This window comes from Hyaena hyaena, unplaced genomic scaffold, assembly GCF_003009895.1.
Source record: "Hyaena hyaena isolate Hyena2069 unplaced genomic scaffold, ASM300989v1 scaffold_23, whole genome shotgun sequence".
Classification (NCBI taxonomy): Eukaryota; Metazoa; Chordata; class Mammalia; order Carnivora; family Hyaenidae; genus Hyaena; species Hyaena hyaena.
Window position 1 is genome coordinate 4,177,582 of NW_024080655.1, and position 288,358 is coordinate 4,465,939.

A 288,358-nucleotide genomic window follows, 5' to 3' on the forward strand; every position below is an offset into this window, starting at 1 on the left:
TCCTAGTGGCACCGCGGGCATGGATTCCAACGGAGACAAGGCCCTAAGGCAGCAAATGATGATTCCATGTCTTACAGAATTTCAAGTCTGAAGATAATTAAGTCTTACCAAACTACTTAGCTTTATTGCTCAAACATGCACATTTTCATCTACTCACCTACTCACTCTCTCTCTCTCTCTCTCCAAACCACTGACTAGCCCTAGAGATAGGAGCTCAAAAACTCAGTCACCATTTCTGATCCACAGGCCACTTCACCCTCTCCAAGCCTCCCTTCTACTCCATTTCACAGGTCAAGGGAATCTTGGGATTGTGGTTTCACTGCTACTCATCTCCCTTTCCAATTTCCACATCTGAAAAGTCACTGTGGCATCTACTCTTAACAGCTTAAAAATTCACCATTATTCCAACAATTTGCATAATGCCTTTCATGGGGTAACTTTTCTTTTGCTCCGATAAAGTAGCTACCATCATCACCCCATTTGCAAAAAAAGAAGTAAAAGTGAGGAAGATAGGTGCTTTTTACCATCAGTGATAGGAGATAAAAATATAAAAACTAAAGATAAAAAATATAAAAACTAACTTTCTAGATCTCATTTGTGGATGTATTAAAAGGATGATGGTTATTAACAATTTCTTTCCAGTGCTTCTTGTAACTTCTCAGAAAAGATGCTGTAATCCGAAGAGGGGCTGATTGAGAAATATGGACGACTGGGGGTACCTGGGCGGCTCAGTGGGTTGAGTGTATGACTCCTGATATTGGCTCAGGTCATGATCTTAATGGTTTGTGGATATGAGTCCCACATCAGGTTCCATGCTGAGTGTGGAGCCTGCTTGAGATTCTCTCCTTCTCTCTGCCCCTCCCTCGTTCAATCTCTCTCTCTCTCTCTCTCTCTCTCTCTCCAAATAAATAAACCTAAAAAAGAAAAGCAATACAGATGACTGGGCCAGCAGCAGTGGGGCACTGGCTAAACTGGAGGTTCAGTTACTACTCCACAAAATACTGCACAGTGCAGTTTAACCAGCTTTCAAATTTAAACTAGTCAGTATTACAGTATTTTGGATTCTAATATCTTCATCTCTTCTGAGGTCCTGGAAAAATATCGGTATTTATAATCAAACTGACCTTTTCGTTCTCCACTCTTCCCAGTAGTGGGCAAAAAAATCAATTAGCAAGATAGTTAGTAGGCAATTAGTGAGAAAGGTAGTAGGAACTCCAATTCGCTGGGGGCTCTCAGAGCCTCCACCATCAGAAGTGGTTTTACAACCATCTCTTCTGGTGCTACAAACAGGGTTCTCATTCTTCAGAATGTGCTAGAGAGAGAAGTGGCTAGAGATATGCCGAACTTGCCTCAACTCAATCATCCTGAGGTGGATAGAAGCCCTTCACAAGTTTTAGGATTCAGCTGATCAAAGACAGAGCTTACCCATGAGTAATGTGCTAGAAAAACAAGGCTTTTGGCATCTAAACCTTCAGTGCATCACAAACTTCCTGCTATTATCTAATATCCCCCCAACTCAGCCATCACGGTTTCCATGGGAACCGACAGAGAAATAGCAGCCTGCCAAATGGCTTTTGTGGTTCCTTTTCTAGCTTGTTTTTCAGTATAGAATTAAAGCTAGCTGGGAAAAGAACCAGACTAATCTTTACAGCAGGAACACGAAGCATTTTGGAAAGTACAACTAGGTTTGGGACAAGGAGTGTAGACAAACTTTAATGAGCTCAGTTTGATAGAATAAAAAAAGGCTCTTGGTTTCTAAAAAATGTCTACTCGAGTGTATCTGGTAAGCTTTCCATTGCTCTTGAGACGTCTATCTCGATATTGTCCGGAAGACAAATACGGTGCCATCCACTCTGTCTTTAACTGAGTTAACAAAAGAAGGGGTGGGGTGAAGGGACCGGCAAGATCCAGCAAGTCTACCATGCCCCCCAGTGCCTTGTTATCATTCAAGGAAATGAGAACTTACTGTACAAACTAAAGGACAGTGAAGAAGGCTCTGTTAGGGGAGAGAAGCGGCTGTCCCGGGGATGGTGCATGCATGACGCTGACTGAGCCAGCTGTATGCATCAGAGGGGCCCTGGTACTCAGGAAAACAAAGGTCTCCTTACCATCTCGGCACAGGAAGGCACTGTGGGGAATGCGATGTGTGGAACTGGGGCAGCTTTCAGAAGAGCAGCGGCCACAGAGATCTGCCTAAAGCGCCAGACTGCACAACAGACAGCTGCTGCAGGGGTGGGGCAGACGGGATGTAAAAAAGTGGCCCCAGACATATGCTTTTCTGTCTCAAAGCAGCATACTTGAATAAAGTACACAAGAATCTCAGGATTCTTCTATGTCACTTCCAGATGAGAAACTCTAACTCAAGTCAAACAGGTACTTAGGTTCCCTTCTGACAGGCTACAACGATCTGGATTTTGACAAGAGATGCCCTCCCACCACCTCTAACACACTATGAATGTCTTGTTGACAGACGTGAAAATTACAACCTTCGGTGGCATACTAAGTTAGGTTCCTGAGTTTCCTGACAGAAAGTCACACTCCTACAAATTCCGCACAGAAGACTAACGTAATTTATGCTTTTTAATTTATGCTTTTACCTTGAGTTGTATGAATCATGAGTCATGTTCTCAGAGCTCTCATCGGAGTTTAGAAAGAAAAGTAGACACAGATCTGCAATAACCACTTCCTTTCAATCCTTAGAAAAGAGATCATTATAATAAGATAAAGATAACGTACCCTAAGGCTGTCAACTCAAAGAAAGGCTTCTCTGCACTTCTAGTTTAGCTAGATTTGTGGAGACCTGAATCTTTGGAAATCTATGTTAAAGAAACTTGAATAAGTCTTTCCAAAAGTTTAAACTTGGGTCTTGTTTACCCAAGAATGGAACTTACAGGTTCTGGGGGGAAAAAGCCATTTTCAAACTGGATTCAGTAATGCATGATTATAATTCCCAATATATTAAGCTTCAATTTTCCCATCTTAAGCAAAAGCCAGAATTGAAACGATATGCAATTACATCAAAATCAATCATAATTAAGATGACACAGGAAGCCAAAACTTACTACAGTCAATACCCTGAGGTGAGGCATTGACACCTTTATATTTCTTCCCAAATTTGTTTCCTCAGCCAACTTTAAGACCTCAGATGAATTTTCTTACTTATTCGGTCTATATTTTTATCAAATCTGCCATCATAAGTATAATGCAGATTCCCTTGCTACTAGCAGACAATTACAGGGACTTTACCACATCGTTATTATTTCATGAGCTGTGCTTTCACTACACTCATCAAAATAAACTATAAGAAGCCTTGAGAAGATAAACCTTCAGTATGGGCAGTCGCCCTCTTAAGAGATTTTGTTCCAAATGGTTGCCTTGAGAAACAAGGCTGTGTGGTAGTTATATTATCCATGTACTCATTAACCTATAACATAAGTGAAGTTTATTACCAAGAAATAGCTCTTGATCACCACGAATAATGCTTTCATATGCGAAAATGAAGACCTTCAGCTGCCTGGCGGGGAAACGGAATGGGGGTATTCTGGGCACCAGAACACTGCTAATGCTTAATGACTGGAAATTGCTTCTACGGTAAAACTAATTATCCAGAAAGCGTGCTTTGGGAATCCTTAAGCCTCAAATCTGTAAATAGGCCACAAATGTTTTTAAGAAGGGGTAGTGGTGAATGTATGTGTGTAAAGAAACAGTGATTGGACACATAACTACCTGGCAACAAAGAAAATACCAGCAAGGCTCCAGGCGAGGATTATCCCAAACATCATTCTGGACCTACCACAGCTGAGGCGCCACTCAGAGGGGGAAGGACAACTTCCATCGGAAGGCACAACACCAGGAGGAAAGAGACGACTTCACCTTCCTCGATTATTGCCACAGCCCAGATCCCAGGGCCAGGCCTGACAAAAAGTTGGTATGCCTTAAGTCTGGCTTGAGAAGAAGATCTAAACTTAAAAACGAAACACGTGATATTTCTCTGCTAGTCACATAACAGGCGTCTTAACAAGGGCGGGACGAATAACTCAGATAATTTATTTGACTGGATTTTCACCGAGTGGAAAGCTGCATATAAAAGTATAACCATACCAAAGAGAACAAGGCAAAGGCTGGGTCATCTGCTTCTCAAGTGGAGAAGGCTAATTACCAACAAAATTGGGAAGGCCATCTGAAGTGCCCAGAAGCAAGATCATTCAATATGTCATTGGCAACTGACAATCCCCTGCTAACATACAAAACAAAGCAAACAAAGCAAAGAAAACCTAATCAATGGAAACCAACCTGACAATAAACTATAATTAAAAAAAAAGAAACTTAATCAAGGAAAATTAAACTGACAAAAGCTGCTTAATGGCATAAATGCAAAATAACCCAATATGCTTCAAAATACCATGGTTGGGAACTGAAATACATGTCAGGAGAGGAGCCCACTCCATTAACTATGTTCTTGAAGGAAGCGTAACTGACGAAGAACAGACATGAGCACTGACAGGCTACTAATTATTTGGTCTGGATTAGGTCATATTCTAAACACAGCCTTATAAGCCTTTCCACACGGACTGGCTCTGGTTTAATGTTATAAGCTAAATGACTGGGAATCTTGGTAAGAGAAAGACACAAAGATAATAAGTTCATCTGGTAGAGGTTTGCTCTTTTCTTTGAGTTTCTACTACTTTTTCTATGTATCTTAATCCTAGGGTCCTATACTTTCTTGATTTAAGAAAATCAAAAGTCCTAGTATCCTGGAAATATCCTACAACACAGGTAAAACCTGGGACAGAAAACTAAAGTTATCATGTTTAACTACTGCTTCTGTCCCTAAATCTGGACAGACAACCACGCCTGAGAAATTGGCATGAGCTTCCTCTTTTGGAGAGAATTACAGGTTCATGTGTATTTCAGAAGATAGCTGAGAAGGCGACGAGGCTGCTCACGACATTCCCTCACAGAACGCTTACAATGAAGCCTCCCTCAGGGGTGAAGCCTCCCTCAGGGGCGTCTTCCCCATGCCTTCTCCCTTTCTGGTCTTGCACCTCCCAGCTCGAGCCTTCCCTTCATAAGCCCCTCTTCACAGCACTTATCATAATTCCAGTCATCTCAGTAATTAGTAGTATCTGTCTATCCCCTGTATCCATGAGGACAGGAACTATGTCTGTTCGTTCCACCAACGGAAATGAGCCCCCAGTGCCTGGCACGTGGCAAGCAATTTCTGTTGGATAAGTGAATGAATGAACGAATGAACGGCCACTCCGGGAAACAAAACGTAACCATGGGGCAGGCAATCTGTTGAACAGGTTTCAACACCAAAGCACGTACTCCTGTCCTCTAAACCTGAAAACAGAAGCTTTTAAGAACTCTACTTTTTTCACAGAATATTAGAAGGCAGGTAGAACATTAAAAAAAGAGAGAGAGAGAGAATACTCACTGGTGGGGGCTTCCTTCTCATCTCAAAAGTGCGTGTGGCACCAAAACTCAGCGAAGCAATGATGGGACATCTCCCGAGCGCAGGTTCATCATCACTGTGCCAGTCGACACTGTCTTTCTCATTTCGGTAAAGGTTACAGAGCAAGGAGTTGAAGGTGTGGCCGGTGTTCTTTTCAATCTGGTCCTTCAGCGTGAGCAGCACGGGATGCCACTGCGGTCCGCAGGCCAAGAGAAGGGTGGACACAGTTGGCACGAGACACAGGTGGCAGCCACATGTGAAACAGGAAGGGCTGAGTCAGTCTTGTGTACAACAGGGGCATGGAATAAGCCAAACACTTGGAATGCAATAACCAAAGCAAGAGGAATAGTTTAATTCCCTCCCATCATTTCTATTTTGAAGCAAGTTGACCCCTACCATTTTATGAAGGTACGAAAATTTGGTACAGCTTTGTCATGAGGACCACGCCTATCTACCCATCTCATCCCTTCTGTGTTAAATACATGACCCCACAAAGAAGCCAGGGTCATTATCTTCAGAGCGGTCACCTCAGTGAGTCATTAAGGCTCTGCTGCCGCAGCTGACAGGCTACCAGGCAGCTGGTAGATACAGACCCAAGTCTGAGGAGTCAAACAATTTTCCTGCTGGGTGGCCCTCTGTTCATTCGATTTCTATTTTATCATGAATGACAAAACTGCTTTTTAAAAAAGGTATTTAATATTTCCAGAGTGGCTACCTTCCTAAAAATAGGACCTAAAGGGAAAAAACATTCTACAGAATGGAATCATGACGTGGCCTTGATAAATACATGAACTACTGTGAACTACAGTTTCAACAGATTCCCCAGGCTCCCTCCTGAGCACCGGTTCTCTTTTGCAGTTTGTATTTGGAACACACCTTCCTGCCACATACACCACAGGAAGCTATGACCCCTGACCTCCCACTGTACCTGGGAGCCACAATCAGCATGGCTGTATCACTTGTTACAATTCTGTCCTTCCTCCAAGAAACCCCAAGTGCTTTACAGACCTTCCTTTACGACAGTGGTTCTCACACCACTATCAAAAATGATTGAGGTCTCCAAAGAACCTCTGTTCTTTGGCTACAGCAATGAGGTTTATCATATTAAAAATTAAAACTAAAAAATTAAACTATCACAAAAATACAAACCCATTACATGTTAATGTAAATATTATCTTATGAAAAATAACTGTATCTTCCAATACAAAAAAATATCAGGAAAAGTTGCAGTGTTTTGCAAATATCTTTAATGTTTGGCTTAACTAAAGACAGTTGATTCTCCTATCTGCTTCTGCATTCAATCTGTTACAGTATGTTGTTTTTGTTGAAGTATATGAAGAAAATTGGCTTCACACAGATATGTAATAAAAAACGGAGGAGTCTTTTCCAGCCTTTCCAAATAACCATGGATATTCTTTGATATTACACCAAAACTCAACAAGTACTGACTTCAGATAATCTGAAACCATTATCAACAAATTTCTCATATTGTTACATTTAAATCCATTGGGTCAGCCGGCATTTTGAATGAGTCTTAATCCTGTCTGATTCTATAACATCAAGCACTGGTCATGTGGAAAATATTGATCCCATGAGTAATGCAGATCTCCTGACACATTTCATTATATAATATAAAAAAATCATATCCATTAATATTACCAATGATCTCATCAGAAAAGACTAAATAATAGGAAGAGATCAGGCTAAAAGTGGCAGATAAGACTTTCTCCAAATTAGTAACTTTGCTTGAAAACTCAACTTTTATAAGTAACAAATCCTATCCATTGTTCCACTTGAAGTGACACTTCATTCATTTATTAGAAAACATCTGCCAAATACTCAAGCCTGAATAACTACAGTCTGTTAGTTGTTCTTCCAAATAAACATGATCCATGATGAAAGCAGGTAGTTCAGCTATAGCTTAAACAATCTCACAAGTGTTCTTCCTTGACAACCATCATGCGTGGCTTTGTAGCAGGAGTGCTTTATGCATACCTTCCATTTCACCAAACTATTCAAGAGATATGAACTCAAATATTGAGATTTAATAAAAGTAGTAATGTTTACTGCTTTGAGGAACATTCTTAAACTAAATCAGCTTTCTTTTTTTCTTAAACTGGAAGTGCGTGGTGGTGAAGAATCCCATGATTACTAGTAGAGTCTGGCGACAATGCCCTGACTCATGCTAACATACCAGCAGTTCCATCCACCATTACTTTTGTATCGTCCATGCAAATTCAACACAGTGAAAGTGCCATGTATCATATAGTCTTAGTATTATTCCAAAGATAGTTTTGACCTGTGGACTCCCCCAAAGGATTTCATGGATAACCTCCAGGTATCCAGAGTCCACTTTAAAAACTCTACTTTAGAGAACCCCTTCAAAGTCATGTTCAATGTACAGCAGTGAAGGAATGCACATTCAGCGAGGCAAGCATAATATTCTAAGTATATCCTATGGCTATTGTCAGGTAAAACTGCTAAGGAAGCATATGTGGGACTCACTCAGCTTTGCTGCGATGCTGACATTGTGATAAACTGGGGCTTCTTATTACGGATACGAACATTACATTCTAAAGCAGAGGATTTTTCAAAATAAACAATCTAATAACAAACCGAACTTAGATCAGTAAAACAGAAATGTTATTAAACTAACCTACATTCAAGAGAATGAATGTAAAAGTGAAATTCCATAATAATGTTAGCAGGCTGTATTTCCTATTTGTTTTATGGCCATTATCTTCACGGAGATAAAGATCAGATGCTAGAATTATACACTTAGCAAGAGAAACAAGAAAGTAAAAGAGGAAGATAGCTTTTCTGCAGTGTGACTGGGAAACTAATTAGCACCTCCCGGACTTGCCTCGGGACTGAGCACTGTGATAAACTCCAAGTCTGCATTATGTTTCTAAGTGGGCATATATTTTTACTGGCTATTTTTGGTGGTGAAGTAAGGAGAAAAAAAGGGGATAATGAACTAGAGGATTAATTTAGACTCACCAACCAATACGCTATATACAGATCCCTCAGAACTCAATGTCTAAATTAAAATTCAGCATCATCTCACTGTTCAGTGAAGGCATTCTATCCTTAAAAGACATCTGAAGAAAAGAGTATGAGAAAATATGAATCACAGAAGTAAAAGGACCTATTCAGAGGATTTCAAGAAGTATTTTGTAGAGTCTTAGGTACCATAGAGATGTGCCTCTGGGAGCACAGGAAGACAGAGGAGGGGTCAAGCTGGTGGGACCCCCAGCCAGTCAAGGCCCTCCTTTGTTTTCACACACTGGGTTCAATAAGATTTAGTTCAAAACAGACTAAAAGAAGTTCAATAACATCTGACTGAATTTGCTCCTGTGCTTTGGGTTATTAAGCTTGAGGTAATAATTTTACAGTTAAAATTAAACAAGGACCTCCAACACACATATATACCCTTAAAAAAATCTAAGAAAAAGGCATCTCTTTTGATTTTGTTCAAGATGGGATATAAACAGACTAAATCTGTTAACAATAAATACAAAGTTATAAGAATTAAAGAATTTTAATTTGATAACCTTAACATCTAACAAAAAAGTTTGCTTCAATAAATTACAGTATGTACACACAGATTACGGAACACTACATACCTATTAAATATGATGTAAGAGACCATTCAATGATATATATTAAGGATACAGTTAAATGAAATGCAGTATACCTACTTGGTATTTTCATAGAAAAACTCTCTTTATATATTTACCTTAAAAAAAAAAAAAAAAGGACTGGAGCCAAACATTAGGTGGAAGAATTACCCAAAATTTTAATACTCTTCACGCTTATCTATAGCTTCTAAATTTTCAATAAATTCATACTACATACAAGAAAAAGACTCACTAAAAAATTCTTTTGAAGGGTTGTCGAAGTGTCCTCAAAGCGTAAATGGCCATTCTACTCAGCATATCTCATGGGTCTCATGTTTATTCTAAACCAGTGGTTCTCAGCCAAGGGTAATTCTGCACTGCTCCCCCCTCCCCCCCAGAAGTCTGGCAATGTCTGTAGTCATTTTTGGTTGTCACAACTGGGTGAAGGGCGCTTCTGGCATCTACTGGGTACATGTCATGGATACTGATAACCATCCCACAATGTACAGGACAGCCCAACAACAAAGAATTACCCAGCCCCAAATGTCACTAACACCAAGGTTGAGAAATCCCATTTTAAAAGATGAACCAAAATGATGACAAAGAACTTCTTCCCTAGAGCCTGTTTAACCCTCAACTTCTCTGCTTTGGCTGTTGACAAGAAGGTAAATTAATTCTGACAGAAACATGGCTAGCCATCTGTTGGATTGATCTAATTCTGTTCTCTTCATGTTTCCAAATCAACCTCATATATAAAGGGTCTCAGCCCTTCCCCGGGTCACATTCTAAATGCAGCCCTATGAACAAAGGCATGCAGCCATCTCCTTATGTGAAAAAGCCATGTCCCCACTCCTATCCCCTGTCCCTGAACAGCTTAGTAAAGTGGTAGTTAAGTATAACAAATTACTAGAAGCTCTAAAATGTGTCATATTTCTGTTTATCCCAATGCCATTAAGCAAAACTCCATTTTCTTCAAAGTCTCTTTCAATAAAGCATAAAATTATTTGCCAAAGGGCAAGATTCCAGGAACTAAACAGGGAGCTATTTCTTGGACCTTAACTCTATCCTTTGGACAAGCTTAATTTATATAATAGAATCTCTTTGTCTACTGTCATGGAAACTTTTAAAAACAAAAGAAGTGGTAGAAGTAAGCCAAAGCAATGATAAGATGATAAGCCTAAGAACTACAGCCACAGAATGAATACAAAGTCAAGAAAAATACCAGATTTTTTCACAAATGGCAAAAGAGCCTGAGAAATGGAAGGAGATGTTCTGACCTCAATGGTCACTCATAAGAATTTGGCTCCATGGCAAACGTGTACGAGGATGTACACAGAGGGCTATGGCCAGAAAAGCTGGGAAAGGGGCAGGTCTGAAGAAGTGGTTCATCTTCCTGAAACCCTTGAGTCAGGTTCCAGTTTATTCTAGTTCCAATTTTTTTCTCATCCTCAGAGTTTACCTCTAGAGCAAAAAGCACATGAAGAGTGACCAGCACCAAGTCTCAGTGTTTGACCCCAGAGGACTTTTTAAACTAGGAACCATCATGCAGTTCTGCAAGTAATACTCTGCTATTTTATAGGAGCTACATTTACAGTACAGTCTATAAAACCATACCAACAAGAACATTCCAACATACGTGCGAATTTGGTTCCATAGTGATTCTTGAGTAAGTGTAAGGAAGTTCTCCATACCATGCTGTAAGTCTTGGTTGCTTGTAAGTAACATCTGAGAAAGAAAATACAGGGCCTTTGAAATACTTTAGCGCTATTTAAGGTGCACCTACTGAGTGCCATGCAATGTACAAGAAGCTGTGAGAAACACAAAGGCAGAGTTAAGATGGGCTGTGACCCACGCGTCTGCCTTGACATGGGATTCCAGGAGCAGAATGGGCAAGAGCTCGAAGAAAGAAGACAAGAGAAGGTATGATGGCAGAAGCCGTACTGGCAAAGGCTCTGCAAGTATGTGTGACTTGTTTGTTTCAGTGATGCCATAAACAAGAGTGGAGTCACACTGCAGAAAGGTTCAGGTTAGAGAAGGCCTAAAAAGCAGGATATGGAGTCTGACCCCTCATATGCAGGAATCCGTGGGACCAACATCCATATAAGAAACAAGACAAACTTCATCCATGTGCTGCCTTGCCTATTGGTTTTGATACAATAAAAAGTGCTCTGACCATCCACAGCATGTGGCTGATTGTCGTCACATGTCTTTGACGTCCAATATATCTGGAAGGGGATTATCCACAGATCTGCTATTTTCCCCACAACTGACATCAACCGCTACAATCAGAAAAAGAGTTATAAAGGCAGCTACCAGTCACTGAAGGCTTACTGTGTCTGTACCAGTCATTCTGCTGAGCACTTATCATGGATTATCTCATTTAATCCTCACAACCATCGTATAATATAGGTATTATTATTATTAGTCCATTTTACAGACCAGAAAACCAAGAATCAGGAAACTACTTAACTGTAATTTGCCTAAAATTAACAATTACTTTGAATGACAAAGCAAGCAATCCAAGACAAGCCTGCCACTGCTGTGGAATCTCTGGGAGTTAGGAGAAAAAGCGGACTCCTATTCTGATGTCTGAGTCCCACAAATGAAGCCAGTATGCTCTGCCTCTTTCATTACAGAAAGTCTCAATTCACGCAATGTGCCCGAAAGCAAATTGTATGCTAGGGCGCTGACGCCCTCCAGTGGCCACCTCCAGTCCAGCAGCTGTGCGCCTGTGGGTGCCCGTGGAGGAGCAGGCTCCGAGTCCTGTCATCCTTACAAGCTCAGGAGTACAAAAATACTGAAACAAAAAGACACTGGACTCTTCTAGCGAAACTAAAATGAAGATAAAAAGCTGGTAATAAGGATCATAAAAAAGCATATGTGGAACAGAATCAGACAAAAGAAAGCTCTGGAGGTTTCTATGAAAAAAGAGGGAAGCTGGGGCGCCTGGGTGGCTCAGTTGGTTGAGTGTCCGACTTCAGCTCAGGTCATGATCTCACAGTTTGTGGGTTCGAGCCCCGCATCGGGCTCTGTGCTGACAGCTCAGAGCCTGGAGCCTGTCTCCAGATTCTGTGTCTCCCTCTCTCTCTGACTCTCCCCCACTCATGCTGTCTCTCTCTCTCAAAAATAAATTTAAAAAAATATATATTAAAAAAAAAAAGAAAGAAAGAGGGAAGCTGTCACTATTTGAAGTAATAACGGTAGTAAACAAACTCAAAAAGACAGAAGTATGTCAAGCACAGGTCAGCCAAAGCAGACATCCTCTGGCTCCCTGAACTGCCACCTCCCTGCTCCAGCCCGTTCCCTGACCTCTGGACCTTTCACCTGCTCTTTCTTCTGTCTGCAGTTACTCGTCCCAAATCCCTACGCATCTGTTTAATTAAGACTGGCTGTGATGAGGGGCGCCTGGATGACTCAGTCGGTTAAGCGCCTGATTCGGCTCAGGTCATGATCTTATTACAGTTTGTAGGTTCGAGCCCCACATCGGGCTCTGTGGTGACAGCTAGCTCAGAGCCTGGAGCCTGCTTCAACTTCTGTGTCTCCCTCTCTCTGACCCTCGCCTGTTCACGCTGTCTCTCTCTCTCTCCCCGAAATAAATAAAACTTAAAAAAAAAAAAAAAAAAGACTGGCCATGGTGAAAGAAACAATGGTAGCAGAAAACATTCTAGAAAAAGAGACCAAGTGGCAACAAGGGCAATCTCAGACATGTGCTTACCCTCTCTGATGCCGGTCCTCTGTTTCCAGGGAACAACCTCACAAAGTTGTTCTAATACCCAGTCAGCTTCTTTTAGGTCAACAAAGCCAGGATACAAACACACCCTGGATGAAGAAAGAACCATTATTAGCTAAAGAACACAGAAAAGATAGGCTAGTCTCTACCCATTAGTGAAGTAAGTTAATTTGGATGCTTCCTTTCATGGGTACATGAACTCAACCTACCACACCTCCCATGGCAAGATGCAAAACGAACTTTCATGTTAAGACAAATACGAGGCAATACAGGAAAAAATGCATGAGAGCTTCTACAGACACTACAAATATTGCTCCACCACAACTTGCTGTGAAACTTTGGGCAAATTATATAATTTCTATGAATCCTGGTTTTTCTTATCTGTAACACAAAAGTGAGATCCACTTCACAGGCTCACTGTGAAAAGTAAACTAACAAAAGGCCTGGCCCTGTGCTATTTTAACAACTGGCTGTCTTCTGAGACTATGCCAGTTGTAGGGAAAGTGATCAATTATGACTGTATCAAAATAAACACTTCCAAATGAAAGTTCTGTCACTGAATATATGCTTATTTCAATAATGCCAAGTCACCTCAAAATCATTCTGGATAGCCTTCTTAAGAAATGTGCTGGGTCGGGGCGCCTGGGTGGCTTAGTCGGTTGAGCGTCCGACTTTCGCTTAGGTCATGATCTCACGGTTCATGGGTTCGAGCCCCGCGTCGGGCTCTGTGCTGACTGCNTTCGAGCCCCGCGTCGGGCTCTGTGCTGACTGCCAGCTCAGAGCCTGGAGCCTGTTTCAGTCTGTGACTCCCTCTCTCTCTGACCCTCCCCTGCTCGCGCTGTCTCTCTCTCTCTCTCTCCTAGAAATAAATAAAAATATTTAAAAAAATAAATAAAAGAGACTTAAAAAAAAGAAATGTGCTGGGTCACTTGGGTGGCTCAGTCAGTTAAGCATTCGACTTCAGCTCAGGTCATGATCTCACGGTTCATGGTTTTAAGCCCCGTGTCAGGCTCTGTGCTGACAGCTCAGAGCCTGGAGTCTGCTTCGGATTCTGTGTCTCCCTCTCTCTCTGACCCTCCGCTGCTCACACTGTCTCCTCTCGGAAATAAATAAAACATTAAAAGAAAAAAAAAGAAAAGAAAAGAAATGTTCTGAAAGCCCTTGGAACATTCTGTCCAACTTCACTCTCTGGAGCGTGCATTTGATTTTCTGAAAGAGTCAAAGCTCACCTTGAAGCCATGCCTGTTTAACAATGAGATGCGACCAAAATAATGCAACTGGTTTTCTTGCACTGACTGTTAAATTTGCTTTAAAAGAGAGGTTCTGAAGCTCTAAACAATTCATTTAGACACGCAAGTTCTGATATATTTATTTTAAATGGCCTAATTATCTTATAGTGACTATTAGTATTCTCATGCAATAAGAGGATGCTTCCAAAATTTTCATTTTAATGATTAATGCCTACTCTATCCTAAATTGTATATGCTTTAACTTTACTGAAATATACCTTAATGTAGATTAAGGATTACTTAATCTATTTATGTAGATTAAGGATTAACATATTAAAAAAACACGTAGTAATATGATTAATGTGATAATAAATGAAGTGATGCATATAATGTAATGTAATAAGAATAAAATGGAGCACTCAGAGCACAGAAATTGAGGCTAGGTCATCTCTACTTTTAAGTTACTATGTGGTACTGGGAAAAAGTACTCAATCTCCTTGGGTCTTATTTCCTCACCTAAAAAATTACAGAATAGTTACTATATCTGACAGAGAGGCTGTGAAAATGTTTTGGAGTCAGAAATTCTATATAAAAAGAGATATTACCAAAGTCTCACTCCTCGCCCCCCTGCCCCAAGATTTTCAGAGGCATAAGTTACCTATTTCAAAAAAGGGAGTAGAACATTTTAAGAGACTGTTAACATGAAACTAATTATAGTCACTTTCCAGGGAGGATTCACTTACCTAGACACACCTGTGGGTGACACGCTGATATCATACACACCTTCTTTGCTACAGAAATCAAGGAAACAGACTCATTAGCATTAGGCAAAATAATACACTCCACCCAGTGGAAGGGTTGGGCTCTGCAGTTCCCGAACTCCTGGTCACCAGAATCATTTCACAGTGAGGGTGCACTGTGAGGGAGGCATAATCCCACCTTCTTCCACCACTGAGATAAAGGGCAACATGGTGGCAGGCCACTGATGTCATTGGGAATTGAATCCTGACGGAGTAAGGCCATGGAGACAAAAACTGGGATGAAATATATTCTGATTCTACCCCTCTGTATTTCATCCACAATTGAGGCTGATATGGTCCAGAAATCTATCACACAAAGGGGTACCAAACAGCAAATCCCTTGGAGATCCTGCAAGAGGTGCATTTAATAGGCAGCAAGTACATCTCAGGGCTGTGGGCTCCTGTTGCTTTCAGGTACATGTCTAATGTGGTTCTTGCCTGATTAAAAAAGGTTCCCCACCAACTCTTCAGCCCTGCATTCAAGGTCCCCATGATGTAGCTCTACTTCCTGACAGCTCCCACCCACTCATGAGCCTCCCACCGCTGTCTGGAATCTCCTGAATATACCACCGTATTTCTAATCCTTCTTTTCTACAAGCTGGAATGTCTCCCTGTCATCCAGCACCCGCAATCCAATCCACCCGAACTTTGGTCCCATGGAAAATTCTAATCCATCTCTCAAAATCTCAGCTCAGTCTCATCTACAGCACTTTCCTGACCATTAATCCACCCAAATAACGTTAACCAACTCATCCTCCATGCTGCCAGCAGACCTTACTACAAGCCTACTGTTTCACACTATACAGTATTACAATTTACCTGATTATACATCTATTTCATTTACTAGACTGTGGGCCACTGACGGGCAAGGAATGGGTGACCTTTGTTTCCCTGTGCCCAGCACATAGTAGATGGGCAATAAAAGCCCAGAATTTAATCAAATGTGCAAAAGTACAAAACCATTCCAGATGTGCAAGGTGGTGAGGTCTGCAGTGAGGAAACCGACAGCCAGACTGCATAGGTGCCTAGGCCAGAAAGTGGCGTCAGATCCTCCCTGACAGAGGTAACTCACAGAAAACAATACAAAGGGACAGGGTTCACATCACCTTCTGCCATGTGAGACAACAGTTCGTGATATGTGAGCTGGGCTCTCAGGCAGATGTGTGAGCCCCTGGGAGCCAAAACGTAGGCAGGGTTACCGTCACACAAATGTACCATGTCTCTAAATGAGTGGCCTATCACTTCTCAGGGCCCAAACACAAAGTTTCAGTGTGATATATTCTGGGCCACACTTAGAAATTGGCTCAGTTCAAATATGGGAGACATTTCTGGCCATTAAATAAAAATCTAACATAGCTAACTTTACACAACTAGAATTAACAAATGCTGGGACCAAAAAGGAAGTTTTGTCATTTTGCTGTGACTTGAATATTCACAACTGCCCATTTTTTCAGCCTGAATGTCCCACATGTTCCTTGTAATAGGTTTCATGGTTTTGTTTTTTCTCTTTATCACCAATGGAGGCAATGTCACACCGGTATTTATAAAGCGATCAAAGACTGTTAGAGCTACCACACTCTGCCTTCAGTGATCATGTGGTCCAAACCTTTATATCAGACAAGGAAACGAAAGTCCAGAGAGATGGCCCCAACATACCTAAGGACTAAATAGTGGCAAGGCCACAACTACACCACCCCCCTTTGAAAGTATGATGAGCTTCATGTTAGTTTCACATTTTTCTAAACAACACAAATCACCCTGCAAATAGCCAAACAGCCTAGCAGACTGTTCATGAGCAGCAACGTACAAACACTAATTTGTTAAAGTGAAAGGATGCTTTCTACTGGTGATTTATGTACATCAGATGGAAACTGAAAAGTAGGAAAAGAGAAGTCAAAGCATCTTTCATCAATTTTGGAAAAGAATATCTTATATGCTGACCAGTATAAGAGGAATTAAAAATTAAAAAGGATATTTTATATACAGATCAATATAAGAATTCAAATTGCTCTGGAACAAGTATGTAAATATTCAAGGCCTTCTAGATTCCTAACAGCTTTCATAAGCATTGCTAGTCGAAAGGACCTAACTAAAGCCTTCTCAAAAATCCATGCCTCAACAACTCAGAAAAAAACCTGCCTTTTTTTTTTTTTTTTAAAGTAGGCTCCACACCCAGTGTGGAGTGCAGTGTAGGGCTTGAACTCACGAACCTGAGATCAAGACCTGAGCTGAGATCAAGAGTCAGACACTCAACCAACTGAGCCATCCGGGTGTCCCCACTCTGTCTTTACTAGGAGATATTTTCACTTACTATCTGCAGCTATCTTCATGAAACAGGGTCAAGACATCTACACTAGAGTCAGAGTTCCACGTACAGGTACCTTGTTGCATTTTCCACACCATCAGCAAATTGCGAAAGGCTTCCCAAAACACCAAGTTTAGGGATGTCTAAGATACAAACATGCCAGCCTAAAATTAAGATAGTAATTGGGCCATTATCTCTTCCAGATGGAAAAAAACTGGGTGAGTGAAAGATCTGGGCTCTCCATTTTACCATGGGCAACCAATGCAGAAGGCAGCGAATTACTTACTCAATCACTCGTGGCTCTGGGACTCTGCGTACTACCTGCAAGGAAACAGGCAGATTTTACTTCTGGTGTGATCCCTAACCCTCAGAAAGGCTGATTTGCAGGATTACCATATCCTCTCATTTCTGACAAAAATAAATCAAGTTTAAAACTATCCTTTTTTTTATTCCAAGCTCTTCCCATGCCACTAGAGACCCTTGTCTGCTTTTCTTAGAGCTACTTCACAGTTACTAGTGGGCAAGAAAAAATTTAAAAAAGTACAATCAATCCATTTTCCAAGCAGCCAGTAATTCTGGAAAAACTTTTCCAGGAGATTTTTTAAAATAGACATACAAAGAAATAAGTTTTAATCATTATTTTCAAAATCACTACTACAGCAAAATGCCGGATTTTAATCATATGTCCCATGCTACTAAAAAGAGTGAATCTTTACCGTTTCTTACAATTTTTCCCCCGTGGGGGGAAAAAAAGCTAAAAATCAGGCATTGTAGTAGTTGAAAATGTCAATCCAATTCCAGAGATACCCATTACACTAGTACTAACGACAGCATGAGTTTAGGACTGTTAGAACTCAGACAACCGGGGCCCCTGGCTGGCTCAGTCAGTTGAGCATCTGACTTTGCCTCAGGTTATGACCTCATGGTTCATGAGTTTGAATCCTGCGTCGGGCTTTGCACTGATAAGACAAAGCCTGCTTAGGATTCTGTCTCCCTCTCTCTCTGCTTCTTCCTTGCTCATGCATGTATGCTCTCTCTCCCTCTCTCTCTCTCTCAAAAATAAGCATTAAAAAAAAAGGGACGCCTGGGTGGTTCAGTCGGTTAAGCATCCGACTCTGGATTTTGACTCAGGTCATGATCTCTCAGTTCATGAGATCAAGCCCCGCAGAGCCTGCTGAGGGTTCTCATTCTCTTTCCCTCTCTACACCTACCCCTGCTCACTCCATCTCTCTGTCAAAATAAATAAACATTAAAAAAAAAAAAAGTACTCAGATAACCAGTGTAAGCAATAGTCATGGTATAACCCTCTTGCCCCCAAAGTGGGACTATACACAGCCATGAGTTGGGAGCAGCCTCTAAAGGATCATCAGACACACTAAGGAGTCTAGAGTCCACATTTCATTATTATTATAGGCCCTGCATGCTCCTTCACTAGAGAATGTATTCAGTCACTATTCGAGCATCTACTGTGTGACTGGAGCTTCTTACAAGCAAACCCCTTAGTGCTGGGAGAGAAGAATTTACCTCCTGGGGTTCTCTGAACACAAACTGTGTGTCCAAAAGATGATGCTCCTTGTTTGTCCAGGTCTGACCATGCCTTTGGTGGAGATGGCTCTTTGCCGTGGTGGCTAAAGTAAGAGCAAGAACAGATTCAAACCAGACTCCAAAAAGTTTGTTCTACTGAGCAAGAGCCAATAGAATCTACCTGAAGATCACCTATATGATATCTAGGAATTAGTAATGTCTGTCAAAGACCCCAAAATACACACTGTAAGGTTTGAGAGCAGGGACTAAGTATGAGGAATACTAAATTATCAACCCTCAAAAACAGATCGCCATCAAGAAAATCAAAGTACCGACTATGTGTTAAATAATTCCTTAACATGAACGGAAATACAGATGCATTCACACGCGAGGTCCCCACAGGTTCTTGCCTGGCTGAGCGGCGGCCTGGCTCTTAGCAGGGCCAGCCCAGGCTCCCTGCACACGTGCTCGCCGTCTTTTGTCTTCCATGTCCATCAAACAGGCTTCTGCTCTTTGCTTTCAGAACACTTCATTCCTGATTAAGACCACACAATGGTATCTGTTAAAAAAAAAAAAAAAAAAGTGCTCTTAGGATTGTGAGAGCGTGGACTACCTAAGGGAGTGATCAGAATCCTTTCAAGCGCAATAGCAATCAGAGATTCTACATAAAAACCACTTCTGGGGGCACCTGGGTGGCTCAGTTAAGCGTCTGACTTCGGCTCAGGTCATGATCTCGCAGTTCATGAGTTCGAACCCCGCATCAGGCTTTGTGCTGACAGCTCAGAGTCTGGAGCCTGCTTCGGATTCTGTGTTTCCCTCTTCCTCTGTTCCTCTCCTGCTTGCTCTCTCTCCTTCACTCTCTCTCAAAAATAGAGATTTTTTTAAATAAAAAAAACAAAAACAAAAACAACCCACTTCTGTCACCACAACGTCTCAATCAAGAAGCCTACTAAGTCACTTGGGATTGCTGGTTTTAATGTTATTCTAGGATCTATCCTAAACCATATTAGTCTTATTAGTCTCCAAGGTAGTGTAATACTCCCTCACCAATATGGATACTGAGAAACAGGCTCAGACTCGGTTTCCAAGCGTATTCCATTATAACTAGCTACATCAAACTTCCCTGGAAGCTCGTTAAAAATAACCACAGCCTGGGGCGCCTAGGTGGCTCGGTTGGCTAAGCATCTGACTCTGGATTTTGGCTCAGGTCATGATCTCACGGTTCGTGGGACTGAGCCCTGTGTCTGGCTCTGCATTGAGTGTGGAACCGACTTGAGATCTTCTCCCCTTCTTTCTGCCCCCCGCCTCAAAGTAAGTAAATTAATTAAATTTTTTAAAAATGCCCATGGCCTGTCTCAGAAGATCTGAGTTAGGATTGATACAAGTGTTTGTCTTTGTGACACGCACTGTGGGAGATGGAGGAAAGTGGGTCTGTATGAGGACCACAGGGTTAAGTGGCTCACTCAGGAAATCAACAGAAGGTGAATTAACATTCAAACTTTATTAACTTCCAGTTTTCAGTTAATTGGGGGGGAAAACACCTCATAATGGTCAGTGATCCTAATTTGGAATTTTTGCCAGTAAAGTTTTAGCTCACAGCAATCACAGGCATACAGGTACAGAAAGACAAAAACAGGGAGACTCACGGCACATGTTCAGAACCTACGATCCATTTCTTCACTGATCTAAGAAAGCTTCGCATCTCAAGTTCTCAAATGTAACCAGCTCATCTTACAGCTTAGTCAGCCCACCGATTTCCAGATCTTCCCAGACCTTCTGAGCTGATGGGCCCAGGAATCTGTACGTTTAACAAATTTCCCCAAGTGGCTAAGTGTGTAGTGCCTTCTCATTTAAGAGCTGGGGAGATGACGGAGACCGCCATCTGCCCAAAACGAGTTAATGGCAGAGTCAAATACTGACCCTCCACTCCCGCAAGATGTGCAGAGGAAGCTTGCATTTTCCCTCAACTGGGACCACAGAAAGCTCTTAACACGGCAACTGCTGTCTGTTCACAGGGGAGAAGTATGTGCCAGGGGGCAGCAGTTGGAAATAACAGATTTCGGAGTCCCATCCTCGACCCGCGGATTTTGTGGCGTTCCAGAAACTGTTAACTAACCCCCACCTTCCACCCTGGGATTCTTTACCCGCATGAAACTTGAGAACCCTGAGGAAGGCAACCAACCAACCAACCAACCAAATCATTAGGGCTCGGGCGCCAGCCTGACCCGCTTTGAACCTAAGTCTATCGGTTCCCAGCTGCAGGACCCGTGTGAGACGCCTTCACCTGCCTGCGCCTCGGTTTCTTCTTCTGTTAAGAGGGGAACCAATACTTCTCTCACCGTTGAAGTGAAGGTTAAGTCATCCTCGATGGCGAAAAAGGCGGGTCCTCAGCAAGAGCGCGTAACTTTCCGTATACTGGGCTCCCCTCTTCCAGGAGCCCGGGGATACGGTCCCGGAGGCAGGCCCGGAAGGGTCCCCGGGGGGTGATCCCCATGCCCCCAGGTACCCAGCGGCGGAGCCGGGCGCGCAGCTTACAAACCTGCTCGGTGCCGACGCGAACCCCGCTGTCCCGGGGCAGCTCCGCCGCCTGCGGCCGGGGAACCTGAAGAGCAGAGCACCAGCTCCAGCAACCCGCAACCACGGGCCGCGGCGGCAGGCAGTTCCTCTTGACGTCACGCGCCGCCGCCGCCGCTTCCGGCGCACCCGCCCGAGTCCGGGCAGCTCCGCGTTCCCTGCGCGGGAAGGGCCTGGTCGCTGAACGTGCCGGTGGGAGGGCCGGGGTTGGACGCGAGCACGGATCCAAGGTGCTCTGGAGCCCGGTGAGGAGGGGATATGGCGAGGGTGGGAATGAAGACGTGTTCCTCAGGCCAAGGTCCCTCTGGACATAGCCCCCCTCCACTCCACCCCTACCTCCTTCCCCCGAAAGCCAAACTGCAGAAGTCTAAGCGCCAGCATCCTTGGTCTGTGCGGAGTGACAGGGACCCTGCGGGGCTGGTGGAAGAGCGACGGGGTTGGCAAACCAGGTCGTGATGTGCTAAGTAAAAGGATTTGAATTCTACCCTGAAACCATGGAGAATGTAACATGCGCTTCCTTTGTGTCCCCGTTGCAGCCTGTGCACAGTTCCATCAATAACACAACAAGCCATGGGACCACACCTTCTTCTCCACGGCTCTCCATTGCTCACCAGATTTTGCTTGAGTGAACAGACCTAAGTGTCAATCCAGACGACACCATTTACTAGATGCATACTCTAGGGCGAGTACTCCATTGCTTTATGAGATTGGCGTAGCTTTTGTTGAGAGGGTTAAATGTGGTAATTAATGTATTTAAAGAATTTAGCAGGATGCTTGAAACACAATAGAAACTCAGTTAATACTAAGAGTGTCTTCTCTTCACCCCATCTGAGTTTTTAGGAAGCATCTTTAAAATGGCCATGTTAAACCACGTATCTTACAGTGTGAAAATAGCAAACGTAGCACTGAATTTGATGGTTTTATGTGGCTTATTCTCTAAGACCTACCAAATAGTAGTCACTGTGGAATTCTTTAACATAAGGCTTGTATTAGATACTGCTTATCTGCAAAAGCTCAGTGTACCCCACCAATCTAATCTTCAGAGCATCCATCATTCTTCGTTATACTTTGTGACAATGAAGGAAAATGATTTATCCTAGAACTGAAAGGAGAGAAAAGTGGGCCAGACTATAATTTTTACCTTTTTTTTTTTTTTTTTTTTTTCCCCATCAACTAGTAATTTGTCATTGTCTGTTTCTGGTTCAAGAACCTTGACTTTGTCTTCCAAAGAACGCCATTTCTTTCTTTTCAGTGATTACGGTTTTGGAACAGGAACAAAGAAGTTTGGATTGAGGAGTCCCTAAAAGTAGTGATTAAAACATCTTCAGCCTCCAAGTAGAACATTTCTCAAAAATCAATCAATCAATGGCCTGCTTTCTTCCATAATAATTGCATTTTTTTTTTTACTGTTTTATTTATTTCTGAGAGAGAGAGAGCGTGAGCAGGGAAGGGTCAGAGAGAGAGGGAGTCACAGAATCTGAAGCAGGCTCCAGGCTCTCAGCTAGCCGCCAGCACAGAGCCTGACGTGGGGCTCGAACCCACAAACCCTGAGATCATGACCTGAGCCGAAGTCAGACGCTTAACCGAGCCACCCAGGCACCCCAAAATAATTGCATTTTTAACAGAATCACCTACATTTCTTGCAAGTGCTCAAGGTGATTCGAATGCAAAGAAAGTTTAGAAACCTTTAGGATGCATGTCTGGTGACAAATCATTCCCCTTTGTCCAACACTGAGAGGTTTTCCAGGACATAGGACTCTTAAGTGCTAATGGCAGGACCGTAGTGGGTAGCTGAGATGGCTGGTTACCCTAGATACATGTGATTATATACTATTAGAAAGATGTTCTTTTGAGTCTTACTCCCTGGGCTTCCCCCAATTCTATTTGCAGTATTTGTGTTTTTATCAGGGGGTGGCGGTGGAGACCGTGGGAGAGGGAATGAAAGCGAGGTGCATTGCCAGTTATCAGCCCACTCATTCTCAGCTCCAAACCCTTCCTCCAGTACCCGGCTCGCGATACTGGAACATTTCTCCCGTGCAGTTTGGTCCGATGTGAAGCGACAGCAGTAGAGGGTGCTGGAGGGACGTTAGAGGAGGATGCAGTTCTTCCTGATTCCAGAGTGCTCCTCTCAGCTGGCTGGGCATGCAGAGCGGCCGGCAGTGTCAGCATCTCTTTGTGAGCTGACCTGCCACATTAGTGGCATTTACAGCCTTGTTAAGTTCCTCTTGTGAAGTTAAAGCATTGGTTGGGAAGGAATGGGATCCCCAAATATGAAATAGTGACATCTGCTTGGACCCAGATGAAACTGACATTCTTGAACACCCAAGTCACCCTGAACCTCCCCAGGCAGGGCCAGTAGCTTGCTCTCCTGTGTGTGAGGAGACTAGTCAGCCTTTGCTTGAGAACCCGGTGAAACACTCACCGGGAGCAGGTAACTTGAAAAATGCAGCATAGATCTGAACTTCCTAACAGGTGGGAGTGCTTCCACATTTGTGCCTTTCTTGGTGGGGGAGTGTGCGCGTGTGCACGCGCGTGCCTGTTTGGACCTAGATGTAGTGGCTGGTCCCTATACCTTCTGTGTCTGTATTCTTAGAATCTTCCTTTCCCCTTGTAGATGATAGCCTATAATGGTTATTAATTTTTGCCCCTGAATTACTGTATAGTTTCTGTCTCCCATTTGGTTCCTGTTAACAGTGTGATTGTGATGTCAGAGCGTGGGAGCAATGGTGGGCAAGTGGCTAGCTCCAGAGTTGGTCTTAAACTGTGAGTAATTGTTTTGGCTCTGATTTGGCCCCTTGCTCTCCCTGGCCCTTAACTCTTGTGCTGCTCTCGTTTCCCTTCACCTGACACAGCCCTCCCAAAATTTGCAGTAGGTTGTGCTGGTCTGGTCGCCTTGCCTCTACTCTGAAACCAGCATTTCAGAGTATGGTTGGAAGGCCATCTGCATCAGAGTTACCAGGGGATGCTTGTTAAAAATGAAGATTAAAGGGGTGCCTGGGTGGCTCAGTCGGTTGAGCACCCAACTTCAGCTCAGGTCATGATCTCACGGTTCGTGAGTTCAAGCCCCACGTCGGGCTCTGTGCTGACAGCTCAGAGGCTGGAGTGTGCTTCTCATTCTGTGTCTCCCTCTCTCTGCTCCTCCCCTCCTTGCGCTCGGTCTTTGTCTCTCTCCCAAAAATAAATCACATTTAAAAATATTTTTTTAAATGAAGATTCCAGGCTGCCCATCAAGATTCTGGGTTACAGCTTGCATATTTAACAGTGCCTTGTTTCATTTTCCAAGAACCTGCCAGAGTTCGGCCTTTCCTAGCTGCCTGCTTTCTGCGGGTGACCACTTTCCACTCAACAGATCCTTCATCCCTTGGATGGCAGAACCGATAGATGCTTTAAGTGCCGGTAGCTCTTACCAGAATGATTCTGAGTGAGCCACACATGGCAGCCTGTTTTCAGTTGCTGATTTTCACACCAGACTCTTGCCAAACATTGCCTGTCTCGATCATATGCTGCTTGTGGAGTGCCTGCTGAGAATTCCGGAGAAAATCCAATCTAAGGAAAATAATGGCACATCATGCTAATAGCTCTCAGCGAAGGTACTGCGTAGAGAAATTCCCAGCCAGTGTCTCACTGCCAGAGGCTTGGCGTTTCCCAGCTTAAGGGAGGGAGGAAGGTGGGGCAGGAAGCTGCCATCTCTGCAGCGCGATGGCAGGGAGGCTTTCAAGTCTGCACCGACCCTAAGCCATGTTGAGGGGCACAGGATGCTTCCCCAGACTCTAGACAGGGATGCCTCCCATGCCACGCCTGGCACAGTAGCAGATGCTGCTCAGGATAAAATCTGCCAGTGAGCCAGAGCATGCACTGTGAGGAACAATGAAAGAACAGTATAATTGGATGTGAAATTGTGGAGGGCAGACAAAAATCCAGGACAGGAGAGGTCACTAGAGGTTACAGTCATCAGTGAAGGCTTTATGGTGAATAGGGAGTTATGTCAGAAGCTTTGTTTGTTTGGGGTGCCTGGGTGGCTCAGTCAGTTAAGCATCCAACTTCAGCTCAGGTCATGATCTCACAGTTCGCGAGTTTGAGCCCTGAAAGGCTCTATGCTGACAGTTCAGAGCCTGGAGCCCGCTTCCCATTCTGTGTCTCCCTCTTTCTGCCCCTCCCCCACTCTCACTGTGTGTGTGGCTCTCTGTCTCTCTCTCTCAAAAAATTTAAAAAAATTTTTTAAATAAAAAAATAAGTTTTTTTTTTTTAGTTTATTTATTGATTTTTTAAGAGAGAGAGAGAGAGAGAGAGAGAGAGAGTGCGAACAGGGGAGGAACAGAGAGAGGGAGAGAGAGAATCCTAAGCAGGCTCCATTCTGTAAGTGCAGAGCCTGATGCGGGGCTCAATCTCAGGAACCATGAGATCATGACATGTGCCGAAATCAAGAGTTGGATGCTTAACCAACGGAGCCAGCCAGGGCCCCATGTCAGCTTCACACAGTATGGAACATTCAGTGGCTGAAAGATAGTGATGGTCCTATTTCTCCTAAAAAGAGTAGTAAGTTTTCTTTCTAAAAAGAAACCATTTTACACATCTGATTTCTAAATAATAGCACATAATATTAACATTTCTTGATGGCATGCCAAGCAATGCTGTAGTTATATGCATACACTGATCCAATTTTCTCACTATTAGTCTCATTTACAAAGGAAAAAACTGAACCATAAAGCTACATGAGGCCACCAGGCTACTTCTCTGCAAATACATGGCAGAAGGAAAGCCAAATTAGGAAAGACAGGACTATTCCTGGAATGATATATGGAGCCATTTCCTGGGGCCTAAGAGCTGGGTTCTTTCAGAGGCTTTGAAAGTGAAGGATGGGTAGCACTGAAATCCATCAGACCCTAGATTACAAATCATACTTGATGGCTTTATCTAGATGGTTTAGCAGAGTCTTCTTTAGCGTCACCGAGTTCTCCGAGCCATGTGAACCACATAACTTCAAGTACGTGAACTGTGATATCAGGCAAGTCTTTTTTCAAACGTCAGCCTCACTACTTCCTTGGCGGGTAGCTTCAGATATATGGGTCACATCAAGACACAAATGTAGGGGCCCTTGGGTGGCTCAGTCGGTTAAGTGTCTGACTTTGGCTCGGGTCATGATCTTGTGGTTTAAGTTTGAGCCCTGCATCAGGCTCTGTGCTGACAGCTTGGAGCCTGGAAACTACTTCAGATTCTGTATCTTCCTCTCTCTCTGCCTCTCCTGTGCTCTCTCACTCTCTCTCAAAAATAAACAAACATTAAAAAAATACACAAATTTTACGGATGTCATATTTGATACAAGACTCTCATGGGGAACTTAACCAAGTGATCTCCACATTGCTGAGTCTTGTGTTGGTTGGGAGTTCTGACTTCCATTCGATTCAGCTGGTGCATCAGCAGCTGGCGGTTGTTTGCTCTAGACTAGCCTTGACCCCGTGTGCTGTCTCATTTCTGAACAAGCTCACCAGGCATGTTCCAATGGTGGCATCAGGGGAGGTGTGGACAAACACACAGACCCCTTGAGCCCTAGGCTTCAAAGTGGCACCAAACCACTTCATTTACTGGCCAAGGCGATCGAGCCTAGGTTCAAGGAGTGGGGAAACAGACCTCACTTCTTGATGGAGTTGCTGCAAAGTCACATTGCAAACGGCGTGCATACCGGGGGTAGAATATTGGACCCACATCTGCAATCACTCTACCACACTAAGTGAATGGGTGTCCTGGTTAGACTGTAAGAGAGCTCCTGTAGGAATAGAGAGTGAGCGGTTCTTTGAGATGGGGTAGAAAGGAGGCAGACAGTGCAGGCCTTGGGAGGCAAAATAAGCATTTGATGTTTGTGTACGGTATGAGGCCTAGGATTCACAGTAACACCCCCTCCCTTCCTTTCCGTCTTATGGAACACTTTGAAACTGTCGTTGAGTCCGTTTGTTTTTGGTGTGTGCCTCAAGCAGGGCTTGTTTTCTTTCAAGTGGTCAGGATGCCGATAAGCAAATATTCAACAAAAGCATATTTCTAAAAAAATTTTTTTAAAGCACCTTAAATTATTAAGTTAATGACTAGTGGAGTCTTTCCCCTCATGCCTTAGGAATAAATTATCCACTTTTTAGAAGCAAATTCATTATGTAGAGAAGCATAACAACTAGACTTCTGGGCCTAGGTTGTCCTTTGCTCTCAAAGAACCAGACAGCATAGCCATTAAAAAACAAAAAAAGTATTCATCTGAGGTTCCCCTTAAAGCTTTTCTTTAGGCTATGTAGTGCTCATTGGTCAATGCAGCCAACATCTGTCTGCACCAGGGTGGGTGCACGGCTGAAAAACACAATGAGCCCAAGTTATTCTCATGCATGGAACAACACTAGATACACTGAGCATGTTGAAAAGGGGTCTTAAATCTTTCAGACTTCTAAAACCACTTGCTGGGAAGCACCACGTTTTTAAGGTTGAGTTTGAAAGGATTTTTCCACGCTTGCCTGACTGTTTTCCCAGGGGCAGGACAGTGGCTTTGCAGAAATGAACTGGTCAGTGGTCCAGTGGGTAGGAGACCGACTCAGTGTATTGAAAGCACATAGAGTTTCCATTTCTAGAAATCAGGTTGGAGATCTTGAAGGTTGTTTCCCACAAAATGCTGACAAATGAAAGATAAAATACTCTTTTCAGTGGTGCTTAGGCGGCTCAGTTGGTTGAGAGTCTGACTTCTGCTCAGGGTATGTTCTTGATCTCATGGTGGGTCACAGTGGGTGAGTTTGAGCCCCACATCCGGCTCTCTGTCATCAGTGCAGAGCCTGCTTTGCATCCTGTCTCTCTCTCTCTCTCTCTCTCTCTCTCCCCCTCCCTGAAGCACACACTCGCTCTCTTTCTCTCAAAAATAAACATTAAAAACACACACATACACACTCTTTTCAATAAATAAATTTGGCTGCCTGTGTGAAAGAAGTTTTCTCTGAGACCAGGAATAATGTGGGAACAGGAGTCCAGGGAGATGGGTAAGCTGGGCCACATACAGCTCCTTCCTGGTGGCCTTCACTGGATCTTTCTGGGAAAGGTGGCTTGGGACAGAATGGTGACAAAGCTGGTGAAGGGGAGTGTACCAAAGACCTTCTGCATAAAGCAGGACCCAGGGAGGGCTCCATACTCAGAGAAAGGATGAAGCGAGGCTGCGGGGTGTGACAGAAGAGGAATCTCACAGAGGCCAACAGCAAGAAAACTTTTTTTGTTTAGGTCTTAACTCAGGATGGAAAAAAGTCTCCCCTGAGAATTCAAGGCCACTAGCCTAACTTTACATAGGGTTGAATTAACACCATTTATACAAACTCTCTGTCTTTTCTCTAAACCCGAGAACAACAAAACCTCCAAAACTGCACAAGGTAGGGATTTTCATTTAAGGCGGAAGAAAACTGGTCACACCCCCATGTCTGATGCAAATAAACACAAATCCTTACACTCAGTAAGGCCTTGGATCATTCCCATATAGTTATAGTGACCATAAACACACGTGTGTACACACACACACACACACACACAGAAATCATGGAAAATACAAGGAACTAAAGCACCATTAACGAGTCAGCAGAAACATCTACAAAAATTGGATTATTGGAACTCTTAGATACACAACATAAGGATACTTACCATTTAAATAAATAAAAGTATTAAAAGCGTTAGTTCAAAATCATCAAAAATGCAAAGCTATTTTTGAAGAACCAAATGTAACAATGAAAATTAAAAACTCCATGAAGACGCTACTTCTGGGGGGGGACATATGAGTAGCAAGCAATTACTCCATTGTAACATAGAAAATAAACAAATAAGTGAGTTTTTTTCTTTGAAGACTCAAGAGATCTGTGATACAATGAGCTTAACTAAAATGATAAAGAACGCTGGCCAAGTATGTTGGCCGTGTTTTTCTCTGGAGACATTTTCTAAGTGCAGCAGCTGAGGACTGGGCTTGCTAAAGGCAGGGGCATCTCCATGAGGTGAAGAAGAATCCAACAGACCTTTCGACGGCCATCAGGATGGCAGGATGGATTGGGATCTGGGGGAGCCCCCAAATGCAGGAGTTTGCCCTTTGAGGCATTTGCTGAGTATTAAAGCAACAGAAGGGAGAGGGAGGGACTGAGAAGACAAGGTGAAACCTTTTAGAGTCTTACTGTGCTTAAAAAACAAAGTTCTGAGGAAGAAGAGCCCACAAGAAACGTGACAGGTATCATTCTGCTGGCGTTTGGAACTGCAGGGGCACTGAGTCTAATAAAGAGGCAACCTAGCCGTAGCTCAGCCCAATCCCTGTTTGGATTGGAGTGACCAGTCCTCACCCTATCCAGCAGGGAAGAGGCAAACCCTCTCTGCAGAATAACAACACTGACTCCAGTCTTTCTGGTTCTTTTATATGGAATGTCTGGCATACAATAAAAAAATATATATATATATATTATGGGACCTGCGATCAGGCAGAAAAACGGGACTGATCATTAAGAGGAAAAAAAAAGTAGACCAATGGATGATCCACATGGAGTAAGTAGGTAAGAACTTTAAAACTATTATGAAGATTTATAAAACAGAGGAAAGGAACATGTGAAAAGTAGTTTTCAATAGATAACTGGCATTTACATGAAAGACACAGACACAGAAAAATAGTAAAATAAACACTACTAAATACTAACTAAAATAAAGCAGAGAGTGCTAGTTTGGTATTGCAGAAAACAGGCTTGAAGGCAAAAAGTATTAGTAATGAGATTGTCACTACATAACCAAAGAAAAGTTCAACTCACCAGGAAGGCGTGATTCTAAACTTTATTCACTTAACAAGATAGCCTCAAAATGTATGAAGCAAGAGCTGATAAAACAAAGGAATTTAACAATCTATCATTGCAGTGATGGAATTCAAAACACTCAGTTATCAACAGGTCAGGCAAACAAACGTTAGCGAAGATGTGAATTCAATGAACAAGCTTGACTTAACTGACATATATAGAAGATAGCAACTAGAAAAGAAACATTCTTAAGCACATATGGTACGTTTTAAAAATTAGCCATACATAGATATAAAATACATCTCCTAAAATTTTTGAGACTAGGTAATAATAAAAAGTTTACATATGTGTCCGTTTTCTATGGCTGCTGTAACATTACCAAAACTCAGTGGCTTAAAATAAGATTACTCTCTCACAGTTCTGGAGGCCAGAAGTCCAAAAACAGGTTCTAGGCCGGAATAAATATGTTGGCCGGACCCTGTATCCTCCGGAACCTCTGGAGAATAATCCATTCCTGGCCTCTAACAGTTTCTGGTGGCCAATGGCATTCCCTGACTTGTGGCTGCACCATTCCAATCTCTGCCTTCTGTGGTCACACGGCTGTCTCCTTTTCTGTGTGCAGTCTTCCTCTTACTAAGGATATCTACGATTCCATTTAGGGCCCATCGGGATCATCTCATCTCAAGAGCCTCCACCTTAATCTGCAAAGACCTTTTCCCACATAAGATGGCATTTACAGGGTACAGCGATTTGGACTTGGTCATATTTGGGGACCGTTATTCAGCCAGTACGGCCAGGCTAGATCGTGAGTACACTAAAAATATGAATTTATGCTCACCAGCAATCCACAAGAAAAGTGCTGTTATTATTCCCAGTTTTCACAAGGCAAAACTGAAGTGGAGAAAGGTGATAGTTTGCTCAAGCTATGTCACACTCACATGTTCTTTGACCACAATGCAATTATTTAGAAATCAGTAACAAAAATTTAACTTAATTCCGAAACAATTTTAGATTTATAGGAAATCTGCAAAGCAGTACAAAGAACTCCCATATACCACCTTTCACCTAGATTCTTTCAATGTTAACATTGTAACACATTTGCTTTATCAATTTCTGTATACATGATTTTTTTGCGAACCTTTTGAGATTGCATATATCATGTCCCATTCTCCCTAAATAGTCTAGTGCGTATTTTCTTAAAAACCAAGGACTTTTCCTTGAATAACCACAGTACAATGATCAAATCCAGGACATTAGCATCGATACGATGCTATTACCTATTCTACAGACCTTACTTAAATCTCAGCCATTGTCTCAAAAATTTCTTCATCAAGATTCAATCCAAAGGGGCGCCTGGGTGGCTCAGTTGTCCGACTTCCGCTCAGGTCATGATCTCACAGTTTGTGGGTTCGAGCCCTGCATCGGGCTCCGCGCTGACAGCTAGCTCAGAGCCTGGAACCTGTTTCAGATTCTGTGTCTCCCTCTCTCTCTGACCCTCCCCTGCTCATGCTTTCTCTCTCTCTCTCTCTCTCTCTCAGAAATAAAACATTTAAAAAATAAAAAAAAGATTCAATCCAAGATCATGTAATATTTACTTGTGACATTTCTTTCGTCTTCTTTAATCTGAAGGTTTTGACAAGTATAAGCTGGTTATACTGTAAAATATCCCTCAATTTTTCTGGTATTTCTTACTTGATTAGACTCAGATGATAATTTTTTGGCAGGAATACCACATAAGTTCCATGGTATCTTCAATCCATGGCATCACAATGCACAAAATGTAAAGTTGTCTTATTAATGATGATACCAACACAAGCTTTTCAAAAGGGAAATAGCATTTATAAAAACTTGAATGTGTTTTTTAAAACATTTGTAAACAATTCATAATGTAAATTTCAGTATTAGCACTCAAAAAGAATGTGTATATACATGTTTATGTATACACACATACAAATTGTAGGATGTAGCAAAAGATAATTAAAGTTGGAGCAGGTGTTTATGTCAGAATAGAAAAAAAATTAAACCTGAAATGTTCAATTTGTGAAATAAGAAAAATAACAGAATAAACTGCCAGAAATCAGGAGAACATAAAGTGAAAAGGGCAGAGAGTATCAACAAAGCCAAAAGCTAGCTCTTTAAAAACTCATAAAGGGGGGCACCTGGGTAGCTTAGTCAGTTAAACATCTGACTTTGGCTGAGGTCATGATCTCATGGTTCATGAGTTGGGTTCAAGCCCATATTAGGCTCTCTGCACTGACAGTGCAAAGCCTACTTGGGATTCTGTCTCTCCCTCTCTCTCTGCCCCTTCCCTCCTCACACACACTCTCTCTCTCAAAGTTTAATAAATAAACCTTAAAAACAACGAATAAAGGAGACAAATTTCTAGCAAAGTGGTCAAGGAAAAGAAAGTGAGAAGACAAAGAACATTGGGGAAGGAAAGAGAAAGCTTAAAAAATACAAGGATACCCTGAGTCACATTATGCTAGTAAGTTTGGGGGGGGGTGGATATGAGTACATGTTTAGAAATAAATTTTTTTTTCAAAATTGACTCAAGAAAAAATAGAAACCTTGAGCAGTCTTATTACCATTAAAGCAACATAATCAGTAATTAAGAATCTTCCCACAAATAAATACTAGGGCCAGATGGTTTTACAAGCTTTGATGAAAAAGATTGCTCCGCTCTTATACAGAGTCTTCCATAGCATAGTAAAATAAGCAACATTTCCCAGCTCATTTAATTAGATTATAACATTGATATGAAAGCCAGACAAATATGAGAAAGATTGAAAACCAATTTCAATAGAGATGCAAAAATTCCAAAAAAATACCGGTAAATTGAATTCAGCAGTACAAACGTAGTGAATTATGACCAAGAATGTAAAAGTGATTTAATGGAAGAAAGTTGTAACTAAACTTAGATCTCTGAACTCTTCAGGGAAAAATTCACCCAGTATATAGTTCAATATCTGTGTACTCCTAGCTATTCTTGGAATATACAAGGCCTACTCTCTCCTTGGTTCTTTGCACAGCCTGGTCTGCCTGATACGCCCTTCTCCCACATAGCTGAAAGGCTCCCCCGGGACTGTTCAAATGCCACCTTTCTCCACGGCCTATGTACCATGAATACCTTATTTAAATTCACAAGCCTCTCACTCTTAGCCTACACATAGTGATTCCCCATCTGCCTTACCTTGCTTCATTTTCCCTCCATAGCATCAAGCACTTATACTGGTTTTCTTTTTCTTTTTCTTTCTTTCTTTCTTTCTTTCTTTCTTTCTTTCTTTCTTTCTTTCTTTCTTTCTTTCTTTCTAAAGCTAAAGCCCATTTATTTTTATTTATTTATTTTTATTTCTAGGAGAGAGAGAGACAGCATGAGCAGGGGAGGCTCAGAGAGAGAGGGAGTGACAGACTCTGAAATAAGCTCCAGGCTCTGAGCTGGCAGTCAGCACAGAGCCCGACGCGGGGCTCGAACCCACGAACCGCGAGATCATGACCTGAGCGAAAGTCGGACGCTTAACCGACTAAGCCACCCAGGCGCCCCTTTTCTTTCTTTCTTATAGTGGTTTTCTTTCTTTCTCTCTTTTCTTTCTTTCTCTTTCTTTCTTTCTTTCTTTCTTTCTTTCTTTCTTTCTTTCTTTCTTTCTTTTTCTTTCTTTCTTTCTCTCTCTTTTTCTTTCTTTCAACCTGTCTCCCTATTTTGCTTGCCTCCCCTTCCCCCGGCTCAAATGTAAGCTCTACAGGGGCAAGAATTTTTGTCTGCTTTGTTCACTGTAGTTTCTCCGGCACCCAGACAAGTCAACAGCACATGGTTAGTGCTCAATAAATACACACAACAGTACGTCTAAAAACTTTTGTAATAAGACAAACTTGTCTTACATCCTTTTGTCCTACCCATTTTGCTTGCTTTTCAGCGGCACACGTAAAAGGAGAGTGAACAAAGTTGTAATATGCCATCATCACTTTAACACTGTTTGATGTAATACGTTTGTGTTCATGCTAGACTGTGTTCCATTACCAGATGTGTCCATGTAATCCTCAGCAGAAAGAATCACATTACACAAGGGACTTATATTCTGTCCACATTTCTAAGTTTTCATTATGAGAAGAGTATCAAAATACGAAGTGAAGAGCCCTTAAATTTTTTTTTTAAACTGAATCGGTTTCCAACTTATTCAATAAAAAGCTCTGATTTTTTTTTAATGTTTTTTTTTATTTTTGAGAGAGAGACAGCGTGAACAGGGGAGGGTCAGAGAGAGAGGGAGACACAGAATCCGAAACAGGCTCCAGGCTCTGAGCTGGCTGTCAGCACAGAGCCCGACATGGGGCTCGAACCCACGAACTGTGAGATCATGACCTGAGCTGAAGTCGGACGTTTAACCGACTGAGCCACCCAGGTGCCCCTCTGATGATTTCTTTTGATGCTGGTAAACTCCAGGGAAGGTAGCAGAACCCAGGACCATCTCAATCTCGGGTAGTTTTTGGCGTCAACAGACTTAAACAATTAGAGTGCTACTTAAAGTTCATTTCATTGTCATCTGGGGTCATCACAATAAATCTCTCACAGCACATCGACATCGTCTGTGTGGTGTCGCACTGGCGTTCACTCCCTAGAAAATTCAGTTCTATTGGATTTTGTTGCACTAAGTACCAAGTGAGAGAACCTCCCCGATTTAGGGCAGGACCACATTTGAGGAAATCGAGAATGGTCATAACATCTGTATTCATTCCCAGTGCAAGTGGGATGAACACAAAGACAAATGAGAGTGGCAACGTCATCATGTGTACAAGGTAGTGCCTCCCACGTTCCCCCTCTTGCTACTGCATGTGAACGACGGAAGAACAGGAGATGAAAATCTGGCTCACTGTGTTGTGAGGTGAGCTGAATCTATATGAATCTACATGTCTCTTTTATTCTCCTCTTTTCGGGTCCAGACCTTACCTAGCATACATCAGATTAATATCAAGTTGATACAAAGTAGATCTAAAAACTGTGCTCTGCTATTTTGAAAGTGTGGAGTATGGTCATTTCCTTTTCATGAGCTTTTTTTTTTAAATTTTTTAAATGTTTATTTATTTTTGAGAGAGAGAGCCAGAGCGCGAGCGGGGGAGGGGCAGAGAGAGAGGGAGACAGAATGTGAGTGGGTGACGGGCAGAGAGAGAGGGAGACAGAGTATCTGAAGCTGTCAGCACACAGCTGAGCCATCAGCACAGAGCCCGACGCGGGGCTCGAACCCACAAGCTGTGAGATCATGACCCGAGCTGAGGCCGGACACCCAACCAGCTGAGCCACTCAGGTGCCCCTCAGGAGCTTTTGCTTTTCATGTGCCTGGAAACAGACTTTCATGCCCTTATCTTCAAACTTGAGGGTCAAATATAGGAAGATACTCATTGCCAAGTGTCGAGATTGCTAAGGGATTGCCTAATCAGAATGCAACTAGTTTCCAACTGGGACAGAAGAGGAAGAATCGTGTATGCTTGTCAGTCAGCCCCTTCCCGTTCCTACCAGCTCCCTCCTGAAAGCTACTACCCGCGACCATCAACCAACCAATGTGTGAAATAAAGTATCGCCCAGGTCACCATGCTCTCACCATCTCTACAACACAATGAGAGAGAGAGAAAAAGGCAGTGTGTTTTTCATAAAACTAAGTTTATTCAATTTAAATGATTCTGAGATTATGATTTTCTTACTTATTTGGTGCTAAAAGGCCTTTCACCTCTATGAGGATGCTAACAGCAGATAGTACTGTGGATCTTCCTGGTTCTGTTTACGTCCTCAGCAGGCAAAATTAAAAGCAAGAAACACCTAAACCCTGCAATTTACTTTTTTTTTCTTCTTGTGACAAATCTGGTGCTTAAAACTCACAGCCTAGGAACCACAGGCTTAGTAAAGACCTACCTTCTGTATCGCACCTGTCACGATACTGAGTTATTTCTTGGTGATTTCCTTCAAACAAGTTGTGGAGAGGGATAAAAGTTAAGTCACAATTTATATTAAGCCAGTGTAAAGACAGCCTGAATTTCAAGCACCAAAGAAATACACGCTTTCAATCGACACCATGGTTATACCACGTTTTATTAAAACTAGTCATATTGTTATCAATAGGGTATCAAGTTAAAAGCATAAGGCGACTTCTCCGTTATCATTACTGTGGTAGCAATAGCCTGTGGTCCCATGTGTGAGCTGTTATCAGTGCAGCGCAGAAACTAGAGGCGGGGGACCAAGTCAGTCACTTTCCTGGGGCAGAGGTTTAGTGACCCCATAGGCAGCTGCCCATCTTCATGTACTTCCTGGTCCATTTACCTTTATAAATCACACCATATAGGCTTCAGTATTTACGTTTATTTAAACTGAGAAGAAATACGTATTAGAGGAAAGCATATCTTAGCAGGCTTCACGTGTCAAAAAGAACTCCATATTTCATGTATTACTTTTCTGTCACCAGCCACCTTTGAGCACAAAAAGTTCCACATAAATGCACAAACTGGGACGCCCTTTTAGAAAAGCTCATAGCGATGCATATTGCAGTGTGTCCTCTCATAAGTGAATCAATTCATCTCCACTCCCCCAAAGTGTTCAAAAAAAAAAAAAAAGAAGTACTTTTTTGGCCATACTTTCTAAAGCACCTTTCAGAGAAAATACAAGAAACATCATCGTTGGCATCCTGGGCCAGATGAAACCGCTGGATTAGCGTTATGTCTGTCTCTGTCGTTCTGTGTTTTGCTACGATCGTGTTCCTTCCCATTACACTGTTCTTGCTAGTATTAGTTCTAGGTCCATTTGATAAGAGCATTTATACTAAACTTCAAAATAACTCCTGGTAGTATCCAGACTATACGTCTGGATTTCCTGAAACAAACGTCTGCTTTCCCCCCAATGACGACAACATGTAGCCTTATTAGTAACTGATAAAAAGACAACCGCAGGTTTTGGAGAGGGGTGGGTGCCTTGCCGCAAAGCTGGGTAGATTGGCGCACCCGGCCAAGCTACTCAGGCACTTCGATGCTTAGTTCTTCTTGGCTTTCTTCAGATAGCGAGCCCGCGTAGATTTGCCCATGTTCATGATTATTTTAAAATACAGCCAGGTAGGCATGGCTGAAATTATCGAGCCCTAGGGGAAAGAAATGGGGAGACAGATAATTACAGCCTCTAATTTGGGCTAACTTAAAGCATCTGATCTTATGTTTTGCTTTACTGTCGTTTTATTTGTAGGTAAATTTTAAAGTGCTTGGGTGTTTAAAACCACGCTGACAGCATGGAGCCTGCTTGGGATCCCCCACCGCCCCCCGCCGCACCTCCCTGGCTTGTGCACACACACTCTCTCCCTGAAAATAAACAAACTTCAAAACAAAACAAAACAAAACACAGCACAGATGCCTTGTTAGTAAGTCGAGACAATGTACACGTGCTAATGTCACACGCTGTTTTGTGACTTGGTGGGAGAGAAGACCCCCCACCCCGAACTGATGGCCTGACACCGGAAGCCCCACATACCATAAGAGAATGGATCAGGTACCCAGTGGTCCGGGACTGCAAGCCCACCGTTTGCAGTGCAGACTTCACGTAGGTTTCTGCAGAGGGCGTATCCAGGGTGGGCTTTCGGACCTTAGACAGCTTCGTAGCCACATAGAAGGGCAGGACACTCTGGAAAGGCACCGCCCCCCCCGAAAAGCACACTGGTGACTGGGAAAGCAACTGTTTCAGAATCCAATGGTGCCTCATGGCTCCCAGTGGCACAAACACAAAAACACTGTGGTGAAATCTAAAGTGTGTATCTTCTGAGAGCAGCCGTCAAAGCCAGTTGGAGAGTGCACGTGACCGGCATCAAGTAAACTGTAACAGGGCAATCTACCAAGGAAACAATTTGAGACTGAAAAAGTATTAAATGTAAGCAGAAGCAAACGTTTGTGAACCTTTCAAAAGAAGGCAGTGAACAACTCTGGAGGCAGAGGCTCCTATGGGATACTCCTTCTACTCTGGATTGAGCGCTGTTATGAAACCACCATGTAGATTTTTGACATCCGATCCTCCCCAAGAGATGATGCTAATGGTCTTCACAATTTGTGGCTCATTAAGATGGTGGTACCAGCTTTGGCCCCTCTAAAAGAAGCATTTCCTTTTCTCAGCCTTTGACAACCACTCTTCTTCCCTCGTTTCTTACCCTGCCCCATCGGAGCTTTATAAACTTTGTTACTACTAAGGTAGGGCCACCTCACCTTTCTTTCTTTTTTCTTTGTGGGGGAGACACTATGACCACATGGCAACAGCTTGGGTAAGCAAGGGACACTTGATGGGAGTGGTGTGGGATGACAGGTCTGAACACTACCTGTTAGAAGAACTTAACTTGTGTCAGGTTCTTTTTCGCTTATGCTTCATACATTTGGATAGGATCCAACATGGAAGATAAAGGAACTCTATTACAATGGGTACTGAGTCATGACACAAGAGGTCCCTTCTATACTTTGAAAGAACTTGGGCTCAGCTCTTCACCAAAGAGTGATTGTCTTCTGTTTCTCACACATGCATGAAAGGAAAGGGTATAAATTACAATGATACTTCTATGAAAGAAGAGGATCCAACACCTGGTGGTCAAAATAAAAAACTTCACTAGAGGTAGAAGTAAAATTGAGATGTGCATTTCATTCCTGCTATGAGCTAGAGGGGATGTTCCCGTGTCTCTCTGGCGTTTTGTTTGGTTTGTTTTTGTATTTTTCCCACTCCCAAGCATGAGTCACGGAAGACAAGCCACCCTCCTTAACAGGTGGGCTGAACACTAGTGACTCTCTCCATCTTTTCCTCTTAAGTGGCTGCAGCCACACACCCACACTAAGTAAACTAACGTCCCCAAAGTACCTCCATACCTGGGCCAACTCTGATTAGGTGACTCTTGGTTTTTGAGAATTTGGTTCTCACGATCCACGTGTCCCCCACTTACTGAGCAAAACTATTTTGTCGAAAAGGTCTTTACTTTTAAAGCCATGCTGCAGCCAGGATACAGTATGTGAGAGCACAAACTGAAGAGAGACCTCAGACGAACACAGTATGAAATGTTCATCGAGGCTCATACAGCGGGTAAGGAAAGAAAACGTTCACCCAGCTGAGTAGCAAAAACAAAGCAAAAGAAAGCATATGCACGTGCCCTGTGTTGAATAATGAAGGAACATAAGCAAGCCATGTCACATCTCTGTCTCAGGTTTCCTGGTTACAGAAAGGTAAAGATCAAAAACACGTTCCCATCTACAGATCACAAGCCTGCCAAGGGTACCATAAAGTTTTGAGTGTCTCAGGATGAAGATGGTCTGATAATCACACCTTCCAGTTACACAATTATATCATCACCCTCCTTCTCTCTGCAGATACATGGCATACATCGGACTATTTCGATCTTGCAGAAGAATTAAGTCGTACTGCCTGGCTGAGCCGCTGGATGGCGCCTCAATTCAACTCACCATTCAGCTAACCGTCCAGGCAGCCTAGGGAGCCTCCCAGCTCCAGAGGTGGAGACAGGAGACACAGGCCTAGGAATTCCAAGTTAACAGATGTTCTTCCAGTAAAGAAATGCAAAGCCAAAAAAAAAAAAAAAAAAAAAAGCAAATCCTATTCTGGAAAGAATTTTTGACTAATGGTTTAAAGTCAAGGCAGTTCACGTGGCCTGGCCGAGGATGGATGCAAAGGATTCAGAGATGAAATAACTGTAGACACAGGTCTTAAATAAAGTGGAGGAGTCTGCCAGGTAAACAAACAAGGCGCGGTCGTTTTGGGTGGTGAGAATAGCAGGGGCACAGAAAAGGAGAGAGAGCGGGATGTTCTCAGGGAGCCGTGAGCTGTGCGGTACGTATGGTTCAGGTGTCAGAACTGTGGGAGGCGGTGGCAGGGGGAAAGCTAAACTGAACAGAAAACTAAACCCAAGCACTGGACAGCAGTGATTTCTAGAGCAGAAACACTAAGAAGACATGGCCTTACTGACTGCCATGTTGCCAGCCCTAGAGCACAGGAGGGGTGACTTAGCCAGAGAACACCTTGGGGTGCACAGCTCTGAAGAAGGGTAGTGGGCTCCCCTTCCACTGCTGCGGCCCAGGAAACTAATTACACCAGGAAGCTGACAGTGTAATATGAGAGTTTAAACCAAAATTTTTGATATTCTGAAGCTTAAGCAAGAGCACCTATCTAAACCAAGACAAACTTAACAGGTCTAGCTACTTGCCAAGAATTTAAAAAGCATATTTCAAGTTATTGTAAAAGAAACGTACCTCACAATGTCATCTAGGTACCTCCTTAAAGGGTTCAGCAAAAACACAATAAACAAGGGGGCGCCTGGGTGGCTCAGTCGGTTAAGCGTCTGACTTTGGTTCAGGTCATGATCTCACAATTCGTGAGTCTGAGCCCCACATTGGGCTCTGTGCTGACGGTTCAGAGCCTGGGGCCTGCTTCGGATTCTGGGTCTCCCTCTCGCTCTGCCCCTCCCACATTCGTGGTCTCTCTCTCTCTCTCTCAAAAATAAACAAAAAAAGATTTTTTTAATAAAAAAAAAACCCAATACTTAATCCATTTTCCTGCCTACTGATGGAAACATTACAGTGAACTGGTCAAGTATACTCACCCTTCTACAGCAAATATTTTGGGCAGAACAAACTTTACAAGTTGCTTAAGCTCAAAACTTTGCCACTATAAATACTAGTCCTTGGAAACAACGTGGGTCTTCACAGACCAGGTGCAGGCAATGCCTGGTCTTCCTGTTCGGAATCACAAAGTGAAAATAACTAACTGGGCCCTAAAGCTAAGCTGTTGATGTTTTGTCCTTATTCAGCCTGTTTAAAAACCAATCCCTGGCGACCACTTGGTACCCTTTCCCCATGCACTGGGGTAGCTTGCTGAGGTAATTTGGTCCTTACAGGACAATTTAGGGGCCTTACTCAGAATAGGACGGCTATTGTACTTCATAGCATGGAGTAATGGAAAGATGGAGCCCATCGTCACCTGCGTACTAAACATGACTTCTTGATTTTAAAAATTACCAGAAAAGGGTCACCTGGGTGACTCAGTCGGTTGAGTGTCCGACCTTGGCTCAGGTCATGATCTCACGGTTTGTGGGTTTGAGCCCCGTGTCGGGCTCTGTGCTGACAGCTTGGAGCCTGGAGCCTGCTTCAATTCTGTGTCTCCCTCTCTCCGCCCCTCCCCTGCTCACATTCTGTCTGTCTGTCTTTCTCTCAAAACTAAATAAATATTAAGAAAAAAATTAAAAATAAATGAACAAAAATGACCAGAACAACTCACAACTCACAGCCATGCTTTGGAAAACGTGGGTCCAGAGGCTATAGGCCCCCATCTATTTGCACAGTATGGGATTCTAGACATGACATCTCATCTGCCTTTTAGGAGAGTTATGTGCACCAGTGTGACTGGCTCACATTCTTAAGGCAGAAGCTGTGGCTCGTGTGAGGCATTGTAGAGAATCTTTTCTCCTTACATCTGTGTATTTACCTTCCATTTCAGGATATGATTGCCCCCAGAAGATCTAACTCTATACTCAGATCCAAGCTTTGGGGTTTGCAGACCATGAAATAAGCTTTTCCACAAAAAGGCTGCTGCTTATCTCATTGGTAGCAGTACCTGGAATTCCTAGAACATGGTAGGAAAAAGGAATCACTGATGGTGCAGAGATCCCGGACTACATGGTGTTGAGCAAAGGCCCCATGGGAACATTACCTATGAACCGTAACACCTAAGCCCCAAATGAAGGAGTTAAAATGTTGTATGTTCTGTACAAAGAAAATCCCTTTTAAAAAAAAGTTTATTTATTTATTTTGAGAGAGAGAAAGCAAGCAGGGAGGGGACAGAAAGAGAGGTGGGGTGGGGGGAGAGAGAGAGAGAGAGACAGAGAGAGAGAGAGACAGAGAGAGAGAGAGAGAGAGAGAGAGAGAGAGAGAATCCCAAGCAGGCTCTGAATTGTAAGCATGGAGCCCAATGCAGGGCTTGAACTCGTGAACTATGAGACTTGAGCCAAAACTAAGAGTTGGACCTTAACTGACTGATCCACCCAGGTGCCCCTGTACAAAGAAAATACTTGATAAACACTGGCTGGCTGATAATCTTACAAATGATCTACTTCCGAATATGTGGAATTTATATGTTAACATTCACAGAACAAAAGGAAAAACAGAGTAATATCACAAAAAACCTTTACTTAACAACAGATATTTCCTGAGCACTTACTAGGACACGGTTTCAGGCAGTAGAATAGGGTTGTGGACAAAAGGAAAGTCCCGAATCTTACAGAGCTTACACCTGGGGTGGAGGTGGGGGCCCACATACTACCAACAAACAGTGAAAAAAAAATGTATGCTATATTGGGAGGTGATGATAAGAAGGAAGAAGAAAAGTAAACCTGAATAGCAACAGGGGTGATAGCAGCTCTTCCTGCAGGTGATCAAGACAGGCCTCTCTGATGTGACGACAAAGATTTCAATCTTTGCTCATATGAGCTAGCGAAAAGGCTATCTGGGTAAATATCCTTTTAGACTGAAAGAGCACCAAGTGCAAAGGACCTGAGGTAGATATGTGCTTGGAGTAGTTGAGGAACTGCAAGAGAACCAGAGAAATAACCGGGGGTGGGGGGGGTGGGGGGGTGGGGGGAGATAATGTAGAATGTCTGAAATCAGAACATGGTAGATCCTAAGAATTCATGCTTTTACTGTGGAAGAAATGAAAAGCCATGGGAGAACTTTTTAGTAGAGAAGTAAAAGGTCCTTGACTTAGCTTTAAAGAGATCACTGTGACTGCTGGGAGCGGACTGGGGCCATCGGGAGGTTGAGGAGGAAGGAGGCTGCAGAATGTCCAGAGCAGGAGATTGTGACGGCTTAAATCACTGGTAGCTGCGGTGGAGACAGGAAATGGTTGGATAGTGGGTATGTTTCAAGGATAAACTAAAGTTGGTAGGATTCCCCAACGGTCTGAATGTGGAATATGAGAGAAAGAAGCAGTAGGGTATGAGGTGGGGGAATGTCAGGGTTGAAATCAGACAGCCTTGACCATGTACCAGGTGTCTGATCTTGACCAACATATTGAGCTTCAGTTTCTTCCTCTGCAACTGGGGGCCATAGCAGCCTCCTTATTGCGCTATTGTGAGGATTAAATAAAATAATGTCAGGTAAAGAATGTGGAATTTGATCCCTGGTATGTATTTGCAATTACTTTCTAAGTTTTAGAATATTTCTATTTTTCAGGATAAATTTAGAAAGAAAATCTTGGCTGAATGTTTATAGCTTGTAAGAATGCCGTATTTATAAAGAATGACTATTGAGGTAACCACCTGGGTATGTTAGTTCTTTCTGGACTTACTACCTCTTCCGTTTAAAATTTTTTTTTATGTTTTATTTATTTTTGAGAGAGAGAGGCACCGAGCACACGTTGGGAAGGGACAGAGAGAGAGAGGGAGGCACAGAATCCGAAGCAGGCTCCAGGCTCTGAGCTGTCAGCACAGAACCCGACGATGGGCTCGAACTCACGAACTGTGAGATCATGACCTAAATCGAAGTCAGACACTTAACCGACTGAGCCACCCAGGCACTCCATCCCCCTTAAGTTTTTACTTCTTGTGGGGCAACACTGTTTTAAGGGGCCAAGCAAGGAAGATGTATCAATGACAAACATGGAGAGTCACCTGGCTGGAAGGGATTGGGGACCACAGATCCGAACAGGACTATGTTACTGTTCTTAAGCCATTTCTCAAAGCTGGTGCAATTGACCAGATACGATTACCTCCTGGGAGAATTACATTGCTTTATAGTTCTATTTAGATCCCATCTGCACTAACAAAGACACACTCCATTACCTTCTTTTATTGGCATTGGCAATTAACAAGAAGAATAGATGAAGAATTCTGTTTTTAATCCTGATAGCCACTTCTCAGTATTTGGCTTTCTAGCTCTTTGAAGCCCAGTAGATCTGGATGATAACTCTAAGCTCTAAAATACTTAACAAAATATGGGGCGCCTGGGTGGCTTAGTCGGTTAAGCGTCCGACTTTCGCTTAGGTCATGATCTCGCGGTTCGTGTTCGAGCCCCGCGTCAGGCTCTGTGCTGACTGCCAACTCAGAGCCTGGAGCCTGTTTCAGTCTGTGACTCCCTCTCTCTCTCACGCGCTCTCTCGCTCTCTCTCTCTCCTGGAAATAAATAAAACATTAAAAAAAAAAAAAGAATAGTTTAAAATACTTAACAAAATATAACGGAGAAAATATCTTCTTTCATTAAAAAAAACTTGAATTTTGTTTTCTCCCTCATCTTTATGTGTCTTATTTATTTTCTAAATTTATTCTGATTAAAAGCTACATGTAGCTGAATTAACAAAGCCACCAACTCTTACCACCCAAGAGGACCAAAGCACTGGAAGGTGGTAACTTAAAAGAAGGGCGCCCAGGGGGTGCCTGGGTGGCTCAGTCGGTTGAGTGTCCGACTTCGGCTCAGGTCATGATCTCACGGTTCGTGGGTTCGAGCCCCGCGTCGGGCTCTGTGTTGACAGCTAGCTCAGGGCCTAGCTACAGATCCAGAGCTCAGTAAATTCCCCACGCAGGTCAACATTCTAGAGCACATGGCCCTTCTCTGGTTTCTTCATAGTGCTTATCACTCTGCAAGGCCATCCCATTCCTGCATCTGTTTACTTGTTCCTCGTCTGTCTCCCCACTAAGTGCAAGTGCTACCACACCTGTCTGTCTCTGTCTTTTTGCCACGGTGTCCCCAATTACCAGACTACTAGGCGCACTCTAAATATGTTGTGACTGAAGCTTTGGACCCGCTATCCTTTGTCTTTGTAATGTGTTTAAAGATCTGTCTTCTCGTTCTGTGTGTGCTTTGAGCCTTGAGGACAGGCTCCGATTCACCTTTGCTGCCTCCCTGCCCAGCTAAGGACAGGTCCAAGAGCTGGCATTCGCTGTGTGACAAACCGGACTGACCTCAGGCAAGTGAAACGACTCCTATTGATTCTTGGTTTCCTATTTGTCAAATGGACCAAGTAAGATAAGAAAATGGTTGAAAACTTGGAGCATATTGTAGATATTCCAAAAAAATGCAAATTTCTTTCTTCTTCTCACTTGTGCGTCATTTCAGTTTCCGGTGTTCTTATATACACTCCATCCTTTGTCCCCATTTGCCAGAAGGGGAGACTAAGGCTCAGAGTAATGAAGCAGCTTTCTGCAGGTCAGATGACCAGTGACTGGCGATATCAGAACTAAAACCTTGGTTTACTGATGCCAAGCACAGCGCCCCTTCCTCACTGCCCCTACACACACCAGTGATTAATGTGGTCTGCATAAAACCATGGCCTGGGGCGCCTGGGTGGCTCAGTCGGTTAAGTGTCTGGCTTTGGCTCAGGTCACGATCCCCGGGTTTGGGAGTTCAAACCCCGCATCTGCCCACCTCCTGCACTCTCTCTCAAAGCAAATAAAAAATATTAAGAACAAAACAAAGCAAATAAACAAAAGCCATGGCCTGGATTGAGGAAGCTGAGACTTCTTGCTTCGAAAGGACCAAATATCCAGGCAGCGTTTCATGAATTCTTTGGCATCAAAAACCCCCTCAGAAGGCAAGTTTGTGGGACATCACCACAGGATGCTAACTCTAGAGGTAACTGCGACAGGGTGCAGGCTATCTGCATGGTCTTCTAGTGTCTCCCCACAGACTGCTTATTAGTGCAAAGGGAAAAGATAGTAACTATGCAGCAGAGAAAGTGGGGAACACCTTGACTGAAGCCACAAAACCAACATCAGCAGCGAAGGGCAGATGGTTATTGCGTGTCCCGAGATGTGAATCCCCGAGAAAGATACAAACTCACACGTGCAATGGTGGCTAGGAAAGTGTAATGTGAATCCAACCATGAGGAAGCATCGGATAAACCCCAAATAAGGAATGTTCAGTCAAAAAGAGCAGGAGGAATAGGTGCTCTTCAAAAATGTCAAAGTGACAAAGGCAAAGAAAGGCTATGGATATATTCCAGATTCAAGGAAACCACGGAGAGAAAACAACTAGACAATCCTAGGCTGAATTCTTTACTGGAGGATAAAAAATGCCGTAAGGATTATTATGGAGTCAAAAACTGGGATACAGATGGCAGATTAGATAAAAATATTTTATCAGTGTTAACTCTGAAGTGGATAACTCTTTGTGGTTACATAAAAGGATATCCTTACTCTTTGAAATGCACACTGAGGTATTCAGAGGTAAAGAACCATGATGTGTGCAACTTACTCTTCCGTAATAAAGCAAATGGAGTAAATTGCATAACATTAAGTGACTCTAGGTAAAGTGGATTGTTCTTTGTATTATTCTTACTCTTACAACTTTTCTGTAGATTTGAAATTATTTCCGAATAAGAAGTTTTTCAGAAACTAGGTTTGTGAAAGTTTTACAGAAGAAGAGTTCAGGAAGGATAGTTTCAGGGGGCTGTCTGAGTCTTACCTATTTCTTATACTTTTTCAGCATCTGTGGCCAGTTGGTACATGGCGTACAGAAGGAGCTGGTACTGGGGCCCACTAACTAGCCAGTCAGATCACTTAGGATTTTGCTCTTTGAAAGAGTTAAGCATAATTCTGACTGGGCTTTAATTATAGGGCGAGAATGAGAACAGACAGTCCTTACCAACAGAACACACTTCTGACAAGGTTGACTCAAGAATGAACTTCTTACCCTCAATTCAAAACTCAAAAACATAGACAGAATTTATGTCCAATTCGCCTTTTTTTTTCCCATTTACTGTCTCCACTGGTTATTTGCCTTTCCAGAAAATGCTTATTTACTGGCAAATCTGAATTCATGGAAGGAAATGTTAACTGCTCTCACAAAATTGTAGGAATGAAAAAAGCAAAACCAAAACAAAACAAAAAAACCATTAACAAGGAATTAATATAAAACAACCTGAATTCAAAAAACATACTCTCTCCCTCTCCCTAAAGGACAATGTCCTACACATTCACACAGAAGTAGACCTGGAAAGATAGCTTTCCTCTCCAAGGAGTAGAAGAAACTGAAATTTGGCAACACAGCATTAGCCTGGAAGTCCTCTAGATACAGAGGGTGAAAATTCAAGACCAGAGGCATATGGGAGCAAGAGAAGAAGCTAAAAACAAACAACAACAACAACAACAACAAAAAACCTTAAAATGAGTGTCTGTGTATGGTGAAGCATGGCCGTGGACAAGCAGAGTCTTCCATGATACAAGCACAAGGCAGGTCCCTAGAATGCCCCAAATCACACATGCCATTAGCAACACAGAGACAAAGAAGATAAAAAAAAAATCCAGATCCCAAGAATACATTGAAGCGGGAGGGGAGGTCGGGAGGGGGCCAGAGCGTGTCAGGCTGAGGTATAAATAAAAAGCAGGAGGGCAGAAGGAAAGGCATGGCACATGCCGGCATTCGGCTCCCCAGGGCTGGTGAAGTGTGGCCTGAGCCCTGAAAGACAATAGGGGTCACAGGCTCTGGGAGACGGGGAGCTGGGGGGGTGAAGAGGGAAGGGCGTGCCTGCAAAGAAGCCCACCCTGGGCCCTGCCGAGGGCAGAGCATGACCCAGGCACCACGACGTCCACTCTGGCCATGGCCTTGTGGATGGAGTCTGGATCCAACCCTGAACCCCGCAGGCAGCCACGGGAGGGCCGTGAAGGGAAGCGATGTCACCCAGCAAACAGTACGTGGCATGGAGCGGAAGAAGAAATTGCCGATAAACACTCCTGGTCCCAAAAAATGTGCAGACATAAAACACCACCAAAGAAAACCCAACAGTTTTTAACTCTGAGCTTCATTTAGACCAGATGTTTTTGTCCCTTTGGTCAGAACGAGTACGAGATTCTATTCCACTTCGGTGTTCTGATGTGCTCACACAGAAATCGCTCACACAGAAATGGCCACTCTACTTTCTCTCCCAAACGTGTGAGTTTTCATTTTTCCGCCAAATTCACACTGCACTTAAAGCTTGAATAAATTTATCTGAAGGAAGACAATGATCAATGAAATTACATAATTGATATTTACTACTGGGGAAAAACAAGTTTATCAAAGTTAAACATTTCAAAAAACAAATGCTAATGTGTTTTTGTTGTAGCTCTAGACACACCAGATTAACAGGCAGAGAGCATGGAGAAAAGATCTTTGAGGCAAACAGGCTGTGGGGAGGAGAGAGGAGACAGTCTCGTCTGCTCGGGGTGTTTGTGGGGGGTGTTAGAAACCGCTCATCTGTGCTCACAGTGCGGGTGCGCCCTTCGGTCACTCAAACACTTCCAGCTCCTGGCCTTGCTGCCTGAAGGTCACCCGGCAATGGAGCTGCAGGATTCCCGCTTAGTCTCAGTAGGTGTTTAAAGATTATTAAATTAATAACTAGATCACAGCCGACTCCTCAGAATGAGGAAATGACACAACACTGTGTGGCATGTGGCACCTTCCCTCCCTTGGATGCTTTACCGTTTCCTTGTCACCAAAACAGACCACATTCTACGTAGCAGATTTCAGTTACGAGCACGAGCACGGGGGCAAGACGGAGCACCGTAGTTTGGTATAAAATTCAGGCTTCTCGAAAACCCTGTCTTGTTCCTCAATGTACCCTACGTTTATGGGAAGCTGCAAATCAAAATAACACCACAGGGCTAGGACATCTAAGGACCACGTGGGCGAGACCCCAGGTCAGGGTGTGGAGGAAGCGGACTGCAAGATGGCCCCCGGAGGATGAGGAAACCTTCATCTAACCTTTCCCTATCGTCCACCCCCTCTCACTGAGGGTGACTGGGCTACACTATCCACTCATAGAATAAAAGGCTGTAGAAGCTAGATGCAGGCGACACTTAGGGCCATCTTGACTGTCTAAGCATACAAGGGAGGAAATGGAACTGGGCAGCCAATCACCTTCTGATTCTATAACTCCCTAAGCACAGACGGATCCAATGTGTTCAACACTGTCCTAAAGGCCTCAAGTAAGGAGCCCAGTGATGAGGAGCAAAGGGTTGGGTGCCAGACAGACTCGGATTTGAGTCCTGGCTCAACATGGACAAGTGGCTTAACCTCTCTAACCCCAATTTCCATACATTTAAAGAAGATGATAATCACACCACCTTATGAATCATAACGAGACGAAATGAAATAAATGAACACGTATAAAGGGTTTTGCCCTGTGCCTGAAATACTAGCTATTACGATACTTGATCATTTGGGGCTTTGGGATGCAAAAATCTAAACACTAGGCTCACAGTAATGAAAGCCATGAAGAACAGTGGGGGTGTGGGAACCAGCAGGGGCAAGTCGTGAGCAGGACCGGGAAAGGGGTAACAGCTGCAAACTCCTCCCACGGCATTGCTGAAAACGTGCCTGAGCATGGAAACACCGTGAGCCATTATTTCTTCGTGCTGAGCAACAGCTGCCTTAAGACAGATACTCAAGAAAACTCCTACATTTGCTTCCTCTCATATTTTGTATTCTATTTTTGCAGCACTGTATCTGTTAGCTACATAATAAAATCAAAGATCTCTACAAAAATTAAGTCAAAATGGATCAAAGGCCTAAATGTAAAAGCTAAAACTATAAAACTCTAAAACGAAAACATAGGGGGAGGCTTCACGTTGGATTTGGCAATGATTTCTCACCTAGGACACCAAAAACACAGGCAACTAAAGAAAAATAGATAAACTGACTACATCACATTTAAAAACTTTTGTGTGTCAAAGGACACTATCCATAGAGTGAAAAGGCAATGCACAGAGTGGAAGAAAATATCTACAAACCATATATCTACTAAAGGATTAATATCCAGAATACATAAAGAACTCCTACAATTCAACAATGAAAAGCAAGCGACCCAATTAAAAAAGTGTGAGGGACTTGAATAGCTGTTTCTCCAAAGAACAGATAAAATGGCCCGAGCGGCTGAAAAGGTGCTCAACGCCACTAGTCACTGGGGAAATGCAAATCAAAACCACAATGAGAGACCACTTCCTACCTATTAGGACCGCTATTATTTAAAAACTAAAAACAAAGCAGAAAATAAGTATTGGCAAGGATATAAAAAAAACTGGGGCCCTGGTGCGTTGTTGCGGGAGTATGAAATAGGTAAGCTACTAGGGAAAAAAGGCTGTTCAGGGAAAGAAATACAGATATAAATAAAATTACCACCTGATCCAGTGATTCCACTTCTGGGAACAAACCTACAAGAACTGAAAGCAGGGTCTCAAAAAGATAGGCGTACCCCTCAGGTTCACAGCCACATAATTCACAGCAGCTAATCGGTGAAAGCAAGCTGAATGTCCAACAACATATGAGCGCATAAACACAGTGCAGTGTATGTACACCATGTAATGTTCTTCAGCCTTTAAAAGGAAGGGAAGTCTGACACATGCCATACACCATGGAAGAACATGAAGATGGTATACGAAGTGCAATTAGCCAGACAGACAAATATGGCATGATTTTACCCATAAGAGGTACCCGCACTAGTCTAAATTCAGACAGAGAGTAGGATACAGGCTGCGCAGGCCCGGGAGAGGGGGAAGCGAGGCGTCACTGTGTAATAAACACAGCAGTTGTTTTGGAAGATGAAAAAGTTCAGGAGAGAACGGTGCTAATGGCCACACAACAGTGTGAATGTACTTAATGCCACTGAACCGAATACTTGAATGTGATTTAAATGGTGTTTTCTGTGATGTGCTTTTACTACAATTTTAAAAAAAAGCTAAAGCTCACTACCACACCAAAGGCCTCCGGGTGCACGCGGTCATCCTTGCTCTGCACAGAGTGAGTTCTATTCAGCCCTCCACCCTGCGGGTGTTACCCAGTGGCTCTGGGGACAGAGTTACCATACACCTTGCACACCTGGCAGCAAAGAGATACAGATGATCTAATTTTCTCAAAATAAAACTGTATAAAAAAAAAAAGCGTGCGCTTAGTTCTACTTTAAGGACCCCTACTTAAGAATTCTAGGGGATAATTTTTTTTTTAATCTAGACTTAAAGTGCATAAAAGAAAAAGAAATCATGTCTGTAACGGTGTGCTAACGTCACACTCACCTCCTTAGGAATGTGATTTTCTTTCGTTGCCAAGACAGCAACAGTTGCTGTGGAAACCACACAAAAACAGGCATAGGCAACTGAAACAACCCCCACTCACCTGCACAAAGATGCCCTTGCTCCTGTATTCCTCATGGAGGCACTGAGAGAAGAAATCCACAAAAGCCTGGGATGGGGTGAGAGTGGGAAGGAGACACACACGTTACATCAATCGGCCTGATTTGTAGCCATGGCAACAAAAATAACAACCTAACCATTTAACACTCGAGTTCCTAATCACTCTTTTTATTTCACATGCAGAAGAGACCTTAAAAAACACCTCAAAGCCTCAGGTTGTTTCTCTCTGCCACTAAATTAAGTATTCTCTTGCTAAACAGAATCTCTGGATCAAATTGTGACTTAACCAGAAAAGGGTCTTCTTTTTCAGAAAATTACTTTCCAAGAAGAAATGTTTTATTATGTAACAAAGGACAGGTTCTTCCTCCCCACTTGCCATTCAGACAGAAACACAGTATGGATTCCATTCGACTTTCCTCTGGAGGGATTCTGTTGTCAGTAAAGAAAAGAAAAGAGCAAGCTTCCTCTTGGCCCTTGGGGACGGCAAGATCCAAGAAGCATATGGATGAATGTGACAGCCGATCTTCTTCTGATAGTTTAACTTTAAATCTATTGTAAAATATAATGTACCATTTTTCAAATATGGACTCAGCCTCAGGCTTAAAATGCAAAGTATCAATGATGACTCCACGAGGGTCCCGATTAATAACAGTCTTGTGGCCCTGGAGCGGAACAGGTGAGAGGCTCAAGTCCCACAATCGCTTCAGGAAGCAGGATGTTCACGTGAAACGTCCCCTCTGTATCTTTCAGAGACACAGAAAGCAAGTCGACTGCAGGAGTGGGGCGTAGCGCCAAGCTTTCTCAACACAGTAGTCACTGTTCACGAGTTTCCAGTGGACAAAGAGCCAAATGAAAAAGAAAGCAGGCGTTTTGCTCTTTTCCTTCTCTGACATATCCTAAGTTCTTAGTGGATTATGTCTTGCTCATTTTTCCCTAAAAGCTTGTTTAACTGGAGCATCTCAATGGTCATTTTCATTTCAGGGATGGAGCCTATGCCTCAACAATGTATATGAAGATGCTATGGCCCTAGAGGCAGCAGGAAATGTGTTCTAATTGATTTTTCCTACTAGTAATGTGAACAGGTGAATGGTGATCGTGTATAAAATTATGACCGCTTATAGAGAGTTCTAGAAAATTCTTGTCTCACTCCAGAAGTGATAATAAGTATCTATGAATTCTGAACAATGTGGCAAAATACTCACACTCTCATCCAGCCTTATCTTGCGCCTACTGTGTGTATTTATGTCCTGACTGGCTGCAAACTCTTCCACTAAGCTCTGCAGCGTGGTTAACTTTTGCTGGATGAAGCTGACGCCTTCATGGACCAAATCCCCAATCATTAACATCATGTTATGAGGCATGCCTGTACCAGGAACCACCAGAGGAGAAAAAAGCATCTGTGGTTCTGAGACCATGGTGCCCCTTCCCTGTTCTTCCCAGTCCATTTGAAAAGGGCCAAGAATAGAACTTCAAGAAGTTTCCATGCTTATTTCTCAGAGCGAAAAGTATTCCTCATTCCTATTCTGACACGATTCACTAAAAAATTATTCACCTTGGTTGCAGAGTAAATGGCCAACAGTGGAACAGGGACCAAGCCGCTGGCAGAGGAGATGTTCAGAATTGCCCCTTTAGATCTAAAGAGGAAAATGCACCAAGTCAGCAGAATGAAATCACATATGCAACTGTTTGTAAATTACAGATTGAGACATAGAACTGCCTGGAACAGGAGAACATAACTGTTTTTCTAAGACACATCACCCCTTGCCTTTCATCAGCACATGATACGCCCAGTCAGTGAATGAGGCATAACTCAATCAACTAAAAATAGCTCTTGTTTGCAATTAGCTCATTTCTGTTTTAGTAATCTGGGGCATGACCGGATCCGAGCTACAGTCTCCTCGACTTAATCTCTCCCATCTGAGAGATTCTCTGGCCACAGCACCAAGAACCCTCACTCTGGGAAATGCTCTCATAATCCTCTGATGCTTTTATTTTCGCTTATCATCACATACTACCTTGCTGTGTATAAATGCTTTTCTCCCTCAACAAGCCATAAGCTTCTGGACATCGTAGCCGCTGTCTTATACTTTTCCTCCAAACACTAGGCACTGTCGTGAGCATGTAACAGGTACTTGATAAAACCTCCTGGCAATGAGTGAACGGTTAGGTTCTGTCCTTCTGCTTCCTCTAGGTTGTAGATATTCATTCAGGCACTAAACAGACTGCTGACTGAAAAGTGATGTGACTCTAGAGGAGATCAACCATATTCTCTGCCAAAGGACAAAGGTCAATTTCTACTGTAACTTCCAGAGACTACTGAAAGCTAAAAGTCAGAAAGTGACCAGGAATTACTAATTTGATTAATGAATGAAAGTTAATTGGAGCAAAGCAATGCCCCAAATAAACTAGTTGTTAGCAAGTTGGGTTGGGTAAAATGTCAAATTAGGGTTTCAGGAATTTTAAACAATTAACAACCAACTCTTCCCCCCCAAACTCATTCTTCTTAGGGGAGGGGGTGGAGGGGGCTGGCAGTCCCCTTCAGCCACTGCAAACAACCCTACCTACTTCCTGTCCTCTGGGTCAGGTTCCTTTCCTTCCACACAGACTCTCCTTGTCCTTTGTCTGAATTTACCTCCCCCAAGACCGATTTTTTCAGTATTTTTTTTAAAAAGGACTACACAGACCCTTTTTATGCAAAATAATAACAGAAACATGATTAAATGGCATCTAAGTTTATTTTAGACATAAATCTGAAAAGAAATAATCCCCAAAGGTCACCCAGTCCATCTGCCATCCTCTAGGCGAGATGCCACTTCGACCATCAAGCAGAGTCTGGACCCTCCACTTACTGTGTCACTGGAAACAAATTGTCTTTGGTTTTTATTTCTGAACTGAAGTCCTTATTAGTCATATACGCATTCCTAAGCAATGAACTCCACCCACATCTTGGTCACAGAAATCAAACCTCAAATTTAAAAATGTTATATTAGGGTTTTAAAGAAAGTTGGAAATATTTAGTCAATGTATTGATTATATCATTCTTGTGTGTTCTGCTTGCATCTCAGAGACAAAAAAGCCTTTTGTTTTCAAATATCGATAAGAGAGTAAGAGTGTCTATCAGGAGGTAGAACCCTGTCGCTCGAAGATAAAAACCAGTAATTAGCAATGAGGATCTAAGGTTTTATCTTTATTTGTGAGAAACCCCTTTGATCAACATTGACTAAAAGCCACTTCTGTTACTGGAGAGTGGTAATGGAGTATTAATTTATGAGGTTTAGAACATCTTTATCTTTTTAGGGTGTTGAAAATGTTCTCAAATTCGATTCTGGTGATGGCTGCACAGCTCTGTGAACATACTAGAAGCCACCAAATTGTATACATTAAGTGGGTGGGTTTTAGGGTATGTGAAACAGATCTCAATAAATCTGTAGAAGAAAGAGAGAGAAGTCTTTTTATGATATATTGTAATGTGTCGCCTATAAGCTCAGAGCAGGTCCCAATCAAGTGCAAGCTAAGAGAGCTATGGTATCTTCTGCAAGCCTGAATGCTTCCTGAGAAGTAACCCCAGATCACAATAAGTTGCACCCCCTTCCTGAGCCCTATGCATCCTTCTAGCTTTTAGGCAGCATTTTCCTTTAACTTTTCATATAACCCGGAATTGCTATAGCCTCACTCATTCAGAGCAAACGAAGAAAAAAGCTAGTTGCAGATGATGCTGTTTTTCACTGAAGCTGTAGTACATCACTGTTTTTATCACCTGGATTACGTGCTCCCTTATACTCAGATTGGCTGGGGTGGCTACATGTGCCCTTGAACAGAAATCTTACATTTTTAAATTTCATTTCTCATAAATGAGATACAACCTAAAAGTCTTCCCAAATTAAAGTGTCATGTTATCAAATATATTTTAAAAATTAAATCTTGATCTCATCAAAACACACTCCCCAAAACAATGATTTCAATCCAGGAAAATGTGTTTAAAGACAGTAAAAACTTCTTTCCCGTTTTCAAAAATAATAGACCAATAATCAAATATGTCGCAATTGTTCAGGGATGCTCCTTTCATCGTTTACTCCTTGAGGCAACTAAGATCTTTGTTTCTCCAATATTCTACCCTGATTAAAATTTCTGGGAGGTGGAGTCAGTTCGATTTCGTGAAGAGGCAGAATTTGAGGGAACGTTATTCAAAACACAGTATTTGCACTCTAGAGTATATTAAACAAACCCAAGACCAACAAAGTCTAACGCAAGAACACAGTAGACCTCAGGAAATAAAATGGTAGCATGTATAATTGTATCATAATGACAGCAGAGAAACACCCCTTCTAGGAAAAGTCTGTGCTAACAAGAAGCACACGTATTTGCCTAGCAAAAGCCTTCCGCCCACACCCACATACACAACAGCACAGAATTCTCTTTCTCTCCAAGGGTAGTAACATTCAACTTAGTTTTGTCTGAATCATAAACAGCACGCAGGTGGCGCCACCTTCATCCTCGTACTGTATACAGTATCTAGTCTTCATGCAGAGATGGGGCTGAACATTCGGGACTGTGAGGCACAAAGGACTCGTCCTGAAAATCAACTACTTCGTCTGCCTCTAATCCTCCATCTAAGCAGAATTAGTGACGTCAAACTAGTTTCCATGGCACAGGCCGACTCACGACAGCTCTGCTAGATCAAGCAGAAGGACAAAATGGGCTGCGCTTAATTGCACACGAAAACAAACATAAAACCAAACCTTAGTTAATCTCTCATTTTCTGAGGACTTAGGGAACAATTCTAAGACTGGAAGGAACATTAACAGTATCTGCTGAAGTTTCATAAGGAAGGCTCACGTTGCTTATACTTCAGCACATTTCCAGTTTGTTATGACAAACATCCAAATAAATAAATCGGGTAATATTTTCTGTGATATAACATTCTTAATTCATCACGCTGCTTATGTGCCAAAAGCCACACGTGGGTGTCTCAGTAGTGCAAATTACCGAGGACCCACCAGAGCTGAAATACTGCAAAAACAAAGCAGAAAACACCACTGCTGACAAGGAAGCACCTTTTCATAGAAATATATTCTCTTCCATCACTAGCCCTTTCACAAGCCAAACATTAAACTCACCCAAGCCTATAAAATTCAGCATCTTGTAATTACAGCTTCCTGCAGCTATGCTGTCTGGTAGAACTCCCTCAGACCTGTGACAGCCCCATCCTAACACCCTCCTTCATTGTCATCTGGACAAAAAAATTGCCAAGCTGGGGTGCCTGGGTGGCTCAGTCAGTTAAACGTCCAACTTTGGCTCAGGTCATGATCTCATGGTTCATGGGTTCGAGCCCTGCATCCTGGGCTCTGTGCTAACCTTGTGGAATCTGCTTGGAATTCTCTCTCTCTCTCTCTCTCTCTGCCTCTCCCCTGCTCACTCTCTCTCAAAACAAATAAACTTAAAAAACATTGCCAGGTCTTTATTTTTCTGTAAATGCTCCCTACTCCATCAGACTGTTGCTGTACCCTTGTCTACAGCTCTATACAAATACTCTTGCCACAGAGGAACTGACAGGTCTCCCTTGAATAAGTCACTGATTTCCTCGGGTACCCCAGCACTGCCCCGCAATGCAGGGAGTGATGGGAGAGGTGTAAGGCTACCGTGAAGAACTGGACCACGGCGGGGGGACTCCAGTGTAGGGTGCTAACTGTATTCGGAGAGTCTGACGGCAGGCAAGGGGGACTGTGCACAGAGATTCATGGCGCTTCTTCCTATTTCCATTTCTTATCACGGAGTCCAGAAATGTGCTCCTGAAGGGTCGTTACTTTTCTTTTTTAAGCATAAACCACAACATTGAAATTGGTAAAGACGATTCACCAAGAGACTCTCAAGAAGACTAAGAAACGTATCAAAACAGAGTCCTAGGTCAGAAAAGAATCCTGGAACAGAGGGGTCAGACATATAATTAGAACCAGCAATCCAAGTACATTATATAGATTCTGCTTTGCTGGAGAAAGTTTGCAAACATTTACCACATGAAAGAGCACTGCCTGCCCTAAAACACCATAACATGTCATAATTCCACCTGAAGCAATACAGTATGAAAGGGGCTATTTTTAGCTTTTCCATGGTTGTTATGGCAACCACCTCCTGGCTCCAGCTATACACAATGTTTATAATTCCAGAGAAGTGGAAAGAGCAAGCTTCCTCTCTAATGTAATTATGCACTTTCTACTTCTATGCTAATAATACCTTAGTCTAATTATAGATACTTGTTTAGTGATAGTTGGCCCTAGGCTATAGTTCTAGAGGGTTTGGAAAAATCTCATACATCAGAGGTAGAATCAGTGAAAGGGGAAAACAACAACAATAAAGGATCTTTATAAAGGACTCGGCTGTTACTCAATGGAAATAAGAATCCTATGGAAACAACCATAGGAAATACGCCATTTGAGGACTGTGTAAAGGGCAGGGTATAATAAAGTCACTTATAAGTGTAAATAAGAAGGCTTTCAGATGATCGGTTACCCTCGAGTTTTTTCTCTCCCTCTTGGGCACACAACTAACAACATTTCTGGCCTCCTCTGCAGTTAGCTGTAGCCGGTGACTGAGTTCTGGGCAACAGAATGTTGGCAGAAGGGATGTACACTACTTCCAGGCCTGGCCCGTGAAACTTCCCGTAAAATCACCCTTATTCTCTCTTCCTTCGTCTGCTAGCTGCTTGCAGAAAGTGCAGGCGAGAGCTGCAAGACCCAAGGGAAGAGCAGCCCTGCGTGGAAGGAGCCTGAGATCATCCCTGAATGCCTGTGTGGAGCACAGCCCCAAGCCCTGACCCACAGCGGCTGTGTAGGAGAGAGGTGGTCTCTTATAGTCTGCCTTAATTAATACAACTAGTAACTCCTTTAGGTCAAGGGGACATAGCTGTTCCCTCTCCTAACCAAAACTACTGATTCATAAAGTCCACTTACATTTCTTACTAGTTCTTAGCAAGTGCCACACTCACCCTTGTGGTGTCAGGGTCAGTCCATAGCTTATGATGGTCTGATGGTTTTCCATCAGACCATCTCTCAATCTTAGTTTAAAATCCACTTGACTCCCTAAACACAAAGATCCAGTTCATCTTCTGTACACTCCAGGATAAACTTGACTCCGTGAGTGCCTGCTGAAGGAATGGACCCTCTTTTTTGCATTATTTTTATCTAATGTGTCAGCTCTAAATGTGGTCATGGCCGCCTAGGTCTATAAAGACAGGTGTGAAGTTTCTAGCACCCTCTGTCTGTATCCATTACTAATTATGAAGCTTCATAGCACTCAATCTCTTTGGGACTCACCTTCTATCTATCAAATAAGGGTGATTGGTTTCAATTAATTTAGAGTACTACAATTCCATGACTATTTAAATCCATTATGACCTCCAAAATTAATTCACAACCATTATCTTTCTTTTTTTAATGTTTATTTTTGAGGGAGAGAGAGAGATGGGGAGGAGGGGCAAAGCGAGGGGACAAAGGATCCAAAGCGGGCTCTGTGCCTGCAGTAGAGGGCCCGATGGAGCGCTCGAACTCATGGACTGTGAGATCGTGACCTGAGCTGAAGTTGGACGCATAAGTGACTGAGCCACCCAGGTGCCCCATTATCTCTTTTGATACGGATTCTACCAAAGTACTTAATTCCTTAAAAATTCCTTTCATAACGCTACTGTGATTTCTAAGTATTTCATTTGTAATGCATGGACTTATTATCCTGAACTAACGTCAACGTGCTTGTAGATGTCAAAACTGCATTCAGATAACGGCAGAAATTTCATCTCTCCTCAGTACTACTCTGTCGAGCCCAATTCTCTGCCATCTCCTGGGGTTTTGTCTCGTTTGACTACTGTCTGTCACTTCCGTTTCTGACCATCAGGGGCACACAGCCACTGTCAACCAACACAAGGCAGTCTAAGGTTTTAAGGAATTAAAATATACCAAACTTCAGGGGCAGTTGGGTGGTACAGCAGGTCAAGCATCCAGCTCTTGGTTTCGGTTCAGGTCATGATCTCATGGTTTGTGAGACCAAGCCCCACATCAGTCTCTGAGCTGACAGCGCAGAGCCTGCTTGGGATCCTCTCCCCCCTCCCTCTCGAAATAAATCAATAAAGATTAAAAAATATATGTTACAAATCTGAGACAAAATGGAGTTACAAACAAAAACTGCTAAGACGCAGTTTCTCAACCAGTCCCTGTAGATCCCAAGCAACATGGATTCCTAACCCTGTTTCTTCCTTCATACAACGTGGGAGGTTATCAAAGTTAAATGAGTTAACATATCAAGTCTGTGGTACAACACTGGGCATACGATAGGTGCTCAATAAACAGTAGCTGTAAGCCCTGCCTGCAGCTGGTCAGAGAGGTTTCCTCACAGAAGTAGGGTCTTTGGGCCTGCCCTTCTTGAAGCTGTGATTCCTTTGGACCTCTTCCAAACTCAAAGCTCTTTTGCAGAGGAAGGATGACTGTGAAGCCCTAAATTTAGCAAATGATCAAGCTCGCTCAAGATGCAAGCCCAGATCTTTTCAACGGGTTTTCTTTGAAAGCCCAGACATCATTCAGGCTTTTCCAAGGGAAAACCAGAGTTTAATTACAATTTTACACTTCCTGCTATTTCAAGAAGAACTCTACAACACATTTCTCAATGAAAATGAAGACACCTCACATATCCTAGTGGAACCTCACTCAAACTGGAACCCAGATGGGGCTCCAAGGTGTGGCCTTCTGTTCTAAGGGCAGATCTCACCTCTCATAACCATGTTATAACATGACTAAGTTCCCCACATATCCATTCACCCATTAGAACTAAAAAACCAGGAGATGGGATCTTGCTTTGTGAAACTCCTCTGAGTTTAGTTCTGAGAGCATATAGCTTTAAGAAGGCATCCCCAGGAATACCCCAGGAACTCTATCCACCCCCTCAGAATAGCAGGCAATTGAGTTAGTGATGGTGACTCAGGCAGACTTTTTAATCCTGATCTAAAGGAACCACCACAACCCTGGAGAGGGAAATAAAAAGGGAATCGAGTGGAAAAGGCCTCCACCACCGGATGACTCATGCTCCACCGTGTGACTCGCCCAGCACGTTACTCTGTTGCTAAGACATGGGGGATAGGTTCATTAGTCACTTTAATGAATTTTGCAAAGAAAGGATTCTCCCTATAAATAATCATGAGCTCTGTCTCTCTGGTGTTTGTGTGTGAGCCTGTGACTCACCTTTCCACCATGCCAGGCAGCACCAATCGTGTCATCTGCAAAAGAGAAAACAAAACCTTCGTGATAGCTGAGGATGCAGGCAACAGATGAAGAGTGAGGAGAAGCCACCCACCCCAAACAGAAGGGAATCACGAAGCCACGCCCCACTTGACAGACAGCACTTTATTTTATACACTCTATATAATCTGGCTGTGTCAAGAGTGCATAAAGAGGAATCAGATGAAATTACTGGAGAGAACACTGGGAACACTTTCAGTAAACTTGGCTAAAATGGGTCCTGCCTGAAAAATAATACTGGCACAGAGATCTTCAAATAATTAAGGGCTTATGGTGAAATTAGCTGTCCCAAAATGCACGCCTGGAAAATAACATACTTTATCGAGAGAAAAATCTGCCAACCTAGATTACTGAAGATTTCTAATCTTAAGAGCTCAAGTGATCTTTTCCTATTAAAAGAGCCATTAGAAGAATGCTGTCAGTGACAGGTTGGCAAATGATAAGTGTATCCGCACATTCATTCCCCTTGTTGGTCTAACTAGTTGTGAGGAAAACTCACCCTTAAAAAACAAACCAAAAAACCCTGCATTTTTATTTTTTTTTTCTTTCTTTTTTTTTTCCTTACAAATTTTTAATGTTTTTTTTTACCTTTTTTTTTTTTTTTTTTTACAAATAGTTTATTGTCAAATTAGTTTCTACATAACACTCGGTGCTCATCCCCAAAGTGCCCTCCTCCATGCCCATCCCCCCCTCCCCCCCACATCCATCAGTCCTCAGTTTTTGTCAGCATTCAAGAGTCTCTCATGGTTTGCCTCTCTCCCTTTCCCCCAAACCCTGCATTTTTAAAGGGTGTTATAATTGTTGATTAAATACATATAATATGAGAGAGAAGCTACTTCTAAACTGTGTTTTAAGATATTATTTGTGGTGCCCGGGTGGTTCAGTTGGTTAGTGTCCAACTCAGCTCAGGTGAAGATCTCACGGTTAACAGGTTCAAGCCCCACGTTGGGCTCTGTGGTGACTGCTCAGAGCCTGGAGCCTGCATCAGATCCTGTCTCCCTCTCTCTCTGGCCCTCCCTCCCTCACACTCTGGCTCTCTCAGAGTCTCTTTGTCTCTCAAAAATAAATAAACACTAAAAATTTTTAAAGATATTGCTAACTAAGTTAAGACACCCATTGGCTTGGTCAAGGCCACGTCAGAGTTAAGACTGAGGTTAGAACATGAATTCTTGATTCCCAGATACCATCTACTTATTTTTCTAAAAAAATTTTTAATGTTTATTTGAGAGAGAGAGAGGAACAGAGCATGAATGGGGGAGAGGCAGAGAGAGAGAGAGACAGACAGACAGACAGACACACACACAGAATTGGAAGCAGGCTCCAGGCTCTGAGCTAGCTGTCAGCATAGAGCCGGATGCAGGGTCCGAACCCATGAACTGCAAGATCATGACCTGAGCTGAAGTCGGATGCTTAACCAACTGAGCCACCCAGGTGCCCCCAGATATCATCAATTTTCTAAGAAGCAAACGGTGCTTTGTCACATGCTTTGCATGCGTGCCAAACCTAGGAATTTTAAGCTTTTTACTGTGAATACTACTATGTCTTAATGAAAACAGTACTTTGGTGAGAAAATAAATTTTTTCCTAGAAATATTTTGAAGACAGAAAATGTATTCTGCTTTACCAAGGTAGAATCTGCTAGGCAGCACTCCCAACCCAGATGTCAGGCCGGGAGCCCGCTGCATATACTCTTCCAGGAAAAACAAGTTCAAAATGACACTGCATCATGAAAGATAGACTGACGCACTGCCAACTTCGAAACAAAGAAGTGTCTTCAAAGCCTAGGGGAATCGTTTTGACAGAAGTTTTTGGATTTGGCCGAATCTTCTGGCCCAGATAAAAAAAGAAATGCTAAGAAAGAGTTGGCCTAAAGCATTCCACATCTTCCTCCTTCTTACATACAAATCTACGTTTTTCATATTAAACTTGTCATGATAGAATGGGGGGGGGGGGACATGGTATGTGCCCAATGACTACATCCTATAGAACAAGATGTGATTGGAAGTAACACATGTAACTTCCTGGTCATGCCCTTAAAGGAAAGAAAAACACATGTCCCCCTCCTCACACATTCCTCCTCTTGAGGGCTGAAATGCTGATGTGGTAGGAGGAGCTAAAGAACCCACTTAAACCTCAAAACGAGAGCTGTGTGATAAAGGTGGCAGAGTAAGGAGATAAAGAGGCAGAACCCTAATGCCTGGAGAACTACGATGCCAAGCCTTGATTACCTACCCAGCTTTCTATCTGAGAGAAAAAATAAATAAATTTCTACCTTGTTTAAGCCACTACTACGTCTCTGTTACAGCAGCCAAACCCGATTCCAATTCATAAAGTTGACCAGTTGACGGTATATGTTGATACAGACCAAGCAACGTTAACATTTTAAGACTTAAAGATGAAAGGATCCCCTTGGGCGCCTGGGTGGCTCAGTCGGTTAGGTGTCCTACTTGGGCTCAGGTCATGATCTCATGGTTCATGGGTTCGAGCCCCACATCGGGCTCCATGCTGACAGCTCAGAGCCTGGAGCCTGCTTCAGAGTCTATGTCTATGTCTCCCTCTCTCTCTGCCCCCTCCCCTGTTCACACACTCTCTCTCTCAAATAAATAAATAAATCTTTAAAAAATTTTTTATAAAAACATGAAACAATCCCCAAAGCAAACTCACTCAGAGATTATGCTGAGCCCAAATGGCCTCTGCTACTTTATAATTTTTACAACATGATCCTGTTTCTTCTCTTTTCTAGGTTTGCTGACCCAACTGAGGATATGCCCACTGGTCCTCAAACCAAACTGGATGGAACAAGTCAAAGAAAACGCTGATTTCAGACTTGATCTTTTCCATACCATACTCACCTCCTCTCTTTTCAGATTAAATGACTCTTCCAATTTGCTTACATGTTTCCTAAGATTTCCCTTTTTACAGAAGCCCATAGTAATTGCTCAAAATATAGCTACTGAATGTTTAGGCCAAGTGTGGTGCAGTCGGGCTCAAGTTCAAATCCCAGCCCTTCCGCTTAACTATAAGTGTGATGTCAAATTAACTTCCTTCCCCTCTGCAGAGTCCATATGTAAAATTAAATAAAGAAGGTATCTCCATTACAGGTTATTATATTCTGACTCTCAAATGAGAGTTCGTCACAGAGCAAGCCTCTGAAGAGAGATCAGTGTCCCTTATGGCCAGCATGCACTATTCTTTCAGGCTGCAGCACCACTAAGCATCGGGGCCTCCTTTAAGCATGGAGCCACAGTGACCCATTTTGAGGTCACCAAATTCAGCCCACTACACAAGTTTCTGGAGAGTTCCATCAGTATTTAAAAATATATCCATCAGGATCCTCTTGGGGGTAATGGAATTGTTCTAAAATTGGATTTAGTGACAATTGCACAACTCTGAATTAATTCACCATTCAACTGTACACTTAAAGTGGGCCAACTGTATGGTTTATAAAATTATCCCTCAATAAGGCTCTTAAAAAAAAAAATCTTAACAATCATATGGATAAGAGTTAAAGAAATGGAATCACAGAATACCCTGGATGTATCTTTATCAAACCCAGGAGAAAAAAGAGCTCCCCAAATGTTCCATGCATATCGTAATAAGGAGACATTTTCCTGTTCAGTCGAGCCACGTTCTATACTCAAACCTGGCCTGGCTGATAGGAGCGCGCACTAGCCAGGAGGAGCACAGATACACATATAAACCAATCATTACAAGATGCGCTATGAGTGTGAGGACAGAGGGCATTAATGCTTAGGAGCAAGACTCGTTATGTCTGGGATTTCAGGTCCAGCTGCACAGATTACATTTCAGTTAAGTTCTGAAAGAATAAATAGGAATTCATCACGCAGAAAAAATATTCTGGTCTAAGGAATAGAATACAAAAAGGCAAACAGCTGTAAGGAACTACAATCTATGCTACAGAACTGATGCCTTTAAAAACACCTTTTGTTGAATGGTGTTTTGTATAAAGAAAAGTCTGCGCATCCTGTTATATATGTCATTCAATCTGCATATTACAGCACATCACGGAGAGCTTCCCATGCTAGTATAAACACATGTTCTTCAGGCATATTAACAGTTGTAGAGGATTTTACAGTAAGGAGAGATTATATGCGTTCCTAGCAACATCTGAAAACATTTTTTATTTAGCACATTTCATCAGGGGACCATAATGCTTAGCTAATGTAAGTGGTCCCCAAGCGCCCTGTGGAGGGAAGCTCTCATTCAGTCCTCTAAGTCCTGAGACCACCAGAATCAGAACGAGTAAGACTGATAATAAACGCGTTCCCACCCAAGAGCAGGGATGCATGTGCGTGTGTGTGTGAGTGTGTATACGTGCACACGTTTATATAATAGGAAATGAGACCTGTTAACTGAAGAGTAGCTAAGTGGAGTTCACAGGGGTAGCCACTGACTGGTTAGCCTTCCTACACAAAAGGAGAGAAGAAGGCATAAGATTTGTGGGCAGTGACCAACCTGGAAACTATCAGGAAAATACAAAATCTACAAAATCTGCTGATGGATTCTTTTATTCTGACCGGGGATCTCAGAACCATATGACTATTAACAAGTAGTTGTACAGAGTTTTATAGCTCAATGAAGATTTTTTTTCTAAGACATAAACCTATACTCTTCAGTATAATCCAATAAGAAATATTGCTTTGGCTGGGATATTGAAGAAATATAAATGCATGCATTGGGAGCTATTTTTTTCCTTACACTGTGTGCATGTCATACATTAAATGTTTTCTTTCTGAATGGCAAAAATTATCCATCCATGATCAGAGACAAATAAAACCCATTAGATAGAGTCTTACTTAAAAAACTACATTAATAGCTACACATTAAATGTTTTCTGGATGGTCTTTGATGTCTGGACATTCTCAAAATATCTCCTCCCCCTCCCAGCTTTATTAAGCTAGAACTGACATAAAACATTGTATTAGTTTAAGCCGTAGAATTTGATATATGTAGATACTGCAGAAGGATTACCTTAATAAGTTAACATCAAAATTATGGAATGCTGCATGCATTTCTGGGTCACTGTGCATATGGGCCATGCTAAGCTTCTCCATACCATTCCAATTTTAATATTTGTGCTGCCAAAGCGAGCCCCAAAATGTATTCTTTATACATGTGAACTAAAACTCAACAAGTTTAAGTAACTTAGCACAAAGGAAGAAACAGTGTGTTCGATACCTAGCTATGAAAGGGCCAGAAATACTTGCTGGACACTCAACAACCAAATAACCCATCAAGTCCTCTCAGGAGAAAGTTCAATTCTTTTTAGAAAAATTCTTTTCCATTGTTCATTGGCTTCTCCTTTTAAATCCTGGCTCTCAATTATTTCTCCTTGCCACACAATGGACCAGCTTTTTGACCGTCAAATAATAACAACTTTGAAAAGTTTGGGAAAAGTTAACTCGAAATCTGCATGCTTTATTAAACTGATTAATGCCTCGATCTGTACTTAAATTCTCTTTTCTCCTAATCAGATTATAAGTCATGATAAATTCAACTTCAAGCCTTCTTTGTTTGCATTTGTGTACACAGATAACAAATACCAATAAGCAGAGAAGCTTCCTATGTTCACATCAAATTATATTCTCTCTGACATCAAGTTTTACATAGGATATTTTAACTAAGCGATTAGTAGTTTCATTTTACTTTGTATGCATCAACTGGTATCTTGATATCTGGTTATTTATACCATATACGAAGCATTTCCGTGAAATCTTACTATCTATCTGAACTCCATTTCACAGCTCACAAGCTGTTTCTGGAGTTAACTCAATATGCTAATTTTAGGCCATCTGCAGGTGATAATTGCTGTACCAGGAAATTTTTTTGTTCCTCTTAAGATACTGCTTAAATAAGGTTACCGTAACTTGTAAGTTCAGTGGTTAAGAATATTACAAAAGTAGCAGTAAACGTGATTTCTGGACTTGTTTTCTTCTGAGTTGAAGTTGTTTCCAAAAGTATATAGCAAACAATTTAAATTTAATTTGTGTTCTAAAAAGTGAAAAGTCACTGCAGTAATACCCCTACAGCAAGGTGAGCTTCAACTCTATGCAGAAAAAACAAGCCATTTCCTATTTATATATATTCTTAGTGACAGTTTCATTAATCCTCATCACAAAAAAAAAACAAAAAAACAAAAAAACCCAGAAGCCTAAAATCAAAGGGAGAAAGGTCAATATATATTATATTAGATATTGCATCACTTTGTATGCAAGCTGGCCATAGAACATACAAATACACAAAGATGAATGAAAGTCTTTAGCAGTGCTAGCTCAATGTAGGATTCTTTCTGGGCATACCACAGATTCATTTTCAAGACCGAAATATTTACTGGTACTTACTACCACAGCTATGTATATTCTGGGCGGGAAATAAATAAGAGGCAGACTTAGCTCATAAAACATCAAAATCAGTATTATTTGATCATTTGAGATACCAGACTTAAAATGCATTGGCTGGCCTAAAAAAAAAGACTCTGAAAATGTTACATTAAAATATGACCACCTTAGTGTTCTTAAATAGTGCTCAAATTTTTGGCAATTACTTGCACTGCTTTTGTAATTAGAAAAGTCCCTACAATTAATGCCATTTCTAAAAGAAATTAACATGAATAATTTTTTCTTCTCTTTCACTTCTCTGGCATCAGTAATCAAGGGCTTATAGAAGGAACTTTATTTTATACGCAATAGTCAATTTAGGTTTCCCTGTGTTTCCGTTTATTATGAAAACTTGAAACGCAAGCAAATTATACAAATTATGCAAATTCTCTTACAAGCAAGTGATTTATTTTTACAATCAAATAATTTTTGTCTCATGTAAACTCTGGCATTTAGTCAGTTTCTATAGAGAACAGTACAAAGAAAACACTACCGCATTATGCTCAAAATGACAACCAAAAACCCAAAGGGATGATTAAAATTCAAGATAACTTGGTAAAATAAGACAACAAACACTATCACTTGTATCCACCATTATCTATAAATAGAATTTAAAGTGTAACAACTTAACCCTAGAATCCGGGCAAAGTCCTAAGAATCCAGGCTATTCCTGTAAATAATTCGGGCACCACGGATCACCACTCTGTCCACATCTGCCCTGCCTTCTTAACCCAGACAAACCTGCTTGGAGTAAACAGGGTCTGAATCCAAGCAGGTGAAACATGAACCCCATACAAGTTAGAAGGAAGCAGATACAAATGCCTTACGCAAATTTTCCATTGTAATCATTAACGGTAATTTAAAACATCACAGCCTGATGGTGAAAAGAAGCACATAAAGTAACAATAGTGTTACAGCAGGCCTGTTTGGGAGAAATGAGAGGGTGACTCACTGAAGTCCCACTGGAATGGCACAGCACACCGCTCCTTTAGAAGCTGTAATTTGAGCTCCGTCTTACTGAGAATACGGCTTCATTAGAAGTTCTTAGAATCTCACCTGTATGGCTAACAGAATATTTACTGCGCAGGGGGTGAAAAGCTTAATTAGGCAAAAATTTTCAAGTGCTTTGAGACCTCCAAGTATTATTTGAGTTTCCTCTTTAGTAATGTTTTCAGTCTTTGTGGAAGGTAAGTAAGAGCCCTCCTTGCCATTCTCTGGCCCCCACCACATATTCCTCAGCCTGAAATCCAACCCCAGTTTTTCCTTTCGTACTGAATTGTTTTGATACATGTTAAAATAACTGAACTAAGGAAAAAGAAAAGAACTTTCCAGAATTGAGGGGTGCATGCCAATGGATAATAATAGAATCAAAAGCCATAATCTATAAATGCTAAAAAAAAAAATTTAAAAACACATACACACTGCTTTTCCAAGTTTGGTGTATTACGATTTGCTAAGTTTCCATTACTTAAATTTTCCCCAAATAAGCTGACTTCTCAAAAAGCGACGATTTCAGGAGAAAATAATTTCTAAGGTTCTCAAAGAGATTTTTTTTTTTTAAAGATTTTATTTTTTTAAAGTAATCTCTACACCTAACATGGAGCTCAAACTCACAACCCCGAGGTCAGGAGTCACACAGTCCACTGACTGAGCCAGCCAGGCACCCCTTCAAGGAGATTTTTACATTTTCACCCCCAAATAAGGCATTTTTCCCATAAACTAGCTCTGCTTTGAACTGGAAGGAACCTTAGAAGCAATACACAACTACTCGCTTTTCATACAAAGAGTGGTCCTCATGCAGTTAGGCAAACCCATTATTTTGCAGTTATGCTTGAAGCAGCCTGTTACTAGGAGACCTTAAGGGCTAAATGTACTCAATTATTTGGAAATTTTTAGGAGCATAATGATAGCAGCTCTCAAAATGGATTAAAAGACTCTAGATACTAATTTGGAATGTCTTCGTATAGAAAAGCCCCCGGTGTGGGGGTGTGGGGGGGTGGGGGGGATGGGTCAGAGCTGAGGCCAATTCTCTTCCTTCCTACAATTTGTTAATTTCCCAATGTTGTTCACTGAAATTCTTGGGGCAGCGTGGAGGAATACATCCTTAACATAATCCCTAAATTAAATACAATTAGATGGCTGAACAGAGATTCCTCTTCTCCAGCATTTCCAGATTAACAAAGGGCTCCCTCTACTGGTACCGTGTCACACGCCAAAGGCAAATCCAGAGAAGGAAAAGAAAACCAAGGCTTCTACGGAGCTTTTCATCCATCCAAACATTTATTATCTACACCATGGGCCGGTCAAGCATTATACATACCCTTCTGGCTGAGCCACATACAGTGAATGAATTTAAACAGCTTTTTAAAAGCATGCAAAGCACCCCAAGTGCTCTGATTTCAGATAATCATAGGGATGGAAGAGACCGATTTAGTTAAAATCATTCTAATCCTTCAAGTCCATCAAGCAGGTATGCAGTAGGAGTAGACAGAATATCTGGGGTTACCTGCACAGGGGAGAACAAACCCAAATGCCCGGAAGGCCTGGGCAACATATACGAGCACAGTGAGTCATACAGCAGGGCCAGCTGGGGACTGTGGGGACCTGGAGAGGGCAGGCCCCATCACTCAGCACACTCACCTGCTGGCCACTCCATCCTCCGCGCTTACATTGTCATGCCACACTTCAGGTCTGCATCACCTCATCTCCAGAGTTTTCCCCAAGAGAAGCTAGAAAGGTGGGTGTGAAATATCCCAATTTTTAATGTTTATTTAATTTTGAGAGAGACAGAGCAGGAGTGGGAGAGGGGCACAGAGAGAGGGAGACACAGAATCTGAAGCAGGCTCCAGGCTCTGAGCTGTCAGCACAGAGCCTGATGCAGGGCTTGAACCCACGAACCGTGAGATCATGACCTGAGCCGAAGTCAGCCGCTTAACCAACTGAGTCACCCAGGCGCCCCTGAACTGTCCCAATTTTGAAACTTGCGCCAATCGAAACATGTTGGTAGGGCACGTGCAGCCCAAACTACTGTTTGAGCCTTTGGCCTAGAATCAGAAAGGGAATTCGACTTCCCTTTTGCCCATTTCACTGCTGGCAGGTCCAAAGGGTAGAAGTTCTCATGATTTGCTTCAGTGTAAATATCAATCGTTGATCTAAGTTCAGCCTTTTGGGGTCACATACAGTAAGTGGGTTGCTCACTCCCAAAGAAAGAAGATCTTCACTTTTTAATGCACCTACTTACTTATTCAAAAGCATTTGTCACATACCTGCCACTGGTGAGGCCCGGGTCTAGGGAACAACAGGAAAAAAGAACGCAGAAGCCACACTCAGGGGGCTCACGATTTGCAGAGGCGCACTACACTGAAAAGGAGCTGCTGAGGGAAGGGAAGATGTGCAATGCGCACTGAAACTGTGTGGCCGAGGGACCTGGCCGAATCTCGAAGGCTCCCCACCGGCCCCCACGGCTGGAACACTGTGGTGGAGAAGTGAAGGAGGAATGGTGTTAAATGGGAGACAAGGAAGCTTCCACGGGGAGGGAACTGGCTGAGGGTACAGGAGGTGCAAGAGACAGAAGGTGCTCTGACCTGAACGCAGGGAAGCAGAGGGAGCCAGAGCTGAGGTGGAACTGGGGAGGTGGGCAGCTGCCACATCAAGTAGGTCCTTCCCTATAGGTCACACGAAGGTGTTGGGACTTGAGGGAAAGAAATCACCAAAGGATCTCACAGTGGTGTGATATGACCTAATGTAAAAAAACCACTATGCTTGGGGTGCGGAACCTGGACTAGAGGGAGACAAGTTGTTTCCAAAAGGCTGGTGAGGCTAGTCTAGTAGTTTATACTGAAAAGGTTAGGGGCTCGGAATTTGGAAGGGATCACTGGGCATGAAAAGAAGGGAGCTGATTTGCAAAATACTAAGGAGGTGGAATGACATTGATTAGGGATGTGTGTGTGTGTGTGTGTGTGTGTGTGTTTGTGCATGTGTGTGTGTTTGTGATGTCAGGCTTCCTTTCTCAATGCTAAACATCTCTAATTCTTTCAGCCACTCCTAATAAGACTTGGTTTCAAGCCCCCTCTTTGGTTGAATGAAGGAAAAACTAAATTCTGATGCTCTGCTTAAGACTTCTCCCTAATGCTTTGGGGCACCTGGGTGGCTCAGTTGGTTAAGCGTCTGACTTGGGCTCAGGTCATGATCTCGCAGTTCAGGAGTTTGTGCCCCGCGCCAGGCTCTGTGCTGACAGCTTGGAGCCTGGATCCTGCTTCGGATTCTGTGTTTCCCTCTCTCTCTGCCCTTCCCCTGCTCATGCTCTGTCTCTATCTCTCAAAAATAAATAAAAACATTAAAAAAATTTTTTTAAAGACTTGTCCCCAACCCCAAATAAAACAAACAAAACTTAGCATGTAAGTTTTCATTGTAAGTGGAGGTTGTTAATAAATTGGACCCTGGGTCACACCCCACCCACTTTCTTCTCTGCTCTAAAAGAGGTAGTAATAAAGAAGGTTAGAATGTCTTTTCCACTTGTCAGAATGGTCGCCTGGAAATTTCCAAAGGGATTGAGGTATAGGCAGGGCTCCCACCTACTGCCCACCTTCTTCACCAGCGCCAGTGGCAGCTTCAGAACCCAGTAGCATCAGAAGGAATGGTCTTCCCACCCTTAGGTAAGGACTGCAAGTAGTTTAGGTAATGTTGTTTGGGTGGTGTTCATCTCAAAAGGGGTGAAGAGTGTCCTGAGGTTCTAAAACTGTCATTGAAGGAATCAAAAAACCATCAGGCCTAGAGAAGGAAGGCAACTCCAAATGCGGCAGATGTTCGAACAAGTGATCTCAAATCAGAAACAAACAGTGCGAGCAAGATCTGTTTTATTTTTTTTTATTTTTATTTTTTTTATTTTTAGGAGAGAGAGAGAGAGAGACAGCGTGTGCAGGGGAGGGTCAGAGAGAGAGGGAGTCACAGACTGAAACAGGCTCCAGGCTCTGAGCTGGCAGTCAGCACAGAGCCCGACGCGGGGCTCGAACCCACGAACCGCGAGATCATGACCTAAGCGAAAGTCGGACGCTTAACCGACTAAGCCACCCAGGCGCCCCCGCAAGATCTGTTTTAGAATCTGTCTTTGAATTGGTGTGGAGCTTGGTGCCCTGCCTGGTTGAAATCGGACTCTGGTGACCGGTCTCAGGAGTTGTGGGACTTCTCCTGTTTCCCTTCCCATCATCCCCCACCCCCTTCAGTAGTCAAGAGTTCTACGACAGTTTCATCTGCAAACTCTTGTATTCGGAGATGGGAAGCCCTCTGGGCACAAAACTGCAACTGTTTTAGAAGAGTCGGGTTCAATGTCCGAAGGCTTAATTATCCCTAAACTTGGCGATTTGTGGACTGAAGGTCATTGTTCTTGAGGAGAAATGAGACTTATCTTAGATTTTACTCACAGAGCATCTGAAATCAAAAAAAAAAAAAAAAAAAAAAAAAAAAGACCCTGGCTAGTAGGGGGTCTCTTCCAGTTTGAGGCTGATGTACATATTGGTCAATTAGACAGAACTTCCACACCACTGCCTTCCTCGCTTTGGCACTTAACCGCTCTGCAGAGGAGAAGAACAGGACTAAATTTACCCCTGAAGGATGTGAAAGCAAAACCGTAGGGCAAGCAACAAGCCTTCTAAACACCTCTTGGGTTCCTCAGCTAACAGTTTTATATCTGGTGAAGGGGAAGTCCAGTTAAGCAGGACTTAGACAATGGCCTGGGAGAGCTGAACTGGACTCTATGATTACATATCAAGGGTCTATAGTCAAAAGTATTCTGGGTAATATTTCTTCCCCAATATTCTTCTGGGCCACTCACCACCACTTCATCTGGAGATGACCCATAATTTCTCTGGCAAGATATTTCACTTCTCTTATTCCTCTGTTGTGATGTGGAACTTATGTGACCTTTTATAATCATCTGACCTACTAATATAGGAGCATATGGACCACATGATAATCCTGGGCCTGAAGGATCCAGGTCATTCAATGCTCGTAAAGTGGCACAGGCCCTATAACAAGATGCTGAGGCCTCACCCAACAAACATTCCCAAATTAGGGGAACAAGCCCAAGGTCACAGGGGTATTACTGATTTCACTCATCCTTCCTGGCATGATTCTCAGCCAGGCTTCCCTATCATGTGGTTTGGTGAGGAAGAAAACTTGGACCAGCGCTGATGATGAGAAGAAGCTGTTTTCTTTCTGGTATAAACCATTTACAATACATTTATTATGACATTAGGCGACAGACGCCCATACCCTAGTTCCCGTGACGTCCAGCCACCATAAAATCTTCTAAGATTCTACAGCCAGACCAATTTTCATCTTCTTTTAAGTTACCCCAGGGCTCCAAGCACAGTTACATTTCTACAGAAAATGTAGCCCTGGCCCTGGCAACATAACACAGTCAACTAAAGTGCAATAGGCCTAATTCATCAAAATGCACCATAGGGCAATTCACGGCTACACGGAAGAACGCAGAGCCTGGGAGCCTCACACAGAAAACCTCACCTCACCCCGGTGAATGCCCTTCCTGCAGTGCAGAGAAAAATCGACTCATAGACCGTAAACACATACGGCCACTGCCACTAGAACCACCTTTCAAAAATGTACGTCAGATCACACCTTACTTTGCTGCTCAAAGGCTCTCCATCCTCCTGAGCCCAGCACCCAAGCTCCTGCACAATCGTGTCCTAACTCACCTTTCTGGCCGCTGGTGGGTTACTCAGTGCACATCACTCGCCCCTGCTTCCTCCTCTAGAGTCAAGCCATTCTCACACCTCAACACTCACTAGTCATCCATGCAACAGAGATGCCAAGCACAAAGATCCTGTCTACAGCACAACAAAGACCACCTGGCTACCCCCTGGATGCTACTCATTCTGTGAGGAATAAAGCAAGAGTTTTGAAGTGTTCTTCCACTAAAAGTGCACATCACAAAGGCATGGGAACGTTCATATTTAAACTAAAGATAAAGGATGACTATTCAGGGGCACCTGGGTGGCTCAGACAGTTGGGCGTCCGACTTCGGCTAGGGTCATGATCCCGCGATTCGTGGGTTCGAGCCTCGCATCGGGCTCTGTGCTGACAGCTAGCTCAGAGCCTGGAGCTTGCTTCAGATTCTGTGTCTCCCTCTCTCTCTGACCCTTCCCTGTTCACGCTGCCTCTCTCTCTCTCAGAAATAAATAAAACATTTAAAAAAAAAAAAAAAGGATGACTATTCAGCTTAATGTACAAGTGTTTTACATTTTTTAATGTTTATTTATTTTAGAGAGATAGAGAAAGAGAGACAGGAAGAACCCAAAAGGAAGAGGGGCAGAGAGAGAGAGGGAGATACAGAATCCAAAACAGACTCCAGGTTCTAAGCCCCAATGCGGGGCTCGAGCCCACGAACTGTGAGATCATAACCTGAGCCAAGGTCGGACGCTCAACAGACTGAGCCACCTCAGCGCCCCAGTGTTTTAAATAGCAAACTCCCTTATGCTTTTGTAAATGGGATTTGATTTGTAAAAATCAGGCTTCCAGACAAAAAATGTTAAGCCTATACCCAGTTCCTGTGGCAGTGACACTTCCCTCCAATATGGTTCACCATATGATATGCTATGACATGTTTAATAAGTTAGCATTTGTCCCCCTGACTCATTCCATGGTTGAACAAGTACATATGCCAATGCGGAAAGACAAAGTAGAAGAGGGAGAAGGAAGAAGAAGGAGAAGCATTTAAAATCTGTTGAGATATTAGGACTGGTGCTGTGCATTCTTATTTCACAGCGATTTTTCAAAACCTGAGAGGTACTCTACCGTGATGCTGGATCTGTGCTGATCTTTTGGCACTGACCCCCTGCCTACTTGTCTTCGCAGGGGTACGAGGTGACGACCACCACCACACGTGCTGCTCTGGCTCAGATGCTGCTTGAAGGATGCTGGGTGTGGCCGCGGAGCACAGCAAGCTGACTGGCTCTCACAGGTCAAGGTCAAGACCCTGGGCTTTTATCATTAGTATTTGGTAGACAGCCAGCCAAAAATGCATGTCTTGGGAGATGGAGGAGGCCGTGGGTTTTTTTGTTGGTTTTTTTTTTTTTAACATTTATTTATTTTTGAAAGATAGAGAAAGACAGAGCACGAATGGGGGAAGAGCAGAGAGAGAGGGAGACAGAATCCAAAGCAGGCTCCAGGCTGTCAACACAGAGCCCAATGCAGGGCTAGAACCCACAGACTATGAGATCACGACCTGAGCCGAAGTCGGATGCTAAACTGACTGAGTCACCCAGGCGCCCCTTAATATCAAGGCACATAAACACGGAAGCACAGCCAAGCAGGAGGTTACAGGAGAAAATACTACTGTATCCAGAGTAAGTATACAGTGTATCTGACAGAGGGGTTTAAATGATCAGGAGATGAATTTGTAGCTAATATTAACACTTCTACAAAATAAAATTTAAACACTTCAACGTCCTTTTCATCATTAACTCATTAAAATAAGTTATAAAATACATGTACACAGTTTTAACAATGCATTATTTTTAGGCATTTGGCCAAATGTGCTAGAAAAGATTATCAGAAGAATAGTACATATCAGTCATTTCAAAAGGCAAGACCACAAAATAGATTAATTAGAGATCAGAATGTTAGTTTTGATCAAAACACTTTGCCTGCTAAATCATACTCAGAGTTGCACATATATACTAAAAATCTTTATCAGCGCTGAGACTACCAAAATTATAGTAACATTCTTGAGAGCACTTACTAGGAATTGGATATATTACCTTATTTAACTCCCAAAACAACTCTGTGAGGTAAAGAAATTAACACCCTCCATTGTACACATGAAAAATGGAAAAACAGAGGGCAAGAAATCTGTTCTGGGTCATACAACTAGTAAATTGTAGAGTTATTTAATTCACTTGAAACCTCACACAGATTACTGAACAATGATAACATTTATACAGGTATGCCGAGGGAAATGTCTTTACACCTATGCAGATATGTTTAAAAGAATCCATTTTGTGTGTGTGGGTCTTGCTCCAAATCTACTTAAAGATCTACTTGTTAGTGGATCTCACTTAAACTGAATCTTAAGTTAAGGAAAAAACCCTGGTTAAAAACAATAATGGAAAAGATACCGTGGTTATTTTCTCTTATAAAATTATTTGTCAGTAGAATTCTGAATTCATTACAGTAGAATTCAGATGAGGTGACTTTGAGTAGCAAGCTACCAAACATTATGTGGGATGTTTGCAGCAATGATGAAGCTTCGTTTTGGTAACAGGTTTCTATGAACCCACATATTAAAATCATATAAAGTCACATACCAACTGATTTAACTAAGCACATGAAATGCAACATATATATGATCCAGGGAGAGGCACCAGCACACGTGAAGAAGTGGACAAGGCACAAGATTTTAGGGCCCTTGGACTTAAAATCAAGCATGTAACAGACATCCCTTCTCAGGGCACAAAGACGTAAGGAGGATTTTTCTTTAAACAGTCACAAGAAAGAGAAAGATCAAGACTGTGCCATAAGCTGAAACCCAGTAATTAAGTTCTTATTTAGATTTATCTGGGTAATTCCCATAATTTTGAGTTAAGCATTTTTTTATTTCCTTAAACTAGAAGAGTCACTAAAATAGGATTCGGCTTTTCTGTTAGTACCGTGGTCCCCCTTACCCGTGGTCTCGCTTTCCAAGCTTTCACTTACCCACAGTCAACCCAGGTCGACCACGGTCAGAAAGCAGATGATCCTCCTTCTGACACACCATCAGAAGGTCAAGAGCAGCCTAACACCAGGTGACGGTGCCTATATCTTTCCCTCACTTCATCGTGGCCCGTGGGCATTTTATCATTCCACATCATCACGGGAAGGGTGAGTGCAGTAGAGTAAGATGCTTTGAGAGAGACTGCATTCACAGAACTATTACAGTATATCATTATAATTGTTCTATTTATTATTGCTGTTAATTTCTTACTGAGCCTAACTTAGAAATGAAACTTTATCATGGGTATGTACGGATAGGAAAAAGCAGAATATATACAGTTTGGTGGTTATCTGTGCTTTCAGGCATCCACTGGAAGTCTTAGAACGTATCCCCTGTGGATACGGGGGGACACTACCATATGTTCAGATTTGAAGCCTGTGGAAATTCTGCCTCGGGCAATATTTTCTGGTAGGCCAGTACGCAGAATCAAGGCATGGGATCAGTGACTGCTAACATATAAGGAAAAGTAGTGCTCAGATGCTCGTAGTTGCTACTTGTCCCCACCCCCTTTTCTGCTGCCTAGTCTTCCTTTTAGCGCACATCAGCTGTGGTGTCTTCTCCAGGCACATACAAGTAACGTGCTTTACCGCATGCCTACCAGCTAGAAACCAGAGTAATTTTTATGTGTGGCTAATAAAAATCACTCTCATCACTTTATAGCCCACACTACCTACCACACGATGCTTTACTACAACATTTCATTCATCTGCTTACAATGTGTTACAGGGGATACGAGATGGAGATAATTTATCAGTGAAGAACTGTGTGTAGATGAAAACTTGGTAAAAATCCATCTTCAGCCTAAGCTCATTTGTGTAGTCCCAGGGCCTACCACCCTGTTTGGACAGAGGAAGCATTTCATAAACGTTCAGTTGTTCAAAAGCAAAATTACAAAGAAACCTGTTTGGACTTCAGCTCTTTCTACTTCCCCGAAACATAAGGAAAAGACCACCTTCACTGGGGATACGTATTTACATGGAAAGAAGAGTTAACTAGCGTGAACAAACTGGTCATGTGTTTTCATATAGAATGAACCAAAAGGGGATGACATATTTATAAAAAAGCTGCTTACCTTACAAACAGAAAGAACATTCACATTTATCAGTTTCTTGATAGTCTGTAAAAAAAAAATATATGGGTAATTTTATATACATCTGATCACGGAAGTAACCATATTAGATACATTTCTCTCTATAGATCTAGCAAATCTCTAGAAGTTTTCCCAGACAGAGTAGACACACTGGAAGATGGCAGTAGTTGGGGTAGAAACGCAGATTTTATTTTACTCTCAGTGTTACAATACTTTCCTACCAAAAGCAGCAATTCATGCTAAAATGCAAAACCCAGGGTAAATATGCAAGTAAAATCTGGGAGCAAAAGACACTAAGTCTAAAAGAAATGTTATTTTCTTACTGCTAATATTAAAGGGAGAAGTTATTGAATCTAAGATTTTCAACATTTTTTTTTAATTCACAATTCCTTCTTTTCTAATTTTTATTATGCTTTTCTAATTTTTATTAAAGAATTATGCATGGGGGCGCCTGGGTGGCTCAGTCGGTCAAACGTCCAACTCTTGATTTCAACTCAGGTCGTGATCTCACAGTTTGTGAGTTTGAGCCCCATATCAGGCTCTGCGCAGACAGTGCAGCCTGCTTGGGATTCTTTCTCACCCTCTCTCTCTGCCTCTTCACCCCCCCCCCACTCTCTCTTAAAAATAAACAAACATTTATGGGGCGCCTGGGTGGCTTAGTCGGTTAAGCGTCTGACTTTCGCTTAGGTCATGATCTCGCGGTTCGTGGGTTCGAGCCCCGCGTCGGGCTATGTGCTGACTGCCAGCTCAGAGCCTGGAGCCTGTTTCAGTCTGTGACTCCCTTTCTCTCTGACCCTCCCCTGTTCACGTTGTCTCTCTCTCTCTCCTAGAAATAAATAAAAATATTTAAAAAAAAAATAAATAAACAAACATTTTTTAAAAAAGGATTTATGCGTGCCTCAAGAATACAGCTTTCACTTTGGTAAGTTTACCTGAATCAACCATATTGTTATACATTAACATATTTATGACTTCTAAATTGATATGTAGAATCCTGATACTTAAAACAGAGCTATTTTGATATAATAAAAATAGAAATAAGGGTAACAAAATGAGTTACTATTGAACCTTGTACTATACTAAAGAAGCTATAAACATTTTCTCATTCAATCCTTCTAAGATTCCTACAAAGGGCCTAGTTTGTTGATGTGTGAATGGACACGAATTCTGTGGATATGGGATGGTTGGGATCATACCCAGGGTAACTCAGGGAACAAGAAGGGCCACAGTGTGAACCCTTTTACCACACCGCCTTGCCAATACTCATATGCTTTCTTTTTGTTACCATACTATTTAAAAAAAGACTTACACTGTCCAAGTCAGGAACGTCCAGAAAGTATTCAGGATACCCATATGACATTCCCACATTGTTCACTGAAATAAGACAAGATCATTAGCTGGCTGACAAAAACTATATTTTATAGATTTGTTGAAATAATGAGATAATATCGAGGCTAAAGTGATAGATACAATGACCTCAAATACTGTTTATGACTGGAGTGATCTTTCCCACACTTTTCCATCCAAAATCTACCAGTGTTTGTATAGTTCAAATGTCTTCTTCATTAAGCCCTTCCTGAACCTACCATCTAACCCCTGATAAAGGGACTTTCTCTTTGCTTTCATTTCCATAGCCCCTTGGAGTGTATTCTGCCTGTGGGATAGTTATTTGTAGATCTTGCTTGACCCCTCTCTAGACTGACCTTCTCATAATGGAGTAGAAAGAGTGATGAATACTGCAGTGTAGGGGACCAGAAACCTGCATTCTACCAGAAACAGAAAACGTGTGACTGGGGCTGAGTCACGTATGAGATGCATCTCGGTTTCTTCATGTCTAACAGGAGAGCTTGTTTTATCATTCAACAAGTATCTGCCATGTGCCTATGTATAAGACACGCACTAGAAACTAGAAACACCAGAAAGAAAAAGACAATTTCTGGCATTACAGTGCATACTATGTTGTAGGAAGAGAAAGGCACTGAACACAAAGAATAAAACATTTATTTCAGGGGCGCCTGGGTGGCTAAGTCGGTTAAGCTTCCCACTTCAGCTCAGGTCATGATCTCGCGGTTCATGGGTTCAAGCCCTGTGTTGGGCTCTGTGTTGACAGCTCGGAGCCTGGAGGCTGCTTCAGATTCTGTGTCTCCCTCTCTCTCTGACCATCTCCCTCCCACGCTCTGTCTCTGTCTCTGTCTCTCAAGAATAAATAAACGTTAAAAAAAAATTTTTTAATAAAAATCATTTATTTCGTTACCAAGTATACTGTGCCATGGGAGCCTGACATCACCTAGCTAGTGAGGGAAGGCTTCTTGGTGGAGGCCAAGAAAGTAGTTTCACTACTTCATGTCTCCAATGAACCATCCATCCCTACCAGACCATAAGCCTTGAAAATCAAGATCATGTCCTTCCTCAGTCACTTCACCTACGGTTGGGACTGCAGGACAACTGAGAAGCCAAGAAGAAATTTACATACAATTAGGTACATGATTAATACTCAGATATTCTATGGTTCTCCCTAGCTCTGGAAAGACAAATCCAGAATAAGGAACATTTGCAGGAATTTAAAAAAAAAAAAAACATAAAGTATCTTGGACTTTATTTTAGTTAACAATGAAATGGAGAATCTCTACATTTAGTCCCCGCAATAAGTCTTCTAGGGAGTTCCTATTACTATCTCCCTTTTCCATAGTAGGAAACTAAAGTTCACAGCTGTTAGATAACTTGCCAAAGGACACAGAGCAAAGTAAGGCTGGGACTCCAACTCTGGAAATTTGACTTCAGAAGCTGGGCTCTTAACCGCCACATTAAAGCTACATATGCCTTCACCCGGTATTCACTTCAGAAAAAAAAAATATCAGTATTAATTGGATAAAAAACAGAAATCTGGTAGTCATGATTAATAAAACTGGAGTATTAGAAAAGAAAGTTTTCAGTAGCAAAAAGATGGTGAAATTACAGTCAGTCTGCTAAAACTTAGAAGGCACTGTTGCCAAATAAACCTGATAGTAGTAACAGTAACTATTTCAATAGACTAACAAAATTAGTGGTTCGAAATAACTCAAAAAGAGTTCTATATTTAGCAATAAGCCAGTCACTTGAGGCTGTGAGTCTCAAGATTTTACCTGCACAACTTGATCAGGACGGACTTAACAAGATCACTGAAAATTATCTGAAAATCAGAAAGCAAAGGACAATGGCAAAGCAAACTACTTAATTACAATTTATGCTCTTGTGAACAAGGATTATACCTAAACATAATTAATAATCACAGGACCAAATCCATTTTTAATTTATTTAACAGGTTCTCTACCCACCAGAGGTTCAAGGAAGAGGTTCTACACAAACCTTTAACAATTAAGGCTAAACTAGTTAAAGATGAGGCATTATGTTCCCTTGACTTTGCTTTACCCATGGATAGAATTATAAAGAATGAATAACTCACAGCCTAAGAGCAACAACAACTAAAGTATCTGTTAAAATGCTACAAATAAATATCTGTTACAAAGCCAGCTTAAAATAATCTTCAAGGAAAGGTTTTGCCAAATTTCAATGTTCTTCAGGACTGAAGAAAAATTCTCTCATTTACAGCCAGTTCCATCTCCCTTCACCCTCCTGGGTCTAGAAAACTTTGTTTTCTTCCTAATCAATGGAAATATTAATGCTCTATTTCAAAGTGCTGAAGAAAACGAGATAGTGTAATTATAAATCTTTTATTTACATTTTTTAAAGAGTTGATGCTTTTTTAAAAGTGTATTTATTTATTTTGAGAGTGTGTGTGTGCACATGCATGAGAAAGGGAGGGGCAGAGAGAATCCCAAGCAGGTTCCATGCTGTCAGCATGGAGCTTGATGTGGGGCACCATCTCTTGAATTATGAGATCATGACCTGGGCTGAAACAAAGAGTCAGATGCTTAACCAACTGAGCCACCCAGGCGCCCCTAAATCTTTTAAAATCCAGATTGTGTGTGTGCATGTGTGTGTGTGTGTGTGTGTATGTGTTTTAACCTGGGAACTCCATAAGCAGTACACTTGATTTAGTAATCTCAACATGTACTGCAAGTACAAAGTTGAGCTAAGGAAGTCCACAAAAAACTAAGCATGCAGGGAAATGTCGCTCTGATTAAGGCACTAACAATGGACAATCTTTAGATCTGTTTCTAGTTGAGCAAAGGGAGCCATCAAAACTACATACTCACACAATGAAACTGTGAACATTTATTTAATATAGTTCTAAGAGAAAACATGTTTGGGGCACCTGGGTGGCTCAGTTGGCTGAGCGTCCGACTTCAGCTCAGGTCATGATCTCGTGGTGCGAGGGTTTGAGCCCTGTGTCAGGCTCCGTGCTGACAGCTCAGAGCCTGGAGCCTGCTTCAGTTTCTGTGTCTCCCTCTCTGCCCCTCCCACATTCATGCTCTGTCTCCCTCTCTCTCTGCCCCTCCCACACTCATGCTCTGTCTCACTCTCTCTCAAAAATAAATAAGCATTAAAAATTAAAAAATAAATAAATAAAAAGGAACATGTTCAACACTTTAGCCCAAAGAAATAAATAGAATCATGTATAAGGGCCATGTTATTATAACCAAAAATACACAGAGAAAAAAATGTTAAAGCTAGAATAGATCTTTCAGAGCATTAAGCCCAATTTTATGAGGGGAAGTACATTACAAGGTCAGGCTGGCAATTTGTTCTATACCAAGGCTTAGGACTCTAAAATCCCTGCCTGTTTTGTTAGTTGAGCCTTTTGCTTGTGAAATATACACTAACCACAATCTCTCCACGGTTGGTAATCACTTTAGAGTGCTATTATTTAAGAGCACAGAGAAAAACAACTGTTGCTTTCAAATAGCTATTTCCATAAACTGCACAACAGTGCAAATCTTTTCAAAAAGGCAACCCCATTGCAATTTTATTTTGAGACATTAGGTGGCAGCAATAACCAAACAGCAGGAGGAAAGCTTTCAGGGAATTGGAAAAGGAAGAAAACAGGCTTTGGGTAGGAGTGAAGGATGGAAATATTTCCATTATAATGTAATCTCATTAAGAATGAGTGTGTGCAATGCCATCTCTATATATTGTAGGATTCATTCTAGAATTCACCAAACTAAACAGTGCTGCAAAGTTGTTCCAACAGTATTCAGATAGTTGAAAATCCCTTCTAAATGGTAGCATTTTAAATTGGCATTAAACATCTGTTTATTAGTCACGGTCGTTTTTGCTGTTGTTGTTGTTATTGTTGCTTTCTTAATTCTTCAGGTAAGACACCAGAGACAAATTTAAAATTATTTATTCAGTGACCCACAAAAGCCCCTCCATCACTAAAAGACACAGTGTCTTTCCGAAAACAAAGGATGCCCATGTAATCTCGGAATTCCAACCAGGACTTCAACAATCACCAGGGGATCATGAATAGATATAAAATCTTTCCCATGAGCTTCTCATTGGAATGTTAAGATAAGAACAGTTCAAGAGAAGAGATGAGGCAAACAGAACAGAGGTCACAAAAGACCAAGAACAAGGGCAAGGTAAGTGGACAAAGAAGGATGTGGGTGGTGGGGGGGGGGGGGGGGNGGGGGGAAGGAGCAATATGAAAGGAGACCGGCCCTCCCCGGGAGGAACAGTCAATGGCTCCCCGCTTAGCAGTGCCCTCCCACACCTCCCATGCAGAACTTCTGAAAACACCAATACTGTCCAGAGTAATTCTGAAGCATTATGTAGATATTCTGTATGATATGATTGCTAAAAATCACTTCCACATCTCTCACACTTAAAATGAACATACACAAGATTTGTTTCTTCTCAATTCATTTGCCGCTGTTTCTGACCTTACCAGACCTAGAATCGTTTATTTAAGCCAGCTGCTTTTGAGATGATGACATCATTAGAAAATCAGATATTTGGTATCTGGGTTGGGCATGAGGGAGGAGCAAACAATAAATTACTAGAAAATAAAAATCCAGGGCGCCTGGGTGGCTCAGTCGGTTAAGTGTCTGATTTCGGCTCAGGTCACGATCTCACGTTTCATGGGTTCAAGCCCCAAGTCGGGCTCTGTGCTGACAGCTAGCTCAGAGCCTGGAGCCTGTTTCAGATTCTGTATCTTCCTCTCTCTCTGACCCTCCCCTGCTCATGCTGTATCTCTCTCTCTCTCTCTCTCTCAGAAATAAATAAAACATTAAAAAAAAATTTTTTTAAATCCACTTGAAGAAACACAGCAATAACTACAGGCGACCACACACAGAACACCTTCAACCTGCTTTTTCTAGATTAATCTGAGGCTTAAGAAATTAAGGTGGTATAAAAATACTTCGTCTAATGGTTGGGCTTCCCAATAGATGTCAAGTAATGAATATTCCCGATTTTCCACTCACCATATCAAAGTACACATGTTAAGGTAATTTCAGTCACATTTATAGTGATATAAACTAATCCAGTTCAAGCACTCAAATTAAAGACTAGAGAAATGGAAAACCTATTACAGCTCATTAATAAAATGGATTTTTAAAATGCTGCTACTTCATCACTTTTCAAAACAAACTGAAATTTTTGAATGCAGACTTCAGTTATACCACATGTAACTTCTCCTGCCTTAAGCTTCTGAACTCACAGGGTCTGGATCTCAGAGTCCAACAGACCCAAGTTTCAGTCCTGGCTCTACCACTATAGCTCCTAACAAGAGGCCAGTGATTTCACCCCAAAGAGTCTCAGTTTTCTCAAGTCCTTAGATATCAAACAGGGCTAATAAATTAAGAAATGATACACATCAAATCTTTAACCCAATTCCTGGAACATATCAGTATGTTAATAAGTGGAGGAGGAAGAGTGTTTACTTTTGTGTGGCCATTTCTTCTTCTTCTTTTCTTCTTTTCTTTCTTTTTTTTTTTTTTTTTTTTAGTTTATTTATTTTGAGAGAGAGAGAGCAAGCAGGGGAGGGGCAGAGAGAGAGAAAGAGAGAGAGAATCCCAAGCTGGCCCTGCACTGTCAGCGCAGAGCCCGATATAGGGCTCGAACTCACGAACTATGAGATCACGGCCTGAGCCCGAAATCAAGAGTTGGACACTTAGCTGACTGAGCCACCCAGGCGCCCCTGTGTGGTCACTTATTCAATAGGTAGTTACTGAACTCCTCTGTAGCCAACACTATTCTAGGTGCTGGGACACAGCAGGACAGGCAAGGTCCTCCTTCTATCATATGTGGCCAGCGACAAAGTGGAAAGATCCCATGGAAACAGCCAGAATAATGGCTCATACTGATTAAGGGTATCCCAGTTGTTCCTCTACCCTCTCTTTCAAGTAGATCTAGTCTGACAGTCTATAGAGAGTTTGCAAAGTGAGGCAAAGAACATTCCTTCTTTGCCTTATTTAACATATTGCTGTAGCTAGCACATGTTCATACTCTGACAGATGATATTTGGAACACCATGTAAAACATTTTGCAAACTTTACAGTTTTCATACACTTGTGAGTAGCAATTTCTAAATAAAAGAGAGTTTACAGGGCTTTAAATTTGCAGTGCCTTTAATCAGAAATTGAAAAGTTTAAGACTGAGTCAGAAGCAACACAAGAGAACACTTTATTTCCACTGTTTAATTATAAATTGCTATGTGACTTCATTACAAAACTAGGTAAGATCTGCCATCCATAAACTCAGAAGAGAGGAGGAAAGAAGGATGACATGAGGCTGGTAGTTAAATCTTAGCGAATGGGAGGAACATTTGTCAATTTCATGAATTACGGTTCTATTTACATTCCTGAGATCACAGCTAATTACCCTGTTTTAAGTTAAAGGTTCTGGTTTAATTAATACCATTAGTGGTTTTCGAGTGAAAGGAGATACATTTGAATTCTATGTCTTATTCTCACTTTAGAAATCCAATTTCATCCAACACATCTAATGGAACTATAAGACACTATACTTAGTCTGATAATGCTCCTTATGAGTCTCCTAGTCTTAAAAAAAATCAATGTAATTATTCCACTTGCCGTGATTGGTAACCCCAGGTTTCAACCTTGTTCAACACAAAGGAGCGCACTGGTGCCAGAGATCCAAAGCTCCACATGAATCTCCACTTGGGACTTCTCATAGCCCAAAATGAAATCATCATTTTCTTTACAGAATTTGCTCCTGATCTAGGGTTTCTTGTCTTAAGGAAATAGCACAGAGTTGCTCAAGCCAGAACCTGTAAATCACTAACCACTACTTGTATAATCCTAGACAATATTTAACCTCCTTAAGTCTGTTTCTTGTTCACAAAATGTGCACAAAAACAGTAATGTCTACTTTATAGTACTGTTGAGGATTGCATGAGATTTGTTAGCACAGTGCCTGGCATATAAAAGCACTTGGGGATGTTGGCAATAATGATCAGACACACCAAACAATTGCTATTGTTATTAATCATTCTTTCTATCAGACAAAACCTCTGATGAGGACCCTCCCTCAACAGACATTGGTCCTATTTCTAGTTCCTAAACATCCCTGTAGTCAAGCTACTTCTAACCATTCCTGCTGCCCGCATCCTAACGCAATCACTGTCATCTTATGTTTCACTGCTGAAAGAAGCTTACTGGTCTCTTATTATCAAATCCTGCCCTCTTCCACTTGAAGTCAGAATAATCTCTCTAAAATGATGTCAATTTACTGCTTAAAACTCTACAGTGTCTACATTGTCCTTCCAGTAGAGCCCAAACCTATTAATCTGATTTTCTAAGTCTTTCGTGAGCTGGCCCTGGTTAATCTCCTGACTCTGGCCACTGTCCCCATTGCAGTCCGTGCATTAGATTTACAGGTCTTCCATCAGTTCCTCCAACTTGTCAAGCACATTCACCTCCAGCCTTCTCTTCTACCTGGAAACCCTTCCCATCTCTCTTGTCCCAGGGCTGATCAGCCTTTAGGGCTCACCTTAAATAGAACTTTCTCAGAGACCACCTCTGACACCTCAGCTTTTTCTGCAACATTCTTTCATTACATTCACTGCTTGTTCAATAGCTGTCTTCCATTAAAGCAGAACCAGTATGTTTTACATACTGCTGTATTGTTGAATGAATTAGCACACAAATCAATCAACAAACAGAAAAGGAGAGGTGCCCTAGAATAAAGGATTTCTCTGGTCCTTGTCCCAGATTTCTGGGGTAGAGGTCCTAAACCCTTGCTATTTCTAAGATGATAGGAGGTTCTTGGTAATTCTTGGTGGGCCTTTTTTTTTTTTTTTTAAGTTTTATTTATTTGAGTAATCCCTACACTCAATGTGGGGCTTGAACTCATGATTCTGAGATCAAGAGTCACATGCTCTGCCAGCTCTACTGACTGAGGCTAACCTCTTCATGGTTAGCCTTCGGATCATGCCCGAGATTATGCTAATGAGATTAATCAGGATGGGGCTTGGTCACCAAACAGACCAAACTGTGTGACTAGGAGGCTAAGGCTTTGAGCCAGCTAGAAACTAAGTTCAGTCACATAGCCACAGATTTCAATTAATCACATCTACATAATGAAACCCCAATTAAAATTCTGGACACTGTGCTTTCTGGTTGGTGAACATTAAGGGCAGAGAGGAGATGCATCCTAACTCCACAGAGAGGCACAGAGTTCAGAACCCTCTCAGATCTTGCCCTATGAGTCTCTTTATTTGGCTAGTGTTCATTCCTATCCTTCATAATAAAACTCTATTTGTGAGTATAGTGCTCTCCTAGTTCTGTAAGATGTTAGAGCAAATTATCAAACCTGAAGGGGTGGTAGAAAACCCCAACTTTGCAGCCAGGTGGTCAGAAGAGCAGGTGGCCTGGGGACTGTGCCCTGAACTTGTGGAGTGCACATGAACTCTGGGTGATTAGGGACAAAATTGGATTGCATTACAAAAGGGAAATTTTGGAAGGGTCTTAAACCTATAAATGGTGGGGGATGGGGAGAGAGATAAACCATGAGACTCTTGAATGCTGAGAACAAACTGAGGACTGATGGGTGAGGGGGGGGAGGGGGGAGATGGGCATGGAGGAGGGCACTTGTGGGGATGAGCACTGGGTGATATATGGAAACCAACTTGACAATAAACTATTTGTAAAAAAACAAAAACAAAAACAAAAAAACCCCCATAAATGGTATCCTGGTACAATAGGCAAACCTTACCTTCTATGCTATCATCCCATCATGTTCCTGTAAGCCTATCCTGTAGACCTAGGCTAATGGCCTCTTGGCCTCTGCTCTTTCTTGGGCATGAGCCACCTTATACCTGAGCCATGGGGACAGGTGGTGGTATTTCCAAACATGAAAATTTATCTTTGGTGCTCTGTCACCTACCTTTCTCTTGCCCTTCTATTCTTCCTCCTTTTCACAGCACCCCACCAACCAACCTCCCATGACAGTTTCCTCTTTTTTTTTTTTGAGATTTTATTTTTAGGTAGTCTCTACAGTTGAACATGGGGCTTGAACTCACAACCCTGAGATCAAGAGTCACGTGCTTGACTGAGCCAGTTGGGAGCCCTTCTACAGTTTCCTCTTTTAAGTCTCTTCCTTTCCATTTCAAAATGATTTTTCCACTTCTTTCACTAACGACGACAGCCATTTCCTCCAGGTGACTGATCCAGAAAGGTCATAAACTAAATGTACCAATCCCAGTAAGATGTAAATGAAGACATCACTGGCCCTTTCAGAGACATTTTAAAAGTCAACTTAAAGCTAATTTCTAATTAGTAAAGTTCCTGAGGAGGGCAAGAAGTTAAGAAGTAGCTTTATAAATTTCTAAATCCTTTGGGGGTGCCTGGGTGGCTCAGTCGGTTAAGCATACCACTTCAGTTCAAGTCATGATCTCATGGTTCATGGATTCAAGCCCCGCGTTGGGCTCTGTGCTGACAGCTCAGAGCCTAGAGCCTGCTTCAGATTCTGTGTCTCCTTCTCTCTCTGACCCTCCCCTGCTTATGCTGTCTCTATCACGCTCTCAAAAATAAATAAAACATTAAAAAAATTTTTTTTAATAAAAAATAAAACTCTAAATCCTCCGAAGAAGACTATTCTACTTGTAACGTCCTTAATCAGCTGGGACTGGGAAGCTACACAACTCTTAACAAGTTCCTTCCCTCCCAGAGATCCCAGAAGAATTTTCTTAACCCAGTTCCTATAGCCCCTTGGCTCTCTCTCCTCAGCCTACACCTATTTCTCTTCCTTTGATATACTGGGGACTGAACTGTAAGGAAGACATCTCTGGATTCCAACCCAAATAACCTAGGAGTCTGCCATTTGGAAGCTAGCTGGCTCTTTCCCTGAGTAGCGAGTAATACTCTTGAGCCTTCTGTTGAGAACCTTCAAAGACTTACGGATAAACAGAGATGGAGTGGGGCGCCTGGGTGGCTCAGGTGGTTAATCGTCTGACTTTGGATCAGGTCATGATCTCACAGTTTGTGGGTTCGAGCCCTGCATCGAGCTATGTGCTGACAGCTAGCTGAAAGCCTGGAGCCTGCTTCAGATTCTGTGTCTCCCTCTCTCTCTGACCCTCCCCTAATCATGCTGTCTCTCTCTCTCTTTCTCTCAGAAATAAATAAAACATTTAAAAAAATTTAAAAACAGAGATGGAGTAGACTGATCTTAACTACTCATCTCTGCTCAAACCATATTTAAAGATAAAAATTCTCAACATTTGACCATTCTCTATCTTAGAACATTCTGGAAAATACTACGTTTTAGGGGAGAAAATGGAACACATGATTCCCACGTATTTCCCAGAATCCATAAGTCTGCATGGGCAAAGATAACAAAAAGATACTTTTGCATTTAGCTGAGGAGAAAGGAAGGACACAAATTTTTAAAAATCGTATCAAATACATAAGTGAAGCAAGTATTCACTTACAAAGGGCATGGGAATAAAAAGAAAAGTAAGTTGTAGTCCAGCTTTTGCAGTCAATAATTTTTGCAATTAACTGACTTTTATTATCTAGGCTATTGTTGGATGAATACTATTATTTATACTATTGTTATTGTCTATACAATTTTTATTTATTTATTTATTTATTTATTTATTTATTTATTTATTTACCTAAGAGAGAGGGAGAGAGAGACAGCATGAGCAAGGGAGGGTCAGAGAGAGAGGGAGATACAGAATCCAAAGCAGGCTCCAGGCTCTGAGCTAGCTGTCAGCAGAGAGCCTGACACAAGGCTCGAACCCACCAACCGCGAGATCATGACCTGAGCCGAAACCGGACGCTTAACCAACTGAGCCACCCAGGCACCCCTGTCTATACTATTTTAAGATTACACTACTAAAATGATGCCTCTTCTTAAAATTATGGCACTGCATAAATATAGGAAAACGTCAACAGGTAATAAACACTCCTGAATACACTAAGCCACCAGAGCATCACATCCACCTGTACCAACTAATTCTCTTGATTCTGCAACTTATAGAAAGGATGACAGTATGTGTGGGGAAGACCTTGACAGCATTTGGCATGGGGAGACTCTTGGTCTAGGATGCATTAAAAGCTTGAATAGAGCTATCATTGATTTTTTTTTAATGAATCACAAATGAAGTAACTATTTTTTCCAAGAAGACCTTTTAATTTTTTCTTCTAGAATAAAGAATGTCACTTTTTAAAGGTTAAAAAAAGTCACAAGAGTGGAATTTGAGAAAAGTATTGTCTGTGGCATACTTCAAATCCAAGGCTACTCTTTTGGCCTTGGTAAATTACGCCTCCTGCAATGTATTGTACAAAGTCCTCCAAACCAATTTGAAGCACACATGAGAATCTCTCCTGAGGAATCAAGTAAGTAAGCATTATAGCATTCGCATTTTGTTAACCGATTGTTTGCTTATTCAAAGCAGTATTGATGTCATTTTCTCTAAATAGTTTAAGTTTTTTAAGCTTTCTCAATTCTGTGTTTCTTGGCATTTGCCTGAAAGAAGACAACAGATGCTTGCTTATTTTACATAACGGAGTTAAGAATCCAACTTCTCAACCTTAAGCATTTATAGTCTTATCAAGTTACTGTGACCTTTCAGTATAAATTCAAACAATTCACGGCCATTTTCTTACTGCTTATCTTATTGAAAACTTGATGTTCTTTCATGACAAAGGGCTTTAGCATTTTCCTTTGAAATTCTGACAATACTAATTTTCTTTATTAAGCACTGACTATATATTTTGGTGGTTAATGCTACTCAAACAAATGGAGTATACCTTGGTGATTTATTTTTCCTTTTATCATTACCAGTTTCATTAATACTCAGTAGAAAAAAATTCCTTCCTATGCCTTCAAATAGATTGCTAGGTCTTACTAGAAATCCATCTACATGTTTATTATTTAGGAAATGTAAGAAAGGTGAGGCCATGACATTAAGCAAAGGAGGCAGGAGAATAAATGAGATTATTTCCTCCTCATGAGACAGAGGTTGGGGTATGTGGGATCTGGGTGAGGAGGAAAGAGGGAAGAAGGTAAATGAGCTACATACCCAGGGAATAATAAGAAAAAGAAACCCGGGGTGCCTGGGTGGCTCAGTTGGTTGAGCGTCCGACTTCGGCTCATATCATGATCTCGCGGCTCATGGGTTTGAGCTCAGAGCCTGGAACCTGCTTTGGATTCTGTGTCTCCCTCTCCCTCTCCCTCTCCCACACTCACGCTCTGTCTGTCTCTCTCTCCAAAATAAATAAATATTTAAAAACATTTTTTTAAAAAGAAAAAGGAAACATAAACATCAGATCCTGCCCCCCCCCCAAACAACAGGTTCTACAATATAACCTGTTCTCAACTAGAGAAACTATAAGATTAGAGTTGAAATATGACCTGGCGATAAAATGTAGCTCATAAAGGTGTTTTATATTTATATTTAAGGTGTTTTAGTAGTTTCCTCCAAAACCTTGACAAACTAAAATTACAATGCAGTATCAGTCTGTCTGCTAATAATTGTCAATAACTATGCCTTATGATTAAGAAGACGGCTGTGAATGAGTAGGAAGAAAATGAAACACTCAGCCAGTTAAAAAGATAATGTGAAGACGGTGCCACAAATATGAAAGGATTATGCAAACATAAGCTACATTTTTATTATTGATTTGTCACCAAATAGAAATTTATGCATGTAGTTACGTATGTGTGTGTGTGTCGATAAGTAATCAATCAGAACAGTTAAATTACAGTGTAACTTTAAAGCGGGGTTTCTCAGCCTCGGCACTACTACTGAGATTTTAGGTGACGTCCTTGCTGTGGAAGTCTGTCCCCTGCATCATTGGATGTTTAGCAGCTTCCTGACCCACTAGACCTGACCCTCTAAGGACTAGTAGAACGTCTTCCACCTTCTCCCTCAATTAGTCACCACTAGAAGGGTCTTTGGACAATGCCAGACAATGCAAAATTGCTCCTGGCTGAAAACCACGTTAAAGCATAAAAAAAAGGTAGAAATCATGGTTCACTCACACAACCTAAGGATGACGCACAGCCAGCATGAACTGGAGCAAAGACGTCCCTCACTGGGCACATTTGGCTACTGAATACTTAAAATGTGGCTAATTGGAATTGAGAAATGTTGCAAGTGCAATATATACGTAAACGGGAAGATTTAGTATGAGAAAAAGAATGCAAGCTATTTCAATAACTTTTTATATGAATTACATGCTAAGGTGATATTTTGGATATGGGGGGGCTAAAATAAAATAATCAAAATGAGCCAAAATGAACTTTATCTGTTACTTTGCAAAAATGTGGCTGTTAGAGAAGTTAAAATTACACATTGGCTCATGTTATGTTTCTGTATTTCTATTGGACAAGTGCTGAACTTGAGCAAAAACTATCCCTCCTTCACACTAATATTCCAAGCAGCCTTTCTTTGCAGATTGGGAAGGGAACTCCAAAGAGCTTTGTCCTCAGTGTTTTTTTTACATCCCCTATATTCGCCTTAGATGATCTCTCTAGTTTCGATGTTTCAATCAGATTACCACTTACAGATAACTCATCTCCAAACTCAGAGCTCAGCTAAAACCTAGATCCAGGGCGCCTGGCTGCCTCAGTTGGTAGAGCATGGGACTCTTGATGTCAGCATCATGAATTCGAGCCCCACATTAGCTGTAGGCATTACTAAGAAAATAAATAAACTTAAAAAAGAGAGCGTCCTAAATAAATAATAAATAAGTCCTAGATCCATAAATACGACTATCAACTTAACAACCCCAAACTTAAATGATCCTCATTCCGAACAACATTCCTTCAGGATTCCCCATTTGAGTACTGGCCCCACTGACCAGGTTCTCAAGCCGGAAACCTGAAAGCCATCCATGAGTGCTCTCTTCTTCATCCCCCTTGAAATCTCGCACAACGTTCTGCGTCGTTTACTTCTTCATATTTCTGGAATCCTCCTTTCTCCCACCCCATTGCCCAGCCAAGTCACCGTTACTGCACCCTATAGCAACACCCCCTTCCCTTTTATACTCTTACTACACCAAGCCCTGCCCTTCTCAAAAGTGCCGTCTCTCCTACTAGAACATTATACTACATGAAGGCAGGTACTTTCCTGTTTGTTGCCATGTCTCTGGTTCTTTGAGGAAAGAATGAATGAAAGCGTGACGAGGGTACAAACTGCTACCTCACAGGTTGCACTTTACTAAGGAGCCGGCCTGTGAGAACAAGGGTTCCATTCCCATGAGGCCTGGAAAGCATCAGTCTTTATGTCTAAATACAGCATGTCGGTGTGGACACAAGTCCTAGGGTTCTAGAAGTGGGGGAAATGTGCTTGGGCACCACACGCCCTGTACTCTCATCCTTCACAGATCTCTCCATGTGCCTACACTCACACTCTAAACTCCCTATATGCTGGGTCAGGAAGGAACAGCTCAGTGCCTTTTATAATCCTCCAGCCTTGTGGGACAACGATGCCTGATATTTTCCATCTTCAACGCCATGGTCTCAGAGTATCTACAGTTTCAGAGTTACTCAGTGAAAAGCAGCTAAAAGTTATACAAAGCTTTAAACAATCATGAACTACTTCTGAAAGAAAATTATTCTCCATGAACAGAAGTTCAAGACAAATCTCGTCTCATTAGGGATCCTCAATCTACCCCTGCGCCTAAGCCAGCCTTCATTCATTCCCCAGTCCATGCACAACTGTTTGAAAGGGCTGAGGATGGACAACGGCCCTGTTTATCCTAACTAGTAAGTTACAGCCGCTACTGATTAGGAAGTTTAATAAGACAAGAATTTTATAGATGTTAGTGGTGTTCTGGGTATCCCAGAACTAGTCTAAAGAAGAGGAATTTGTGAAAGATTCCGGCAATGTATGTATTTAGAGAAGAACATGTAGACACAATGGCAAAAACCAGAGCCATGTCTCCATTCACTGTTTGCCAAGGGCTCTCTTATAAGTGGGCAGGCAGGAGTGTGCTGCTATGTGATATGCACCAGGCAGGAGTTGAGGAAGATAGCATGTCAAGGCCAGGGTGACCTGCAGGTCCATGGGCACTACGTAGGCTACATATATGTAACTCTTTTCTTTTATTGTCTTATCCAGAAAGTATATAAAAGACCACTCTTATAGTATGAGGAAGGGAGTTGGGCCTTGACTAAAGAAATGTTCGGAAACATTATTTTCTAAGCTCATTCTAATTTAGAGAAGGAGAAAGTACAAGCATATTTGTGGGGGTGAGGGGCAGAGAGAGAGTGAGATAGAGAATCCCAAGCAGGCTCCGTATTGTCAGCTCAGAGCCGACACGGGTCTCAGTCAGAGCGTCTGACTCTTGATTTTGGCTCAGGTCATGGTCTCATGGTTCATGGGATTGAGCCCTGAGTTGGGCTCTGAGCTGACAGCATGGAGCCTGTTGGAGATTCTCTATCTACCTCTCTCTCTGCCCCTTACCCCTGTGTGCATGCATGCTCGTGCTCTCTCTTGTTCTCTCTCTCTCAAAATAGACATTTTTTTGAAAGGTATTTTCTCTTCATTTTTTTCTCCGATACCCCCCAAAAGTAAATGATGACAATAACCAACCAGGTTCACACCAATTTAGGCAGTGGGATAAAGAGATTTAGTGAGGAAGCAGTTTTTCTGTACTAGATGTTCTGCATCTTTCTGGAAATGAATCAGAAAGTGGTGAGTACCTTCACAGAGCCCATTTTTTCCCCTTAAAGTGTGGTGACTCTTGTCCATAATAATATTCAACACTTGCCGTATCTCAGCAAAAGCATCGCTTTTTAGTAATGAGAGTGAGGTACCCAAGATATAACCAAATGAAGTAGCAGACTTGGAAAAAAAAAAAATAGAGGGCAGAATCCTGAATTTACTACTTGGTCTTCACCTGACCTTAGGCAAAACTCTCACTTAGCCACATAGTCTCAGCTGGGGTGATCTCTCCCAATGGTACAAAAACTGGCTCAGGGGGTCGGCAGTATAAGATCTTACTTTTTGTTAAGACACAGATATACACACAGTACATAAATAAGACAAACAGTGTATCTGTGGTGTTAAAACTTCATGAGAGGAAAGATTAGGGGAAAGTAATGTCTAAAAAGGCTCTTTGGGTGAGAGAAGGGTGGTAACAAAAAAAAAGGTTGAGAAACTTTCGTTAGCCTCCATTTCCTCAACTGTCAAAAATGGGTCATTATTACCTACCTTAAAGAATTAATATGATAGAACCATATTAAATATAAAGAGAATGAGAGATGGAAAATAATGTGGACAGAAAAAACAACCAAAATTGTAAAATAGTCACTAAATAGAACTAAAACACAAAGATCCAAATGTATATAGATTAATGCCATCTAATGATTAATTGTATTAACATTTTCTTCTTACTGCTCATTTTACCAACTGAATACCTAAGATACAAAAAGAAAATGTACAGTTGTAGTAAAAGTCAAATAGTGAATGTAAGAAGAATCTGTAAATGTGGGAAAGATACAAACCTAAAACACCAATTTTCAGGCCTGCCAGGCTTGTTTTAATTTTATCATAAATATCTTCAGATGCAAAGTCAACAGCGATGGTCATTGTTTCCACTTTGAATTTTTCTCCTAAGGGGAAAAAACACAAATGGAGAGAGAGAGGGAAAATTACAACATGACAATTAAGATGAAAACAACTCATGACGTTATCTTTTCAAACTCTTTTCCCCGCCAAATTCGATATGAAATTTAGACCAGGCTAATTTTAAGCAATCATGAGACCATCTAAGAGAGGATACAGAGTCAACACAATAATTCTGCAATAAAAATTCCAATATTGTTAAAGAGCTGGCTGACTGCTCCTTAATCAGTTCTCCTCCTATAAATCAATAATGACTCCTTTTTAGACCCTTAGGTACAAATAATAAAACGTAATTCTTGTCGTAATATTACACACTCTTTAAATATCACTAGTTTTGTGATTTTAATTGCAAACGGATGTTTCATAATTTCAAGGAGAAGGGTTTATATTCCAAAATGTTTTAAAGTGTGATATATATAAGTCCATCTTATTGGGGCACCTGGGTGGCTCAGGCGGTTAAGCATCTGACTTCAGCTCAGGTCATGGTCTTGTGTTCGTGAGTTCAAGCCCCGTGTTGGACTTTCTGCTGAGAGCTCGGAGCTTGGAGCCTGCTTTGGATTCTGTATCTTCCTCTCTCTCTGCCCCTCCCATACCTGCACTCTCTCTTTTGAAAATAAATAAACATTTTTTTAAAAAGTCCATCTTATTAAAATGGAAATAAAATTAATATGATTGTAATGGAATTTAGGGGCTTGGTTAATAGTTAATAGTCACTACATTAAAGAATCGACACAAAAAGCACAGTAATATAGCTGCAAAGTGACATAAGACCCCAGTTTTCTATTGTGCACAGGACTACTGAGGTACAAATGGAGCAATGGAAATAACAGATTGAGAGATGAGACTCTGGAGAAACCAAACTTACTGAGCTAACGTAGAATGTTTACTTCTGTCCTCACTCATGAGCCCATCTGAGAAGACAGCAGGGACTGTGAGGTCCCCCAAACATGGGTACCAATTCTAGTTTCATACATATTCACTAAATGGCTTTGGGCAAGTCACATTTCCTCCATGAGCCTCAGCAACCTCTCCTGAAACCGAAGGTGAGGCTACCCAGCTTAGGATTCGAGGCTCAAGTGGTATCTAGTTGTATACAGGAGACACTCCATAAATGTTGGTCTCCTCTCTCCGCCACTAACTTAGTGAAGTTAAGGTAGCCCAGAATGTTTACTCTTTGGAACTTAATGAGAATCCAAAAGAATTAATTTATAAATCCTGTTTCCAAAAAATAGATGTTTTCTTCATTTGAAGTTGATGCTGGCTCATCTCAGAGTATGCAACATTGATCCCCACAGGTCACCGTTCTTGATGTGAAAGGATTTCTGTCTATAACCAAAGAGCCGGTTCAGAGGACATTGGTTTCTTAGTCTCAAGGAAAGTATTGACCTCAGGTAGGAACCCATGAACAAACTAGAGAGGAGAATATCTGACCAAAAAATATCGTATCTGGTGTCAAAGGCACACTTACTATTTCAATATAAATGAGTTATTATATGTGTTCATGTATTGGAGAGCCACATACACAGCTGTCATTTTATAATAGCTGGTCCAATAGGTCTTATTATAAATGGTTCCCAGGATTTATCACCAGTAAGTAAAGAACACTGCCCTTATTAGAGCCACAGATTCACAAGAAAAAAGACCCAAACCAAAAGGCTGAAGGATACCTTTTATTAAATGTAAAATTTTAAGGGCACCTGGGTGGCTCAGTTTGTTAAGCGTCCGACTTGAGCTCAGGTCATGATCTTGCAGTTTGTGGGTTCTAGCCCCGCATCGAGCTCTGTGCTGATAGCTCAGAGCCTGAAGGCTGCTTCTGATTCTGTGTCTCCCTCTCTCTCTGCCCCTCCCCTGCTCATGCTCTGTCTCTCTCTGTTTATTAATAATAAATAAATGTTAAAAAAAAAATAAAAAAAATAAATGTAAAACTTTATTCAGGAATAAGATCAGATAAATTTATTTATTTATTTGGAGAAAAGCAAAGTATGTTTCCACACCAGTGCTGTATACTGACATTTAGGAAAATTCTCTCTAGTAATAAAAGCCACCTCACAACCCCTGAATCAAATTTACTCTTTTAAACCTCACAGGATTTGGGGAATGTACTTATAATGTAGAATCTTGTACAGATAGGCTGCTAAAAATACTCAGAGACCCTTTAGGAAAGAATGGCATTTTATTTAATAAGAACCCTCAAGTAAGCTTTTCTTTGTACTCACATTAGGATAAGCAAAACGGCTTCTGATGCAAGTTTTTCAAGGTAAATCAATTTTGAACTTGAACCCGCATTACCCTGAATCATGTCCTAGTCTCTTACCACTGCTGTTCTCCTGTTCTCCAATGCCTCCGTCGTGAGCCTCTGCGACGAAGATCTGTTCACATCTCCCCCTCCCCCACCTCAAACCCCCAAAGCTCCAGCTGGGTTACAGGGAGGGTCACAGTCTACTGCGATGGCCCAACACTGCTTTGAACTCACCTCCATGTCCCTACTCTCCTGGGGGTCCCCAGTTCTAGCCACACAAGCCCCGAGCAAGTCTTTAAACTTCCCAAACCCACTTAGTTAGGGCTTTTGTACTTACTGTTCCCTCTGCCTGGAATGCTCACTCTTCTGCATCCCTGTGTCTGTTGGATCTTTGGGCAAATGCTACCTCCTCAGGGAAACCTTCATTGACTACCTTTAAAAATTGCAACCACTCCTCCACTAGAGTCCCCCGTCCCCTCTTCCCTGCTTTATTTCCTTCCACAGCACTTCACCATCCTCTAATATACTATATATCTTAATAATACGTGTGTTTGCTGTATTCTGTCCCCCTTCCCCCAGCCCCACATTAAGCTCTGTGAAGACAAGAAGTTGGGTCTGTTTTGTTCAGTTGTTCGACAGCATCACAAAGGACCCAGGGTCTTTCCTCCCTCCTCTCTTATCCCCTTAGGCTGGCTCCCTTCCTGGTTTCACGAAAGCCACTGCTCTTCCGAGCATCCTGTATAGACAGCAATGTGCAGTGGCAGAAATGGGACATCCTGTTACATGTCCCTTCTATAGAATGAGAAAAAAAATTCCCCAGAGGGTCCAGCAAACTCCCCTCACATTTCCTTTCCAGGAATTATGTGTGTACCATATACACACAATACATCCTTCATTTCCACCTTCACCACATTCCTAAACCCAAGCCCTTCATAAGACCTCCAGTCACACCACTGGGCGACAGCCCACTGCTAAGGAAGAATAAGAACTTTATCAGAGCCTTTGGAGAGGTATTTCTGAGTACTCTGATCCTCGGCCACCACAAAGGCACAAGGGATGACAGCTGTGCGCTAAGTTAAATTCAATACCCTATAAGTGTAGGATAAAGGTACGCAAACAAATGAATTTGGATGCTGCAATGGAAAGACATAGGCACTCAACTGCCCCTTCCAGGAAATTCTGGTTGCCCTTGGCTGTTGGAGTATCATCAGCAGAGAGCTTCCAGGTGCCCGCCCCTTCAGGGATTGCCTCGGCTTCACAGAGCTGCCTTTCCCACGACGTCCACATCCAATCGAGGTGGGAGTATAAAGCCGTTGGGCAGCTTGTACATACCAGCTTCTGATTCCAAAATCAGAGTCTGTTTATTATCCTATTTTCTGTTCTTTCATAATGCCCTGGTTGGAATTATACTAGCTTTAAAACAAGTTTCAATATTTCTAATGATACAATGTTCCTTCATTACTATTCTTTTTCAAAAGTTTATTGGTTATCCTTACTTGTTTTGTCGGTTTTCACTGGGGTTACATTAAACATTTCCATTATGTTTACAAAGGACGACAATGTGGCATTCCCTCCAGGCTCTCCGTTTACTCAGTGTCTCACAGTAAAATCTTGTGGTTGTAAATTCTTAAAGAAATTAAAGAACTAATAAAGAAATGCCATTATTAGGATATTACACACCGTTATGCAAAGATACTCAATACTGTTGATTATCCCTACTGTCACATCATTTGGTATTTCATATTGGGTAGGCTGGCATCCTGCCACTTGTGATTGTGTCACACACAGTCATGCCCTCCTCCCTTTTTTCAGATTGAAGTGATTCCGGGATGGTCTTAGCCCACTGTTCCTCAGTCTCATGGTGGAGACGGAAAACTAAGAAGCAAAAAGGTGATGGGTGGTATGAGCTGCTCAAGGCAGTCAACTCACCAGAAATGGAGGCTGAAAATCAGCTCCGGCTTGTGGGAAATGAAGCTAAGAAATAGCTGCGTTGATACCATTATTCCCTTTTTATTTACTAATCCACTGAAAGCCACCCAACCACAATCGTGGAATCAGAGAAAAAAGTATGGTCTCTAACTACAGACCTCCATACTAGTGAGTGTCCTCACTGTCTCAAACCATCCATCACGTACAAGCATGGGTGCCCTGCTCCTCCAGTCACATGTGTACTCAGAGGCTCGTAAATTAGTTTAAGGTCAAGTCTGGAATTGACAGAGAAGGAACTGCACATATAAATGTCTCAAGATGCTGCTAAACCTTCTCAGTATTAAAACGAATACATTTTTAGGTTCACATCTTAAAAGGTCATGAAACACATTCAGAATAGCCTTATGTTTAACATCCTTCTAAGTCTGGCCATCATTATTTTCATTTTGCTGAACGAATTGACATCTCTTAAATTTAATAGTCTTCACTAAGAATAATTGTGAAGGTCTTAGAAAGACTTGTCTTTGGGCACCTGGGTGACTCAGTCGGTTAAGCATCTGACTCTTGGTTTTAGATCAGGTCATGATCCCTCCATTCAAGACATTGGGCCCTGCCTGGGGCTATGCACTGACAGTGTGGAATCTGCTTAGGACTCTCTCTCTCTGCCCCTCCTCTGCTCATGCTCTCTCTCTCTCTCTTCCTCTCTCAAACTAAATAAATAAACATTAAAAAAAAAAAAGGAGAGAAAGACTTATCTCATACCTGGGGATAGTGAGTCTGCGAATGCTAGAAAAGAGGTCTAATCAGGGCACCTGGGTGGCTCAGTCGGTTGATCGTCCGACTTCGGCTCAGGTCATGATCTTACGGTCTGTGAGTTCAAGCCCTGCACTGGGCTCTGTGCTAACAGCTCAGAGCCTGATGCCTATTTCAGATTCTGTCTCTCTCTCTGCCCCTCCCCTGCTCACACTCTTTCTCAAAAATAAATAAAAACATTAAAAATGTTTTCGAAAATGAAAGAAAAAAGAAAAGAGGTCTAATCTACATGAACTCATGTATTATTTATAATTTTTTCTATTAATAAAACCAAAAATATACTGATTTTCTTTTGTCCCTATATCTGCTCCAAATAAACAATCTGTTTTCCCCCTAAGTTTCAGGTACTTTCCATTATGAAATTCTTGTGGCATTCACCCTTCCCCATCTTTTCCATATTATAAGTTTCATCATTTAAGATTTCAGTTGTGGGGCGGCTGGGTGGCTCAGTCAGTTGAGCGTCAGACACTTGACTTCAGCTTAGGTCATGAGCTCGCAGTCGTGAGATCCAGCCCTGTAGTATCGGGCTCCACGCTGAGCACGCAGCCTGCTTCGGACTCTCTCTCCTTCGCTCTCTGCCGCTCCCCCACTCGCATGTGCATTCACGCTCATTCACGTGCTCTCTCTCTCACAAAATAAACATTAAAAAAAAAAAAAGATTCAAGTTGTGTTACCAGTCTGTGTACTGTTCTGTCATGATTCCCATTTCTTCCAAGGTAAAGCTACTTACTTATTCCCTCAGAGGTGTTCCTAGAGATCTTCTATAGAAACTAAGTCAACACTTAGCATAATATATTGTGCAAATAGTCTATTTCCTAACAATCATGGATCATTCTGTCATCTTTGTATGTCCAACACCTCGCACAATGCCTGGCGCACAGCAGAAGTCACTCAAATATTTGCTGGGTAAGTAAATATATGCAGGCTGATAGAGCTGGTTTATTAAAACCATGGGGCGCCTGGTGGGTCCAGTCAGTTAAGCAGCCAACTTCAGCTCAGGTCATGATCTCACAATTCATGAGTTCAAGTCCCACGATGGGCCCTGTGCTGACGGCTCAGAGCCTGGAGCCTGCTCCAGATTCTGTACCTCCCTTTCTCTCTGCTCCTACCTAGCTCACATTGTCTCTTTCTCTCTCAAATATAAATAAGCATTACAAAAATATTTTTAAAAAATAAAATCATCTTCTCAGTACTACTTAAACTCTACCCTATATAAATAAAACTATCTGCTGGTAAGAGATGTCCATTATGAGGCATAATAACATACAGTACTTACTATTAGGCATTATAAAGCACTAAGACAAATTGAGAAACAAGTCCATTCCTCCATCTGTCCTGCATGGGTTGTATTATCATTCTCATAGAGGCAGAAACATTTTAGAGTTGTATGAAACCATCCAGTCCCATCTTATTTAAAACAAACAAACAAACAAACAAAAAAAGCACTTCCGGGAGCTTAACTCAGACAGAGATGAAGGCTGAAGATGTTTTAGTCATGGACCACTCTCTCTAGCCCCAGTCCTGAAAAAGATAATTAGGGGAGAGGAGTGACTCTTGGGGAAATAGTACTACATTCAATGCCTACCAATTTTAGCTTCTCAAAGTTAAATTCATTAAATGTAATTTACAACCATAAAAATATACTGCATGTTTTGAAGAACCCCTCCGTTTTCACATAAAATGTTTTAGAGTAGTTAGAAATGTAAAAAGTACCAGAAGTCTTTTGTACTTTCTTAATGTTAAGGGGAAAACAAAGAACAAAATGTCCCCTAACTAAATTCTACTTCTCTCCTTTTGCTATTTTCCTTTCTTCCCCCAGGCCTTACCATCTCCCTCTTCCACTACCCCTCAGGGTGGAGACATCTCCCCACAGAGAAAGGCTCCCTTAGGTGTAGCTATGGAGAAATGGTGATTGTGCCCTAAAAGGGAATAATTCATCTAACTCCATTTTAAAAGACCCACTTAATTATAATTATCAGAGATGTTACACAAATAATGGCCCATTTCTTTTTTTCACCGTCCTTGAAAACACTCTCATGATCATTTCAATCTCATACGAAGAGACCCACTTTGAGTCAAATAAAAAAAAATTCACCATAGCATCATCAGGATTGCATTCCAAACCAAGTATTTCTTTATTTTATTCATTATAGGCTATTTTAACTAGAACAACCATCTGTAATAAATAAAAACCTTATACCAGGCAAATTTGTTCTATTGATAGCACATGAATAGATCCCATGCTTTTGAAAGCTTGAGTTCTATACTTGGTTCAGGTATCATAGACCCTTGGACAAAGCATCTTTGAAGAAATATTCAAATAAGGATGTTTATTTTCCACACGTAGGGAAAAGAAAAAGGCCTGTCAATGGAAACATCTGAATTTTATATTTTGAGGTAAGAAAAATGCAAAACATATTCCTAACATTACTAAGGATTCCAAGATGATGTAGCCAATACTATGTAAGCGCAGTGTTATGGGCTGCAGGCTTGTGCCTCCCCCACCCAACAAAAGTTCATATGTTGAAGGCCTTCCTCCCAGTGCAATGGTATCCGGAGGTAGGACCTTTGGGAGGTAACTAGGTTTGGATGAGGTCTTGAGGGTGAGGTTCTCATAATGGGAGTAGAGTCCTCATAAGAAGAGGAAGACAGAGGGGCACCCGGGTGGCTCAGTCAGTCAAGCATCTGACTTCAGCTCAGGTCATGATCTTGCGGTCTGTGAGTCTGAGCCCCACGTCGGGGTCTGTGTTGAAGCCTGGAGCCTGGAGCCTGCTTCGGATTCTGTGTCTCCCTCTCTCTCTGTCCCTCCCTGGCTTGCGCTTTGTCTCTCTCTTTCTCAAAAATAAAAGAAGAGGAAGACAGAGAGAGCTCTCTCTCCACATGCATGCACCAAGCAGAAGGCCACGTGGGAACACTGTGGGAGGGCAGCCATCTCAGAAGCCAAGAAGCACACCCTCCCCAGGAACCAAATTTGCCAGGACTTTGATCTTGGACTTCCCAGCCTTTAGAACTGTGAGACATAAATGTGTGTTGTTTAAGATACCCAGACTATGATATTTTGTTATGGTGGCCTGAGCTGACCAAAACAGAGGTTGTTCTACAGAGCGTGGGATGTGCTTAGAAGCTCTGGACCTGAGTACTGCCTCAGCCACTTGTTGGCTGAGGGCCCTTCACTCAAGCCTTTTAACCTGGTCCCCTTTACTACAAGAAATAATACCCACCGTCCAAAGTTCTTGAGAGTACATGAGAATGTGTTTCACGAAACTGTAAAGTCTACAGATGTTTTCTTATATCTGTCAAAGTTGATAAAGATGGCTACATCCCATGCACTTGTTTTCCCTCAACAGCACAGGCTGCCATAGGCATTTTCTTTAACATTCATTCTTTCTCCTTTGCATCAGCTGCATAGCTGTTTTCGAACTGAACTGCACATCCCACCCTACCTTAAAAAGTGACTTATTTATTTGAATTACTACATTTTATCTGTTCCAAAATGAGGATTTTTACTCACATTTTGTCTTTGAAATGAGGACGCCATACGAGTGACGGCATGTCAGTTTACTTGGTGATTTTTCTTTCTTAATGCTCACAAGCTGCACCATGGTTCCATGACCACTACCACATCAGATCTGATGAAAGAATCCTAGCGCCCTGCTGACAATCCAGCCTTTCTGTAATGTCACAAAAGGAGCCGAGGACGGCTTCCAAAAGCAAGATTCCCTGGTACGCCAGTGCCTGTAACAAGCCATCACTACCACCAGTCAAGGCAGGAGATTCCCCACTCTAAACTAGGACCCAAAACCTTAGCAATCTGCTCGTTCACGTAGTCAGGGGCCACAGGCATTTACAATCCCACAACGCATCTCACTCCCTAAACTGTCAGCTAGGAGAGCAGCGTCCATGTCTGGGTTTTCTTTGCCACTACACACTCAGAGCTCAACAGTACCTGATTGACTATAGCTGCTGAACAGATATGTTTTGACTAAGTAAATTCATGAAGTACACCCTGAATGGTGTCCCCATGTCAGACTTTACCCTGAGAATAACAGATCTTCTCAGATCGGTCTTATTTTGGTGCTGGAGATATGCATGAAGCCAACTTGATGCTCTAATATATAGAAACAAAGAAGGAAAAGAAAAAGCAACTCACTTTGCAGACTGGGACTTTACATAGGAGGTGACATTTGCGTTGAGTCCTTGTGTAAGAACTGGCCATGTAGATAAGTGGGAGAGAAGTAGGCAGAGGCAGAAAGTGGAGGAAAGGAAAAGCATGTTCTCAGAACCCCTGTGGCTGGAGTATGTAGTGCGCGGGGAGAAGAGGAAAGAAAATACCCTATAGAAGGAAGCTGGGAGAGGATTTATGTGCCAAGATAACAAACAGGACTAGTGACAGAAGTTGTGGGGTCCAATGCAAAGAAAATTAAAATATGGGGCCCCTTGCTCGAAAATAATTAAGAACATCAAGATGGCAAGAGCAGAGCATTAAACCAAGCATGGGCCCTTCTAAGGGGCAGGTAGCAGAGGTGCTGTGAAAACGTAGAGGCCACGCACCTATGAAGGTAGGCGTATAATAAGGCTATTAAGCTGGAAAGTGACAAGATCACAGTTGTATCTCAGGAAGGAAATGCTGGTGGCAGAGAACAGGACACCTAGCCTGTTATTTAAAAAAAAAAAAAAAAAAAAAAATGGCAGGCATCAAGGAGAGAACACAGCAGCTGGTGCATCAGTCCCATGAGAAAGAAGACTCCTGAGGAGAGAGGCGGGCCAGCTGGGAGAGACTTCTGAGTTAGTGTGATTAGACACGCAGCTTTAGGGAGACAGGACACAATGGTTCTACCCACTTGCTTGAGAAATCTGGTTAATAAACTATCCTATCTCAGAGCTAGAGTTTTCATAGATTTCCATCTGAGGCACTGTCCCTATAATTATGTCTCAGTATTTTTTTTAATCATAAAAAAATTTATTTTTTAGTCAAGTTGTCTCTTGAGGCAGCTTACATCTCTCTCTTTGTTGGCTTGAAAAGTGAAATTATTACCAATGAGATTTGGGCCAGAGTTGACCAATTTTCCATCCAGGATAACCGTGAATTAAAAACCAAGTTGGCAAAGCAAAAGAGATTATTTGCTAACCCTCCATCCATTCCTCCTTTCATCTTTCAAAAAGAAAGATCATGAAAATGAGTTAGAAGTCAAATATCACACAGTACCTTTCTTCTAAATATTCTGATTGAGCTCCTTTCTTTTTTTTTTTTTAAGTAGCCACTTTTGATTTTAACCTGTCACTCTGTTCTCACAAGATTCCATTCTGGTTTTGTGAAATCTTGCCACAGGAAAAAAGTATTTAGGATCTAGGTCTCTCGTTTGGGTATTTAGAAAAAGGAAGCTTAACAGTTGCTTTTGTTTCTTAACAACAACAACAACAAAAAAGAGCTTTTGAAAAAATTACCATAAAATTTAAAATATCAGCTATTGAAATGAATATTTACTTTATGGCAATTAACACTTTGAAGATAAATATAGTTCAACAACATTTTGCTAAGAGTAGAACCATCTTTTCTGTTCAGCACACACACGGGCGCGCGCACACACACACACACACGCACACGCACACACACACAACCCCTCTTCATTTAAATTGTTAGAAGAAGATAGTTTTCACATATTAAACCAAAATGAAAGCCAAAAATGCCTGATTTAAGTTTTTTCTCTTAGAACTAAGGATAAGCACTTGACATAGATCATCCTGAGTGTAAGATGCCTGGAAGAACACAAAGGTACCAGGTAAAAAAAGGCACAGGGCTGCAGTAAATATTCTACCAACTAAACAGGAGGAATGACTATTATATTTATCAATGACTGAACATCAGCCTCACGCCGAGAGCACTAAGTGGCATTACATCATTTAATCTGCATAAGAACTTACTACTATCTTGCTGAAACTTGCAAATGATTATTCCTATAAATATCAGTTTTCATCGCTCAAAAGGCCATTATTTTATTTTTAATTTTGAAATAATCTCAAGCAGTGGAAAGTTGCAAATAGTATACAAGTAACTTTCTTTCCTGAACCATGTCAGATTCAGTTGCTAACAAGATGTCATCCATCACCCATAAATACTTAAATGTAGTGGTTCTCAAAGCGTGGTCCATGACTTTGCGGGTCCCTGAGACTCAAAAATACGTAGACGTTAATTATCTGCAAGCTTCACTGTGTTGACATCTGCATTGATGGCACAAAAGCAATGGTGGGTGAAAGTGCTAAAACTTTAACATGAGTTAGAGCAGTGGCACCTCATGATATCCTTCATATACTAGAGGTAAGAAAGAAAAAGTCAGTTTTGTTTAAGAAGATCCCTTGAGGGGCGCCTGGGTGGGTCAGTCCCGTAAGAGTCCAACAACTAGGGCTCAGGTCATGATCTCCTGGTCATGAGTTTGAGCCCCATGTCGGGATCTGTGCTGACAGCTGAGAGCTTGGAACCTGCTTCGGATTCTGTGTCTCCGTCTCTCTCTGCCCCGCCCCTGCTCATGCATGTGTGAATGTGCTCTCTTTCTCTCTCTCTCCAGATAAACATTAAAAAAAACAAAAGAATACTCCTTGATAAAGCAGTAAAATCACTAATTTTATTAAATCTCTACCCGTGAGGACACATCTTTCTAATGTGCTGTGTGACAAAAAGTATGCATAACACACTTTCTCTGTGTACCTAATACAACAGGTATTGAGGAGAAGCATTTGTGCAACTGAGTCGTGCACGCTGAGTTAGGCCTTGTTTGCATACTGAACCATTTGGCATGGAAGAATAATGGACATAAAAACTATGCTTATTCAGATTTAGCAGACATATTTTAAAAAATGAAGTGAGTTTGTCACTTTAAGAAAAACAATCAACAAGGGCGCCTGGGTGACCCAGTCGGTTAACTTCTGGCTCAGGTCATGATCTCACAGCTAATGAGTTCAGGCCCCCCCATCCAGCTCTGCGCTGACTGCTCAGAGCCTGGAGCCTGCTTTGGATTCTGTTTCTCCCCCTCTCTCTGTCCCTCCCCTACACGCTCTCTCTCTCTCTCTTTCTCTCTCTCAAAAATAAACATTAAAAACAATTTTTTAACTTAAAAAAAGAACAGAAAATCAACAGTATTTGTTGTCCATGATAAAATTTGAGCTTTTAAATGAAAATCAGAATTTTGGAAAACTTATAGGCTACTTTCATGTACTTGAGAGAAAAGATTTTTCGGGTAAGACTGGGAGTGATTAGTGATTGTGATTTTTATTTGTACTGGGTCAACATTTAGGAGATGTGTAAAACTCAGGAACCAATTTTGTCTGATTTTGGTGACTGCACAGACACAGTTACAGAATCATAATGGATAAAAGATCAACTCAAAGTGCAAGGTAGACAAATGGATTTCAAAGTAACTGAGTACAAAAATCTAATGATGTTTTCAGATTCCCCACTGCAAATAACTTTTACGAAACCTCCACTTAAGGAATTCTGATGTAGTATCAAGGAAGAATATCCACAATTACCTGAAGAGGCTATTAAAATCACTTCCTATTTTCCAAGTACATTACCATGTAAAGCCAGATTTTCCTCTACTTTAACCAAAATAACAGCACAGCAGACTAAATGCAGAAAGAGAAATGCAAATGTAACTAACTCCTTTCTACTGTGCCAGATATTAAAGAGACTTGCAAGCATGAACAACAACTCCACTCTTGTCACTGAATTTTGTTTTGTTTCAGAACATATAGTTATTTTTCCTGCTTACAAATGTTACATGAATATGTAATGGGTTTATTATTATTCTTAGATGAATTAAATAATTTCTTACTTAGTTTGAATTTGTAGTACAATCAAGATTCATAGCTGTGTCCCACATCAACAAAAACTCTTTAGGGCCCTCAATATTTCAAGAGTGTAAAGGCGTCCTGAGACTAAGAAGTTTACGAATACTGTATTTAATACGTATTTCCTATAAAGATAGTCTTCTAAATAAGATAGCTGTCAAAATCAGGAAATTAACATTGATGCATTACTGCCTTCTAGGCCTCAGAACCTGATCGAGTTTCACTACTGCTCCAACAATGTCCTTTACAGAAAAAGGATCCAAATCAGAATCAGCCGGTACCTTTGGCTGCCGTGTCTATTTAGCCTCTTCCAATCTGGAACAGTTTTTCAGTCTTCTCTTGACCTTTATTCATTCTCTTGACTGTGACACTTTGAAGATCACAGGCCAGTTACTTTGTAGAGTTTCCCTCAACTTAGGTGTGTGTTTCTGCACCACTGGATTTAGGTTATGCGGCCTTGGCAGGACTATCACAGAAATGGAGTTGTGTTTCTCACGCATCTTCTCAGGCGGAGCTCAGTTCCTGTTTTCCCACTACTGATGAAGATAACTTTGATCTCTTGTTAAGGAGGTGTCTGCCAGGCTCCTGCCCTGTAGAGTTACTATTTTCCCCTTAGTAATGAACAAGTATTCTGGTACTCTGTAGGGAAATGCTTGGAGGATATATAAATTCCCACTTCCTCCTTTTTTTAAAATATAAGTTAACTTACAGTGTTATATTAGTTTCAGGGGCACAATATAATGACCCAGCAATTCTGTACATTTCTCAGTGCTCATCAAGATAGATATACTCTTTTTATTTATTTATTCTGAGACAGAAAGGGAACAAGCACAAGCAGGGGAGGAGCAGAGAGAGAGAGAGGGAGAGAGAATCTCAAGCCCCATGCAGGGCTCAGTCTCATGAACCATGAGATCATGACCTTAGTGAAAGTCACGAGTCAAATGCTTAACCAGTTGAGCCACCAAGGTGCCCCAAGATAAGTATACTCTTAAGAGATACTCCAGGCTCAGCTTCTATTCTCTCTGGCCCAATCCTGAGCTACCCATTTCTCCAAGGAGCCCTGGATCCTTTATTAAAAACATAGCTAGGAACCAAGATCTGGGTGTTGTGTTTGCATTGCAGTTGGGGTGGTGTTGCTCCCAAGAAAGACCACATCTAAGCCTTAGCAACCAACTTCAGTCGTGTCACAGGCATAATACAAACACGTGCTGGGTACTGTCCTACAGAGCATCTGCTTACACGCTGGGAGATGCTTTTATTTATTTATTTTAAATATTTATTTATTTTTGAGAGAGAGAGAGAGAGAGCCAGAGAGAGCCATAGACACAGAATTGGAGGAGATTGGAGCCATAGACACAGATTCTATGGAGACATAGAATCCCTCTCCAGGATCTAAGCTGTCAGCACAGAGCCCAACGCAGGGCTAGAACCCACAAACCATGAGACCATGACCTGAGCCAAAGTCAGACGCTCAACCAACTGAGCCACCCAGGTGCCCCTGCGAGATGCTTTTATACAGGAGCCAAAGATGCAGTAAGGATGCCTTGGGGTCCCTCTCCAGAGTTCAGAACATTATAAATCACACAAATGTCTTTGACACATTCCATGTAATAAAGGCTGATAAAATACTGTAAGTTAAGCTTCAGTTTCAGAAGGGACAGCTTTGTGGCCTTCACTTGGTGGCTAGAAACATAAATAGTAAATGAATATCTGAGTTTTGTAAGGGCAAAACACGCTCTTGGTTACTTACTGAGCTTTGTGCAAAACATACAAGCAACTCCACACTTAGCCCAAAGCATTTCCGGAATGTATGCCAAACAAATATTGAAAAGTAAATCCCATTTGGCCATGGAAACAATTTATAATTGGAATTTCTGCCACTAAAATCAATCATAGCTAATCCCAATAATATACTATAAATATATAAACATATAATACCATTAACCACTATGATAATTTAAAATGGTAAAATTATGCTCCCAAATACTGATTGTTTTAAGGACCCAATTTACTGTAAAGTGTGTGCATGTGTGTATATATGTGTGTGTGGGGGGGGGGCACATAAAAACGTAATTGTCATATATTTGGCCTTTAAACACATTAGTTAGTTCCAATTATTTTTTTTTAATGTTTTTATTTAGTTCTGAGAGAGAGAAAGACAGCAGGAGCAGGGGACAGTCAGAGAGAGGGAGACACAGAATCTGAAACAGGCTCCAGGCTCTGAGCTGTCAGCACAGAGCCCGATGCGGGGCTCGAACCCACAAACTGTGAGATCATGACCTGAGCCGAAGTCGGATGCTTAACCGACTGAGCCACCCAGGCACCCCCCAATTATCTTAATACACAGTGAAGCTGCCTTCTTAGAATTTAGGAGAATGGTTTAGACAGCATGGCCTTTAAAAAAGAAGTTGAAGGAGGTATAACCAAAACCTCTTTTATATTAACAAATTTCCCTCTAGCTGGCAGAAGCAGTGTCCCTTCCACTGCCCTTACAGTGGCCTCCAAGGTCTGCAGTAGGTGCTCAACAGATGTTACAATGAAGGCAAAACCGAGGGGTTTTCTCAGTACCAAAAAAAAAAAACAAAAAACAAAAAACCAACAATGAAGATTAATATTAATTAGACTTTAATGACAATACACATTGGCTGGAACGAAGCAGTTATCAAAGGAGGCCCTGAGTTCCCAAAAATCATAGGCAAAATATCCTATATATACAGTTGCCCGTAGAACATGGGTGGAACACCCAGGTCCACTTACGGGGGATTGTTTACGGTCCCGCACTGTAAATGTGTTTTCTCTCCCTTATGACTTTCTGAATAACATTATCTTTTCTCTGGCTCATTTTATTATAAACACAGGGTATAGAATGTATTTAACACACACAAAAAAATGGGTTAAATAAACTCTTCATGTTATTAGTAAGGCTTCCAGCCAATAGCGTATTAGTGAGGTTTTTAAGGAGCCAAAAGCTACACATGAATTTTTGATTGTGTGCAGGGTCAACATCCCACACCACATTCTTCATGGGTCAACAGTATATACAATATGTTTATAGCATAAGTTTCTTATCATTTGGATTCATAAAAAGTTCCATGACTCTCAAAAGAGTAAAAATTTGTGGTTTAACAACTCCTCAGAAATAACCACTATGAATGGTCTGGGCTGTAATCCTGCAGACCTTTTTTGATGCATTAATCTATGTATGTTATATATACACAAAGTTGGTTCATAAATTTAATATTTGTGGTATGTGGGGGTTTTGTTACCTTTTTTTTTTACAAAAGTATGAGCACTTTCTCTAAACATAATACTCTGCCACTTGCTTTTTTTCACTAAAGATAGCCTTCCATGTCAATATGTTCAGGTAGACTTTTTTTAAGTTTTAATTTTATTTATGAGACCGAGAGACAGAGTACAAGCAGGGGAAGGGCAGAGAGATAGGGAGACACAGAATCCAAAGAAGGCTCCAGGCTCTGAGTTGTCAGCACAGAGCCTGACACAGGGCTTGAAATCACGAGCTACTAGATCATGACCTGAGCTGAAGTCGAACACTCAATCACCTGAGCCACCCAGGCACCCCAGAAGACATTTTTAATTTCACAGAAGAGCTGGGCCACAATTTATTTAACCAGTCATTCAAAACATAGTATGACCAGGCACAGATCAAAGGAAGAATTAATTGCACCAAAGAAGGGGAATGTATCATGGCAAGTTATGAAACAAATCCAGAATGCCAATGAGTTCAGGGGAAATTTTATAGGTCACCAAGACTTTACTGAAAACAAAAAAACAAACAGAACATAATGAAAAAGACAACTAAGGATGGAGAAATTACAGGATGTTTCTGGGTTACCACCAACACCAAAAGCAGTTCAAAACAAGACAAGATATGGGAGATATGGGTACAACTAAGGCCATGCTCCTCACATACACCTCCTCTTCAAGGACCCCTCCCCCTGCCAAACGCATGATAAGAGGGGAAAAAAACACATAATCAAATAAGGTATGCAAAATTAATCATAATGTAAGGCAGGGCTCCATGTAGTCTTCCTAAGCCCCCCTTAGGAAAGGGTCTGGGAAAGAATCTGAGAAAGGCTGTATCAACGGGCAACAAAGGCATAAAGTCATAAAAGGAGAGAATCTGAGTAATATATATAAAAGAGCCATCCTGAGCCAAACCATTCAAGAGTATTTATAGACACTGGTCACCATTTTACCCCCATAACTATGGTCAAATAGGTGACAGACCGCACGGCTGCCGTTTTAATCATCCATACCATGGTATGGAAGGAATCACTGATCAGGAAGAGAAGCTCACATTCTCAACGCCCTGTGAACAAGCTGATCTGATAACACAGAGCCACCACGCTCCTTCTATGTCTTGTGAGGCTTGGGCCCTATCTTTGCTCAAAGAGGACACTGGAATAGGAGTCACTGACAGGGAGTCAGTGATAGACATTCAGATAATTCCTCATTTTTCACTTCCATAAGCAACACTGTGAACGTCCTGCATATAAACCTTTGTGCGGTTACTGGAGATCTTCTGTAGAATGAACTTCTGGGGTAGAATAGTCCGATCAAAGGATGTGTGTGTGTTTATAGATCAGGTGCTAGAGAAAAAGGGAATCAACGTTTACTTTTTATACTTCTATACAGTTTAAATTAACCAGTTGACTAATTTCAGAAACTAAGTAGTACTTTTGTCCTTTCAGAAGAAAACAATGCTTCTGTGGGTCAAGATCCGCTCCTAGGCCTTTGAGAACTATAAAGAGAGCCAGGCTGGGTGGCAAAATACATAAAGAAACCAAATGTTGATCAGAAGCCAGAGGAGTTGCTGGCAACATCTGGACAGAAGAAAAATGAGTCCCTGAGGCGAGTCCTGCAAACGGTCACCCAGGCACCGGCTGGGGAACTGGCCGGAGGCATCCAAAGGTTAGGTCTCCCCACAAGGCTGCTCCTCTCTTGGGAATAAGCATGCCCCCTTCACGTGATGCTCCTCACCACACATGCTCTCTGGCAATACACGGGCTGCTCATGAGGGGAGCCTGTGGTGTTCCTGCCTTCACACATTTGCCAACAGGGAGCACTTACACTGGTTAAGTACTGCAGCCTGCACCACCATTATGCTTCTTTAAAAAAAACAAAAAACAAAACAGAACTGGGCATCCAATTTTGGTTAGCATCCTACTAAACCTGATTTCAGGCCGGCTTTCCTTTAAAAGGCTTATTCACCTTTGAGCCTGCCCACGGAAGCCAGTTTCAGGGCCTGCAAATTCGTATGTCAGTTCCTAAATCTTGGTCAGTTGTCCAGAACTTCCCTTTTGAACTTAATAGCATGGAATTTAAGCTTTTAGTCTTGGACACGTGGGAGCATGGGCTCTCTCTCTGCTCCCTCCCCCCACCAGGACCGTGGCCTCTGGCAGCAATGGTTAACGCAGCGCTGTGGGCTGCATGGCCTTCGCTGGCCCATCGCGCCTGGCAGCCTCTGACAGGCCAGACTCCACCCTGGGTACTGGAGCTGAATACATTCCTCTTACAATCTGGAACTCTGTCATTCTGTTGCAGGATTCTTGCACAGAGAGTCATGATACCGAGGCGTTTCTTTCCAGGAAGCAACTTTATTCGTGCCGGCACCGCTCAGTTGGGTTCGTACCCAAAGAACTGAGCGGCCCACATCACATGGCATAGTTTTTTTTAAACATTTTCTATTTCTTTGTCTCCCATATATGGTAACACACATAAACATGCAGTCTGATTAAGTTGTCTCAGTTTACAAGAACATGGGGGATGTAGGCACCTGCGTGCATATCTACGTGACCTTGAAGTCTTCTCTCCTCTCTTCTTCATTTTTTTTCTCTCTCCTTAGGGAGGGGTTCCTACCACAATTCTATCTCTAACGTAAACATTGCTCTCATCTCACAGTGCTCTTTTTTTAAAAATCACAATAGCAACTTTTGAGTGCTTACCACGTGCCAGGCACCACATCAAGTGTTTTGTTTGAATCATCTGATTTAATTCTTACAACAATCCTATACAACGCAGTACTTGTCTCCTTTTTCAGATGAGGAATCGAAGTGAAATAGCTTGTCCAGCGTCAGACAGCTCTGTCAGAGACCAGATGGGAACCTGCACACCCAGCGCTGAAGAAGGAATACTTCCAGCTACACCAGTCTCCTGAAGATGTCACACGCTGCTTCCTTATTGGCTGAGGCTGACGGCCATACATTTAGATCCGAATTTTTGTAAGGAACAGAACAACAAAATTTTCAGTTTTAGAATTACTCTTGCCTTGCTGAGGACTGCCACTACATGAATTCATAAATTTACTTCTGAAACTCTCAGTGTATGAGTGCCTGGTGACATGGCCATGAAGACTCTGATTTTGGTCAATCTCCTTTTCTTTCCAAGTAATTCAAATCGGGAGAATCTCACAGACTTCATAATGGCAAAAAGCATATCCTCCAGTTTGTTTTTAGAAGGCAGTTGATGCTATGGACGTTCATTCACTCGCCGGACAAATTTTTAGTGAGCATCTACTACTATGGGTCAAGTACTGTTACAGGCACTGGGGACATCAGCCATCACGCAAACCACATTGCTTATCCTGGAGCACAGAATCTATCTGGGGGAGAAAGGAAAGAAACAAGTAAAAATATAATGCATCAGGGGGCTCAGTCAGTTAAGCGTCTGACTTCAGCTCAGGTTATGATCTCACAGTCTGGTCTGTGAGGTCGAGCCCCCATTGGGCTCTGTGCTGACACCTGAGAGTCCAAAGCCTGCTTCAGATTCTGTGTCTCCCTCTCTCTCTCCCTCTCTCTCTGCACCTCCCACATCACACTCTTCTCTCTCTCAAAAATAAACATTAAAAAAAATTTTTAATGTAATGTGTCAGATTTGGTAATAAATGCCATCCAGAAAATATGAAGCAAGGCAAGGGGTTAGGGAATGAAAGAACAACAATTCTTCGAAAATAAGAATATCTTTTTGAAGCTAAGAAAATGCCCATTCCAAATTTGTTTAACTGGTACATCATTCTGTTTAAATTCCTGTGTCAAATCCTAGTGTGCAACAAATCTGTCCTGTCACAGGTAATTAATGGACCAAATTATGCAACTGATTAAATGCTGAATCCTTAGGAGGTGAATTTTCTTTATTAGCTTTTGCTATACTTTTTAATTATTTCTAAGCAAAAAAAAAAAAAATGAATGCTTGAAAACTTTCAATTGATAAATGTCACACAATTTAATATAAAATATAAAACACAATGTGTCTATCCTAATAAACCCCATGTCACTATATATGTATTTTCAGTCAAATTTTTACGAAGTCTAACTGGTAGCTTTGAGGAAATCAATGGACAGATCCTCTAGGATTTGTCAGCCAATTTCTGGTGGTCATTGAACTGGTTTCTCAGCCAATATCCTTCTTCAGTAACATAATCATTTTACCTTTGAAAATTTTGTATGTATGTATTTATTTACTTATTCATTTATTTAAGTAAGCTCTACACCCAACGTGGGGCTTGAACTCACAACCCTGAGATCAAGTACCACGTGCTCTACCAACTGAGCCAGCCAGACGGCCCCATATCCTTTTACCTTTATAAGCTTCAACAATGACCACAGCATCACTGCCATGAAAAATCACCTGCAAAAGTAAGGGCCAATGAATTTTCTCTCCCTTTTTACGCTCTTATTCCTCGTTATCAAATGCCACAACCACACAAGAATGAAGAGCTTTGAAAGTACATCATATTTCATTGGGACGTCACGAAAAGTACTTCACTGTAGAAACTTTTGTTTTTTAAAAATAGCACTAGCTGTTCTACGTAAGTGATGAATGGCTAAATCTACACCTGAAACTAACATTACACTGCATGTTAACTAGCTGGAATTTAAATAAAAACTTAGAAGAAAAAAAAGCAGCAGAGAAGCATCTACCTCTTCCTTAGGAAGATTAACACATGAGATGATATCCTTATGTGATTATGTCACTTGTATGATAGATACAAATGCAACAGAGATATAAGAATAGCACACACAAGAGATGATATCTTGCATAGCAGATAGTATATGAGGCGGTGGAACACGGAGAAAAGGGGGTGAGGAGGGGACTGGGGAATGGGAGCGAGTAGGTCACCTGTATCCTGCTACCGATATCTCTCATGAAACTAGAGATGCTAACCTTTATTATGCTCTCAAATATCTGAGTCAGCAAAATTATTTTGCAAATGTCAATGGATTCCAACAATTTTTAAAGTGGCAGCCAATTAGGATCAGAACATTTTCTTTATCAGTAGGTAGTAGAGGCCAGGATGATGAAAAGCAGAAAGATGAACAGAATTCAGTAATTTGCCTCAAGCGTCTTGCCCACAGGGAAAGCAGTTGTGGATCCTGTGGAGGGCACTTTATGGATTGCCCTGGGTAAAGAGCAGTTCAAGTTCTCATTTTGCCCCAAGAAAGCAATGAACATATTCTACCTGGAAGGGCCAAGACTGAAAGTTAAGCTTTCCCCTACATTCAAAAATGTCTCATGTATATTACCTTGGTTGATGTTCAGAAGAATCAGCTAAGTGATACACAGCAGATATTATCACCATCACAGAGCAGAATATACCTTCCTACACAAAAAACAACCAGCAACTAGGTATCTCCAGTAACAAAAGTTCTCAGTGGAAGACCCAAGATGGGTCCAGGTTGCCTAATGACTAATCCACACTCACAGCATCATGTTCTGGCACCAGTTCTTGATATTTAGTAGAGCCGGCAGGATAAAAACAATGCTGTCAGTTTATTTCACATTCTACAACGGAAGATTCTTTAAAAAGTCTGGATTCCACCTCACTTAAGAAGCTTAATAATCCTTAGTCATTCAGATCCATTCCCACAGGGGCACCTGGGTGGCTCAGTCAGTTGAGCATCTGACTCTTGATTTTGGCTCAAGTCATGATCTCACAGTTTGTGAGTTCGAGCCCCACATCAGGCTCTGCGCTGACAGTGTGAAACCTGCTTGGGATTCTCTCTCTCCCTCTCTCTGCCCCTCTCTTTCTCTCAAAATAAATAAATAAACATTTAAAAAATTATTAATGCTTACAACAAAACCTAATAAATGCCTATTAGGTTTTCCTGAGATTTTAGTGCCCACAAAGATTATATACACTCCTGCTACGTCCTCCTCACTGCTTTTAGCGGCTCTCCTTTGCCACCCTCACATTTAAAAGTGGATGAAGGTAAATTGAAAAATAATAAATTCCATCTCATGATTCTGAAATGTACGGTAAACTGTAAATTCTGAAGGTCAAAAAATTCAAGATGAATTTCATTAATTAAATTACCACGTTCTAAAATATTCCATCATCTTTTTAAAACTGAATCAAAGAAAATAAGCTTTCTACAATACTTCACAGAGCTCTCAGCAAATGCTTTATTTACAGACTCTAAAAACAATTTTATACCAAAGAGATTAGAAAAGGAACATTAATATTAGTCCATAACACAGGGGGAAAATCTGGCTTTTTAATAAAACAAATTTTAATATATATTATGTGAGTAATTGTTATACGTGTATGTCACTATGTGGGGGTATGTATATACCTTTCAGCTTTTTAATTTAGGGGAAAAGATAAAAAGAGAACTTGAAGAAATTAATTTCCGAGTTGCCCATAAAAGTGGATTTATGAAGTAGAACGTCATAGTAGACCGTACACCTTGTCATGCAGGACAGAAAGGAAACTTGAAAAAAGCATTCAATTACTTGTTCAAAGAGCTCTCTGATGGGAGTGATCACACAAGGCAGTGTACCCTGTAGCTGGACTCCCTGGGGCCAAACCCCAGTTCTGTCACTCCTTAGCGATGTGACCCTATTAGTTTGCTATTGCTGCATCAAAAATTACCACGAACTCAGCTGCTTAAAACAACGTATGTTCATCATCTCAGTTTCCGTAGGACAAGAATGTAGCCATGGTGTTATCACCTGGGTCCTTTGCTCAGGGTCTCAGAAGTTTGTGATCTCATTTGAGGCTCAGGCTCTACTTTCAAGCCCACCTGTTGTTTGCTGACAGGATTCTATGACTTGCAGTTGTAAAACTGGGAACCCCTCTCCCAGAGGCCACCTGCCATTCCCTACAACACGGCCCTCCCCACAACACAGCAGTGTGCTTATTCAAGGCCCAAAGAAGAGCATTTCTGGTGCTTTGAATCTCTAACCTCAGGAAAGACTTGAGTAGGTTTCCAGAGAGCTCACCTGATGAGGTCAGCCTGCCAAAGGCAATCTCGCTTTTGATGAACTCAAACCCAACTGATGAGAAACCATAGACAGTATCTGCAAACTCACTTCATCTTTGCCATGTAATGTAACCTAATCACAAGGATGTCATCCATTATATCAATGAGCCCTGCCTACACTCAAGAGGAGGGGGTTGCATAGGGGTGTGTACCCCATGGGGCAAGAATCTTCAGGAGCATCTTAGAATGCAATTCTGCTTACCACAGACAACTATCCCTCTGTATCTCACTTGTACCCTCTCAAATGGGGATAACAGAAGTACCAATCTCAGAGAGCTGTTCAATGATTCAATGAGTTAATTTCTACAGGGTTCTTAAAGCAGTCCCCAGCACATGTAATCATTGTAATCAGTACAGAAATAATGGCTCAATAAAAATAAATAAAGGAAAACAATGGCCCATGAGTTGTTGGATCCTCAACTTTGGCCCCAGTTAAGGCTAAATTGATATAAAATTGCAAAATCTTCTGTAAGTCATCTGAGTTTCCTTTTCAAATTTTTTTTATAATTCAAAAACTTTTGTTGTCGTTAATGTTTATTTTTGAGAGAGGAAGTGTGTATGAGCATGAGCAGGGGAGGGGCAGAGAGAGGGGGAGACAACAGAACCCAAAGCAGGGTCCCGGCTCTGAGCTGTCAGCACAGAGCCTAGAGCCGGGCTCAAACCCATGAACTGTGAGATCATGACTTGCACTGAAGTCAGACACGTAATCGACTGAGCCATCCAGTGCCCCTCGAATTCTTTTTTTATTAAAAAATTTTTTAAGTTTATTTATTTTGAGAGAGAGACAGAGAGCGAGCACAAGTGGGGTAGAGACAGAAAGAGAGAGAGAACTCCAAGCAGGCTCTGCACTGTCAGCACTAATCCCGATGTGGGGCTCAAACTCACAAACTGTGACCATGACCTGAGCCAAGATCAAGAGTTGGAGGTTTAATCAACAGAGCCACCGAGGTGCCCCTCACATTCTTTTCAAAAAAAATGTTTTAATGTTTATTTATTTTTGAGAGAGAGAGAGAGACAGAGCTTGAGCGGGGGAGGGGCAGAGAGAGAGAGGAAGACACATAATCTGAAGCAGGCTCCAGACTCCGAGCTGTCAGCATGGAGCCCAACATGGGGCTCGAACTCATGAACCACGAGATCATGACCTGAGCTGAAGCTGGACACTTAACCGACTGAGCCACCCAAGCGCCCCTCAAATTCTCTTAAAGTAACTGGACAATATGGTACCCCGGGCTTGCACTGCCACACGGTAACAGTAAGTTAGAGCTGCCATCTTCTGCAGACTTCACCACTCCATCTTGCCTCACCCCCACCTACCTGATTCATTTCCACAGCTGCCCGGTCTCTACAAGCATATGCATTTCTGACTGGAAATCTAAACTGACCCCTTTCAGCCTATGCCCAGAGTACAAGATAAAGGCAGAAAAGACAGGAGTAGAGTAAAATACGCTTTTTGAAAATATTAAATGTTAAGCTTAAAAATATAAAAGGACGAAGAGCAAAAAATACACTCCCCATGCCATTTTTTAAAAGTCAAAGGGGAATAAGCTAAGGAATCCAAATGTAGACATCAAAGAGAAACATTTTGTAGGAAGCATGTAACAACAGAAGTTTGAGATTAAACTTATTCCTTCCAGGAGTATGAAAAACTTACACTGCACTAAGGATTTGGGCTCACAGTGGTATGTGACACAGGATCATCAAATGGAATAAAGGTGCCACTCTGGATTCTGAGAGCAAGGGAAGCTGTGTGTGTGTGTGGAAGTCTCTGGACCTTCCGTTCATTCTGCTATGAGACTACAGCTGCTCGAAAAAATAAACTTTACTTTAAAAAATAAATAAATCAACTACAAAATATGTTTAAAATGTAGTGAGACCAAAAAATTCCTCCTCAAAGTATTCTTTAATTTTTTCGAAACATCTTCAAGATGTCTTGAAAGTTTCCTCTTTCTCCCAAAATCATTCATAGAAATCTGACAATTTATTCACTCACAAAGAAGAGTAGAAACAGTTCACATTCTCACAGTGCTCTGTTCGACTTAAGAGAAAAGTAACCATTCCTATGGATTTTATTCTCCATTCACGTAAGGTCACAAACTAGTATGCGGGATATTTTACGTGCTTTCAAGACTCTGTTAATATCCCTAAAAGTCTGTGCCACAATACTTGATTTCCTTCATCTACCACAAGCAGCTGCCTTGTATAAAAGTCCCAGAGGCGATGCTGCCATGTAAGATGATGATGTGAGGCGTCTTACGCCCTTCTTGTGCAAATCACTGTGTCGTTGTCCCAGGAGAAAATTCAATTAATGACGCTTTAGCTCTGTGTGTGACAGAGTGATAAAACAAGACCAAGAGAAAGAAATTACAAAAAATATTTAAATTCATCATCTGATTATGATGGTACAAGTTAACTTGTATAAACATACATATCTATTCTTATTCTTACATTTTCAAGAATGAACTTTCAAGAGAAAACAGACGGAGGGGAGTCTTAAAACTGCTTATTTTCCATTGAATTCAGTACTTTACAGCATATTTCGTCTCCATCATCCTGAACATGGTTTTTTAAAATGTACTTTACAGAGGCGCCTGGGTGGCTCAGTCGGTTAAGCATCCGACTTCGGCTCAGGTCATGATCTCACAGTTTGTGGGTTTGAGCCCCACATCTGGCTCTGTGCTGACAGCTAGCTCAGAGCCTGGAGCCTGCTTCGGATTCTTTGTCTCCCTCTCTCTCTGACCGTCCCCTGCTCACACTGCCTCTCTCTCTCTCTCTCTCAGAAATAAATAAAATATTAAAAAAATAATAAAGTAAAATGTACTTGACGCACTTGGAACCATGCCAAGTGAGGGCAAACTGTCTCTGAAAAATAAATAGGAGCGCCTGGGTGGCTCAGTCGGTTAAGCGTCCGACTTCGGCTCAGGTCATGATCTTACGGTTCATGGGTTTGAGCCCCACATCGGGCTCTGTGCTGACAGCTAGCTCAGAGCCTGGAACCTGTTTCAGATTCTTTCTCTCTCTCTCTGACCCTCCCCTGCTCACGCTGTCTCTCTCTCTCTCTCTCTCTCAGAAATAAATAAAACATTAAAAATAAATAAATGAATGAATGAATAAGTAGATAGATAGGTAACATTAAAAAAAAAAAAGTGAAGGGCTTAGTCTTTTAGTACTTCCTGAACAGGAATGACCTTTAACATCACGTGGGGTATGTTTTCTAAATTACACATGTCTAAACAGGATTCTAAGCATTCCACAAAAATGAGTATACTTATTTGTGGCTTAATATTTATATCAGTTATTAGAGTAATTACATTTTAGATTTTACACACCTCTATAGCATTAAACAGAATGGAAGACAATAAAAGCTGGTTCTACATCAACATTTTTATTACTAGTAGCCTGCTGTCATTAGATATTAATTCTATTGGTTTCTCTTAACAGCAAAGGAATAGAGTAATTCAAAATTATAAAATTTCTTGTGGGTTTTAATGGACTCCTCCTCCCTTTGATTCCAGTATTAGATAAAGCACTAAGTCATTTAAATCAGTGTTTTGTAGTTAAAGATTTTTAAAGAGTAGCATGCAACAAACTGCACTTAATAAGTAATGATACAATAAAATTAGCAAAACAGTGGAAACTGGCAAGAAAATCTATAACTTTATTTGATGGAAGAATCAAGTTCAAGTGAACCTTTTCCATAAAACTCTCAAAAGTACTTTCTCTCCATGATGAAAATGGAAGCAATCCCTCTATTAAAAAAAAAACGTCCTGAAGAACTTAATAAATACATCCAAAGAACATGCCTTTCTTTGAATTCTTTTACACTTTAAGTCTGTGCCCCAAATTACAATTATCCACTTAGAATAACAACTAATAATTGGAAAAGTGGGAGGAGACACCAATCATCCACTTAAACAGGACTCCTTTTAGAACACCTTGGTCCCACATTTCCGCAACCAAAAAAAGAAGTTTTTTTATATAAAAGTTACCGAGCCATCAATAATCCAATTGGAAAGACCACTTACTGTTTTAAAGAAACCATGCAAACATAGGCAAATGTTTTAATTAAGAGGTAGAGCTAGCGTCTGGCCATGGCGCGGCTCACGCGGACACGCCTACTCCCAGCTGTAGACTGGCAACACTCAAGCAGCTGCAGTAATTGGAGATGCAGACCAACACATGCTAATTTGGCTGGGCCAACTAATTGGTAGGTATGCTACATTTCTAACAAAATATCCACCCATATTACAGATGTTGTTCTCTATCGGCGAAAACGACTGGTAACAAACAGTAATGAAGTTGAAATGAGGTATTTAGTTGGAAAGCTTTGCAACGGGATCCCACATTAGCTTAGAAAACCACTTGTGCCACAATTGGAACAGAAACTAAATTTCAAAAGTATCTTTTGGAGCGAGGTGATGAACGCAAAGAGGTTTTGCTATAGCTCTTCAGTCACCAAAACAGCACTTGTTAGGGGACACATCCCCCTTAACCATACCAGGCCCCGTGCAGACATGCAAAAAGATTTAGTCCAGTTTTTTTCTTTAAAGTCTAATGCAGGGGCGCCTGGGTGGCTTAGTCAGTTAAGCGTCCGACTTTCACTTAGGTCATGATCTCGCGGTTCGTGGGTTCGAGCCCTACGTCGGGCTCTGTGCTGAATGCCAGCTCAGAGCCTGGAGCCTATTTCAGAGTCTGTATCTCCCTTTCTCTCTGACCCTCCCCTGCTCACGCTGTCTCTCTCTCTCTCCTAGAAATAAATAAAAAATATTTTAAAAAATAAAAAATAAAGCCTAATGCAGACCAAACAATATTTATAGACATGTGCAAAGATAACGATTATATTTACCAAGAAATCTATAGTGGTAAAAAGGAGGGGGTATGGGGCACTTCTATTTCCAGCATGATGGTTTAAAAAAGACTAGATTTACTCCGTCACCTTAAACTTAAAAAAAAATGGACAAAATATATGAAACAATGGTTTTCTGTCCCTAGAAGACAGACAGTTCAGGGCAGCAATACCCAAGAAAAGGGAAACAAATGAGGTGAGCCCTACAGCTGCCCTAATTTACTGCCTAGACATTTTCTAGACCAGAATAAAGAAGAACTCAAACAGAGATCAGCAGTTCCCCCTGAGTTAAGGAAACAGATTTGAGCATGTAAGGAAGACAGAGCTGCTAGAATTTACCAGAGGACGGAGAGAGCATGAGCCAGACGAACAGCAAGAAAAACAGGGGTAAAACAAGATCAAGAGTGGGGCTCCTGACTGGATCAGTCAGTGGAGTGTGCAACTTTTGATCTTGGGGTTGTGGATTCGAGCCCTAAGTTGAGTGTAGAGATTACTTGAAAACAAAATCTTTAAAATTTTTAAGACACACACACACACACACACACACACACACACACACACGATATTCTTTGCTCCCTTATTCACAGTATTGCCTTCCATGGTTTCAGCTGGCCACAACCAACTATGGTCTGGAAGCAGATGATTCTCCTTCTGATGAATCGTCAAAAAGTCCATAGTAGCCTAACGCTAGATAACAATGCCTATGCCATTCATCTCGTCTCATCCCATCTCATCATGGAGGCATTTTATCATCTCGGACCATCACAAGAAGAGGGAGTCCAGTACAATAAGATATTTTGAGAGAAAGACTGCATTCACATACTTCTGTTGTTGTGATTATTCTACTTTATTATCTTTGCTGTAAATCTCTTATTGTGCCTAATTTATAAATTAAACTTTAGCATAAGTATGCATGTATAGAAAAACACATAGTTTATACTGGGTTCAGTGCAATCTGTGACACCCACGAGGGGTCATGGAACATATCCACCACAAACAAGGAGGGCCGCTGTATGTTTAAAGAAGTAGAGCGTGAAAATTTTTAAAAGAGATAAGGGAGATATAAAAATGCCCTACAATTTTTTATTGAGAGAAAAATAATGTCTGGATTAAAAAAAAAATACACTAACAGGATTAACAGCAGGTTAGACACTAGACAGAGGAAGATTAGTGAATGTGAAAGGACGGCAATAGATACTTTCGAAAATGGTATCCAAAGAGAAGAGATACCAAAAACAAACAAACAAACAAACAAAAAAGACACCAGTAAGTTGAGAGAGAACTTTAATCCATTAATATATGTAGAAGATTCCTACAAAAAGAATGAAGGATAAAAAAAAGAATCTGATGGGGGTGCCTGGGTGGTTCAATTGGTTAAGCGTCCGACTTCAGCTCAGGTCATGATCTTGTGGTTCGTGGGTTCAAGCCCACGCTGGGCTCTGTGCTGACTGCCAGCTCAGAGCCTGGAGCCTGCTTCAGATTCTGTGTCTCCCTCTCTCTCTGACCCTCCCTGCTCACGCTGTCTCTCTCTCTCTCAGAAATAAATAAAACATTAAAAAAATTTTTTTAAATAAAGAATTTGATGGCCCCAATTTTTCCAAATGTAATGAAAACTATAAACACATTAATCTAAGCTCAATAAACTCCAAATCAGAGAAACGCGATGAAAACTAAACCAAGGGACAAATTACTTAAAACCAGTGATAAAGAGAACAATCTTAAGTGTGAAAGAAGAAAAAAGTGTCTTACACAAGATGGTAAAAAAGATGGGAATGACAGCAGATTTCTCAAAAACATGACAGGCCAGAATGCAGGGAAGCACAGTAAAATACTAAAAGGGGGCAAAAAAGAATCTGTCAGCTTAAGATTTTATACCCAGAGAAAATACACTTCAAAAATAAAGATTTTTGTTCAAACTTACAAAAAGAATTCATCATTAGCAGACCAGTACTATAAGAGATATAAAAGGAAGTCTTTCAGACAGGGGGAAAAAAGAAGAAGAAGAAAAAAAAACCAACACCAAGATCCTGGACTAAATTATGTATCTATACAAAGGAATGAAGAGCGTCAGAAAATATTGTGTAAATACAAAAGACTTAAAAAAAGAAATTTAATTCTCTTTAAAATATGGTTGACTATTTATGGCAAATATAATGTTATACAATTCATAATATACACAGAAATAAAACATATGGGGAATGGAAATATACTGTCATCAGGTTCTCATGCTCTACATAAAATAGTAGCAGATTGTGACAAGCTAATGATACATACTGCAAAGTCTAAAGCAATCACTAAACACAAAGAGAAAAGATGTACAGCCATGGAAGGAAATAATGTGGAATTATTTTTTAAAAACCATACTATTATTCCAAACATAAGCAGAAAAAGACAAAACAAGGGAAAAAGAACAGACAAGATGAATAGAAAACAGAGTAAATGGGTAGGTCGTAACCCTATTCTATCAACAATAACATTAAATGTAAATGGTCTGAGAACCCCAATTAAAAGGCAAAAGTCATCAAATTGGATTTTTTTTTAAAAAGACTAAACCTATGCTGTCTACAAGAAACCTACTTTAAATAGAAAGCATACAGAGGTTAAAAGTAAAGACAGAAAGAAATATTTACCATGCTAGATCTAATCAAAAGAAAGATAAAGTTGATTTCAGTGCAAAGAATATTACCAAGAAAAAGGAAGGTCATTTCATAAGGATAAAGGAATGAATTCATCAGAGAACAGAACACCCTTCAATGTTAATGCATCTAATAACAAAGAAATAGACACACAGAGACAGACAAATCCATAATTCTAGTTGGAGATTTCAACTCTCCTCTCACAATAACTGATAAGAGCAAGTAGACAGAAAAATCAATGAAGATACAGGTTTGAACAATACTGTCAACCAAGTGTTTTATATTTTAAAAAGCCTCTTCTTAGTGGCTATGGAGACTAATCAGTGCTCCCTTAAATCTGAGAAGAGAAAATTCAAGAACTACCAGACAAGGACAAAATTTCTAATGCTTTAAATGTGCTGGGAATTTCAGAAAAATCATTCTCACAGAAATGGCCTGCTTGAGCAGTGACCATTAAAAAATTCAGACAGACATTTGGCTAGTAAGTAATAGTTATTTTTTAAATGCTCTATTAAACTTTTGAAGTACTTTAAATGATTGATAAATAATTATATAAGAATCCAAAATCCTAATCAAGTTAATCCTTGGCCAAATTAGAACTGGTTCGATCATTATAATTTTACAAGTGGCTATGTCTTCTCTCTGATCGTATCACAGACTGAAATATAATGTCACTATAACATTTCATTCTTTGAATTTTTAACTTTTCTACATAGGTTTTATCAGCTAGCTATATTATCACTGCTTCCACAAACTAAACCTATGAGAAATGGTGTCTTTTATGACTCTTCTAAACTTCAGACAATGCTGCAAATCCTTTGATGTTACTCGTCACGTCCTCTATCATAAAACTTTCAAACATCATCTCTCTGACAAACTTGGTATCAATAATGATCATATTGCTCTGCATTGTCAACTTAAATATAACTTCTATGGTTCTTAATTGATCCTAAGATACTACACTAATATCATAGTGAGTTAAAGAAAAAAGCATCTCTGATTACCTGGACAATTTCTAAAGACTGAAATTCTTAAAGAAAACGCCAATTGGGATGGCAAAGTCAATGTGGTATGTAAATTTTCTTATAATGTAATAACAGACATAGAGTTAATACATTGTAAGCTTCAGGTGAAACTGTTAACTTATCTATACATATGTGTAAGTATATAATATATTAAAATCAACAAAGAAAGCTTATGAATTAAACAGTCTGAAACCAGTTGTTGAGAAGAAACTTGATCTTTGATAATATAGTCTTTGCTTAATGAGAAAGCTATAAAAAAAATTATTCTGAACTTTGTTGGCAGACTGGCCAACAAAGGTCCCTTATCTCCTCAAAACACTCTCACTTTCTAACAGCCTGTTAACTTTTTAAGCTTTTGTGTTGACTTTTGTCATGCCCTTGAATTGTTTTTTTTTAAACAAGTTTCTCGTTTCTAAAAAAGCTGGATTTCCTAATAATTATTGTTTCTTGTGGTTATGTTTTATTTTAATTACTGTCACTCTAAACTAAGACTCTAATCATTTCTTGTCTTGGATACCTGTGACCTGTATTTTGCTCTAACCTCTAGTCTCCTGGCAACTCTTTATGCTACTGCCTTTTCAAATTTGGGCCACAAAATGAAAAATAATAAAACTGATTAAGACATATTTTATACCCAAGCTATCATTGGTATTTCCCCAATAGCCACTAGGTAGCAGAGAGGGCATTGGGGAAAAAACTAAATTCTTTACATCTTTAATTAGCTCAGCTCTCTAATGAGAGCTGTTCTGTTTATTAAGCCCAAAACATGGGCAGAGACCAGATGAGTATCATTCAACATGTGTGTACTTTTCAGGATACCAGAAACATAGTCATGACCCTGTGTATATAGTAGACTGGCCACACAACTATGAACAAAGTGATACATAAGATTATGTTTCTTTTTTAAATTTTCTTTTTTAATGTTTTTATTTATTTTTGAGAGAGACAGAGACAGAGAGAGTGAGGGAGGGGCAGAGAGAGAGACAGGAAGACACAGAACCTGAAGCAGGCTCCAGGCTCTGAGCTGTCAGCACAGAGCCTGACACAGGGCTTGATCTCACGAGCTGTGATATCATGACCTGAGCCAAAGTCGGACGTTCAACTGACTGAGCCACCCAGGTGCCCCAAGATTATGTTTCTAAGTATAAAATACTCTTGCTAATTGGTGGCAATTTTAAAACACACTTTATAGAAGTCCTTGGAGCTTGATCACTGCCTTTAGTGTCCATCATAAGGATCCTGCCCTAAGGAAAATCGTTGACTAAATCATTAATTAGCTCTTTATTACACCAGAATAGGGTATTCTATTCTGACACAGTTAATTACTATAATAATGAACAAGAGACCATCAGTCCTATTAACAGGTGGTTCCTACATTTCCTTCAAGTTTGCCAAAAGCTAGAGGCCCATAAGCTGCAGGTCAGAAAATACAGTCTTTAGGAAGAAACATCCAAAGAATAATAGCCTCAGCAGAGGCCTGTTGGGGTGCACCTGACTGTCACAGATGCTGTAAAAAAAATCAACTCCTGGGTCAGACTTCCTTCCCAGTATAACCTGACACTGCCACCGAGCTCAGATTATGGAACAGATGATACTAGGAAACTGAGTCAGTACCTACAGAAGAACTCTCTTTATTTGAAAATCAGATACCAGCATGCTTTTGACCCAAGATCCAATAGAACAAGAATGAATTTTGCAGCTGAAGGAAAGAGTGGTTTTGAGAAAATAGTTTTCTGTCTTCATTTTTCACTACCCCTCTTTTGTGACTGGCTGTGCCGGGGCAGACAGGGATAAAGCACTCTTTGAATGGTATGCTGCTCATACTGATCCCTCAGCAATCAGGAAAAATATTCTCTGAGACACCTTAATATAACTTATAAACTGCAGTAGATTATATTTTCCAGATCCAGATTTTATTTTCCAAAAATATCTCCCTTCCCACACATTCTTTTCCAACATTACCTTGTCTCTCTTCCATCAAGAGGTGGAGTCTATTCCTCTCCCCTGGAACCTGGGCAGGCTCATGTCTGCTTTGACCGATAGAATACGGCAAAAGTGCTGCTATATGAATTCTGAGAGTAGGTCACAAAAGGAGGTCAGCTTCTGCCTCCTTGTCTTGCCACATTCACCGCAAGGCATGATAGTTCCCCTCCAGGGGAGGCCAACTCCCCTGATCTGGCCGTGCTAGAGAGGCTACGCAAAGGCATTCCACTCAACAGTCCCAGCGGAGTCTGGCTTTCCAGTCATTCCCTATCATGGCCCCAGCCCTGTGAGAGACGCCATCTTAAATCTTTTGTACCAGCCTCTCCACTACCCGAGCACTACTTAGGGAACTCAGTAATGTCATGAGAAGCAAAAGATTATGTCCCCCCAGTCCTGGTAAAACTAATCAGCAGAATTTTTGAGCACCTTAAATGGTTATTTCACATTGATAAGTTTGGGGTGGTGGTTATACAGCAACAGCAACTGGAACATAAACTATGAAATTATTTAGGTAAATTTAAAGATGGAAATTGTATAGCAGATACAACACATATTGACTGGCCTTGTGTGCAAAACTAATCAGAACAACGGTCAGAGAGTATACACGTCTTTCCTGAGTTCTTTCACCTTACATGGCAATGTAACTATTTGCACAGGCTCAATAAGAATCTATCTTTCTGGGGAGCCTGTGGGTGGCTCAATCAGTTAAGTGTCCAACTCTTGGTTTCGGCTTAGGTCATGATATCGAGGTTCTCGAATTCAAGCCCCACAATGGGCTCTGCACTGGCAGCACAGAGGCTGCTTGATATTCTCTCTCTCCTTCTCTCTCTGCCCACGCCCCCTCACGCTAGCATGTACGCAAACTCTTTCTCCATCTCAAAATAAATTAAAAAAAAAAAAAAAAAGAATCTATCCTTCTTCCTGCAAGGATAATTAAATAAAACAAATTTGTAACCATGACCATACCAGAAATGTTTCATTTAACGGTAAATCTCATTTAATTAGGCATGACAAGCGCACTAGTAAGAACAATAATTACACTCCAATATGTAGAAACAATACTTTCAAAGCAGCTATCCTGGTACCTGCTCGATGGCTTGTGGAATCTCAGTAGTACAGAATGTCACTTTCTTCAAACATCGACAAATTTGGGGATCTTGGAATAGAAAGATACCTGCCCAATCACAGGTACCACAGGCAAAACCAATGAAGGCAAACAGGCTGGTTTTGGGTTCCTGGTGGTTCCTTACCTTAGATTTTTGTGAATTGTAAGGGCAATAAAAATATTTCTGGTACTACAGAAGCAACAGAAAAATATGTATGACTAGGGGCAGGATGAGATTAACTCTCTGATCCTAACACCATGTGATTCTAGTTTAATTAAACATGAAAATAAAATGTTCACTAATACCTTGTTGTCCCTATAAAAATGAACTAAGCTAAATGTAACAAAGCATCATAATAACAGCATTGATAGTGCATCAGGAAATTGTGAAACAAACATATTTGGTGAAATCTACACTTAACTATACAGATTTGATCATAAGCAAGATATGAAAAAGTGAAACTGATTATTTTTCTACCATACTCTATTCCTGTCACTACAGACCAGTAAGATTTACATTTCTAAAAGCTTTACATTTCAAGAGATCATGGAATTATATGACCATGCCAAAGCTTTACAACCTGACATAAGTTAACAACAACAAAAAAAGAGAAATACCATATTTGGATATTTGGGGGTTTTTTAATCAAAGACAGAGATGTGTGGTTTTTAAAATCGAACCTGATAAAGTGTACGCAATCAGAATTACCAACTGCCACATAAGAATAGGAACTGTTAAATATCACCATCTCTTCATTCTGTGAGCCACTAGGTTGTTCTGAAAGCTAGTCCTCTTTGCATTGTGCTTTACTGTAAGTAAAAGTTACCTCAGAGTTCCAAAATTAGGAGTTTTTTTTCTTTGACAAATCAAACTCGACAAAAATACTGAATATATTAATAATTCTGGCCAACAAAGATAACAAAATAAGCTTATTATATATGTGTTGCCTCTCAGCTTGTATTAATTCAACGGGTGACAGGTATCCTTACAAAGAAGTGTAATTTCATCTGAGCAGTAGATCCTGAGAAAGCACTTATCCATTGTTGGCAAAACATTTAGTTCCCTACTAAATTATATATAACCCTCTAAAATTTTTTTCTGAAGAACTCTGATAAGTAGGCTGTCCTCCACACTCACAAGGAATTGCTTCTAAAGAAACAGAATCCACAAGTTTACATAACGACAGTGGAGAGTCCGAAGGTGAGGAGCCCAGATGAAGTCCTTACTTTTTCTCAATTGGCATGTGGTTTCTTGTTCAATCTCCTCCTTTCCTCTTTTCTTCTTTCAATCATATAGGGAAGGAGGGATGAATTTAACCTCCTGTAGTGAATGTTAGGAGTCGGACTAGAGGGGCGTCTGGGTGGCTCAGTCGGTTAAGCGTCCGACTTTGGCTCAGGTCATTGATCTCACAGTTTGTGGGTTCGAGCCCTGCATTGGGCTCTGTGCTGACAGCCAGCTCAGAGCCTGGAGCCTGTTTCAGATCCTGTATTTCCCTCTCTCTCTGATCCTCCCCTGCTCACACTGTCTCTCTCTCTGTCTCAGAAATAAATAAAAAACGTTTAAAAAAATTAAAAAAATAAAATAAAATAGAGTCGGACTAGAAGAGACAAGACAGCCTAGTTAAACTAACTTGCTTGACTTGTGTTTCCTTACTGAAGACTGACAGATGCAGAAATTGGTATCAGGAGTGGGATTCCCGAAAACAGACCTCAAAGGACTTGGGTATTGGTTTGATTTGATCCATAATGCCACATCACCATTAATCAAATTAATGCTGACTGTGGATTATAACAAAGTATCCACTGAAGAAATGCCTTAAGGGACCAAGTGGCTGTCACATTTGAGTTGGGCAGAAATGAGGAGTATAAAGACTGTGGTATGGCACGGTTTCTGAATGCACTGAAGCACTCACTGAAAGAAAATGACAAGCTTGGGTCTTTAAACATTCAGCTCCCATTTATGAACAGAGAACGTCAATGGCAGTCCTAATAGAAACCTCCACGTCTTATAGCCACAGAGCTCACCTTGCTCACGTCGGATTTAACTATGCCACTTGGACAGTAATAATGTAAGCTGACCTCCACAGACTCACCATGTCTCACGTATGAACGTGAAAGCACTGAACGAGACTTGGGATGGGGATATCTGGGTGAACTCAGCTGAAGCCAAGGATCTTGAACCCCCAAGCTATTGAGAGCCTTCCTTGCCAGTGGAAATAGAAATAGCCTGATCATCTGTGTCTGAGGAGATTACCTTTCCCCAGGCTGAGCAACCTGCACCTACCTCATGATAACTCTTAAGGGCAGTTTTCTTGCAGGAGAATTCCTCTTCTCCTCAAGATCAAGATCTCTTACTGTTACGCGGGGTAAGCTCACAACATTCTTTGGGGAATAAGTAAGTATAAAGTCTGATACATGAAGTAATAACTTAATACACAAAAATAATTGCAAAAGTTGGCTAATTTGTGTTGGTAGATACCCAGGAAATCTGTGTGAGGATGATTTTTGGAGTGATTCTAAGAGATCAAAGAAAACATAATATAATGCCAGATTGGGATATTTTTAAAAATATGAATCACTTACCAGATCTTTAAGACTTCCTGGTTAGTATATGCAACTGGAAGGGCCCCTAAGAGTTAAGTTGGCTGGCTGACTGAGACCCGGACTCCATGACAGCCTTCCACTTAGGAAGACTGGGAGGCCCCAACTTCCCTGTCATAGCATAAGAGGCAGAAACCCAAAGGCTCAAGAGAACAGGTATATTGGAGTGGATTTATCGTGTGCAACTTGCACACACAACCCATCCACCACCACACTCCATTAGAGGGCCCAGTGGATTCTCTCTTCACTAAGTCTCCAGCTTCATAACCGAAGTGCCATTATCTGGGCAAAAGGTTATTAGTCGGGCCCTTTAACACCCCATCAGTCACGGAATTCACCACGTTGCTAGAAAATAAGAACCTCTCCATGTTCTCCCCCCTTGTTTCTTCTATGGCACTATTACAAACTCCAAGTATTTAAGTTATTTGTCTGGTTTGTTCTGTTTTGTTTGCTTTTTTTTTTTTTAACCTATTTTTCTTTCCTCTATCTCCTCGACTAGCACATAAATTCCATGAAAGCAGAGACGCCTCTATTATGTTCACCAGTTCACCACTGTATGCCGACTGCCTAGCACAGTACCTGGTGCGCAGGCACTCAAGAAGGATGTGTTGAAGTCATAAACAGTTGCTCTTTGTCCACATTAAATTCTGGTCCTCCTTTCTCATGGAATAGATATGTTCCCAAAAACACTATCCTCCCAAAGAGAAGATTTACATGCGAGTTAAAAACTAGCACAGGCGTCTACAATCTCCTCTTTGTATTTCTTCAGCTTAGAACCACTCCTCTTTGTATTTCTTCAGCTTAGAACCAGCGACCTGGTCTGCTGATACCACCTCTTTCATTCATTTATATGATGCCCAGAAAAACATAATAAAGGTCAATCCAGTGTGTCACCATCTGTCCCTTCATGAGAATGTTTGAACTGGATCCTGTCTTTATCCAGAACATCTCTGCCCACAGTCACATGTCACTTCACATCACAAGTTAATAAATTCTCAAATATCATTAAACTATACGTGACTTGTTGAGCAATTTTTGTACAAGCTGGAGCACTTTCGCAAAGACAGTCATGAGGTAGTTTTTACTTGTTTCTGTATCAAGTAGATGGTGTACTCCTTCAGATCACAGCATTTCAAAATTCAACATTCCATTTAATCAAAGGTTCTGTTTTCCAACTATGAACATTTACTTCTAGCACCCAATAGATGCTTTCATTAGCTACCAATTTTACCCACACACATGCACAAACACATCATTTTTATCACTATAAGTGTTCATTATTCACATGATCACAGGTAACTAAGAAGGAAACAGTATTAAGATCTAGGCAATATGTTATATGTTAAGTTCAACTATTATCTAACTTAACTGCCTCAGGCTCCTTAGCGCCATGGCTTACTTCATATTCACACCTTAGCAAAAATGCAAAACACTCTATGCCTTAGACCTTCAGGCCTGTGTTAACGTGGTTCAAACCTTCAAAGTTAAAATCTTTAAATGCCAAACAAAGACACAAAGAGCTGTGCTCCCAGCAGTGTTTAAAAAATTATTTAAAAAAAAAAGAGACTTAACATATTTACACACAATGTTATACGTCAATTATATCTCAATGAAAAAAAAAACAAATCCAGTAGAACTCCTCTCTCATCTGAAAGACTAGGACCAGTTTGTTACGTGGCTACTCACAGAAGTTAGTTAAACCAAGAATCCTAGAGAATGATAAGTATACATGTAACCATCTTATTTAATTTAAACTGTGTATAAATGTAATTCATTCACCAGTTCTCTGTGCGGGACCCCTGCCTTACATCTTAGTTGAGATCTGCTGACTGGTATTCCAGTCTCTCCTGCACAACCCACGCCCGTAGTGCATCATTTATGACTGCAGTTTTCAGTTTAAAGTGCAGCAAAAATTTCAACACAGATGAAACAATCGGAGAGCAAATTTAGCCAATTTCTTACTATCATTTTTTCCCATTATTTTACATTTGTCTTGTTCACTCCTAATTTGACAGGCAATTTTTGAAAGAACTCGCCTTTCTCACTTTTTCTCAGGGCATTCAAATTAGTTTTCGTAGCAACAACTCCCCTTTTTAAAGCAAATACTGCATCAGTTTGCAGAACATTAAATAACAAAGGCACTCGGCATAAGTTTGGGAACGCGCTTGGCTGACTCTTAAAGCAAATAATTTGACTCATGGGGGTAAAAGCGTACAAGCATCACACTGAGAAGCCTACTGGCTGCCAACAGCACACTGGGGACCATCAGGATGTGCTACCAAGGAAATCGACACACGGCTTTATCCACCTGCTTGGTTAATTAGACATCAGTTCAGAATCTTTGCTATACAGTAATTCAGGTCTCCAGCATTGCTGGCTAAGAAAAAAGCTCAGAAGATTCCCCTCCACATGTAGATAGGCTGCCTTTTATATTTTTCTTCAATTATATATGATATACATTTAGAGACAATGATGTCAAAGAGTTAAAAAAAAAAAAAAGCAAGAATACTGAAATAAAGCAGCAGAAAAGGAATTCAGGTGTTTAAGTAGAGCATGATAAAATAATCAGAGATTCTGATTCCTAACAGCAACTAATTGAGTCAGTAAAACACCTTTTAAGGAAATTTTAACAGTTCCATATGAATTTGAAAAAAGAACTGATAACCCATTTAAAAACATCCCTTCAACAACATAAGAAAAAAGCTTTCGGAACTATAAATAAATATCAGTGCCAGATACCTACATGAAAACATTCACCTTAGATTAGCTGTATTCCTTTTGTAAACATGAAAGCAGGAGACAGTGTGAGGAGATACTTACTTATCTCACTGGAAACTTGATTCAGTTTATCTTGTGATCTGCTGATAAGGACAATCTTCATTCCATGTTTTGCTAACTGAAACAATTAAAAACAAACAAACAAACACGGAACAGTTGAATCACAGCTGTACATTTCATTAAAAGACAGATATCAGATATATTCTCATTAAAAAAAAACTTGATCATATGATATACCCAACTAAAAAAACCAATAAACCCAAGTGGTAATAAATGGACAAATCAAATGAAGACTTTACAAAAGGAATCCCCGTAGGGGTATGAAGCAAGTATATAAACATCAAAGTGTCTCATAAGGAGTAAGATTTTTTTACTTTTCATTTTGTACCCTTCTACACTGCGTCAGTTTTTTTAAATCATAAATATCTATTACTTCTATTATTTAAAAGCTAGCTTTAGGGGCGCCTGGGTGGCTTAGTCGGTTAAGCGTCCGACTTTCGCTTAGGTCATGATCTCGCGGTTTGTGGGTTCGAGCCCTGCATCGGGCTCTGTGCTGACTGCCAGCTCAGAGTCTGGAGCCTATTTCAGAATCTGTGTCTCCCTCTCTCTCTGACCCTCCCCTGCTCATGCTGTCTCTCTCGCTTTCCTAGAAATAAATAAAAATATTAAAAAAAAAAAAAGCTAGCTTTAAAAAAGATTTTGTTTTAAACTGGATACATAAAGACTGGAAGATGGGCAAAGAAAACTACAGTTAATATGGTATAAATTCCTAAAACTAGAAGACATTTTTAAAACTTTTATTTAGGCCTGATACTTCATGGACAACAAAGGCAAACTAAAGTAGTTAATTGTATAAAATAAAGAATTTCCTGAAAAACACCTGTGTGTAGACACAGAACTATATAAGTGCTATATAAACTGAGTAAGATATATAGGAATGTGGTTTCAACCCCAGAAACACATAAATAGAGAAGCAGAGGAAGACACACTGATACATATGAAACTTTTTAGTGAACTATTCCAAACTGTATATAAATGAACAATAAATTAGGTACTTAAACTAAAAGTAATTCAGTACACAGATATTCCAGTCCTGAATCCTAAAGTCAGTTTTTATTAATGAGCAGTTTCATAAATGAGAAAATATAGAAAAACATTTTTATTATTATAACAAAGGTTAGTAATAATTTGCTAAATTAATCTGCTATAAAACCACTAAAGAACCCATGAGTCCATGCTAACAATTAAAGAAAAAAATTAACAAAGGAGGAAGGACAAATAAGAGTTATTTATAGAAAAGAAGCATCTAATAAATGTAGAAGGAAAGATATCATTACAAAACTAACCAATTTTTTAACCACCATGGTAATAACTAATTTAGGAAAAAACTGTCAATGGATGTTAAAACCACTGGACAAGAGATTGCTGGGAAATGGGATATTTTTTTCATACAGTCTCAAAGTATCACCCCACAGAATCTATATTAATTACAAAGGGGTAAAAAGTACCTTCATAACAGAGAATGGTGGTAGACAGTACCTTAATAAATGATTTATCTTAACATAATCAATAATGGGACAACACAGTTCTTATGGCTCCTCATAAAATGAACTCAGAAAGATAAAATACTATCTGGGTAGCATTTCTGCTAAAAAAAAAAAAAAAAAAAAGGCTAACCTGAGCTAATCACAAGGAAAAAATCTGAGAAACCTGCAAAACAACTGGCCTGTATTTTTCAAACATGCCATTGTTACAAAAGAAAAAAAATGTTAAAGCTAGGAAACTTCTAGTCAAAAGACATGACACCTAGATGCAATGTATAATCCTTAAGTGAATCTTGAACCAAAAAGAGCTATAAACCTGGCTGGTTCAGTTGGAAGAGCACATAACTCTTGATCTCAGGGTCATGAGTTCAAGCCCCATATTGGGTGTAGCGAGTAAACCAAACAAATAAAAAGAGCTAGAAAGAACATTACTGAGACAATTTGGGAAACTTGCATATATAGGTTTTATATTATATAATAGTGTTGTATCAAGTTAAACTTCCTATATGTGACCATTGTATTGTGGTTAAAAGGGTGAATATTCCAGGGTTTTTTCAATGTTTATTTATTTTTGAGAGAGAGACAGAGTGGGAGTGGGAGGGAGAGAGAGACGGAGACACAGAATCTGAAGCAGGCTCCAGGCACTGAGCTGCCTGCACAGAGCCTGACGTGGGGCTCGATCCCAGATCAGTGAGATCATGGCCTGAGCCAAATTTGGACACTCAACCTACTGAGCCACGCAGGTGCCCTGTGGATGTTCTAGTTAGTAGAAGACCCATGCTGAAATCTTTAAGGGTGAGTTGTTATGAGGTCCGTAACTCACAAATGGTCTTGGCAAATAATACTAATTTATTTTTTTCAAATAATACTAATTTAAAAATAATATCAATAATAAAAGAAAGTTAAATGTGACAAATGTTAATAACTGGGTGAATCCAGGTAAAAGGTATAGAGTATTTGTTGTATTCTTGCAACTTTCCTGTAGTTTTGATACTCAAAATAAAACCCCCCTTTTTTTTTTCCGGAGATTGAAATAAAAAAAAACTTTGGGAATGACAAATAAGAAATCCAGCAGATCTACCAGGATCATCATCACGACTGGGCCATATCATAAGCTCTGGGTGCCTTCCCAGAACTAGAAGGCAGAGAGGCTTATCTTCAAAGACTACTACCAACGCTTCTGCTTAGTACAGTGGTCCTCAAACTATTATGGCTCCTATCCTTTGATGACACTCAGGAGAAACTGAACCCTCTGCCTAAGTCTGTCAGTATCTTTCTGTCAATTATAGTCCTTATTAAAAAATGATGTCATGGACTAGCCTAGAAATATAACTACTGTATAAAAGTACATCCACCTTTTGGAAAATAGTTTAGAATCATGGACTTTAAAAACTAAGGACTGTCAAGGGCACCTGGGTGGCTCAGTCAGTTAAGCATCTGACTCTTGTTGGTGTTGGCTCAGGTCACAATCTCACAGTGAGTTCAAGCCCTGCATCTGGCTCTGCATTCAGCGCAGAGCCTGCTTGGGATTCTCTCTCTCTCCCTCTCCCTCTGCCCCTCCCCAGTGCTCTCTTTCTCTCAAAATAAATAAATATTTTTTAAATAAACAAAACTAAGGACTGTCCATAATTACACAATATAAAATAAAATTACACTACATTTTTTCCAACATGCTGAGATAGTTTTATACTCACTTTTGCACAAAAATGTATTTTAAAATCGTCTTTGCTTAAGCAAACATGGTGTTTCTGATTATATGACTCTGTACACAATACAAAGTATGTGTATTGTACTATGTAACATTATATTTGTTTGTAACTTAAAACATCGAAACTACTATAAGAGACCGCCCCATATTTGTTCTTATATTTTTATGCCAAAAAGAAAGATCTTAAAAATTACCTACCTCTTCTGCGTATGATTTTCCAATTCCATCAGTACTACCTGTGACAACTGAGGAAAGAAAAAAACAGTTTAGGTGAAGAACTATAACAAGGAACCAAACATCGCTGGGACCATTCAGTTATACACAAGAGGATCCATGTAACACTTTGATGTGAAACAGGAAGCAACACTAGTGATTCAAATTTAAGACTGAATACCCGTCACGCTGGCTAAGATCTGAAAGACTGCAATACCAAGTGTTGACATGGTTGCAGAGCAACTGGAACTTTCATATATTGCTGGCGGCACTGTAAACTGATACAATCATTTTGGGGGGAAGAAAAATATTTCGTATTATGTCCAGAACTAAACATGTGCCTACTTCATGACTCAGTATTCCCAACAGGTATGAATGCATTATGTCTACCAAAGAATGTCCCTGATCTCTTTATTTATGCATAAAAGGTAAACGTGCCCAACAACTGATACATAAGAGAGTAAGTAAATTGAGTATTAGTATTTGAATACTAAACTGCAATAAATAATAACTACTGATTTACAAAAAGCATGAAATCTCCCAGGTATTATGTTAAGTGAAAAAAGCCTGACATTAAAAGTATATAAACTGTTATGATTCCATTAATGAAGGTTTAAAAAAAAAAAAAAAAGGTAAAACTAATCTGTGATGATGAAAGTCAGAATCTTGGTCACCTCTGGGTAAGGGGGTAGATAACAAGAAAGGGACATGAAGGGGCCTCTAGGGTAGAGGATATATCCTATATCTTGATTTGGGTACATTAGTTATTTCTTGACATGTATGTGTTTTAATTCTTCTATCGGATTCCAGACTCCTTGCTATAAGATGTGCACGAGGACTGTGTTCAGTAGACATTTGCTGAATGCATGAATGTTGTTCAACATTTAGTTGGTCTTACAAACTTACACATGTGACTTAGACTGTTTTCCCTGAGAACCTGGTTTTGCAAACTTCTTCACTTTACAAATACGGTAACTTACACCCTCCTAACTCCTTCTAACCTCCCTACCCAAGGTTCAGAACTTCCCATGGGATCAGTTGTGACCTCTGCTACACTTGCATAACAGTTGCAAAACTGTCCTATTCTGCTTCTGGTGCTTCCTTACACATTATTCCTGAGTGCACCCCCCCCCCCAATACACCCCCGTGCACACACATCTCAATGTCTGAGTGTTTCCTGATGAACTTTTGAGCCTGCAGTATAGTCTTCCTTAATTGTATATAGATCAAAGTAATACATGAACTTCGTTTGAAAAAGAAAATAGTTACAAAAGGTTTAAAGTCAAAAACAGCAGCATGTCACCTCATCCTTCTGCATCGTAGCACCCCATTCTGGTCCAGCTCCAGAAGTAACCATTTTCAACATTTCAGTTGGCTTTCCTTATGTTACTATCCTTGTTCTAAATCCTGTGCTCACACTGTTATCTCCTGATCCTAGCTTTAAATTACTCATTACAGTTGGTGAGAACTCCCATTCCCATTTGTCTTCCCCCTCCGTCCAATGAAGTTATATCACAAGGTTCTGTCAATGGTCAATGTGCACATTATTATAATAATGCAACTCCATTCTGACATAATCCATAGGACATGGGCCCACCAAAGCTGACCACACTTTAGGCATCAGCCACAAGTTTAAATTTTTTTTTTTAATGTTTTATTTATTTCTAGGAGAGAGAGAGAGAGACAGTGTGAGCAGGGGAGGGTCAGAGAGAGAGGGAGTCACAGACTGAAACAGGCTCCAGGCTCTGAGCTGGCAGTCAGCACAGAGCCCGACGCGGGGCTCGAACCCACGAACCGCGAGATCATGATCTAAGTGAAAGTCGGACGCTTAACCGACTAAGCTACCCAGGCGCCCCTTCAGCCACAAGTTTAGATCCCAACAAGCATCCATATTTTAACAAACTGACTACAAAAGGAAGGGTTCCCACAACTCCCCAGGTTCAGTAATCCACCAAACAATTCACAGAACTCAGGACAACTTAACAACCTGTGATTATGGCTTTTAAATAAAGGATAAAGGGGTGCCCGGGTGGCTCAGTCGGTTGGACGTCCGACTTTGGCTCAAGTCATGATCTCATAGTTCGTGGGTTCAGGCCCCGCGTCAGGCTCTGTGCTGACAGTTAGCTCAGAGCCCGGAGCCTGCTTCAGATTCTGTGTCTCCCTCTCTCTCTGACCCTCCCCTGCTCATGCTGTCTCTTTCTCTCTCTCTCGCTCAGAAATAAATAAAACATTAAAAAAAATTTAAAGGATACAAAGCAGAACCAACCAAATGAATAGCTACATGGGGTGTAGTCTAGGAGGCTCCTGAATGTAGAGCTTCCATGCCTTGCCTAAATCAAGGCACTTGACCCTTAGAGCACATCAATGTGTTCACCAATTAGGACCCTACAAACTTCAGTGTCCAGGGTTTTTATTGGGTTCATTACAAAGGCATGGTTGACCGAATCATGGACCATGTCACTGAACTCAACCTCCAATCCCCCTTCTCTCCCCAGAGGGTGGAAGGTTGAAATGATGTCACATGGCTCAAACCTTCAGTCTTCCAATCAATGGTTGGTCTTTCTGGCATGACCAGCCCCCATCTTGAAGCCATCTAGGTCCCACCATGAGTCATCTCATTGGCATAAAGTATCAGGGCCAACTGTGAATAACAAAGACAATCCTATCATTCAGGAAATTCCAAGGATTTAGATTCTCCCAGCAGAAACCAGGGATGAACGCCTGTCATATTCTTTATTGTACAACAATTAGTTTACTTTGGTTAGGCAAATATAGTATTCACTTCTGAACCAAATAGTATAGTATAATTATGTTTGCCTTCTTGGTCAACATTTTTCTTTTCCTGTAGTTAAAATTGCCTTTTTCTTCTGTTTCCATAGTTTTCTTTTTTTTTTTTCTTTTTTATTTCTAGGAGAGAGAGAGAGACAGCGTGAGCAGGGGAGGGTCAGAGAGGGAGGGAGTCACAGACTCTGAAACAGGCTCCAGGCTCTGAGCTGGCCGTCAGCACAGAGCCCGACACGGGGCTCAAACCCACGAACCGCGAGATCATGACCTAAGCGAAAGTCGGACGTTTAAGCGACTAAGCCACCCAGGCACCCCTATTTCCATAGTTTTCTTTTTAAATCTTCCCCCATTTTCTAACAGCCTCTGGATACAATTTTCCACACAATCAATCCCATGAATGTTTTCTTTTTTTCCCCAAAGAGATTACTTTCTTAGAGTCCTCCAGCTTTTATCCTGCTACCCCTTGGAATGGCTACTCTTCTGGGCAGCTACTGTTCTAGAACATAACCATGGGAATTCCCCTGGCCTCTCTCTCCTGTGTTGAAGCTCTTGTTTTCTAGATCTTGTTCTAGTCCCACATTAAGGAGCACATCCACCGGTAGCTTTCCAACAATGGATGTATAAAGACACATTTCTGTAAACATGTTTTTTTTTTTTTTTTTTTTTTATTTCTAGGAGAGAGAGAGAGACAGTGTGAGCAGGGGAGGGTCAGAGAGAGAGGGAGTCACAGACTGAAACAGGCTCCAGGCTCTGAGCTGGCAGTCAGCACAGAGCCCGACGCAGGGCTCGAACCCATGAACCGCGAGATCATGACCTAAGCGAAAGTCGGACGCTTAACTGACTACGCCACTTGGGTGCCCCTAAACATGTTTTTAAATAGAACTTTTTTATTTTAGAATAGTATTCTAGGCTTACCAAAAACAATGTGAAGGTAATACAGGATGATCCCTACACTCTAAGTCAGTTTCTCCTCTTACTGACATCTTATATTTGTCACAGTTCATCAATGAATATTGGTTCACTACAGTAGTCCCCTCTTTTCCACAGGGGACCCATTCCAAGATCCCCAGTGATTCCTGAAACTGTGGACAGTACCACATTCTATAGGTACTATAGTTTCTCCTATAAATATATACCTTTGATAAAGTTCAATTTATGAATTAGGCATAGTAAGAGATTAAAACATTAATAATAAAATAGAACAATTATAACATACTATAATAACAGCTACATCAATGTGTTCTCTCTCTCAATACCTTATTGTACTGTACCCACCCTTCTTCTTCTTATGATATGTGAGATGATAAAAGGTCCACATGACGACGTGCAGTGAATGATGTAGATTTTAGGACATAGTATCAGACTACTACTGACCTTCTGACAATATGGCAGAAGGAGGATCACCTGCTTCCAGACCACAGTTGACTGCAGGTAACTGAAACAGTGGAGAGCAAAACCTCAAATAAGAGGCAGGACGGGGTGCCTGTGTCTCAGTTGGTTAAGTTTACGACTCTTGACTTCAGCTTGGATCATGATCTCACGATTCATGGGTTCGAGCCCCAAGTCGGGCTCTGAGCTGACAGCAGAGCCTGCTTCAGATTCTCCCTCTCTCTCTGCCCCTCCCTGTTCACACTCTCTCTCAACATACATACATACATACATGCATACATACATAAATACATATATATATATATATATACATAAAAGAGGAGGGACTACTATATTATTAAGAAAAGCCTGTATCTTTTTCAGATTTTGTTACTGAATGTCCTTCTGTTCTACAATGTCATCTAGAATATCATATTTAGTTGTCATGCCTCTTCATGTGACAGTTTAAGAGACACTTTTTTGACAGTTTAGGAGAAACTTTCTGATTGTGTATATCCTTTTTTTTCTTTCAGTCTGTATTCTAACCTCACACATAACAGTTTAACTGGGCATAAAATTCTAGCAGGACATAATTTTTAACAAAAATACTGAAGATAATCTCCACTGTCTTCTAACACCAATAATGTTTAATATGTGTTTCACCATTCTGAGTTCAGATCATAAGTACCAGCTTTTTTTTGTCAATGGAGCTTTTAGGATTATCATTTAATCTTTCTCTGTCATAATAATGTATCTTTCAGTGGGGTTTTTTTCCCATTCATTTGTTCTAGGACCTAGTGGGCCTTAAAATCCATGTTCTTCAATTCTGGCAATTTTCTTCTATTAATTCTAGGATAATTTCTTCACCACACTTTTCTCTTTCTACAATTCTTATTAATCAGGGGCTCCTGGGTGGCTCAGTCAGGTAAGCATCCAACTTCAGCTCAGGTCATGATCTCATAGTTCATGGGTTCGAGCCCCATGTCAGGTTCTGTGCTGACAGCTCAGAGCCTGGAGCCTGCTTCAGATTCTGTGTCTCCCTCTCCCTCTGCCCATCCTCCATTCGCACTCCGTCTCTGTCTCTCAAAAGTGAATAAACGTTAAAAAAAATTACAATCCTTATTAATCAGAATTTATTTTTTTTAATGTTTACTTATTTATTTTTGAGAGAGAGCACATGTACATGTATGTGTGAGCAGGGGAGGGGTAGAAAGAGATAGAGAGAATCCCCAAGCAGGCTCTGCATGGAGCCTAACACGGGGCTTGAACTTACAAACCATGAGATGATGACATGAGCTGAAATCAAGAGCCAGATGCTTAACCAACTGAGCCATCCAGGCACCTCTAGTAAGAATTTAGATTTTAACAGTTTCTCTATTAATCATATTTTTCTTTTTGTCTTACTTTCCTGGAAATTTCTTCAGCTTTATCTTCCAAACTTTCTATTATTGACTTTTAAATCTTAGTTTGTCAAATTTTTAATTTTGATGAGCTCTCCTCCATTCTAATTGCTTGTGCTTTTTTTTTTTTTTAAGGAGCATCTTGTTCTTATTATAAACCCATTATCTTCTCTTATCTCTTATCTCTGAGAATATTAATTAGATTTTATATACAGTTGATCCTTGAACAGCAGGGGTTTGAAATGCACAGATTCACTTATGTACAAAATTTTTGTAATAAATACAGTACAATACTGTAAATGTATTTTCTTTTCCTTATGATTTTTTAAAAAAAATTTTCTAGAGAGAAAGCAAGCAGGAGAGGGGCAGGAGAGGGGCAGAGGGAGGAGAGAGAATCTCAGGTAGGCTCCAAGCCCAACACAGAGCCTGATACCGGCCTCAAATCCATTAACCAAGACATCATGACTTGAGCTAAAATCAAGAGTCACATGATTTCAACCAATTGAGCCACCCACCCCCACCCTTATGATTTTCTTAAAACATTTTCTCTTCTCTAGTTGAATGTAAGAATATAGTCAGCTAATCCATAACATAAAAATATATATGTTAATCAACTGTTGCTATCGGTAGGGCTTCCAGTCAGCAGCAGGCTATTGGTACTTAAATTATCGGGAAGTCAAAAGTTACACACAGGCTTTCGACTGCACAGGGCCCCTAGTCCCCACACTGTTCAAGGGTCAACTAGATTTATATTTTCTTCTGCTCCTTATATTGTTTCCTCTACTTTCTTTTTGACTGAGTTGGCTGTCTCATCTTGGAAGCATTAATATGGCAATGAGTGTGCACGTGTGGGGGGATGACACTGGTAGCCTCACTCTAGGGTAATCAAAGGACAAACCACCTTTTTTATTAGGGATTCCACAAAAGTCAGTATTTGTCTTTTCTCTGAGACCCTTCACTATCTCTTAAGAAGCATTTCTCAATTTCCATCTTTTGGCTGCTGGGGAGTTTGCAGATTTTTTACTCAACCTCTGTTCTCAGAGTATCTCACCTCTGCCTTCTGATGTGCCCGATTTTCCTGAGTCTCAAGCACATTTGGCTCAGTGCCCTTCCCCACCCCTGTCTTTTGAAGTGCCTGACACTTCCAACTGCTGTGCTTTTCTGGGATCCAAAAGCCAATCCGTGTGCTTCCTCATGGAGGACTGTCTGGGAGCACTTTGGTCTCTGCTCTCTGAAGTCAGTTATCACTCTTCCACCTTCGTTTGGTGTGACTGGGGAATGAGCGATTTCAAAAGTTCCCTAGTTTCATCAAAATGAATGTACTTGTGACATTTTTCTCATTCTCCTAATTCTTTGAGAAGATTTCCAAGAAATAAAAGGCAAGAAATAGTTATTTGGTCACTTTAAAACTGTAAGTTCCCCAAGTTTCCTCTTAAACATGTTATACTAAAGTAGACTAACTTTCATTGCGAACAAGATACTAAACACACTTCTCAAAAAAATGTGGCTTTATGCCTGCTATTAACTATCAAATTTAAATTAACAGTTTCTAGAAGCTATTATGTGCACAGCTATGGAGACTGCAACAATGTAGAAGATCCACTCTGAGTATTAGGTGTTCTACAAATCACCCATTCCACAGTCAGCACAAATGTTAAGAAGAAACAATATGACTTTAAATAGTATAAATATTTTTAAAATAGCCTGATTTTTTAGATAGATATCATTTTTCTATATTCTAATAATTAAAATCAAATCTAGAGTTGCATAGTTATACATGAGCCAAATATGACCTCACAAGTACATTTTTTCTGAGGAAATAGGAAAGTATAAAAACCATTTTTATGGGCACAAAGAAATAAAAAATAAAACTGGAAACTCAGAGGCTCCCTTAGTCATCGTTGTAAGCACCACTGTCATTCCACAATAATCAGTCACCTACAAGGGCCAGGCAATGGGGGGTCAACGATCATTTCTCCATCATAGGAGACAACAACGTCTGTAGCTCCCCATGTCATATGGTAGGGAAGCGGTTGCCATAACGTACAAACAAGGTCCAGTCATCTGTCAAACGTCAATCCTAAACATTTTACACAATGCAAAAAGAGAACTTTACTTATTTAAGACACAGGCAATGGAGAGACAAGGATTGTCCTGCTGCCTCTGCTTTGGAAGATCCATTCTTAGCTTTAAAGCTACATACTGTAAGGCCACAAGTCTAAACGTCTAAACCAAACTGACTCCATGACAGGCTTTAGGTTTCCCCTCTGAACTAGAAGGCCTGAGTTTCAGCTTTCCCGAAACTATCAGGCAGTTACACACTGCCCAAGGCAGGAGAAACCACCCTTGCAACACCCAATCAGGAAAGGCCAGCGACCACCCTCCACATTACTAAGGGAGAGGCCTGGAGATAGAAACTATAGATAGGACCCTGTTACCCAATGTTAAAGTTAACCTGTTAGTCGCCAAACAAGACCCTAGGCTCGCTCTGTGATTGGTTGAATTTAAAGGTACTCTAAATGCTATAATTGGATCCCGCCAAAAGTAACGAATACTCTAGACAATGTGTATGGTCAAACCCACTGTCAATAAAGTTGAATTAATATGAATGGATCACTGATCCCATATCACAACTTCTGTAACTCCCCCATCTCAAACCCCATAAAAACCCTACTCTGCCCTTGTTCGAGGCTCTCAGCACGGACCCATATGCTGGTGAAGTCTGTGAGCCCGAGATTAAGCCCGTAATAAAGCCCTTTGCCTTTGCATGCGTGACTCGGTCTCCCTTGTGGTCTCTGGCCGGTGAGGATACTGCGATCTGGGTATAACAATACCTTCCTACAGCAGCAGCAGAAGTAGCAGCTGGTAGTTGCATAGAAAAATCCCCTAGTCGAGTTCAGTAATTTTTTACTTTTTTAAAATAATAGTGTGATTCTCACTATTAGGATGATACCTTACCGTCTGGGGAGTCAACTCATCATCATTAATTTTAGGAAGCTAATCAAAGCACATCATATCTTAAATCAAAAGTCTTTCAGTGTTCCTTCTGGGGCATTGGGAAAAGACATGAAACGGATTACTATTTTTTATCCTTCTTACTGTTGGTATTTTTTGCCCTTGTGCATATCCTGCCTATTTAACAAAGAAGTGCTTTCCTACCATGAATAGAAAGATGGTGTAAATTGAGAGAGCACACTCTTTATCTATTCCAGTGTACCAAAAATCAGTGTAGCATTGCTTAACCCTATTTCCCAAGGTCACTTAACATGTTCTTAAAACAGATTTCTTAAAAATAAAATTTGACAGAAAACTTACTTGATTACTATTTACTGAATTAATGAGTTATTGTAAAAGACCACCAGTTTCAATTAAAATAAACACAATATTCGTGTAAAATATGTATATGCATAACTACTAAAAATTTTTTTTAATTCATCAATGTATTACCTAAGATCATCTTTTGGTCTATCTTTTGGGAAACATTTGATGTCAGGACTAACCACACTGAAATACCTAACACCTTGCAATGGAAACCAATGAAGCAAAGACCAACTCCCAAATCATTTATATTTGCAGTATTCCTTGGTTTTTGTTGGGTTTCTTAAAATGAAAAAATTAAGCACTCAGCTATAATGAAGTAAGGCACAAAATGGAGAAAGAATCCCAGGGACCCATCTTTCTCGTGTTATACGCACATCTGGGCCAGAGTCCAGTTAGCAGCTGTCTCCCCTTCCTTCTTCACTGCAACTATGGCCTGGAATGTAGACCGTATTTCCCAAACTCCCCAGCAGCCAGGTGTGGCCATATAATTAGATTCCGGAAATAACATGCAAACAGGAATATGAGGGGCTTTGAGAAAGGCTGCTCACAGGAAGCTTACTCAGCAGGGAGAGACCCCTTTTGACCCTCATCTCGCCAAGTCAAAAGCGATGGCTGGAAGTCCCGCAGTCTTGAACCACAAGTAACTTTGAAGGTAGAAGCCACTGGGCTAAGACAAAGGAACATACAGGAATCAAGGTTCCTGAAGACTCCATGGAATTACCATGCCACTTTTCTTTTTAACTAATCATTTCCTTTTTTACTCTTTACCACAGAGAATCAAACATACAGAGAAATTCTAGTCTTCTTTAAACTGGGTGAAAAATAAACTTCTGTCTTGTTAAAGTCACGATTATAGGCACAGAAAAGCAAGAGTGAGCTGTCAATAAAGTTAACTATTAAACCAAAATATTTATTATTCACATAATTACAAGAATATGTGCTCAAGGTACCTCATTCATATTCTCCAGTTAAGTCTCACAGTACCTATCACCCCAGCCTAAGCTATCATTCCAACACACAGACTTGTGCAACGAACCTTTCAGTCCTTTCTCACTCAATTCATACTCTACATAGTTAAGAATTCTCTTTCTCAAACACCATTTTTATGATCTCATTCTTCTGTCAAGAAGTAATAGTGTTCTCCTAATGCCAATTATATAAAACCTGAACCACAAATCCATCAGCTCTCCCCATTGCCACCACTCAGGGTTACCATCGTTCGTCTCCCACAATAACTACTCCAGCCGCCTTCACCTGCTCCCATTCCTTTTCCTCTGTAATTCACCACAGCCAAAGTGATCCCTCCAAAGGGCAAATCTGACGTCACTTCCCTGCCTAAAACTAGTCAATGGCTTCCCACTCTTCCTATTCTTCATAAGGTCTTCCATGGGCTAACTACGTCCATCACTTTCCTCCTACCACTCAATGTTTCCTGTTCCTCCGAGGTACAAAGCCTCTATCTTACAAATGTTGCTCTTAGTCCCAATTTCACTCCAACCAACGTCTCCCTCTCATCCTTGAGGTCTTCAATTGAACATCTCCTCTCCCATTAAGCCTTCCTTGACCTCTAGACTAACAGAATCTCCTAGCTTTCTGCCCTCACAGTACTCCGTACTTCCCCTCACATGAGATTCATCACAAAGGTTTACATAAGGGTCTGTCTGGGTCACGCCAGTCTAACTGCTAGCACAGTGCCTGGCAACAAGTATATGATTAATGAGGCTTTGCTGGATGAATGAATGAGTGAATGAATGAAAAGAAATGATGAATGGAAAACCAGCCTCTTAGGATACTATCCACTGTTTTATCACCTCTTTTCTTAGAAATAATGTCGAATCGCCTACTATATGCAACCCCAAATACTCCACAGCAACTCTCAACATCACAAATCAGTGATCTAAAATGAAATTTAAGACATTTAACAGAGAGAAGTTTAACTATTTATGATGAATCTGTACACATTTTCTGTAGACGAATGTGAGGCTGTCTTTGAAAAGAGATGATTTTCAATGCTAGAGAACTACTTCATTCATAATGTGCCAGGGTGGATATGAAGTGAACAAATCCAAAGCAGAATTAAGGGGGAGTGGAGATGAACCATTTCGGTTTAGTAAAAAGCACAGCAAATTCCAAAGTAGTGACAGTTCATTGTTCTTGTCATTAAGATTTGCTTCCTCGATGAACACTGAATGTTCTCAGATTCCATTTTGCTATGGAGTTAAGGGGCTAAGTTAGTCTTCAACAATACACAGAAAAAAGCTACAGGTATCACCCATAATCCTTTTGTGAGAGTATGTATGATGATGGCCAGAACTGAGGCAGAGGAAGTAAAGAAGGGAGAGGGAAATGAGAGATTTAAAAAAAAAGTCCTGGGTCTTCACATATAAATATAACACCAGAACCCAAATTTGCAAGGCTTTGTGAAGACAGAAACTGACAACTATAAAGAATATCCCAACTTGGCATCCAGAAGTGTCTAGCTTGTTACAGATTATATAAAATACTGGCAACTGACCAGGACTCAGCTTCCAGATTTTATACAGTCAACAAAAATTCTTTAGTTTGTGTAAGTTAAAAATATTCTACTCTTTTTGTCCTCAACTTGCTAAGAACAGATATTTTTAGCAAGAACCAAATCAACCTTATCAAAATCAAACATCAAAAATAGACCAGAGGAACACTGGAAGCAAATACGCTATTTTTAGCTCTTCTGACTATTCTCTGCCACTACCCACCAAATTCTGACTGCACAGCCCATGCATAAGCACTTAGTTATTCTAGGCAGGCTCCTTCTCCTGACCCTTTTTTTTTTTTCCTCCCTGAACACCTGAATGCAGAAAACACTCAATTGATTAAAGATTAATCCTGCCGCAAACCATGACAGCTGCCTTTCCTCTGAGTGCTTTTGGGGGATGGGAAGAAGAGAAAATGGCAGAGAGCTTGCATCAGTATTCCTCTTGGGGATCTATTACATGTAAGGAAAATTGCTATTTCAATTCCCTTTTGTTGCTAAAAATAGCAGTCTCAATTGATTCAAGCAAACGGGGAAGGGCTTAGCAGTGCTGAATTTAGAAGCCACTGAAGTCCCAAAGAGCAAATGCTAACACAGTCTAACACATGCCAGCTCATATTTAACAAAGAACAAAGAGAAGCATGCAGGCTGCAAGTTAATAAAACAGCAGCAACTTCCTGCATCTTTATTCAAGAGAGGCAATGAAAGGGATGCAAAATAAGACAACTATAACTGAGTCCCCTCTCGTATTTTAATAAAAAATAATTTTACAGGAAAAATAATCAGATTATGCGTAAACCGAGATAGTGTGGGCATTTCCCACATCCCCATGGTTTGAGAAAGTACACATCTTTTGTCAAGCACAGTACATTACTATGGAAAGGAAACGCCCAGCTCCCAAAGGTGCTCCCCCAATAGAGAGCCCCTTTCCCCACTCAGCTGGCCCACCAGGGAGAGGGGCCCTATCTCACCCCTCCTTCCTCTTCCTATCTTGACCCAACCAGATACTGCATACAGTTCTAGTTGATCACTTAAAAACCTAACAAACAGGAGACCCAAACCAAAATACAACAACATTTAAAGCACCTAGGTTCAGGACAGAGAAAAAGGGGAAACTGAAACGTAGGATCCGCTTAAAGCAGCTAATCCCGTGGGCGGACTTCACGGTAAGGCCTTACTTACTTAGGGCTCCTGTGGTGGCACCTCAACCCCAAAATATCTCCCGCCTGACTTCTGCACTTGCTTGGTTAACTGAAAACCTTTCCAGCTCATGATTCATTGCAGTTAATGCTATATCCTCTGTAAAAACGCAAACCCTTGCGTAAGAATTAAAAGGCTATTAATCCTTATGCCTCCAGTGATTTAGTGCATTCAGACTGATTTGTGGTTTCCTTTGGGAATACCCCAAATGGGAAGGGAACGTGGAAAGGGCATCATGAGTGTGGGAATTCTGGCTGGGAACAGAGGAAGGAATTACTACTCCTGGATCACAAACCTAGGAAGACACCACGGTGGTATAGGGACCAAGGGCAAGCTGCCCCCAAACATGCCACTTTGGCATATTGATTGTTTTTTTAAAAGTTACTGAAGAAACAGCTGGTGCAGGGACACTCAGACCCTCCCCTGTCCCTCTGAGAGCAGGAAATAAATTGCCCACATGAAAGTTACCCTCCACGCACCAAGAAATAAAAAGACATCCTTATCATCAGACAGGAACTTTAAAACCAAGAAAGCTGTAGATACAGACCTGTTACTTTTTTACTATCTCAGCTCAAATTCTGTTTAGAATTCCATATGAGTTAAAGCTCCCAAATATCTGTCTTCTATATCCCAACAATTGCTTACAAATATAATTGTCTCTTTGCCCAAAAAGTACAAAAACTGCCTGTCTTGGTCATTTCTTTGGGTCTCAATTTCAATATTGGGCCTCCAAGTGCATGTAATAAAACATTGGGTTTTTTCTCCTGTTAAACTATCTCATGTAAATTTAATTATTAGCTCAAATGGAAAACCTTGAAGGGTAGAATTTTGCCTTACCTACAGTGGAAGGACTTTAGGCTTTTGCTATTTTAGTACAAAATCAGTATATGAAGTGGTTAAGAACATGAGCCAGAGGAAGGGGAGGCAGGGCACCTACGACTCAGTCCGTTAAGCATCTGACTCTTGGTTTGGGCTCAGGTCATGATCTCACCATTTGTGGGTTCAAGCCAGCCCCGCACTGGGCTCTGTGCTGACAGCATGGAGCCTGCTAAGGATTCTCTCTCCCTCTCTTTCTCCCTCTCTCTCTCTCTGCCCTTTCTCCACTCATGCATGTGCTTGCATTTGTGGTAGCATCCCCTCCCTAAGGAAAGAAAAAAATATACCTCAAGACAACCTGGTCATACGCACATGACAACATCTCTCATGACCTTGTAACATGAGACCACTTAATCAGACTTCATGAATGATGAGTTCTATCATAAAGATTATTTTATTGACTTTTACAATGACTATGGGACAGATAGTATTGTCCTCACTTTACAAATAAAGAAATTGAGACAATAGAGTTTAACCAGCCTCTGGTAGATAGCAGAGTTAGGATTTGAACCTGGACTTGAACTTTTAACATAGTCTGATTTTTCTGCCCATGTTCTTTTTTTTTTGAGAGACAGAAAGAGAAAGTGCAGGAGGATTCTCGCATAGAGTCATGACAAGGAGGCTTTTCTTTCCAGGAAGCAATTTTATTCCTGTTGGCACTGGTCAATTTGGTTCAGCACTGGTCAGTTTGGTTCGTACCCAAAGAACTGAGCCCCAAACACCACATGCTGTAGGATTTTTTTTCATATATATTTTTTTACTTCTTTGTCTTCCATATATGGTAACACACAAACAAGATTGTTTGAGAGTTAAACGTTAACACATGACTTGTCACATACTAAATTCTCAATAAATGCTAGCCATAGGCAAGGAACACTAGAAAGTGAAAGCAGGAAAGAAAAATAAATGAGCTATTAAGGTTAGCTATGACACCAAAAGTACAAACAACAAAAGAAAAAATAGGCAAGATGGACTACATCAAAACTAAAACTTCTGAGGCTCAGTCCATGGAGTGTGTGCCTCTTGATCTCAAGGCCCAGAGTTTAAGTCCCACACTGGGTTCAGAGATTACTTAAAAATAAAATCTTTAAAAAAAATTTTTTTTAAATCTAAAATTTCTTGAACATCAAAGGACCATATCAAGAGAGTGAAAAGACAAACCACAGAATGGGAAAAAATGTAAATCATAGCTCTAATAAGAGTCCAGATTCAGAATATATAAAGAACTCATAACTATTCAACAATAGACAATTCCATATTAAAATGGGCAAAGGATTTCCAGAGATATATACCCAAAGAAGGTAAACGGCCAACAAGCACATGAAAAAATGTTCAGAATCAAAACAAAACTATAACGACAAACTAGTTTGGCCATAATTATTTTAAAGTGAAAATGGAAAATAACAAGTGCTGTTGAGGATATGGAGAGACTGGAGCCCTATTACACTGTTGTAGGAAAATAAAAAGGTACAGTTGCTGAGGAAAATAGTTCAGTGGTTCTTCAAAAGGATAAACATGGAATTACCATGCAACACCCTAATTCTACTCCTAGGTATATAGTCAAAGAAAGGAAATCAAGTATTCCAATAGAAACCTGCTACATATCTGTAGCAGTACTATTCACAATAGCCAAAGGTGGAAATGACCAAATGTCCATCAACTGATAAATGGATAAACACAATGTGGTATATCCATACCATGGAATATTATTCAGCCATGAAAAGAAATGAAGTGCTGACACATGTTAAAATATGGATGAACCATTCATATGAACATTATACTAACTGAAAGAAGCCAGGTATAAAGATCACAAGCTGTATGATTCCATTTATATGAAATATCCAGATAGATAAATCCACAGAGAAAGAAAGATTACTGGTTGCCAGAAGCAGGAGAAAGAGGGATGGGGAGTGACTGCTTAATGGGTATGGTGTTTCCTTTTGATGTTGTAAGAATGCCGTGGAATTAGGTAGAAGTGAGGGTTGCACACCGTGAAGGTGCTAAATCTCACCGAAATATACACTGTAAAATGGTTCGTGGTTCATTTTATGTTATAAGAATTTTACCTCAATTAAAAATTTTTTTCTGTCAAAAGTTAGTAAGAATTAGCTTTTTACCAGGGGCTAGACCAGAAAAGGAAATTGCTATTTCTCTTGTCATATCATCCCTTGAATTTTGCTGCATCGCCAACCCCTTGACTTTAGGAACCAAAACTCCAATCAATACATCATTCAATTTACACAACAGAATACACAGGAACCTGAGTTTGGGCTGCTCCTATAGATGGAACAGCCCCTTTCCAGGTATCTAATATTGAGGACCTAATATGTGCCGAACACAGCAGCAAGCACTTTACAGACACTGTCTGAATTGTCCCTAATACCCTACTGAGCACAATCAGTAGCTGCCCAAGCAATGAAACGAGGGTTACAGTAAATAACAGCTTATCATTATAGCATCTAATTTTACAAATAAAGAAACCATCTCAAGAGAGCTTAAGTAGGGGCGCCTGGGTGGCTTAGTCAGTTAAGCATCCGATTTTCGCTTGGGTCATGATCTCGCGGTTCGTGGGTTCGAGCCCTGCGTCGGGCTCTGTGCTGACTGCCGGCTCAGAGCCTGGAGCCTGTTTCAGTCTGTGACTCCCTCTCTCTCTGACCCTCCCCTGCTCACGCTGTCTCTCTCTCTCTCTCCTAGAAATAAATAAAAAATATTAAAAATAAAAGTTGTTTAAACTGGGAGATAGCAGATTGAAAACACATTTACTTTTTTATCCTCTTGAACTCCCCTAAAATAATAATGAATATATTTTTGAGGCATAAATCTAAAAGGATAAAGAGAATGGGAAAGAAGATAATGGAAACAAATTTAGGAANGCCGGCTCAGAGCCTGGAGCCTGTTTCAGTCTGTGACTCCCTCTCTCTCTGACCCTCCCCTGCTCACGCTGTCTCTCTCTCTCTCTCTCCTAGAAATAAATAAAAACATTAAAACAAATTTAAAAAAAAAAAACAAAAAACAGAGCTTACGTGACTTGCAAATGGTCACATCTCCCTAAGTCTAACTCCCAGAACACTAACCCACTACCACAGCACGTGAATTATAAACTTGGAACTACCTACAACACTCACATTAGCAATAAAGCCTGGTGTAGACACAAATACTCCAAAGAGTCGTTCCTCATTAATCTGATCATGCAGAATCCAACTTTATTTTTCACTATTCCTTAACCAGCCTCCTAGCCCAAATCCATCTGTCTGATGTTTCCCAAATAGAACATGCTACAGAGTCAGCTCTATGTTGTACCCAAGTCAACCCTCATATTGAAAATGACAATTCTCTGCACTCCCCGTGGCCATCAGCCACCTTTCAATCACCTGAACTTCTAAGCCTTACAAACCACAACGGTCATTAAGTCTGGCTATGTGGCCTCTGGGATATCAAAACCCTGACTATTCTCCTCTTAGTAGAAGCTAAATAATGTGTACAAGTTTAACTGGAAGCAAAAAAGCCAAACCAAAGTTCCTTGACTTTTTGTCTGGTTCTTAATCCTAATGATTAATTAGATCAAGGAAAAGGTTGAACCTGTAGTTATGAGATTCTTACTTCTGATATGTTACGTAATTCGTGCTGTCAGCACAGAGCCCGACGTGGGGCTCAATCTCATGAACTGCGAGATCATGACCTGAGTCAAAATCAAGACTGAGACACTTTCCAACTGAGACACCTAGGAAGCCTGTGGCTTTTCTTTTTAATGTGCATGGACTAGCTAACATTCAAATGATAACTGTCCAGTCTAGACAACTGCTTTATGTTTCAACATAAATTATCCCATTCCCTTTACTCCTATGTAAGAAATTTACATCTCGTAAATGCCTGTAAGCTTGAAGTTAAACAAGTCAAAATTGGAACAGTCCTGTAGATCAAAATAAGAAATATTAGCTTTTGATATATCTTATGATTTTACACATTCAACTGGTAGAGTAATAACTAAATCAAACATTTCCTTAGCTTATAGAGAGTATGCAAACACACTAGTAGGACAATAGCGCTTACTGCATAGAGTGTCCTTGAAATATAGAACTCAGGCCTGATAAAAGAGAGAGTTGTAAGGAGATCTACTTGGTAATTCCAACACTTAACTTCTGAATGGTCCAAATCTATATACACCAAGGTAGATAAATACCCAGGGAGGGTACAGTGTAGATCATTTGGCTTGTTTCAACTTAACTCATACAGTTTAAGCTTTTACCAATATTCTTCAGGTAAGAAGTCAGTAAAATCCTTCAAAACAAAGAGACTTGGATTTCACTCACTCGGATGAGTAAGTCCCTCCCCACTAAGAAGCTATTCTGCTTTTAAGCCACTAGGCTTATCATAGTAACACTATAATAAAGTCATAATTTGAGCCAGAGTCTCCTAGTGAATAATTTCTTCCTCAAGGCATAAATACTTCCATAAAGGCCTAAATGTTAATGCTTCAGCCGACAGGCCTCACCACCTCCCTCAGTACGTTATATCGAAGAGAAATCAAGTTCATCTACTTGTCACGCCTAACTTAGGTCTGGTCAAGAACCTCAAAACAGCCTCCCCAAAAGATAAACAATTTATGATATACACCTGATAAACAATTTATGATATACACCTTGAAGACTGAAATAAACAATGCAGATATAAAACAATACATTTTTAAATGGGAGTTTATTTTATGTATGTATGTATGTATGTATGTATGCATGTATGTATGAGCTCCACACCCACTGTGGGGCTATAACTCACAACTTCAAGATCAAGAATTGCATGGTCTACCAACTGAACCAGCCAGGTGCTCCACAACTATAAATGTGAGGAGGGAAATGAAGGATTCTAGTCTAGTGTCTCCAAGTTATTTTTTTTCTTTTCTTTCTCATCCTAGAAGAGCCAAACCCATGAAAGCACGATCCCCGCCTGTCAGACAACATCTGGCTGGAACCCCTTCTACTTTTTAGGAAAACCCAACACTGCCAATGCAATTATGCTAAGCAACTCAACGACTATCACACTTTTCAAAATGAACACTCAACAAGATACATTTCCAGCAGAAATCTTTTAAAGGAGCTTCATGTAATCCAACACTATTCTTCTCAGTTACAGAGATTAGATTCGACATAAAATAGTGGTGAGTTGACCAGCATTTGGGAAACATACGATCTAGTCCTGGCTCTGTTGGCTACATGTTCCTGGACCAGTAAATAACACTTCTGAGCCTCACTTTCAGATCTCTTAAAGTGTAGTAACATTAAATGAATGGCCAACACTCTGATTCCATAACTATGGTGAATATAAAGTTATACCAAAAACTTCTCTCTCACCTTTAATTGCTGAAACAAACATCCAGAAGCTTTAGAAACATTTAAGTTGGGGGTCCTGGGTGGCTCAGTCAGTTAAGCGTCCAACTTCAGTACAGGTAATGATCTCACAGTTCGTGGGTTTGAGCCCCTCATCAGGCTCTGTGCTGACAGCTAGCTCAGAGCCTGGAGCCTGTTTGAGATTCTGTGTCTCCCTCTCTCTCTGACCCTCCCCTGCTCACGCTGTCTCTCTCTCAGAAATAAATAAAACATTAAAAAAAAAAAAAGAAATGAAAAACAGAGTATAAGTGAATTCAGAGCTGTGATTTATTGAAAATAGTCAAGGGGCACCTGGGTGGCTCAGTCGGTTGAGCGTCTGACTTCAGCTCAGGTCATGATCTCTCTCGGTTTGTGGGTTTGAGCACCACGTTGGGCTCTGTGCTGACAGCTCAAAGCCTGGAGCCTGCTTCAGATTCTGTGACTCCCTCTCTCTCTGCCCCTCCCCTGCTCACACTCTGTCTCTCTCTCTCTCTCTCTCTCAAAAATAAACAAACTTTAAAAAAAATATTAAAAAAAAAGACAAGAAAAGAATCTGGGGCTTCTGGGTGGCTCAGTCAGTTAAGTGTCCAACTTCAACTCAGGTTATGATCTCGCAGTTCATGGGTTTGAGCCCCACGTCAGGCTCTGTGCTGACAGCTCAGAGCCTGGAGCCTGCTTCAGATTCTGTATGTTCCTCTCTCTCTCTGACTCTCCTCTGCTCATCCTGTCTCTCTCTCCCTCTCAGAAATAAATAAAACATTAAAAAAATTTTTAAAAGGGGCACCTGGGTAGCTCAGTCAGTTAAGCATCCGACTTTGGCTCAGGTCATGATCTCATGGTTCGTGGGTTCAAGCCCTGCGTTGGGCTCTGTGCTGACAGCTCAGAGCCTGGAGCCTGCTTCTAATTCTGTATCTCCCTCTTTCTCTGACCCTCCCTGTTCACGCTGTCTCTATATCTCTCTCTCAAAAATAAATAAAACATTTAAAAAAAGTTTTTAATTAAAAAAAAAGAATCAAATAGACCTACAGCTAGCTCATTGTCAGAAATTCAAGGGAGAAAGAACAGGAATTAGTAAATTAAAAAGTGTTTTTTAGAGAGAGTGTGCAAGTGAATGCAAGAGAGGGGCAGAGGGAGAGGAGGAAAGAGAGAGACAGAGAGAGAGAGAGAGAGAGAGAGAGACAGAGACAGAGACAGAGAAAGAGACAGAGAGCGTCTTAAGCAGGCTCTACACTCAGCACACAGCCCAATGTGGGGCTCAATCTCACAACCGTGAGATTACGACCTGAGCCAAAATCAAGTTTGTTGCTTAATGGACTAAGCCACCCAGGCGCACTGCCCCCAACAATCTTTTAATTATTTTCAACTTTTCTTCCACAGATCTTTAACATGAAATGTAGAAAACTCGAGGCCTGTTTCTATAATTTGTATTTTACCTGTGAACCCTTGGGTGGGTGCTAAAAACCAGTGAAATAATTTTCTCCTTGCCATTTGAAGCCTGCTTCATTCAAGTTCATGGGTAACCTACTGCTTCTAGACATAGTGGTTAGGGAGCAAATGAAGCTGACTGGAGCATTAAGGAATCAGAAGCAGCATACTCTCCTTCCTTCAAGACGTTACTTCTTAAGGAACAAGGGGGAGAAGAATGGGGGGAAATGGTGGGGGAAAGGGAGAGAGGCAAACCATGAGAGACTCTTGAATGCTGACAAAAACTGAGGACTGATGGATGTGGGGGGGGAGGGGGGATGGGCATGGAGGAGAGCACTTGTGGGGAAGAGCACTGGGTGTTATGTGGAAACTAATTTGACAATGAACTATTTGTAAAAAATTTAAAAAAATTTAAAAAAAGATGTAACCTCTTAAAAACAGAACTTCTAGGGGTGCCTGGGGGGCTGCTGGTTAAGCGTCCAACTCTCAATCTCAGCTCAGGTCATGACCTCACACTTCGTGAAACTGAGCCCAGCTTTGGGCTCTGTGCTGACAGCTCAGAGCATGCTTGGGATTCTCTCTCTGCCCCTTCCCTGCTTGTGTGCTCGCTTGCTCGCTCTCTCTCTGTCTCTCTCTCTCAATAAATAAATATATAAACTTAAAAACAAAAAAAAACCACTCATCATTAACTACATGGTCTCTAAAATCAAAACAGGGGCGCCTGGGTGGCTCAGTCGGTTAAGCATCCGACTTCAGGTCAGGTCATGACCTCAAGGCCGTGGGTTCGAGCCCTGCATCGGGCTCTGTGCTGACAGCTCAGAGCCAGGAGCCTGCTTGGCATTCTGTGTCTCCCTCTCTCTCTGTCCCTCCCCCACTCATACTCTGTTTCTCTCAAAAATGAATAAATATTTTTTAAAAATTTTAATAAAAAAATAAATTAAATTAAATTTTAAAAAAACAACAAAAAATACAGAAGTCTATCAAAAATCTGATTGATCTAAAATGCCATCATCAATGGTCTTTATCCATTACTCATACTGCTTTTTATTCTACAAAGCAACTATAGAAAGTCATCGGTCTACTTAAAGTTCCCGTAACTTTCTCAAATGTAAATTATTTACCAGAGGTTGCTTACCTGATCTAGACTGAAAGAATAAGGTGTCTGATGCCTTAGGTTAAAGTTATCTTGTTTACTGACCCACTCACCTATCTTGCAGGTATGCTGAAGGATAACACTATTCTGCTATTTAACGTTTTGAAAACACTTCCAATTCTTCTTAAGATTAGGACACTGCTGAATTTATAAATTTCAGTATTGTATTGAATTCTATTAGATGCTTTTCTTAATTGGTGTTGATCCTTAAGATACAAGGGCATCTGAAGCAATTCTTTAAATGTCATGCGCCTTTCCATGCCATCTACTGGCCCTTACTCACTTAATGCTCCACTGCCTTTCCTTTTCAGTTTTTCAGAATGAACATGACCTTTAAGATGCTGGTATATTGCAGCAATGTTTGCAAGAGCAAAATTGAAACCACTCAACACTAAAGAACCACTAAATAAATTATAATACATAATTAAACAATATACATAGTATATATACACATGTAGTGTATATATAGCATATACAATATATAATTATGGTATATATAGGAATATATAATATACCTACATTCATAGTATATGTAGAATACCTATATTATATATTATAGAACATCAATACAGTGAAAACACAATGTAGCTCTCCAAAATTATAGCACCAAAGAATAGCTGTTGGCAGTAAAAGGTGTCTATAATCTATTGCTCAGTGAGGACAAATTAGAGCAAAACTGTGTAGAGCAAAATTGACCATATTTGTTTTAACAATGTTTATTTCTCCCAAAGATCTTTAGTTGGAATTTCTATGACCACTGTCTAATGATGAGCCAAAAGAAGTTTACCAATAATCCAGTTTATAAATAAGCCAAATCCCCAGACGCAATGGGAGTAACAAGTCCAGTTACCACTTTTTGTACAAAACAAGATGTACATACACAAATATATGCACGTTTGTATGCACACTGGCAAAGGCCTGAAAAGTCTAAAAGCTCAAACACAGACCAAAACGTGGATGGGAGTTACCTCAGAGGTTAAGTAATTTTTCTTTTCTTTACTTAGCGGCATTTTCTAATTTTTAATAATAACCTAATGGTATTTCTTAATGTTTCTATAAAGTTTAAAATTAAAATTATATTCTGTAAATGCTAACTTAAGCAGAATTACACTAAGGAAGCTCCTCTATGGTAAACGCCATGATGAGATGGTCTGTTTCGTTAGTTAGCATTTAAAGATGAGGACAGAAAAGCACTTGATAAACTCAGGCTTTCCAGAAATGAGACACGAAAAGGCACTGGACCTACCCTACCACTCTGCAAAAGTGGACAGCCCTGCCCACTGTACACTTACTGCCTGCTTCAATCCACCTCTCCTGACTGGAGACCAAGAGGTAGAAAACACAAAGCACAGAGAAATGGGACTGATCCAAGAAAAGAGAAAAGGGTAGAAGGGGGAATTACTATGGGTTCCTACTGTCCCACACTACTACCAGGTACGTGAAGAAAGACTTGTAAAGCAACAGTAAGAGATGGGGGGGGTGTTCTACCACGGTGATGTGTACCAGCCAAGTGCCGACGGTGACGCGTACCAACGAAGTGCCGTCTGCGGTACTCCTCTACTGTGCTAAAGACACAAACGGTCTCAAAGTTCACAAGAAAGTTCCTTCTGCACTGGGTCTTCACTGCAGCCTCTAGTCAGGTTTGATTTAAATACAAAGGTCACTTCGGCAGAATCTGCAGGCACCATCTAAGAATATTCCAGGCAACATCTACTGAAAAATCACCAGGACCGCTGTAATACTTTACACTGAATATGTTGTCTCATAGATTCTATTCATTCCTTCCAATGAGGGCGACTCAATCTAACAGGACCAGCAAGGCCAGCCCCGGCTTCAGCAGGTCTCTTGGCCTGTAACAGGCCACAGTCCTCTCTCTCATATACTATCTGTCCCCTTCACTGAGAATGAGCATGATATTATATCATGACCGAGTCCTCAATATAAGGAATACTTAAATAGGTTTACCCTCAAAGTAATGGCTGTGGCTTCACATTTATATACTTACCATATATATAAAATCTGTTCTTTGAATCATTATGTACAGCAAACTCCCCGCATCGACCCAGTTAACTTAATAGAAGTCTTAAGAATCTCTTTAGAATGCAAACATCCCCCATCCAACTTTAGCTGTTTTTGTAAATTTATATTTTTCTTAAACCAACTTTTCTTAAGAGTGGGCCACACCTGTATTCTGACAGGCTGGCAGCTTCTAATTTGGGACAAAACGTGTACAAGATGGAAATTTTAACAGATAGGCCAAGCATGTCATAACATTTGTTCTTATAAGGGTTTTTCAGATACTACCTAAATGTGCTTAATCTTGGAAACTCAGTCAATCAGAAGGCCAATAATGAAGTTGGGAAATTCCTCTTTCATTCGAGGGTTAACCAAGTAGAGAATCAAACCAAAAAAGGACACCCTCTCTATGAGCAGAGGATTCTAATGGTACCTGTTGAGGACGGTGTATTCTTGGGGCTTAGCACCAGGAAGCCTATCTCTGAGGTAGGACAGAGCTCTGGACCAAATCACATCCCACGGCAAGCCGGAGTCAGAGCCGCAGGACATCAGGGTAACCACGTTTACATGAGCCGTCTCAGCCGACACACACCTTCAATTTCTCCTTTCTCCATCTGCTCAGGCTTTGGGGGTCCTGTCTGCTTTCACTTCCATCATATTACCCCCACCTACTCCATCCCCTCTTGTCCTCACAGACAAATAACCCTGGTCTGTGTTACTTCACCAGCCCAATTCACTCATCCATAAAACGCCAAGACCAAAAGTGCCCAACTCAGAGAGTAAGAAGGACGTGCGGACAGCAAACCCTTGCCAACAGCTCCTGACACACAGCACGACACTGTGTGTCAGCCATTGCGTGTTATTATTACTGTTGTTCAGAACAATGTCTGATAGAACAGCGTTGTATATTAGTATCATTATTTGTTTTAAGTATCTGGTTGCTACTTGTTATATACAGTGAGAATAACAACACGAACTTGGGAACTTTTTTTAAATGTATAAATCTTACACAAATCTTATATTCTTGGTTCCTGACTACTTGCTGACTAACAGCACTCTCACCCAAAGTCCATTATGAGGATGGCACCACCATCCTTTCTCATATTCATACCTCTGTTGTGCCTCTCTCTTACTGAGCCTTCATTTACTAAAACTCAATTGTTCTCCTGTGGCCTAATTTAAATGGGTTCTCCTTTACAAAGCCTTTTGAGGCCCACCATCTAATATACTAATAATTTACATTTTCATTTTGTTTATTTTGCCTCTCCCCTCAATTAGAATAGAAGCTTCCTGAGAATATTGACTGCTAAATTTTATTCATAGATGAACCCATGGGCCTAGAATAGTACCTAGCATATAGATTTTCAATAAATATTGTTGAATGCTGACGATTCAATCTGCCCTATCCCAAACTTATCAAATAAATTTCTATTTAAATCACCATACTCAGGTATTCTGCTGCTCACAGCTGAATATATTCCTTTTTTAAAAAAAATTTTAATGTTTATTTTCGAGAGAGAGACAGAGTACGAGATGGGGAGGGGCAGAGAGTGACAAAGACACAGAATCCAAAGCAGGCTCCAAGTTCTGAGCTGTCACCACAGAGCCCCATGCAGGACTCGAACCCATGAACGGCAAGATCAAGACCTGCCTGAAGTCTGACAATTATCCAACTGAGCCACCGGGCACCCCTTAAAAAATTTTTTTTTAATTTATTTATTTTTGAGACAGAGAGATAGCATGAGTGGGGAAAGGGCAGAAAGAAAGGAGACAGAGAATCCTGAGCAGGCTCCACGCTGTCAGCATAGGGCCCGACGTGGGGCTCAAACTCATGAACCATGAGATCATGACCTGAACCAAAGTCAAGAGTCGGACACTTGCCCGACTGAGCCGCCCAGGTTCCCTGAATACATTCCTGACTGTTAAAGCCCTGATGGATACCTGTAAAATATTTGTTATCATCCCTGCTAGCATTATTACTGTTATTATGAATTAACTAGTGTGCATTATGTGCTTACTATGTTCTAGATGTGATATTCCATATTTTTAGCATATTACTAAATAAGCATCGTCTTTTTTAACCTTTACAGTAAGTTCTGAGGTGCATACCAATTTTACAGAGGAAGAAACTGAGGCTAAGAAAAGCTAAAACAACTTGCTCAAGGTAACACAGTTAAGAAATGACGAGCACGGCACTTGTGGGGATGAGCACTGGGTGTTATGTGGAAACTAATTTGACAATAAACTATTTGTAAAAAAAAAAAAAAAAAAAAAGAAATGACGAGCACAAGTTGTAAACCCGTTTCTGGCTCCAGTGCCTACACTTTTTACCTAGTGTACCATACTGCCAGGTCTGTGAAATATCCATAAATAAGTCTTCTCTTCTTAAAATAACTAAGCTCTACAAGGTAGGAATCCTATTTTCCAAGCACTGGCATCCACCAAAGCAATTAATGTGTTAGCCCCTTAAATATCTACTCTATAAACATTTGTTAGAAAGATGGACAAGTGGATACCAAACGTGCTTTGGAAATGTGAATCTTTATAAAAATGAGATGTAAATATACATTGTTAAAAAATAACTTTACTATCTTTATGAGATGCCCCTTGCTTTCTCTTGATTGCAGGGATTCTCCGGTTGTGATTGTATTTGCCACTCAAGGGTCTGGAATAAAAATAAGAGGAGTCTCCTAACAAATTAAATGATTGGTGTTGTAGGTACTTAGAGATAATGACGGATTTATTTCCAATGCAAACCAGTAGGCTGCCTGCCACATATAGTAACCCCTCGGCCCTTACGCAGCCATTGCTCATACAAACAATGCCAGTCCCTAGCTGGGTGAGACACACACACACACACACACACACACACACACAAACACCCACACACACAGGCATGCGCACACATTCTCGCACACACACTGCATACACATTGCATACATAAAACAACATATTTGGAAAAGGCAAAGCCAAAAACTGAATGGACCCATGAAGAGAGCCTGCAATGCATGCATTTCTCTCTTCCTCACCTTCAACTCAGTGATCTGTAACAGTTTCCCATAATAGACAATAAGTAGAGATGTGTAAGCAGCTGTAGATAGCTGAATGAATTGCGTGATGCTGAAAATCTGTGAATTGAAGTATCTAACACATGAACTGAAATAAAAAACATTCTCCTCCTCCAAATAGCTGTATGAACAAGTCAAAGGGAAAAGAAAGAAGTTGGAAAGAGAATGAGACAAAGAATAAAATCTGGTCTGTGTGACACATTTATAAAACTGATGGCCTGTCAGCGAGACACTGATGAATATTTTTGCAGGATAAAAATGGCAACCCAGTGTCTAAAAATAAACCACTGTTCTGCAGACCTGTCTGGTTCAGCTACACCACTGGAATACAAACTCTCTCACTCACTAGTACATTCTGACTCAAGGTTTCACAAAGAAAGAAAAATTGGACGTTTTGTTAGCAAGAGAAGATATCTTACACGGTTTTAAATCAGTTATGTTCTCTGTACAATATACATCTGAATTTAAGTTCAAATGATTTTCCTTTACTAAAAAAAGGTAAAATAAAGGGTAATGGCAATAAACCATTAGCTCATCTTACATAAAAGATTCTCCTCCCAGGCCAATTACAGTAAAACAGAGTAGTATTATGGCCATCTCGTGACAATATCCTAAAGTCACAATCTAAAATATAAAATTATAAATTATGTCTAAGCCAGTCTGATTTGAATGGCAGATCTAGTCAAAATGCTATGTCCAAATGACTCTGGAGAAGGGATGAAAAGCTATTATCTCATTTTAACTCTACATTGAAAGGCTGGGGGCTACAGTGCAAAAGCAAATCTCTGTCCTTCCTAAGGTGCTCTTCAATTCATCAGATCCATTCACCTTACTCCATCTTGCCTTATGTGTTATGGTTCTACTCTTAGTTAAATGGTAATTTCAACTCTAAGAGTTACAAACCTCTGTAAAGCTCTCCCAGAATATTTAGATTACTATCATGCCACTATTTTTAACAGTAAAGACGAGTTCATTCTCCATAATAATTGTGACATGAATAATATTTACACTCGATCCTTGATAACCACACACACCCAGCTGGCATAAATAGGGGGGAAAAAACAAAACAAAAAACCAGATGAACATTTCAGGGACCAGTGACGTTTTCACAACACAGTACCAACACCACCTAATTCTTACTGGTATCCAGTTGTCCTACTCATTGCACACTAAATAGTCATACGTTGAATAAATACATCCTGCGATACACATCCATGTACTCCCTCCATGGCAATTCACATCTCAATCTAAATAAGAGCAAAGTTTCTTAATGAAAAATCATATATGTATAAAGAACTGTAGGATAAAAACAACTTCAACTTCAGTTTTCATTATCACTGATCTTATTGTCATAGTAGGCATCACAAACTTAATAATGGTCAAAATAAAACTCTTGATTCTCATTTCAAGCTCGTTCCTCTGTCAGATTCTCCTTGGATTCATCAATTCATTCCACTGGTCAAGCCAAAAGCCTAGCAGTCGGCTTTGAGTCCTTTCCTCCTCAAATTCTGTATCTAATCCATCCCCAAGACCTATCTACTTTCTCTCAAGTATGTACCATATACAAGCGCTCCTCATTCTCTAAAGCACAGCTCCCTAGGTTCAAGGCTCCATCATTCATACCTAACCTAGATGACAGCAAGGCTCCTTAATGTCCATCCTACTCCCACCCTTGGCCACTACAGTTTATTCACCACACAGCAGCCAGAGTCATCTTTATAAAAAGTGAATGACATCACATCACTATGCCTCGTGAATTCCTCCAGGGACTTTCCATTACTCAGAATAAAATCCAAAGATCTTCCCATGTCCTACAGGATCTTTCATGATCTCATCCACACTCACCTCTTTTACTAACCATTTTCCCCTTGAATGCTACTTATTCATGTAGCTCAGCCAAAGCACATCAAGCCCAGTCCCACAGTGGGTCTTTTACTTGCTTCTCCCTCTCTAGAACACTCTTACTCCAGCGCTTCAGAGGATGGCTCCCTCTTATTACTAAATTCTCCACTCGACATGTCTTCAGAGAGACCTCTGACTTACATACCAGTTACCTTCTATCCTCTTTATCCTTGCTTTATTCCAGTAGAGCACATATCACCATCAGTGATTATACTATGTATGGGTCTAGTTGATTATTGTCAATCTTTCCCTATGTGAAGTTCTGTATCTGTCTTATACATCACTGTATCCCCTAAAAATCTTAATGTATAAATCAATCATCTACAGCAACAGAGAACACAAACTCAAGTACCTATAGAAACCAGACAGGTAACACGAGTGAAGCAGGCAATTTCCAGATAATATGGAAAGGCAAACATAATATAACTGCTCGCGATTTTTCAAGAGAGGGCAGATACACAAACTTATAGATGAAATCTTCCAATTGTTTAATGTTGGCAATTTATTGTGCTTTTTTTTAAATTAAAACTCTGTACCAAATATTGCCAAATAAACCATGTCTGTACACCAGATACATACACAGGCCGTCACTCCTAAATTTAGACTTATTCAGTGTGACAGGTTATTCTGAAGAATAGTCCCTTTCATTCTGCATGCCCTTTTATCAAGAGAGATTATCTATTTTCCCCTCTCTTTGGGTATATGGCTTGCTCTGATTTATTTTCTTTGTTTCTTCTGAACTAGACCTTTGAAGGTCTTGCAGTCATGTAAGGAAGTCCAGCTATAACCACTGAAAGATGAGACAGTATGTGGAGATCCAAGACCCCAAAGATGAGGGAGGCCATCTGAGATCATCTGGTCTCCATCAATACTCCAAAAGCAGCACTAGGCCCCAGACATTTGACATATCCTGAATCTTCCTGCTCCATCAAAGCCATCTTCGCTGACTCCATATGGTACGAAGGGGACCTATCCCAGCCAGCCCTGACCAAATTCCTGACTGACAAAACTGTGGGGAGAAATGAAATGATTGCTGGGGTGTTTGTTTTTTTTTAATTTTTTTAACTTTTTATTTATTTCTGAGAGAGAGAGACAGCGTGAATAGGGAAGGGTAGAGAGACGGAGACACAGAATCTGAAGCAGGCTCCAGGCTCTGAGCTGACAGCACAGAGCCCGACACAGGGCTCGAGCCCACGAACCATGAGATTGTGACCTGAGCCGAAGTCGGACGCTTAACCGACTGAGCCACCCAGGCACCCCAATTGCTGTTTTTTTGTGGGGTTTTTTGTTTGTTTTTATGGGGGGGCAGAAGGTGAGAGAGAGAGAAAGTGGGGGAGACGGATGAGAGAGAGAGAGAAGAGAATTTTAAGCAGGCTCCATGCTCAGAGCAGAAACCCATGCGGGACTCGACTCCACAAGCCTGGGATCATGACCTGAGCTGAAATCAAGAGTCAGACACTCAACTGACTGAGCCACTCAGGCATCCCCAAATGACTGCTGTCATTTATATTTTGCAGTAGTTTCTCAGCACTGAGACAGAAATGGATACCCAAGAATGAGGTGCCAAAAACAAAAAGCTGAAAAATGCAGCATTTGGGGGAACCAAGTGGCAGGTGGAGGTGGGGAAAGTGCCATATAGAGTGTTAGCAAAGGCCAGAGGTGCCAATAGAAAATTGCTCTTGGAAGCTGGAGGAAAAGTCAGCCAGGCCATTCAGTGGTGGGATGCTGGGCAAGGATGTTACCCACAATAATGCGAAAGATGGACTATTTACTTAATGAACTGGTGGGTCTGGTTAAAGATATTTCCAGGTAGAATATTATAAGTGTGAACTGGCTTCTTCTGAATGCATGTCATAAAATACAGGAAGAGAGAAATAGAGACCTGTTTAATTTTCAGGCAGAACTTAAAGATACAGAGGGCACAGGACAGTCCTGCCACTAGCATAATATTCTTAAATTAAGAAATGGCCTCAGGGAAAATATCAAATCAAGAGGTTGTCCATAAAATCTTTTGTTGAGACCTTGGAAAGATTTAAGTATTGCCCAATAAACCCTTCTCATCTATATAAAGAGACTTCTAAGAATCTTAAGGACTTTATCTTATCTTTGCAGTCTGATTGCTGCAAAGCATAGAGAAGTCAGCCTTGGAAAGGGCTTATGGATGTGGCTTTAGGGGCATGGAATCAACCCCCAATAAGACTCATAGAAAACTCTCAAGGTTTTTAAAAATGACAGTGCTAAAAGTACCACTAAGTTGGATTAAAAGAGACATAAACCATTCAAAATGAAAAGAAGTCTCTGGGGGCTTGCAACTTCACACAGAGAGGAAGTCGGTTGAAAAGCTACTCAGCTGCAAACATGACTCATTTCTTATATTTAAAAAAAGAAAAAAACAACAACAAAACAAAACAGCACAGAAGAAAGCCAAGAGTAGAGAGTACAACAAATGGTCTCAAAAAACAATACATTAGGAAATAAGTCAAAGGAGCAAAACTCTCTTACTTACTCTCATGATTCTCAATGTATGTAGTAAGAGAACTGGTAACATACGCCCAGCTGGGTTTCAAAATTGCTATGGACCAGCGACACCTACGTTCTTCCTTTTCTTCCTCTTTTTTTTAAATTGTTTTAATCTTTATTTATTTTTGAGAGAGAGAAAGAGACAGAGTGTGAGCAGGGAAGGGGCAAAGAGAGAGGGAGACACAGAAGCTAGAGCAGGCTCCAGGCTCTGAGCTGTCAACACAGAGCCCGACACGGGACTCACACTCACAGACCACGAGATCATGACTCTAGCCAAAGTCAGATGCCTAGCCGACTGAGCTACCCAGGCGCCCCTCTTCCTCTTTTTGAATGGAGGATCTATTGCAGTTTTCCATCCCTGTCTCACCAGTGTATTCTGGATGTGAGCAGGTGGGATGGAAGGGTAGGCAACTTTGTCTTTTTGGTTCACGAACTTCTAGATCAGAAGGTGCTGAAGCAGCTGTGCCTGAGAAACTTCATGTCCATCTGGGCTTTACTTAAATGATATGATCCTGGGCTTCAACTTGATGCCATAATGAGACAAAACTTCTGGGGGAGGGGAAGTGTTTTCTGCATGTGGAAGAGGTGTGACTTGTTATATTCCAAGGGCTGGCTACAGTAGAATATTTCTGAATATTTCCAGAAGCAGCTGCAATAATACCTCCCATCTTACGCCACCTTGCAATGGGAATACGCCATTCTTCCATCATAAGGCGGCATCTTTTCTCCTCTGATCCTTTCTGATTCTGGACTGCCCCTATGACTTGCTTTGACCAAAAGAATTTGGTAGAAGTGATGACACTGTATGACTTCCAGGTCAAGGCTTTAACATATCTTGCAATTTCTGTTTTCACCTTCTCGAAACAACCTCCATGCCATGTAAGGACAGCTCAGTGTAGTCTGGTGAATGACAAGTGACCCTATGGAGAGGCCACATGGAGAACGAAGGCTCCCCGGTCAAAACTAGTACGAAGACCTCATACAGGGAGGTGAAGTCATCTTGAATCTCCCAGCCCCAGCGGGGCTGCCTCGGCCAACATCATTTGGAATAGAGAAAGACTCTCTCCACGGAGCCCTGTCCAAATTCCTGACCCACAATCATTAGCAATAGTATGTCTGGTCATTTTTCTAAGCCACTGAGTTTTAGAACAGCTTGTTACACAGCGATAGGTGACAGAAACATCAAGAGAAAGGCCAGTCTGAATTATGGATATGTCTAAATGTTTTGGTTTTCAAAAAAACACGTGTTTAATACTTTTAAACATTCACGGCGGCTTTTAAAATAACCTAACATTCACTTTTTCATTCACCACAAATATTTACTGAGCATCTAGTATGGGTCAGGCACTGTTCTGGGCCCTCCAAGAAGAGCCGTGAATTAAAGCCCTGAAAGCTTAGTGAGATGAGAACAAGGAGAGGCCTTTAGGGATCTGCTTTAATAAATAAAGTGATTTTTAATTAGCCCATCGATATTCTAAGTAAGTGTTTGCCAAATAACTAAATCTAGTTTTAACTTTCTCCTTGAAATTGTTACTTGAATGTTTTATCACTGTACCAGGAGCTATTTTTAGCCCAGCCCTTCTTCAGACTGCACTAGAAGAAAAACAAGGTCAAGATGATAGAAGAACACGAGTAAATTTTGTGCACCTGAGTTGTCAGACACCTTCAGTGTACTAAATTTCTTCCCTGACTTAGAACATTAGCACTTTCACACCTTTGCCCCTGCTGTCTCCTCTTCCTGGAGTGCCCTTCTCCTGCCTTCTCCACCTGGAGGAGTCCTGCTGCCCTCCTCCATCACCCCCTCTCCAGGTGCTTCTGCTCTCCCACGGCACCCCCTGCATACATACAGTAGTCCCCCGACACACACACCAGAGCCCCAGCAGATGCCTGAAACCACTGACTGTATTGAACCTCATACATACTGTATTTTGTCCCATTCATCCATGCCTTGGACAAAGTTTCATTTGTAAATCAGGCACATTAAGAGATTAACAATGATAACTAATAATAAGATGGAACAATTATAACAATATACTGTAATAGATTACGTGAATCTGGTCTCTCTCTCAAAATATCTTTCTGTACTCACTCTTCCTGTGATAACATGAGATGATAAAATGCCTACGTGACTGGAGAATCATTTGCTTCCAGGGCCACAGCTGACCACAGGTACTGAAACCAGAGAAGGCTATATAATTGTACTGCATCGTATCGGGCACACCATATTATAATTTCTTATGCTTTTTGTTTAATTGCCCCTGCTCTAAATTCCCTGCTTCTCCAGGGAAGTAACTGTTCTTCCAGTCCCAACCTTGAAACTTACATGGAAGAATAAGCAATAAATGTCTGTTGAATGAATGAATGTTAAAACGTTGATGAAATCATTGTTCTCTCATCTGTAACAAGGGGCTAATAATCCAAGCACAAGATGAAATTGCAACTGCCTGGGGAACTCTAAAGCATCATTCAAATTTTTTATCATTATTCACCAGACATGAGCACAAATGTCCTCTTTCCAATACTCAAGTTTATTCTCAAAATAGAAAGATGTGCCACACTTAAGGATGTTCAGAAAAGCATACCAACTCCCAAATAAAGTTCCTACACAGGTACATACGCATTCTGGTTTGTTGTTTCCTTTTTGTGTGTAAGCAGTCACTCCATTTTGCGGTAACCTATTCTATCCAATGTAGCTGTATTTTAATACAAAATCGCACACATGCACGCGCGCGTGCGCGCGTGCACACACACACACACACACACACACACACACACACACACACAGCTTTTAGGGTTTGAGGCACACCCAAAGGGCAAATGCAATTTAACTTGTGGGTTTTAAGAGTCACAAGACCTTAAACCTACTGAGGTCTATTTAGACTTACCAAGTTAGTTTTCAGGACCTCATTCCTCTTCTCACATAAATGTAGTTATTTGATAGTAAGGTGTTTACATGTTACAGTATCTCAGACAACATTCTAAAAGTGCAGAGGACTGAATGGCTATGCACACGTACCACGAGAATCATAATTCAAGCCCTGATCTACCTATCACCTAACAGAGGCACTTTAAATCGACACTGTCCAACACCATAGCCACTAGCCATATGTGGCTGTTGATTTAACTTAAATTAAAAGTAGATAAAATTAAAAATTCAGTTCTTCAGTTGCACTAGCCATATTTCAACTGCCCAAAAGCCACATGTAGTTGGTGGCTGCCAAGCTGTACTGCACAGACATAGAACATTTCCATCATCATAGAAAGTTCTATTGGACAACACTGCCTTAAATGAAAGAAACACAGTTTCAAACCAAACTGCTGAGAGAAATCTTCCAATATGGCTCTCAGCTCCTAGTAATGAAAACAGTGTGATATTCCAGAAGAAATGTTAAACAGAGGGGCACAATCTGGGGAAAAGGAAATACATCATTTTTTTCATAGGTTGGGAGGATGCAAAAAGTTTACATTAAAATTCATCTTCTGAAATGACTAATGTTCCAATTAAGGACAATTCATTTTGTTTAGCATAATATTCTCCTTGTAACACAGACCTTTTTCTTAACCTACATCCTCAACATCACCACCTCTAGAATTTGAATGAAGGGAGCAGTTTTCTAAAAGCCTTCCCATCCTGAAAGTCTGATCATTTTCTTCAAATTAACATACCACACTATAGTTTTTTTTTTCTTAAATAGTTTATTGTCAAGTTGGTTTACATATAACACCCAGTGCTTATCCCAGCAAGTGCCCTCCCCCATGCCCATCACCCCCCTTCCCTTCGTCCCTACCCCCATCAGCCCTCAGTTTATTCTCAGCATTCAAGAGTCTCTCATGGTTTGCCTCCCTCCCTCTCCCCAACTATATTTCCCCTTCTTCTCCCTCATGGTCCTCCGTTAGTTTCCTCCTAATCCACCTATATGTGCAAACATATGGTATATGCCCTTCTCTGCCTGACTTATTTCGCTCAGCATCACACCCTCAAGTTCCATCCATGTTGCTACACATGGCCAGATTTCATTCTTTCTCATTGCCATGTAGTATTCCTTTGTATAAATATACCACATCTTCTTGATCCATTCATCAGTTGACGGCACACTATAGTTTTAAATTATTCTACCTGCTAAAATATATAAGGCATATGTTATTTGGGACCCTAAGAGCTAAATGCTAATTCTCTGAAACCTAACTTTAGCATACACTTTTGAATGGCTTCTTTCTAAAGATGAGATAAACATATCTGCAAACTTACCTAAAATTAAAAGATGGCAAATTTATCCAGTACTAAAACTTACATTTCATAGCCATGAAATAGATCTTTTCTTTTGAAATATTAAACAAGCACTCAAAAGTGGGATCTAGGGCACCTGGGTGGCTCGGTCAATTGAGTGTCTGACTTCAGCTTAAGTAATGATCTCATGGTTCATGAGAGAGCCCCAAATTGGGTTTGCTGCTATCAGCACAGAGCCCACTTAGAATCCTCTATCTCCCTCTCTCTCTGCCCCACTCATTCTCTCTCAAAAATAAACACCAAAAAAAAAAAAAAAAAGGATCCAAAGATAATTTAAAGTGCACAAATTCAATGGAATTTTCAAAGAATTTCAAAGTACAGTGGTACATTATTTACCCAACTAAAAAACAACAACTAAGTATCTTTGCTTTGGAGTCTCCTGGGAAGCAAGCTGTACCCTTATGTTCAAGTAACTATATTAAAACTCAGAGAAAACTTAATTTTAGTAAGAATCATCCTCAATACAAACTTAAAGTGTTTAGTGCTCATCAGCACCCTCTAGAGTTCAGTCCTCACAGTTACTACAAATCTTAAAACATAGTAATTCATTATTTAAAATAAAGGTGATAAAATAAAGCTAAGGAATTTTTAAGAAACATAAATCACATTCATATTATTACCTTTTAAAACCTTTTTTTTGATGTTTATTTATTTATTTTGAAAGAGAGCATGCAAAGGAGAGGCAGAAAGAGAGGGAGACACAGAATCCCAAGCAGGCTCCACGTTGTCACCGCAGAGCTCAATGCAGGGCTCAAGCTCACAAACTGTGAGATCAGGCTTGAGCCTAAATCAAGAGTCGGATGCTTAACCAAATGAGTCACACAGGTGTCCCAATCACATTCATATTATATTTTCCTTCAAATATTTCAAAATGCCGCTCTAAAAGTCTACATGTCATGCTTTTCTTTTTTTAGTTCAGCTTGGCAGTATCTCTTTAAGAAATTTACGTTGTTCTGCAAGATGGTCAAATGAAAGACACTCTGCCTTTTAAACCTTACTATGCAAAGATCCTTGCTTAAAAGCTTATAAATTTATTAAGGTTTTTAATCATGTATTTTTATTTCTAATTGTCCTCCTTATGCCTAAATCTTAAGAACGACTCTAAATGTAGAAAGGTTTTGGGGCGCCTGGGTGGCTTAGTCGGTTAAGCATCCGACTTTCGCTTAGGTCATGATCTCGCGGTTCGTGGGTTCGAGCCCCGCGTCGGGCTCTGTGCTGACTGCCAGCTCGGAGCCTGGAGCCTGTTTCAGTCTGTGACTCCCTCTCTCTGACCCTCCCCTGTTCACGCTGTCTCTCTCTCTCTCCTAGAAATAAATAAAAAACATTAAAAAATAAAAAAATAAATGTAGAAAGGTTTTTATAATACATAGTTCCTTAAGATGAAGAAAGGTTATATTTCTTGGACATATAAAAAATTCAAATGACAATGTGTTGTAAGGTCCTTACAGTTTTGTAAGAGTCAAGAAAAAGAAAGCCTGTGTTTACTATTTCTCAGAGGTTACTCACTAAATTATTTTAGTGAAACATACCTCCAGTTTGCACCAAGCACAAAACTACTATCAAATGTCTTACGTTCCTGCTTCAACTAAGTAATCTAGTTCTCCGTCCCTTCCCCTGACAGACAGAGGAAGCCTGAGGATACAATGTGCACATCACCGTGCAGCAAAATTCAGTGCTCCCTAACTCTGGTCCCAGTGCTCAGGCCAGACCTGCACGTGTACCAGCCCATGTTCTGAGCATGAGCCGCTGAAACGCTGTCAGGGGCTCAGGCGTGTGCAGTGACCATTCCCACGGTTCCCATGATGTCCCACAGACACCAAGAGGCCACATACAGCCCGGGAGTCACAGCAAAGGCAGCAGCCCTTTCTATTTAGAAAATAGGGAAGTAGTGGTCAATTGACAATTTTCCGAGTGCTATGATCATACACAGGTGCTCCAGCAAAATGTTTCTTGTTTATACCCACTAAATTAATGTGGGGTTTTCTTTTGTCTTCAAAAGTGAAAAAAATAAAAAGTCATCCTCTGAGTTCATTCTAGGGGAAGGAAAAAAAGCCAATTACTCCCTACTCTCCACTCTCAGCAGACTTGCCGAATGTTTCATAAACTGAATACGTCATTATGGAGGGCACAAAACACAGCAACGCACTGAATCAGCGACTTTGTTAAAGGCAATTATGTCAGAGCGCTCAGCAAACTCACGGAGTACTCATGCATAATATTCTTGCTTACGGCGAATGAAGACAACCTCTCTTATGTAGAAAATAGTTGCGGGGCTTGGATCTTACCTGGATACGTTACCGCCTCTCCTCCCTGCTGCTTTTATTACTTGGGCTATTTCACTGCCCTATGTTTTCTCCACTGGAGGGCACAGTTAGCTAAAAGAAAATTTGGCAAAACCTGATTTGGTCTGTTCTACAGTTCCAGAAAAAGTATAGGTGAGAAGAGGTTAAAGCTGCTCTCAAAAAGGATCTTTCAGTAAGATACTTGAATTTCATTTATCTCTGTTCTCCTTGAAAACCATTATCAGAGATAATCACTGATTGACTAACAGGGGAGACAAAAAAAAAACTTTGTTCCAAACACAACTACCTACAAAGTATACTTAAAAGATAAAATGGAAGGCAAAGAATCAATTCTAAAAAAAAAAAAAAAAAAAAAAAGAGTGGAAGTGAGCCACTCTAGATACAGAAGAACCCAAAGAAAAAATGCAAACAGGAATTCTCCTCTTCAGCAGGAGAATGCACAGCTCCTAGGGTCCCAACAAGGCATCTCCGAGGAAACGGAGTGTTGCATCACTTAGTTCTTTTGCTAGAACATAAATCATATGCTCAGCAACAATACTTGTTTGTATTTTCTATTTTTGCCTTATCATTTTAGAGATAAGCCAATGGGAGATGTGATTCGGCAATTCGCTCACAGCTTCCTTTTCTTTACTAACGTAAGCAATCCTAGGGGTGTAGTGCAAAGTATTTTCAATATATTTAGAAAAAAGATTAGTAAAGAGACATATAAACACTGTACTTCTAGATAAAGTCGATAAATGTAGTTTTTGGAGGAGCTTATAAAACTTTGGGCTTTTGTTGTTTTAAAATTACTTGTGAATAAAACTATTATTAAGCTTCAACTCACCAGTAAGCTTTCTAAGCTTTTATTGTGTTGAAAGTACTGTAATGGAGGATACTATATGGATATTACCCAGGACATCATGCTTTATTAGGTCAACTGACAAAACATTTTAACTTCTTTTTTTCTTACAGTCCAAGTCCATTTTTTTAAAGCAGCAAATGGGGCAAAATAACCTGGGTGGGTTTAAGCCTTCAAAAAGAGCATCTAAAGATCATGTATTTTTAAACAAATTATGTATGTTATTTTAAAAGTGATTCACCGAAAACACCCCGGAAGTCCCAGCAAGGGTCTTCAACAGAATTCACTGGCAGCCAGACCCAGCTCTGCAGTTCTAAAGAAGGAATTCCATTTGCCCAATAACTCAACTGACAGCTCCCAATCCTTCTCCCTATTTATTCCAATCATCACTATCCATTAAAAAGAGTATTCTAGGCACAGGGATGTTAGCACAAAGTTTGTGCTGAGGATGCACAAGGAACAGCAAGGAAGCCATTACGGTTGTGTGAAGAGAGAAAATTCCATTCAGGCCTGAATTCAAATGTCACCTTTCTGGGAAAATCTTGCCTAATCACCCTGTGTAAATTAGCAGGACACAAACTTCCCTCCATTCTCCTCAGCAATTCTCTATTATCTACCTTAGTACATCTCTCACCACCAGACTTAACAAATATTTACTTGTGTATTGTTCATCTTTCCTATTCAAAAGCAAGCTCCTCTATGAGCGCCGAGACTTTGCCCATTTTGTTCACTGCTATACCCCCTGCACATTGCAAAGTGTTTGGCACACAAAGGTGATCCTATATTTGTACATGAAAGGATAATTATGGGAGTACTGAAAGAGCTCAAGAATAGAGGATACAGTCTCCCTGATGATATCTTATCCTTGATGATCTAACCACGATATACATATATAGATATAGATACAGATATACATGTAGATATAGATATAGATATATAGATACAGATATAGATACAGATACAGATATAGATACAGATATAGATATAGATATAGATATAGATATAGATATAGATATAGATATAGATATAGATATATTGTGAGCCAAAGTCAGAAACTCAGCTGACTGAGGCACCTAGGTGCCCTGAAAAATGGGACTTCTTATCTCAAAATAACAGGAAGTATAAAGCACCCCCAGAGTAAGTACATTCAGCAGCTCGGTGACAGCATCAAATCCCAGGTGCTTTCCATCTTTCTGTTCTGCAGTCCTCATGTGTGGGTTCTTTCCCCAGTTTGTACCCTCTGGTCCCAAGGGGGGCTGCAGGCCTTCACATCCTTATAGAACACCTTTCCTTCTGCCTCTTTTTACTGAGGAGGAAAGCCTTCTCAAAAGCCCTCCAGCAGATCGCCTCTTACATCTCACCAGCCAGAACCATGTTACATGCCTATTCCTAAACCAACCTCCAGCAAGATGAAAAGAATCAGCAAGATAAGCTTAAATTACCCAAGACTGGGCCCCCATGGCTGAGGAGAAAGCCAACCTCCCCTGAAGTATATGGTTACCCAGTATTTATACAAAATTAGGACTCCGTCCCAACTTCTCCAAATGCTGTGCTCACTCTGTGCTGGTCATGTGGAAAGCACCTCCTGATCAATATTTACTCAGTCACCTGTACTTTTTTAATGTTAAACTACTGAAAATAGGCCAATACCTCGGCCCTGAGAGGTGCCAGAGCCTCTACCCCCAATGAAAGATTACAACATGCATCAACTTAGGCCTCAAATCTGCCATATTTCTTTTCATTTCTCCAGGAATCAGTTCCTTCTCTCTTTTCCTTAGGCCTATTTTGTTTTGTTTAAAGAAAAAGCAACCCAGGGCAACTAGTCTATGGGGAATATGGCTAAGCTGGTGCCCCCCTGCACTCTGGCAACACCGTTGGAGCACACATTTCAAAGCCATGTCTTTGCCCAAGGACTTAAGCGGCTAAAGCCAGAAACACTCAAGTGCACAGTGGACAGTTCTATCGAATTAATGTTCCTCCTCACCAATGGCCCTCAACCAGTGACTAATGGCCGTTGGTGTATAAATATCCGAGCTCCCTGGCCCTGCAGGTGAGGTAACTCTGAAACTTGAGTTCTGCACTAGCTCCAGAGTTCTGTGGTGGAATTGGGTTCTAGTTCACTACAGTGCTTGATAAAATGCCCCCTTTACTGGCTGTGTTCCCTTTCCTGTCTCGCTCCCTACTGGGGTTTCTTGGGATCACCTTCCAAATAAACTGACTGTACCTGAGAATTCCTGTCCCTCAGCATCTGCTTCTGGGGCAACCCAAAGACAGGAATAAAAAGGAAAGAAGAGCAAATGTTTCCAGTTGCAGTAATATAAACAAATAAATTGTCAAAAAAAAATTAACTCACAGTTTTCAAAGAAGTAGTGTTATTTTTCAAGCAAATATTATTAAAAGATCTGGATATTTATATATAGTCCTAAACTTTGCTATATTTTAAAAAATTAGCTTCCAAGTACATTCTGGAAAATATGCCCTCATTTCAAAGATAATACCTTTGCTATAGAGATCTAAAAGGTACTGCTTTGTCATCAACCTTATAATTCATAAGAATCCAGCTGAAATAAAGATGAGAACAATAGAAAATCTTTCACTGAAGAAAAAAGAACTCTCTAAATATCTTTAAGCCTGAGACAGGAACAGTGGGGTATTGAGTAAGAAATGACGGGAACTTATAATCACCTCTTATAATAGTGCTTATAATACAATAATGAGACTTTAAACAATTATGTCAAATTTGAAAGTCTTCCAATTATATCACAGTTGAAATAACACTTTCTACCAATAATTTAACGATATCCTTAATCCACTATACCTAACCATAGCTTTTGTATATATTAAAAACAAAGTTGAAGCTGAAGGTATTTCTTTAAAATTAACACAATTCATGAGGTGCCTGGGTGGCTCAGTTGGTTAAGTGTCCAACTTTGGCTCAAGTCATGATCTCACAGTCTGTCAGTTCTAGCCCCGCGTCAGGCTCTGTGCTAACAGCTCAGAGCCTAGAGCCTGCTTCAGATTCTGTGTCTCCCTCTGTCTCTGTCCCTCCCCTGCCCAAATCTGTCTCTTTATCTCTCTCTCTCAAAAATAAACATTAAAAATTTTTAATAAAAAAAAACTAACAATCCGTGGTTAAATAAGTTTCACTTTAAAAAAAATGTTCTACGTTTATTTTTTGGGAGAGAGAGAAACAAGAGCACATAAGCAGGGGAGGGACAGAGAGAGAGAAAGAGAGAGAGAGTGAGAGAGAAAGGGGACATAAGCAGGGGAGGGACAGAGAGAGAGAGAGAGAGAGAGAGAATCCCAAGCAGGCTCTGTGCTGTCAGCACAGAGCCAGATGTGGGCCTCAAACTCACAAACTGATCATGACCTGAGCCAAAGTAAAGAGCCAGATGCTTAACTGACAGAGTCACCCACGTGCCCCAAATTAGTTTAACTTTAAATACAGAAACCAAGCTTATGTTAACAAAGTTGTAAGAAAATTTTTTTGTTTTAGGTATATTCTAAAACTGACATGTTAGATAATATTAGATAATCACATCAGAAGAGTCTCAGGTGTTGATCACCACAAAGTTGCAACAGATCTCAAAATAAATCTCTGAAGCAACTTGAACTTCACATAATCAATTTAATCAACTTCTGGGGCAATCCTATTTCTAGATTTCTAATTGAAAACGGAAGAGGAAAAAAGGCCCAATGTCTAATATGTGTAAAATGCTTTATGCTTTTTACAAAAAGGATTCAGAGACTCCTAACATCTCTGAACATAAAGTGGGTATTTTTAGACATATTTGAGAGATGAAATAAACAGATTAACTGACCCAAGATTCCACAGCCAGTAAGTGTCAAAGTTGAGAAGGTGGACTATGAACTCCAGTCTTCTGATAAGTTTAACACACTGTCCACTATACTTCCCTGCTTTTCCGCCAAAGAGGAAACAGCATTCATTGAACTAAGGCACAAAGTGCTATACTTCCTCAAACCGTTCTGCTGCCTGTCCTAAAATATTACATGCTGAGGCTCCAAACTTTCCTCTAGCACAAACTTTAGACAACTACACAATGACTCCTGAGCTAAAGGACTTCAGTAAAGAACTCAGAACATTGGGCTCTGTTGCAAGACCGCCTGACAGCCACACAGAACCTGTAAGAAATCAACCTCATTACGCCCCTCCCAAAGCCTGCTCCTTCTCTTCGTGTTTCCAACCTCAGTGACTAGGACTATCGGGGACCCAGAGTCCAGACATGTCACAGTCCCTCTGGACTTTGCCATCTCCTTCTCCCCCACAACCTATTTATGACGAAAGCCCGTGACTTGCACCTCCTCTCCCTCGTCTGATTCCCTCTCTCAGTCCCTGCCCCCATTATCTTAACCCAAACCACCAACACCCAATGCCTAGCTTACCACCACCACCACCACCACCACCAGTCTCCTGAGGGTCTCCTACATCCTGGGTTGCTCCCTTCGCATCCATACTCCAAAATCACAGCTGTCCAAACTATAGATCCGATCATGACACTCCACTGCTTAAAATCTTTCAACGACGTCTCAAGGCCCTTAGATTACATAAACCCTCACCAGAGCCTCAAGGTCCTTTATGACTGCTTCCCCCCACCCCACCCATTTCTCTAACCTTACCTCTTGCCTCTCTCCTCCAGGACTCTCAGCCCAAAGTTCCTGAATGTTCAGTGCCTTGGCTAGAAATGCTCCCCTGTCCTCCAGCCACCCTGACCTGCTCATCTCTAATTCACCAGTATAGTTGGCATAGTGGTTAACAGGAAGTTCAGAGGACAGTTCAAATCCCGGGTCCTTCTCCACTTATTAGCTATGTGTCTTTGAGCAAATCGCTTTCCCTCTATTACCTTAGCTGTCTTTCAGTAAAATGAGGATATCAATAGGACCTACCTTATTGGATTATATGAGGATTAAGTAAACCCATTGAGGTATTTAGAAAAGTATCTGGGACATAGTTAGCTTTTTTATAAATATTATGTCTTATTACCATTATTAACATCATTTTCTTCCTTCTCTTTTTCTTCTATACTTTGGATTAAACATTACTTCTTCCAGAAAACATTCTCTAAATCCTTGAACTAGGTTAGTGCTCCTGGAGCTGATCCTATTACACTTTCTGGAGCTGCTTATGTAATGAGCTGTGTCCTCTGCTAGACCAGTGGAGACAGACACTGTGGCTTTCTTGCTCACCACTATATCCCCATACTCAGTACTGAGTCTGGCATGCAGCCAACTAAAATGGAAATTCCTTCTGATCAAACATAAGCCCATTTTCCGTCTTTATCATTTGGAGAACTTAACATTTTTTCAAAAGAAAAAAATTAATAAAACATCCTCTCTAGTCTCTTGGCCCTTTAAAAATCATCAATACTGGGGCACCTGGGTGGCTCAGTCAGTTGAGGTCTGACTCTTAGTTTCAACTCAGGTCATGATCTCACAGTTCGCGGAATCATTCTTGGGATTCTCTCTGACCTTCCCTCCACTCATGCACACATGTGCCCTCTCTCTCTCTCTCTCCCTCTAAAAATGAATAGTTTTAAAAAAAGAATCATCAAATATGTATCACTTAAATTAATTTCACAATAAAGATAATTTTTTAAAAATCTACCTAGAAAGAAAGCAGACTTAAAGCTTTCTTTTCTCTAAAGGTAATAAAAACAAACTTTAAAAAAGACACTAAAAAATAGTATCGCAAACAGAAAATAAGAAAATGTTTTTCTCTCAATTTTTTGTAGTTAAGCTTCCAAAGTCTTCAGCTATCCTTCTATGGTCCTACTTAAACCAAAAGCAAAGTAAAGCTTCTATTATTTGCATCTACCAAAAAAATCATTCTTACTGACACTCCTCACCATCAAATCTCCAAGTATTACTACTTGGAAATTCTGAACGTGCTACTTGTGGTTCTCAATGTATAGCAACATATTTAAGCTCCAAGTGTTTTAGTTTTTTCCCAATCTATTTCAAACACAGAAACACAGAATTAGCCTAAAATAGAATCTCTGAATTCACTGTCAAAACTATTAGTAAATATTTAGTCCAGAAATCATTGGAAGTTGTAACAATATTATACATCAAGCCCTGGTACGGAGAATAGACATCTGGCTAAAAAGCCTGTGTGTATAAGCCCACTGCCTTCTTGTAGGGCTAGCCTGGCCATAGTTCAGTGTTTCCCAAAATGCATGATCTTAAGAATCATCTCTATTTGTTAAAAATACATTTGCCCGCATTCTTTTCCTAGAGATTTTGATTTAGTAGGTCCATAGTGAAGCCCTAGACTCCTTATTTTTAACAAGCACATTCAGTTATTCTTGTGATCCGTGGGAGTTTGAATGCCACCGTGGCATAAATAGACCTTTCACTTTTAGACCACGTCTGAGGAAGTCTCCAATTTATAAGCTCTTGTACAGGTATTCCAAACGGCCTTAAAAGTCATCATTATCAGGGGGCGCCTGGGTGGCTCAGTTGGTTAAGCGTCCGACTTTGGCTCAGGTCATGATCTCGCGGTTTGTGGGTTAGAGCCCCACATCAGGCTCTGTGCTGACAGCTAGCTCAGAGCCTGAAGCCTGTTTCAGATTCTGTGTCTCCCTCTGTCTCTGACCCTCCCCTGCTCACCTCCCCTCTTAGAAATAAATAAAACATTAAAAAAAATTTTTTAATAATAATAAAAAGTCATCATTATCAGGAACTTTGGCAGGAAAGTGGAAAGAACATGGAGGCTGGAGCTAGAAAACCTAGATTCAACTTCTTCTGTCATTGACTTTAACCCTTATGTCTCTCACTGTATCTCCCCTTAATTCTGGCATATTATTTAGAAATAACAGAAACAATCCTAACCTGCTTCACAGGGATGTTGTGGAAATCATTTGCAAACACTTGCAAAATCACTTTGCAAATTAATATGTCATCATTACAGAAAAATTTCATTAATTCAGCCTCCTCTAATTCAGAATGTGTGAACACTATTGTTGAACCCACTGTGTTTTTTCACATTATCTATACAGAAATCATCACCTCCTTTCACATGACAGGCAAAGAGAGGTATTGGAAAACACAGATAAGCAGCAGTTCCCCGTTCCATAGCAAAATTATTAGACTGAATGTGCAAGATTAGGAAAGCTTGTTTACTGCATTAGCTCTGTTTATGTGACAAGTCTGGAGGTTCAGCTATCATTAAAGCAAGCTTGGCAATATTTCTACTGGAGTTAGCTTGGTCGTGAGCAGTTAATGCCAGTCATTACAATAAAACCAATCTGGAGAATGAGTTTTCTACATACTAAGAATGTTAAGGGAGCACTAAAACTGGCATTTAAACTTCTAAAAGATACTGTAGCCTTTCCTGGCCACCTTGAGGAACACAAACTAAAACAATACAATATTTCCTTGGTAATTCAGCGTCATCAACATAATCTGTAGTTGGGGGTATAAGCACAGCTGAGACGGTAGGTAAGAGATTTGGATCAACTCACTTAGCTTACACCATTGTATTTAATGAGAAAGTTCCTCCAGTCTTAATGTCTGTGAAGGGGTGTACCGAGAGCATGACATAATGGCGCCCTTGATAGGCAGAGGTGCGTGTTATTTCTTCAAGAGGTCAGGCACTTGGAAAGCGAGGGCTGTTTTTGCCCCGTACCAGTTGATGAATATATAATGAAGTCCAGTTGTTCCCTCGGCCTTGTCGTTAGCACGGATCACCCTGACAAATCTCTTTTCTACGTCAGCGCTTGCTGCTCATCTCTCCCACCATTGCTTTAACTCAGTCTACCACAGATGGGTCCACCATCCTCTGCCCTTTGCCACCGACCTGCCTTGCCTGGCCATTCTCTAACTGGATGTAGGATCTTGAGCAAATCATTACCTCTTACAGCACATTTCCCTAAGAGTTCACCTGAAGAGGTCACCAAGAGCCCTTCTGGTTTCTTTACTCCATCATTGTTCTCTTTCACCTCCTTATGACATTCCAATTCGCTTAAGTTTCTCACAAAACGACTGACTAAAGTTGTATAAAAATTATCAACCAATCGTCATATTCATTTCTTTCCATGAGGCGAATAAACTCTATATTAAACACACTCTGTGGAATGTTCTAGAAGTTACTGGCTATATACATTTATCGATCAATGACTTTCCCACCCAAGAGGTTTTCCAGGGAATTCAGTTCAATGTCTCCAACAATTTTAAAAGTCTGAACGTTTAGAAGGCTTGGGCATATTTTACCAGGCCGTCAAAATAGCAAAACTACATTTTAGTCAACATATCCTAGAATTGTTTTTTTTTCCCCACTATGTCACTCAATCTTACCAATTAGCAAGGTTTTGCTGAAACTTTAATTGGAAAAGTCTTTCTTACTAAAAGAAAATCTATTTCCAAGAATTCTGTAAAGATTTGGAGATGAATAATAGATATCAAAGTTCTATTAATATTTGTTTATTAAATGTGGCAGAGTGGTTGGTTTCCTTTAACAATTTCCTAAAACTACAGATGAAAAAAGATTAGCTTATTACCAATGCTACTCAAAGACATCTTTTTGATCTCACTGAATGTCACACTTTCCAACTGTTATCCAGACCCTGCTATAATATAATAATTCTATAACCATTTGTTATCTAACGAGGCTTGCTTTAATTTCAATCTAGATATTTAGGTATGTGTCACTTGAAATTTTAAAGCAAAAAAGAAAAATGGAGATGCCTTGGTGGCTTAGTTGGTTAAGTGTCCAACTCTTGACTCTATCTCAGGTTATAATCTCCCTGTTTGTAAATTTGAGCCACGTGTTGGGCTCTGTGCTGGACAGTCTTGGGATTCTCTCTCTCTTGCTGCCCCTCCCCTACTTGCTAGCTGGCTCTCTCTCTCAAAATAAATAAATAAACTTAAGAAAAAAACAAAATGGGGTGCGTAGGTGGCTGAGTTGGTTAAGCATCCAATTTTGGCTCAGGTCATGATCTGGAGCCCCGAATCAGGCTCCGTGCTGACAGCGCAGAGCCTGGAACCTGCTTCAGAGTCTGTCTCCCTCTCTCTGCCCCTCTCCCACTCGCATTCTGTCTCAAAAATAAACATTTTTAAACATTTTTAAGCAAAAAACAAATGGGGCATGCAAATTTTGCAAAACAAAACAAAAAAAATACAAAACTAAAGCAAAACACCCCACCCGCAATTGAAATACACCAGAACCTCGGGGCGCCTGGGTGGCTTGGCTTAGTCGGTTGGGCGTCCGACTTTCGCTTAGGTCATGATCTCGCGGTTCGTGGGTTCGAGCCCCACGTCGGGCTCTGTGCTGACTGCCAGCTCAGAGCCTGGAGCCTGTATCAGTCTGTGACTCCCTCTCTCTCTGACCCTCCCCTGCTCACGCTGTCTCTCTCTCTCTCCTAGAAATAAATAAAACATTTTAAAAAAAAAAGAAAAAGAAATACACCAGAACCTCAAGGAAAAAGTATTCATTCACCAAATATTACTTACTGTGCACTATGCAGGGCCTCAGAGTTGAGAACAGTTGAGGTACTGCACATGCATGTGTGTGCATACACACAATAACTGATAATTCTCAGGAAGAACCCAAGTGGACGGGACCACTGTTACTGACAGGTAACAAGTGAAGGAGAACTGTACGCCATGACTGATCTCTGGGACGGTACCCACACAACCATTTACGACCGGTCCACTTCACTCATTTGCTTCACCTGCTGGAGACATTTGAATCTGCCATCCTGAGTTAGGGGCTGGGTGACTCTAAAATTAGCAAAAATAAGGAAGTCCAGAACAAGCAAGAGAGAGCAGAAAAGCTGAATTTTAGACATGCTAGGATTGAGATCTTTGATAACCACCCAGAAGGGAATATGTAGTAAATTAGTACAAATCTGAGGAAGAGACTGGGAAAAAGAAGACGGGTAGAGATGGGAAGAATTATTCCCACGAATAAAAGCGACAGCTGATACAACAACATCAGCTAACATTTATATAGCATTTGGTATATAAATGTCAGAGACTGTTCTAAGTATTTCACACCTATTAACTCATGTACACATCATATCAAACCTATTATTATCCCGATTTGACAGAAGAGAAAACTGAGGCGTACAGAAGTGAGCGTGATATAGTCTGTAACTGACAGAGCTGGGGTTCAAAAGCTGGTAGTCTGATTCCAGAGTCTATATTGTGAGAACTTCTTCCCGAGATTACAATCTGTACTTTGTTTTTATACTAAATAATCTCATTTTAGAGACTGAGAAACTGTTAATACTTCTTGGGTTTATAACTAATCACTTAAGAGAATATAGAAAGAATATAATGCCCCCACCAAGTTCATTAACCCTTAATCTCAATGATACTGGAAAACCTCACTTAATATTTTTATTCATTCAACAAATATGTATCAGCACTTACTATGTGCGGGCACTGTTCTAGGTGCTTGAGATACATAAGTGAACAAAAAAGGCAGATCTTGGTCCTTCATGGTGCTCCCATTCAAAAAGGGGTAGACAAACAAGAAACATCATAAACGAGCCAAGTATACAATATGGGAGACAGTGACAAGTGTTATGACAAAAAGGACAAGGACAGCAGGGTAATGGGAATCAGAAGTGGGGTCAGGGACAGAGGATTGTGAGTTTCAAAGCAGGATGGAAGGTTTCATTGACGGCAAAGACTTGGAGGAAGTAAGAGTTAGCCATGTGGACATCTGGGAGAGGAACATTCCAGGAGGAGTGGATAACCAAAGGCTCTACGGCAGCAGTGCCAAACACGTCCAAGGCAGTGAGCTTTTCAAGGATCACTCTGGCTACTGTAGAAGAATCGACTGTAGGGGGTGCCAATGTGGGGTCAGAGAGATGGGAGGCTGCTATTATATCAAGACAAGAGATTTCAGGGGCTTACCCCAGAGTGTAGAAGGGCCTGGAGACCCTGGATAATTCTGAAGTCAGAGTCAATGAGAGTTCCTAATAGACTCTACATGGGGTGAGGGAAGAAGAGTCAAAGATAATTTTATGGTCTTTACAAATTTAGTGGGAAAAGCTGCACATAACCAAATTTTCCGAAACTTTCGTATCTTATGTTCACTGAGGGAGGAGCCAGACTTCAAGGAAGTGCTTGGTAAGTCTTTTCACAAAGCAAGAAATCTTCCTCTCATGGCACTAATCTCCTCTTAACTGATCTGCCATAACTTCACATTTCTAATAGATCATCAGCTGAGTGACCTACATTATTCTTGGTTTCAACAATCCCTCTTCATCAAATAAGAGTAATGTATCCAAATAAAAGATGTCCTTAAATACGTCACTTAGTACCCATAAATAACACAAAGGACTACACTAGAGCCTCATTTACATCTCATTTTGTTGTCATAATACTCCTGAAAAGTATCAGCCCCATTTGATAGATGAAGAAAGTTATTCTCAGAGGTTATCTTTGCCCAATGTCAAACATTTCATTTTATTTTATTTAATGTTCATTTATTTTGAGAGAGAGGTGCATGTGTGAGTGGGGGAGAGGCAGAGAGTGGGGACGACAGAGTCCCAAGCAGGGCTCCATGCTGTCAGCACAGAGTGCGACCTGGGAGCTCCATCTCCTGAACCGGGAGGTCAGGACCTGAGCCAAAATCAAGAATCGGACGCTTAACTGACCGACCACCCAGGCACCCTCAACTTCAAACATTTTAGCCACTAGCAAAGCTCACCCTCGCTACTCTGATCCCAAAGCCAACGGCCCGTTATCACTACTGTTAAGCGATGTAACAGTCTTGAGAAACAGTCATTGTTCTAAATCTTAAGTCTGCTAGCCTTTCTTCCCTTGCCCCCACTGACTAGATCAATTAAATAGAAATAACTTCTCTTAATGGTGGTAAAGATGAACTTTGCAGACACTGGAGAGTCTCCCTGGAACTGCCAGTCAGGGACAGGGCAAACTCCTTGTTTCACTAGACAAAATGAGTAAGTAAAACAAAGCATTCCCTCTGGCGCGGGACTAAAGGCAGGCTTCTCAGCTACCACACCACAGTTTTGTGCACTGAACTTGAGAAAGCAGTAACCCAGTTTCAGGGTTCATTCAACAACTCTGTCACCCAATCCCTGGTGAGAGTAGAACTTCCTATACCAGGGTGATCAGGTATTTTCCCCCAGGGAAGAAATGGGCTCTGGAAGATGATAACCAGGAATAAAAGGCACAAGAGTAGTCTCCCATACTCCAACGTATGCATTTGCATTTTGGGTTCGTTTGGGGTTTTTTAAGGCAACTTTGACTGAGCTGATCTGAATAACTTGCATTGGTCCATCTCTGCGGCAATGCAACAATGTCAGGAAGGTCATAAAAACAAGGATTTCTGTTTAAAGTTGCAACTCCACAACAGTATCCTTGTGCTTAAACTCCCTTCAATTTTCTCTCTGTTCTTGGCATGGCTTCAATACCCCGGCTTGCTGGCCCCTTCTCCCTCCTCCACCCTTCTCTTACGTCACGCCCACTCGTTTCTGGCTCTAGTCACTCAGGCCTGGTTTCATGCAAGCCCTCCAATTTCCAGCCTCAAGAGCCAAACACCTGCTGTCCCTTCTGCTCTTGCTGCTACTCTTCCCTTCCCTTCAGATCTCAGCTCACGCGTCACTTCCCCAGGGCAGCTCTCTTGGACCTAACTCGCAAGCTCTCACACAACCAGGCAGGTCTTTATCACTAACAGCACAATTTGTCCATCTGATTACTGTTTGCCATCCCACTGGTCTATTCTAAGGTCCATTGGACAGACTCAATAATATTTGTGGTTGTGGATGGACAAGTGAATGGTGTTATATCACACTCTCCACCAAGCACAGTGAAGGCTCTGCTTACCCAGCATCTCGGCCTTAATCTCCATCTATCCCGGAAGACATGGATGAAAATTGCTATAGTTTTATTTTCACTGAAGATGAGAAGAGAAATGGAATAAAGGATCCACTGTGCTATAGACTGAACTTGTATGGTACAGACCAAATTTCTGTGAAAATCTGAATCCTCAGTCTAATGAATCCCAGCCTCATGAATGGGATTAGTGCTCTTACAAGACTGTGGAGGATTCCCTGGCCCTTCTGCCATGTGATGACACAGTCTATGGTGTCTATAGATGCCAGCTAGTCTATGGTATTTTTGTTACAGCAGCTCAAGTGAAAAAATTACACAATTTTTATTGATTTATTTAGTTTGAGAGAGCGAGAGAGAGAAAGAGAGAGAGAGTGGGGGAGGGTTAGAGAGAGAGGGAGAGAGAGAGAACCCCAAGCAGACTCTGCTGATAGTGCAGAGCCTGATGCAGGGCTCCAACTCTTGAACTGTGAGATAATGACCTGAGACAAAATCAAGAGTTGGATGCTCAACTGACTAAGCAACCCAGGCACCCAAGATACACTATTTTTAAAAGTGGTTTTTTTTAACTTATCCTTCTCTACAAATAGAGAGAGAAGTTGATGCATTTGATGGCACCAGAACTGATCTATTCAAATCCACTTACCCATGTATTCTAAACTTAACTCATTATTTAAATCTTTCAGCACATTTTTTTCTGAAACTGAAAGAAATAAATTAGCCTCAATTCAACCAAGCAAAACAACCAAAAAAAATTAGTTTTGAAGCTCAATAATCTCAGTTGCAGCAGCAATGATAATCTTTCTGAAGATGTGGTCACCTGGATGTTAACTTTTTCTTTGTTTTAAGTTTATTTATTTTGAAAGCGAGAGAGAGTGAACATGAGCAGGGGAGGAGCAGAGAGAGGGAAAGAGACAGAATCCCAAACTCTGCACTCTCAGCACAAGGCCCAATGCGGGGCTCAATCTCACGAAACGTGAGATTATGACCTCAGTTGAAATCTAGAGTCAGATGCTTAACCAACTGAGTCATGCAGGTGCCCCAGATATTAACTTTTCCTTACTAAGCCTTACCTTGTCAATGAGGTCAAGAAATCAGTACATAATGCTAGTGAGGCTAATAAAATTACTAATAATGTTATTAAGCACTTGTGTGTCAGGCACTGTACTCTCTGTTTTACATAGAATAAGTATTCTCATTTACCCTTCAAAACAATCCTATGAAACAGGCACCAGTATTATACCCATTTTGCAGATGAGGAAAGTGAGGCTCAGAGATGTTTACTACCCTTCTCAATGTTACACTGCCAGTAAGTAACTAGCTAAAATTCAAGTCTAGGTGTGAGCCTCTAAGCATTCAGTCTTGACCTCTAAATAGAAACTTTAATACTGCATAAAAAAAAGGGGGGGTGGGGAAGGAAAAAAAGAGGGGGTCAAGGAATACTGAGGACTAATGGGAGGGTATGGGGAAAAGATATTCTAGCTCAGAGTATGGAGGCTGAATTTCTAATTCCAGAAAACCTTCTTTGGTTTTTCCTCCAAATAAGACCAAGGCATGCTCTCAGTCTGACTCTCCTCTCCATCTGCTTCCTCACACACACTAGCACTACATCTTTTTTTTTTTTTTTAATGTTTATTTTTGAGACAGAGAGAGATCATGAGCGAGAGAGGGGCAGAGAGAGAGGAAGACACTGAATCTGAAGCAGGCTCCAGGCTCCAAGCCGGCAGCACAGAGCTCAACACAGGGCTCGAACTCACAAACCATGAGATCGTGACCTGAGCTGAAGTCAGAAGCTGAACCGACTGAGCCACCCAGTCACCCCTCTAGCACTAGATCTTTAAGGCTGCCCTGCTAAGTCCAACCTGGAAACCTTGTTCTTTTTGGGTCCATGGACTCCATTTTTGGAGCTAACCTGCAGAATGAATAAATACCTCCCAGAACTGTTATGTTGTTTCTCTGCCTTCCTCCACCTGCCCTGCTTTAAAACAAAAAGCAAACAAATAAAAATAGGGTTCTTAAAAAAACATGGCATGACTGTGATCACCATCAACTCACCAGAAAGTACAGGTATACGCAAGTTTCCTGAATGTCAACAGGAAGCATATTACATACACCAAGCTGCACCTCCAGAGCTCACTAAATCCATCTGAGAACACCAGAGTGGTAAACAGAAAATAAACAGCATCTAAGGTCAGATCCACCCAGAGTGATGATAGTCAAACCCTTTGCTTTACTAAGGCACCTGCCTTTCCAATGTTTTCTCGGGCAGCAACACAATTCACGGTTATAAATCTGAAGAAAATCCTGAGCTACGGGATTCGAAAACATGCTACCTCGTCTACAACGCTTCCAGAGATACCAAGCATGTGCAAATTTGAAAGCGTGCCTTCAATTAGAAGCAAAATTATTTAATAAAAAGCAATATATTCCTAGAATCTAAAGGAATCCACCACCAAGTACTCACGTAGTCTGTAAACCAATCACCAACACATGCAGGTGCATATGCAGAATGGACAACTTGGCTTCAAATCCTGATCTTCTAACTCACTAGCTACAAAACCACAGACCCTCAGCATCTGTTTCCTCTTCTGTCCACTGAGGATCATAGAACATAGCTCAAAGCCAGGTTAAATATAGACCATGTGAAATGCCTGGAACACTTCAAGCATTCAATGGAAGTTACACCTTCCGGGACTGCCAATCTACATAATTAACATTTCATACGTAGTTCCTCAAATGATGTGATGCCACAAAGTCTAAGACAGGGACCTCCTATCTATAGACCCTAATTACTCAAGCAGCCTTCAACCACTGGAGGTAACTAGATCAATCCTGTGGAGTGATCCACTGCAAAAACAGATATTATGCACCACACCTGACTTTGAGAATCCTTTGATTCTTGGAGCCTGGCTAAAACAAAGCCAGTTTTGATGAATGGCTTTTCTACAAAAGAGCCCCACCACCCCATAACCTTTCTAAGTCTTCACTGTCCACTCAATTAGGAAAACCCGGGGGGGAAAAAAAAATTAGGTAAGCGATTGAACTCAAAAAAAAAAAAAAAAGGAAAACCCTGGAATACTACAGGGCCAAATGAAGTTCCCTCAGCATCCAAAGCTGCAAAATCTCGGGGATCTGCTAATATGGATGTGCAGACAGCAAAACGTACAGGTAAAAACCCTTTGCAAAATCTAAACTCACCAATACTCACTTCATTTCAGCAATAATAAGAAACGAAGCATTGAAATATGCCACAACATGGGTGAACCTTGAAAACACTGTGCTAAGTGAAAGCCAGTCACAAAATACGGCATGTTGTGGAATTCCATTTATATGAAATATCCAGAATAAGTAAATGCATATAGACAGAAAGTACATTAGTGACTGACTAGGGCTTGAAGGGGTGGGGGTTGGGGGGTGAAGCTAATGGGTATAGGTTTCCTTTTAAGGAGGATGAAAACATTCCAAACTCAAATTGTAATGATTGTGCAACCTATGAATATAATAAAAATCGTGAACTATTCACTTTAAATGGGTAACTTGTATGGTATGAATTATATCTCAATGAAGCTAATTTTTAAATATGATTATTGGATCCTTTATTCTTTTTTTTTTTCTTCTAATGTTTATTTTTGAGAGAGAAAGAGAGAGCACAAGCAGGAGAGGTGCAGAGAGAGGGGGAGACACAGAACCCGAGGCAGGCTGCAGGCTCCCAGCTGTCAGCAACAGAGCCCGACACCGGGCGAACTCACAAAACGTGAGATCATGACCTAAACTGATGTTGGCCGCCTAACCGACTGTTCCACCCAGGCACCCCAGTGAATCGTTTTTTCTTTGCTACTTGGAGCAACATCTTCTCCATTAAAAACTAAACAAAGAGCTCAGAGTGCGGTCGTGGGTTTAAAGTTATGAAGTTTCTTGGCTTTAGAAGTGTACTTACCTTGCCTTTCTATCTATCACCTCCACTTTATTTCAATATCAATCATTTTAGATGAATTGCAATGATGGAAACTGCTTAAATACACACAAAATTTATCTATGCCCAAACCAAAGCCTAAGGTGACATTCTTTAATGCTCCACAGCAATGACTGTTCTCTCCTTTATTTAGTACAAACTGACCACTTTTGTTAGCAATTTTCTGATTACTTGTGACAGTGACCTTCTGACAACTAAAGCTCCATTTTCACATTTCTTTCTTCTCCTAAGAGATACAAGAATTGCATAACAATGACAGGCAATACTGGCAAAACCCTGTGCTAGGGACCTAGTGAAATCAGCGAGTGGGAATGGTACTGGAGAGAAGGGAAAAGAGATTACCTAAACTCTGGATACATGAAGAAGATAAAATAGAGTTCGGGCCAAGTAATGGATGGTCATAAAACGCTAACTAGATTAAGGAATATGTGATCTTAAATATTTTAACGGTTTGCAAAGCATACCTGCTTTCAAGTTTTTAGAAGCTTTCAGGGTTTTTTTCTTTTCTTGCTAAGATATAGTGACATACAACATCATGATTCGACAGTTGTATATATTGTAAAATGATCACCACAGTTAAGTCTAGGTAACATCCATCACCATTCATAGTTACAGAACTTTTTTCTTGTGGTGAGAACTTTTTTTTTTTGTTTTTTACGTAAGCTCTATGCCCAACGTGGGGCTTGAACTCAATGACCCCAAGATCAAGAGTCGCATACTCTGCCAACTGACCCAGCCAGGCACGCCTTAGTATGAGAACTTGCAAGATTTAATCTCTTGCCAACTTTCAGATTTCCTGTAAAATAGTATTAACTATAGTTGTCATGTATACATTACATCCCCATGACTTATTTATTTTTCCAAGCTTTTGTTTTTAAGTTTAGAAAAGCTATGTGATTGATGCACCAGTTACTGTGGGAAAAGACCCAAAAAAAAAAAAAAAAAAATCCCCTTCAGATTCTAAAATGTGAGAAATTAAAAATACTTACATGCAGAAACTTAAGAATAACAAGAATAAAAATATATTATCAACTCAATATACATTACTACACAATACTTAAAATATTTAATTGGTTATGGAGAGGAAGATGTTAAATGTTAGTACCAGAAAGCAGATAATGCCTCCCTAATACAGCCTGCTACCCCTGCTTAATTCAAAGAAGGCAGCACAGGATTAAGATACCCTTTATATAGGGGAAAACGTATTGGTACTATTTATACAAAAAAATTAATTCTAAAATCCTAACTTCGGTTGAATAAATTATCTACCTAATTTTAATCTCCGTTTAACCCTAATTTTCTCAAATGTCATCTCAGCTAGTTTCTTTGTCTATTTCTTTGTCAAATTATTTCAGTTCATCCCTCCGCCTGATACAAATAACCTCTTTAAGAGGAGCTACTCTTAATTTTGTTTTTCAAAGATGCCCTGAATTTGGAGAGGTAAAGGAAATATTTTAAGATCCAGGCCACCGCGTATATGTAATGCTACCAATAACAATGCTACAAATGATCAGTTCTTCTGCTTAAGTACTTGAAAAAGAGATTTTTCTAGCAATCCAAGATAGACTGAACTCAAGAATCACAGTGTCGGGGCACCTGGGTGGCTTAGTCGGTTAAGCGTCCGACTTTCGCTTAGGTCATGATCTCGCGGTTCGTGGGTTCGAGCCCCGCGTCGGGCTCTGTGCTGACTGCCAGCTCAGAGCCTGGAGCCTGTTTCAGAGTCTGTGTCTCCCTCTCTCTCTGACCCTCCCTTGCTCACGCTGTCTCTCTCTCTCTCTCCTAGAAATAAATATATTAAAAAAAAAAAAAAGAATCACAGTGTCACTTTATGATCCTTTCGGTTATATCCCAGTGTTCTGGTTCAAATTTCACTTCTAAATCTTTTAAACATTAACTTCAATTTATCAAATATCCTTACTCTGGAACCAAATTTTTTCAATACTTTTACTATAAACTCATATATTGATGACTTTGCCCATTAGAATTATTAATCACCATGGTCAATTTTATTTTTTTTTAATTTATTTATTTCTAGGAGAGAGAGAGAGAGAGACAGCGTGAGCAGGGGAGGGTCAGAGAGAGAGGGAGTCACAGACTGAAACAGGCTCCAGGCTCCGAGCTGGCAGTCAGCACAGAGCCTGACGCGGGGCTCGAACCCACGAACCGCGAGATCATGACCCAAGCGAAAGTCGGACGCTTAACCGACTAAGCCACTCAGGCACCCCAACACCATGGTCAATTTTAAATAGTTAAGAAGTTATTACCATTACTCTTTGCTTGTTACAAATTGCAAAACTTCATCTTGAGATATAATTTCCTAATGCACTGGAATCTTGTGTAACTATTTCAAAAGCTCATAAGCAAGTTTTCCAAACATGGCAGCTGAGAAATTGGCCAAGTCAATGGCAAAATCATCAACTTTATTTTATAATCAACCTGAGCAGTTCACTTGTTTTTAAAGGAATATCAAAAAAATACTAAGGAATTTTTAAAAATAAGTACTATAATGTGAATAGCGGCTTCACAACATGGACAGAACTCATACATATCCATTCCTACTTGAGATGTGTTGTTTATGTGGCTGTCCCAAAAGGTTAATTTCTTACCTCTTATGTTCAAATGTTCTTGAATGAATAAAGTAAAGAATACGTTGTTACATTATCTGTGTACCTTATTTGAGCTTAGTGTGAAGGCCCCTAACTATCCCAAACTTCAAAAAAAATGCTTGGTCGAGGGAACACTCAATCATAAACCAGCAGAATAAATCATCACAGAGAGCAATCATAGCACGCTACTTGGTTAAAAAAAGAAAAAAGCAGAGGCGCCACTGAGTGGGCTGAGGGTCACATTCTTGATGTGGGCTCAGATCTTGATCCCAGAGTCGTGGCTCAGACGTAGGATCAGAGTCGGAGTCTGGCTCAGCGTTGGGTGTGGGGCCTGCTTAAGATTCTCTCCTTCCCCCTACCCCTTCACCGCTCGTCCTTTTTCTAAAATAAATAAAATTTTTAAAAAAATTTTAACCCAAAGAAATGAAAAATACAGAAAAGAAACAAAAAATATAGGAAAAAAAAGCAAGTGCACAACTTCCCCGCAGGTTCTTTTCCCTACTGCTCCAATCCGACCTTTCGCTTCCATTTTTAAAATCCTCCAACTGAATGCAACTAGCTAGATCCATGTGCTTAGCTCACTCTTCGTGGGAATATTGTTTCCTACAAACGTTCTTCTGCGAAAAGTATTTCTGATTGCTACAGAGCAAGTTACCGTTTTTGCAGAAGCAATAGTTATGTTACACATTAGGACTCCAGAAAAGTTTAAGGCGAATTTATTTTTTAATTGTAAATGATATGAAATAGGCCGAATCCAAGTAACCAAAGAGAGGTAAGTTTCCAAAAAGCAGAAAGACTCCTGAAATTCTATGTCCTCTTCGTTCACCCTCCCCCCCCCTCCGTCCAAAAAGAGTCAACAGAATGCTTTCATCTTCAGCACGGGCCCATTATTCCGGTCTGGCGAAAAGCTTTACTTTAAAAACACTCATAAGGGGCGAACAAAGGTGCGCAGAGAGTGACTGGGGAGGCAGCAAGGTGACTGACTCCCGGCCATGCACCAGGAATGGCTTAAAAAGGAAGTTCGGGCCAGATTCCTCCCGCACCGACCGAGCAGCACTTCAGATTCGCTGAGCTGGGCCAACAACGTATTAAGTATTTAAAACGTATATAAGTCCAGGCAAGCCAGTAGCTGGCAAAGGGGACAGGCGGGTGCGAGGGATGCAGGGGCCTCACGAAGGACAGTGGACAGGGGACCTGGAAGGAGGAAGGCCAGGCCCCGGCCCGGAGCAGCGCGAGCCGCCGCAGGAGCGAGGGGGCCCGCGGCGCCGGACGGCACTCACCTGCCCATTCTCCGAGCCCGGGTCCGACCCCCACCTCGTGACTCAAGCCCCAGACCCGGAGGGCCGTGAAGAGCCAGCACGAGATGCGCAGGGCCAGGTAGGCCACGGTGCCTGCGCCCACCCAGTACAGGAAGCCGGCGGCAGGAAGACAGCTCTCCATGGCTTTCAACTAGGCCTTACTACCTTCGTGAATGAAAAAAACGAATGAATGAATCCAGGAAGTGGCGCCGGCCCGTGACGGTGAAGACGACACCACCGGGCGCTGCTCTTACGCCCCTTTTGGCCGAAACCCAGCCCACGGCGCCATATCCGTGCCTCCATTGGTGATCTAGCGTTTCCCTCTGTGGGTAGTGCGTCAGCCATTGGCTGGCTCCAGTTTCGCTACCCCGCCCATTTCCCCCCTCCTCCCCCCGGCGGGCACCGGCCGTGTTTCCGTTCTAAGACGGCTGATCACTCGCCTGCCAATCAAGCTTCAGCCCCGCCCAGGGCGTCACCACGCCCCCCGGATTCCGCCAGAGGGCGGCGTGTCTCACCCCACCAAGTCGCCCAGGTCTCTCATTGGCTGCAGCCTTCCTCACGGCTACGGAAGACTGCGCTCCGATTGGCCAGTGAGACAGCCTCGCTTGAGCTCGGGATTTAGGAGGGAATGGGGTCTGAGAAGCCGCTAGTGAATGGGAAGGTGATTGTAAGTGGGCGTGGGGTCATGGTTTTATTTTCACCGCTTTATTAAACACTTATTTTTCATTGTTAAATGTGCCGTCATTGTTGCCATAAACTTTTCCGGATAAAGGCTTCCATCTCCAGTTTCTATGCCTTCCTCCCAGCGTATCTTCCCTCCGGTTACAGGCACTTCCTGCAGACCTTCTAAATGCTTGCTCCCTTTCGCCCTGAGCATTAAACAGCACAGTTCCCAAGATCTTGGAGTTCAAAGCAAATAACTACATAGACTCAGATAACTATAATACACGGTGGCATATGAGCTGTAAGATGAAAAGTGGAGGAACACGGCTTGATGAATAAGTCGTTTGGGGAAGGGACTCTATGTTTATAACTGGGCCTTAAGACACAATAGAGATTTTTCTTTTATTCTCTCTTTTTTTTTTTATTTACGTTTTCTGTGGGGAGAGATGGGGTGAATGGACACTAAAGCGTGTGGTCCTAGTAGAGATAAGAAAAAAAATAAAAGGGGCGCCTGGGTGGCTTAGTCGGTTGGGACTTTCGCTTAGGTCATGATCTCGCGGTTCGTGGGTTCGAGCCCCGCGTCGGGCTCTGTGCTGACTGCCGGCTCGGAGCCTGGAGCCTGTTTCAGAGTCTGTGTCTCCCTCTCTCTCTGACCCTCCCCTGCTCACGCTGTCTCTCTCTCTCTCCTAGAAATAAATAAAAATTAAAAAAAAAGAAAGAAAACCTCAGCAAAGTTAAGTATAAGAAATCGTGTAATGCAATAAAGCGCTTCAGGCTTAATCTCTCATCCTCCCACAAAGAGTTGTTTCTTTTTCTGGCATGGGTTTGAGTTCACGTAAGACACCTGAAATTTTTCCTAGCCAGTAGACACTGCTGATTCAAGACTTGGGTTTTTGTTTTTTTTTTTTAAGGCAGGAATTTAGGGTAATAATGCTAAGGGTCAACAGTCAACTTGAAGCTAAAGTCATAATTTTCTAATATTTAGTTTAAGAGCCGTCTCTCTCCCTGCCTAACCGCACCCTCCCACACTCTTTCTACTCTTATAAAATTAAGTATAACCCTAAGGCTGTTATCTGTTTTTTATAAACTGTCACCTGAATTCAGCCAAGTGATTTGAGCAGACACATTTTATATTAATTGAATTTGATACCTTTGGCTGAGGCTGCCTGTCCAATTCAGTGAAATCCCCCCATTCCTCCCCGTCAACGTCTCCCTCTTGCCAAAGTCTTCATGTGCCATATAGCCGCAAATGTGTATATCCCGTTTCATCATGGCTCAACCCGCCGAGGGCCTTCCAGATATTCATGCTCCTTAGAATAGGGCAGAAGTGGGGGCGCCTGGGTGGACCAGTGGACTAAGCATCTGCCTCTTGGTTTCAACTCAGGTCATGATCTCACCGTCTGTGAAGAGGAGCCCTGAGTCAAGCCTCACCTCAAGCTCAAAGCTGGATTCGCTCTCTCTCTCTCTCTCTCTCTCTCTCTCAAAATAAATAAATAAACTTAAAAATTTTATGAAAAAATAGAATATGGCAGAAGGAGGGAAAGAGAGGTATAAACTAACTATACAAGGGCACCTGCCTGGCTCAGTAGGAAGAGCTTGATCTCAGGGTTGTAAATTTGAGCCCCACGTTAATTATAGAGGTTATTTAAAAATCTTTAAAAAAATAAATAAACTAATAATGTGTATTTTTGATGCATTTTTCTGTCTGTCTGTGGCCCCCCACTAGAATTTAGAATTATTGGGAACACTATGTTGTGAATCCATAGAACGTAGAACAGTGCCTGGATCCTAGAGATGCTCTAGACTGTGTCAAATAAATGGAAGCAAAGATTCATTCATTCAACAAATATGTCATCCTTATGTACCAGAAACTGAGCGAGGTACTGGATATACAATAGTGAGCAAATGATCAATTCCTAGTCCTCATCCGGCTCTACATTCAACAATGGGTAACCACTGCCATCCTCACCAGCTGATCATTCCCAGAGTCTTTAAGTTGACCTTCCTAATCCTAGCCTCTATATGATGCAGTGCCCTTGGGCTCAGACCCCAGTTCTCTATACTTCTCTCCACAGTCTCCCTACATGATTTTATCCCACCCCTTGGTTTTAAATATCAACCGTAAGTTGATGAATTCCAAATTGTCTGGCCAGGCTCAATTTCTGCTCAGAGGTGTATATAAATATGTAATCTCTATCAGCTTACTCAACGTCTCCATTCAGGGGGCGCCTGGGTGGCTCAGTCAAGTTAAGCGTCCAACTTCGGCTCAGGTCATGATCTCAAGGTTCGTGGGTTCGAGCCCCACATAGGGTTCTGTGCTGACAGTTCAGAGCTTGGAGCCTGTTAAGGATTCTGTGTCTCCCTCTCTCTCTGTCCCTCCCCGACTCGTGCTCTGTCTCTCTGTCTCAAAATAAATAAAACAACAAGAAAAAAATTTTTTTAATCTCCATTCAGATGTAAAAGTAAAAAAGAAAAAATATCTCAGGGGCTCCTGGGTGGCTCAGTCAGTTGAGCATCCGACTTCAGCTCAGGTCATGATGTCACTGTTTGTGAGTTCGAGCCCCGCATCGGGCTCTGTGCTGACAGCTAAGAGCCTGGAGTCTGCTTCAGATTCTGTGTATCCCTCTCTCTCCACCCCTCCTCTGCCCACGCTCTGTCTCTATCTCTATCAAAAATAAATAAATATTGAAAAAAATTAATAAAAACCTTGCAGGAAACATGTTCAAAACAGAATCCATCCCCATTACACACACACACACACACACACACACACACACACACCCCTCTTCTTTTCTTCCAATCTGTTAAAGGTACCACTATTTACTGGCTTTCTCGGGTTTAAAACCCTTAGGCTTTTAACCTAGATTTTTCTTTCCATTTAATTCCCATCTTCAATTCTTCAACGAGTCTTATTCACACTACCTCCAAAATATATCTTGACTGATCAGTACTCCCCACTTCTGTCTCTACCAACCCTAGTCCAAACTACAAGCATTTCTTGCCTGGAACATGGCAACAGCCTCCTAACTGGTCTCCCTGAACCTCTCTTGGAGTTTGTTCTCCATGAAGCAACTTGAGTGGGTTTTTTTTCCCAAGTAAATTAGATATCATTTCTTCTGCTCAAATCCCTTCAAGGACTTTATAAATCAGATTAAGAACAAAGTCCTCCAAGACCAGTTTATCTTCCCTCACCTCTCCAGCAGCATCAACCATGCTCTCCTGGGCTCACTTGATTCCAGCCACATGTCTTGCAGTTCCTCAAATAAGTCAACTTCATTCCAGTCTCAGAGCAATTCTATTTCCTGTTTCCCTTCCAGACCCTCTTACCCTCTATCTCCCAAAGCTCACTTGTTTATATTATTTGGACTTCTGTTCACACGATCTCCCACTGAAAGTGGTTTTCTCTGATGGACCATATGAATAGACCAAATAGCCTCCCCTTCCTTGCCCCACTCCTACTTATCCTTTTACCCTAATTTACTGTCCTGATAACCCTTAATGCTTTCAAAGTGTTTGATTACTTGGGTTTTGTCCATCTTCCCAATAGATTGTAAGATCATGAGGACAGTAACCTTTTCTCGTTCACCACTGTATCTTCACCTAAAATGTGTATCTAAGAGTAATTGATACTTGGGAGGTATGTAATAAATACCCACTGAGTGAATGAATAACAAGTAAATGAATATAGCTAGAGAGGCAGACATTAAGCACATTTCCAACTAATTATATGATAAAAATTGTAATGAGTACAAAGAATGAAAGAATAGGGCTTAAGGAAAGAGGATGAAGGGAGGACTGATTTTCATGGGAAGAGAGGACTGCCCAGAAAGGCCTAAGGAAGTGACATTTGAGCTGAGAGCTAAAGCTAAGTGGAAATTAGCTTGGTAGGGGAGGGCAGCGTAGAGGAAAGGAGAGAGCAGCAAATACCCACTGAGGGTTTGGTTGTGATTTTTAAGAACACACGCATGTGCCTCTAGCACCCGCTACAGCGACTGACATAAAAATAAACAGGCAATAAAAAATAACTCTTGGTTTTGGATTTTTTTAATAAACAAGGACAGGTATCACAGAAATTGACTTTTGGGGCACCTGGGTTGCTCAATAGGTTGGGCATCCAACTTCAGCTCGGGTCATGATCTCATAGTTCATGGGTTCGAGTCCCGCATCGCGCTCTGTGCTGACAGCTCAGAGCCTGGAGCCTGCTTCGGATTCTATGTCTCTCTCACTTTCTGCGCCCCGGACCCCCCTGTTCGCACTCTGTCTCTCAAAAATAAATTTAAAAAAGAAAAGAAAAGAAAAGAAATTGACTTTCTACTGTTGTTAGGATTCATATTGAGTATGGTATTTTTACTGAAGGAATGTTGAAGATTGAAACCACCTCATTTTGGTAGCCATTTTTTTCCTGTAAGGTCTAAGCAATTAACAGGAATAATCTTTATTAAAAATGCACACATTTATTCGGATCACCTCAGCCTTTTATGAATATTAACTATTCTACTGACTAGAAGAGAAGAACAGTAGCATCACAAAGTGAAATGATCTATGCCAGAATAAGCCTTTTGGGGTCCAGATGGTTATACACTTTTGGAATTGAACAGCAATCCTTTGTCTATGGGTAAATTTTATGAGCCACTTAAAAACTCTAATGCATACAGGAACCCTTAATGAAGGTCTACTCATATTCAGCAGTATTCTGTACTAAAATGTAATGTACAGATCAGGGTTTCCAGAGATTGGCAAGCCATCCTAACCAAATATATGAATCCATTAATAACTATCCAAAGAGGAAGCAATACTACAAAACTTTGGGCTTTGGTGTCAGATAAACCTGGGACCAGATCCCAACTTCACCTCTTATTGGCTGTATGATCTTGTGCGGATTTAACTACTAAGCATTCAAATTTTACATCAGTAAAATGGGACAATACCATATAAGCATTTAGCAGTGATTGACAGAGAGACATTAAGTGTTCAGTGAAGTAGGTACTATTCTTACCCCATTTTACAGATGAGGAAAATGAGGCTTAAAACATTTAAGTAACTTTCCTATCGACATATAGAGTAAGTGGCAGAATTGGGATTTTAGCTAAAAAGGTGTGGTTACGAAATTATATCTCAATAACTAGCTCAGAGAAGGCAACGTAAAAAAAGAGAGTAGAAGAGTTTCTAGAAATAGTTGGCTGTTTTACAAGTAACATACTCAGACACAACCACATTAAATTTCAGTCTCATTTATTTCAAAGACTTAGAGTTCAGAACAGTCTTTAATCTGGAGAAAATGTGAATCAACATTGCATCATATTAGTATACACATGGTCCTATTTAATTTTAAATTCATTGTCAGTATTTCTGTAAATTGACTTTCAGATCAGATTTTCATGATGAAATCAGGAGCAGTTCAATACAATGAAAGAAAATTTCATAATTAGGGAATTTCATAGAAGCTAGCGATTCTTAAGAATACCATGACAACAAAGATGAATCCTTCATTTGGCCATGTAATAAAAACTTACGTATTTTTAACAATTCTGTCTTCTTCTATCTCATCTTCATTTAAACATAGCTGAAAACATTGCACTTAATCTCTCCTTTAAATTCAGTTGAGAAGGTGTTCAATCCTGGATTAAAAAAAAAAAAAGTGCCATGATGAACAAACATGTTTAAAAGAAACTGAATTTCTGGGGAGCACCTAGGTGTCTCAGTTGGTTGGACAACCGACTTTGGCCTAAGTCATGATCTCCCATCCCCGAGTTCAAACTCCAAGTCGGGCTCTGTGCTGACAGCTCAGAGCCTGGAGCCTGTTTCAGATTCTGTGTCTCCCTCTCCCTCTTTCTGCTCCTCCCCCACTCACATTCTGTCTTGCTCTCTCAAAAATAAGCATTAAAATTTTTTTTAAATAAAAGAAACTGAATTTTTTGGTATGAGAAACTGGGAGATTTCCAAGAAGTTAATATTTAATTTCTTTAACAAATAATATTACCATAAGATGTGCACATTCACATTTATTGTGCTTCAATATTGCATGAACATTTTCAAAGTTGACTTCACATACATTGTCCCATTCAAATGGCATGGTAGCACTGCCATTTTTCCAATAAGAAAACAAACTTGTGAAGTTGAACCCTTGCCTAAGAAAACTAAAGCCAGTCATTTTGAAACAAGTGATTAAAAAATATGTTTTAATAGGTTATTTTTTAGTTTCAAAAGCTCACAGAAGTAGTTCGAGTAAAAAAGTAGCCCACTCCATTTCTGATCTCCATAGATGGTAGCTGGCAATTTGGAAGAATGCATTCTTCCATTTCTTTTTCTACATGAATATAAAGTTATAGGATATATACAATATATACACACTTTAAAAGATTTTTTAAGTTTATTTATATTGAGAGGAAGAGGGCATGAGCAGGGAACAGGCAGAGAGAGAATCCCAAGTGGGCTCTCTATTCTTAGCACAGAGCCTGATACGGAGTTTGAATTCATAAACAGTGAGATCATACCTGAGCCAAAATTGAGAATCAGATGCTTAATCGACTGAACCAGCCACGTGCCCCTGCACACATGTTTTTAAAGTAAAAACTGATCATACAAACATTCTCCAACAACTTTATTTTTCTTAATATCATCAAAGCTACCATGATGAGTAGTTCCTAACTGGAGCAGGCATAAGAGCATGTGACTTTTTTTTTTTTTAATGTGTATTTATTTATTTTCAGAGAAAGAAAATGTGAGCAGGACAGAGGAAGAGAGAGAGAGAGAGAGAGAGAATCCCAAGCAGGCTCCGTGCTGTCAGCACAAAGCCCAGTAGAGCCCAGAAGAGCCCCATACAGGCCCAATCTCATAAATTGTGAGATCATGACCTGAGCGGGAAATTAAGTGTGAGAGGCTTAACCCACTGAGCCATGAGTCGCCCCATGAGTCTGTAATTCTTACTCTTGGAGTTGTGAATTCGATCCCCACATTGGGTGTAGAGATTACTTAAATAAACAAATACACATAAAAATATACTATGGTGAAAACTGGACATATCAATATTGTACGTTAACTGGTTTTCTTTATTGCACCAACAGATCTATTAATCACTCCAAAAACCTTCCCCCACTTCATTTAAAAAAATTAGTGCCATGGTGAACAAATCAATTCAAAATTAAGTGAAAAGGAAAGTAAACAATATGTTTTGTCAATATCATACTTCCACCCCAAAATAACATAACATTAGGAAGGTAATACAAGCAAACTAAAGCAAAGAACATTAGGGACGTTAGCAATGGACTCAGGATTTGCTGTCTTTACTCATGTTTTTTCTAAAATTTCTAGCTACTTTAATTTCTATTACTTTAGCCTAGTTTTCTTTCTTCCTTTTATTATATTTATAAATATATTTGACACAGGGAAGCCTGGCTGACCCAGTTGGTAGAGCATGCAACTTTTGATCTTGGGGTCATGAGTTCAAGTCCCACATTGGGTGCAGAGATTACATATTTGATACATGCAAAAGATTACATGAAATACATAAATTAGTTATAAATCATAATATAATGAAAATTATAAACTCACCACCCAACTCAAGAACCAAAAACTAAGAACCTATATAGACATATACATACATATAAATAATTTATCACAAATTTATATGAAATAATAATATAGTTCACTTTTTGCTGATTTTTGAGATCTATTGAAAACCGTAATATAGTAGGGCATGCAATCTTCTTTTTTGTTTTTTTTTTTAACGTTTTTTTTTTTTTAATTTATTTCTAGGAGAGAGAGAGAGAGAGAGACAGCGTGAGCAGGGAAGGGTCAGAGAGAGAGGGAGTCACAGGCTGAAACACGCTCCAGGCTCTGAGCTGGCAGTCAGCACAGAGCCCGACGCGGGGCTCGAACCCACGAACCGCGAGATCATGACCTAAGCGGAAGTCGGACGCTTAACCGACTAAGCCACCCAGGCGCCCCATAGGGCATGCAATCTTGATATCCCCTCCAAGACCAAGACATTTATTTGCAGAGTCTGTTTGCTGAGCTCCAGTTGCGTTCCTCTATGGGAATTGTTCTTGGCCAAGGGAGCAACTTTGCCCCCTTCACATGTGCATCCTGCATCCAATGCCTAGTTAATACAAGAATACAAATGCCTGGCCCACTTATCCCAACTATGGACATCTGTGAAGGCATCCTACATTCAAAGACCAGTGTGGCATCAGCCCAGGCTTCTGTTATTCCTGTATCACAGCTCAACATCTCCCTCAGCTTAATCCCGATTTCCTCCCTCCCTTACCGATGCTGTTCCCCAGAGAACTCCATAAATAAACCCTGCAAGCAAAGCTCAATCTCAGAGCCTGTTTCCTGGGAAACCCGACTGTATGGGTTTAATTGTGTCCCCCAAAAGATATGCTGAAATCCTAACTCCCTTCACCTCCACCTGTGAATGTGGCCTTATTTGGAAATAGGGTCTTGGTAGATGTAATCAAATTAAGATGAGGTGAGACTTAACCTAGCATGGGCCTTAAATCCAACGACTGTGTCCTCATGTGGACAGGGAGATTTGGAGTTACACAGGGAGACAGAGGAAAGAAGGTCCTATGAGGTGAAGAATGTAGTGGTAAAGCCACAGACTGAAAAGTGTTAAGGATTGCCAACAACCACCAGAAAACAGAAGAGGCAAGGAAGGATCTTCCCTAGAGCCTTCAGAAGGAGCATGGCCCTGCCCATACCATGATTTTAGACTTCTAGTCAACAGACTATGAGAGAATTAATTTTTATTCTTTGAAGCCATCTAGTTTTACCAACGTGTCTTGCAGCCCTAAAGAAACTCATATATAGACCTATGAACTGTACTCTGGGTAGTCATCTGGGACTTGCTTTTTACTCAACATCACATTTCTAAGAATTATCCATGTTGTTTACTAGAGCTGTAGTTCTCGATTTCTTTTTTCTTCCATGTCAGTGGCAGTATCTCAGCAGAGTCATATTATTTCTTTTAAAATTATTATGGCCCTATTTCAGGCTGCAGTCTTTTTGTTTATGTTCACTTTATTTATTTCGATTTTTGAAATAATTTTGAAATAAGTTTTAATGTTTGAAATAAGTTTATGTTCACTTTCTTTATTTCCATTTTTTAAAATAATTTCAAAATAAGTTTTAATAATCATTACATAACTACCTTTGTGTGTTAGGCAAAACAATGATACTCCTCACAATTAAAGAGATCCACGTCCTAACTACTAGAAACTGTGAATGCTACCTTATAGCATAAAAGCACATATAGCATAAAATATTGTGATGATATGACTAAATGAAGGACTTCAAGATAGGGAGATTATCCAGTGAGCCTAACGTACTCACATGAGTTCTTAAAATTGGAGAACATGTTGCAGCTTAGGTCAGAAAAGGAGATGCAGCCATGGGAGAATGGTCAGAGACGTGCAGTGAGGCTGGCTGGAAGAAGGAGGGAGGCATCAGTGGCCCAAGAATGTGGGCAGCCTCTAGAAGCTGAAAAGAAGCAAGGAGAGACAAACTCTTCACTAGAGTCTCTGAAAGGAATATTTTAACTTTAGTCCAGTGAGTCCTTTCTGGTAATCCTAACCTAAAGAACTGTCAGATATTAAGTGTGTGTTGCTGTAAGCCACTGATTTGTGGGAATTTGTAAGAGCAATAATAGAAAACTAATACTGTGCATCAATGTGTCCTAAAGAGGCATATCTGACTCTGGCTCCTGCCCTCTCTTGTTCACTGTGCTCAAAGCCACAAGGGCCTGCCCGATAGTCTTCAAAAGCACAAAAGTTCATCCTACAACAACCATACTTCAAGCTCCATAAAGGTCCATTTTTTTTTCATTCACCAGTGTGGTCCTGGTAAATGTACAGTAGGCTCTCGATAAGCATTCATTAAATGAACAAATGGATTATCGTTGTTGTTGGGTTTGTCTTTTTTTTTGACGGAGAGAGTGAGCGAGAGAGACAGTGAGAGTGAGTGGGGTAGAGGGGCAGAGGCAGAGACAGAAAAAGAGAGAGAGAGAGAGAGAGAGAGAGAGAGAGAGAGATTGAATCTTAAGCAGACTCCACACTTAGCATGGAGCCCAAAACAGGGCTCAGTCCCACAACCCTGGGATCATGAATTAAGCCAAAATTGAGAGTTGAGTGCGCAACAGACGGAGCCGCCCAGGCACCCCCGAATGGATCATGGCAGGGATCCATAACTTCCAGTTAAAAAAAATCAATCACCACTTTAAAAACTACACACCTTAGGGGACCTGGGTGGCTCAGTTGGTTAACCATCTGACTTCAGCTCAGGTCATGGTCTCACGGTTCTCTAGTTCAAGTCCCGTGTCAGGTTCTGTGCTGACAGTTCAGAGCCTGGAACCTGCTTCAGATTCAGTGTCTTTCTCTCTCTTTCTCCCTGCCCACCCCACCTCCCCGCCCTGCTCATGCTCTGTCTCTCTCAATAATAATAATAATAATAATAACAATAGTAATAACATTTTAAAAACTATATAGCTTGTCTGTTGGCCTATTTTTCTCTTCAGTTATAACTCATGGAGTTTTCCTATATAGAACCAAGAACGGAAATTGTGAAACAATGGAAAGAGCCATGTTTTACTGTCTCACCTGCCCCAAACCGGTTTGCTGTCTGCAGTGGAAAAAGCAAGCTGTTAAAAGTAGTGAACTGTTGGGGCACCTGGGCGGCTCAGTCAGTTGAGCGTCCGACTTTGGCTCAGGTCATGATCTCACAGTTCATGGGTTCAGGCCCCGCGTTGGGCTCTGTGCTGACAGCTCAGAGCCTGGAGCCTGTCTTCGGATTCTGTGTCTCCCTCTTTATCTGACCCTCCCCTGCTCATGCTCTCTCTCTCTCTCTCTCTCTCAAAAATATATAAAACATTTTAAAAATTTTTTTAAAAAGTAGTGAACTGTTAGCCGGTTACTCTTTCTCACTCCAGGTAAGTCTCCAACTTCGTTGCCACCTCTTAGTCAAGAAAGATGGGATCTGAGGAAAACTATCACATGTTACCCAGCTTATAGGGCATGAGAAAAAATCAGAATACCTGTTAGGCTTCTGTGAAATAGGTATCGTTAGTGACGTATGTTCACTTTATCTACATAGGGGATCTAAACAGATTTCCCTATCTCTAGCTCCCTTCTATTTTTCTCTATTTTGTATTATGAGAATTTTAATAAGCTTCCTCAAATCTCCTTTGAAACAAGGTAAAAAAGCGGAGAAATAAGTAGCCCGCCTTTCCTCACATCCCAGGACTGAGGGAACTGAGGGGAAAGCATGTCTAATGGCTGTAAAGCTAAAGAGCTCAGGAAAGAAGCAACAGTAGCAGGACTGCAATGTAAGAGCAGTAGGGAGGGGAGGGAAGTGACGCCGCAGGCAGCTGCTGGCTGCGTGAAACCACAAAACCTCCTCGGTGCACAAAGAACTACTTTTATTTCTCACTCCCAAGTCTGTGAGTAGACTAGGGTTTGGCTGATAGAGGCTGGCGTCAGTTGGGTTTTGCTCCTGGCCATGGGCTGGGCTTATGCCTGCTCTGTTTCTCAATCATCTGGGATCACCTAGGTCAGAAAATAACTCTAAAGAACTCATTATCATATATATTGCAAAATATTTCATCAACAGAATCTTCTTTTCCAGTAGTAAGAGGAAAAACACAAGCCCTCAGTTGTGTGACCTTGGATAATTCTGGCATTTAGTTAGCCCACATGTAAAAAGGGAATGGCAAATAATGCCCACCCTTCAGAGAAGATAGAGATGACAACGAAGAGATCCCTAGGGACCTACCAGATTTAGTTGTCTACTAGTGAGCAGTAAATGGACTATCTGCTTTACCTCATCCTCGTCAACAGTAGTTATCGTTACACTTATTTCTCTTTGTCAATTCTACAAGTGAAAAAAAAAAAGTATCTCATTTCCAAATGTGTTTTCCAATACCACCAAGCAATTAAATGAACTCAATTTGGATGCTATGTGGCGATGGCACCAGATGCCACAGGCTTAGTCCCACAAGACCGCCCCCACTTCAGATACCAGTTGCGAGTCCATGTTATCCCCTGTGCTTTTGACCAACTGTCTGTAACTAGAGGTTACCAAGACTCCCTCCTTGGGTTCTATTAATTTGTAGAATGGCTCACAGAACTCAGGAAAACAGTTTTCTTACTAGGTTACCAGTTTATTAGAAAAGGAAATAATTCAGGAACAGCCAGATGGAAAAGACACATTGGGGAAGACAAGATATGTGGGAAGGGACGTGGTGCTTCGGTGCCCTCTCCAGACATGCCACCCTCCTGGCACATCCCCATGGTTGCAACCTGGAAGGTCTCTGAACCCCATACTATTGGGTTTCTTATGAAAGGTTCATTACATAGATATGAGTGATTATATCATTGGCCATTGGCAATTGATCCAACCTCTAGCCCCTCTCCTCTCTCCAGAGGTAGGGTGAGGGATGGGACTGGAAAGCTCTAACCCTCTAATGCCCGTTGGCTTCCCTGACAACTAGCCCCCATCCTTCGGGTTTCTCCAAAACTCACCTCATTAACATAAACCTAGATGTGGTGGAAAGGGGCCTGTTAATGAACAACAATACACTCCTTTCACCTTTATGACTATGGAGCTATTTCAGGAACTGATTCCATAAGCCCAAATATTATAACAAAAGATGCTCCCGTTGCTCTTTTTCCTTAGGAAATTCCAAGGGTTTGGGGAGCTGTGAGCCAATAAGAGTGGATAAAGACCAAATATATGTTTCTTACTATAAATCACAATATGATGTATTGTCCTCATTTGCATGTTTTTGAGACTGAAGTTTTCTTCACTTGCCTATTTCCCATTTATATCTTTCTCTTGCACATTGCTTGTTCACATCTTTTGCTCACTTGGTATGTTTCTCTTTTTCCTAATGCTTTGTAAAAGGTTATTACAAGGTTATTTGTATAAGATTATTAACTCTTTTAGTAATGTGTTTACCTTTTTGTTAACTGTTATATTCTAATAATTTCAGAATATAAACAGGTAGTCAGGATAATATAATAAACCCCTATGTATAATGAACTCTCATAGCTGTCAACTCATGCCCAATCTTATTTATACAACTATCCACATCTCCTTGCCTATATTATTTTTTTAAAGTAATCTCTATGGTCAATATGGGGTTCAAACTCATGGCCATGAGATCAAGAGACACATGCTCTGGGGTGCTTAGTCAGTTAAGTGTCCCACTCTTGATTTTGGCTCAGGTCATGATCTGATGGTTCATGAGTTCAAGCCCCACACTGTGAGCACAGAGCCTGCTTGGATTTTCTCTTTCTCTGTCCCTCCCGCACTGGCGCATCCTCTCCCTCTCTCAAAAATAAATAAACTTAAAAAAAAAAAAAAAAAAGAGCCACATCCTCCATCTACTGAGCCAGCAGGGTGCCCACTCTCCTGAATTATTTTAAAGAAAATCACAGAAAACATAATTTTATCTGTACATATTTCTGCATGTACCTCTAAAATTAGAAGGGGCTCTTTTTAAAATTTATTTTTAATTTATTTACTTAAAATTCAAGTTAGTTAACATACAATGTAGCATTGGTTTCAGGAGTAGAACTCACTGACTCATCATTTGCATATAACACCCAGTGCTCATCCCAATAAGTATAAGGGGATCTTTTTTTTAAAACAAAACTGTAATATATCATTATTCCACCTAAAAACTAACAGTATTCATACCATCAAATATTCCCAACTTTTTGTCTTATTAATGTCTTTTTAAATTATTTATTTATTCAAGTTTATTTATTTAGTTTGAGAGAGACCACAAGAGAGCGTGAGCAGGGGAGGAAGAGAGAGAGAAGGAGAGCGAGAATCCCAAGCAGGCTTCTTGCTCAGTGCAGAGTTGGGTGTGCGGCTTCATCCTACAACTGTTAGATCATGACTTGAGCCAAAATCAAGAGTTGGAGACTTAACCGACTGAGCCACCCAGGTGTCCCACAAATAGACCATTTTTTAAAAAGACATTAAGGGGTGGCTGGGTGGCTCAGATCAATTAAGAGACCAACTCTTGATTTTGGTTCAGGTCACTATCTCTCGGTTTGTGGGTTCAAGTCCCACATCAAGCTCTTTGCTGACTGTGCAAAGCCTGCTTGGGATTCTCTGTTTCCCTCTCTCTCTGCCCTTCCCCTACTTGTGCATGCTCTCTCTCTCTAAATAAATAAATAAATTATTTAAAAAATGGTCTGTTTGCAATTGTTGATATGACTAATGTGCTTTTGTTTGAAGTAACTCTAAATTATATATCACACACCACATACTTTTTTTTCCTTTTTCAAAGTTTCCAGCATATACCTGTGAAGATGAATAAAAGAAACCTCATTGAAAATGGAGTTGGGACCTCCACAATAGCTAAAACATGGAAAGAGCCTAAGTGTCCATCAACAGACGAATGGATCAAGAAGATGTGGTTTATCTATACCATGGAATACTACATGAGAAACAATGAAATCTGGCCATGTGTAGCAACATGGATGGACCTTGAGGGTGTTACGCTGAGCGAAATAAGTCAGGCAGAGAAGGACAAATACCATATGTTTGCACGTATAGGAGGATTAGGAGGAACTTAACTGAGGAACAAGGGGGAGAAGAAGGGGGGAAATGGTGGGGGAAAGGGAGAGAGGCAAACCATGAGAGACTCTTGAATGCTGACAAAAACTGAGGACTGATGGATGTGGGGGGGAGGGGGGATGGGCATGGAGGAGGGCACTTGTGGGGATGAGCACTGGGTGTTATGTGGAAACTAATTTGACAATAAACTATTTGTAAAAATAAAAAAAAATTAAAAAAAAAATAAAAAAGAAAATGGAGTTGGGATGCTGTGAAGTGAGGGCACTCACGTGCACACCACCGGTAACTGCCTCCACTAACAGCAAGAAGGAAGGTCTCTTCCTGTCCCAGCACCAACACACTCACTACCCCTCGAAGCCAATGAGAAACTACTACAACCTCAAACTTGTGTTCTTCTGCAGTGAACTCTCGTTCCTAACAGCCCTTCTCAATTTCTTCGTAAAGCCTAATAAAAGCTTACCTTCTCTTTGTCTCTTTGGACTTGCCCAAGGTTTTTCCAGTTTCCTTGTCCCGAATTGCAATTCCTTTGCCACTCTCAAATAAACTCATTTTGCTAATAACTGTCCATTTTATTTTTAAAGTTGACACACATGGAAGTTTCATCAAGTTGAGAGCATGATGATAGACAGGAAAAGCTAGCAAGAAAGTAGGATTAATGAAAAAATACATGTCTGTTCACTTCAAGCCAGCTGCAAAAATCAGTAGTTAGATTAGCAGTACAAAGAACCACTGAAAAGTGAGTTGCTAAAAACAGATGGAAAATCAGTAACTAAACTCACCACAAACCAGAAATATGTACAAACAGTCTATTCAGGAAACAGCATTCCACTTTCTGAATACCACAGGGTATGAGAGAGAGAGAGAGAGACAGAGAGAATATGTGATTACAGTAAAGGTGAAATAGCTTCCTTCTTAGAGCAGAAAGGTTGCGGTCTCGATTTATAGCTGGATGCAATGCAAACAAGTACTCGTGGTTCCCGCATACGTGTCTTAGATGAAATTCAGAGAGAAAGAAAATGCATGGGAATAAATGACAATAGCTCTCTGACACCAATCATCTGGAAATAAAACACTGACACCCTAGTTTCAATTAGGGAGAAATGACTTGTATGTAAGACATGAGTTGTTCTAGGGCTCTGTTTTCTGTTCCTAATCCATACATTGTCTCAGATATTTTTCCATACAAATTGCCGTAGTTATAACTCTATTCCACATTTCATTATATATGCATACATGTGAAGATATGAATGAACACTTTGGCCTGGATTTGTACAGAGATCAAAGGGCCAACTTTTAATATTTTGGCAAGCTCCTCCTAAAAAATGTACTCATTTGTCATTTGATGAATGAGATATTTTAATCATTTAAATGGGAATGGTAATATATTTACACATATAGGAGGATTAGGAGGAACTTAACGGAGGACCGTGGGGGAGAAGAAGGGGGGAAATAATTGGGGAGAGGGAGGGAGGTAAACCATGAGAGACTCTTGAATGCTGAGAACAAACTGAGGGCTGACGGGGGTGGGGGGGAGGGCAGGGGGGTGATGGGCACGGAGGAGGGCACTTGTGGGGATGAGCATTGGGTGTTATATGGAAACTAACTTGACAATAAACTACTTTTTTAAAAATACTGAAAATAAATAAATAAATAAATAAATAAATAAATAGGAATGGTAAAAATACTTGCTTTCCAAAACCAAGAATGTTTCTTATTCACACAAGAATTTTAACGAACTAGGCTTAATATAAAAGAAAACCCTATTTGTAAAAAAACCCAATTAGTTGCAAACTTACAGATAAAACAACAAAAAATATTGTGGCCACGATTATAATTTTTGAGTACAGGGTTCCAAGTGTTCAGAAAACATGACTTGAAATGTTCGAATGCTACCACTAACATTTTCTTATTTTACTCTCAAAAAGTTAATGGATACCAAAACATATATCCAATTTTGGTTTTTTATTGCTTTTTTTCTTGTTTTAAGATTTTTATTTCTTGGTGTGCCTGGGTGGCTCAGTTGGTTAAATGTCCAGTTCTTGGTTTGGCTCAGGTCATGATCTCACAGTTCATGGGTTCAAGCTGCGCATAAGGCTCTGTGCTAATAGTGCAGAGCCTGCATGGGACTCTCTTCCTCTCTCTCTCTAAATAAATAAAATAAACATAAAATAAATAAAGATGTTTATTTCTTTTTTTTATTTTTCTTTTTTAGTATTTTATTTATTTCTGAGAGAGAGACACACACAGCGTGAGCAGGGGAGGGTCAGAGAGAGAGGGAGACACAGACTCTGAAACAGGCTCCAGGCTCTGAGCTAGCTGTCAGCACAGAGCCCGACACGGGGCTCAAACCCACAAACTGTGAGATCATGACCTGAGCTGAAGTCGGACACTGAACCGACTGAGCCACCCAGGCACCCCTAAAGATGTTTATTTCTTAAGTAATCTTGCCGGAGGCCGGCTCCAGCAAGTCCAGGGGTCCCTGAAGGATGGACGGTGTCGGCGAGAGAGTGAGAGAGCCCCAAAGATTCTTTCTGATCACCAGGCAGTCATCTCCATCCTGTCAGTTTTGGGGTCTTTATTTATAGGTCAAACAATAACATGACATCAGAAGATAGAATTTTTATAGGGGCTCATTATTTGTCATAAGATGCTTTGATCAGTGGAAGGTGAACAGAAACAGGCTTTACAAAAGTATTCTTGCAGAACCTCCCCGTATTCTTGACGTCAGTCCCCCAGATTAAGATACTAACAAACTTACCTTATTTTGCATGGGTAGGCCTTTAGACAATTTTTTACCACAACAGGAAGAATGTATATTAGGCTTGTTCCTAAGTTGCTTGAGCAAGCCTTTTCCTTGATACTGAATGTGCAAGCACCAAGGGGGTCGTAAATGTGTCAGTCTTTGCATCTGGGTTTATGTTTTAGCTACTCTTATCTGTCCTCATCCCAGCTGCCAGTGTAAGGGAGGGTGTTTGTGGAATGTAGGCCTTGAGGAAGGGACTGCCATGCTTCACCAATTAGCAAAGATATATGGAGTAACTTATGTTCTCCCCTTATCTGTACCTTAACTTTAAATTAGGTTCTTTGTCTCAAGGCCAGGCCCAATTGTAACTCTTGTGTTCTTAACCCCCTTTATTATCTAAGTCTTGGATCTGCAAGGCCCATAGGAAGAGCCTTTTGACAATCATCCACAGAGTTTTCATCTAAAATCTCTTTTGTAAAGGCAGGAATATGCTTTTCCTTATGAGGAATCTGTGTGGGGAATATCGGTCTGATCTGGAATATTGTGAGGCCAGGTCAATACCAGCAGGCTCATTTCCAACATGAGCCAGTAGTAGCAGAAGGAGATACCAGTTTTCATTTCTCATGGCAGGAGCTGTGCAAACACTGCCATTTCCTTGCTGTGACTGCCATCCAGAGAGGCCAGTGTGGCTCCCAGCGTAATCTCTACACTCAATGTGGGGCTCGAATTTACAACCCGAAGAGTTGCACACTCTAGCAACTGAGCCAGCCAGGCGCCCCCAAATACATCCAATTTTAGATATTTCCTTGATATTCTAGGGCCTGTCAAAGTTGGAGTCACAAAACTGGAGATCTCTGAGTTAATCCATCCTTTCAATTGTGAAATGAAAATTTCAGGACACCGAGAGAGACTAATCAAAGAATCTCAAAGCCCCTTTATTCCCTATTGAAAGTACATTCAAACACTATTGAGTTTATTTATTTTACCTTCCCTGCCTCAAGTTAGGAATATTCAATAGTCCAAGTCATCCTGAATTCCTGCTCTGGGGTTGCACCACCAACATATGGGACATTTACCTGCAGGCTATAGGTAGGATGAGATATTCTGATCTTTGCCATACCCCAGGATATATAGTGTGGGTCTGTGTCTAATCTAATTTCAACTCTCTTCTGATTTCAGATACAGATGGATAAGTATTCTCGTAAGCTACTTTATGATGATTTTTTTAATATATAAAATCAAAGCTAAGGGTATCAGCTTGAGAATTTGTAAATACTAGTCAATATCCTTCAGGGTATATATAATCCCTGTTTTTTAGTATAAAGAAATAGTGAACTTGGCCTATGTCGTTGCTACAGAACGCTGGTCTAAATGTTTCATCTCTTCCATTTCCAATGAGAAGAAGAAAATATATTTGGAGGTAGCAGATTTTCAAATCTCATTTGCATAACATCACAAAAATCCCACTTGCCCCTCATTTATCAATGACATAGTGAAAAATGTTTTACTCTATTAACTGCCAGTTTTAAAATAAAAACAAAGTAAAAAGCTAGAGCACATACTGTAATGTAATCTTCCTTTTTTACTTAAAATAGCACACACTTCTCCAACTCCTATTTTCTATATAATTTTTAATGGCTTGACAGATTCCCTGTATGGATCACAGACAGATCTAAATAATATTCTATTCATGGGCATTAGGTTGTTTCAAGTATTTAGCTATTATAAACAATGTTGAAATGAACACTCTGGTATGTTTCAAACACATTTCAGATTATTTCTTTATATTAAATTCTTAGAAATGCAAATACGAAGTTAATAAGCCAGAATACTTTGCTTTTTCCTCAGTCCACCTTATTGAGGGATAGTTTAAATGCAATTCACAGATTTTAAGTGTTTGATACTTTTTTTTTTTAATGTTTTTATTTATTTCTAGGAGAGAGAGAGAGAGACAGCGTGAGCAGGGGAGGGTCAGAGAGAGAGGGAATTACAGACTCTGAAACAGGCTCCAGGCTCTGAGCTGGCAGTCAGCACAGAGTCCGACGCGGGGCTCGAACCCACGAACCGCGAGATCATGACCCAAGAGAAAGTCGGACGCTTAACCGACTAAGCCACCCAGGCGCCCCAAGTGTTTGATACTTTTGATAAATACATGGAGTTGGGTAACTACAATGATCAAGATATGAATTTCCTCATACTTTATAGTCAACCACCTCCCTGATCCTTCATCCATTATAACCAGTGGTTTTGTTTACTATTACTCTAGTTTTGCCTTTTCTAGAAATGCACATAAATGGAATCATACAGTATATAATCTTTTGTGTCTGGCTTTCCATTAGCATATGCCCTTGAGATTGAGCCATGGTGCAATATTGGTAGTCTATCTCTTTTCATTCCTGAGTAGTATTCCATTTGGTTTTCCATTCTTCAGTTGATGAACATTTGACTTTCCAATTTTTGACTACTATGAATAAAGCAACTATGGATGTTCACGTACAAGTCTTTGTGCGGACATATGCTTTTATTCCCCTTGACTAAATACAACTGAGGAGTGGAATTATGGATTACATGGTAAATGTTTAAGTTTATAAGAAATTGACCAAGTTTTCCAAAGTGGCTATATCATTGTGCATTGTGTCTTCACCACCACTTGGTAGTGTCGGTCTTTTTCATTTATTGGGTATACAGTGGTAATTTAATGTGGCTTTAATTAGTGTTTCCCTGAAGAATAAAGATAATGAGCATCTTCTTATGTGCTTATTGGACAGTTATTTCTTTTCTGTGAGGTGTCTGTTAAAATCTTGTAGGGGGCTTGAGGGATTTGGGGACTGGTCAAGGAAAAAGATAAGAACAGAAGAAGCAGTAACACACGAGCTTTATTGGGCAGCACTTAAATAGAGTTGCATGGATTTTCAGGGTTGAATGGAGTCCCTCACAGCTTGAGGCTGTCTGGAGTCTGACAGTGTGGGGCGCACCAACCAAAAAGGAAGAAGGGCAAGGGAACTCCTAACGGAGAGGGCAATAAGACAGGGGGCTTACAAGTGTAGGTTATGTGCTCCAGCAGCATAGTAGGGCAACTCTGTGTCAGAGCTTGGAAAGGCAGCAGCAATGACTTGGGCCCTTTATGGCCTGGAGCTGATCTTATTGACTGCCAGCAGATGTGGAGTTAAGTTACCTGGAGTGTGCAAAGCAGGCAGGTTCTCAATGGCTAAAAGTCAAATTGTTTGGGCTATTTTGTAAATAAGGAGATGTGAAAATTTTTGATTTTGGCACTAGTTGGCTTTTAGCTAAAAGGTCTCAGACTGTAGTAAAGAAAGAAACTTGGAGCCAATAAGCAATGACCATCATTTAATTGCTCATTCTTTTTTTTTTTTTTTTAATGTTATGTTTGAGAATGAGAGAGAGAGAGAGAGAGAAAGCAGGGGAGGGCCAGAGTGGAGACACAGAATCTGAAGCAGCCTCCACGCTCCGAGTTGTCAGCACAGAGCTGACACAGGACTCAAACCCACAAGCCACGAGATCATGACCTGAGCCAGTCAGACAATCAAATGACTGAGCCACCAAGGTGCCCCAGATTGCTCATTCTTTTAATTAGGTTGTCTGTCTTCTTATTACTGAGTTCTAAGAGTTCTTTATATATCCTAAAGAGGAATCCTTCACAGATGTGTCACGAATATTTTTTCCCAGTCTACGGCTTGTCATTTTATTTCTTAACAGTGTATTTCATAAGGAAGGTTTTTTTTTTTAATATTTTTATTTTATTTCTAGGAGAGAGAGAGAGAGAGACAGTGTGAGCAGGGGAGAGAGAGGTCAGAGAGAGAGGGAGTCACAGACTGAAACAGGCTCCAGGCTCTGAGCTGGCAGTCAGCACAGAGCCCGACGCGGGGCTCGAACCCACGAACCACGAGATCATGACCTAATCGAAAGTCGGACCCTTAACCGACTAAGCCACTCAGGCGGCCCTGGAAGGTTCTTTTTAAATGAAGCCCAATTTATCAAAAATTTTTTGAACCATTTTAAGACTTTAAGTAATCTCTACACCCAACATAGGGCAAGAACTAACAACCCTGAGATCAAGAGCCACATGCTTTACCTACTGAACCAGCAAAGCACCCCTATTTATCAACTTTTTAAAATGCTTCCTATTTTCTGTCTTATCTAAGAAATTTTTGCATTCCCAAATCACCAAAATTTTCCTTCTGTTTTGTCTAAAAGTTTTATCTCTTATGTTTAGGTTTGTGACCCATTTCAAGTTAATTTTTATATATAGTATGAGGCTAGGAACAAGGCTCACCATTTTGCATATTGGATATCCAACTGTTCCTACACCACTTGTTGAAAAATTATTTTTCCCTAGTGACTTACCTCAGCACTTTTGTTGACAATCACTTGATGATATATATGTACATCTCAACATTGTTGTCCCATTGATTTATATCATGTTAAAATTATATTGTCTACATTACTATAAAGTAAATTTCGAAATCAGATAGTTACGTCTCCTTTGTTCTAGCTACTTCAGAGCCTTTGCATTTCCATATAAATTTAGCCTGCTGAACTCTATAAAAATAATTTAAAAGCCTGCTGGCATTTTGACTGGGATTTCTTTGGATCTATAGATCAATTTGAAGAGAGGTGAAATCTTAATATTGTCTCCCAATCCATGAACGTAGTATCTCTCCCATTATTTTGGTATTTAGTTTCTCTCAGCAATGTTCTAGTGTTGCGGACGAAATGACACACAGGACAAGACACACACAAAAGACAGACACAGACACAACTCCGGCCGGAGGAACAATTCTACGCAAGCCCCTCTTGCGGTTTATTTTATACCCCGGTAACTGGAGACAAACTGAAACCTACAAGATGCATTCCTTTACCAATTAAGGGCAAGTAGCCAAACACATTTCAAGGACGGGGCAAAGGGAGGAAGTGACCACAACATGTTTACTAAGAGGCCTGCTCACAATTCCAGCCTGCTCCTTACTTCTAAGGAGGGCATGTTCCCTCGTTTGCGAGTGGACCATTAAACTTGGATATTGTGTGCAGGCCTCCTGGCAGAGCACCCTGTTTGCAGGCATGCTTTGCCCAGGCAGGGAGCCCCGTGTGCAGGCACATCCCCGCGTCCCTAACCACGCTTTCTTGTGGTCACTGTCGGGCTCCCACATCTAGTTTCTATGTATGGGTCTTACACATACTTTGTTAAATATATCCCTAAGTATTTTGTTGGCTGCTGCTATTAAAATGGTTTTGTTTTCTAAATTTCATCTTAAAAGTTGTTACTAGGACATAAGTATTTTTAAGGCTCTTTGTACTGTCATTTAAAAAGTCATACCAATTTTTATATCCACTGAAATAGGAGATTGCCTGTTTGACCACACTTTTGTATGTACTGCTCTCATTTAAACCTTTCCCCTCTAAGTGTGGCAGCTTTAACAGAGTTCTATTCCTTCAATTTACTCTTTTGGTCTCCTGGAGAATTATAATCTTCTTCTCTTGGGTGGAGTAGATATTATTGGACCTTGGGCACAGAACATTCGCTCATTCTTGGTTCAGGGCATACTACCATCATTGGCCTTTAATTTCTTTTACCTCATTCCCCACACCTTCTCCCTCTATGGGCAACTTTTTTCTTCCCCCTTAGGAAACCATTCCAATGTGTTTGACATAGGTTTTTTACTATTTTCTTGCAAGACACTTTTGTGTCCGTGTGTTTTAAATATATACAAATGGCATTATCTTATAGACTCCATTGTTTATTACTTTCATGAAACTGTATTTTTAAAACATAGGCATATGTGGTTAGCTACATGCAGTCCTTTGCTTCTAATGTATAACTGTATGTGTATGTCTCCACTGTATTTTACCTATTCTTATCAATGATTAAGAAATGTAGATTGGCTTGAAGTTCCTGCCACCAAAAAACCAATGTGACTAATATCCTCATATTTGTTCCTTTAAAGACCTGTGTAAGACTTCTTGAGGACATATACCCAGAAACAATTAATATCTGTATTAAATTTTACCAGACTTTCCAGAAAGCCTATAATGCTTTACACTAAGCAATAGTGTATGAGTTCCTATCCACTGCCATTCCATCAGCAATGACATTATCTTTCTAATTTTTATTAGTCTATTGGGTGTAAAGAGATATTTTACTGTGGCTTTAATCTGAACCTCTCTCATTACTAATGAATTTGAGCATATCTTTCCATGTCATTAGCCTGTTCGTATCTTTGGGGCATTTTTCTATTGAGGCTCTTAGTTTTGTTTGATGGTTTAGACATTCTTTGTTGTACAAGTAAATACTAGTTCCTTGGCAATCTTAGTAAATATATTCCTATACTGCTGCCTATTAGAAAAACTATGAAATTGGTCTTTCCCATTATTTTCCCCACATATCTATTGATGCAAACCAAACACCCAAAACCACAGAAGCTTAAAACAAACCATTTTATTTTGCTCATGATTTTACGGGTCAAATTGGGAAGGGCTCTACTGGGTGGTTCACCTGATTCACGCAGCAACAGCCATCGCAGATGGGGACGGAGGATCCATTTCCACAATGACTTCTTCACTTAGTCTGGTCCCTTGATGCTCCTTTGCCTCTCCAATAGATATTGTATCCTCCACGGCCACATTAAATGACTTTGGCCTTCTCACAACATAGTGACTTGAGGGTAATTGCATCTGTCACATAGTGGCTGGCTTCCAAAAGGCAGGAAGAAATTGTCAGGCCAAGTAAGACCAACACCTTGAAATGGCATATCATATCATCCATTCTACCATATTCTCTTGGTCTAAGCAGTCGAAGGGCCGACCCAAAAATAAGTGGAGAAATACCACCGTGAAGACACTGTGACAACATCACATTGCAGAAGAGCATGTCAGCTGAGAGATATTGTTGTGGTCATCTTTGGATGTCAAACCATGGCTTAACTTTTCTATCTTCTCTTACTGACTTATAGAACTTTTTATTACACATCTCAAAATTCTAAAAATTTTGTTCCTTCCAAGTTTTCCTCCTCAGGTAATAGACTGTTAAGTCACTTTCATTTATTTTACTATTAGTTTTCTTTTTAAAATCTTGTTAGAATGCAAAAAAAAAAACTATGTATCTCAAAAAACATAGAATCTTATCAAGGAATAAGCTATTTCACAAATATCTTAAAATTAACTCCATCACATTATAGATTCAAATTCTCTAATTATAACAAAGAGTAAAGTTTAAAATCACTGAGGTCTTCATTTTAACTAATACAATGGGCCTTTTCTTTCCATCTTATAAAATGCATATACTCTATACCTTTGGTTAATACTAAAGGAATAATTTGGCCACTCTTTTAATACAACTTCAGTGAAAATATGGTTTCCACTCCATCAAAAAAATTCTTTAAAAACAATTTAAAATCCAAATATCAAAAACTTGAGTTTTTCTTAAACCATGAAGGCAGTTTACAAATAATTTACAAATTACAAATAATTTACAAATAATTTTTTAGACCAGTTAACATACACAACTGCTCTCTTCTATTCTTCTACATTTAAAAATGTCTTCTTATATGGCTTTAATAAAAATTTCCCAAATATGTATTTCATGAGAGCACGAAGTAATACGGTCTTCAAGTAAACTTGTCTGAAAATGACAAATCATGCATCTCTTCATTAACTAAAGACTGTTAATGACTGAAAAGGAAACTAAAGCCATACCTCCTAGTTTTTTTGCAGGTCAAATTCTGGCATTTGGTGCTGAGGTTTAAAGAAGCCATTAACTCATTTTCTCCCAGAATATAGAAGTATAGCTTATATAACATTTGTTATAAAAATGATGAGAATGCTTTATTAAAATATTTACTAGTTTGTGATCTGTCCAGTACAGATTCCTTTGAATTTATGTTCAGATTTGTTGACCTTGACATTGTTAAGTATGTCTTTCACCAAATTGGGAAAGTTTTCTGCTACTGTTTCTTCAGTTGTTTTTTGCTCTCTACTCATTCCTTTCTCCTGTTGGGACTGTGATAACATGCATGTTAGACCTTGTGATACTGTCCCATTGGCTCTGTTCATTTATTTTTTCCTACCATTTTCTATTCTCATCAGACTGTATAATTTCTATTCTAGCTTCAAGTTCACTGACTCTTTTCTTCATTATCTCCATTCTGCAAATGAGGACCTCCAGGGAATTTTGGGTTTTATTCTGGTTATTGTATTTTTTAGTCCTAAATCTTATTTTGTTTCACACACACATACACAATATAATCTTACTATCTGCTGAGACTCTTTTTTTTTTTCAAGAATATTCTTCTTGACATCTTGAAGCATGGATATTTTGAATAATTATTATGAACATTTTACATAAAAAATGGTCTTAAAAGTTCAAACAAATAATTTGTAAAAAAATTTCAAAATAAACAAAAATGTCTTTTAAGTTCTAGAACTATGAAAAGCACACTGAAGGGAGAAAGTGGAACAGAAAGAAAACTAAGGAAGGCAGAGAACAAAGTAAAATGATCTCATATGGTTTCTTGAAGCTTTCAATACAGACAGAATTCTTGATTCTTCAAATGGCAGGATATATGCATATGATCTTCTTTTCTTTCCAAGGGGAAATGAAGTAATATATTTTTATTTTTCATGTTTATTTTTGAGAGAGCATGCACATGCACACGCAAGCAGGGAGGGGCAGAGAGAGAGGGGACAGAGAATCCAAAGCAGCCTATGTGTTGACAATGGAGAACCCGGCGTGGGGCTTAAACTCCCAAACCATGAGCTCATGCATTACCTGAGCCGTAGGAAGCTTAATCAACTGAGCCACCCAGGCACCCCAATGAAGTAATATCTTTTAATCGACATACAACTTTTTGAAGCAACTGTTGGTGTGTAGTGTGTTGCCTATAAAAACCATCTGATTAGTAACCTGTCTTCAAGAAATAAGGCCCAGCAGAGCAAAGATAATGGATCCCGTCCTGGAAATATATGTAGGAAGAAGCAGAAAATAAAATTCATCACGAAGGAATTTAAAAATTTTTTCCTCCTTCTTTCAGAAGCTGTATTATTCTCCAAAAAAGTGGAGTGAGTGGATGGAGATGCCCTCCATGTTTAAGAGTACTGCTATCTAAAAACAAATGTATTAAACTTGAGAAAACAAAATACATATACAAGTGCACAAAGTACAATAAACAATCTTTCCTCTTCAAATAATGTAAATGAAAAATATGGGCCAAACTCTGAATGGGTGCTCTGTCCTCGCTATGTGCAGTTTTACCGCTCACAGATGTCCGCAGATGCAGGAATACATTAAAAAGAAATGTTTGTTTTCAGCAATGTGAATAGTTATGTACAGGGAAACAAAATGAGAAAGTATCTGTGTAAAGGCCTCAAACAGATACTCCTACGCAACCCCTCTCCCCTAGTGTTTCCGAATTTTGGTTACAATCTGGGGCACCCGGGTGGCTCAGTCGGTTGGTCCGACTTGGGCTCAGGTAATGATCTCACAGTTTCTGGGTTCGAGCCCCGCGTCAGGCTCTGTGCTGACAGCTCAGAGCCTGGAGCCTGCTTCAGATTCTGCATCTCCCTCTCTCTCTGACCCTCCCTTGCTCACCTGTCTCAGAAATAAATTTTTTTAAAAAATAAAAAAAATTTTAAACAAATTTTGGTTACAATCTAAGATGGTAACTTTAACTTTTGGTACTTCCCACATTATATTATTTGGAAGTAAGTTTGTATTTCTTTTAGAATGAACACCTGGAACCAAAGGCTTTCATTTACAACACCTGGGTCAGAGATGTCACCACTGGGGCAACCCCACTGGCTCAGTCAGTAGAGTGAGGGGCTCATGGTATTTTGGTCATGAGTTCAAGCCCCACAGTGGACGGGGAGCCTACTTAAAAAAAATTTTTTTTTAATTTGTAATAATAATAAAAAGAATGTTACCAGTTACCCCTTGGAAGGAGTTTCATCAAAACCACAAAAGGCCTAAGTTTCAAAATTATCATGCTTGACACACCTATCAAATACATATACACAACCTTAGCGATCATCTTCACCAGAAGGTAGTGGATCTTACCATGTTTTCTGCAACTATAGTTGATTTTTGTGTATTCCAAAAAGCCCATCACACCAGCAGAAGAATTAAAGTGATGGAGGTAGAAAGCAGGGTACAAAACAAAGGCCTCAGGGACTAAATGTTAAAATGTTTAGGTATAAAATCTCACCATTTCATAGAGATGTGTCTACTCACAAATGCCAAAAAGGGCTCTTTGAAAATACAGAGGTGCATTGGTTTCTAAAATTATCAATGAGTACCCATCTACTCTCCAAGCACCTTCTAATGAACCATTTGTTGAGTACCCGAGTCACAGGTAACTTTGGCAATTAAAAAAGGTATGAATCTTCTTTCAAGCAAATTGTCATTGTCATTGGTTTGGAATGATTTTACGATTCTACAAATCTACAAATCTTAGCCGTTAGGTTTTCCTAAAATGCCAAACCCACCCACCAGCATTTTACCACATCACAGAACAATAACAAACATGAACAACACAGACCATCTTATAGTAAGTCTCCAAATCTTTTTCAATTGGCAAGTTAGTTAATATTCGAAGATACACTGGGGTCAGGTCAGAGGGAAGGAAATACTTTCCTGAGACCTGACTAGAAGGCCAACAGTATTAGTCTATCCATCTATACCAGAAATCACATTCAACAGAAATATGCATACAAACCCATCCAGCTTTGCTCCCTTCTCCACCATTATTATACTTTCAAATACCAAGTACTAAGCAAACTCAGACAATTATGAAAACCCAGTTCATCACGAAACATCAAATGGTTTTTTACTGATATATGAAAGTGATCCAACAAAATGACACAGAAACAAGTTTTATAGGCCCTAAAATAACAAGAGAAAGACAGGATAATGCTTTTCACTCTCACTATAAATCATTTCTGTCAGATGGTCTACCCCCAAAACTAAAACATTGATAGCTGATTTCCAAAAACACCACTGTACCTTATTTCAAATTCCCCACGTGGCCAAACTTGAATGAAAAAACTTTCTAGACACCAATTCTACTTGTGTGTGTGTAGGGTGGGGGGGGGGGGGGGGTAGGCTTTTAAATGAATACTGTCTGAGATATCGCTTTTCATGACCAGACAGGCCTCAAGTTACATAGACAACAACCAGATTGTCCCAATAAGGCAGAATTTATGGAGCAGCACACGGTGGCAGAAATAGGGAGTTTGTGCAGAGGTGTTAAGGCAGGTACTGACCTGCTTGGCAATCTGGTGTTATCTGGAAATTCTGATTCCGTGCAGTTACATGTCAGTACACAGTGCCCCATTTTGCCTCAAGCTGAGAGATTATGCAAAAACAAGTAAGATCAAAGTGTCCCCAAATGCAGAAGAACCCGGTGAGCCAAGAATAAGGAAACACAGCTAAAACTTAGGTGAAGGGACTTGCACCCTAGAACTAAAGGTAATTGTGATGGTGGTATTTGTTTTGAACTCATTTTTGCACACAACACTGTTCTACAAACAAGTGCAAAACAGTCTTCTGGAGGCTCGCAAAGGTTTAAGAACACATCCAAGTTAATAGAAAAGCATTTCACAAGGACGAACTGCCAGACACTGCCTCTAAGCATTAGCAAACAAGGGCAAAGTTCACCGCATGCAAGAGAGAGTGAAGCAAACACACTCAGGGGCACGTTCGTAACTCATACAATTTCTTACACCTAAAACAAGAGAGACAACACTAAAGACACTGCGTCCACACTTTCCTAAATTACATCTCTTGCACAAATCCCACCAGACCCCAGAAAACGAGCCCTAACTAACCCCAAAACAGTTCGTGAGCATCAACGACTCCAAGTAGAGATTGTGAACACTGTAAGAGAAGAGGGAGCGATGCAGGATACAAACCACAACCAAACAATGCACATCCCAAAAACGCTTAGGCGCTCGTCACCCAGATATTTTGAAGACTGAAAACCAGAGGGCCAGGGTCCGGCAAGCTGGGACCCCCTCAAGTAGCCGGTAGCCGTCAGAGGCCCCCAGGCCAATCTAGCGACACCAGGCCCCAACGTTAACCCATCAGACCGCTCTCCCACCTTCCAGGCACAAAATTAACAGGCCCTGGGTGACCTGGGGGGGTGTTGGTGGCCTTCTGACGGCACAGAGAGCCCCCGAAACCGTCTGGAGTAACAGAAACCCCCAACTCCAGCCTCAGCGGCGGCCATCATACCAAAAAGGCGAACTTTTACGACAACTCCCACAATACCCGCGGCCTACAACTCCCAGAGTGCACCGGGCGGCGCCGCGGTTAACCCTGTCGTGGCGCAAGGGCTGGCAAGCCCTTCTCCCTTCCCCCTGCCAGCACCCAATTGTTGCACCAACTTTCGCCCTCACAATTCCAACCTAACTTTGCAAATTCTGTCAAACAGTTCCAATTCTGCTATTTCGCCGCCTTCTTTTATCACGCAAACCACCTCAGCTGCCCAGAAAATGATCCCTGACAGAGTACTGTTTGTTATCCCCAGAGCTCTCTTCACAGTGCCAATTGCTTATCATTTAAGGGATACATTTAGCTTCAATTAATCTTCCCCCTCCCCTTTATAATTTTCTGGCATTTTTCTAAATTATTATAGCCCAGATATTTTGGTACTCAACATTATTAATTTAAAAGTTGTCTGAAATCTGGGAAACAACAACAGAGGACTATCCTATAGCTGACTACAATGTTTTCTCTCTCTACGTTTTATAAGAATAAATTCCTCAAATATGTTCCCTCAGAAAACTCATGCAACTCCAAATAAGTCCTAATAACAAAAATTAAGTATGGGCAATATATCTTTTCAATTTCAAGTTCTTTTATTTTTGAAGAGAAAACTCTATCGTGTCGATATACTTTGTTTTTCCTTTCTATTGATAGAAAGATAATCAGAAATAGTATATACTACTACTTGATCCCTTTCTGACTTTAAAATATAGAAAACAACCAGTCAAGAAATATTTTTATATAATTTGAAAAGAAAACTAAGAGCTCATTCTTTCAGAAAACTGCACACATATTTTGCTAATCAAAGAACTTGAAAGTTTCTCATTTTAATTAAAAATCATTTTTAGAAATGCATTTCCTTTAAATACATTGCCATAATTTCAGTAAAGCTGACAATCACATTTAGAGATCACTGTATCCTCAATATAAATTAAATGTGTAAGATATACTTACACAAACTGTAACTTGCTCAGACGTGTAACTGACTGACAGACAAAATAATTGTTTCGTATTTGATGCATGCAGTAAAACAAAAAGTAGAATTCTCCTAAAGCATCTGCTATTTTCCTCATACCAAAATATGTTTTAAAATGCACATAATGTCTGATTTTTCCACAGAAAAATTTTGCCATTTGAAAGGGCACTCAAAATGTATCATGAATTTCAAATCACAAAACTCAGAAATCCTAATACACACAAAAAACCTCAAATCCTTTCTGGAAAGATAGCTCTTCCGCAAAATTACATAAAATTTCATTTTAAACGTGGTCCTTAATATTACATTTAGTTTACTAGTAAATTTTTTTTCTCTAGTAAACTATAGTGAGAAAATACTTCTCCATCATTTATTTTTTCATTCATGTTACAGTATATAGTTTCATTAACAATTAAAATAAATGCTATATGTCAAGATATAAAATATATATACATATACATTTTAAATTTTAGTTCATTATACTATTTTAGCTTCTGTATTTTTCTAATTTTACCTTAACATCCTAGTTAGAATTCAGGTAGGCAAAGTTACTTTTTTTCTCTCTATTTTTAATAGCTGCTAAACCATAAAATGTTAATATATATTTTACATATTATTCTTGTGCTGTTAAAATATATGACTCATCAGAAAGTCTCAAAAACAAATCAGAAATGAAAGTGATCTCGTATATTTATAACATGATTACAACTCTTTTCTCAGGGCTATAAAATTATTTTCCATTAGGAGGTTAGTTTTTTCTATTATTTTTCTATCTTTAAAAATATAAGATTTTAAAACTGACATATTAAAGGACTTTATTTAAAGAGTACATTAGAAATAATGTTAGAATTTTTTTCAGGTTACCAAAATTCCTCTTTTAAAAGTAATTTAGAAGTTTAGTATATCCTAATTAAGTAATTTAAGGAGTCTTAACCTATATATTTAATATTAATACGAATGTTTTTATAAGGAGAAAATTTTATTCTAGAAATAAATTCTTCAAATCCATGTAAAAAAATTTAATATTTTCCTCCCGAAGTTTTTAGATCCTTTTTAACCACATGAAGTTTTACGTGTATTTCTTAAAAACTAAAACCCCTATGCTATGATTTTTAAAAATACTTATATGTAACTGTATTCATATATTTAAAATGAGGAGAAATCTTGTTTACTCTTGAGAATATATGTTAATAGAAGACAAACATTGAAATCTATTTCTTTTTCTTTTTCCAAATGTGGTATTGGAGAAAAGGCTAGAATGTACAAATTTGTATATTTTACAACAGATTCTGTATAATATTTCTCTAACTACTTTCATTCTTTTAACTTCATAAAATACTTCAAAGCCTCTTTCAATGTTTGTTTAGACATTTTAATTGCATTTTTAGTTTATCTGTATTAAAACATCTGATTTTCATATATGTGACTTATACTGTTCATGGCAGTAAATTGCAATAATAGAATTAGTGCCAAAAATAGAATGAGTTGCTAATATTTTAATATGCTCAAAAAGTTAGTCTGTCTTCCCCTTTCGTACGTTACCAGCATGACACAAATAAAAACTGAAAAGAGGTCACACACAAAGGACAGGTTCCTGCCTGATTAAACAGATTGTATATATTTACATTATGATTCCACAAAAGCAATATTTTTCTAGCATGTGAGTATATTCCAGAGTTTAGCCTTCTTTGTTACTGCCCAAACCTTAAGTAACTTTAATTCACTGGCCTTTTAAAGCAGTGACCAGTCTCTCAAATTTATCAAAATAGTTTATTTTTTTACTATCACATATGTTTATATTTATATTTAGGAATATTCTAGGTGTCTCTAGATTTTGTGACATATAATTTTAATTTTGTTATGTCTTAAATACTTAGAAAAGATGATGATGGGAATCCTATAATAATGTTCGTCTATTAGAAAGTGCATAAAAAGGGCCTCTTTTTTCCCCCCCAACAAATGATGATCCTTTTTAAATGAAAAAATTTCAACCAATTTGTTTTATTTATCTTAAAACCCCAGCTTTCTATCATCTTCATAATGTCTTATATCAGTTAGCATAAGCAAAGCTAAAGTATATGTTACTTCTTTTTCTAAATAAAATGTTCTCTTTTCAACAGATGGGAAAACAATAGAAAATGTTTCCTTACCTAAAGATGAAAAGTTTCACCCTTAAAAAAGTCCCCAAGGTTCTTCAGAAGATAAACTCGACTTATATTTCCTATAGAAATAAAAAAGATACAGGTTAGTGACTGTGATCACTTTTACTCCGAAAAATCATAATAGAATGATGGATATTTGGATTTTTTGAGTCCTAATTTTAGACAGCAAGGCTTAAATATAATTAAATTAAATCAGTGCTGCCAATTAAAAAAATCATCCTCATTTAAATCTTAAATTTTACCTCAGAACCATCACAAGATAATATAGTTTCTTATACTTAGTTGTTCTGTGTTTTATTCTGCTATTGCTATATCATGTGGGTCTTATTTAGGACTCAATAGTTTTAACATTCTTTTGATATATTTGTCATTAACTATCTTAATATGTTTTAAGGTGTTTTCTAATACATATCAATAGCTGTTTTACACATAATTTCTACAGGCTAAATTTCTAAACACGTGAAAGAAAAAAGTCCAAGCCCTAAACTTTGTAATTCTCAAAGGCTTTTCTAGCTTCAAATCAATTTCCCGAAAAAGAGATATTTAAAACACTATATACACTATAATAGAAACACTAACAACTTTAAGACAGAGTAAGACTTAGACTGAATGTTTAAAAACGATTGTCATGCCCCTCCCTCTGCGTCTCTCTGCTCATAATTTTCTTTCCATTTTAAAACAGGTTTACATTTATTAACTCACAAGCCTTCTCTCCAAAGCAAAATTATCTTCTGCTTAGAAAAATTTCAGATTCTTTTTTTTTTTTTTTTAATGTTTTATTTATTTCTAGGAGAGAGAGAGACAGTGTGAGCAGGGGAGGGTCAGAGAGAGAGGGAGTCACAGACTGAAACAGGCTCCAGGCTCTGAGCTGGCAGTCAGCACAGAGCCTGACGCGGGGCCGAACCCACGAACCGCGAGATCATGACCTAAGCGAAAGTCGGAAGCTTAACCGACTAAGCCACCCAGGCGCCCCATCAGATTCTTTATTTACATTTCCCTTAATTTCATATAAGGATCTACTATTTCCAACTCCAGAAGGGGGACGTGAGTATTAATTATACTATTTCTCCCCCAAATTTCTTTTCATCGAGCTATTTTCTAATTTTGTCCTCTGTATGATTCTGCCATACCCCACTTAGTTATTGTTCTTGTTACTGTTGTTTTTAACAGACCAACAAGATTTGTCTAACATTCCCCTCCCCAACATCTGAGGGCAGATTCTGGTTTTGTTTTTGTTTTGATGCATATGTCACAGGCCAGCTAGTGGTGCCCTCTCCATACTCCAAGCATAACCACTTTTCACTTGCCACTAGGCGACTTGTGGGCTTTCTTTCCCCAGACCTCGGCAATGTCCTGTTCTTCACCAGGACATCCCATTTGGAGTCCTCATGCGGGATGAATAAAGTTGGAGAGTGTAGGGGAGTTAGAAACCCAAGAAGGAATGCCAACCACATTTGTCACCAGTCATATCACTGAAAGTAACTTGCCCATAACCTTGATGGTTTAGAGCAACATAGAACCTAGAAAACTCATATGCCCAAGAACTAAAATATTCCTGTTTGTTAAAATGACTCCTGGCTCCCTTTGATTTCCTAAACCATTGCTTTTTTTTTTTTTTCTTCTTTTTAATGTGTCCTTTGTGGTACAATTTTGCAAGTGCAAAGCAGAGGTAGGAGAACTGACCACTCACCCATCCACCCAACCAAATTCTAGGGCAGACGCAGCATGGCCGGTGGGGCCTCCGCCCAGACTAAAATCTGAGGAAGATAAGCCTATAATCACACTGTGCCTCAGTTTCTTCATCTCCAACTTGATTCCATCACACAAAGCAACAAGGAGATGCTGAAGTGGGAACCCAATCAAAAGGCAAAAAGAAGAAAGATTTAAACTAACAGACATTCATTCCTCAGCTCCACCCATTTTCCTGAAAGGTTTTTCCCAGCAATGGAGGTGGGCTGTGGTCTTGGGCAAGGTTGAGGGGTACAACATGGAGAGCCTCCAATATCCCCAAACCCTACAACAGTGCAAACAGTAATATGGCCCAACATAACAGCAGTGTTTTCCCTTTTTAATAAAAATTAAAAATAAAGCCAAACGAAAAGCCTCTTTCTAAAATACTGACATGGTAGGTAAAGGTAAATGTTTTTATAAAGAATAATACACAAGTGGGTTCACAGTCAAAAAATCTTGTCTTTGCTTCAGCCTTGGTGCTGTTGGCTTCTTCCTCCACGGAAACACACAAACTAGTCCTCACTGCAACCCAATGCTATTGGAACAGGGCAGCCTGCACAGTGGGGAGCCTTTAAACCCCTCAGGGAATCTCCCTCAGACTCGATCCTGGTCCGCAAATGCAAATTGTAAAGGGAACTCAACAAAGCATTTTAAGAGGGTTCCTACCCCCTCCCCTGCACAGAACTCCAAGCCAAGTTAATCGGATTCATTAGCTCCTATTAAAACACTCCATTATTTAAAAGAAAGCACTAAGCATAAGCTTAGTTAAAAGTGATTTTTTTTTTAGAAGCCAAGATTTATCCATCCTAAACAGTAACAGATCAAAGTTAACTGCTTTCCAGTTTCAACACACCAGCTGCAAATGAATTAATCCTTCATTTCCTGGAAGCATCAATACTGCAAAACTCTCTCCCAAATTTCCTTTCCATTTTAGGAAACCAAGTTCTTAGAAATAGTAAAATAAGAGTTTTCCTTCTCGTGGGCTTTTAAACATTAACTACAAATCCAATCTAAGACTCTTTAGCATAAAATTAAGAGTTCCTTCTCTCTCCCTCCCTCCCTTCCTTCCCTCCCTCTTTGAATTAATTAGGGGAAATTCGTGGCCTTTTGTATTCTGCCTTCCTACTTGGGTATCTAAACAGTAAGTAACTTCCTCCCTCTTTCCCTTCATCCTTATTTGAAATCCCTCTTTAAACATACCACAGATTTTCCTGGTCTCACTGTACTGAGATTCTGGCTAAATTTCACCAAACTCTGTCCTCACAGAAAAATGTAAAATGAGGAGGCTGTACAGGACAATCTCCAAGGTCCCATTTAGCACTAGCATTCTATATGTGTCCACAATGATCCAGAGAAACTGGAAGAACTCCAGAGAAGCACCCAAATTTGGGCCTCATTTCTGTGCACACCACTGCTGTTACTGTGTGTCTGTAAACTTTTTGCTGAATTTCAACATAACATGTTTTTCTGCCCTTCTGGGCGAACAGTCTCCTCTGCACTTCGCTTCTTCAGCCCAATACTTTTCTTTCTCTAAGAAACCGTTCTGTACCATTGATAATGCTAACTCCATTCTTTCCATTAAGACCATCACTATCACCAGCAGCCTCTTTCTGGTAACTGGGGATCCCTTAATAATATTGGAGCACATTCTTCTAATAAAACAACAGTGTTTACTTAGCCAGACCCTACCGTCTTCTTCCTCATCTATAACATTTACCGAGAGCTTCCTAGGCAACAGACACTGTTCTAAGTCCTGCACATTTAATCCTACAGCCACATAAAGCAGATTCTATTATCATCCCCATTTTACAGATGAGCAAATTGAGGCAAACAAAGGTAAAGTCATTTGCTCAAGGTTTAATTCTAATGAGGGAAGGGTCCAAGTTTGAAAACCATGCATTTTGAGTACAAGGCTTGTGCCCTTAATCCCATGATGCACTACCTCTGATTCGATGATTTCCATGGAGCTTCCTACCTCTAAAGTTTTCTTATTACCCAGCATTTGATGACCTCAGTCTCCTAATAGATGGGTTAGGCATAATCAGAATATCTACTTTATAGTGTTGTTGGAAAAATGAAAGAAATTTAATGTAACACACTCAAAACAGTGCCTGACACAGAGTAAATAATTTGAGGAAATGTCAGCAATTATTTCACGGGGGAATCTCTCAGTTTGCAGATCAAGACCTGAGGTCACTAGTTAGCGGCAAAACTAGGACTGAGACCCAGAAGTAATGCACCTGCTTCTTTAAATTTTTTTTTTAATGTTTACTTATTTTTGAGAGAGAGAGAGAGACAGAGTGTGAGTGGGGGAGGGGCAGAGAGAGAGAGGAAGACACAGAATCTGAAGCAGCCTCCAGGCTCCAAGCTGTCAGCACAGAGCCGGACTAGGGCTCGAACTCACCAACTGTGAGATCATGACCTGAGCCGAAGTCAGAGGCTTAGCCAAATGAGCCACCCAGGCACCCTTGCAACCACTTCTTTTTAAAAATACCATTTACGAACACAGTGTTAACTTCAGAGACGCACTTAAATTTTAAGACTTTAAAAAACAACATACGTTTTGTGTTTCTGATACCAAGGCTTTACCTACTGAACTACACTCTTCCTGCTAAAAGGCAAATTGCAAGGAATCAAGGATTCCAGATTTGCCTGCCCTCACCTCCTAACACACAGCTAGGCTTTGCTACCAGTAATCAACAGCATCCAATAGTTTTTGGAAGAGCAACTTTCCAGAGGCTTCATATCTATGAAAGATCACCCCCATATTGAGTCTAGGCTCAAAGTCTTCAAATGGTGATACTGAGTTGGTGAAATAAATTTCTTTTTTTTTTTTAATGTTTTATTTATTTCTTGGAGAGAGAGAGAGAGAGAGAGATAGCGTGAGTAGGGGAGGGTCAGAGAGAGAAGGAGACACAGAATCCGAAGCAGGCTCCAGGCTCTGAGCTGGCAGTCAGCACAGAGCCCGACGCAGGGCTTGAACCCACGAACCGCGAGATCATGACCTAAGCAAAAGTCGGACGCTTAACCAGCTAAACCACCCAGGCGCCCCTGGTGAAATAAATTTCTTACCAGAAGTCCCATACTTGAGAATGAGTCCATTTTATATTTGTTAATTGAAAAACAGTGGTGCCTGGCTGCCTCAGTCATTGGAGCATGCAACTCTTGATCTCAGGATCATGAGTTTGAGTGCCACATCATGGGGTAGAGTTTACTTTTAAAAAGAAAGGAAGGAAGGAAGGAAGGAAGGAAGGAAGGAAGGAAGGAAGGAAGGAAGGAAGGAAGGAAGGAAAGAAAGAAAGAAAAGAAAAAAGGTGTTCAGGAGGAAAGGTCTCCTTCCTTAAAAAAAACTGGAGCTTCCAAAGGTTGTACAGGTATTATTAATATTTATATATTTTTAAAGTTTATTTATTTTGGGAGAGATAGAGAGCATAAGTGGGAGAGGAACTGAGAGAGAGAGAGGGAGACACAGAGAGGGAGAAAGTCCTAAGCAGGTTCCACACTGGCAGAGTCTGATGAGGGGCTTGAACCCCACAAACCATGAGATCATTACCTGAGCAGAAATGAAGAGTCAGACACTTAACTGCCTGAGCCACCAGGCGCCCAAGTAATATTAATATTTTTAAATCACTGTAATGTACTAAATGTTATAATGGTAGATTGGGACATGCATTTGTGTACAGCAAAGAAGCAAAGGATCTAAAGTTAACACAGTTAAAGCTGGGCTCTGCATTACAGAATTTTACATAGAAATGATCCCTTCACTGTTAGAAGTAAACTTTCTTTTTTAAAAATAATATTTTATTTTTTATTTTTTTTTAAGTTTATTTATTTATTTTAGAGAGAGAGCACGCATGCACATTCCCATGCACATGGGGCAGGGGCAGAGAGAGAGAATCCCAAGCAGGCTCTGCTCTGTCAGCACAGAGTCGGACTCGGGGCTGGAACCCACAAACTGTGAGATCATGACCTAAGCCAAAATCAAGAGTTGGACACTTAACTGACTGAGCCACCCAGGCACCCCTGGAGGTATATTTTCTTTCTCTCTCCTCATGGCAATAAATAAACACACACATTTTTTTATCAACAAATGCTACATTGGGGTGCCTGGGTGGCTCAGTCAGTTAAGCGTCCGACTTCGGCTCAGGTCATGATCTCACGGTTCGTGGCTTCAAGCCCCGCGTCGGGCTCTGTGCTGACAGCTAGCTCAGAGCCTGGAGCTTGTTTCAGATTCTGTGTCTCTCTCTCTGACCCTTCCCCTGCTCATGCTCGCTCTCTTTCTCTCTCAAAAATAAATAAAACATTAAAAAGAATTTTTTTTTTTAAAACAAATGCTATACTAACATATCAAAGAAGTATTACATTACTTGGGTAGAACACAGCTACTGCCAAACTAACCATTCAAAAGATAAAAGAAAAATTTTAAAGAAGCACATGAATCTGGTAATTCCGAATCTGAGTACAATAAAATTATTTTGGTACAGTTTATATTTTCATAATTTGTATTGTTATCTTCAGACTTTCAGTAAGCCTCCAGTGTGACTACACCTTGTCCTGAGTTCAGAACCCCAGACTTCTTAGCATTTAGCTCAAGTAAATAAAAAAGAAGTATGCCTTCATTTTTAATGTCCTACTGTGCTTCTCTTGTACCTTAAATCTCAGACTTTTAATGTTTTAGTTTTATTTTGAGAGAGAAACAGAGACAGAGCATGAGCAGGAGAGGGACAGAGAGAAAACTGACACAGAATCTGAAGCAGGCTCCAGGCTCCGAGCTGTCAGCATGGAGCCCGATGTGGGGCTCAAACTCACAGGACCAGGAGATCATGACCTGATCCAAAGTCAGACACCTAACTGACTGAGCCACCCAGGTGCCCCAATCTTAGACTTTTAAATGCATTCAGAATATAAAATAAATAGTATTTTTGCACAGTATTTTCATTTTGTACTGGTATATGCGTTATTGACCATACTCTTAAGGACTAAAGCCCCACCTCATAATGTTGAATTTGCCTCTAAGTCCAGAGAAATTTCTTTTTTTAGAAATATTTTTTTTTTCTAGGAGAGAGAGAGAGAGACAGCGTGAGCAGGGGAGGGTCAGAGAGAGAGGGAGACACAGACTCTGAAATAGGCTCCAGGCTCTGAGCTGGCAGTCAGCACAGAGCCCGACGCGGGGCTTGAACCCACGAACCACGAGATCATGACCTAAGCAAAAGTCGGATGCTTAACCAACTAAGCCACCCAGGCACCCCTGTCCAGAGAAATTTCTAATCTATGGTCCCCTCTTGTGCAAGCACAAAGAACTATCTCAACAAGAATTTTATTTTATTAATATGTGTGGTATTTTTTTAACACTAAAATATTGGATCTCAAGGTTGTTGGGTTTTTTTTTTTTTTACAATTTATTACAGAAATTTTAAGCAAGGAAAATTAGAAAGAGTATAATGAACATCCATGTATGTATCGTCTCTAGTTAATAGTTAACATTTAATCACATTTGCTTCATCTCCTTTTTTCTTTGCTGAATACTCTAAAGGAAATGACAGACATCATGGCATTTTGCTCCTAAATACCTCATTGTGCACATCTAAGAAGTAAGGACATTTTCCTACATAACTAGAATGCCATGATCAAGCCTACAAAATTAACAATAATTCCCCACTACCGAGGCCATATTCTAATTTCTCCAGGAGAGATCTAATTTTCTTAATAATATCCTTAAGTCTCTATTCTGTCATCAGTATAGCACACATGTGTTTTTTAAATAAAAGCCACCTCTAAAGTGGTTGATTCCAACCAGTTCTGCTAAGGCAGTGAGGTGCTCCCTGAACTACTCCAAGCCCATTATCTGACGGACCACCAGGCAACAGTGAGTCTTGCCCTTATGCCTGTTGGAGACATCGTGATGTTAAATCAAACAGTGACGAGAGCTGGATTAAAAAACTGGAATTTCAAGTACATATTTTCCCTCCATAATCACGGTGCATTGGGGAAAAAGGGAGTGGGACAAGCAACCACAAAAGACTAAATATGGTCACATAGGTTTTTTTTTTCCTTTTTGTTTATTTATTTTGAGAGAGAGAGAGAATTTGAGAGGAGAGAGAGAATCCCAAGCAGGCTCCACTGAGAGCACAGAGCCTGACGTGGGCTTGATCCGTGAGATCATGACCTGAGCTGAAATCAAGAGTCAGACGCTTACCCCACTGAGCCACCCAGGTGCCCCTGGTCACATAGTTTTAAGTGGGCTTGTTCTGTCTAATCATTTAATACAGGTCTATATAGTCCAACTTGCACAAGACACATTTTCTATAGACTCAAATTCATTGAAATTCAGAGGGGGGAAAAATCACTTTTCCTTCACTCATTTAGTTAATGTAGTAAAAGTAGAATTATAATCCATTGGTGGAGGGGATAACTGGATTACTTGGATTTTCTAGGAATAAGGAATAAAGAGGATTTTTTAAGGGGAGGCAGGGGGAGGAGAGACCGGAAGTTTCCCTGACATAAATTTTAAGTCATGAACAGTCATAAAGCCCAGGGTGAAAGGTCTCTCTTGTCCTTTTATAGGAAATAATCAGAAGAAGAAATGGATAAGCTAAGATTATCATTTTGCTTCAGTTCCATCTGTAAGCTACTTGTTTTTCTAGAAATGATCCTCTCCTATATATGAGTCTCTCAAAAACTGATGTAAACAAAAGGAGGTGGTCAAGGGTTTTGTTAGCTGCAAGACCTGAAGCTTTCTTTTTTATATAATTTTTTAAATGTTTTTTTTTTTAACTTATTTCTGAGAGACAGAGAGAGACAGCGTGACCAGGGGAGGGTCAGAGAGAGAGGGAGACACAGAATCTGAAGCAGGCTCCAGGCTCGAGCTGTTAGCACAGAGCCTGACGCAGGGCTTGAACCCATGAGCTGTGAAATCATGACCTGAGCCGAAGTTGGACGCCCAACCGACTGAGCCACCCAGGAGCCCCCTGAAGCTGTCTTGAGGGCTATTCTTCCTCACGATTAAGGGTGAGAACACTGTTTGGAACAGTCTGTCTTAACCTTTACCTTTCATGTCTTCCCCTTGTCCCTGAATGCACAAAGCTGCCTTAATAATGTGTTCAATGTTATTATTTTTAAGTTGTCATTTTAATTGGTTTCTATATGACTGAATTAGTTAAGGACATACAATTTTTTTTCACTGAGGAGAAACTATATGGGGGGAAAGGTAAAGGTACCCTCTCTTTCCATTGTAACTAAAGCATTCTATATTATGCTTTTCTGTTTTTTTTAAAGTAACTTATTTCTTTTTAATTTCCATCCAAGTTAATTAGCATATAATGCAACTCTGATGTCAGGAGTAGATTGGTTATTTTTCTTTTTTAACAAGGGAAATATAACAAATGAATAAGTGGACAATATTTAGATCTGATAGCATCCGAATTGAGTAAGGCATGGCCATCAACACTCAGCCTTATGGCATCCCCTTAAGAACCTCATTCTAAAATGTTTTTTTATTTTAAGTGTTTATTTATTTTTGAGAGAGAGAGAGAGAGACAAAGCATGAGTGGGGGAGAGACAGAGAAAGAGAGAGACACAGAACCCGAAGCAGGCTCCAGGCTCTGAGCTGTCAGCACAGAGCCCAGTGCAGAGCTTGAACTCACAAATCATGAGATCATGACCTGAACTGAAGTCAGACACTTAAGTGACTGAGCCACCCAGGAGCCCCCAGAACCTCATTCTAAAAGACACGCCAACATGCCCATGTGCACATCTACAAAAATACATGTACGGAAATGTTTACATTTGATATGGTAATTTAGGCAGAGGAAGTCAAACCTTCCAAAATGGGACCAAATGAAGCATCAGAAACCAGAATCCAAAGACAGTCCTCGATCTTTTCCTTCAGTCACCAAAAACTTTCCAGAAAAATCAATAAATAACCTACTTGCTGACCACCTCCCCTAACCACTCTCCTGAATAAAGCCTTTAAAGCAAGGGGAAAAATGGCAAATATGCAAGAAGTAGAAAGAGTTGTAAAGGATCTATAAAGATCTAAAACTCAGGAGTCTGTCCCTGACCAATGACACTGGCTGCAGGAGCACTCAGTGCACACGCAGATAGACAGACAGGCTGTGCACACACCCTGCCCATGTGCTCATTCCCTACTGATGCCTTCCTGCCCGCACGCAATGGGGTGTTACAAGAAACAACTTTGAAATAAACATATACATACACATACAGAGACACTACAGAAAATTTCAATTGCCTCGTAGGAAAGGGACTTTTTTCTCTAAACAGTTACTTTGTAAATGAAATTTACAGTATAAGCAGCTTCCTTTTGCCGTCCTATTCAGGCACCACACTGTCAGAGGAACAGAATGTCAGCATCATTTACTCATCTAATACATATGTACAGATTACCTCTACCCGCCTAGTAATTAAAACATTGGTCTTTAAGGTCGGAAGGGTCCTAAGAGGTCACCTAATTCAATTTATTCACTCTAGGGAGGAAAACAAGAGAGGTAAAATGACTTACCAAGGTCACACAGCTTTCTGATCAAAGTGTCTTCTTCAACAGAAAACAAAGAGCTCAAAAGGAGGAAGCACCAAATAAAGAGCCAGGGGCATAGTAGAGAATACCCACCCAAAACTAAAAGATTAACAATTGTGCTTTTGGACACCTTTTGAGGAATTTGCCCCATTCTTCCTTCCTTCCTCACGTCCAGCTCCCTCACGCATGCACCCTGCAGAGTGGTAATGAACCACCTGCCTCGCACCTCCTGTCTCTCCCCACGTGCAGGTGGGGCGTGGGGAGACGATGGGACAGAGGAAGAGCAAGATGCAGCCTTACCGAAACACAGAAAAATGACTGACTAGATCCCTACAGAGACTAATCCAAATCAAATATTGATAAGGGGCGTCCTTTCTCGCACAATCCATAGCTCACTGCAATGTGTAGGTGCAGGGTCCCTTTAGGCCAGAGCTAAGAGTTTCAGACAGAACAATTCCTCTGAATTCCTTTTCATTCATGAAAAGAAATGAAGGCAAAGGATGAGAGAGAAAGAGAAAAACATACATGTAGTTTTTTGTTGTTCATTCAGTCTCCGGACAGGGGGCCTTCCTGTCTTTTGGTATTAACTTGACCCGTCTCCTTTAACAGAACAGAATGGCTCGGAAGGAGCTCAGCTGATGCCTATTATGACTGACCATGGCTCTGGACAAATTAGAAGCTGCCTTTAGGAATTTTGAGGCAAAATGTTTGAAAGGTTCCCCCCCCCCCACTTTTTTTTTTTAAAGTCATGGTATATTTGTTAGCATGTATTTTTTAAATTAACTTCTAAAAATTTTTATAGTATTAAAAAGTCTATATTCTGGTCTCAAAGTAGTTGCTAAACACAAAGAGAGCTTAACACGTAAATTGTGTATTTCTAAAATATATTTTAGAAAGTCTTCTTGCTGCAAGAGGACTTGGAGCTCTTTAAATACTGAGACACCTGAGATCCTTTACATTCTACCCAATCTGTAGTTGTTCAAAAAACCTCATATATATATTTTTTTACCCCTGTCAAACCATCCACCATCTGTTTTCTGTCTGCACCAAACTTAAATCTCCTTTGTAGTCTAAAGCACGTGTCCAAGCATCCAACAGCTTTAATTTTTGAAAGACAGAGGTATGTTGCTTTTTTTGTTTTTATTTTTTATTTTTTTAAGAAAGGAAACATACTAGATGATTAGGATTTCGTGTAGGGGGTGTCAGGGCCAGTGCGGGGGAAGCTTCAACAGAGGTGACATTGATTAAGATAGTAAAAACTCAACCATCGTGAACCATCTTTTTTACCCATCACGTTAGGTTCTTAAAAGAAGATGAATTTCCTAGAAATACAGAAGCTGAGGTGGCTGAATAGCCAACCCTGCCCCACAGTCTGATGGCAAGATACCTCACTGCTGGGCATTAAGACCTGGGCATTAAAAACCTTCTGGTTGTTGGAGTTACCTGGACACACAGGGGTTGTCATGTTTTGGAGTAACCTCTAGGGCAATATCCCCGAAAAACTCAGAGGCACAAGAAGAAAGCAGAAATGTACACAGAGAAAATCAAAGGACTCCCTACAAACCCCCACGCGGGGTGTAGGTTGGAAGTTGCTATCTCGTCAGTAGGTATTTCCCTAATGTTCATCATCGTCCCAAATGATGGGTTGTCAAATCTACAAGACGACTTAGAGATCACGTAGTCCATTTTTCACATTCTGTAGATATGAAGACAGATCCAGAGAAGGGGAAGTGCCCAAAGCCACACAAGGAACGGGCTAAAAAATGCAGGACTTCTGCCTCATCCAAGTCTCTTCTATGCACTGAATTTCACCTTTCTGAAACGTTTAACCACACATCACCTCATTTAATCCTGTAGAGAAACCTCTGCAGTAGACAGAGTGTCACCACCATTTTCCACACAAGGAATTATTATGGAAGTTTACACTGAGTCACTGACAGATTCAGAATCAAAATTATGTCTCTCAACACTTAATCAGATATTCTCTTAATTGGCATCTGAAAACAATAGTTTCTGTTTATTTAGCATCTGCATTTGTACTTTATATATTATGAATTCTCTTTGGTATCCCAACTTTTTTAAAAAAACAGAAATAAACATATCCTATCTGAATTGGAGCTTGGACTAAATATAAGTAGTTACCTTGAAAAAAATTCCAATCTGCATCTTCTCTACTAAACCGCTCTGGAGAATATGTTGACCTGCAAATTCCTTTCTGGACCTACATGAAGTGTGGCCTTGGCTGGAAGTCCAGCCCAATGGGTTTTCCTATTTCTTTTTTTTCTTTTTTAATTTTTTTAATGTTTTATTTATTTCTGAGAGAGAGAGAGAGCATGAGTAGGGGAGGGTCAGAGAGAGAGAGAGAGAGAGAGGGAGACACAAAATCTGAAACAGGCTCCAGGCTCTGGGCTAGCTGTCAGCACAGAGCCCAAAGTGAGGCTCAAACCCATGAACCACAAGATCATGACCTGAGCCGAAGTCGGGTGTTCAACCGACTGAGCCACTCAGGTGCCCCAGGTTTTCCTATTTCATAGTGATCATTCAATACAGAAAAGTAGCTGTATTCCGAGTCACTAGTAATTCACCAAATGAAATTGGTGCTTAAAGCCCATTGAGTCTGTGGCCACGGTAGTGTATCTTCCATGAAGATCTAGAGAGAAGTGATACCTGAGGAGGGAAACATCACCGGGCATGCTCAATAAATTCCACAAATGGAGGGACTCCTGGGTGGCTCAGTCCGTTGAGCACCAACTGTGATTTTGGTTTAGGTTATGATCTCACAGTTAGGTACATGAGTTCCAGCCCCGCATCAGGCCTCACGCTGGGAGTGTAGAGCCTGCTTGGAATTCTCTCTCCCTCTCTCTCTGCCCCTCCCCCACTTTCATGCACCCATGTGTGCACTCTCTCTCTCTCTCAAAAATAAACAAATAAGTTTAAAAAAAAAACCCTCCATGAATGGAGCTACCAAGAGGTTTGAACCACTGGCCACTGAGCTCTTCTAGGCTAAATACAACATAATCTGTGTTGATTAGCATCACCCAATACACCAAAAACTTAGAAGAAGAGAAAATTGAACAAATACCAAGAACAAAACAAAAACATGATGAGTAGCTTTCTCAAGGTACATTTAGAGATAATGAGCCAGACTGAACTCCTGTTACGAACAAAAATACCACACATGACCAAAACTCAAATGCCAAGACATTGTAGGGCCCCATTACTATCACTTAACCTTGCTCATTTGGAAAGCTGTGATATTATAAAAATTACTATATTTTGTCAAGTAGTCCGGATAATTTGTTCAATGCAAAGGATTGCAAATAGACTTTGTCAGAATTGGCAATTAATTAGATCTTTTCAAATTTGTGAACAGACAAGAATAAAGATGTTTCTTCATCCCTTCCCTTTCCATGTTTTCCCATCCATGTTTCCCTAGAAAAATACGGCTGGGTAAATCAACTCCCAAATCCATTCAACATGGGGGGAAAATGGTAGGAATGGGATCATGTTTGGCCAAATAAACTGCTTTATATCAATTACAAACATAGACAGTGAAGGAAATGTGGTTAGGCAATAAATGGTATAGATTATCAGTAAAGATGAGTGACATTCTTAAATGCTCATATTGTATAGCCCTTAATATGTTTGATTAAGCCAGTCAAACCACATTGCAAAAGTCAAGAATATTTGTTTGAAAATTATTTAGATGAATATCGGAGCTTTTAAGGAGAGTTTGGGATAGCTCTACCAATGGTATTCTGCAGTATCACAGTTTAGTGAGAGCTATGAATACAACAAATATATAAAAACAAAAGAATATAAGTGTATACTTCCATATATTCAATTATTTCTCATTTCTTTGGCCGTGGCTATCACATAGGCTGAAAAAAAAAAGGGTTTAGAAAGTTAACACGATTCTGGAGACTAGCTTTCACTCAGCCAAATCTGCATTTGGACATAATGTTTTTAAGTCAAAGTAGCCTGAAAAATTGCAACAATGAAGTGGTCTCCTTGTTCATTTTTATTAACATTTATATTTGTGCATCTTTTTTGAGGGACAGGGATCTAATTTCTTTTTGATCTGTTAAGTTGTGAGTCAGTGCTCATCCAAATGCCTAACAAATCTTGAGAATTAAAATGTTTTTAAAATTCTGATCAGTTGTGACAGTGAAAAGTGATCAAGCCTAAAGGCTTATGTTGCTGGTGTTGTTGTTTTGGTAATATACAGCCAGTGAAAGGGATATAGTCAACAATTGCCAAGCATATAATGACGTTGCTGAGGATGCTTACATTCTTTTTTATTTGGGGTAAATTTCAAATACAAAGGTACTCAGCAAAATGGGTTATCACTATAAAACAAGACCTGGGAAGCTGACAAAAAAAGTAAAAAGTCTTGTTTACAAAGAGGAAAGAAAAGTTTCATTGAGATGGGGTCTAATTTCTCTAGTAATTAAGAAAAATCATTACTTTGGAATATTTATGTGGCATGTCACAAACATCTAAAAAAGATAATTTTCTATAACTTCTGATTTGCCATTTTGTAAAAAAAATGTCATGAAGACAAAAACTTCTGGACTGATATTGAGAGCTTTAAAATATTATTACTTATGTTAAAATCGGCTAAAAGAAAATGTTGCCAGTGCTGTCAATTTTCTAATAAAAGTTTTTAAATACAGATAAAAAATTTAATATTAGGCAAAACCAAAACTTTTTGAAGCTTTATTTATCACGATCAAGATTTTAAAGGTTAGCATTATATCGGAATTCTGTGATCAAAATCTAAAGAAAGGAAAATCATTTAGAATATCCAAAAATACATTTTAGAAATAAACCCAATTTACTTGTCAAGCTTTCAGTGATATTGGCAACTACTTTAAGGGACCGGAATATAGATTTTTTAATACTATGCAATTTTAAAAAGTTCTTCAAAAATTACATGGTAACAGATATAACATCACTATTAAAAATGCTTTTTAGTATCTAGTAAATGAATAGTAGTAAATAGTAATAAAACAGTAACATGCTATTTTAGTTTTCCTCCATGGCTCTTATTTAATAAGATATTGCTATGAATTTTTTGTGAAATCATGTCATGTTATTTGAACTCAGAAATATACATGTCTATATTTTTTCTTAAATGCAGTTCACTGTGATCGAGTTTTGTTTTCAGTTTTTTTTAAGCAAGGTCTAATACTAAGACATTTAAATAGCAAATTCAGGAGATAACAGGGCTTATCCCTAACATTTCTTTTAATGTTGGTATAATTCCATATAATCACTATGAAATCAATTACTGTGTTTTTATAATGTCAATACATCTGTCTGAAAACCCAAAACTGCACAGGGCTATGTTGCCTGGGTGATGCCTGACAGTTGGATATTTTAAACATCAGGTACATAGAACTGAGTCTCATAACCTTTTAACACCCTCTAAAACCAAGGTGTCCCCCCTTTAACTTTCAAAACTGTGAGATTAATTCATTAAGAAAGTAAAGCAAAGTAATGCAACTGATTAGCCATGGATCTGAAGATTCTAAAACTGTATTAGAATCTCCCTCTTTATTGATCCTCTCCATGATAGTTCTTATGTTCTGCATAATACCCTTTACTATTATTATTATTATTTACCCCATAGGACGTGTGGCATTTATTTCTATATCAATGTAAATACTTAGTTTAGTAAGATATGACTACGATCCATCATTTGAGTTACATTTTGCGTTAAAACTGTAATCTGCTGCAGCTGTTTCATGTAAGTCTATGAGTTGGTAAATGGAAAGTTTCAAAACAGTGTTATTATTTTCCGAACATTCCTAAAAATGTTACTTATGATACCACAGGTCTTAGATAAAATAAAAATAATCCTTTTCATCAAGTCATTGACTTAGCAACTTTCAAAAAATAAAATATAAAAGTAAAGTTCAAATTCCCATACAGTTTCTGTTTCTTGCTAATAGTTTATTTGCATGTAAAAACAAAAATTCATTATTTTTATATGCATTTTTAGAACCAATAAATGAATATGTGACTAGTTCTCAAATGTATTTTCTATCTTTAGAATTTCTAAATAAATTGAAGTAAATTGAAGGTTTATCTTCCTAGTAAAAGATACAAAAACCTAAGCAACAAAATATCAATTTTCTTAAATGTTTGGCATTCAAATTAAAATTTGTTGTTTGCTTTACAAATCTGAAAAGAGAATAACTAAAATAATTTTTTCTAAAATAATTTTTAAAACTTTATATATAGCTAAGATTGTTTTTAAGTTTTAGCAAATATTTTAAAATAGAATTTCTATCCAGTATGTATACTTTTCTATTGTTTTACAAATAGATATAATGTAGAGTTTTTTTCAGCTCAATATTTCAGAAATTCAAAAAAAAAATCCTAAGCAATTAATACTTGCTTAGTAACTCTTTGCTTTTCATGGAAATAAAATTTTAACTAATGAACTCAGCTCATCTTCCATTTACTATTTCAAATATTGACATTCCAAAATTTTAAGCTGTTTTAAAAAACATACGAATAGTTTTAAATATTTATAATAATTTTATTCCTGAGTAAAATATTTATGAATTGGAAATAATTCATTCTAAAAATCAGAAATTGCCAGTGATTCCTTATAGGACAAAAATATACTCCTTATATTAGTTTTTAACAGTATCATATGTTAACTATTAGTCCAAAGTTGCTTATTTTGGTCCTTTTAACATTTTGTAAATTATTAAAGACAGATTTCAGGTCCAAATTGACAATGAGCTTCTATAGTTATCAATTTGTTTTGATCAAAATGTTCCTACTTGGCAAAAATTTAAACCACGTAATCTCTCTGTAATTTAGTTGTTTCTTTTAAAATAATGTTCTCATAAACATATGATAAATTGCCTCACAGTGTTACAACACATTTGTAAGATATGATTCCTAAAAAATATGTTTTAGTAATATCTTCTTTTTCTCTGAACTATAAATTAATTGCCAAAGAAATGGATTATTGGTTAATAATCAAAGTTTAGTTTTTCATATTATTTTAGAATTACTTATTTTTACTTTAATTATTTTTACTTTAATTTTGAAAGTACATGGAGTTAAAATATATGATTACATCATTTTTAACAGTAGCCATTATTTTTAACATTTAGTGGTTAAGGCCAATATTTTGCCATAGGCTTTATAAAAGCTTATGTTAAGAGTTCAAAATATTTAACTAGCCATCTTGAAAAAAATCTTCAAATACTATAAAATTATAATGAAAGGTCTTAAAAGTTAAATTTGGAGAAATTTTAATTTTTGATTTTGTTTTCTTTCTAATTTCACAAAGTTTAGGCTTTTTATAAATAGATGGCAGAATTTCATGTCTGATATTTGGAAAATGTTGTTTTGCTCATAGTTTTGATTGTAGAAAAAGCATATTTTAAATTTTGCAGGTACCTGAAAATTTCTTAAAATAATATTAGAATCAATGTGGTTCTGTTGAATGTATTCCACAGTCTATATTTGAAGAACAAGTGAGATAAATAAATATACCTCTTTTTATATTCATTTAACTATTCCTGGTTTAAATACCATGCTTCTAATTTTCTAATAGGACATATGACAAGGCTTGGCAGTATTCATTTCTGGCATGAATGAGTTTCAAATTTTGTCTTAATTTAAATATCTGATATATTTCATGGATGATTAATCTACCTGATTTTTACCTTGAAATTTGCAGTCCAATTCAGTTTTATGTGGCTATTTATTAAAAAACATTTTTAAGATATTCAAAATGGGTTTAAAAATATTTTTAAAGATTATATTTTGCTGACTAGATCAATGTAATTACTTTTGTATTTCTGAGCCTTTATAATTTCATAGCTTTGCTGTTACTTTAGCACTTATCAATAACTATCCCTGTGTGCATTCGGCACATAGGTAATAATTCCTTCCTTTATTTAAATTGTGTAATTCGCAAGAATGTACAAATACCACCTGAACAAAAACCATAAGGTACCACCTCCAGCTGACAAATAGCTTAATGAGTTTCTTTTATCTTCTGTTAAATAATGGCATCTCATCTGAAAAAGAAAGGTACTTGGAGGGTTAGTTTTAAGAAAACTTTTTCAGGGGCAGAGGGAATATTACTTGGCGGAACATTTGCCTATCCCTCGTAAAAATAACTTTAGATTTTCTTGAAAGAAAATTCTTGAAATGACTTTCTTTTCCTTTAAATTATACTCATTACATTGAGGTTGGATGCACAGGAAAAAAAAAAAGAAAGAAATGTTCATGAAATTTTGTCCTGACTCAAATCCTACGGTCCTCTTGAAACTCTCAGGGTAAAGAGCAATTATCTGGTGAATTGATCAGTGAGGACAAACAATCCACATAGTTCAGTCTCCTAGAATCTTCTGTTTTCAGTGAGGGGATTTTTTTTCCTTTGAATTATCTGAATAATTGGTTCAACTCTTCAGTTCAATTTGCATGTCTAGACAGGAAACTAGACTGAATAAGGCTTGGAAGGGCTGTGATTTTTGAAACTGCTTTAAAAAAAAAAAAAAAACACTGCATTTTGAATTGTAATTCTTACTACCTTCCACATGTCATCTTACCGGCTGCTTGCATCTGAAGACTTCCAGAAATCTTGTAACATTTTTAAGCAGTCGTTATCCAGAAATATGTATATATACACGTTTTAAAATTTACCAGGATCTGCTGTATTTTTCCTTTTTTAAAAGCCTACCACGGATCTTCTTAATTTGGCACCTTTTTTTTTTCTTTTTTTTGCTGGAAAATATGAATTGTCTCCCAGCCCCACCCAGTTTTCATGAACAAATAAAAATATTTACCTATTTATACAAAAAGAAAAGGTCTTTATTTGTGTGTTTTAAAACGTATTGCTGACTGACTAGTTCAAGGTAGCTCTTTTTAGAAAACAGAAATAAGTGCAAGAATGGCTTCATTTGCTAAACATAAGATTTGTTCAATATGTTTTGCTGAAAAATTTTTTTTAAGTGTTTGATTATTTCATAAGACAAAAATAGGCTGTTCAGAAAAATGATATTTTTGGAGGAATATGCAAAAAATGTCTAAAGCTTTCTTCATCATTCTCTCAAATGGCTAATGGCAGACTGGAAAGAGTTAAAAATGTGATTGAATAAAGATGGTCAGAAGGTCCAAACTTCCAGTTGTAAGATAAATCATCACAGGGGGTGTAATGCACAGCCTGATGGCTATAGTTACCACTGTTGTATACAATATATGAAAGTTGCTACGAGAATAAATTCCAAAAGTTTTCATCATAAAGAAAAAAATTTTTTTGGTAACTAATGAAGTGAGTCGTGTTAACTAAGCTTATCAAGGTAATCACTGTGCAAATATATATGCCAAGTCATTATGCTGTAGACCTTAAAATTAAACAGTGGTGTATGTCAATTCTATCTCAATAAAACTGAAAGAAAAGTTTAAATGAAAAAGAAAATGAAACAAAACATATGACTGAATCAGAAGCTCTAATAAATGTCACCTTAGTGCTCCAACAATTGCTACTGCTACCTTGATAAAGCAAGACCATGCACGGAATCCTTCATCTTCAGACTTTTAAAATAAGTGACTCTCCCTCCAGATTAAAATCTGGAAAGAAAAGCTTTAGCCACCAATCCAAAAACCATACATCTCTTTGAATTTTATTAATTAATTGAGTTTAAAAACATTCCTCAAGCAACATTATATCTCCTTGTTGTTATTGAGGAGACCCACAAAATGGCTGCAGGGAAACACACTTTTTGGCATCACAGATTAGACCTGTTCACAATTAATCAAGTAGAGCTAATCAAAAGAGCCAAAAAGACAAAAAACAAAAAACCCAGAACCATGAAACCTAAAAAGGTTTTCAACATAAATGCTGTAGAACTGTTAGACCCCATCCCGATGTTAAAATTCTTGAGACTGCCTTCTAAAAATGGTCCTGTCTTCAGCCATTTTGGTTTTAGGCGCACCTAGATAAATTCTCATCAGCCTTTCCCCCACAAAAAAATGTCAAGGGTTAACTTTTTCATTTCTCATATGATGATTCATGCCCTCTTTATTTCTCAAAGTGTGAGAAACTAGTACAATTAAGGAGAAAGGAGGCTGGGCTAGTAAGTAGTAAGTCTACGATATCACATTTCTTTTTTTTTTTTTAATGTTTTTAAGTTTATTTTTGAGAGAGAAACAGAAAGAGTGAGTGGGGCAAGGGCAGAAAGAGAGGGAGAGGGAGAATCCCAACCAGGCTTCGCGATGTCCACACAGAGCCCCATATGGGGCTCGAACCCACAAACCGTGAGATCATGACCTGAGCCAAACCAAGAGTCGGACACTTAACCGACTGAGCCACTCAGAGACCCCTACAATATCACATTTCAAAAACAAGGCAAATTCCATCAATTAGTCGCAATTAATTTCCTTATGAAATCTGGTCACTTCCTTATCACATATCCTCTTCTATTTATTCTAAAAGTAATTCTCAACCTTCTGCCTCATATAATGAAAGTGATTGTCCAATTTCAGATGATAAAATCTATTACTGAGTAGTTGGGGGCCACAGGGCTCTGAGAAGTCAACAGGTTTCATTAGAGATCAAAACAGTAAAAGAGTAAAACTCCCATCCCCCAAATGTTGTGCTGTGCATTCAGCTACCTCTTCCTGCATCTCCTTTCTTAAGATAATCCATCTCTGGTTCACCCTTTCCAAGGACAGAACCCATGCAATTTCACAAAAGCACTTCAGATTGTTTAGAGTACCAACCCTCTCCTATTTTTGGACAGAAGGGGAAAGACTGGAACATGAGCTACATAACTGGTTCTATGACTCAACTAAACGTTCAGCCAGAGGCAGCTTTGGTTTCCAGAAGGGAAGCCTTTACAACTCAGCCGATGGAGATCAGCTAAGATAACCCATCAGTATGGAGACCATTCACTGTGGATTTTCTAGTGCAGCCCCAATTTCAGAAAATGTTATTCGTTTCAGTGAAAAAGTATTAAACATGCACTAAATGGGATGCAAATTTATAGCTCAAAAAGACTTTTTCCTCTCAACTGACTCATAATTCAGGCACAAAAAAGACGCTAGTCAGATAAAATATCCCCACTTCTACTTGGGGAATTATTGTCACCATGAAGAATTTGGAAAATATTTCTTTATAAGGGATATCAGCATGAATTCTAAGTCTTCAGTCCTCAGGCTCCCCAAAGGGTACAATATCTGGTGACAAGGGTATGGGTTTACATTTTCATTTTGCGACACACTTTTGACCATGGCCTCTTGACTCTTGATCTACCTATTGTTATATATTCATATCTGTCTGCATCGCTCTAAAATAACCAATCAGTTTGATCAATTCCATCAGCACTATGGGAACTAGAACATGGCAAGCCTGTTGTTTGACCTTAGAAGCTGTCTGCACCAGAGACTACACCTACTTGGTCCCTGTAGCCATGGCGTTCGTGCTGATGACTGAAGGGTTCTTACTGACTCCCTGATAGGGCCAACAGAAGGAAGAGGAGGGGCTCAGCCTTCTCTTCTACCTCACACACCAGCCCGTCACCAGAGTTGTGACTACGGAAGACCGGTCAGCGAAAGTGGAGCGCTCACAGCAAGTCCTGTTCTGAGGACGTACACATCCAGTAGAGGGACAAAGTACGCTCTGGCTGTGTGACCCTAACACTTGGGTTTTTGACATGTCCGAGAAAGACCGTATGAAACTCGAATAAATCTTTAGAAAACCCTTGTTTTTTGTTTTTGTTTTCATTGTTTGGGTCGCTGTTAGCTGTAAATCTACAAAGCCATTTGATCGCTGTGTTTCTAAATTTACTGTTTGTAAGGGCCCATTTAAATTTCTGTTTGAAAGTAAAAATAACTCAGTATCATGTGTTTTTTCTTTTTTTTTTTTTTGTGGTGGTGGTAATTTAAGGAACATTATGTCTCCGTTTCATAGACTCTGATCCTCTTATGTCCTACAAGCAAACAAATAACACTTTCTTGATTATTGGTAACCTACATTATTGTCCCTGGGGTGTTTGAGCTGAATTTCTGTGCAAATGTCTTCATAACTTAAATAAATAAGCAGACCAGTGCAGCCTGGCTCGGAGGTAACAAACAGACAAGAGCTGCTTCTCTTTGTCTTGTAGGTTGCCCAGACTGATACAGAATCGTCATACATCATACCTAATTTATGTAACATACCTAATATTTTGATGGGATATTGTGAAGTAAAATAACATATTCAGGAAATTCAAGTAAGCTCTGGCTTATAAGCATTTGAAAGTACTTTTTCATGACTTGTCATGTAACTCTGTTTTAGTTTTCTCTTTTCTTAAAAGATCTCATTCTAACAATCATACCATGTGTATATGACTTTGGTGCTTTTACAGACATGATTTCTTGATCCTCATGGTGCTAACCATGGTGTTATCATCAGCCCCATTTCAGGGTGATTAAAATTTCAGACTCTGAAGTGAGTCTATTTTGGTGCTTTTAATCTGCTAGCTATGTAAACTTGAGCAAGCTTCATGGCCTTTCTGCACCTCAGTTTACTTCTCTGTAAAATGGGGATGATAATTATGTTTACTCCATAAGATCATTGTGAGGTTTAAAGGAATAAAAGTGCTGAGTATTTTGGTTGGCACATAGTAAGTGCTCAACAAATGTTGATATTTAAAGAGAAGGTGAACGAAGTTTAGAGACATTTAGAGGGGTGCCCTTGATAAGGCAAAGGCCAGGCCCCAGGTTTGCTGACTTCAAAGCCACCGATGAAGCCCTCTCACTTTGTTTGCAGTGCAGCTGTTTTAAAGAGTGACTCAGCAATGTTCCTAACTACTTTCTGCCTACATACTGATCAAACGTAAAAGCACTTTTCCTCTTAACCAGTGGACTTCAAAATCTTCCATAGATGCCTTCATGAAAGTTAATGGACAGCTGGGCCTTGTCTTGGTACAGGAAAATACAGCAAAGTTAAGTCATAAAGGCAGATCACTGGGGAAAAAATATTCTACATAGATGAGATCCAGTAGTAGCTCACTGCCCTAGCACGAAGCTGTTCCAAGAAGCAAGCTGGTAAGTGAGGAAAGTCTCAAGGTCTTTACATCAATTAATTGTAGTCTATCTTTTATAAGAGACATTCTTAGTTCCATGATCCAGCTATTCCGTTCGTTTAGAAGGAAAGGTGCATTGGCTTGAATGTATGCAAAGTGCCAAAAACTTGCAAACACAGATACCAGCCCCTTAAATCATCATACGTATATTCTTCTCTAGGTCTGTTGAGAAAGCTTATAAATGAAGCTCATTTTGGCACTGTGGTTCTTTGAATTTTCTAATGAGGCTCTTTCCCTTGAGTTCTGAGTGGGGCTGTTCTCAAGAACAAAATCCCTTGTTACTGCCACACATCTCTGCTCCCTACGTGCTTTCTGAGTCACATCAGTTTAATTTATTTACCCTTTGGCTTCCTTCACTGCACGTTTGAGCCTTACTGATGTTCGTGGGGAGTATGTCATAATCACCGGCAATAAAACTGTGGTCTTCTATTTTTAACCTTGGAGCCAATAGCATTCCATTTCAGAAGTTAATGTTCTAGGCTCATGAGCCCTGAGCCCTAAATCCTAAAGTTTCTGGTTGAGTTCTGATCCTGGAATCCTCAGAAACTGATGGTGATGTTTTATGATTTCAAGTTCATCATTTTTTTATGTGGAATCTTGCAAGTGATTTGCAGAGGAGGGGTGCTCCGTTTTGTTTCTGGAAGAACTAAAAGAAGCAGAGAGGTGGGTATAAGTGTAGAAACAGAGCCAAAATTTACCTGACCCTTCAGTAGAATTTTTTTTTTTGAGTTGGCTATTATTATTATTTTTTTAATTTTTAATGATTATTTTTGAGAGACAGAGAGAGACTGAGTGTGAGTGGGGAAGGGACAAAGAGAGAGGGAGACACAGAATCCAAAGCAGGCTCCAGACTCTGAGCTGTCAGCACAGAGCCCGACATGGGCTCAAATCCACAAACCGCCAGATCATGACCTGAGCAGAAGTCAGATGCTTAGCTGACTGAGCCACCCAGATGCCTTAAGTTGGCTATAATTGTTGGTATTGTGGGTGACTTTCAAAACAATAGGTCTCAAATATTTAGCCAAAAATGTATAATGCAAGGTGGCTCAATTTTTTTATTTGGTGAAATGGAGTTGGAAGATATCTTAATGAACCCAGTGTAAAAAATATTTTTTGGTTTTATAGGAGGCATAAGTTGTCAAGCACCATCTTAACTTCTTCATGAAGTAAACAAAAAACAGCCTCAAGCTTTGAGATTTTTTCTTCAACCAGCACAAGGAAAAAAAAAATTCTAACCCAGAATCTCTGAAGATGTCACATATTTTAATAGGGAAAAATAATAAACATAAATAAAATCAAAGCTATCTTGACGTTATTTGTCTTAGAGGAAAATTCCCTGGAACTTAGGCATCTCTTTAGATTCTTTCTTCAGCAGGAGACTCCTTCCAAAAAGAAAAGAAAGATAACAATTATATAGAATAATTGCAGAACGTTGGTTGACATGAGAGAAAGGATATACTAGTTTTCTGGTTTTAAAATGGACCCACATAGATCTTTCCAAATTCAGGTCTTCCTAGTAAATACAATATTATATTTCCAAATACAAACTCCACCTATTTTGTTTTATAAACTGTAATGTCTAATGCAGTTTCCTTAGACATTACAAGTAAAATATGATCTCTGTAGTACATGGCTTGGTCCGTGTAAAAAGATACTTAGGGAGATGATTCACTAATCAGGAACCTTGCAGGCAGCAGAGAGAACAGACAATGTACCTCCTATCTATGAGGACATGAGATTTTATGACCTGGAAAGATGTCAGTGGAATGGGCACTTGACGGTCCACACTAGCTGCTTGGCATGGATCCTGGCGCGACTTCCAGCCCTATTCATTGCTGTCTTCCTGCTGGGCGCTGGGTGACTCAGGGGCTCGGTTTTGGCACATGCAGACTTTCTTTTCTGAATTTCAAAGGCAGTTTAGTTCAACAGCCACTGAACAGAGTGGTTCATGACTCAGGAAACAACTGTTCAGTGGCCAAAGAGAAATGATCTTGCCATAATAATAGCCTGTAATCTGCTATCTCCTTTCTTCCTAAAAATCTCAAAGAGCACAGGAAGAACTCCGCCCAGGGAGATATCAACTCTCAGGTAGAGAAGGGGATACAAAATCCTAGAGTGACCTGGTGCCTCTAGTCTGGATCAGGATCCCTACCCACCCTCCCAATCTCACTATCCCCTTGTCAGAAGCAGAACTAGTCTGAAAGGCTCCTGGTGTGAATTACTAATGATCTAGGGAGGTGATTTTTTTCCAAAGACTTCCTATAGCTCAGGAAAGATGGGTCATCACAGTCATCACCTGGTTTCTCAGCAATCCAGATTAAGAAGATAGGCACTAAAAATCTACATGAGTCACTCAACTATTGCCCATCTTTGAAGGTCAAGTGAATATCAAAAGAGATCCTAGTGACTGAAACTGATGAAATGGACAGTGCTAAGAATCCAGTATGGAAAAATGCCTGTCTCTTCAATGGTCAAGCACCTCTCACCACCACCAAATCCCAGTGAGGTTTTTATAGTTCACCAAAGCTTAACATGGAATTGTCTTTTCATTCTGAGAATGAGGGAGTGAGGGAGAGAGTAGGGGAGAGACAAAATTCTTCTCTGATGTGAAAGCAACATATGGGTTAAAAATGTAGAGTTTTGGATGCAGACCACCTGGAATCAAATCCCAAATTCTCCCAAATTCTCTCCTTAATGAACCCAGTGTAAAAAATATTTTCTTTTTAGCCTTATAACCTTAGGCAAGTTCTACCATCTTTCTATGTCTCAATTTTCTAATCTGAGAAGTGAGGATAATGTAGGCACCTAAGACAAAGGGTTGTTGTGAAGATTAAATAAATTAAAATACATGGAGCACTTAAAACAATGGCAGACACATGATACGCATCAAAAATTTAGCTAATATTACAAGAAGAGTTAAATTTTTTTAAGTTTTAAATTTCCTTAATGTTGAGTACAATGTTTTTAAAAATAAAAGTTTTGACGCTTCCAGCATGTCTTCCCTTCTTTTGATCTCTCTTCCCCACCCCCCCATATATTCATTTTCTCTGACCCTTACCCTCTCACACACAAATACACAGAAGTACACAGTCACACTTACAGGAAAAGCATTAAACCAGAGTTTGCAAACAACACCTAGAATTCCACAGGTCACATTGGTCATGCTATTTGTCTCTAAAATATTTATAGGTTCATATGCCTTTTCAGAGATCTCTCACTTCTCAAAGGTAAAACCGTAGCCATTTTAGACGGAGGGGAGTGAACAATTGGATTTGAATTATTCAGTTGAGCTATAGACGACCACTTTCAGCCATGATGGAGTAATTAGTACTAGTCTAGTCTTCCTGCTGTAAACAAAAATAAAACTGAAACACAACTTTCCACACTTTGGACAACAATCAGAGAAAGACTGCGACTCCTGAGAAAAAGAAAACACTTGATGTCAGCTACATAATCACCTGCAGCTTTCTACCTAGAAACACCTTCTGGACTATGGTGTAAGAAGGAGTAGCTTAGAGAAGGCACGATGATCTCACTGAGCTGATGCGTAAATACTGGAGTTCAGGGTTGCTCGGGTGGCTGAAATTTGCATTTCAGGTACCAGAGAGAAAGAGGCTGTAGAGAAAAAAAAGCACTCCAGAAATATACATAAACATACATATGCATAGAAAAAAAAAAAAACCTCTGTGAGGTGCGGCAGAGAATTACCATGAATGAGAGCTGAACTCCAGACTTCAGCGATTGTACAGGGCTTGGAGACATGTGAGATCTTGACAAGGTAGAACAGAGAGACCTCACTGTACATACTGGGTATTCAGTTGAGATCTCAGAAGGGCAAAGCCTTAGGAATAGGGCTATTCTAGCTCTAGAAAAAGAATTAGTCTATACTCACCCTCAAAACTTTAAAAACAAATCTCAAAGGATAAAGCTAATCTGTGAGTAACTAACCACCTAACAGAATGAAAGTCAACACTTTTCAAAGGAAGACAAATAATCTTCTTACTACAATGTAAAATCCACAGCGTCCAGTAAACATACACACAAAACATCACTAACTATTCAAAGAAACAAAAAAATACAACAAGGGCAAAAAACAGTCAAAACAAACAGACCCAGAGATAACACTGATGTTAGAATTGGTAGACAAGGACTTCAAAATGTATTAAGAACTTTAAGCAGAAACCAGACATAATAGGTGAACAGATAAAGAACCTCAGTACAGAAACCAAAAAAAGTACCAAATGAAAATTCTAAAAATATGGTATCTGAAGTAAAAAATATACTGAATTGGCTACATCATGGATTGGACACAGATAAAAAAGAGATCAGATTGGGGGGCACCCTGGTGGCTCAGTCAGTTAAGCATCCAATTTCAGCTCAGGTCATGATCTCACAGTCTGTGGGTTCGAGCCCCATGTCAGGCTCTGTGCCGACAGCTCAGAGCCTGGAGCCTGCTTCAGATTCTGTGTCTCTCTCTCTCTCTGTCCCTTCCCAGCTCACTGTCTGTTTTTCTCTCAAAATAAAATAAAAAAATTTAAAAAATTAAAAATAATAAAGTAGAGATCAGAAAACGTGAAGCACAGAAAGTAAAAAAAAAAAAAAAAAAAAAAAACTGAAAAAAATGAATAGATCCCAGGGACCTGAGGGACAATATNAAAAAAAAAAAAAAAAAAAAAAAAAAAAAAAAAAAAAAAAAAAAAAGACTGAAAAAAATGAATAGATCCCAGGGACCTGAGGGACAATATAAAATGGTCTAATAAAGGTGTAACTGCAGTCCTGGAAGGAGAGAAAAGAGATACAGATTGAGTCAGAAAAGTGACCAAGTTTCTCCCTGACATTTGATGAAAAATATCAACCCACAGATCCCAGAAACTCCACAAATATCTAGAGGCAAATATACTAGCAAAACAATACTCAGATACAATGTAGTGTTGCGGAAGCCAAAGATAAATAGAAAAATCTTTTCAAGTTATTTATTTTAGTAATCTCTACACTCAATGCAGGGCTCAAACTCACAACCTTGACATCAAGAGGTACATATTCTTCCAACTGAGCCAGCCAGGTACCCTGAAAAATCTTTAAAATAGCCAGAGAATCACATACAGAGAAACTAAAATTTAAAATATTGCTGACTTCTCATCAGAAACAATGAAAGCCAGAAGACAATGGAACAATGTCTTTAAAATACTGATGGGGTGGGGGACAGGGAGGAACTTGTCAAATGAGAATTCTAACTCCTTCAAAAAGTGATGGCGAAATAAAGGCTTTGTTTAGATAAACAAAAGCTAAGATAATTCATCATTAGCATACTGGCACTATAAGAAATGTGAAAGGAAGTCCTTTGGGCTGTAGGAAAATTGCATACACAAAGGAGCAAAGAACATCATATGTTTAAAACCTATATATAAGTAACTTTTTATTCCCTAATTTTATAATTTCCTGAAAAGTAGTGTAAAAATGTGGTTTATAATATATGCAGAGGTAAATATATATAAAAATATCACATTATAAGATTCTTACAATATACATGAAATGGCATCAAATTAATTAATAGTAAATTATAATTTTAAATTAAGAATGAAAATAATAATTCCTAGACCAAACAGAAAAAAAAATCAAGGAGGTCTACTTAAAACCTAATATATATATTAAGATGGTGCTATAAAACATTAAATTATTATAGAAGAAAGAGGAGAAATGGAACAAAGACTGATTGAACAAATCAAAACCAAATAACATGATGGTAGACTTAAACCCAACTATATCAGAAATTACATTAAGTGGAAATTGATCAAACAGTCCAATTAAAAACTGTTATTGTCAGACTGCATAAGAAAGTAAGATCTAACTATGTACTAAAGATCTATGCTTTAGGGGCGCCTGGGTGGCTCAGTCAGTTGAGTGTCCAACTTCAGCTCAGGTCATGATTTCATGGTCCATGGGTTCAAGCTCCGCGTCAGGCTCTGTGCTGACAGTTAGCTCAGAGCCTGGAGCCTGTTTCCGATTCTGTGTTTCCCTCTCTCTCTGGCCCTCCCCTGCTCACGCTGTCTCTATCTCTCATAACTAACTAACTAACTAACTAAATAAATAAATAATCTGTGCTTTAAACATTAACATACAGATGAGTTAAAGGAAAAGAGAATGAGAAAAGACATTTTATATATATATATGTATATGTGTATATGTATATACACACACACGTACTAATCATAAGAAGACTGGAGTGTGATATAATATAAGATGATATTAAATTAACAAAGATAAAAAAGAATATTTCATAATGATAAGTCACTTTATTAAGAAGAAATAATAATCCCCAATGAGAAGGTGCCTATTAACAATGCTTCAAAATACACGAAGCCAAAATAAACAATTAAAGGAAAAAATAGACAAACCTTTTATTACTGTTGGATGTTAACTCTCCAGTCTCAGAAATCTCAGAAATGCTTATTCAGGTAGATGAAAAATTAGTGAGAATATAAGATTTGAACAATACTATCAACCAACTTTAGCTAATTAACACTCATTGAACGCTATACTTAACAACTGCAGAATATATTTTTTTCAAGTGCACAGGGAATGCTCACCAAATTAGAGCATATATGGGTCCATAAAATAAGCTTAAATAACTTTCAAAGGATTATAAGCATATGTGGTATGTTATCTGACTACAAAAGAATTAAATTATAAATCATCAGCAAAAAATTCAAAATAGCCCCCAAATGGAACTTTAAATGAATAATAATTTTAAAATATCATATCTGAAAAATTGTGGGATGCAGCTAGAGCATGAAGCTAAAGGAAAGATTTAAAATAAACAATGTAAGATGCTAAAAAAAGAAGAGGAAATAAAGTCAATATGTAAGGATAAACAATAATAATAAAAGTAAGAACAGAAATCAATAAAATAGAAAAACATAAAACAAGAAAATCAAATATGGGTTATTTGAGAAGATCAATAAACTTAACATATTTCTAGTCTGATCGAGATAAAGAAAAAACAGAGGAAATACAAATTAACAATATAAATAATAAAGAGGGACGTCACCACACATCTTTCAAACATTAAATGGACAATACAAGATTATTACGAATAACTTTATGGCAATAAATTTGACAATTTACTTGAAATAGAATTTGCATCCCAGGCACTGATATAAGAAAGAAGAGGGGTTCCTGGGTGGCTCAGTCAGTTAAGCGTCCGACTTCGGCTCAGGTCATGATCCCACGGTTCATGGGTTTGAGTCCCACGTCAGGATCTGTGCTGACAGCTCAGAGCCTGCAGCCTGCTTCGCATTCTGTGTCTCCCTCTCTCTCTGCCCCTCCCCTGCTCACGCTGTGTGTGTGAGTGTGTGTCTCTCTCAGAAATAAATAAAACATTAAAAGAAAAGTTTAAAAAAAAGAAAAAATAGAAAATCCAAATAGTCCTATCTCCTTCACCTATGGGAGAATAATTTAAAACTGCCCCAAAGAAAACTCTACTGATGGTTTCACTGGTGGGTTCTACCCAACATTTAATAAAGAAATAATAACCACTTGCATAAATTCTTTCAGAAAATAGAGGAAGAGGGAATATTTCTTTTTTCACTTTATGAGGCCAGCATAACCCTGATAATAGCCAAGGACACTACAGGAAAAGAAGATTATAGCCAATATCTCTCATGACTATAGACAAAGATATTTAACAAAATATTAGCAAATCAAATTCAACAACATATGAAAATGATACTATATTGTGACCAAGTAGACCTTGTTCCAGGAGTGCAAAGTGGGTTTAATATTTAAAAATTAATGCAATTGGGGCACCTGGTTGGCTCAGTCACTTGAGCATCTGAGTTTGGCTCAGGTCATGATCTTGCAGTTCATGAGCTCGAACCCCACATTGGGCTCACTGCTGACAACCTGTAAGCGCAAGAACCCACTTCGGATTCTCACTCCACCTCCTTTGCTTGTGCTCTCCCCAAATTAAATAAACAAACAAATAAATAAATATCAATATAATTCACCACATTTACAAAATAAAGGAGGCCATGACATGATCATGATATTGACATGATCATTTCAATATATGTCAAAAAGAACTTAAAATTCTACTTCAACCATTCATGGAAAAAAAAAACAACCAACAGTTTTAGTGAAGAAGGAATTAAGGGCGTATACCAACAGCTTACAACTAAGCTCCCTCCCTCACCCCACTAAGTTCAGGAGCAAGGCAAGAATGTCTTTTTCATCATTTCATGACATTGTCCTGAACATCTTAGCCCGGTCAACCAAGGGGAAAAAAAACAAAAAACAAAAAAAGGAAACAAAAGCCATAAAGTTTGCGGGTCACGGGGGGACGAAGCAAAACTTTTTAAATTTTTTTTTTCTAGGAGAGAGAGAGAGAGAGACAGCGTGAGCAGGGGAGGGTCAGAGAGAGAGGGAGTCACAGACTGAAACAGACTCCAGGCTCTGAGCTGGCAGTCAGCACAGAGCCCGACGCAGGGCTCGAACCCACGAACCGCGAGATCATGACCTAAGCGAAAGTCGGACGCTTAACCGACTAAGCCACCCAGGTGCCCCTGAAGCAAAACTTTTTAAATTCACGGATGACGTTTGTACTAGAAACAAGGATCCGGCCCCATTGTATTACTGACCATGCCATCAATCACTAAACCACACAACCACGGAGACAACTGTCAGGAAGTCCCTCTAATATTCCGGGCCCGACTTTTCACACAAGAGAAAAGAACATTGCTAGGGGGAATTGTTTTCAGTGATGGAAAGAACCCTGGGTTACAAGTGACTTATTGCTGGATTTGCTGGTAAGAAATTGGGTGACTTTTATCAGTTACTTTACCTCATCTTCGCCTCTATAGCTTCATCTATAAGATGGGAAAGGTAATCATTTCCAACCCTATGATTCCAAGTTTGGTCCTGAATAGGCGAATATTTGTTCATTAAGCTTCCAGCCCTAGACAAAATTAGGAAGCGAGAGCAATGCTCCATCATCTCAGGTCTCTGAGAACACGGACGAGCTAAACTCCAGGAGATGTGTCACAAAAACACACCAAAGATATATTAGCTTCTCACCGTCTTCCCCCATCATCTCTCACCTGCCATAGGGTTTTAATTGGTCTTCCTGTTGACATCCTGCCTTTCTTCACTCCACCCTCCACCAGCCACCAAAGAGGTATGTTTAAGAATAAGTCAGCGTAGGGGCGCCTGGGTGGCTCAGTCGGTTGGGCGTCCAACTTTGGCTCGGGTCATGATCTCACAGTTTGTGGGTTCGAGCCCCATGTCGGGCTCTGTGCTGACAGCTAGCTCAGACCCTGGAGCATGTTTCAGATTCTGTGTCTCCCTCTCTCTCTGACCCTCCTGTGCTCACGCTATCTCTCTCTCTCAGAAATAAATAAACACACTAAAAAAAAATTAAAAAAAAAAAGAATAAGTCAGCGTATCATTCTTCTGCTTAAAAACCCTCCAATGACGTTCTCATTGATCTTGGAATTAAACCCAAATTTCCTGACGGGCTAATAAGGCCTCAACGACGTGACTCCTGACCACTTTGCTGACCTCGCCTCTCAGCCTTATCTCATCTCGCTCATTGCACTCCAGCTGCACCCATCTTACTGGCCGTCCTGAGTGTCAATCCTGTTTGGCTCCATGGCCTTGATATTTACAGGGAGGCTCTCCTTCCAAATCAGGCCATGGCTGACTTCTCTTCCCCCAGGCCGCAGAGGCCTCTCACCCACCCTGTATGAAGTGGCCGCATCTCTGCCCTACTTCTTACATCTCTCTCACTTCAGCCCTTTCTATTTTCTTTATTACTTGGTGTATCAGTAATTTTCCTACTCAGGCATTATCTGCTTCCTTCACTCTGTTTCCAGCTGTTTCCCCTAAACTGGAGCAGTGTGTGGCATGTATTAGATGCTCAATGTGCCTTTCTAAATGAGTGAATGAACTCCACCCTGTAAGACTATATGTCTTGCTTGAGCTGCCGCTGAACCAGCCTGCCTCTGGGTCAGCCCAGACCAAATCCAGACCCTTCTCAGTCTTTTATTATTTTTAAAATTTTTAATGTTTATTTATTCTTGAGAGAGAGAGAGACAGAGTGTGAGCAGCGGAGGAGCAGAGAGAGAGGGAGAAACAGAATCTGAAGCAGGCTCCAGACTCTAAGCCGTCAGCACAGAGCCCGATACAGGGCTCTAACTGGAGGTCATGACCTGAGCCGAAGTTGGATGTTTAACCGACTGAGCCACCCAGGCGCCCCTCAGTCTATCTTTTAAAACAAATCAATGCAGGGGCACCTGGGTGGCTCAGTCGGTTAAGCGTCTGCCTTCAACTCAGGGCATGCTCTCATAGCTCATTGGATGGAGACCAGCATTGGGCTCTATGCTGACAGCCTGGATCCTGCTTCGAATTCTGTGTCTCCTTCTCTCTCTGCTCCTCCCCATGCGTGTGCGCTTTCCCCCTCTCTCAGAAATAAATGAACATTTAAAAATTTGTTAAAAAGTAAAATAAAGCTGGGGCGCCTGGGTGGCTTAGTCGGTTAAGCGTCCGACTTTCGCTTAGGTCATGATCTTGCGGTTCGTGGGTTCGAGCCCCGCGTCGGGCTCTGTGCTGACTGCCAGCTCAGAGCCTGGAGCCTCTTTTGGTCTGTGACTCCCTCTCTCTCTGACCCTCCCCTGCTCACGCTGTCTCTCTCTCTCCTAGAAATAAATAAAAAATATTTTAAAAAAAAGTAAAGCAAGTCACTGCAATCTGTATCATGCACAACAGATTTATTAAGCATCACCTAAGTACTTGCTCTGTGGATTCCAAGAATATAACAGGATTCCTATCCAGCAAGGCTCATAAACTAATGATGAAGAGACGCCAATAATAAAAATCAGAATTAGAATGTTACAATATTCTAATAATTATTTGAATAATAGTTATAATTTTAATGACTAAAATTTTATGAATACTTTCCAGCGCTCAAAGTACTGGAATATAATATAATATAATATAATATAATATAATATAATATAATATAATATAATATAAAATAAATGAATATAAATAATATGAATTATATTATTTGACACCAAGAGACTGGCCCCCTTTTTCTGTTATTGTTTTCAGCTAGAAAGGAGTCAAACAAAAGAAAGATGATAGAAGTACCCTGACATAGCAGAAAGAGTATGGGTCTTGGAATCCCCTAGAAGATCTATGTTCATCACTTCACAATATAATAATGACAATAATAACACACAGTATTTACTAAAAACCTACTATAAGCCCAAGCAACACTACGTCTTACAATTAATTCAGAGTCAGTAGATAACAGGTGATCTCAGGAAAGTAACCTAACTTTAAATTTCAGGTTCTTGTCTCTAAAATGGTGAAAACATACACGGTTATTGCCAGAATTTGAAATAATATATAACAAGTAGTTGGTATACTGGAGAAACTGAAAATATTAGTGTTATTTTTAATAATCACCAAATATTTTGAATAAATAAAATCATATTTATTCTTGAGTTGCAAGGGTGGTTCAATATTTGTAAATCAATCAGTGTGATACATCACGTCAATAAATCATATGATCATTTCAATAGATGCAGGAAAAACATCTGACAAACTACAACATTCATTCATGACAAAAGCCCTCAACAAATAAGTTTAGAGGGAACATACCTCAACATAATAAAGGCCATATGAAAACCCACAGCTAATATCATTGTCAATGGGGAAAACTGAGAGGGTGGGGAAAACAAGGATGTCCACTCTCACCACTTTTACTCAGCATGGTACTGAAAGTCCTAGCCACAGCAATCAGACAACAAAAAGAAATAAAGGCATCCAAATCAGTAAGGAAGAAGTAAAACTGTTATTTGCAGATGACATGATAACATATATAGAAAAGCTTAAAGACACCACCATAAAACTGCTGGAATTGATGAACAAATTCAGAAAAGTTGCAGGGTACAGAGTCAGCCTACAGAAATCTGTTGCATTTCTATACACCACTAATGAAGCAGCAGAAAGAGAAACTGGAAAACAATTCCATTTATAATTGTACCAAAAATAAAAAGATACCTAGGAATAAACCTAACCAAAGAGGTGAAAGACCTGCACTTTGAAAACTAGAAAACACTGATGAAAGAAACTGAAGACAACACAAGGAAATGGAAAGACATTCCATGCTCATGGATTAGATGAATAAATATTATTAAAATGTCTATACTATGCAAAGCAATCTACACATTTAATGCAATCCCTACCAAAATACCAACAGAATATTTCACAGTACTAGAACAAACAATCCTAAAATTTGTATGAAACCACAAAAGACCTCAAAGAGCCAAAGCAATCTTGAAAAAGCAAAACAAAGCTGGAGGCATCACAATTCTGGACTTTAAGTTATATTACAAAGCTGTAGTGATCGAAACAGAATTGTACTGGCCCAAAAATAGACACATAGATCAATGGAATTGGATAGAAAACCCAGAAATAACACACAATTATATAGTCAATTAATCTTTGACAAAGGAAGAGAGAGTATACAATGGGGGGAAAAAGTCTCTTCAACAAATGGTGTTGGGAAAACAGGACAGCAACATGTAAAAGAATGAAACTGGACCACTTTCATACACTATACACAAAAATAAATTCAAAATGGATTAGTGACCCAAATATATGACCTGGAACCATAAAAATTCTAGAAGAGAGCACAGGCAGTAATTCCTCTGACATTGGCCATATAACGTTTTTCTAGGTATGTCCCTCAGGTCAAGGGAAACAAAAGCAAAAATAAACTATTGGGACTACATCAAAATAAAAAGCTTCTGCACAGCAAAGGATACAATCAATAAAACTAAAAGGCAGCCTTATGAATGGGATATTTGCAAGTGACATAGCCAAGGAAGGGTTACTATCCAAGATATATAAAGAATAGATACAACTCAAACCCAAAAAAACAAGTTAAAAAATGGGCAGAAAACATGAACAGACATTTCTCCAAAGAAGACAACCAGATGACCAACAGACACACGAAAAGATGCTCAATGTCACTTATCATCAGGGAAATGCAAATCAAAACTACAATGAGACATGATCTCACATCTGTCAGAATGGCTAAAATCAACAACACAGAACAACAGGTGTTGGGGAGAGTTTTGAGAAAAAGACCACTTGTACATTATTGGTGGGAATGCAAACTGGTGCAGCCACTATGGAAAACAGTATGGAGATTCCTCAAAAAGTTGAAAATAGAACTACCCTATGATCCAGCAATTGCACTACTGGGTATTTTCCCAAAGAATACAAAAACATTAATGCAAAGGGATACTTGAGCCCCTATGTTTATAGCAGCATTATTTACAATAACCAAGATATGTAAGCAGCCCAAGTGTTGATAGACGAATGGATAAAGAAGTGGTATATTATATATAAATACATATAAATATGCATAGACATGTAGACACACACACACACACACACACACACACATACGCAATGGAATATTATTCAGCCATAAAAAAAATGAAATCTTGCCACTTGAAATGACATGGATTGATCTAGAGAATATAATATTAAGCAAAATGTCAGTCACAGAAAGACAAATACCATATGATTTCATGCATGTGTGGAATTTATGAAACAAAGAAACAAACAAAAAGATTCGCAGGGGAAAAAAAAGAGAGACAAACCAGGAAACACACTCTTAACTATAGGGAACACACTGATGGTTACCAGAGGGAAGGTGGGCAGGTGGGGGGATGGGTGAAACAGGTGATGGGATTAAGGAGTGCACTTGTTGTGATGAGCACTGGGTGATTAAAATAAAAACTTAAAAGAAATAATTACACAAAATCAGATATTTTGAGATGTGTGTTGGCAATCAGGACACTTAGTGGCCACAGCATAATCATTACTTGCTCCTGACCAGAGCTGTTTGATCACTGGGAAATCTATATTCTTGTTAGACCAGAATCCATGAGGCTCCATACCCAATCTGGGAGTCTGCAGTTCCAAAGGATTAAAAAATAATAGCCATAAAGCCACTAACAACTCTTAAACCTAAACTTTATATAGTACATTCTTAATTGTGATGTTTTATCCACTTATTAAATAAATTAATGTCATTGAGCTGTCACAAAACTGGCCCTAAGCAAGAATTCATCGACCAATCTGGAGTTGGGGAAGAGAAGGATTTATTTAAAAAGTGTCATTTGAGCTGGACCTAAAAGGATGGGTAAAATTTGTCCATGGGGTAATGAGATTACTCCTATGGGCTGAATAATTTGAAAGCAGAGGATAACACAAAATATTTGGGATCCCATTTACATATTTTTAAAGTAGGTTTATCTTTCTGGCACTGTTTTCTTTGCTGCTGTGGTTCCCTTTTTTTAATGATATTAAAGTAACTTGCGTTCCCTGAGCAATTCAATTAGAAGTATCAAAGGTTTTTTTGGAGTTATTTTAGGTGTCAGAAAGAAGACAGACCAGATTCATGGTCAGACATGCCACAGATCAAATAGGCAGTCAGCATGCAGATAATAGAAAATCAAATATACTGGGTTTTAGGAAGGACCAAATCTTAAACCCTTGGAACACTGGACTTTCCTAATGAATTTCCAAGAAAATGTGTTTATTGTCTGCCAAGTGGCAATCTCGGAAGTGCTAAAAGTGTGCCCACAAGAGGAAAAACACCATGTTCCTCTAGAAGACCTTGTATATTCCCAGGTATCGTTTTATCCATAGGCGACTGAGGTGTGGGGGCACGTATCAGCAAATTCATGCAAGTCCATGTACACATTCTGTTGCGTGGCAAAGAGGAAAAAATACCACTTTTTGATGTCCAAGAACAAAATTTTCCCAGATCTCCCCTGCTGGTCATAGTCCCCTCAAAGCCCCTTGTAATGTTTTCTTTCTTAAAGAGGAACTCCACTGTAATGAGCACCTACCATATACTAGTACTACAGGTAACCATGACAATGAGGTAGGCATTATCATTTCCATTTTCCATATGAGGAAGCCTACGTTCCAAGCCACTCAGCAAGTGAGCTTCAGAGCCAGAATTTCAACCAACATTTTCTGCCTCCACTAGGCTTCCTCCTAAATTCCTTGTACCTTCTAAGTACTTCTTGAAACTCCTACATGAGCCAATTGTCTGAAACTAAGAATTGACTAGAAGTCAGATATCTTATACTCTGTTTGCACCCCTGTTTGCTCACCACTCTGCCTTTAAAAATAATAGTCATTAATAGTCAATTATGTGCTAAGCTTTATGTCAGATGGTGGGGATATGAAAATGCATAAGATATCCCTGGTCTCAAAGATTCCATAATGGGGGTCCCTGGATGGCTCAGCAGGTTAAGTGTCCGACTTGGGCTCAGGTCATGATCTCGTGGTTCATGAGTTCAAGCTCCACATCGGGCTCTGTGCCAACCACTCAGAGCCTGGAACTGCTTTGAATTCTGTGCCTCTCTCTCTCTCTGCTTCTCCCCCACTCGTACTCTGTCTGTGTCTCTCTCAAAAATGAATTAAATTTTTTTTAAAAAACTCTGTTTCCTTGTTTGCCTCTCTTTAAAAAAAAATTACACCATGCAGTAAGGAATTAGGTTTTATGCTGGGTGCCTGTAAAGGTGTGTGTGTGTGTGTGTGTGTGTGTGTGTGTGTGTGTGTGTGTATTTTAATGTTTATTTATTTTTGAGAGAGAGAGAAAGAGACAGAGCACAAATAGGGGAGGGACAGAAAGAGAGCGAGACACAGAATTTGAAGCAGGCTCAAGGCTCTGAACTGTCACTGAGCCCAATGTGGGGCTTGAACTCACGAACCATGAGATCATGATCTGAGCCAAAGTCGGACACTCAATCGACTGAGTCACCCAGGCGTCGCCTACATATATGTTTTTTAAATCCCCTTATATCTGAATGAACCTAGTCCACAATAATTGAGCCATCCAAGTGGCTGAAAGAGAAAAATATATTGAAGAAGGAATCTTTGATGGGAAAGAGTTGGGAAAACCATATTTCAAATTGTTCTTTCTAGTTACAATAAGGAATCATTAACCCTCATTTTATCCCTTGCTACCAGCATTGCAGAAAGGAACAGATGAAAACATTAACTATGCAACCATAGATCATGGATTTAACTTTTCTGGATCTTGTTTTCTTTACGGGACTACTAAGTCCAGATCTAAGCCTATCTCAGAGTTGCTAATAAGGATCGTATCAAAATCTTGCTAATAAAAGCCATGTGGTACAACCCCTTATTTTACAAATGGGGAAATAGTTCCTGAGAAAGAAAAGGACTTGCTTAAACCCTCAGCGCTAGGTACTGGAAGTTCTGGGAGTTGAACCCTTGTCTCCTTGCCAGGTTGGAGGTCTTCTTCCTTTTTTTTTTTCTTAAATTTTTTTTAATGTTTTATTTATTTCTAGGAGAGAGAGAGAGACAGCGTGAGCAGGGGAGGGTCAGAGAGAGAGGGAATCACAGACTCTGAAACAGGCTCCAGGCTCTGAGCTGGCAGTCAGCACAGAGCCCGACGCGGGGCTCGACCCCACGAACCGCGAGATCATGACCTAAGCGAAAGTCGGACGCTTAACTGACTAAGCCACCCAGGCGCCCCAGGAGGTCTTCTTCCTTGACCAGGGATGCAGGGTCTGCCGGAGATTAAATATATGCTGATTGATATTCATCATAGCTTATGTGTGAAAAGGTGTTCATTGTTCTATAAAGGAAATGCACATATGTTAGCTCTATTTGGAGATGCTAATGCTCTGAGGGCCACTATGAGGCAGACACTTTTATTCCCATCTTAATGACAAGGAAAGTATGACTCAGAAGAGTCATAGTATTTTCTCAATATCACACAGCGTGCAGCAGAGAGACAGAACATCAAACTGGGTTTTTAACGTCCATCCACTACTCTTATAATTACTATGCATTGAGTTCGTGGTGAGCAGAGAAAGGGAACTATACACAAAACCTCCTCTTTGAGGCCTTAGCAACCAGCAGGACCTTCCATATCTGGCTTCAGTGCGAAATGGGATTTTCCTCCTTGGAAGGAGTTTCCCAGTTAACTGAAGCAGACCCCCTTTTTGCAACAAACTTGACTATCCCTTGCGTTAGCTCTCGTTTCCGACTGCCTTTTATGTAAGTCCTTCCAAAATGCTTCATTATTTGGAACAATCTTCTGAAAAGTAATTTGATGATAAGTTAGCCAAAGAAAGAATTAGGGATGTTGATGAAGATTTAGCTACAACTATTTTCATTGCTGCATTACTTGTAATGTCCCTCCAATTTTGTTAAGCAGAAAAATTTTCCAATAATAAGGGATTGGTTATTGAGCTTGTTTTTATTTTTTTTATTTTTTATTTTTTGTTTTCTTTTAGTTTGTTTTTATAAAACAACACAGATACACAGATGCACACACTGAGATGCAATCTTTGAGCGGTAGATCATGGGTGTTTTGTCTTTTTTAAAATTAAGTGTTGCTTTCCAAGTTTTTCCTAAAGAAAGTGCTTTGTTCTTTAAATGAAGAAAATTTTAGGGGAGCCTGGGTGGCTCAGTCCGTTAAGCGTCTGACTTCAGCTTAGGTCATGATCTCACAGTTTGTGAGTTTGAGGCTTGCTTTAAGTTCTACGTGATGCAGCCTGCTTCAGATCCCCTGTCTCTCTCTCTCTCTCTCCCCCTCCCCAGCTCTCTCTTTCTCAAAAATAAATAAACATTTAAATTAAGAAAGTTTTATTTTTATTTTTCAAAATGCACACATCATACAGGTCAATAGCAAAATAACAATAAACCCAATTAAAAAGTGGGCAGAGGATCTCAATAGATGGACATTTTCCAAAGAAGACATCCAGATGCGCAACAAGTACATAAAAAAAGTGCTCAACATCACTAACCATAAGGGAAATGTAAATCAAAGCTACAATGAGATATCATTTCACACCTGTCAGAATGAAGATGATCAAAAAGACAAGAAATACAAGTGTTGGTGAGGATGTGGAATAAAGGGAACCCTCGTGCACTATTGGTGGGAATGTAGATTGCTGTAGTCACTGTGGAAAACAGTATGGAGGGCCTTCAGAAAACTCAAAATGAAACTACCATATAGTCCAGCATTTCCAGTTCTGGGTATTTATCTGAAGGAAACAAAGACATTAACTCAAAATGCATCCCCATTTTCATTGCAAAGTCATTTACAATAGCCAAGACATGGAAACAACCTAAGTGTCCACTGATGGATGAATGCATAAAAAATGTGATGTATACATATATACACATTTATGGATACACACAATAATGTGATGTTTTTCAGGCATAAAAAAGGAAGTCTTGGGTGCCTGGGTGGCTCAGTCGGTTAAGCTTCCGACTTCGGCCCAGGTCATGATCCCACAGTTCATGGGTTCGAGCCCCGAGTCGGGCTCTGTGCTGACAGCTAGCTCAGAGCCTGGAGTCTGTTTCGGATTCTGTGTCTCCCTCTCTCTCTGACCCTCCCCTGCTCACGCTGTCTCTCTCTCTTTCTCTCTCAGAAATAAATAAAAAACATTAAAAAAAAAAAAAAAGGAAGTCTTGCCATTTGCAACAACGTGGATAGACCTAGATGGCACTATGCTAAGTGAAGTAAGTCAGACAGAGAAAGACAAATATCATATGGCCTCACATGTGGAATCTAAAAACACAAAAACAAAGAAAACCAACTCATAAGGGATGCGGGGGTAGGGAAAATGGGTGAAGGTGGTTAAAGGGTACAAGCTTCTAGTTATAAGTTAAGTCCTGGGATGTCATATACAACATGGCGACTACAGCTAATAACACTAGTCACCACGTAATGACCACAACAACACAATGTATATTTGGAAGTCGCTAAGAAGGTAGATCTTAAAAGTTCTCATCATAAGAAAATAAAATCTTCGTAACTATGTGTGGTGATGAATGTTCACTAGATTTTTTACGGTGGTAATTTCACAATATATACATATATTGGATAATCTTGTACACCTGAAACTAATATGATGGTATATGTCAATTACATCTAAATTTTTCACAAACACATGTTGACAAGGTGGGGGAAAAAGCACATGTTCCTGTCATCTTCAGAGGAAGATCGTTTCACTTTCCTGATGGTCCAGTCATTGGCATGAACCTTAACTGCCCAGACAGGAGCTAAGCACTTAGGATGTACTGAGACATATGAAACTTGTTTCCACTACATTGAACAGTCTCGGGCCACTGTGCTTTTTGAGTTCTTATGACTGTATCTTATAGTCGCTTTACCTATTATCTCAAAACAAGCTCTTCTAGCTTGTCACCATCAAGGTCACAACCCCCACCCCCAACTTCTGGCCCACAGATTCTAATCTGAAGTGGGTTGGGAAATTAGATTGTCAAAATTTAGAATCATTTATAAAAGAATTGCATGTAAAAGTCACTGAGAAAGTATAGCACTAGGCAAGTGTATGGGCCCTAATTACTTGACACTTTTTATGTTATTTTACACATGCATTTACATTTATACTACATTATAATCAGTTTCCTTATCTGTGAAGAGGGTGTATTCCTGTACCTACCTCATACAGTTGTGACAATCAAATGAGTTACTATTTGTAGGGCGCTCAGACCCGTGTCTGGTACTTAGTAAGCACCAGAGTAAATGCTTGTTAAAGAAAAAAACATAAGTCGGGGTGCCTGGGAAGCTCAGTCAGTCGAGCGCCCTACTCTTAACTTCTGCTCAGGTCATGATCTCACAGTCCTGGGTTCAAGCCCCGCACTGGGCTCTGTACTGTCAGCACAGAGTCTGCTTGGGATTCTCTTTCTTCTCTTCTCTCTCTCTGCTCTTCTCCTGCTCTCTCTCTCTCTCTCTCTCTCTCTCAAAGTAAGTAAATAAACTAAAAAAAGTAAAGAAAAAGTAAGTAATTTGAGTAAAAGTGCATGGGCTCTGAATCAGAGCTTGAAGGGCTTTGACAAGAGTAAAGCACTGGAGCTTTATGGAATAATTTCTGACATCTGTTCTTTTCTTCTTGGAAACTTTTCTCGTTACTTCATAGTTCTCAGACCTGTTATACAGGTGGGGCCATACATACACACACTTGAACACACACGTGCATGCACATGAACCACACACATGTGCACACGCCAGCGCTCGTGAACCCCCACACGCCCCCACACATGGTCATATGTGCCAGCACGCCAATCACTCTACCTCTTCTCTGTCTTCTAGGATTCCTTGTGCTCTTAGAGTAAAAAATTCACAGAAGGAATCAATCTAACTTAGGATATGATATCACTTTTCTATAATGAAGCAAAGTTTCTCAACACACTCCTAGCTAAGATAACAATAAATACTACGCATTGAACATATTCACTCCTTTCTGAGGTAAGCACTTTACATAGAACAATTCATTTAACTTCCAGAATTGTTGGCTGATGTTGGGGCTGTTGTGATCCCCTTTCTACAGATCCTGAAAACAAGGCACAGAGAAGCTAAATCATTTGCCCAAGGTCACACAGACTAGTCACTGACTCCCAATACAGTGCTCAGAAGGCGTGTATTCTCAAGTCATTCTATTATTACCTGGGTGCACGTAATTCCCTGAAGGGAGTATCCATAGAAGAAAGAGGATTAGTTGCTTGGCCTCAAACTAGAAGTTTCGGGTAGTCTCAGTTCTACTCCCTCTCCCTTTGGCATAAAGCACTGGCTATCCTCATTTGGCTGAAGGGTCCCTGGGGACACAAGAAGCTTCTCCGGGAACCCTACTTAGCACTCTGCATTTGGAGGTAAGAGTCCCTCCTGTGTTTCTGTCCTGCCTCTGATCCTTTGCTGCTGGGTGAACACAGCGATTTGATTTAAACTCTTCCAACATCAGTTTCCTTACACTCAAAGTGGAGACAGTGACAGCTGGGTTTTTCGTGAGGGTCCAAAGCACCATGTCTGAGAAAGTGTCTTATAAACCCTAATGAACCATATAGACAGGAGGCAGGATGATTGTTTACTGAAAGAAAAAGTCCTCCTGTTGATCTTCAGCTCGAATTGCACAGTGATGGCTGACTCAACTCCTGCCAGCCGCAGCCTTAGCGTCCCTGCCATTCAGAGAACATCGGAGTTGGGCCTCTTTGGGAGTGACGTGCCCAGAGAGAGATTCCATCAGGATGCAGATAAACTGTCCTTTGTATCTTCAAACCACCCAGGCTGTAGAAATGTGCTTGAATGGTAGCAGTAACGGGTACAGTCAGACATCAGGAGGAACTTCACTAAGTAAATTAAGTAAGTAAGACTCTTGAGAACTCCCTTCATGGGATATTTAAAAACAAAATTGGTCCTTCTACCTTGAATGCTTGAGGAATTGACCTGGACCAGGCAGAGACTTGGATGAAATGGCCTCCTCCCCTTTCCCATTTCTCTCCTGCCATGAACTTCTTGCATTTGGTCCCTTGCTCAGTGTTGCCAATCATCCCATTTAGACATACTGGGCGCCCTGTGCACCAGATCAGCCATATTCACAATACCAAAGACAACTCAGTAAGGCTGTCTAATTTCTTTGGTGCATTTTCAGGCACACAGAGTCTCCAAACAACACATGTGTACTTTTATATACCTCAAAATGCAAGGGACTGTGCCACTCTATTTCTCCAAGAAAGTCTGTAATGATTATTGGTGATAAGGAATATCTCATATTTATATAATGTCTTATACCCTCTGATACACTCTATTTTGTCTGATTTCAAAGTCATGTTATAATACAGATATGCAATTCTTATGGTCCATATTTTAGAAAAGACATAATGGAGAAATGGAGACAAAGAGGTTTAACAAGATGACACAGCCAGTTAGTAACAGAACTGACCCTTGAATCCAGAGGGTCTTCCATCACTCACAGAAAAAAAAAAAATCCACTTTAATGCCATGGATCACCTAAGACAGAAACGAGGGAAGAAGAGGCAAGGGATTCCAGGCCAGTGTTCACATGGCTAATTATCCTTCCTGTGCCCAGAAATCGCAGGTGACTCTAAGTTCTTTCCTATAACAAAACATTCTGTTTGTTCAGACCACAGAAAACCTGGCCAAGTATTCCAGTTGCCCTAGCTGGGAATCTTCCATACATGGTAGCTCCCAACAGCACCCTGAAACTTCTTGCAAAGATTGCCCCTTGACGGAGCACCTGACTAGAGGAAGACCAAGCTTCCATCCTGCCTTCCATCACAGAATTAGAGACCCACTAAGGCTGCAGAGGGGTAGTTGTAACTTGACTTGTAATAGATAGAAAATATGAAGTCACATCATTGTAGGATGCCCTGTGACTTCTATGATGATACCGAAAAGCTTCCAAATTCAAGAAATTTTCAAGTCACATTTAAGAGGTAGAAGGCAGATCACAGAACTAAATTCAAGCTAAGACGCTGAAACTCTTCACATCCCACATCCAGGGGGCCTTGTGGAATCATGACAAGAAGGGTCCTGTATTTGGTGAGAGTAATGGATGGTGATGGAAACCTTAGCTTTAACTATTTTTCCCATTCTGTGTTTCAATTTTTTGACTCCATCATTTTATTAACAACAGTAGCCACCTTCAAATGACTTTTGTGGCCCTTACAAAAAATAAAAGCACAAAAACAAGCTAAAGTACACAATTTTCAGGTACGTCTACATGGACAAAATAGCAAAATTCCAACAAAAGTAACACTAAATAAAACAGACCTTTACCCATATAAATCCATTAATGCTATTTTAACATTACTCTCCTTTGCAGAATAAAGGATATCTAGTTTAACTGAAGACTATTTGTCCAGAAAATTTTGAGCATCACAAAATTCAACCAGTGTAGGCCAAAATAAATAGCTATCTATATATTATAAATTCTCAATAGTTTAAAAGAAGAGAAATAAGAAAATACTCAACATTCAGAATTATGGTTTATTTAAAAGTAACACATTAATTTTTTTCATGTACAGTGCATATTATAAGGTAAGATGTCTGAGAATTAGTAGGGAGAATGTGGTTGCAAGATTACAATTCAAAATATGCCTATGTTACATAATAATGAGTTTTAAACACAAAAGCTTCACGATATTTCATTTATTTCAAACATTTCTCAAACAGCATTACCATTTTTTCATTGTTGGCCATGAAATTATCAGGTTAGTACATCAGTTATATGTCTTACTCTGTATTAACAGATTAAGTCTACATTTTCAGAGGCAAATTTGGATTAAATTCTTATATAACTTTAACACTGAGCTAAAAATAAATATGGAAAAATATTGGTCTGATTCTTTGAAGGATTTTTTTAATTAGAAATAACATTAAAATAAAGTTTTATGTAAACTTAAATATGGCATAATTGGGGCATAGATTTTATGAGCTCTAAAACCCAAAAACTCAATCATCAAAACTCAAAAACAAAATAAAACAAAATAATAACAAAATAAGCTTTTAGTTTTGAAGAGGAAGCCATGAAATTTCAAAATATCAGTAACAACTATCCCAAATTATTTTCCCTAACCCATCACTTACACTATCTTTCTTCAAGCTGGCCAACAAATGTTTACTTTAGGAATACCAGCAAATTATTTTGCATCTCCTTCTGTATGCATTCTTCTACTTGGAACGAAATTTTCCCCAAACTAACATAATTACTTTATGTTTTTAAAAAGAGAATGAAAGACACAGTTCCCTAACCGGACAAGATGCCTGGACACCCCGTATAAAACAATAAAATTACAATCTAACATTTTTTTTAGTACTAAGGGTAGTAAAAATAAAATCACATGTAGCACTTTTCACTCAAGATTTCAAAGTTCACCAAACTAAGATTTGTTACATTGATTACTGATGTGCATTTATCCTTTGCAGAGGAAATATGGAATCTGATCGATAGCAAAATATACTTCCAGTATTATCCGTTTGGGCCAAGAAATTTTTTTATTTTTTTAAATTTTTAAAAATATTTTTTATTTATTTCTAGGAGAGAGAGAAAGAGACAGCGTGAGCAGGGGAGGGTCAGAGAGAGAGGGACTCACAGACTCTGAAACAGGCTCCAGGCTCTGAGCTGGCAGTCAGCACAGAGCCCGACGCGGGGCTCGAACCCACGAACCGTGAGATCATGACCTGAGTGAAAGTCGGATGGGATGCTTAACCGACTAAGCCACCTGGGCGCCCCTCAAGAAATTTTTTTAAAAAGTCCTCAGGAGAGAGTATTAAGTGGAGCTGATTGTAGCTGCATCTCCTTAAATTGACCAAACTAGGATTCTGCTAGTCTTGATGCACAGAACTTTTCTGCATCAGTTTTCCAGAAGTGGAGCTAAGTGGGCACAAAGCTTTCCACAATCTCACATCCAGCCTCACTGTGTCTGCCAAACAGCTTCCTGAAGGCTTTGATGATGAAAGTCTTATCTTAGAAATGAATCAACCAATCTAGGGTTGCACCTGTAACCTTGACCTTTCACAAGAATATTGGAACACAATGAACCTAAAGGCTGGGCCAGTGGAGAAAACCCAGACCCAGACTCAAATCACCATTCTTCCCATTCATCTCTTGGTGCACAAGCCCACAGTGACAATAGTCAAGATGATACAACTGGGGGTGTCCGGGTGGCTTAGTCGGTTAAGCGTCCGACTTTCGCTCAGGTCATGATCTCGCAATTCGTGGGTTCGAGCCCCGTGTCGGGCTCTGTGCTGACTGCCAGCTCAGAGCCTGGAGCCTGTTTCAGAGTCTGTGACTCTCTCTCTCTCTGACCCTCCCCTGCTCATGCTGTCTCTCTCTCTCTCTCTCTCTCTCCTAGAAATAAATAAAACATTAAAAAAAATTATAAAAAAAAAAAAGATGATACAACTGGATGACATACATTAACTCAAATAGCCTAGAGGTGTTCACATATCCCAGTCCTTATCTACCTACCTCCCTCAGATGGTTATGGGCTGAATATTGTATTCTCCCAAAATTCATACATTGGAGCCCTATGCCTTAATGTGATGATATGGGGAGGTGGGACTTTTGGGAGATGATTAGGTTTAGATGAGGTAATGAAGGTGGGACCCCAGAGTGGGATTAACATCCTTATAAGAAGAAGAGACCAGAGCTTGCTTCCTCAGTGCACATGCATTGAGGAAAGGTCATGTGACCGTAGTGTGAGAAGGTAGCTGTCTACAAACCAGGAATGGAATTAGCCCAGACCTTGATCTTGATCTTCCAGCCTCCAGAACTGTGAGAAATAAATGTCCACTACTTAAGCCAGTCTATGGTATTTTCTTGGAGTAGCCCAAACTGACTAAGACAAATGGTAAAAATGCCTTTTAAAACAAAAATACCTCAGTTCTGTTATTCAATCATCTGCTTATTTTTCTAAACAAGAATGTACCGAGTGCTGCTATGTCCTGGGAGCCACCATAGGCACTGATGATGCAGCAGTATGTGTCGGGGGCTGGGGGAGAAGGAGTCCAAATTCTTGTTCTCATGGAGCTTACATTCTTCCTCAAGACAATAGTCTCCTAAGAGCACTCTGGGAACATCGCACCAAATTAATTAGTTATACCAAAAAAAAAAAAAAAGATGTGTGTGTGTGTGTGTGTGTGTGTGTGTGTGTGTACATTATTGGTATAATAGATTCATACCGTACCTTGATTCTAAAGGGTGCTTGTGTTTTTAAAGACATAACCTCCCACACTCACAAGCTGTTATCTCACAGAAATGGAAATGGATTGCTTGCTGGGAGGAAAATATGAACTTTGTAATGATGCATCCCTGTATTGTTTAACTGGTTGAAATGAGCATGTACTCATTTGGTAACTAAATATAATTCCATATTTTTTTTAAATTTTACTATCAGCCCCTCGATATTCCTACAAGACTGAAACAAGACAGATGGAAGTGAATGAGGTCCAGAGAAAGACCTGAAGTTAGGAAGAAAGAGAATTAGCTCACAGAAATTCCTTCCCCAATACCTAGTGAAATAACAACAATGTCCTCTAGTAGCAACCAACAAGGGAAGGGGCACGGCCAATGCCATAAGTCTCAAAAAGTGGCAGCTAAGGAAGAAATCACTCCTGGGGGTGGAGTTGGGCAGCAAAATGGCAAGGCTCCTAACTGCATCCTGACCTGACAAAAGCTCCGGTGATAAGTCAAGGCAATCACAAGAATTCTCACTTCAAATTCCAAACCTAGCAAGAAGCGAACTGAGGATTTACTAGTATTTTTCTTCTTCCCAGGGAAGTAGTGGAAATATATGCAAACAGCTGCTTGAGAGAAACAGAGGACAAGGAGGCTGCTTCTGCAAGGCTCTGTCCTGAGTGGGACATCGATCTGAAGCCAGAGCTTGTCTATCCATCAGAAGGAGATGCACACCCCCACACAAATCAGACACTGTGAACTCTGGTACAGGACAATGTATAAAATCTCCAAAGGGAGAACAGAACCCATACTGCCTAAAAGAGCCTGCCTTAGCTGAGGCCTCTCTGCTCCTTTGCTCTAAGGCTATAGAAAAATCTAGATAGCTTTTAAAGTGTAGACCCTAAGGAAACAACAAATGATATCGGACATGACAGGCAAGATACCACTAACGCTGTAAGACCAGAAAGAGAGAAAATAGAGTATGCATAGAACCCCCAAAGCATGATCAAGACAAAAATACATGGAATGGCAGCAATGCAAGTATATGCAAGGTACACACATACACACCCTAACACAGCATGCAAAGAACACACAAATAACCAGTCTAGAAAATGTAACTCAGGAAAGAAGAAAGATTCTTCACATGTGCATCTAACTGAATAACCGACTAAGAACGTGAGTTCATGATATAATAAAACAGAACGAGATGAAAGAAAGAGATCTAAGGAAACAAATGGATCCCAAAACATACCATTAAAATTAATAAATAAAAACACCAAAGGACAGCATAGACACAGCCAGAAATAAACGACAATTATAGAACAAAGAATTAAGGTAATGATAGTGTATGCATATGGGAAAGATACATTAAAGCAAGTCATAGAGAAGCCAATAGGCATGGAGGAGAAAGATGATCAATGATAATATATGGTATCTTTAAAGCAGCAAATAAACAAATACAATGGGAAAAAGTATTAAAAGACCTAACACAAGAAAATTTTTAAAAAATGGTAACTTTGAAAATAGTGCTTATTATGTGCCAGACACTTTTCTATGCACTTAATACATATTAACTCAAATCATCCTGATGCTTCTATGAGATAGGTATTGTAATTATTTCTATTTTGCAGATTAAAAAGTTTGAGGCATAAAGAGATTAGGTAACTTGCTAAAATTTTACAGCTAATAATATAAAGCCAGGCAGAATTGAATCTGTCTATTAAAAAGTATTCGCTGGGTTTAGGGATACATAATGCAAAACTCACAACACCAAAATATAACACCAAGGATAAAGAAAACACTTCTCAGACAGTCAGTCAGAAAATGTAAATAACCTACAAGGAGAAATGATCATGCTGACAGCAGTCTCCACAATAATATTCAATGCCAGAAAGATAATGGAGAAATAACTACGTAGTTCTTTAGAAATAAGGTATAACCCAAGATTAGTATGCTTATTCAAATATGAAGGCAATATACATAAAAGAACTCAGTGAAACAGTATCAATGTGTTATCTGGAGAGAAAAAAAAATGTTTACAATGAAATCTAGCCAATTAAACAATAACAAATCCAAACAAAGAACTCAAGGACGGAGAAGCTATGGTAACAGACAATAACAAAAGGAACAAACCCAAGACAATAGCTATGAATTATGGCTATAGAAATTATACAAAACTTAAGGATGTACAAGCAATAATAAAATAACTAAATAACAATCACACAATAATGTAAATGACATACCAATAAATTAAAATGGGGCAAAAGGAGGTGGGAGGAAGAAAAAGTGTTTGCTTGGCAGGGAAGAAATCAATACTGCCTAAAATGGAATCATTTAGGGTAAAAAATAGTGGGGACAACATGGTAAGGTAATTTATAATCTCTTCTTAGCATTAGAAGGGAGATTTTAAGAAATAATATTTTCTGTGATAAAGACATGTTTATTTGAAGTTTAGTAATTTCCCCAATTTATTTTCTTCTGTTTATCTAATTAAATGTAAAAATTCTGTTTAAAATGGTCACATGATCTCATTTTGTATGAGAGCTATAGTATCTTGAGTGTCTATCTCCATTCATCCATCCATCCATCCATCCTTCTAGTCATCCACCCATCCATCCACTGTCCTATTTATATGTGCTTAGGAAATCTTTAAAACCACAGACTATTTTTTAAAAGGCATAACCTATCTTTAAAAGCCAAAACAATAAAATGATCTTTTACATAAAGGAAGAAAGTTATGATAATAGATTTGGGGAGCTGACTGGGGCTTTTAAAATCTCCTCCTCTTTTATTGTGAAAAACAGAAAGAGATTACGTAGTAAGGGACACACAGGGGCTGTTGTGATCTGAGCCAACATCCATTCCATTCTGATATTCTGATTTCCTATTAAGAATTTCAGCCGTGCAGAAAAGCATCAACAAGGAAGTTTAAAAAAATCACACCAAGTCCTATCATCTAGAAATAACCATCATTACCATTAGGTGAATACTATTCCAGAGAATTTTATCCAGATATTCAGATGGAAGAATCAGTGGGTAGACAGTTGAGCAGACAGGAATGATATTATTAAAATGAAAAGATTATATGTACTATTTACTAACAAAAAGGTCTTGTTTAATTCCTAAACCAGTGATATTATCCAAAGTAATGCAAGAAATCAGACCCTGATCTTTCAACATCTGGTTTAGGGTCTATGTCCTGAAGTACACTTGCTTCACTGGATACATACACCATCAGGCAGATAGATGTGTAGATGTGACATCACAGTCCCACCTCTATGCACACACATAGGGCCTACTCCCCTGATGACGACATCATCCTGGCTGAGTCTTGTCTACACCTGCAGAAAGGACTTCCCTTGCCTGACCTGTCACATCCCATGAAGGCACGATACAGGCACATCAGAGCTGACAGCTGAGATGCAAGTATGAGAAGTTTTGAGGGGAGGGCAGTTGAAGCCGAGAGGACTAAGAAGCAGAGGGCTTAAGAACAGTGACGTGAGTGTGCAGGGCGGGGGCAGCAGACACGGAGTGCAAGGAAACAGAGCAAGAAGGGAAGAGAGCTTGAGGGGCAGGAGGAGACATGAAGTGACCTGGTTCCCACAGAGACCCACAGGATGACACTTTCCTTAGACCAGTATGAACACACATGAGGATGCAAGAAGCGAGTCACCTTCACTGAGATCAAGTTTGGAGGGAAAAAAGACCCCAGCTCAGGAAACAGATCCGTAAGTAAACAGATGGTCCAAAACAAGATTAAAAAGAGTTTTATCAGAGAGGTTTATATCTAAGATACCTGGAGCAAGATGGTACATGGACACCAGACAGGTTAAACTCCCTCGTAAGGGGGCAGAGGCCCTGCATGATCCAACGATGCAGTTCAAAAGGAGTATAAGTGGCCCAGGAGACCAGACAGCTGAGACACATAACATAACTCTGGCTGGAGCACTGGATATTTGGAGGCCATTCCTTCACTCAGGCCATAACAAGCTTTTTCCACCCCAGGACAGACCACAGCACCACCACAGCAGCATGCCCAGTAATTCGGCCGTTTCTTGGCAGGCACTGACTGGTACTGGGTACCCTGAGTTCTACAGGGGAGCCTAACTAAGGCCCGCATGGCTTCTCAGACCACTAGGCTCTGCGACCGCATGAATGGTATCACCCTTGAGTTTATATCAAGCATGGACACAATGTCTTGACTTCCTTCGAAGCAACATAGGAAAGGCAGGTCTTTCCTAATGACCCAAACTAATTTGAGCCACCTGCTTTCATTATCTTGCTCTTCCAGAGCACCCTCTACTATCATCGCCAGAGGTCAGGACAACTCCCAAGCCTTTATGGCTTCTGTAATGCCCTTGGAAATTTAGTAAAAAGTCTTCTGCTCCAGCATTCAACTTCCTCTACAATCTTAACTATCTCTGTAATGTCCTTTTCCTCCTTATTATTCCAGTTACCCGGTGTTCTGATCACAGTGTATTACCCAACATTTCTAGAATACACCATGCTCCGATCACAGTGTATTACCCAACATTTCTACAAGACACCATGTACCCACCACTGGAGACCTTTCCTGTGGAGTTCCCAGAGTCAGACATGCCTTTATTCATTACCTATCAAAATCCTACTCAACTTACAAAGCACAGCTCACATGGGCTGAAATCCTGAACTCCCATCGGAATTACGCAGCCCTTTCTTTCAGTGGCACGGCCATTTGTTTTGAGCTTCAGTTAAACTTAATATATTTTGCCTAATATTAATTGCTGTTTAAATCTGTCTTGATTTAAATCTGTCCTTACAGGTAGTGAGTGAATTTATTGAACATCTACTATGAATGCCAGGTGCCTTCACAGACATCATCTAATTTATCCTTCCATTGCTAATATGTGGCAGCATGCTCACATGCTCGCACATGTTGGTGTTCATAAATGTAGTATTATTCTATGAAGAGGTGGGGAATAGTTTGATTTCTGAGCTTGAGAAGGGAGATAACTAAATTATTCTCCTTGGGGAGACTTAAGGAAAAGAAATGAGAGAAATAGCTATACTCACCAATTCTATTGGATGGCACAGATACGGGATGAAAAATACTTAGTCTTTGATAATCTTGTCTTTAAAAAAAAATGCCCTAACCGGAAACACAACACCATCTATTTTTCTCCTTGTTTTTCTTTTCCCCACCCAGGAGCTCAGCATCATGTCCCTCTTCTTCTTCTTCTTTTTTTAAAATTTTTAAATGTTTCTTATTTATTTCTGAGAGAGAGCGTGAGAGGGGAGGGTCAGAGAGAGAGGGAGGCACAGAATCTGAAACAGGCTCCAGGCTCTGAGCTGGCTGTCAGCACAGAGCCTGACATGGGGCTCGAACTCATGAGCCATGAGATCATGACCTGATCCAAAGTTGGACGCTTAACCGACTGAGCCAGCCAGGCGTCCCCATCATGTCCCTCTTCTGGCCAGAGCCAGACCTCATTAGGCTAGCCGGTTCTAGGCCTAGACTAGTCACTAATTCTTTGTGGACTTTAGGCAAGACAGTGTCTCCCCTCTGCCTCAGTCTTTCCCTGTGTAGAATAGACAGTTTGGGATGAGCTCAAGGGTCCTTATCAGTTCCGTAAAATCCCGAGCTTCTGCATTGAATGAGCATATACAAAATGATTGGAGAAGGGACTCATTCTTCAGGCCAACACACAAACACCAAAATATGAAAGATTATGGAAATGAGGCTATAGATTTCTCTCTGTGAATGCATGTTTTATGAATGATTTCTGTGCACATTGTGGATGAGAGGTGGAAAGCTGTCAGTCCATGAAAGTACATTTTCAAGGAATTTTAAAATTTATTCAATGAATATATGAACAGTAAAAACATTGCTTGGTTACTCCCCACTAGGATTTACCATTTTTGTTGTTGTTGTTGTTAGGAAACTAATGAGAATTAATTGTATTTAAAATTTTATATACACTCATCTGGGGGGGTGTCTGGTCGGCTCAGCTGGTTAGGTGTCTGACTTTGGTTCAGGTCATGATCTCACGGTTTGCGGGTTTGAGCCCTGCATCAAGCTCTGTGCTGACAGCGCAGAGAGCCTGGAGCCTGCTTCAGCTTCTGTGTCTCCCTCTCTCTCTGTCCACTTCATCTCAAGAATGAATAATCATTAAACATCTTTTTAAAAAGGTGAAGGTCCTCAGGTTTGTGTTGCTATGTGTGTATATATATGCACACACCTTGTTTTTGAACAGTGTCTCTCTACCCACACTGTCTGAGGGGAGGGTTAGTCCAGTCTAATTTATGATTTTACAAAGAATAGTCAAATCCAGATCAACTGGCTATTATTAAGCAGTGAGTGATATGTTTTCATTGATTATTTGACTAAAGTCAATTGTCACATCTTCCCTCTCCCCATGCAGAAGTTGATGCAACACTGTTGATTTATTCATTCATTTATTCAACAGGAGATCCTTCTGGATGATTAGTTAGATGTTAGATGTAAATGAGGAGAACTTAACTTGTCAATGTTGATCATTGTGTTCTATAGGTCTGTGCATTTTTAAAGTGATCCTCAACTGTCAGATTAACGTATTTAAACTTTTTAAAAAAATTTTTAATGTTTATCTATTTTTGAGACTCAGAGACAGAACGTTAGCAGGGGTGGGACAGAGAGGGAGAGGGAGACACAGAATCTGAAGCAGGCGCCCAAGAACCTTCACCTTGATTCTGGAGGAGGCCACCACAGATCTCTGCCTCACCCCGTTCTAAGGCTACACAAAGTCCTTTGCCCTCTCTGTGGTCAGAGACCACTAAGAATAAACAGAGCCTTTAGCCCTGCTGGGCTCAAGGTCAGACTCACACCTTTTTTTTTTAATATCAAATGTTTACTTGGTGCAGTTTGGATATTTTGCCAACACTGTTTCACCCAAAGCTGCATAACAATATGTCTCAAAAGTACAAATACCACAGTGGTCCCAATAAAAATGTTCTGACTATATAAGGACTATAATTTGCTGAAAGTAAAAGGCCTTTGGCTTGTGAAGGGAAAAGAAAATCTTTCAAAATAAGAAAAAGAAAGAAAATGGAGGGGCGCCTGGATGGCTCAGTCAGTCAAGCATCCGACTTTGGCTCAGGTCATGATCTCTCGGGTTCGTGGGTTTGAGCCGTGTGTATGGCTCTGTGCTGGCGGCTAGCTCAGAGCCTGGAGCCTGCTTCAGATTCTGTGCCTCCCTCTCTCTCTGACCCTCCCCTGCTTATGCTGTTTCTCTCTCTCTCTCAGACATAAATAAAACATTAAAAAATTTTTTTATAAAAGAAAAAGAAAGAAAAGAGAGACAAAACATTTATTTTTGATTGGACAATTTTTGGCGGGACTGGGCAGCATAATATAAAATTCTGAAGAAAAAGAAAATATCCAGAAAGAAAGGAACAAAGAAAAATAAGTGACTAATATACTCTATAGGATAAAACATATTCTTAATGAAAACATTAGGAAAGCCGAGGCTTTCCTAAAACAGAAAAATTCCACCTAAATGCAGTCAGTTTATTAAGCCTTAAGAAGGCCAAACCAAGCCACAGCCAGCCTACAAAAGAGGGCACAGTTTTGAGGTCAATGTAGTTATATCAATACAAAATTTTTAAGAAGGAGTATAAAAATCCTTAAAAAAAAAAAAAAAATACTTCTCTCTCTGCTCCTCTCAGGCTTATACTCTGTCTGTCTCTGTCTCTCAAATATAAATAAACGTTAAAAAAATTAAAAAACAAAACAAA

General features: G+C 40.2%; 2 protein-coding genes and 1 non-coding gene across 9 annotated transcripts in view; all 3 read right to left on the bottom strand.

Annotated features, from left to right (window-relative positions):
* Positions 1 to 21,315, bottom strand: part of ALKBH3 (alkB homolog 3, alpha-ketoglutarate dependent dioxygenase) — a 35,142-nt gene extending 13,827 nt beyond the window's left edge. For 4 of the 7 annotated variants that reach the window (XR_005527496.1, XR_005527497.1, XM_039226740.1 and 1 more), the window contains exons 1-8: positions 21,203 to 21,315; positions 19,074 to 19,222; positions 18,664 to 18,767; positions 17,426 to 17,460; positions 14,778 to 14,825; positions 12,791 to 12,894; positions 10,712 to 10,800; positions 5,438 to 5,647 (exon numbers count right to left, since the gene is read on the bottom strand). Coding sequence is in view for 5 of the 7 variants with exons in the window: in XM_039226740.1 (XP_039082671.1) it covers positions 5,438 to 5,647; positions 10,712 to 10,800; positions 12,791 to 12,894; positions 14,778 to 14,825; positions 17,426 to 17,460; positions 18,664 to 18,767; positions 19,074 to 19,158 (675 nt within the window). In the remaining 2 variants the exon portion in view is untranslated. Of the gene's footprint in view, positions 1 to 5,437; positions 5,648 to 10,711; positions 10,801 to 12,790; positions 12,895 to 14,777; positions 14,826 to 17,425; positions 17,461 to 18,663; positions 18,768 to 19,073; positions 19,223 to 21,002; positions 21,159 to 21,202 lie in introns of those variants that run through there. The other 3 variants (XM_039226741.1, XM_039226744.1, XM_039226743.1) reach the window with 3 other exon arrangements.
* A 14,738-nt stretch (positions 21,316 to 36,053) lies between these two features.
* Positions 36,054 to 198,488, bottom strand: HSD17B12 (hydroxysteroid 17-beta dehydrogenase 12). Its single transcript, XM_039226782.1, has 11 exons — positions 198,238 to 198,488; positions 139,202 to 139,248; positions 135,794 to 135,869; positions 95,551 to 95,658; positions 78,995 to 79,059; positions 77,668 to 77,712; positions 60,373 to 60,407; positions 52,704 to 52,785; positions 51,135 to 51,200; positions 37,498 to 37,647; positions 36,054 to 37,114 (listed from the first exon to the last, which is right to left on the bottom strand). Exons 1-11 carry the CDS (start codon positions 198,395 to 198,397, stop codon positions 37,010 to 37,012), a joined length of 939 nt encoding a protein of 312 aa, XP_039082713.1. The 5' UTR covers positions 198,398 to 198,488; the 3' UTR covers positions 36,054 to 37,009.
* On the bottom strand, positions 65,438 to 65,543 carry LOC120228508. The gene has a single exon (XR_005527517.1). It is a non-coding gene; the product is annotated as a U6 spliceosomal RNA (small nuclear RNA).
* Positions 198,489 to 288,358: the final 89,870 nt, after the last annotated feature.

What these genes read in the sequence shown, in the direction of transcription:
- HSD17B12 (XM_039226782.1), bottom strand. Translation starts at nt 198,397, where the DNA reads ATGGAGAGCTGTCTTCCTGCCGCCGGCTTCCTGTACTGGGTGGGCGCA. An exon ending in CCTGAAAATTGGTGTTTTAG is followed by an intron (nt 79,060 to 95,550) that starts GTTTGTATCTTT and finishes GTCTTATTTCAG; the next exon opens with TGAACAATGTGGGAATGTCA. An exon ending in CTGCCTGGCATGGTGGAAAG is followed by an intron (nt 52,786 to 60,372) that starts GTGAGTCACAGG and finishes TTTCCTCTTTAG; the next exon opens with ATCTAAAGGGGCAATTCTGA.